The sequence below is a fragment of the Centropristis striata genome, chromosome 11 (assembly GCF_030273125.1).
Source record: "Centropristis striata isolate RG_2023a ecotype Rhode Island chromosome 11, C.striata_1.0, whole genome shotgun sequence".
NCBI classification, from domain to species: Eukaryota; Metazoa; Chordata; class Actinopteri; order Perciformes; family Serranidae; genus Centropristis; species Centropristis striata.
In genome coordinates this window covers 33,829,892-34,090,382 of record NC_081527.1, presented here as the reverse complement: position 1 = coordinate 34,090,382, position 260,491 = coordinate 33,829,892, and the positions used below count along the sequence as shown (strand labels likewise).

General features: G+C 40.6%; 4 protein-coding genes across 10 annotated transcripts; 1 reads left to right on the top strand and 3 right to left on the bottom strand.

Moving 5' to 3' along the window:
- Positions 1–6,461: 6,461 nt before the first annotated feature.
- Positions 6,462–20,016, top strand: ranbp3b (RAN binding protein 3b). 3 transcript variants are annotated; one of them, XM_059344545.1, is made up of 18 exons: positions 6,463–6,523; positions 8,557–8,612; positions 8,730–8,766; positions 8,861–8,938; positions 9,049–9,120; positions 11,630–11,695; positions 11,901–11,993; positions 12,202–12,311; positions 12,683–12,802; positions 13,219–13,313; positions 13,415–13,490; positions 13,603–13,699; positions 14,175–14,228; positions 15,632–15,756; positions 15,849–15,969; positions 16,652–16,794; positions 18,449–18,644; positions 18,812–20,016. In XM_059344545.1, the coding sequence occupies exons 1-18, from the start codon at positions 6,502–6,504 to the stop codon at positions 18,853–18,855; spliced, it is 1,605 nt and encodes a 534-aa protein (XP_059200528.1). In that variant the 5' UTR covers positions 6,463–6,501; the 3' UTR covers positions 18,856–20,016. The 3 variants fall into 3 exon arrangements, with proteins under 3 accessions (XP_059200529.1, XP_059200528.1, XP_059200530.1); XM_059344546.1 differs by lacking the exon at positions 14,175–14,228 and having other exon boundaries at positions 6,462–6,523; XM_059344547.1 differs by lacking the exon at positions 11,901–11,993.
- Positions 20,017–36,079: 16,063 nt separating this feature from the next.
- Positions 36,080–37,883, bottom strand: LOC131980919 (neurturin). The gene is made up of 2 exons (XM_059345229.1): positions 37,592–37,883; positions 36,080–37,110 (listed from the first exon to the last, which is right to left on the bottom strand). Exons 1-2 carry the CDS (start codon positions 37,881–37,883, stop codon positions 36,677–36,679), a joined length of 726 nt encoding a protein of 241 aa, XP_059201212.1. The 3' UTR covers positions 36,080–36,676.
- An 8,969-nt stretch (positions 37,884–46,852) lies between these two features.
- larp6b (La ribonucleoprotein 6, translational regulator b) lies at positions 46,853–48,990 on the bottom strand. The gene is made up of 4 exons (XM_059345013.1): positions 48,887–48,990; positions 48,213–48,311; positions 47,949–48,135; positions 46,853–47,806 (listed from the first exon to the last, which is right to left on the bottom strand). Exons 2-4 carry the CDS (start codon positions 48,227–48,229, stop codon positions 46,877–46,879), a joined length of 1,134 nt encoding a protein of 377 aa, XP_059200996.1. The 5' UTR covers positions 48,230–48,311; positions 48,887–48,990; the 3' UTR covers positions 46,853–46,876.
- A 2,869-nt stretch (positions 48,991–51,859) lies between these two features.
- LOC131981057 (receptor-type tyrosine-protein phosphatase F) lies at positions 51,860–227,510 on the bottom strand. Of its 5 annotated transcripts, XM_059345346.1 has the most exons (35): positions 227,036–227,510; positions 167,192–167,366; positions 155,669–155,814; positions 153,989–154,130; positions 132,349–132,537; positions 130,515–130,532; positions 127,352–127,462; positions 118,395–118,664; positions 116,922–117,503; positions 115,971–116,104; positions 115,199–115,343; positions 109,649–109,954; positions 108,585–108,778; positions 103,209–103,235; positions 99,950–100,067; positions 98,432–99,004; positions 97,583–97,683; positions 96,711–96,958; positions 94,727–94,805; positions 93,367–93,591; positions 85,308–85,462; positions 81,310–81,422; positions 78,489–78,521; positions 77,029–77,126; positions 72,370–72,493; positions 71,850–72,025; positions 66,980–67,099; positions 66,037–66,191; positions 64,875–65,160; positions 63,500–63,678; positions 59,228–59,354; positions 57,560–57,685; positions 56,406–56,560; positions 54,784–54,919; positions 51,860–53,475 (listed from the first exon to the last, which is right to left on the bottom strand). In XM_059345346.1, the coding sequence occupies exons 2-35, from the start codon at positions 167,289–167,291 to the stop codon at positions 53,407–53,409; spliced, it is 5,760 nt and encodes a 1,919-aa protein (XP_059201329.1). In that variant the 5' UTR covers positions 167,292–167,366; positions 227,036–227,510; the 3' UTR covers positions 51,860–53,406. The 5 variants fall into 5 exon arrangements, with proteins under 5 accessions (XP_059201329.1, XP_059201330.1, XP_059201332.1 ...); XM_059345347.1 differs by lacking the exons at positions 130,515–130,532; positions 227,036–227,510 and adding an exon at positions 184,262–184,599; XM_059345349.1 differs by lacking the exons at positions 78,489–78,521; positions 130,515–130,532; positions 227,036–227,510 and adding an exon at positions 184,262–184,599.
- Between the last annotated feature and the right edge of the window lie 32,981 nt (positions 227,511–260,491).

The following is a 260,491-nucleotide window of genomic DNA, read 5'->3' as shown; positions in this document are numbered from 1 at the left end:
TCCCACGTAAAAACCTGTTGACTCTCGTTGCCATGCTTGTCTGGATTCTCAGGAAAGGTTGACTGGTGCTGAAACATCAGTCACATTCATATAATCAGATATGAAATAGCCTTCCTTTATTCATTTTGTGATCTGACAGGCATGAGTCTTTGCATTAAAAACACTTGTCAGCGTTGCCATATCGCATATCCACCCAAAGCCCTTCCTGCAAACTGAAAAAAAGCTGCAGTGTTCCTTTCACAGGGATTTTTGTTGAACTCTTTGTGACAGATATTAATGAGCCTTGAGTGCCTGAGTGGTCATCGGATAGCACTGTTCACTGTTTATACTTACTCACATCCAAACACCAGCTAAAGCCCAATGAAGCGTTTCAAGAACCTTTTCATTTCCTTTGCCTGCAGGATACTGGAGCTCACTCCGGTTGTTTACAGCACATCTACTCAAGGGCACACGACATGTGCATTGGGAGAATTTCTGTTTGTATCCCAGCCGCCACCCAGGCATTAAAGAAGCACATAAAAAAGTTGGTTAGCTATAATTTATTGACTAATTACCTCAGTCTTTTTGCACAATTCTGGTCTTGCTCCCTGCTAGGCATGTGAGTTCGATCACAGTCCAAAATGAATGAATGTTGGCAAAACAACATGCAACTTCAACACTATAAAAATCATATTTGGCTGTGGCTATCTCTATTCCTGCATCTGATTGCATATTAAAAATATCCTGATGGATTAATGGGTTTGAATATTTGTCAGAAGATGATGGTCCATTGCCAAAGGCACTTGGACCCAGGCCGTGATATGATACACTGTGTTGTCTTCAGCATTCCTTTCAGATAATACGATATGTTTTTTTAGTCCTTCACCGTTGCTGTCGTTGTGCATGCATTTGAAAGAAGACATCTCCGAGAAGCCATTTATCAGTGTGTGAGAAACTTTACTTTGGCACGCAGTACAAAAAAACTACAGCAGAGATGAGGACAGAGCTGTAGACAAAATAATGACACTGATTTAACATTTACTTTTTCTGCAACCATCCATTAGTAAACTGCATGTACATGGAACAGTAAAACGAAAGCAAACATGGAGGGAAAACAATGAAAAAGAATTTGGTCTCTACCGGTTTTCTGTCAGTCTGTGTTTTTTTTCTTCTTACTGATTTTGAAGCTTCACAGAGGTTCAGGTTGTCTGGGTGTGATGATGGCAAACAGAAAAGACAAGGAGTTGCAAAATCAATCGTTTCTCTCCTGCTGGAAGCATGAATTTGAAAAAAAGAAAATAGGAGAGAAGTTCATTTGAAATGTGAAACTTTGCCCTAATTGTTTAAGATGAAGAAACATCACAAAGATCTAAAGGTTTCTCCCTCTGGGGGCATGAATGTAGACAGCAAACTTCCTCACAATCCAGACATCACTTTCCAGATACCACAAGTAACTCTTTTTGTGACATGATGTTAGGGTTGGGTGAAATAATGGTTATGATTCATGGGAAATAAAGATAGTTTGAATTTATATATATTTGGTAGAAAATATTGGAGATTTAAAACTTCTTAGCTGCATCAAATATGCAGCACAACGTCACTAAAGATGCAGTTTGTCTGTGCAAGCAGCTTATTATGCCCCATATTCATGACTTCAATCTCTAGTTGTAATATAATTATAACAGGAGCAAAAGAAGAAGTCAGGTAACATAGTATAAAGAACAACAAAGTCTGCATGGAGAAGCCCTGCTTTGGTCTAACAATGAAGTTGTTCTTCATGCATCCTATAAATAGCCGTGTTCTGGAAATCCCTATAAAAATCCCTGTTTAACAAGACTAGGTCAAAACTTAGTATATTGCTGACCGAAAGTTTTTGACATTAAATATTTCTGTATCATGTATGAACAGCTAAATATCCGTTCATAGTGTTGAAAAGAAATAAATGAAGTTAAAGCACCTTCCTTAAAAGGCAAATGAAAACATGTGTTAACGTAGAAGTGTGTGATCACTGAGTCAGTCAGTCACATACACACCCGTGTGTAGGACTGACCTCGGCAGTCAGCCAAAAAAAAAAGGAAGTTTAAACTTACCGTACTTGTTTACCATACCCCCCACCAATATAGTACAGGTTTAACAGATAAGAAACACAATCTATGTCCAGTCCCAACATTCCCAATGTAATGCAGGAGGAAGTGTTGCCTTTGTGTAGCAAAGCGGTAAAGGTGTTGGGGTTGGAGGTGTAGACTGGAATTCCTGCCCCTTCAAAGACCTGCAATTTTACCTTAACCACACTTACCATACACAGACAGAAGTAAAACAAGAACAAGCCACATTAATTAATTTAAATGAAAAAGAGAGAAAGTCAAGTTGGATTGGACACACCCTCAGAAAACCTGCCACAAACATCACCCAACAAGCCCTGAAACAGAACCCGGGGGACAAGAGGTCGCCCCAGGAGCAGCTGGAGAGAAGGTGTGCAGGCAGAAATGCCTCATGGTGGACTCAACTGGAGAGATGCTGAAAGAGCCGCTATAATTGATTGTCCTGTGCCTGGACATTAAGAAATGCAATCTGAGGTTTTGCACAAAGGTCCAAAATTAAAGTCCTGCAGGTATTCAAATATTTACAAAAATGCCAATGCATTGAGCTTTTTCACTGCTCTATTATGAGTGTAGATTTCAAGGTAGCAATCTTATTTTATTCTAATTTATTCATCACTCGGCTGTATTTAGCTCTACCCAGAAGCTGTGTTCTGCAGATGGCACGGCTCAGAAGATAAGATCAAATATGAGATGGTTTTGGGTTTTGTGGAAGAATGTTTGCATCATAATCACCGTTGTTTTTCTGGTAAAATTCCCCTGGGTTTCATCTTAAGGTATTAGTTGCAGTTGTCTCGGGGGACAAAAAAGAAGTGTGTTATGTAACAGAGTTAGTCTGAGGTGGTCTTACTGTAATTCAAAGCAGCACGTGTCATAATATACACATCAGGAGGTTTTCCACTCTCCGATAGAGCCTGTTTGCATATCTGCTACAATGGATGGTAACACAGCCAATCTGGGCCAGGCACAATAAAGATGCACAAACATTTAGCTGGAGTATAATTGCAGTTTAGTTAGAGTAAAGCTCCCTGGCCTGCAACCAATAAAAATGTTGACTCACTGATTTGCAGTGGACATTGGACAATGGCTTCGCTGATGGATAAGAAAATAAATGAAACTGTTATGGCTCGGAGCACAAGCCAAGCTCCCCTGACAGATGAGGGCTTTTGTGGCAAACAGCATAAACACATGCAGTGGCTTGTTTGAGTTGTGCCTGAAGGGAAATTTCAAAGTATGATTCTTGCTGAAAAACTTTCGGTCGGCGTTGTGCAATGCAAACTCTTATGAAATATGTTCTATTCACTGTTCCTCAACCATAATTGAACTAACAAGGCAAACAACTGGTTTATGTTTACGTCTGTAGTTTATTTGCCCAGTGTTTTCTGCCTAACTTGTGTTTCTTTATCTGGCAGCCGGTCACTTTCTAATGAAAACATTTCATATATGTTTATTAAGGAGCTGATGTTTTGACCCCTTTTACTACAGCAGAGATATTTTTGTGGTAGATTGAAAGGGGGAGACAGAACGTGACAAATAAATGTGCTTTTTTCCTCATTTGAGAGCAGCTGCAGTTGTAATTACTGTTTATCTCATTATGTTCGGATGACATTTGTTTGTCTAGTTATTAACATTTAAATTACGGTACGTGTGTTTCTAAATATTATATAAATGAAAATTGAGTCAGCTATGAACCCATTCCCAAGCTTAAAAACTTACTGACTCCTGAATAAAAACTTGATTTCTGTAGGGAAATTACATAGTGTCTCTATGATTCTATTAACCTTAAATCGTACTTGATTTACTAATTACACCCTTTGGATAAAGTAAAATATTCTGTTTAAATAGTTTATACAAAACCTGCTCGAGAATTTAAAAAAACACCTGAAAAATCTGTACTTATAAATGCTTTACAGTCAAGTTATGTTATGTTCAGTTTGTTATTTCATGTTATATTATGTTAAAACTTATGTTGCGTCATGTTATATGTTATATTATATTCTAAGTTATATTGTATGTTATAAGTAATATATGTTATAAGTTATTTTATATGTTATATGATGTTATGTTATAAGTTATATGTTATATTATGTTATATATCATATGTTATGTTATGATTAAAAATATTATTATTATTATTATTATTATTATTATTATTAAAATTATTGTGTCAACTGTCTGAGGCTTCAGTTGATGTTGTTGCCCTCTGGTGGCAGATGAAGTGAACTGCACCAGAAGAATAACAGAAAGCAGCAGATCACCTCAGTCTGTCCACAAGCTGTAAAAACATAAATATAAAAACAGTTGGATTGGACAAAAAATGTCTGGCAATAATGTCCAGAAACAAAAGTAGTAAAAATTCTCTTTCATGTTTGCTGTTTTGTCAAGGCATTCTTGGTATCTATGTGACACTCCTGGGTTTGATCAGTGGTTTTTCTGTGTTTACAGTTCTGAGAACCGATCAGAGCTGCAGAACAGTCCACGAAGCGTTCATGTCTCATTCACAGCATAGTTAATGTGGCCATCCATAAAAGGCACCAATAAAAGAAGCTGAAGTAAACAATGCTCATTTCAAAACACTCTTTTTTTGTGCAAATGTTTTATGATGTAGGAAATATATTCAACATGTTTAATAAACCTCAAGGATAATCAGAATGTGTTTTGGTGGGAACACTGACAAAAAAGTCAACAAGCTCTGTTTAATTAAATCTGTTTAGTGAAATTACTCATTCTTAAAATGACTGCATACCATGCGCCAGAGCTTGAGATCTTTGTTTTGATTAGAATTCCTTTCACTCATTTCCATAATAAACAGACATAATAATCACCATGTCTGTTTTCCTGACAGGCCCAGCTCTCTGCTAGATCCAAACCCATTCACTTTCACTGTGAGGCCGCACTGCGCCACCGTGTGTTTAAATGTACACATGATGAGACACAATAAAATGTGAACTATGTCTTGTTTGTTTACCTTCACCTTATTGGCTGGCATTGTAAATACCACCACAGCCACATGTACAATAACACTTCAGAGGAAGGCTGCAGAGCTACAGATGCACCTGAAAAATAAATTAACAACTCTTAATCCAAGACTAGAATAATCCTCAATCTGGGAAGGGTTTAAGAAGAAACCACTGTGAGAACCATTTCTTTTTCAGTGTGTTTTTTAATGCAGTGAATCTTTTACTTTATGACTTATCTATGACTCACCTTTATTGACTCACCCACCCCCCTGGAACATCTGACTTGGTGGATTTTTTATCTTTGCTGCAGAAGCTCAAGTTTTGTCTTTTTTTGTCATTTTCTCAGGAACTTCTCTTAAGGTTGCATTACTTCTGGACATGTTTTGTCTTATAATGTGGTTGCTTTTATTAGTGAACCATGGGTCTGTTATAATTCAACAAAAACTAAAGAAGATCTGTCTCTGTATTTGTGTATAAATACAAGCCCAATACCAGCCAGGCAATTTCTTCAACGCATCTAATTGGTTTAATTGGCCTATAATTTCCTTTTAATGTATATTTTTTGTTGCTTGTTATTATATTTCCCTGAATAATATCGAGCAACTTCCCATCATATTGTTTTTGCTTTCCTAAGCGGTATTTTCTAATTCTTGTACATCCCTATAGAGCACCATGACAGAAATGTGCAGCATTTCCTCCTCCTGGCAATGTGTTTCACCCCTAAAGGCCTATGACAACAATGATGCCTACTATGTCCATGACAACTCTCTATTAACCCATTGACGCCTAAAACTTCCTGTTAAACCTCTGGGTGATTTTAAAATAACCCCCTAAAACCTGAAGTTTTTCTGGAAATTCAACAGAAGTCTCAACTCTTCTACTAAATAATAGATTTTTCAGCCTCTGTAGCAGATAGAAATGAAATTCAAAAAGTATTTGAGAGCTTATACAAATACTACAAAATGACGTAAACGCTTTCCAGGCCTCAATGGGTTAACAAACTCCACACATTGGGCAAGACCCCCAGAGTAATGATTGTTTTCAATAAAACTACTCTTTCCAAGGTCAAAAACTAACTCGTATATTTATTTATAGTTCCTGGACCAGCCAGTGCAACCTTATCATAGTTGACAACACTTTAATCTGTGTTATTGGAACATGGTAGGCTACTTTTCTATATGGGGCCTGAGGATTAACTGTAACACAAGGTCAGACTTTCAGGTTTAAGTTGTTCTTTAGGGCTGTTTGAAACATGTGTTTCATTCATAACATAAACACAGAAGAGCTGGAAGCCTGGACCAACGGTCTTTCTGTGGCTTGTTGACGGGCACAAGGCAGAGCAGAGGGGGGTCGCCTGCTGCATCTGTAAACGGAGGCAATGTGCTCCGTGCCACTGAAAACATCTCTGCCTCGACTTGTATTATCTGCGCGGTGGGTTGTGGGTGTGTGAGCGTCGAAGTAAAATGGCGGACTTGGCAAACGAAGGTGAGTAAGTGGCAGTGTAAGAAAAACAATACGGCTACTGTTCCGTTTTAAACTGCACCTGTACATTATCTGCATATGTTATAATTGAAAGGACGCTGCTTGGAGGCATGTTATTTAGGAATTCAGATGAATTACAGCTTTGCGGCGGTTTACAAGACTACAACGTTAGCCAAGAGGCTAACAATGCTAACGGCTGGGCTGCGGATAATACCTGGAATGCCTCGGAACGCCCTCGAAATGCTGCTCGCCGCTAGCCGGCTTACCTCCTAACGCAAGCACCCGGCTATTTATAGGCAGAATGTTTTGTCATTTGTGACGGGCTAATTGGAAATAAAGGAAAGCTTGTTAGGCCAAAGATGTGAAGCACAAAGCTAATAGGGTGCTGTATCTATTCGTAGCTAGACCTCCTCCTTGTTTAATGCTGTTATGCTTTGCGTTTATTTAGGCGCGCAGAGAGGAAACCGTCAGCTAAGAGATAATGCTCTGATGTAATCGATGCTTCCTTTACATTCTCACTTTATTCCGCTCAGTTTTGCTGATGAGTCTGTTTATTTGTTAACTATGGCATAATTCAATGAGAGTCTTGGTGTCAGGCGAGATGACTCATGCGGGATGGAGCGCATTAGCAAGCTAACTATAGCCAGTAAGCTAGCTGCATTCAGGGCTTTGGGGAACAACCGGTGGCGCCGGCTATGTGCTGGAATGGGTCAGACAGTGTAACTAAATGCTAGCTGGTTAACAGAAGCCCGGAGCATCTCGGGCTTCTTGAATGTCTGCAGGGAACATCGAGGTTGCATGCAGGAATCCTTACAATGATTAGAAAAGATTGCTGAGTGCAAACCGCAGATGGATACAAAGCTGGATGTTAATATAGGTCACACAACGTTGTCATGCTTTGTGGCCATAAATGCGATTCATACATAATGGGCTAGTATCAGCCATGAGGGGTTGTTTGAGACGTTGCATGTTGATCCAGTAAACAATCCTGGTAATGTGCTGTGGGCTTTTTGACTATTACCGCATGTATTTATGCCTCAACGATGCTACACCTGCTCAGAGTATTAGGCCCAACCCAGACAGAGGAAAACCTTTGTCTGCTAACGTTATAGGATTACACATCTTACAGAGGTTACACTGTGAAGGTAGACGCATTAGGTGGTCTAAGGTGACATGAAATGATTACCTTGCCTGGTGATTGCTATTCTTGGTCAGTTATGACAATAGCTTATAGCATCAACAAAATCTTCAGAGGTGAGCTGAATAAAACTCACCATTGATTACAAGAGTAGCTTCCTGCTGTTGTGGAATGAGTGAAAGTTTGGTCTCTGTGTAATACATTGGTATTTACATGAATCTATTTTACATTTGTTCATATTGTTTGGAATTTGTTAAGTTCAATATAATGTTATTTATTCTTCCTGGTGCTCCTAATAGGATTGCATGATGAACTGTAGATAAAGTATGAGTACAAATTGATTTCTTTTGACTGGCTGACATTGATTGACGTTCCACAGGCTTTTGACATTTTAAAATGCATTTCTCAAGTCACCTTGGTCAGATTGTTTTCACAGTTCTTCCTCTTTTACACTCACAGTTTTGCACCAGTTAAATCTGACATTTAAATAAACTAGCAACAGTTGTGTTTTACTTCACTGGAAGCTTCACCAGAAGTATTTACAAAGGAAGGCACTGTAAAGTAAGCTTGTGAACCAAAACCTTTGTCTGCCATGCAGTCTGTGAAATATAGGAAGTGCACCTCCCCATATTTTGGATGACTTTTGTCATCATGTTTTAATTTCTTTGCTATCTAGCCCTGTGCTTTGCATTTTGATTTAGTGCTTGATGATTAAGTTTATTAGCACTGATGCGCATATCATTCTAGCTCTATCAACACTCATGCTATCACTGATTCTCAGAGGAAGATTAAGGCCAAAGTATTTTTGCTGTAAACCATGAAGGAGATTCAAATAGACGGGACTGCTGTACACTTACAGTTAGTGCTTGGATGACTAGCCTACATCTTCTCTTAACAGACAAGCCTGCCATAGCGCCTCCTGTGTTTGTTTTCCAAAAAGATAAAGCACAGAAGGTAAGTTCATTTATGTTATTCAAGCTTCTATTGAGGCTGAAGCCATATTTTATAATTTTACAGATTTTATTTTTATTGTCAGCATTCTTGAGCTCAAACCTTTCACTTCTCTTGCAGCGATCTGCGGAGGGCTCAAGTGCAGAGGATGGAGAAGGTAAATCTAAAGTCCAAACTAGCCTCTTTCTCAATGTTATTAGTTTCATATTTATTGAAATTGCAATATCTTAATATTTTGTTACCTTTTTCAGATTCAGATAAAGACGAGGGAAACTATTGCCCCCCTGTGAAAAGGGAAAGGACCTCATCGTTCCCACCCCCACATTCTGGTAAGGGTACACACGTGGTGACTAAGCAGAGCATTTTTTTTCTTGGTTCTTGCTTGTGGTGTACACATTGATTTGTATGCTGAGTGCAATGCCTGTTCGCTACTTTGCAGTTCCCAAGAACAATGTATTCATGCCCTCAAGTTTCTGCCAGTCTCCAACTGGGAACTCTGACTCTGAGCCAGGTGAGGCATCTAGACCACCATTAGTTTCTCTTCCAAGCTTAAAGGCCCCCTGCAGTAAAACTCTTGGTTTCAGAATTCAGACACGTAATTTTTTCCAACAGTTTTAACCAACAAATACATTAAGTTGATTGGAAACAATAACCATTTGCTATCCCAAGGGTTATTTTCTCAGAAATAATTTTTGAACATATGTTTGTTTTCTAACATCTTTATGACAATAGTTGCAACTAAGATGTCAGTTTTGTGTGTCTCCTGCCTGTAAAATGCACCCCAGCTCTTGTTAACTTAATTTTATTTATGAGCTAGCTCTTTGAGTATCTGCTGTGTAAGTCTAACGTTATTCATGGATTGAGGAGAACATGCAGTTACAGTTGACAAAAGATCTAAGAATGTACAAGAAGAGATTTACTCACCTTAATCACCTCTTTTCTATGTAATATTTATCCTATAAAATTACTTGGGGAAAAATAGAAGCTTACTGTGCCTGATCATTGCAGTCAAGTTGGACATCTTTGTATTGGTTCAAGTCGGTTTGTTGCTTTAAGCTTCTGGTTTAGGTTTTGTTATTTTGAAAGAATTTGTGGTCCTCCTCTCTTTCTCTCTCTTTGGCTACACCAAACTGTCAGTTTGTATCATGTATTGCAAAAACATTCAGAATACCCAGCCAAGAGAGGTGAAGCATATTTCTTGCAAATGTGTGATAAGATAATTATTAGTATTAAATTAAACTGAAGTTGGTAGAGAGAGCGTCTCAGAATCCCCAATAATTTGGAGGAGGCTTCCTCATTGTGAGAACATTATGACCTTGTTAGACCTGTGACCATGCCAGTGCATAATGGTAGTGGTTCTGTTCTGGATTACGACTGGAGTTTGAACTGCCAAGTTTAGCTGGGAAACAAGTTCTGAGGTTCCCCGCCACATTTATGGTGCCAGTATTGGAAAAATGTTGTGCTTGATATTGGTAATAGCAGATGGTTTATTATTATTTTTATAAGGTGCAATAGTGTCATGTGCTGGTAGTTTGCTGCTGTTTGTCTAGTGTCACTGAAACTGTCGAAGAAATGGCTTATGAGGTACTTTCAGACAGCTGTGTTTTGTTGTTTGGGCTGATGTACCTTATTTTGTGTAGACTTTACACATGCAGTGTCTCTTAGATGCTATTTTTGTACTTTAATCCTTGAATAAAAAATATGGCATTGAGTTTGGGTGGCAGATTTTGCAGTACAAGTTGGTATGTTGGGTTGAGGGAGTTGGGACCTAAATGTGTATGTGAATTGGTTCTGGTCTCCTTTTTACACTTGTGCTGTTGGTCAAAAATAGAGTAATTATCATGATGGAGTTGGTAGCATGATGTTCACCATCTCAGTATAGTTCACCATGTGCATTTCATTGGAGGGAGTAATGCAAACTGAACTGAAATCACACAGTGACTGAAATTATGACTGCAGTGGGACTTTAACAAAAATGTATGTTTTCCTGTGTACATTTTCTGTTGATGAACTCTAATCATCTTCAGTTCTTGCTTTGGGTTTTGATTTGATTTCTTGATGTTTCAAGTTATTAAAACCAGCTCAGCTGTTGGCAGGGGTGATGTCACCAGTTAACACAGCTCTACAGAGAGGATGGGGCATCCACTTGAGCAAACAAACAGGGCATAATTAATAACAGTTTTTAGCACTTTACATAAGCACATATTTTGAAGGGAAAAACAGAGTTGAACACACCAGAAATCAAATCTGATTGATTATAAAACTACTAGGGCACAGAACTGCAGTAAGTATGACAGTTCCTCCGTGCTGAATTGGGTGTTTACCTGATTTAAATATAACCCAGATTCCAGAAGAGTTGGGATGTTGTGTTGAACATAAAAACAGAATGCATCAAATTCAGTGCATATTTAGAAAAAAATAAGTTCATCAGTTTGAACATTAAATATTGTTTTGTGCAGTTTTCAATTGAATATGTCAAAGCAGATCAGCAAATTATCACATTCTCTTTTATTTATGTTTTTAGACAACGTCCCGCCCTGTAAATTGGGCTTGTTTTGTAGTTGTCTTTTTGTGTCTAGCAGCATCCATGACCTAAAAACTATGCTGGTTAGTAAAATGAAAACAAGGCCCAAATTGTAAAAAAATATAATAAATAAATCCATTTTCACTAGACACAGAAATTATGTCAGAAATGCGGAGGAAAATGATGAGGCCGTTTTACAAGTGTTTTCGGCTCTCTGCTTTAGCACTGATTAGGGCCAGGTCAGGCCAGGCTAATAAAGCCACTGAGTTGGAGAGTCAGCGGTAGAAATAGATCTGAGGCCCTAGAGCCCGCCGTGTTACTGCACAGGAGTTGGATTGCAACACAACTCTTGAGGCTCTACAAGGGTTGCTGTGGTAACAGGCCCTTTGGTGCAAAAGGTGCAAAGACAGAAAGAGCATACCCTTTTTATAAGTTGATGTGTGACTCTTGGATCTTTTTTTAATGTGTGTCCTCTCTTGTGCTTCCGTCTCACCAGAGGAGAAGCCTGTGGGATTCCGTTTAAAGCCACCAACTCTCATACACGGACAGGCACCAAGTTCAGGTGGGTGTTTGAAGTTATGAGCCTTCATCATATAATATTTTCAGACACTGACTTGATTGAAATAGAAAAAAGACTTGAACCCAAACTTGCACCCTTCTTATATGACCCCGCTTAGAAATGGAAATGGTACATCTAGAGTTGAACATGTAGACCTAGAACATCCCATTGTGCTCAATAAGTATGAGACAAGTCGGCTTTGTTGCAGGTGTCCCAAGTCAGAAACCCAAGGAGCAGCAACGCAGTGTCCTCCGCCCTGCAGTTCTCCAGGCACCGCCCTCTAAATCACATATAGAGTCCAGTGAGTGTTGCTTGCACTCATTAGTTAACATTTGTAAAACCTTCTCAAATATCGTTAAAATCTTCTTTGTCTGATAATTTAATTTGAATATTGAGACCTTCCGTAGCGCAAGTGCATCGTGTGTTTCCAGCATGTTTCTTCCAGGCTAGTTTTCTATGGGACATTAAAAAAAGAGAATTATCTTTGTCCTTTCTGTCTGTTCATTTAGATTCTATTTGTGGAACCAACGGTGTGAAAAAGTCCTCAGATGGAGCACCTGTGACCCAGTCCCTCTTCCTGAACAACACAGAGCACTCATCCCCCCAGGCCAAGTCACAGGTAAGCAGCGGATAAATCTCCTTTCTATTGATAAACAATACCAGTCAGTTCAGCACAGGCTTTGTTTAAAACACGAGAGAGAAAGTCTGAGAAAAATATTAAACTGTAGATTATTTACAGACGAGCTAAAGATTGGTGGTTATTTCCGGGCTCCTCTCTAATGAGGAAGTATATTGAGGTTGTTATTCATAAAAAGTTATGCAAATGTTAGATATAAAAAGATTAACTGTGTCACAAGCACAATGTGTCAGTAAAAGTTGCTTTTATTATACTCGGTGTTAAAAGCATTGTTTTAGAACTGGCGTTATATAAAAAACAAATACAGACAAATATAAAGTTGACACTGGTGCTTTTTTTGGTTCCTATTTCAGAAACATGAAAATGAGGAAGATGGTGCAAGTGGTCACAAAGACAGAGACGAAAGGGAGAAGAAGGAGACAGATGTAGCAATATCTTTTGTGTTTGGTCAGAATATAAAAGACAGAGCAAAGGTGGGTTGTTTTCTACCCGTCTTACACCTGTTTCTAACATGCAGTGAGCATACAAACTGAGACGAGAATGTGTGACAACAAAAAGAGATATGAACAGTTAAATGTGGCAACTAGAGGGGGGGCTTTTACACATTTGAGATGATACTTGCCTTGTTATAGTCGACATTTTATGTTTAATTTGTGACTTTTAAGAATTCTTATACTAATTCTACATCTACAGCATTTCATGTGATGTTTTTCCAAATGTCATAATTTTGTGGTCATTCTGGAGCTGTTGTGGCAGCAAATCTTATCTGAGATTTTGGAAACAGTCACTCTCTTAAGTCAGGAGTTTCATTAATGTGGATAAGTTTTTTTTCGTCTTTCTTCAAGTTTGAGTCTTCTTGAATTTAAATTCAACTTTTGTTTTCCTGTAGTTGGAAGAGAACAGTTCAGAAGGCAAGTCAAAGGATGGTGCGCCACTGGAATCAGAGGGCACTAATTATTTCTTACAGTACATCTCTACCCCAAGGTAATGAAATTGTTTCCTCCTTCGAGTATTTTTAGCGACTCCTCTTCATTCATAATTAACTTTCATCAACTCACTGTTTTTTCTTCTCTGTGTCCTTTCAGTTCAAAAAATGCCACAAACAGTACAGACAGTGGGGCAAAATTTGTATTTGGGCAGAACATGTCTGAACGAGTTCTGGTGAGTTAATGCAACCTGTTGTATAGTGAGTCTGCCGTCTGCCATGTTGGAAAAACTCCCCATGATTAAGCTTTGAACAAGTTCCAATGATCAGCTTTGTTGTGTTTTTCAGAGTCCCCCGAAGGGCGAGTCCTCAAATGAGGAAACTAAAGAAGTTACAGCTGCCCCTGCTTCAGAGCCCTCATCACAGGAAACGACCCCGGAGAAGGGTAAAAACACAACCCCACTGATTATTGACAAAGTGTTTGATGTTTGGCTGGTCTAGTAACAGATTTAAGAGAGAAGCTTGGCTGCATTCCAGTGATAACTACAAACAACATAAGCAAAATCTGGGACAGTTAAATAAGCAGTTTGACAGAAATGTGACATTGAAATTTTAATCCTTTCAGAAATATTTTATCTATACGACATGTTATGTAAAGTTATTTTTATTTTTTTTTATTTTCTTTCCTGTTCTCTGCTAAAAGTTTTCATTTCACATAATCAGTCAAGTGGGTTGCAAATCTCATCCACTAATCGGGCACTTCAATTTATATTCATTAGTCTCAAGGTGGCGGTGTTAAAATCAAGTTTACATTTTCACAATAAATTTGAGGATGATTTGGCTTAGAGTCAAAATTCTTTCACCAATTTTAACCATTAAGCTTTCTAATGGTCCGAACATTTTGCCAACTTTTCTTTCAGAGGGTGTAGTGGGCTCAGTTTTAAAGCTACAGAGAAGACCTAAGGAATCCATTGGTATGCTTTTTAAGTCCTCATGAAGTGAATCTGCTTAAGTCTATATTTTGAAGTGGGTTTGTATGAAGTACTTATCCATAGTCTGTGTGTTACCTGCAGTAGTGCACCCCCAGTTTGGAGGGGCCGGTAGGAGGACAGGTATGGAAGCTAAGCGATGCACTGCAGTGGACATATTTTAGACACCTAATAGGCCAACCTAAAAAGTTTATATTGGTTTAAGTGTATGCTATATTTATAATATGTTTAGCGCTTTACCTCTTCGTCAGACAGCCTTTTCCAACAAGGATTTGAAGCAGTTTTATCTATCTCTGCACTCTTCATATCCACTAGAGTCCTGTGGCAAAAACAATCATCTACCTCGCAGAACATGGGAATTGCTGCCTCGATCAGTTATTTGTGTTATTGTGTGACTTTGGGGACTCTGAAATAATTCTTAAAAACACAAGTATGGAGCTAGTGTTTGATTAGAATTCCATAAAGAGCTGTGGATGTTATAAATACTTCATTCATGATTTGAGATGCAAATTTCAAACCGTTAGTGCTATATCCCCCAAGTTTCCTTAAAGATTAAGGCAGATTTTAGCAGTAATGTTCCTTCTAGTGACACCCTAGCACAGCACTAACACCATATGCAAATGCTGTTGAACAGAAATTTGATACAGACGAGAATTCTTTTCAAATCTGCATCTAGTGTGAAGTGGATAGAATTCAGACCGGAAACAATCTGATTTTCAGACTAGAAAAAAATCCTCATTTTGTTGTAGGAAAACATTATTCATTACAAATGTATCGCTCAGTAATGCATGACCTGGTTTGATGAACATGATTTTTCAATGATGGAGGCAATAAATTATTTCTGTTTGTTTGTTTTGTATATGAGAGAATGACATTTATTTTATTTGGATTTAATCACAAGGCCCTACTTCATAACCAAGGTCATTTATTAACACATATTGACAGTAGTCAGTTATTTTGTGAGCTGAACATGAAAGGGTACATCGACACAAAGGCGATTATATTGTACATACCTTTTAGTGGTTTGTCAGTACGTTTCAGGGACGGTCCTTTTTTTCCAATGACAGTGAAAAGACATTCAGCATTTTATAGCTGCTGCGTGCACAAGCATTCATTAGGCTCTCCTCTGCAAATGATCTGTAGCAGCCCTGTACAGTTCCTGCGTTAAGTGATGGAGTGCCAGACCGGCTCTTTTATTATCACCCTTCAGCAATAAATAGACCAAAGTTTTGCAGAGAAGATTGTTTTTGTGTCACTGCAAGAAAGATATGGAAGTGAGGGGAGACCCTGTCAAACCGACAGATCAGTTTTTGATAAAAAATCTCAGAAATTAAATGATAACTCCAGCTAGTTGCATGATTTTTTACCCCTGTATTTTATCACACCAGTGAACAGCGTGTCAGAGTCTTTGGAGGAATCTGCAGCAGCTTACACCAAAGCCACAGCCAAGAAGTGCATCTTAGAGAAAGTGGACGTCAAAACTGGAGAGGAATCAGAAAGCAATGTTTTACAGGTAGGAGGCGGGTGCTTTTGACTCAACGTGTGCAGTTAATAAATGTTGCAGAAAGCAATACAGTCCTTGTTTGTTGTCACTCTTTTTTTCAGATGCAGTGCAAGTTATATGTTTTTGAGAAGACTGCTCAGTCGTGGATAGAGAGAGGTCGAGGTTTGCTGAGGCTCAACGACATGGCATCAACAGACGACGGCATGCTACAGTCCCGTCTAGGTAAACACACCTGCACCTTGGGGGTGGAAAAAATAAATAAACATCTTGCTGTTAAGATTGTGCACAGCCCAAGTTTCTTTATGGTTCAGTGATAAGGGCAAGAGTTGATTGCATGGTTGATGCTCATGTGTTGAATTTTTGTGCAAGATAGATCTGATAAGATGACATGCTCAGTAAAAACATACAGATGGCTCTTAGTTGTCGGTTTTAATTATTACAATACCTACAACTGAACACAAGGGGGAGCCATTTCCTGTGCTATACGTATGTAGACTAGGCACCACAATATGCTGGTAAATGGACTGTATGTGTAATGGTGGAACATGGAGTAAAAGGTGTATTGTCACCAAAGAATAAAAAATATAAGACTGAATGACAAAGCCCCTTTTTACTGAAAAGTTTAGATTTTCCCCACTCTTTCTTTTCTAAAGGATATCTTGCAATTTAACACTTTCAGACGATAGGCTCACAATAGAGGTCCTGTATTTATGCTGGTTAAGAAAAAAACTAGCACAATGCTCAGTCACCTTGGAAAGTACAATGGCTGGGGCTACACTCATTAACACATTATTAATGTTATGTATTTTATCTTTCATGACAAGAACTCACAGCACTACATAGCAATAGTGTCTGTTTGGACCTGTACTTTATTGCTGTTGTGTTTGTGTTTAAACGCTTCTAGTGATGAGGACCCAGGGCAGCCTCCGGTTGATCCTCAACACTAAACTTTGGCCCCAGATGCAGGTGGACAAGGCCAGCGAGAAGAGCGTACGAATCACTGCCATGGACACAGAGGACCAGGGGGTCAAGGTCTTCCTAATATCGGTATGTATCGCCAGACATTAAACTAGAGTTGGCAAGTCTTTTATTTTCTCAAGCTTGAGGAAGATTTTAATCTTGTACACAAATGCAAAAACTCCAGCCAAATGTATGTCTTGTATAGATATACAAGTTATTTATCAGAGCTATAGAATGTCAGTAGCAGATGCTTCAATTAAGGAAAGCACGGACATCTGCTTCAATTTCTCAGTTTCAGCACAAACGGGGAAGAAACTGGAAGCGTTCTCATAATTCACCAGCTCCCACTGCTCTTCTTGACAAGACATCATCAGCCTGATATCTGCAGGCAGCTGGCGAGTTAGCGTTGGCTACCCAGCTATGGGGAACGGCAGAGCTTAAAAAGTAGAATCTGAACACTAATCACTCCTCCCCCATCTCTTCATCTTGTGAGATAATGTTTCTTCAAGAAATCACAGCGAGCCCAGGTCTATTAATCACTCTTGTAAAGGTTACGTTAGTTTCATCAGACAGTCTTTTTCAACGAGCCATCCTGAGTCAGGACAGTCCGATTAACTGTGGTGGGACACATACTGCTCACTATTCATCTCCCAGTTTATGAGGCTGTTGTGATTCAATATTGCCAGTTATCATGGTGTTTTAAATTGACGTTACCCCTATGTACATGTTGTAATAACTTGATTTTCATTATATAGAATGGATCCCCTAGCCCTACATTATACTACTATAAACTAGAAGGACACTCGGAGATCTCAAACCTCTGGAAAAGTCGAATTTTAAATAATTTCTTTAATCCTACTTTAATTCATTTTTATATTCTAATATAAAGAAACACCCTTTTCTGATCTGCTCTTGTATTAATCTCCTTAATTCTGTTTTAGTTGATTCCCCTAACTGCTTTTTTATCAGTTGTCTTGGTTATTTACAATAATGTACATCAAGGCTTAGGGGATATGACGGCAATTATACAGTCTATGGTATTTACCAATACAACAGAAATTTCTCCACCAGTAGATTTGCCGATACTGTTGTAGCTTTTCTCAACAGTTCTTGAGATTATCACACCAATCCAGCTGCCTGCAATTGACATGTTTTGTGCAGACATAAAGGATGAGAGTGAAGTTGTAAATTCAGAGCTCACACCTGTAACACTTGGAATTGTTCCCAGGATTTAAGTTTTACTGCTTTGAATTAAAAAATTTAACCAATTTGTTACCCAATGTGAGTCAACTGTTTGTACCCTATTGAAGTTAGAAGTATAAGAAAATGAATGTGGAGAATTATTTAGTGTATGTATATATGTATGTGTATATATATATATATATATATATCTTGATATTGATTTCTATATTCCTTTCAACAGCACTTACCCCATCTCTACAACAGAATAGTCATGCAATACTCAGCCTGCTTTGTTTGGATTTTAGAGAGAAATACTGCTCTCATTCATTTAATAACTTCAGTTGGTGCCAAGCTACTGTTAATGGAATTCAAAACTTCCTGCACAGATTTTACACGTCAAAATCCTTCCAGTTGCTCAAGGGGCATGATGCTTTTAATGTGAAATATCGGTTTTCACATTAAAACCGATATTTCAGCATTCATACAGTTTTATGAATGCTGAGTTACTATTTTCCTTCATTGTGCTAACGTCGTCTCTCCCTGTGTCTTTACTCTTCAGGGTAGCTCTAAGGACATTGGTCAGTTGGCTGCAGCGTTACATCACCGTATCCTAGCCCTGAAGAGCAGGGCAGAGCAGGAGCCTGAGGTCCCAGTACCAACCATCCCGGAGGCCGAGGTACCGCAGTCCAACGAGGACGACAGTGACGAGGAAGACAATGCCTCTGCTTCGGCTTCAGCCTCCACTCCTGCTACGAGTGAGTGAGCTTTATTCTTAGAGTGCATGCTTTATTAACACTCCTTACTTTACTTTACTTACTCTTAAACCAAAATAATGTCATGATTTAAAGTGTTTGTTTTGTGATGTATATATTTAGACCACCCACTTACAAACCTTCAACCTGCTGTCACTTTCTTCCTGCAGGTAATTCAGAGGGAGGAGAGGGCCAGGCAGCAGGAAGCACATAGCGTCACTCTTGGACAGCCTGCTACGATGCTGCCATTGAGGCATTTTGCTGTAGGCATCTCCATGGACACCCCTTGACCAACATGGGTCCTCCAGACCAGTACTTTTGGATATTAGAAGTCTAGCTCCAGGAAATAACCCCTTGTGCCGGAGTGTCTCACCCAACTCGTGCAGTTCATCTTCTCTGCATTCAGCGTAATATCTGGAGTCGTTTCTTCCCTCCCTCTCCTGTTTTGTGTTTTATTTTTGTTTTCGAGTATTTTTTCCTCTCCCCGATAGCAAAAATAAAGACTTCAAAGCTTTGGTTTGGGACTTTTCTGCTCATCATATTGATGAGTGTAAGGGTGTTTTCCTCTACATTTTAAAGTATGGCACATGTTAAGACTGCAGTTTCTACTTTGGGACCTTTTTACTCACTCTACAGCCGTATCTCTGGACGCCACACATCCAGAGGAGCTTCATTCACAGTGTATTTGACTAGTCATCAAGTCAGTTGTTCCTCCATCGAGTCCAGCCCTCCTCCTATCCCCCCATCCCAACCAGTCTGTGCGTTAGGTTTTGGCAAATGTAATTTATTTTGGATCGTCATTTTCATAAGGCATCTCAACACATATGTGCTGTTTGTAATGGCTAGCCAAGACCACTCAAGTTGTCATTAATAGCAGTTTCTTATATTTCATATTGACCTATATTATACAGAATAAAAGACTGAAACAAAGCGGTTTCTGCTAATGTGAATTAATGATGTGAGGACAAAACAGCAGAAGGATTCAGCTCAAATTTTCTCTAAATTAATAAGATGTGTTAGTCATGACTTTGTGGATTTTTTTTTTAACGATTTGTTTTTCTAAATCAAGAAAATTACGTCATCAGTCTACATTCTGCATGTTACTGTTTTTTCCTTTTATTCCTTTTCAGCATCCCATGGGTTTACTGTGTTGATACATATTTTTATTTTGAAAATATACAAACTTTTTATCCATTTTAATTTGGAAAACATGTTGGAATGAAGACTGAAGTTCATGTGTGGAAAATTTGAGTGATAACTCTTAATACCCTTTGAATGTCATGTACATTTAAATATGTCATCATTTAGTAGCGCACCATGTTTTCTCATCTCCTCCAACTACCCCCTTTACAAAATAAACCATTTTGGACTGACATCTGGGATTTGTCCTTCTGAAAGCTGATTTTCTGTGCAAGATCCAAACTTAAATCCACATTTCAGAGAACACTGTGGTATAATTTGATATTGATTGTCTTCTTCAGATGTGTTAAATCAAAACAACAGCCAATGAAAGGAAGAGGGGTTCATCTGTTTTGTATTCATGTGTTGGATCTGGCCTACAGGTTGATGTATGCTACGCTGTAAATGCACAGAGCAGGATTTGGATCAAAACGTGCTTATATACAGAATGCATCATGCAGAAGGTCATGAATATTTGATGCATGTACCCATCACAACAGCCCAACACAATCATTTACGTCCAAACTAGGAACATACTGCTGCAAACTCCTTATCTGCCTTCCTGTGGTGACTCAGTAGGAAAGTATTTTTCTCCGGTATCTCATAAATGACTGTGGTGGCGTAGTGAAAGTCGCACAAAAAAATCTGACCTTAGATGTTGAGACAGTGTAAGACAAATCTTTTTGCATAAAATAAAATAAAATCCTATACAAAAGTTGTTCTTTTGATTCTCCCAACTGTATGATTTCACAGAAACTTCATTTAAATGCAACACTTAAAAAAACATAAAAAATGTCCAGCCAAGCAAGCAAACTTTATTTACACAGGAAATTCTAAACAGAAGTGCTTTATGGGAAGAATAAAAAGGGGAAGCCAATAAAGTGCGCAACCCACAAAATACGAGGTGTAAAAAATAAAGAGCAAGCCAAAGAAAACAGTCGTTTAGCAGAGCAGGAAAAGGAACTCTGATCTTTTACTTAAATAAAAGGTAAAGCCAAACACAACAGCACAGTTAACAGCAAAGGCAAATGTTATTTTATAAATAAGCTTTATTGTGTTTTATTGTTTAGTTTTTCTTTTTTTGTAGTATTTGCAACCCCTCAGATCATGCCGTGACCGCTGGTGGTGATGCTGACGTCAGGCTGGGAGACTGCTGCAGGTAACAATATAATTGCAGGAAAAGGATCTTTGTTTCAGTGTGAGAAGATACACTATTCAGTTGTTTTATTTTCTTGGAAATAAAAAATGGTCATCACATTCGCTACAGTATTTTTAAAAAATATCTTGTTTTGTTTGACCAAACAAAAAACAAAAATTCAATTTACAATCATACAACACTGAGCCAGGCAGAAAATGCTGACATTTAAGAAGTAAGTAGTTTTTTAAAATAATTTAATGCCCGAGTCCATTTTTTCTTCTTAACACTGCCTCCAGCACTGGTTCTGTGTAAATATCAGTTTTTGAATCACAAAATATTGGCCAGAACTTTAACCTTGAATTGATCCTTGTCGTCTGTAATAATGCATGGGTATGTACATATATGCCCATGTATTATTCCTTTCTTCACCAGTTATCTCCAGGCCCAATTCATTTCATATGACATTTATTCTTCTGTTTCCACGGTTGCTACATATCTTAATAATACTACAATTTGTCATCAAACGTATGCAGATGTTGCCACAACATGTGTGTGTCCAGATGTTTTCTGTGTGTTTTATTGGGATCAAATTGAGGTTTTTCTTTCCTCAAAGGAGTAAAAAGACTCCACTCCTCTTCTCTTGTAGCTGTTGATGATTAATGAAGCTTCGGGCCATTCTCTCCTCAAAAAGTTGTTACGTAAGGAACTCAGCACCAAACTAAACAAACACTGATCTGCTGGAAAACAGGAGAAGTTAGTTCAACAGTCAAAGGTGGTCTTACCTATTGCCTAGTAACACAACTATTTTTTTAAACTGTTTGGTCTGTTAGTCTGTCTACAACAGTTTAACTAAACTTTTAATTACACACTTGTATGACATCATTTCATGATTTATATAATGGCATACTAAACCATAAACATTTGTTATGATTTTTTACATAGTTTAGTTATATAACTATGAGATTTTTTTAATTACATATTATACTATGACATTTTACTGATTTTTTTTGGCATGCATGCCCTATGCCAATGAGATTTCGATGCCATACTATACTATTACCTTTTAATGAAATTTGAATGGCAAACTGTACTTAAGATATTTTTTTTATGGCATTTAGATGGCATACGACAATATGACCTTTTATATTAAATTTTGATGGCCATACTATACTATGGCTTTTTTTTTTTTTTACAAAATTTTGATGGCATACTATAATATGACTTTTTTTTTTTTTTAGGACGATTTGATTTTTAATGAAATTTTGAAATCATACTATCCTATGACTTTTTTAAATTGAATTGAATTTTTTTAATACATTGTGATGACATTTTTTATGACTGTTATGGCAGTATTATATATTGTATAAATGTATTTCTCCTGTGTGTGTAGGAGTAACCCCAGTGAGCTGCTCCTGGCCTGAGAAGGAATGTTAACAGCGGCTGTCCAGCAGAAGAAAAGGAGAGGACTGTTTTGTTGTATTTCTTTGTTAATAAACCCCATTGATTGTAAGATGACTTTTTTATCAAAACACCATATTATGGGATGTCCAAAAATTGAATAACAAAAGGACAGCCGACAGGACAGATGTGGCCCCTGGGGCCGCCTGATGCCCAGGTCTGTATTTTTTGTATAATCGATCCAAAAATGATAGGAAAAAAAAAAGATTTTGAGATGTCCAAAAATGGAAGAATTTTTTTTTTTGTCAAAATAGGTCAAATTTTAAAATGCCTAAAAATGCTCAAATTGGTTATATTATACCGTGTTGATACATGTTATAGTATAATCTGTGTTTTAAAAAAGACAGAAAAAAAACAGATTTTGAGATTTTCAAAAATTTAAAGAAAAAAAGTCATACGTATGTCAATTTCTTTGTCAAATTTTAAAATGTCTAAAAATCCTTTTAAAAAATTGACCAGTTATAGTCTGTTGATACATGTTTTAGTATAATCTGTTCAAAATGACAGAAAAACACCAAATGTTGAGATGTCTAAAAATGGGTAAAAAAAAAAAAAGAAAGAAAGAAAGTCCTAGTACTGTATGTCGAGTTTTGTCAACGAAGGTCAAATTTTAAAATGCCTAAAAATGCTCAGAATGCTTCTATTATAGTCTGTTAATACATGTTATAGTATAATCCATCCAGAAATGTCAGAAAACCCCCAGATTATGGGATGTCCAAAAACTGAAAAAAGTCATATGTATGTATGTTCTAGTATAATCTGTTAAAAAGTGACAGAAAAACACCAGATTTTGAGATATCCAAAAATGGAAGAAAAGTCATACGTAGATCATAGGTCATATGTCGATTTTTCTCAAATTCCTAAAATCGTCATATTATAGCCTGTTGATATAAATAAAGTATAATCTTTCTGAAAATTACAGATTGTAATTTGTTATTGTTTTTTTTTATTGTTTTTTTTAATGAATTTTTGATGCCAAACTTTACTATGACCTCTTTAATTCAATTTTGGTGTCATATTATATATGTCATATTATATATACTTTGATATTTTTTCTTGAATATTGAAAGCATAATATAGTGAGAGATTTTTCATGAGAAGGACAAACTATACTATTTTACACATTTAAATGTCCTTTAAATGAGATACTATACTATGGCATTTCTTTATTGAATGCATAATACATTATTTCACTTTTATCACATTTTCATGGCATACTTTTGTATGATTTTTTTGTTATACTTGTTATTGCATACAAGAATAACATGACATTTTTATGATATATTTTACTACTACTTTTTATGACTTTTCTATGAGCTGCAATTGACCAACGGGCCCCACTTTGAGACATTAAGTTCTTAAGGTACTAATGGATTACATTATCATAAAGTGCTGAATGCATTTCCTTCCTCATTAAACTAATATTCATTTTCATAATCATATCGTAAATTGTTCGTTGCTGACATACTTTTTTTTCTTCCCTGCCTTTATTGGTGCATTACTGCCAACAACCTTTAATCAGCTTCCTTGTTTGTGTACAAGATACAGACAAAATGTGGACCCATTGATAAAAACAGCATTGCAGCGCTGCTCTTAGGAAACTTCCCAAAATACCTTTAGGAACTATGCAAAACAGGGAACAGTTTGTTGTAGTTACCCAAATAAAATTCCTCTATCTCCACAGAATTAATTTGCATTGTTTTTGGATCAAAAGAATATTCAGACTTTGGTATTCAGTTCAGTAAATGCAAATTACACAGCAAAGAATCGAATTACTCCAGACCAGGTGGAAGCTGTTGCAAAGTGATCCCCCTCAGTTACAGCAGCTCCTGAATTTCAGTAGACTTGGACGGCTTTCAGGCCTATACATGTCATGATGTCAGAATGAGAAGCACCTAATATGCATTGTTGGAAAAGAAAAAAAGAAAAGGGCACAAATTAACCTCTTATGTCATTACTCTCCTGCAGCTCCTTTTAAGAATTCCTTACGGAGAACAAATTACACCTGCTAACACAAAACTCATTCCTCTTCCTCACACAGTCAGCTCTGGTATAACTCGGTGAGCGCCAAAAGGGAGTGCTAAATTCAAATTACCTTCTCAGACGGCACATTTTTAAGGCCTGTTATCACCTGTGAGCTGAAGCATGTTTACGAAAGGCAGATCTGTAAATGAGTCATGCAGCTCTGGTCGATGTGGGAAGTTTTGGCAGCACTTTAAGGACAATCATGTCAGAGTGGATTAAGTTAAGGGGGGGGAGCTGATAAAAGATTGTGATGAAAATACTTAGAATAAGAATTTGTGGAATGCTGATGCTGATGAGTAATGTTTTTAAATCAGTGAACAGGAGTAAATCTCTATCAAGTCTAATACTATATTCGTCTTCCTGAGCGTCTTGGATAAACAACAGGTGTCACATAAAAAAAACAATCATGAAAAAAAGACTAACATTTATATGCTCTCCCATAAATATGATTCTTTATTTGTGTCATTTATCTCCTTAAAAGGAGTCCAGACATTTATTCGAGGGCCGGGGGAAAAAGAATCCCTGTAGCGTAACTATTTCTCCTATGAGGCATCCTACTCCAGGAAAAGGCTGTTGTATAAATAAACTGAAGATCACTAACTGAGTTAGCATGACGTCTTTTTAAGTTAAAAGTCCAAAACGCACCCAGCATGGAAATAAATAAATTACTCAGCAATCAAATATGGTTCCTTGCTATCACTGGAGTCTGGGAAACAAATGTTTTAACTTGTTTCCACACTGATGGGAAGATCTGCCTGATGACAAAACAAATAAAATACACAGAAATCCAAAAGTGTAGACATATGACTATCTGTAATGCATTTGAGAGATTATTTCATCATGTATCTGCTGCATTATAACAGTTTTCACTGTTACAGAAAGCTTTATGTAAAGTTTGGAACAAGACGTCACGTCTTTCCTTTTCGTTCCATTCTCCAGACATTGATTCAGATAGAACAATAGTGCACTTTAATTCTCTGGGATATTATAAATACTGCCCAGGGGCTCAGACTTTTTAGGGAACCAAAAGGGCACAACTTTTATTGTGTGTCATCCTGTTTCTTATTTGATTAACTGCAAATTAAATTGGGAATATGCGCCTCTACAGCTGAGTATCAACTGAAATAATCAGAGCCTTAATTATGCATCTACTTCACTACATTTCAAAGGCAACCATTGTTCTTTTCCTCCCAGGACATTTATTTGATACATAATGTGATACACAAAACCACCCAGAGTCATTAACTTTTCAAAGTGTCATGCACCAAAAAGTGCCCAGCCCACATGAGTTACAAGACACTACAAACATAATAAACAAGAGCAACAACATAATGAGAGGGAAAGAACAATAGAGCTCGGAGCACGTCAAACAGAGTCAAACAAAGTCCAAGCAAATGTAAACAAAACATCCTACTCGTTAGACAGAACAGTCATAAAACATAACTTTGGAACATTTGAGGCGCCTTTAACACATCATAAGTAAAGCATCTTCTGACCCTGTTGGGTTGGGCAGGGATTTAACAAACAGGTACTGAAGTCAAAACTCATCACATAAAAAAACAAGTAATTCTCCAGACGTTGTAAGGAAAAGTCTGTAACTTTGTGATGAACTGCTGCCTGTCTCAACAGATCTCTCAATACAAGTACCTGTATGAATAAAATTAAGAAAATCAAAAGAAAAACATTGTTATATAAGGGAACCTAAAATAGAAATTGCATTTCTTTTCATGCTTACACTTTAATGCATAATTTCGAATATCCCATTAATAAAATAATATAATATAACATAGAAATAGTACAATTTGCTGTTCATGACTATGTACGTAAATTACATTTCAAATGCAGGTATTTTATTTGTATTGGAATGTTTTTTATATTGTAATATAAGTAAAACAGTAGATTTGGATTCACACCTTCCAGTCAGTCTAGAAGAAACATCTGAGATGTGATCATAGACTGTATAAAATATATGTGATATCAAAAAAGAAATAGTATTCTTTTACTGTTAAAAGTCATTTTATCTACGTATTAATTTCTTTATCATTGTCAATTAAATGGACAGTATTTTTCATATCTATCAATCGCAATTGAATATGTCCTACAATAACCCCAGTTAGTTTGAAATGTGTTTTTCTTGTCATTCTTCTGTTCTTCCACAAGGGGGAGCTCTCATGTGAATAAATATGTATATATGTGTGTGTATATATATATGTGTGTATATATATATATATATGTATGTATGTATACGGTATATATATATTTACCCAACAGGTATGTCCTAATACCGCAGTAGTACTGCAGAGTTAATTTATGAATTTCACATTAATTAGAGGTGTTAATTGCAGCTCAACAGAGGTTTCAGCCCTCAGATTGCTTGAACACGCTGAACAGCAATAAGACACCGTGCCGATCCAGGCAGTTAGAGGGAACTCGCTTCAGAGTTTCCATGTTAATTCTGCTAAATATAATGAGAGTATAAAACTGTTGGTGATATTTTTTCTTCAGTGAGTGTTTATGACAGTAGAATAGCTCTACCTCATATGATCAAAGCCACATCACAGCCTTACAGTCCTAATGGGCCCCTGAACTAACCTACTGCAGATCATCAGTCAGTCAATCGTAACAACTCTCCTTCCTTCCTTCCTTCCTTCCTTCCTCCTGTCTTTTATGCCTCTGTTTACATTCGCACAGTACAGAAAAATCAATACTACCAAATAAAAACATTTTGAGTATTCTTTTAAATTAGAACTGCACACACAATCCTAATATTACATGGATTTGTTAGATAATTAATGTAATTTGTGGCACAGCATGTGTTACAACTGCTGGAGATCAAACACTGGATACAAGCAAAATAAACAGGGTGCATGCAAATCCTGGATCCAGGTCAACAACATTAAATATGGAGACAGGAAGGCTGACTGTCTGTTCATTCATTTCCAATGAAAGTGGTTAACAATAAAGTGCATGTGGTGGGGAAAGGAAGAGGACTGCACGCTGAAGTGAGTGAATTGATCTGCAGGACGATCACTTCCTGCAGCCACGCAGCTCTACACCTTGCCCCACTGCTCCCTCCCTGCCCTCTAATCCCCCTATTCCATCAAATCCTGCCACTCCCAATCTTCACCCAACCCCAACGTCCCTATAAAACACTCATGCATACTATAAACATGCACACGCCCACCGGCATTGAAGACATTAATGTCTTGGCAGGCATGGGCATCTTTAGATCTGACTCAAATCAAAAGAATTTCACCTACAGGCCTACGTCTAGTGTTTGAGCTGTAGACTTAATATAAAGAGGTACTAAGAAGGGAGTAGGTCAAAGGTGTTAAGGTGTGGAGTATATTCTGATCCCCATGGGAATAAATGACCTAATAGAAAAAAAAAGATTGGCTAACAACAGCAGTACAGCGAGCAGCACGCAGAAAGAAAAGAGCATCCTGAGGCAACGATAATTGTATCCACTCTACTACAAAGGCCTGACACATCTCTGGGTATCATCAGTAACATTAACGTTGATTGTTAAACAGTGTGCCCATCTGCAAAATGTCCAAACAACTCTCCACAGAGACAGCAATCAGCAGCATCTCTGCAACCACATTTACCTCAAGGAGAGCCAAGTGTGACTGTTTGCAAAGAGTCAGACTCAGTCAGACTCACATCCAGCAAACACAAGATCCTCTGTTCAGCCAAGCTCACGCCAGCCGGCTCACAGAATGGCCATCATTCTTTCAACAGCAGAGATGGTGCCATCCAAGATCTATTTAGAGACGAGGCTGCCAAATTAAGCAGCCTTTGCTCCTCCAGTACCTTCCCCCTCAAATTCAAACCAGCCAATCAACAAGCTACAGCGCTACTCTACACTGTGTGTTAACACTGTTTACATATCGTAGACAATAGTCATTTATCATGAGTCTAATATGCTATTGAATACTTCTTTTCTACAGCATGAATTGTATTCACGCAATGTCATCTTTTTCAATCAGCAGTTATATAAATTCAGTGAATTATTAATGGTTATTTAGGTTTAAAGGCTTTAAATATTTATGGATGTGAATAGCGAAATGCACATTAATTATGAATGAATACAATAAGTCAACAAGTACATCCATCTCTATTATAACATCTATGACCTCACATTTTCTCCCCTCAAAGCGATCTTATATAAATCTTAAAATGCAATTACAAGATGTAACGCCCAATGTCTTCTTGAAATCATTTCATTATTTTTTTTAAAAATGGCCAGAATGTATTGTGTTAATTCATCTTTGGAGAGTTCAGAGTTGCTCGGGAAGAGGAGAAACACCTGCTCGCAGCAGTTGTTCAGGCTGTCCTCCAGAGTCACCGCCGCATCCTCCGTCCTGCTATCTCCCTCTAAAGATGTCTGTACTCACCAACATGCTGCAGCTGGACATGGGAGGGGGGTTGTAAAACTTTGGCATGTTTATTGTAGATCTTGTCTGTTACCAACAACAGATGTCTTGTATACACCAACACTATTATACTCCAACACGCTACGATATTGACATGATTGTTGAGGGGTTTTCCCTTAAATCTGTAAACATAAAATCCTTAATTTGATCAGATAGGATAAGGAGAGTATAACAGAAGTTACTTTCATCTCCTCTGTTCAGTTTAAGCCCCTCACTGGCAAACAGTTGGAACTCCCACTGGCCCAAGGTCTACCCTCCCATTATCACCCCATGAAAAATATGTAATGAAAAACAAAAGCACTAACGATTATTTCTTTGAAAATGTCAAACCACAGTACGAGCCTGGTACGAATTCCTGTAGATTAATCATAGTTTGTGAACACAATGGATGCCATGTGTTATTATGCACTTTGATTTTCTCACTGGTGCTGCTTTCATTAACCAGATTTTCTTTCCCTCAGGTCCCGCAGTCCTTTGCTGTGGGTTCTATCGACGTTTTGGTTGAAGGCCATTTATTGCAGTGGCAAGTAGCGGAAATATCTGTTTATATAAGAGGTAAAGTGGTTCCACTTTTATTGCTGTTGTAAACATTTTAAGCATTTTTTGGGTGCTCTGAGGACAAAAAAATACCAAGAAATTACATATTAAGAAACTATGTAAATACAAAGTGCTGGGAAATGATTTCCAAATCTCTCTCTTTGCTCTTGTAACTGGAGCAAAAGTTGTCACTGCTGGGGAAATTCTTCGCTATATTGGATTTCGATGTTTGAGAGGCTTAGCGTTTGATGTCGGGGTCACGTACCTCTCTCCTATTTCTTTAGCTGGCTTTAAAATATGAAATTGCTCAAAATACAAACTGTTGAAGTCATTTCTCCCCCACAGCTGTAGTAAATACAGTAAGTCACAGTCAAACTGAAACATGTGCTCGGCTTCCCCCAAAGGGAAAAACATTTTTTTTTCACTCACAAAAATACAACAGCCACCCTGGACATCCATCAACCACATCATCCTGTGTGACCTGCCTCCGATCGACTCTAAACTCAGATAACTCAAACTGACTCCTGTTCTACTTCCAAATGCCTGCAGACACGGTATGAACTCCAAGAGGTGGTGTTGCCTCATTGGAAGCGTGCAGGAAGTTGTGTAAGTTGTGTTGTGTGGCCTTTTCTGGGGGGTTTTCTCCAGGGGAAAACAAGCACTAAGTATTCATGCAAACATAACTCAGGAAGAGCTTTTCCTGCTTAATATATCTGATACTCGGGAGATTAAACATGGCAATAACATCTTATATTTAACATAACTCACATCCAAAGTGCAATCCAGTGTCCAGGTTTTTAGTCTGGGTGGGCCAGAAAGTAAACCCATTACCCAGCATACAGCACTGTACCACCAGCAGTGTTCTAGACCTTCAGTATATACTGCACTTCATATTGACTTTAAGTCAGAGCTGGCATCTGCAGGATCGGGATACACTTCAAACAAATATCGTTCTTGAATTACGTCCACATGAAAAGGTTATTTCCAAAACAGTACTGTATATACTGTATATATCACATGAGAAACCTCTTACTCCACGTTTGGTGTGTTTAATGTTCTGACTTCAATTTAAGTTCCCGCTCAGATACTCAAACACTGTTGCATATATGATTTTCAGTGTATTGAACTGAATTGTTGTTTTACAATTAAACCACATCCCCTAAACCCTCCCCACTCTGCTTCTTCCCACTTAGTGATCTCTGAGAGTGCATTTCAATTGTAACAGTAATAACAGAGCTTTTTCACAGCAGACATTTGGAAATTTCCCAACAGTAAAATCTAAAGTATAATATGTAACCATTCCACATTAAAAGGTCTAATAATAACTTCATTACTTACATTATCACAAATGTTTCCAAAAATATTCAAACCCTGAGAAGTCTGTGAGTTTATTCAAGGACACAACCTGTGTCATGTGGTCACAGTTGCATGTGTCAAATACTTTTGAGATTGTGGTTGTTTGAACTATATATTTTAACCAGATGAAGGATTTTAGTTATCACACATCTGGATCTTAAGTTGTTTTTTTTAGAGCAACACGTTGAGCAAGCGCCTCCACTGACATGCCAAACAGCATTGAAAAACACTGATTTTTCAAGTGAAAACTGTTTTATTCAGTGTTTTTACAAGTTTTAATCACTGGGTCAGTTTGTTTTGGGGAGGATGAGAACTTTATGGATAATTCAGCTTCCTGTAAAAAATCTACTGAATGAAGAACACTGAAAGAATCCTAACTGGGGGGAAAAAATGTTCAATTGATTAATTGTCATATTACTCATATTCATATTGTCATAAACTAATATAATAATTTAAGGAATTATGGCTTTGCTCCGTGTTGTTATCCAGTAAGCCATGGCACTGAGTCAGAGTGAAAAATACCAGGCTCTGGATCAGACACATGTCAAAGGAATGCAGCTGGATTAATGATATCAATTACACATGTGCTTTACCTGCTATGACATGTCAAAAGAGTTTCTCCTTGGAAATATGTCAAAAGCTATGCCTTTTTGTTGGAATGCAAGACGTATAGTAGCTGTGTTTGCTCATGCTCCACTAATTTGACCATTAGTGGAGGAATGATGATGTTGAATATCAGTACAAAGTCATAACAGAACTTGTTTTTTTTTTGGTCTTGATTCATAATTTCCAACTCTAACCCTTTAAGCCTTCCACACCTACACATAATTTGTTGCCTTCAGGTCTGAGTTTTTCAGTGATTCAAATTACTCTGATGTTGTGCTCAAAGACTGAATGACGTTTATCTGGTTAGAAAACCCACCCAGCCAACCACAGCTGTGTGGGTGGGACGAAGAATGAGGACATCCCTTTTTCCGTAGCAGAGCCTGAAAAATAGTGACAGGAATTAAAGCAAAAAACAACTCATAATTTCAGAGATATTCATTAAAATAACTGTCTTTTAAGTCACTACCTATTGCTGAATGAGGTAACACAAATCAAAGTCCTTGCATTTGCAGCATTATGAAGTTTGTGTCTGTGGCGAGATTCACAGAAAAAATTGCAAGCAGTGCAAAGTTAGTCACCCAGCAGTGTTCGGTCCAACATAGAGGGTCGACGGAGCTGTCGCACCAGACTCGCTCTTCACCTCACCTTTATGAATCGTCGTACTGTTTCTTTTCGGTTTCTGCAAGTGTTCTGAGGAAATGCTTTCTGTTTGTGAACAAACAAAGAAAAAAGCAATGATTAGTTTACTTATCAGGTAGTGTTAATCTACCTCAGTGTTTTCATTACAAAACCATTTTACCAAAGAAATAGTGCCTATGAAAACATTTCACAACATGTTTTGTGGGTTGTCAAGCGTAACCACGCCACTGTTCCTAGAAACAACTTACGGTTGAATGTTTTTTTCAGTGTAAGGGCACGACAACGCTCTACAACTCATGAAGTCTTGTGACAGACACCCTCATAAAACCTTTCGGCTGAACTAAAAACTGCACGATGGTCAAACTAAAAACAAGGTTGTTTATGTTCACCATTAAAAAGTTTACTTATTTAAGACACAATGTTCTGGTCCAGATGGGTATGAGTTTGACAAAAAGCATTCCCTGAGGGTCATCTACTTAATGTCCCTAAAACACACAGTGTGCACAGTGTGTTACTGAACAGATAAAGGTTCACATTGTTTGATCTAACAAACAACAAATTAATGACTCTCTTTAAATTACTTTGCAACTATCCTATCTTTGGCATTCAGCCCCAAGCACAGACACATTTTTAAGCATGAAAAAATACTCTTCTATAATTAGTATTTTGTTTTGCATGGGATTTCCATATAATAAGTAAAAAAAGAAACTTGAGAAGCAGCCGGAAGCACATCTACTCTATTGACCTCATTAGCCGTGTTTCCATTAAAGTCAAATCAAATTTTGAAGCGAAATTTTGAAATTTTGCATTAAAGAAAGGGAATTAGGCACCAACTGGTTTAGAGCGAATGAACAAAGCTGCATGAACATACTTTGGTCAATAGATGGCAGTGTAATGTATCGCTGTAGGCTAATCTGTCAGTAAACAGTAGTAGAAGAAGAGATTGAGTAAGAGAGAAAAGATTATAAAAAAGAGGTTGCTAATCTGACAATTTTGGTAACCCACGAGAGAAAATATGTCTTCAGGAATTAGATTCAATTAGGCAATTTATAATTCTAATAATCAGTCAGGTGAGTTAAATGTCCGCTACGTCAGAACTTATTTGCAAAAACTGTTTCCATCTCCCGTTTAGCGCATTGACTTTTTTTTCCCAAAGAGACAAAACCCACCTCAAAAATTTTAATGCTTTTAAGTTTTTATCAAATTTTGGTGTTTCCATCAAGCTTTTCTTATGCAAATCATCAAAATGCACATTGAAATGTATTGATGGAAACAGAACTATTGAGAAATTCTGGATCTGGTCTCCGTCCCACCCACCAGTGCTGCTCACGCTAGGTTGACCGGTGAAAGAGCAGCACGAGTCATCTGTGGTTGGCGTCAGGTCTATTTTCTTCAATTAGGGGAAACATCAGAGAGATTCAGCCCAACATGTTTGAGCCTCCAAACATGTTGTGACATACCATATCTAGCGTACATTTGAATCTCAGAATGTAGGGAAGTACACAGATTTTTCTCCTCTCCAGTAGAGGAATGTGAAAACACCTTTCTCATGACAACTTTGCACAGATACAAGTCTGTGTAGTAAAGGTCAAACATTTGAGGGGATGTAAACATAACAAAAAGAGACTTTAAATCTATCACAAATATGTAGTTTCAGTAATTTCCCAAAACAGCTGTTAGTAAATAGTGCATTTGTTTGGGATTGTTTTCAGTGGCAGATTAATACACATTTGATATGTGTAGCTGTCATAGTCACATCCCTCCATTTCTCCTGCCTGCTGGAGGGATCAAACTGTCTGGTCACAAGCCCTGTTGTATAAGCTTATGTCATCACTGCTGTTCAGCACATGGCTGAGCTGCTGATAACAGAGAACCTCACTGAGTGAACCAGCGTCACGACAAACGTTCAGATATTAGCATGACAAAGGTTTTACCGTCTGCCATATGGTTTATTTAGTGTCATCTGATCGTTAACTTTTCCACAGAATTTTTATAATAGTTTATTTCATTATTAACAGATCTCGCATTATAAGAGTTTTATTATTTTATTTATGTATTTATTTATTTTAAATACAATCTGAGTACAGAGCATTTGACACCCAAAGATTGACAGTTTGGGAGAAACGATGAACATCCATACCTCTGAAATTATGTTTATTCAGCAGTCAATATAGAATGTTAGATAAAACATTTTTTGGCACAGTTGCTTAATGATAATAAGCTGTCCCGTTTCTATGTGGTAATCTAAATAAATATGCAAAACCATAATTTACGTCCCAAATAAATACAATATAAACTACAATAAAGATGCACCGCATCCACGCCCCACACTGCACCTCCTCAGGAGAAAAAAAAACAAAAAACATAATTTATTGTACTTCAGGCAAACAGTTGCAATGGGTTCAAACCAAAAGATTATCGAAGGTGAAAAAAAGATGCTTCATAAATCGTTTCAACAGCTTATTCTTTGCTAAAACTCTACCAGGCAATACAACAAGGAGGCATTTGACGGGCCGATAGAAGGCTGCACTGTGGGCTTCGGATCATAGTGGGTTACAGGGATTATAGATTGGGTGCAAACACATTTCCAGATCCCGACAATACGTCAGAGTTTCCTGTCAGCAAGAGAAAAACATGCCACTACTGATCACCAAAACCATTCTTCTCTTTCACACTCAAGCCTTAGATTAGCTAAAAGTGTAAACGTTCATAAATTACATCCAGAGACGATATCAAAGAGGTTATATCACCTGGAACTCGAGACGTGAGATGTTCATGAATCTTACTTTTTTGCATTAGTCATATGTGTTGAATTGACTTGGTGTGTTTTGGCAATTCTTTGAGGAACATAATTCCAGAGGATTATGGGTAATTACAATAATGGGTTATTTGGGAAAAGTATAAAAAGAAAGACTCAAAATGACAATGTCTTTGAGTGTGATGAGTTATTCTACGGAGAGCAGATGGAATCAATTTTCATCTTCGTTATTTAAGTATTTATGTGTTTTGAAATAGGCCCTCATTGTTAATCTACATAACATCAATATACACAATAATTAAAGGTGGGTATAAAACCTGCAGCTATAGAAAGGGAATTTCTTTCATCGTCAAATCCTTATCCATAACACCTGTTCCTTTACCTGCAACTGCAATCAGTAAACAGGGAAACAGGTCACAGAGTCAGGACCCCTGATAACAAACACACCTTTAGGTCAATAAACTTTCTGTAGACAGTTTATCAGGAGACAACATTTTAGGTCAATGGTCCAAACTGTGCAGAACTTTAAGTAAACATTGGTGCATTATATGTATTTTTATTTTATTCTGTTTATGGCTTTGGAATTGGTTTTTGAGCACTTTTCTTGCCAGGAAGGTGATTAACCAGCACAGACGGCAGAATAAATTGTTTGCATTGTGCATTTCTGCAAACCACAGATACGTTTAATCTCAATGTTTCTGAACTGGTGCAACCCGTTCTCATTCTGACTCGTCACATACAGAGGCTTGATGAGTCAAATGAGTCAAATCTTATGAGTCAAACTAAGATGCAAATGGCTTAAAATAAGTACGTCTGCTTAACCTTTAATTTCATTTTTGCACGGAATATGACTACTGGATGAAAGTCTGATGTGTCTCTGACCCATACACTCCTCCCTGAATTTCCACTTGTTATACGACATCTCCTGACTTCCAGAGTCTAACCATGACGTGATTGTTTTCCATAAGACTGAGCTAAGTCCAGTGCATCTCATAAAGATGCCAAAGGGTGCTACATACAGCATTTGTACGGCTTTTTAAGAGTAAAATTTTAGTATTTTTAATCACTTTCAAGGAACCTAAATGAAAACATTTCAAGACTAGATTTACTTTTATTGTATGCTTTGATCATGATTATTTAATGCTTGTGAATTTCCAGAAGAAGGGCTCAACAGAGGGCTTGGCTATTAACTAGTTTAGCTATGGTGACGGGATTATTTAATTTCAAATATTAAAATATTTTCGTTTTTCATGAGTGATTGTGTGGCTGAAACACCAGATTCTGTTAAAAAAAAAGAAGCTTTTTCAAACTTTTAAGACTTGTACGAACCAGTTAAATATATCATATTGATCAGTGTATCTGTGGTTTGCAGGAACACATAATGCTGACATTTTTTTCTGGTGACTGGGCTGGATTTACTGTCACCATTATTATTGTGTAAACTAGAAGATTGGGATTTAGTGAAGTGAACGCCCATGGATATGAAGTGTAGTAACAGCAACAATCTAGTCCCTCATGGCTCATAGCTCATCTATCGCATGTACTACCACTCAACTGTAATATCACAAACATAACGTTGCTACATTGTTGTCGCACCACAGTTTACAGTGTTACTAGACAGATACAAAAGATAATAAAAACGTTTTTCGGTATGAACAGTCATTATCTGTGTGTCCTTACATGGAACCCCGAAACACAGCATTCGCTGTCCGTGTGATTCGGTTAGAATTTGTTTCGACAACTCAAGTCAACTCAGTCGAAAAAAGGCCGCCGTACAGCAGCCGTATTCCCATGTTTTCCTCTTTTCCTTGAGTTTATATTCCAAAGTTGCCCCCTAACAGCATTCATGTTCAACTCTTCCAGCAGAGGTCGAGAGCAGCATGAAGAAGTCCATTTCTCTGGGTCATACACACCCACAGTTCTTCGCCGACACATTTTGTATCGTGTGATAGCGGCTCTTGTTGTCCAGGAAGGAAAAGTCCTTTTCGAAAGCTGTGGGTCGGCAGCAGGGGCCATTGCTAACCTTGTCCTTGCGGCCCTTCTTCCTGAAGCCCGCCCGCATCATGTGCTCCATGGTGATGTCGTAGTTGTGCCGGTGGGCCGTGCACTTGCCGCTGCAGTAGCGCAGCAGCACCGTCTCGTCGCTCTCATAGCCGAGACCCAGTTCGCTCACGGTCAGCTCCAGCTCCCTCACAGAGCAGGGCTTAGGCCTCCGGGCTCTCTTAGTCCTTCGGGCCTGGTTCTCACCACGCCGGCTCTTCCTTCTTTTCCTGTCGAGCAAGGTCCCGACCACGTGCTGAAGCTCGCCCTCCGTGAAGCTCTGGAACATCATGGAAACTGGCAGAGAGGAGACAAATCACACGTCTATAGACAGGTTGTAGAAGGATCATCTGAAATCTGTGTATGTAACAATAATCAGATCACAGAGATAGCATACTGTTATTGGCAGGATAAGGAAGTTGTGTTCAAACAGAAGATTTCATGTTTGTTTTATCTGACATCCTGACAGCTATAGTCTTATCGCTATCAGCATCTGTGAAGTGTTAGAATTCCTTGAGGCCTGTTTAAGCTGATGAATGCCCCTCACCGAGGCCGTGTGAAACCAAAGAGTCATCGTCTCCTGGAGGTTACAATGGTTCAGTGGAGAGCCAGTGAACTATGAGGTGCTAAATGACTGCAGGTTATGTGAGACATTACAACCTGCCCTATAAACAACAGAGTCAGGTACTGAGTGTCCTGTCTGAACCCCAGCCGCCCTTTCACACGACACCTTATCTCAGACCAGACAAGGAAGGAAGACAATAACAGTTTATCTTACACTCTGAGAGGAGAGAGTTCATGTCTTCTGTTGAGCGTGGTCTCCGATGAGGACCACCCGTCTGCCGGGACAACGCTGACGACTCTGCTGCGTCTGCTGATGAGGGTGCTGAGGATGATGGCGGTGAGGTCTTGGACGTTGATTCTGATGATGAGGATCTTGATGAGGCAGTATACAGATATATTGTTTTGGGTTTGAACTGTCCGATAGTGGCCATGTTTCTAACGAGGAGGATGGACAGGGCTGCGCCACAGAGCATGAAGGCAAAAGTAGCACCTTTCCATAACTTCATCTTAGAACGTGGAGGAGCATTGAAACTCTGTTGGAAGAAGCATAATAGACAAACGTCAGACATGTTCAAACAGTCACACCTTCGGTCATGTAAACAATCTGCTCAACTTGTCACATTAAAGTGAAGGGAACAATGCAAAAATGTTATCTTCTATGCCATCACATTTCTCCGACCTTCCCATAAATCCACTTCTCTCACCGGGGCTTTTATTTTACCGTCAGTTTACTTTTTACTGATTCTGCTGTCAGCTCATTCTCACTCTAAGTGGGTTCATGATCCGCGAGCTTGACATCTCTTGCTGACACATGAGAATGCAGTGTGTGTTTAATCGCGGCTGCCTGAAAAGGAAAAACATATCTGCGATTTCTTATTTGAACTGAAGGCAGGCGGGATTAGTTTTGCAACCCCTTGCCCCTTGAAACCTCTTAAAAGTTTGTGTATCATATCATAAAATACCTGATGTGAATGAAAATATAAGCTTCTTCTCTTTCTGAAGGAAGAACACTTTTGTTTGCATAGTAAATGTTCCTGAACAGAGGGAAATCCATCTCTTCCTTTACAGTGACCGCACCTATTTATACAGATATGTATGATGAGGCTTCAGTGAACATGTGTGTGCATCCCTTCAACTAATACCGGCCCTCCCTTAAATAGACTCTGCACCACAGCAGCCACAAAACCTCCATTTGCAGGAGTAATACCGTATGTTTTCTCTCTTCTTATTGTCATGCTGCAGGTATTTGAGAAGTTTTACAACCTCACTTCTTTGTATTTTTCATATCATGTCACCAGTGAGCAAAACATTTCCCCAGAGCCGGAAATGGTATACTGGCAGTGACTAACGGCAAATCCAGACTGGCCTCACAAAGTGTTTTGCCAGACTGGATTCTGTAGTGTACATATACAGGCTGCTGGAGTGTTTACAATAAGACAAAATGTCTCATATCTTTGTCTAGTTTAGGAAAGAAACAAATGTGAAACAAATAACTTGTGGAAGTTTCCGCGTGTGGGTTACGCCTGCAGATCATATTAAGATTGTAAGGAAAAATACAGGAACATTTTGGTAATCTGGTTGACCTTTCTCACAGTGGAGTATGTAAAACAAAAAAGAAGAACCATATGCAAACTCAGATAGCACTCCACACTGTCTTATTGTTTTTGGACACCACAAAAAGGAAAATAAAAAGAGCTTGCAGTGGTATAAACAGCGTATAAACAGGTACAACCAGTCCTATCAGTCACAGCTTGACTCATCAGTCATAATTCCATATGGGTTTGACGTGGTAAGCAGCCTCTGCACAATGAAGGGGTAGAATGGTATTCATTTGAAAGTCAAACATTTCAGCTAACAACCTCATTTGACACTCAGTGTATGCAGCAGAATGTCACTCGGTGCTCGGGTATATATGTCTGAAAGTTCGTTTCTCACTGCTGTATTTCATCACCAGACATGATAGATAGAAGCCTCAATGGAAAGTCTCCTTTTGTTTCTGTTGGTTCAACACCAACTCCTAACACCAGAAATCTTACTGCTCCTGCTCTAAATATGATGAATTTTTTCAAATTAAAATGAGCCGGTTTGTTGTGATATATGGCAAAGGATGAGTTCACTGTTTTCTTTTGCTATTAATATTTCAGTCTGAGACAATGACTCAGCCTTGGAATTAGCAGTTTCACACGAGCGTGATACATCAATGTCTGTGGCCCGTTAGCTCTGTATCATCTTGATAAAACAATTAGCTCGTAAAGAACAGATGAGTCTGATGTCTCAGCCGCTGACACTGGACGAAGCCTGGTCATCAAACACTGATCTCACGTCCCTGAAGACACTTTGATTGTCATAATTACTCCACTCAGAAACACATTAGTCCCATCTGCAGTCGATTGGCGCAAATAAAAGTGCCAAGGAGCATTCTGTAGCTTGTTCAGATGGTCACGGATGATTAATCAGCACAGACATTTAATATCTACCACTGGCCTCCCGCTGTCAGAGACATAAATATACAGATATTGATAGGGGGAAGGAGCACCAGTGTTTTCTTAGGAGAGCAACGGAAAGAAATGAATGAGGAGTCCACTTCCTGAAAGGACAAATGCTGCTGTTTCCCAGCAAACAGAGAGAGGCAACAACGCAGAGGATATAGTGGAACCCCAGAGGACCCTCCAGCAGAAGGAAAAGCCATCCTCACACTGAGACATAAAAGTGCAGATGAGTCGCAAAGACAACTAAGACAACATGTTTTGGCCTTCACAAAGCATCGGTGCTGATGTGCCCATGCATGCTCCTGTGTGTGAAGATAAGGCCGGTCCAACGTGTGAGGCCCAAAACAAACGCAACAAATCATCCATTCAAAAGGAGAAAAGACAGAGTTTTCACGCATGAAAGTTCTTATTAGGTTTTTGTGTTTCTAGTAAGTGAAAATGAGGTATGTACAATACATTACATCTGATGTTTGCTGTCAGCCTTATGTCACCTGCAGAGTGGAGTGAAAACAGTCCCGGAGGATCATTAAGATGTTTGAGGCAAACCATGAAAGTGAACTGCTTGGCCAAGAATTCCTCAGTCTGTCAAAGCCATTCCTGAGACATTATGTATTCTGCGACGCATGCATCGCACAGTTGGGGCACAATCCCCCACCCTCAACTGAGCTCTTGTTGTGACTCAAAGATCGCATTATTTCAAAAAGACACAATAAAATTGATGGTTTCAAGAAATAATTGGGTCAGTGGCGATGGCGCTGCTAAGCTGGCGGTAATGTAATTACAGCAGCATGGCACTCGTGTCCACCCCTCCCTCCCATGCCAGAAGGAGACACTCAACAGAATGCCACAGCCTATGGAAGATGAACTAGAGATCTGTGAAAATGGGGATAAGGGGCGTCTGTGGTTAACACTTTTGAATGAAGCCGGCAGACAGGGGGTGCCTTCTTGTCAGCTTGCTTGGATCTTGACCAGTGTGACATGATTGCAGCGAGAGAAGATCACAGAAAGGGAATGAATGAAGAGCGTCTTTGTGCTGGAAAAAAGCAGATAGCAACTTTTATGTCTCACCACACTGTAGAATTTGCTCCTATACATTCCCTAAATACAGCCTGTTCTGTCTCACTCACTCTGCCTTCCTGTGACTCACACATGCCATAAACACACACAGGAGCTGCCACTTGCGTGGTTTCACTTTTCCCAAATCATATGACGCTGTGGGCTTGTGTAGAAATCGAGACAAAGTCTGACCTTCCATTGTTGTCCAGACACCCACTTCACTTCCAGGGCGCACACACACTTCCACCAGCACCATCACATAACACTAGATAATCCAGCTTACATAATACTGCTGCTTCTTGATATCTAGAAATGTCCACAGGTCTAAGCATTGTGTATGTGCCAGTGCACAACCTGAGGCCTCTACCCACAGAACATTATTACCATGCTGTGTTTTAGCTCAGCTCCACCCATGTGACTGACTGTCTCTGCTCTACTCTGAACACACCCCGTAAATACCTGCACTGAAAAGATAACAGAGGAGCATAACAAACAGCGGCAAAGGCACCTACTGTGTTGTTCCAAGGAAACAACGTGCTTTAGGGAGTCCTAGAGAGGCCTTGTCTTGTCTTTTCCCTCTTAAGTGAGCATCAGGAGGCCTGGGGACAGCTAGAGAGTGCTTGGGGAGGTAATAGGGACATATTCCAAAGATCAGGGCGGGATTAGCACTAATGCCTGCCGGCTTTATCTGCAGTCACGTGGGTTAACACCTGGCTGCAGTGTTGGTGGCGGTGGTGCTGTATGTGTGTGTGCGTCTGTGTTAATCCATCAGACACCTCTAACTCAGAGGTTAGGCCAGCATGCAGGGAGCGCCAGCAGGCACTTCTTCTTCTACTTCTAAAACCTGTCCCACTTTCAGTCAGAATAATTAAGAGGAAAAGTGACGAGTTTAGTTAGTCAGATCTGTTGTGTTGGCACCAGGGTGGGCCAAAAGGCTGTAAAATAAAGTGGATGTTCTGAGCCAGGATTGGCTGTTCTAAATCCAGCCCTGGTTCTAATGCAACTGAAAAAGGCTTAGGTTAGACTGCGCTGTAATTTTGCTGGGCAACTGCTTCGGTTGGCTCGCGTTCTGTCACTCAGTAACCAAAGGATAATTAAAACAAGCCTGTTCCTTGTTAGTGAGAAAGCTGCCGTTTATTATTGAGACGGAAAAGGGGGGAAAACATCTGTGGCTCATGCCAGAAAAACTGTGATAATTTTTACACACATTCTGTAAATACTAAACAAGATTCCTGCATCCCTTTTAAATCACCTGGATGGAGGTGAGTAGTTCAAAATCATTTATTTCGTTTTGGAGGCTCTACTTTCGCATCCAAAGATTTATACAGATTAATCCAGTGACCCATCAGCCTAACACGAAATCTCACAAGTCCAACCTGTTGCTGTTCGGGTGGCGTTAATGAGGTGCGAGGGAAAGATACACTTATAGATGCACATTTGACACCGGTCCCAATTTGTCTGCCCCTTTCTACTCCTGGAAGAGTTGAGTCAAGGTATAGCTTTGACATGCATTTAAATAACCTTTCTGACACTCAAAGAGGGTACATGAGGCTTGGCAGGAAAACATCCACCTGTCTCATCATTAATGTGTGAGCTGATAGTGAGATTGATGACTGTTGTCTTAGCAACTTTCTAAAGAAGAGTCCATAAGCTGCTATTCCGGCTGCTAATCTGTCTATGCCAGATCCTCTATTAACACAACAGCATCGCCTCTAAACCCATGTTAAACACGCTGATGTTGCTGTTACAAAAGGTTGACTGCCATCTGGCACACGTTGAATACCACTTTCAAATATGACCCACACGAGCAAGCACAAGCAAGTTCAAACACCTGAAATATGATGACTTTTTACGTGTTTATAATAAGCCTGTGCTCTCTTCCAACTGCTACCGTACCAATTATTTGCATGCACACATATTCTGTTATGGATCTGACAACAAATGCAGGATGAGACAAATAAAGAGCAATGCGGGAGTTCAGCTTCCCTGTCAGTTTCCTCCAGTTATGACCAGCCTTGGCAGGTTATGACAGTTGAACAGCTCAATTGACTTTAGGCTTAACCTCTATCCGGCCTCTTGGGGCTCCGCTGGATACAGAATAATCTCTAAGTATGATATGGGCTTAGTGAGAAGGGGATCATCACTGCAGTAAAATGCCCATAGTGAGTATCATCAAGTTTGCTTCTCTCAGAGTACCTTCATTATATTTTTAGATGACAAGTTCAGCAATTTGATCCAGCTCCTCTTTAATTATTTAACCTATTAAAGGTGCAGCTATGCAAAAAATAAATGTCTATCCATAAAATGATGAACGCAAAGAATAATAATGATCTGAAATCCCTATTTCACAACAGTTCAAAGTAGTGCTCCAACTTTTGGGGGGAAAAAAGCCAGAGTATTGGAGGAGCAATTATGCATGGTAATGAGGCAAACCACCATGTTGGATGAGTGACAGGGAAAGAAAATATTCCTCCCTGACAAAACAAACTTCTACTGTGTGGTGAGAGGTTGTTCAAATTCTGCAAAAAAAATGATAATGCTAATTTCTTTCTCCTGTTTCTTCTCCAACATAGTGGCATGGCCCCTTGTAATCAGCAGGAACCGCTCTGCAAACATTTCGTGACAGGCCGCTCTGCACTATTGACATGCGGTTCCAGCAAGGGCCGCTTGTTGATACAGATAATCCAGCGTGTGTTTTCTGCCACTCAAGCACTTGGTGAGGCATCCCTGTCAGCGGCACCTAACGCCTTCCCCATAAGCTGCCGGCTTAAACTAACAAAAGAAGATGTGGTGTCCTTACCGTTCGGCCGGCTAATCCAGACTTAGCTGCGTGGCGTCGTCTTCAGCTGACCTCCACAGGCAAGTGCTGGCTGGGTAAGTCCATCATCATCACAGGCGAGGAGCGAGGGCAGGACTCCTGCTTGTTCCCGAGAAAATCATCACAACTCCCTGTGCCTGCAAGTAGGGGAGGCGTCCTGACTTGATTCAGGTCCAGACTGTCTTATTCTTTTATCATACTTGCATTTCCATAGAATTCTTTTTGGTTGCAAAGATCAAGATCAACATTCCTCTGAATGTAAGTGTGCGCTTCATGGCACTCAGGTTGATCCATTCAAAAAGAGAAGAGCTGACTCGGCATGTGGTTCACTTCAGAGAACTTGGGCTCCTCCATACAGAACTCTTGGTCCTGCTTTTCGCACAAGCCTGAACCTGAAACAGAAAAGAGTAAAACAGTGACAGATCTTAGAGAAGCCTCAACTTTTATTCCATCTGTTATGAAACTCCTTCTGCTTCAGATCATTTTATCTCCATACAGCAGTGTGCTGGAATGATAATGCACAGCTCCTTACCCCTTTTCCAGCAGCAGGTCTTCTCGTCAGCTCCAGGGAGGGGATCTCTGCGGGTTGAGAAGATGGGTTAGGGTGAGGAGGGAGAGCGTGGTTACCGTAAGTGGAGCAGAGAGCTTCTCTGATGCCTCTGCCTCCTGCCTCCCCCCCTCAACTGTTGCTCCTCCTCCTCCATAGTTGTGCTTGTGGGCCGAGTCGGATTACTCCTGACATGATAATCTCCCTGGCTCTAGCTCCAGGAGCACTAAAGGATGCTTTGGCCTGAGCAAGGGCTTACATTTACCTTCTGCTGCAAGAAAGTCTGCCATCTTAAGTGGGTGATTGGTTATAGCCTCAATTGGGCAGATCAGAAGGGGTCTGCTGAAGTAAGTGTTTTCCAATCTTTTAGGGCGAATTAAGAAAGTTCACAATTGGTTTAAATAGTGCTAAGACAACACTAAACCCTGTTAAATGGCATTATCACAGCAGAGGTATTTCATGATGATTCAATCTACAGTTGGCTTGAGATAAACCTCGGATGTTGTTGTTGAGAAGCTCACATTCATGTCCCCTCCAATACAAACCAGTATTTCAGCCCTTGAGCCTCAAGCGGCAAATGAGGAGCAGATGGTTGTGCTTTTGGAAGGTATCAAGCACTCCAGACTGCAATCTAAATAAATACCCCATCCATGAGGGAAATGCGTCAGGTGTGTGGGGTCAGTCATATATAAACAAAGGCCAACCAGATTGGAGACAAGTGAAGCGATGCATGCGGGAGGGAGAGACACACAGTCTTACATGTGCTGTTAGAGAGCATAAACCAGTCAAATAAATCAACAGGTACAATGTTGATCTAAGCAGAGCTGGTGGTTTCAGGATTGTACCCTGAGCCAAATATGTTGAAATAAAGCAATCATCTCTGTGCAGAGTAAGTCAGTGTCACAACAGGAAACAAATTATTTGCTAGCAAACATCTCATTCTAAAGCCATGAGTCATTCTTATATCCTCGGGCCAAATTATACACAAATCACGCTTTGCATGAATTCCACTAGTGAGGCGGAGATGTGGCCGAGCGCTAACTTTCTAGGACTTAAAATTCCTTCTCGGTGTGTTGACTGAGAGAAAAAAGGGAAAATCCAAAGGAATCTTTACCCAAGCTTTTTCACACAAAAAATGTGTGTATTGATGGATATTCTAAGGTTGTTATCTCTCTGACCCGAAGTGTAGATTTTATTAAAAATTTGAAGCAGAGCCAACACAAACTCTGTGTTTCACTGAAACCCTTCAGCACTGACCTGAAAGGTAACACTGTCACAAATCAAGAAGAAGAGCGCAAATATTCTTGAATAAATGAGAACATTTTGGTCAGCAGGTGCAAAATCATCCACACCCCCTCGCCAAAACACTACAAAAACATGAGAATTATTACAACTAACTTGTTTGACATCCTCCTCAATTACTGGCTCGAGGAGCCTATGTAAATGCATAATGACTTCCAGTTAGCGGGAGATATCGTGCTTTTCTAGCCTTGAAAAGGAACCATCAACACAGAAACATTTCCTGACATCAGGCAGGAACATTTCTACTCTATACATATTGTTCACAGATGTGCAAGGTTTTCGTGGACCAGCCTCCACTGTAATAAAAGACCAACAGCTGTTAATTGCTAAACCAAGTCAGAGACAATAAGAATGAAACACTTGATCCGTATACAATGCACAGTCTCACTCACCAGCGTAGATAACATTAGTCACGATGACGGTCTGACACTCACATATACAAGAGGAAAAAAACACAAAGCATGTTTCCAATTTGAATATGATAGAATCCCATACACATCAGATTGAATCTTTTCCACTGGGCGTGGATGAGTGAAGAAACACATTTTGTTTAGGTTTGGGCAAGATTTTAAGGAAGCCCTCAATCAGTAACACTATAAACACACCATTCCAGTCGAGGTGTCATTAGAAAGGCTGGAAATAAGGCACAAATGTTGCTACTACGCTCTTATTGCACAAGATGTGGTTTGATGATTGGACAAGTATCCTTCAGCCAAATGTCATCTCAGAGAATGGAAAAGTACTTTTTAGAGAACCAAAATCTAAACAGGCATTTGTGAAAAAGATGCAGTGGGACAATGAGGGCTTTTTTCCCTCAGCGTTTCATGATGAAAGACAACACCTCTTTCTTGGAGAAAGTGGTAACAAGGTAAATTTATCTTGGCCCAAGAACAAATATACATTGCAATTTGCAGTTGTGACCAGATGAGCTGAGGCCCCAGGAGTGCAGAAGGCACTCGTGTTTCATAAAGCGGGCCTGTGTGGAGTCTGGGACACTTTTACTTCAACACTTAAATAACCTCAGTTTGTGTAACAATTTGTACTTCCAGCTAATATGTGTTGTAGTCTATTTAGATGCTTTGCTGTGTATTTACTTCCTACGCAACTACAGCTTGACAAGGACAAAGTGAGTGTTTAAAATAACACAGCTGTGAACACAGCTAAATGCTGCCACCATCTGTCAGTAGTTTACAACTACATGTAACCAAGAATAAACAATCTCTCACCAATATACTTAAACCTAAATCGCCTTTATTAATGGAAAGATATTTTATTTCCTTCATCAGGTTATATAATTACAAGTCTGCCACCGAGCTGCAGCTGCTTCCTTCTGCTCTGAAAGCCCTTGGTGCCGTCAGGGCCGAGGGGCTGGCGTAGCACTCTTTGCATCAAACAGGGTGCGCTCACTTGCAGATCCACCTTGGGGTTTAATACACTGGCTGCAAATTTGCGCCTGAGCACCCAGGGGCTCTGAGAATTCTCTCTATCGTAGTCTCCAGAGCACCAGCTCTTCTTACTGTACCTCTGAGTCAAACCGGAGAAGGGCTGGCTGCTGTAGCTGCTTGAGATCTGCTTAGAGGGTCTTTGCACAGAGTTCTCTGAGGACTGAGACGTGTCTGGAGTCTCGTCAGGAACTTTAGCTGGTGCAGAGGGTTCCTCCTGGATTGAATCCTCTGAGGTTTCAAGTGGATTTTCCTGAGAAGGTATGCCCTCAGGTTGGCTCTTGTCCTCTGATGGTTTGTCCTTAGTGATATTATGCACTGACTGGAATCCCAAAGGTACCACACACATGCCTCTGCCGTCTTCTTCTGCTTTCAAGGCATCGTAGACCTGACGAACTTCCTCCAAACGATCAAACTTCACCACGACACACAAATGCTGGCCGAGCTCCTTGTGGCGCTTACCGTAGCACTGCAGCACCTTGGGAAGCTCTTTGCCAGGATGCAGGATCCAGGATGAAGACGGTTTGCCATGAGCGCTGACTTTCTTGAGGATCCTCTCAGAGAGGGAAGGCTGCACAAGGTCTCCTTCTTCTCCTGTCGTTTCCTCCTCAGAAAGGTTCCAGGCGAGGAGGAGCTTGCTGGTGGGGGAATACAGCAGCCACTTGGGGAGCGGCTCTATCCGCCTCACTTTGGTGCTTTCATCGTTCACCTCCAGTAGCTCGGAGTACTCTGCTCCTGCTAGAGTCATGTACCAGTTTGTGGTCAGGACCTTTATCTGTGACAAACAGTGGCAACCTCAGCTTTGTTTGCATTTTACTCATTGTTTTTATTCAAACTGGTGGAATGTAAACAACACAGAGCACAAGAAATCTGGCTATTGTTAGAACCAGAGTGAGATAAAAAATTTTTTTTTTTACCTTTTTCAAACAAGTGAGGAGCTTGAGACTGACGTAGCCCTGCTTGTTCTTCTGCACATGCTTCAGCAGGAAGCCGTCCTCTGCCAGGTGGCTGTCGGAGAACAAATCCTCCAACTGGGCTTTAATCTTCAAGCAGAGCAACTCACCTTCACGGTCTTCTTCATCTCGGCCAGATTGTGCATCATCTCTACAAGGTCACACGACTCAGCATCATCACATACTGCAATGTAGATTAGTCAGCCATATGTTTTCTAATTTACTCACCCAATCGGATTACTCATTGTATCTCCAAAGGATAGTGATATCAGGTCACTGAGCTGAGCTGTCTCTTAGTAAAGATGGGTATTCAGGAAAAGCTGCAGGCTGGATACAGTTAAAACAACAACTAAATGAGAGGAAAAGAAGCAACTGCACACAGTTCATACAAACACAATGATGTCAGTTAGTTCTGTGGCATCCAAAACAACATTTCGTAAAATGCAACAAGCAGAATTCTACATCATACAAACACCACTAATGATAGCTTGCACTCGAAACATTGATCAGTACAGTTTAAAAAAAGAAGAAAAAAACTGTCAACAAACAAACTAATAGCTGTCATAAACGTAAGAATATCATCACTGCTGATATTAAGTCCCACTGTGCACAACAGAAAGATCAGCCATGTATCAGTGCTATTATCACAACACAAAAGAGCAACAACATCATTAAAGGCGTGAATTTCCGGACGTGTTTCAGAGCTAAGTGCACGATGAAATCAAAAGAAAATTATGATATTGCTGAATTCCCCAAATACACAGCCTACAGCAGCACTAAAGTATAAACCAGCAACAGTAATTATCCCTTAAAAATCCAGCTTTATATTCTGTTTGTGTGCTTTGTCTCCAAATAATTCATCCTCTTCAGTATGTTACTGCAACAACAAATCCATCTGTTACCTGTTTGTCTCCATAGTTTTAATTAACAGCTCAGCCATATGTTAGATTAATTACACTTAGCATAAATAAACAACCTATAACCTTTGCAGGCTTTTCAACAGTTATCACAAACAATATCACAACTTTTCTTTTCTGTTACTGTTATGTGACATCATGTGAGAGGCAAGTCACTGAGGGGACTGGGGATGATGCAGCCTTACTTTGAACACACACACTCAAAGCTTTATTCTGCACACACACACACACACACACACACACACACACACACACACACACACACACACACACACACACACACACACACACACAGACACAGACAGACAGACAGACAGAGACACAAGATGACAGTTTCTGGTGTAGTGGAAAAAGAAGCGGAAAAAAAACAAGTTTCTTTTTTCTGGATTTTCTGTAAAATATAAGTTAAAATTAGCTTAAATATTTTTCAAATGGTAGCAACAATGAAACAAAAGTTCAAGACTCAAAACGTAACAAGTCTACTAAATCAGGACTTTCTAATTTAACTGAGAATGGCATCTGTCCTTAAACACTCTCTCATTCACTAAAAGGTGGAGTCAGCGATTCTAATCCAATATATTTTTTGTCAAATGCGGCAAATATCCCGGCTAGCTTTCTGTTCTGTGTGCTGAAAAACTAAATCCTGAGTTAATACAAAGCCCTGGCTCTGTATATGGGAAACAAACAAGTGGCTTGGACGGAGTCAACGCTATTTCAGCCAAAGTGACAGGAGTTGTGTATTCATTTGGGTGTTGAGTTCAAATATCAACAATCTTTCTGCAGGATCACTGATCCCATCCCAATCACCGTGACGTCACACTGACAACATTCACTCCCAGGCACAACTTGTTGATTTGCATTGTGTAGATACGTGAAATTGTCGAATTGTTGTCATTTCTAGCTGTAACTGTGACATTTAAAGCTAAATGGTTAAACATGGACGTCCAACCCAACTGATATTTCTGCTGAACTATGTTGCTTTGCGAGCATCATTGATAAACCAAATAAGTTTTGGGGAAAGTCAACCTGTCACTTTCTTTGTCTGTAGCTGGTAAATTAGATATTTAACCTTGTTAGTGAAAGTGTTCTTATTGAGGAGATATAACAGCACCAAACATGCATTTGAGAGGAATAAAATTAGACTATATCCAGTTCTTGCTCGCCCCCATTGAATTGTATGAAGCACACGCAGGGGTTTTCTACCAGGAACTTATTGTAAATAAACACTGTGATTGGTTCTATTAGAGCAGGGGTGGGCAACGTTCACTAACTAAAGAGCCACTATTGGCCAAAAAATGAGAGAAAATCGCAGAATTGAGCCTGAAATGAAAATTAAACACCCTAATAAGTCTAAATTAGCCTACCAACATTATTAATAGTCATATTGAGCATTTATTAATATGATTTTGAAAACTAGTCTATAAAGGGGAACTCAAAACTTAATTCTTTTTTAGAATGCTTTAAAAAGGCTATACAATTTTACAATTGAAGAATACAAATAGTTTTTGGTCTACACCATTGATAAATGAAAATTTTAATGTAAAAGTATATATATATCATTTTTTTGTCTCAGCCACGGGGAGCCCCTGCAGGCGGCCTAAAGAGCCACATGAGGCTCTGGAGCCACAGGTTGACCACCCTTGTATTAGAGTATTTAACCCTATAGTGAGCATCCATTGATTTCAGAGACTTTTTCATCAGATCATCATTATTTGAGGTAATCTCTCACAGGTGTTGTGTCGCACGAACCACATTTTTGCATCCACAAAATGAGATGCATTGCACTCTGGGATTTTTAGTAGTGGGTTTTAATTTTTTTTATTCCATTGTGAGAAGTTTTTTAGGGAACTGTATATTGGACTAATTTCCCACAATGAATTCAGATATTTTTGTAAAATGCTGGACATTAAAGAGGACAAATGCTGATTTTTATCTTAGAACTTGTATTTCTAGTCTTTACTAAAAAAAACCTTCACATGCTTACATACAAAACGCCTTATAAATGATTATTCTACCATCTGTCTGAATATACCCATAGTCACACTCTTTTCTGATAAAGAAAGAGCACAATTAACTAACTGGGTTTCTTATTTCACAGTTTGTGGGCTGGTAGACACTCCAAACACCCAAATGTGTGTGCACAAGCACAGAAAAAGTGAGTTTTTCATAACATAATGCAGTGTTAAGTAAACAAATGCTGATTTTGGACAGACCTTCAGCTAATCTACTGCATCAGGACTTTATCTCCATGAGATGTGACATACAGCCTCGATAAATCCTAGCTACTTCCCTGCAAACACACACATACACACACAAACAGATTCTCAAGTATCTGATCATAAAGTTGCGTCATTGGAGCTCTTTGAAATTTCTTGAAACAAAGGACACACTGGTCAAACATCAGGAACATTTCTTGGGCAGAATAACAGGAAAAATTACTGGAAACAGCAGGAGATAAAGCAGACACTTTCCTTGTGTCCCTCAGGGCAAAAGAGCAAGCTTAACTATGAAGGATTTATCAATTAAGAATTGAACTATTCACATTTTGTAAACAACAGGATCAAGAAACAAATGCATCACAAGCCAAGATTTGTACAAAAACCCAATTATTTAACTTTATTAACATCAATGTTTTTTCTTTTTCATCAACAGTTTCTTTTTAAATTCCAGTTCTTTATCAACAAATAGAAAACAGACTGTGTGTACAACAGATCGAACCCCTACAGCACTAAGCATTCACAAGGTAAAAATGAACATTTTAGTTTTTCGCCAGCGTTTTTCAAGTCCCCCCTCCCTCCCACCACTGCCGCCGCTGCTGCTGCTGCTTCCTCCACCGCCAACACCACGTTTTAGGCCTCTCGCGGTCAGATGCTCTCCTCCTGCGGCTCGTGTGGGAGAACATGTGTGCTTGAGTGGTGCGATTGGGTGAGGAGTCGTCCATTTTTGATGGGTGGGGTGGGGGGTTGTGCTGTTTTTTCCTCATTCAGACGGACAACCAGCTGTCGAAGTTACTATGGTAGTACAGTAGATACAACGGTGTTTCCATTAATACACACTCTAGGACAGCAGGCTCTCTGCAGTGTCTCTAGGGTTGGTAGATCAGCAGAATTAATCCTTTTTAACAATATACCTTTGAAGCTGTGTATATATCTATGTGTAATTGTACATATATATAATCAATCATAATTATATATATATATATATATTTATAGTTCTATTTCTGTATAAAATAATATCAGGTTTCAGTCCAAAGGGCCGAGTCTCTTTCCCTCTGGTAGGAATGGTAGATTCTGTACAGGTGCCAGCGTTGATGGCTCTACTCCGCAGCCCATTATGAACCACTTCCGCTCCTTTCGGTCCGTGTGGCTCAACTCCAGCGAACTGACCAGGCTAATGGGCAGCGAGGAGATGGGAGGGACTTGAAGAGCAACTTTATTCAGAGATCATCAGGGAGTTTGTTTTCTGTCGACTACCCTTTGGGTACAAAAGTCTGTTTTCCTCAGGTAAGTTCTCCGCTATGGAGTATGAAGGCCTCAATGCCATAGGCTTCTGATGAAAAACAACAACAAAAAAAACACGTAGAAATCATGTGCTTTCCATTTCTGTACACCTCTGATTTAGTCTCTTGTAAGCTATTTCACTTTTTTATAAGTAGCTACCAAGTTTACAGGCCAAACTTTAGCAAGAGTGTGCTCTGAAATCAATTTTTCTCAAAGTTGATTTTTTTTTTTGATGTCCAAAACGGCAAGTGAAAAGGCAATTTTTTTTTTTTGAGCTATTGAACTGAGTAAGACCAACAAACACAATGTTTATGACACATATAAATGAATAAAACAATAATATCATGTGACAAAAGAAATCTGACAGCAGCTCAGAGAACAGTGGTCCTCCTGTATTAGTATCTAGGAACGTGTTAAAAATACATGTCCCTTGTGCTAAAGTACCCTAAAATAAAAAATAAAAACAAAAAAAAGTACCGATTATGAAAATAATGCACGCCCCAGGCTGGGCAGTTTAAGACAGAAGAAATGTCTGATGTTAAAATGATTATTAAAAACAACAAATATACTAAACAATAACATTTGACATAATGAATCATAATATTGACAATAAAATTAACAAAAAAAAACAGAGAGAGTGCTCTCTTAGTGCTACCAGTAGCCTTTGACAATCAGGGAGGTTTGGCTTCGACAGAGCAGAGAGGCGAGCTGCCGGTCTGCGCTGTCGCATCTGTACAAGAGTTGTCATATTTGTCATAGTCATTGTAATGTTTCTGTTATTATTTTTAAAGCAAAATCTCATGTGGTTGGTTACGTCGGCGTGGATCTCTGTGATTGGTTGAACCCGTCACCGGGTCTGTAAGCGCGTCCCTTTCTCCTCCCCTCCGGTAGCTGCGAAGGGGCGGGGCGAGTTTTAGGGGGGTCAAGTGAGTGGATGGTGGCTGAGATGGGACACTTGGCACACTCCTGAGAGGTTTGACCAGGGAGGCTGCTCGGTGGGAGTGGTTATGTTGCATAGTGGTCAAAGCTCCCCAGGTATTCCAATGCTGCCCTGTAGCACAACTGGTACTGGTCCTGAGAGAAGAAGAAGAAGAAGAAGAAGAAGGCTCAGTGAGAAAGGCTGCATGCATGTCGGGAATATCTCATATTAAACATGTGATTTTATTAATTTGCTCTGCTCTGTAGACAACATCTACACTGTAATAAATTATTCTGTAGTCATTTCATTTTACGTAATATATTTGATAAAATGTATTAAATATAAATGCGTCCTTGATTTTGAGGCAGTTGTTTAAGTAACTTTAATATAAAAATGTTTGAGATAGAATCTACTTATTTTGATCACATTAAATATAGTCTTTATGTGTATGTAATTATAAATCAAGAGAATTTGAATGAATCCAACACAATAGATTTAGTCCGTTTTTAATTGACAGGCACTTCCTGTTAAGTTGATATTAACTCAACTTGTAACGTAGTTAGATTTGCTTAATAATATTGCGTCCAATCTGTTGCCTCAATTTTATTGAGTAGCTATTGTTTATCTTTTTTTTACAGTGTACTGCATGCCTGTCTGTCCTGGGAGAGAGATTCCTCATCTGTTTTTACATATTTTATTGCTCTTGAAGGGGAGTTGTTTCTCATCTGTTTAGTCCTAATCCCTACGTATACTGGTATCTTTTGAAATGTAACTTTTTCTATGAGTTTTGGCTTTTTGCCCAGACATTAACTGCATTTTAAAACCGAGTTTTCGGCGTGTGAAGTTCGGAGCTGGAGACATTATCTCCTTAGTGAGGCGTCATGTATTTTGGGGCTAAACAGTATAAAAAATCTACTTGAATTTTTGTTGTGACTAGCCAATAGGTAGATTTTCATACTGGGCTTTAATCTTTTCAGATGACCCAGAAAGCTTTTCAGCAAAAAGCTAGTCATGTTCTTTTATCACAGCAATCTCAGCAGCGACAAGATTTATCAAATCTCACTGTTGTAACTTATAATTCATTTATTATTAGTGTATTACATAAAAAATAATAAAGGGATTCTTCTATATAACTATTGCTGTGGTACTTGAAGTGCACTAATGACAGAAACTTTAACTTTTTTCTCCTATTTAAAAATTCTTAAAATGTTTTATGAACTAAATTCTTCATGACTATCTTCTTCTGAATTCATTGAATGTATTGATCAATTCTTATTTAAGTGATAATATGACAGCGATCCTCTGTGATGGCATCAGATGACTTTGCTACAGGATTTCTGAAGCATCACAATTAAAAAAAGCTGTCTCTGGGTCAAAAAAGGGCAGTTGCTAGATATGTCGCTTGAACACGTTTACACCGTAAAAATGTTCATCCTGTCACTGTGTGTTGTTGAGTGTCTTACCTCAGTCTGCACCATGGCAGGCCGCTGGGTGCGAAGTGTCTTCACTGTCTGGAAGAGGTCGACCACTCCTTCGTACCTCATCCTCTCCAGCACGATGCTGAGGGTGATGAAGACTCCGGTCCTGCCTACCCCGGCACTGAACAGCACACACACAAACAAAAGATTTTATTACAGGCTCCCAAATGTTGAAAATTAAAGAATCAAAGCTCTTTTATTTTGGTAACTAATATATAAAAATATAAAAGCCTAGCTGGTATGTGGTTTTATAAAGAAATGTACTGTAATCAGAATTGTAAATATGTGATATGAATTATAATACCTATTTTTGCAGCTTTTTTTCTTATAATGCACCATATGTGTACAGCATCTTATTTTACAGCAATCCTGGGTCAAACAGCATTTGGCCATGAATATTTATATTTTATCAACCATGACTAAATACTAAAAACTCCTGCCAGTTTAGCATAATACAGTTCAACAGCACAACAAACCTAAACCTCCTACATGACTATAGATTTGAATAAACAACTCTTTCAGAGTTTCAACAGAAAAAAAAACCATCATAACCTTCCTGAAGGAAACATTAGTTTTAGGCAGATGTATTTAATAAACTGGTAACTGAGAGAAATTCTTAGAAATGTTTCAAAATTTGAATCCCCGTGTAAAAGGGATTTTCCACACAGGATGACTGTTTAAAATGTTTAAAGGATCAAAGTGCAGACAATCACAGGACATTTCTAACTTGCTTCTACTAAGTGCATGTTGGTTTAATTACATATCCTGTTACAGAACACTTTATTGAGGCTGGTTATACAATTTCTGCACTCTGGTAAATTGGTACATATTTGGTAGGTTTTTATTGAAAGAAGAGGATTTTTTGGATCCATTCCTTTAATACCGTTGTCCCTAACGATACAAATGTTCACTTTGATTTGTGTACAGATTCTTATTGATAGCAGATTGATATCTAGGCATCTTACTTGTTCTTCTTTGTTTATTCTATAATAGAATTCAAAATAAAAAAAAAATCTATATCAAGTTTTTTTTTCTCCAGACAAAGTGTTTTTTTTCTAATATGTTCATTTTAAATCTATTTGTGAGATATTAAATCTATTGCTTTAAAGTCTGCTCTTTAGACTTCCAGTCAAAATCAGGGTTGTTTTGGTGTTTTTTCCCCTTAAAATAATGCCTGCAATGTCTCTTTTTATATTCATGTGGAGACACTTAGATACAATGAATAACTTTTCATCAAATATATTTTGCATTTATAATGTTTAGCTGTTGTTTGATATTTTGTAGCTGTTGTTTGGGGTTCTTTAAAACACTGTGTAACCTACATTTAATGTCAGTTGAACTGTTTCGTTGCTCAATAATCATTAATTATGTTGAACCGTTTGTAAATTATCAAAACCTTTCTTGCATCACAACTACGAGTGTACTGCTATCTTCCTTCTCATCTGAACTCAGGTTACAGCCTTTGGAAACTGCAGAGTGACTTATAAGAACTCCGCTGCTACATAATCATTAAAAACATGTACAAAGCTCTGAAGCAGCAGCCCCCTTTTTTGCCAGCAGACTTGTCTAAATTGACGAGATCGATCCGTGCAACTTTTCCTCCGTACCTGCAGTGTACAGTGATTGGTCCATCCTGTCCAAACTGTTCCTTGGTTTTGTGCACTTGTCCAATGAAATCAATGAAGCCTTCTCCAGTTTTTGGCACTCCTTGCTCTGGCCAGTCAGTGAACTGGAACTGGCGGATTGTTCTGGACTGGCCGTCCTGTGGGGCAGCAAATAGGGAGATTAGGAACATTTAAGAGGCACGGCTCATTGCCAAGTAGAAGAACTGACATGTCGGTGCTGTATGTTCTGTGCATAATTCAGCTGAACTTTCTTTGATGCTTTAATTTATCTTTTTGAGACACTCTGATATGCACTCAACAACAAAAAACCACCACAGTGGAGCTTCTCAGCTGATGTCAGTGACTACTTTAACCCTGCTGGTTTTCGCTGCGAGGCATCTAATAATCTAATTTACACCAGGGATGCAATATGAATACAGCTGATGACCTGGAAGGAGAGAAAACAAGCCGGGATGTGACACTCAAGGACTGGGACTGACAGACACTTAACTGCAGCAGGGAGGTCCGCGTGCTCGGCAGCACTGTGTCAGCACGTGTGAATTAAATGTGTCTCATGTAAATTAGGAATGTATTTCTCAATTTATATCTCTTTCAGTGCACATACTGTATATATAGATGCATATATATATGGAAGAAGGAGTGGATGTGGGATTAGAGTGCTGTGCTGTGGGCCTTCTGATGACAGTAAAGGATATTTATAGCCCATTGAAAGTACTGCATCACAGGGAGTTGCAGTACTGGCCCTCGGGGATTGAAGGCTATGCTTTTCATGTATTTTCACAGTCATCTCGGAACACACGCACACACACACAATCCATAGAGCAAGCATACTGTTGCTAAATCCGGGTAAACATGTTTGATGGTGCATTCACTTGATGTCAGCCTGTCAGGAGAAATAACACGGGATGCGTTCCGATCATCTCTACCTTGAAATCACAGCCGCCATAATTCTTAACACTTAGCGCCACTGTCAGCATTTGTATGAAAACCTAAAATTAAGATGAATTTGAGTTGGATGCTTGTATTTGTGCAAAATGCCAATCAATCCTCATCTACAGCCACCAAGCCATAGACACATATGAGAACACACAAGGGCAAACCCACACATATTCCCACTCAGAGTGAATCCAACATACCCGGGCATCTGTGACTTTGAACTCTCGGAGGATGTACTGGGGCATGTTGTACTCAGCCATTGGATCTACCACAAAGTACTGGTACCTGGCTGAACGCTCTGCTGGCCAGTACTGATGGCACTTCTCCTGCAAAACAAAAGACAGGCAAAATATTGAGCACTTATACATGAAGAATCTTTTTTCCAAACATATTCAGGGAAAGAAAATAGACTTTTACATAATGACTGCCTGGTGCAGGGTATTATTAGCACGGTTTTCTCTACGTTATTAGTCATTTTGAGTTATGAGAAGGGCTCTGCTTACACAAATGGAAAGTCAAGGAGGGACCGATCTCTGGTTCTCAAATACTGTCTGATTCATTTTAGGTGGGAAAAGTATTTTTATCATTTGTTTATATTCTTAACTACAGCGATGATGTGCATGAGGGCTTGTGTTCATAAACTATGATTACAGATGAGAGAGTGACAAAAGATATGAAATGCAGTTGAGGGATGTCGGAATCACTTGAATCATCACAAAAACAACTCAGTCAATCATATCATGAATTGAATTAATTAAACTGGTGATTTTATATCATAAAAGGAAACGCTTGAAGTTATTTTGGAGATATGCTTACTCATTTTTTGCAGATAGTTAGATGAGATACCACTCCTATATCTGGCCTGTAAAATATGTGATAAATATGTAAAGACCAGAAACAGTGGGAAATAGCGAGTCTAGCACTGTCCAAAAAACTCTACCAGAACCTTTTTGTTTTTTTTGGCATTTTTATCAACTTTTCCTGCTTTTTCAAACCTTTATGCTCGGCTAAGATAACCCTCTGCAGGCTGTAGCCTTATATTTAATAGACAGATGTGAGAGTTGTATTGATTGCTTCTTCTAACTCTAAACAAGACATCAAATAAATCGTTTTCCCAAAATGTCAAACTACTATATTAAAGATTCCTACCTTGGTTTCATTGCGGTGCCTTATGACGCATTCCAAAATCTACGTATTTTTTTGAAGGTTGTTATTGATACTTCGAAACTCAACTATTTCACAAACTTGAACTTTCTTGAGTTCCAAACTATCTTAAAATTCCAAATCCAAAGTGTTAAGATGCCGTGTAAATGTAAATATATTAGAGTGTATCGAATTCAGAATGATTGCATACATGAATATATACAAGAAAAAATGTTTCCTGGTGTTAGGCTATCTTTGCATTGCTTTTTAATTGATTGAAGGTCCCAAAGGAGATGTAAATCTTTGTATTCTGTTTTTCAAAGCATCCCAATCACAACTGTAAGTAGTGGGGGTGTTATTAATAAATTAAAAGTGCATATTGTTAAAAAGATCACAATTTGTAACCAAAACAGATTCAGTTTTTCACAAAGTTTGATGCGGTCCAGCAGTATGGGAATTATCAATATTTGGAAAGCAACCAATTATTGACAAATCTGCCAGCAGCATGCTAGTTTCAACTGAGATTTATTCCAGACATGATGATAAATAAGCAAACTTTCAACCAAAGTTTCTGTTTAGGGAAGGAATGAATGAATATTTGAGCAGTGTGATGCAGCAGCTTCGCTGAACCGACCAAGCGTAGAAACATTATCATTCCCTGAAATCGTCCAGTCACCTTTTACAGGTGCAAATGCATTTATGTACAGAATGAGCTTGCGTATTACCCGTCCCATCTCTCGTAGCTTGGTGAGCATGACGACGATGGTGGAGTTGTGCTCCCACAGCATCCTCCAGAAGTCCTCGGTGGTCTCTGACAGGGGGCCCTGTGTGGCCAGGTAGGCCTTCTGCTGTCTGGAGACATAACACCACAAAGAGGAGGCAGAGATTAAACACAACACATAATAATTATGAACTGTATGGTGCTTTTACAACTGGTATTGTAAAGCACCTCAAAGCAATAACCAGAAATGATGATAAAGTAGTGCTGTTGTTGTAGACGCTGTTAAACCAACTCACACCCCAGAATTTAATAACAGAAAAGATTTAAAGTATGCAACAAAACTGGTGTCTCATAAAGGGCTAAAATACATTTAGACACAAATTTATTCAAATAAAATTCAAAGGATGGGGAAGAGCTCTCTGAGTTACTCTACTTTTGTTTTATGAAAGCAACACATACTATTTAGTGGACATTTATATACGGAGCTCTAACAGAAAGGGAATGGATACCCATAAGGCCATGCTGCTTAAAAGCATTCAGCTGCAAATTGTATAGTATGCATGGTACTGTTGTCCTTGTACTGTTTGTCAAAATGTTGTCTTTTCTAATGCCAACAAGAGAAATTCCTGCACACTTAATGAACATAGCAAATAATCCTTGGCAACTATCATCATCATTGAGCTACTTAAGCCTCTATAGATCCTCTACATCTTCCTGCTTCCTCTTTGTAAGACACCACAGAATGAGAGAAAGGAAGAGAGAGAGAGAGAGAGAGTGAAAGAGAGAGAGAGCACTTGATATGCTCACAAAACTAGAGATGAGCTCATCCACTGAGCCTGAGCTGTGCTGGTGTCCTACGTGACTTTGGTTCAGCTGAGCAGTTTTCCTGTCAAAACAGCAGGTGGCAGCAGCACACTGATCAACAGAGTGAGAGGGAGCTGAGTAATACAACACGCATGATCGTGCACGCACACTCTCACATGTTTGCAGCACATGTAAGTTTCCATTCAGGTGTACGGTTATATGCGTGCAGCGGTTTCACATGTATATTCAGACACGCTACTACACACACACACACTCAGTCACACACTGAGCCACGGCTGAACAACTAATGAAGGTGCTGCAGGCGAGGCACTAATGTGGAACCGGGAGATTAGAATATGCTCAGGGCCTCGCTCGCAAAAATAAAGAAACAACAGATTGGTTGAGAGGAGAGGAGATGGCATACGAGGAGGGGAAGGCAACAGAGTGAGGAATCAAATTAAAAAAGATGAAAAACGGGGGAAAGAGAAATGCAAAGTAAAGAGAGGAGATGTACAAAGTAGAGGGGGAAGATGTGGAGAGGGAAAAATGGGGAGGAGATGAAAAGAGTGAGCGGTGCACTCTCCAGCTGGTCATCAGAGTGCAAAGTAAAACTGACTGCTGAGGAGGAGAGGAGAGGAGAGGAGGAGGAGAGGAGAGGAGAGGAGAGGAGAGGAGGAGGAGAGGAGAGGAGGAGGAGAGGAGAGGAGAGGAGAGGAGAGGAGAGGAGAGGAGAGGAGAGGAGAGGAGAGGAGAGGAGAGGAGAGGAGAGTGATGGAAAAGGGAATGTAAGAGCAGAGGAGGAAGAAAGGGAAGGGAGGGGAAGGGAAGCAAAGCTAAGCGGGGGATGAATGCTAAATTTCAAATTGATAGGGTGGACCCCTCTAACCTCCCCATAATACAGCCCCTAGCCAAAACAAAAACAATTCTAACCGTATCACACAATACTGACTTCTCTGCACACAGTGTCCTGATGAGCGCGCTGCCAAACAGCACAAAGCACTCTCTGCATCATCCCACATGACTGCAGTGCTTGAGGACATAGCGTTTCATTTCAACCTCATTACAATGCTAAAACTCCAGCCTGCATCGGAGCATATCCAGGGCTCCCGCCCCTGATAGCATAGCTGGAATCAATGGTTCGCCTCTCATTAGCTTAGCATATTATTGGCTTTTCTTGAAGACGCTGGGGTGAAGGGCACTGGAGGCCCCTGTTTAGTTTTTATTTATGCCTTGGCTTTAAAAGTGGCTTAATCATGCAGTGCCGTCGGTGCACACAACAGGTCCCCACCCGGATATGTCTGTGTCTGTCGTGATGTTTGGACGGAAAATTAAGATGGCGAGTGAGAGAAGAGGGTGGGAGGCGAGAGAGTGAGGAAAGATGTGCGAAGGAGACAGATTAAGGAGGAGAATGGTGAGAGACAGAGATAGAAAAGGGTAAAAATAAAGAAGGAAAGGGAAAAAAAAGGAAAAAAGCAGAGAACATGGAGGAGAGGAAAGGGGGAGGGAGGGGTTTGGAAAACACACTTCATTACAATACTCTCTTGCTGCATTTATGCTATTTACACAGCAACAATAGAGGGTTTGCCTCTGCGGAGCACCTTGTCATTAACAACAGGACTGAAGAAAGAGGAGGGAGTTAGGGGGGCGGGGGTGAGGAGGTGTTGTCTCTGTCATGGCCCAGTACCATCTGAACCCCGTACGGACTGAATGGCATTTCAGGCTCGCTAAATCCATCTCCTCGCTGTACACTTCAACCAGAGAAGAGTCAGCTCTGTCTGTCTCTTCTCTGGTACTTATATAGATATAAAACAGAGAGCTGCCTTTTCATCTTCCTCCCTCTAGGAAGCAATTTGGACTCACAGAGCACACAAGGACATGCAGCAACTTCGATATGAAAGCGGTAGTGGCTCAGCGGACGAGAGCCACATTGACAGAGCCGGGAGTGATTCTTGCAACTGGATACTGCCCACTGCGGACTCATCTCCAGTCCCCTCCCATACATTTTCATTCAGTCCACTGTGAATACCAACTGTGTTTTTCACACCTGTGACAATCTCTGATGCCCGAAAACAAACCACAGACACATTCAATGCAGTCCGGAGGGGATTAGGGCGGTGATGCCATTTTCGTTGTGCTGGCTCTGTACTTCAGGACATTGGATTTGAAATAGAACAATGACTCAGAGGTGAAAGTGAAGACTTTCATATTTAATTTAAGGATGTTTACATCCACATCAGAGGAAACCTGTGGGCCTAAAGCCTCATTTTATGAGAAAGAAAGTAGATGAAAAAGTTGATTTAAACCCTGATATTTGGTTGTAAGTCCAGCTCAAACAATGATAAAAGAAAATTTTCATAATATTATTTTAACTTTCTTTTACTTATCATTTATTATTTAAATGTGATTTTCAAACTCAAACGTGCTTAAAATGATTTAAATATACAATCCAATAGTAAACAAAAACTGCACAGACTCCTACAACAGGCCTGTAGCATTTGCAAATTCAAAAAACAAGAAAATTGGTGAAAGTCTGTTTGCATGAGTGGTTCTTGCATGAGGCCAAATGTCTCCTAGAAGTCTGACTCATTACCATAAACATACAATTGTTTTGTTTTTCCTGAATTTTCAGCCAGTCCTGTATGACACTGATCTTCACTTTTTGCCTTGTGTCTGGTTCAACCTGCTCAGTCGCATTTACACCTGACTATTTCACTCAGGGGGCCAAAAAAAGGTTGGTGTTGCATTGTATGTTATGTTAAGGATGGCCATCCTGCTGCCTTGTCCTCAAATTGGGGAGTATAAATCCTCAAACTCCCTTACAGAATGAGGCTGGTGTTGTTCGATATTTTCTTATTGTCAATGAATCCCATGAAAAGAGCAAAACCAACAATAAATTGAAGCATTGCCTGTGTATTCAAAGCCTCATACAGCTTATTCCTCTGTGCTACAGAGCTCCATTGTTGTCCAAAAGTAATAAAAACACATCAATGAGTCACACTGTTGGACTGGGTGATATATCAAAACCACATAGAGTACACCATCCTGCTGGATTAAATAATCACTAGAGCACCAAATGTGTATTAAGTATCTGAAAATAATCCCCAACAAATGCACTATTAAGTCCTGTTTGAATAACATTTGCTTAAAACTACAGCGGCCAGCTGTTTCAGGAAATTACCAAGCCTTTAAAACGACACATATGTGACCTGTTTTTTAAGATTTATTCCTCCAGTAAGAACAAATGGGCTTGGGAGTGAGCGCCAAAGGTAGTGGGGCATGGTTAGTGAGGGTGGCAAGTATTGACAGATGGACTAACGCATTGCTGGTTTTGGTCTTTTCATAGGATTTGTTGACAACAAGATAAATATAGATCAAAGCAGCCTTGTCCTTTAAAGCTCAAATCCAGCACTTTACACTCAATATTTGTCACCGTATACAGATCAAACTCTTGAAGAGGAAGAATTTTTCTGACCTGTAGCCGTCAATGCAGCTGGCGTTGATGTAGTCAGAGCCCTCGACGCCACGGATGGGCTGCAGGCAGACGCGGGTGGACTCGAAAGGCATGATGTTGACCAGGCGGTTCTTGAACTTGTTGCAGGGCAAGTTGGCGCTGATGAAGCGTGACGTGTGGGCTTTGGAGTTGGCCAGTCTCTGTTTAATAAAAGGTTGGGGAAATATCAGACAGGGAGAGAGACGGAGAGGAAAAAATTAGTGACCTGTGACCTGCAGTAAACAAACGGGGAAATCACAAACGCTTCCCTGTCAAGTCTCTATTTAGACTTAAACTTAAGGTTTCCTGTCAAGATCAATAAGAAATGCTACTGGTAGGTATATAACTAAGTGCAGTGGACTCGTCTCCTACTGAGTCGCAGAGCTTAGAGGACTGTGGGCGTGACAAGCTCAGTGCTGGCAGTGGACAGAGCACAGATGGACAGCACAAGAGTGTGTATGGACAGTCATGGTATTCTGGGAGAATCTGTGTGTGTGTGTGTTGTGGACAGACTGTGTGGGCATGGAGGCTGTGGCCCCCACATACGCCGCAATCATTCTCTCACTCTTTCATTCTCCGTTGTTGGCAGGAGTGTAGATGCTATTATCACTTCAAACAGAATGGATCATGGTCATAAGAGGGCTAATGGCAGAGCCGCGCTGGGAGGAAAGTGTGTAATAACATCACAGTCGATGGCTATTGACAGAAGGTGTGCGTGTGCGTGTGATTGCGAGTCACCTTGAACACCAGCTGTGTGTACTGTATGTGCAAGTGTCAGTCATTTTGTAATTCTCCACATGTAGGTGTGTCGATGCGTTTGTGTGTTTATGTGTGTTTGTTCTGGTCCATTTTCCCTGAAACACGTGTGTTCCTATGAACTGAAGCTACTGTAGCTGCTGAGATGCCTCAGCATCAATGTATCAAAGAGATACATTCCTGTGCATGGCTTAATTGGTGTATTAGTTATTACAAATACGCTCAAACCATTATGTGAGCATAACAGCTCAATAGCGCCACCCTGGGCAGAAGGTCATCATTTGCCACTGCAGTCTGATGACCTTTTCATGATGAGACAATAAAAGCAAAAGATTGAGAATATTTCTAATTTCTGTTAATTATTAACAAAAACTCGCTCCCTATACGTTGTTACAATGTCACTCCTGCAAGCTATCCAGTGCACTATAAATCAGAAATAGCTCATCTGAAATGCATTTTCTCAAGTTAAATGCTTCATTACATCCTGCAGGAGATAATTACAGCACTGGCAAAAATTAGAAGTATTTTTTTTTTTTACAGGAAAAAGTCATAAAATAGAGCCTTAAGTACTACTTGTCTGGGGTGTGTGCTTATCAGTCACCTTGAACTCCAACTCCATGGCAGTGACCGTCTCGCCGGGCGGGGGCTGGGTGAGTTTCTGGATGTGGGCGTACAGGTTGCGAGCGGGGACCTCGGTGTTGCCACAGGTGGCGGCCTCCAGCAGTGCTTCGTGGATAAAGATGTACTGGTCCTCGGTCTGGACCATGTAGTTCCTCTGGGCGCGCATGCACGTCACATGGCCGTAGATGTCTACAGACTTCTCGTGCTTCATGCGCTCCAGCATGGCATCGATCACGATGAAGCAGCCAGTCCTGCCCACGCCCGCACTGACGGAGAGAGAGGAGGGCTAAATCACTACGCTTCACTTTATATTAACACATCATTTTCTTACGCTTGTTTATATTGTATAACAAGATCCACTGATTGTGCAAACACATTGCTGAACATCTATAGAGACAAAACTAACACTTAAGCACAGGGATATCAGCGTTGAGCTGGATATTCAAAGCACTTCTAAATTATTTAATCACAACAGTACTGAGTTAATATATGGTCAAAGAATATTTATAATACAACATTTAAATTAGCTGTGTTGTATAAGGTCTTGTTTTTTTGAATGAGATTATGATTTCTCTAACCTTCAGTCTCTTTTTCTGTGTATACCCACGTATACCCAAGCACAAAATCTGTATATCAAAATGCAACTTCACATTTATGGTGTTATACCTGTGATAAAATGGTTATCTAAATGAGGTCAAAAGCAGTATGGCGAACAAAAACAAGTCAAGATGCACTGAGAATATAAAATGCAAGATAAGTTTTTCAGTCCATTTATGTTCTCTCTGCTTGACAGCTGAAAACTGGACATTTGGCTTTCCAGATTAGTTTGTTTACACCCTCTGGCACAAGAGCTGGACCAGAGCTGAACCATAATGAAACTGTTGCAGTAGATTGTGCCGTGTTTGTGATTGTAAAGGCATCATCAGAGGTTTTTCGACTCGGCTGGAACATAAACAACCCAGAATTATTGAGCCAAAAAAAGAAAAGGTGCTGACCCAGAGAACAGGTTTTCACTGCTACATGTGGTGTTAGCCAATCCCTTTCATCCATAAAGGAAACAACATAAATAAAAGTGATGGTGCCAAATAGCAGTTCATTAACTGTATGCACACATACTGAGCATTCTCTCAGTCTACACTCACCTGCAGTGGACCACCATGGGCCCTGCATCTGGAGGGTTGCAGGCCTTTACCCGCCGTAGGAAGGCCAGGATGGGGGTGGGGTACTCCGGCACCCCGTGGTCTGGCCAGGCCATGAACTGGAACTGTCTCACCTCTCTCTTCTCACTGGATCCATTCTGCAGGAGAGTCAGAGGAGTCAGTAAAGTAGACATGTGCAAGTTTATGCTTAGTGGGAGACCCTGACATAGTAAATTGTTTTTGGCTGCTCTTTTAAAGATACACTTGTCACGCTGCGGGAAAAAAGTGCTTTGAAACAGGTTAAGGTCACGCTGTTTTGATGAAAGAGAGCAGAAATTCTACAGTTGAAATTTGAAAACGACGAGTGATTTAATCAGAAATGTAGCTATTTTAAGCAAAGGTCCCGAGTTAACTCACAACTTTGATAGCAGAACATACTGTGTTCTACTTCATGGCTGTGATCATTCTGCAAGTGTAGGTGTAGATAAAGTGTATAATTTTGGAATTGAAGTCAGCAGTTTCTCGGAAACAATTTCTTGGTATTGTCACCATGCCTGATAGAAACCGCTCCAGCTGGAGACTTGCATTTAATTAGGAATTATAATAATGTTAGAAATTATAAGTAAGTAATGGAAAAAAGAACTGGGAAAGGAGAAATAAAGGACACATCAGTCACATCATCATGCCACTGAAGTATATGAATCAAAGTGAAAAAGAGAAATATTTTAGAGCCTTGTAGAGAACAAGAGACCAATCTTGGATGTTAAAAACCAATTACAGCAGTGAAAAAAACGATTCCAGTGGTAATAGCCTTTATCGTTCTTCAGAAAAATAAGAAATTACATTTTAAAATGTGACCCCGGTAATGATGAACTGCAATTACCTTGTCCTTCATCAGCATGCCTCGCTATATTGTTAAGTATAAGTGAAAAAGGCAGTACTGTACCTTGTAGAGGGCGAAAGTCCGGACGCTATAAGTGGCCAGCTCCACAGTGTCCAGCATGGTGACCTGGATCATTCCATAGGTCTCTGTGCCTCGCGACGGCCAGTACTGGTCACACTTCACCTGGCAGAGCAAGAGAGAGGGCACACTGTCAGCGGTGAACTGCCGCTAACATCCACTACGAGGCTCGTGAGAGGCTTGTAGGATCACACTGATTAACAAGGAGGGAACATTAGAGAGGTCAGATCAAAGGCTTTGTCCACTGTCTAATTAAAAACTGAAGACTCAGAGTCAGCTCCTGTATCGGCTAAAAAATGAATTGAGCATGTGCATGTGCATCCATGTGTGTCTGCATTTGAAGCGGGCTTCAAAAGGGCATTGAAAAGCCCACTTTGTCTTTTACCAGCCTGTGATCATTTTCAATTAGCTAATTGTCGGGTGGTTCACTACCCTTTGTCATGTATGCTTTTGGCGCATTTGTGATGATTGGGCACTGCTTTGTGGAGGGAGATGTGTCTAAAAACCTGTTCTCGCCTGTCGTGAAGGGACAGCAGGAGCGGCCACCTGGCTCCATATGTGCACAGGACTAACTTCACTGTGAATGAGGCTAAAGATCGTCCAAACACTGGCAGTGAGAGGCTCCACTTCACTTTGTGTATAGATGACAACCTGGACTTTGCCAGACATTTTTACTTTACTTCCCATCCTTTGGCAAGGATCAACTGGCAATAGACTAAAAACAAAGGCACTTTAAAAATCGTTCACCTGTTCTTCACTCCAAACATTTACACAAATCCTTCCTCATCAGATGAAAGTCAATACTGGCTGTCACTGAGTTTGGCTCTTGTTTTTAAACAGCAATACTAAGGCGCCTGTTTTGAAAACATTGGGCATGTTCTAAACTACTTTGAATAATTTGGAGTCAAAAATAGGCCACGCAGTCGTACAATTTTGCTTCATTTGATTTTTCTAACACCTAATTTAATAGTTGTTCACAGGGTCTGCAAGTATCTAGAGGCGGTGAGTCACATCATTATCTAAACACTCGGCATAGCCCGCTGATTGGTCTTGCTTGTAGCTCCTGGGCTCACTTGATTCTCTGTGGATGTTTTAAAGACTAAAATCTTGTTTTGAAAAACAGTCCATAACAATTTCCTCCACCTACTATGTGTCTTAAACGAGAAGCTGAACCCATTTTCAATCAGTCACAGGCACTCTAAATAATAGCATGAGCTGCATAAAAAAAAAGAAAAATCTTAGAAGTGTGTGGGTAAAGTTTGTCATTTCACAGAATCTCTACAAGTCTACTTAACGCCCTTTTTACATGTAGAGACTGAGCAAATGCAAGCTGTCAGAACTGCAGGGACAAGGACCTGCTGCTATTGATTTGGATAACATAAGAGGAAGAGATGTGGCTGGGGTAAGCTAATCATATTGATACTGCAGCAACGAGCTGACATTTGGAAGCAGCTTGGCTGTCTCAGCGAGCTGGTACAAATCGACAAACAAAATGCGCTAAAATTCACCCCCTCACATTTCACCTCCCCTGGTGACAGCTCCCATTCAGAGGCAGAGGTAGACCTTGCAGGAGAAACTCAATTGAATGATGGGGAACTGCTTGCAGTACAAACATATGGATTAGCAGTCACCACTGTAATGAATATCTCTGTGCTGTCTGAGGTTGGGTGGCATATTCTCCCTCGCAAACACACACATAAGCACACACACACACACACACACACACACACACACACACACACACACACACACACACACACACACACACACACACACACACAGACCACAGGTCTCACTATCATCTGCTCCTGCTTTGAACCTTGCTTCTCACATGTCGTCGCCTGGCCTTTTGCAGACCTATCTACACACACACACACACACACACACACACACACACACACACACACACACACACACACACACACACACACACACACACACACACACACACACACACACACACACACACACACACACACACACACACACACACAACCAGAGTAATACCTCTGGTCTCACTTCATGTCCTGACCTTTCAGGGTTTTACTAACTGGTAATGATAGTGCTAGGGGAAGCAGAAATTTGCCTGCTGCTGGATCTCATCATATTTGTCAAGCTCCTGCTCTGTTTGGCAGAAGACATCAATCCGACAGGCTTGTGGGAGGTTAACTCACCATATGTGTTTGACTGTGTGCGTATGTGAGCAAGAACTAGACAAATGGAGGATGTAAAGGACATAGTAAATAACAGAAATCCCAAATGTAGCATACCATTTGTCTAATCAAGAGTACAGCCAGTTTTTGTTATGTTTTGTCCTATTCAATGTCTGTTCATTATTAACTTGCTAACATTGTTTGCCTGACACGTTTGCAATTTAAAAGGACAGTTCCACATATTAAATAACTTCAATTTTCGGGACTGAAGCAGAAACAATTTAATCAATTCTATTCACAGTTAAATACTTCATATTGTTTCGTAAAAAAGTCATTTAAAAACCTTGACAGACATTAATATCACAGACATACTGCTAATTGGAATTTAACAAAAAATGTACTTTTCTGTATTGCGGAGGTTGTAATTGAGATTTATATAGACCAATGCTCAAACAGTAATTAAACACAAAAAATGTTTTTCGAGCCGTTGGTACATTAATATATACAAATTGTAATAGTATATATGTCAGCAAATAAAAATGGCTTTTTTTGCAGTTAAAGTGTGATTAAAAATCCTCTTCAGGTTTGGAAATCCTAGTTCTACACCATTTGATGATGTTGTACTGAAGATTTCAATGAACCCTGACATAAGTGGGCAAAAAATGTTTCCACCCCCATTGGTGAAAGGCTGGTTTGGTTCTCTATGTCTCTCTCTGTAGTGCTGGCAAGCCAATTGATTCTCAAATGCGTGTAGGAGGATGGGTAAGGCTGAGAGGCTGTTTCATTTCTCTTTAAGTTCCTTATGTTGTTGGGTGGTGATTTTGCTGCCGTGCATGCATGTGCGGCGGTGAGTCTGACATCAAAGCAGGAGAGCATGTTAATCTGTCTCAGAGCTCTGAAATTGCCACTCAGACACTAAATATATGGATACATATTTGTGAGGATGCGTCTTCTCCTCGCTGAGATCGACTGCATGTGTAGTAAAAGTCATCTTATAAAGCTTATCCCTGCCGCAGATACTCTCAAAAGGTACAAATAGATGAGCTCCGTTCCAAGAGGACACAGCGTGCCCAAAATTTGCCTAAATGATTGATTGCATCGAGAGCTTAAAATTAAAACAGATGATGGTACATTTTGAAGGATGGTAAGTTAATTTAAGTCTTCACTCGACAAAACGATTGCTTTTTTACACACTCGCTATAGATACTGAGTAATGAACTGAGCTTCAGGTAATGATTCCCACAACCCTCCCAAAAAAAAATCAATGTCTAGGATTTTGGAAATGAACTCTTTCATTTACGATCCCTGTTGCTTCCAGTTCCTAGTCAAGGGACTCTCTTTCATTAGGGCACCGAATGCGCACACTAATAAAGCACCACATACTGGCAGGGCTCCATGCTGATTTATTTCCTCCAAGGAATTCATGAGCATGATTTTGTGATGGTAATTAAATAAACCCATCCCAATTTTGAATCTCAAGTTGCCCGTGTGCTCCTTTTTTTTTTTTTTTTGCTTTTATTAGCTTGACTGTATTTTTAGGAGCACACTGGTGTTGTTGGGTGACAATCCTCTTAACTCCAACTTCAGAGTTTTCATTATAGTGCCGCGGCTTTCCAGAGCCAAATTCAGAAAGTGCGAGCACAAATGAGACACTCGAATATGAAACCTTGGCATGGTGCTGCAAAAATAAGTATGTAGCAGTCAAGTATTCAACTATCTGAGCAGTTTCGAAAGAACAAATTAAACAGAATATGCATGAGTATGAAAATCGAAACCTTACGACACTGTATGTGTTTATAATTTAGCAGAAATGCTTTCTTATTTTTAGTTTATGCACATGTTGTCATTGAATGCTGAGTTGCCTTGGTAACTCCACCATAAATGGCAAACAAACAGCAGGAGGGGAAATGAGAAATGGTAAAAAGCCGTTGTGCAATTTTACTTCACAAACAGATTTAGAGGGAATTCACGGAGAAGTTTTTAGAGATTGCTGGAGACTCAGGAGAAGAGAAGCAACATGAAGCGATACTGTCCACAGACAACCAAAATATCCTTTGAAGTGCTTGTGACTTTGATCAGGCTGACAAATCCTGCTTTAAAGTAAGACCAGGTGTCTATATGCCTCCAGGCTTTGTTGGGTGTAGCGTTACTTCCCTGGTGTTGGGCTACATAAATATATACATATATATGTCAGGAAACTCCCTTTCTGGCCAAATTTCAACTTTCAAAACACTAACTGTCTGACACTCTTGACTTCAATGGTCTTTAGTCTTACAAGTCATTTGTTTTCCTCCAAGTATCACAACTCTTCCCATTCACAGATCTCTGTTTGTTGGTTTAGGCTGAAGAGTGCAGTATCATATGAAGAAAATTACAATCCTGGCTTTTTGATTCACTAGTTTATCACAAATATGCTACGAGGTAGGGATTTTTTGGAATTTATTATGCAAATGTTTAATATTTTAGCAAAGGTTCAATTTAAATTCAGATTTATCATAGGTTAATTATTTATAGGTTAAGGTGAATTTTAATGTACAGTATGTAAAGTGTCGGTTCAAACTCATCAACTTAACTCATTTATAGTGATAAAGTTAACATGTTAGCATGTCAATACATTATTACATCATAAAGAATGAACTGTTATGGAATAAAGTCAGCAATTGTTAGAGTTTTATAGTAAATGGCATTATCTTTTTACGTACCCGTGACTTCTCCTCCAGTCTGGTCATCATGATGATGGTGTTGGATCTTTGTTCCCACACCATCCTCCAGAAGTCGCTCAGTGTCTCCGGCAGTGGCCCCTGTGTGGCAATGTATGCATTCTGCTTCCTGTAGCCGTCGATGTAGTTGGAGTTGATGTAGTCGCTGCCTGGAACGGCTGCAGCAAAGAGAAGAAGTAAGTAAGGAGCTGATATATTACACAGTATGGTTTATTTGATTTAATAAGGTTGCCTAAAAACAAATCTGATTAAGAGCTGAATAATTTCAATCAAAATGAATGATTAATCACTTAAGATGCACGGTGCTTTCCAATCTCAATGTTATGATCAACATTACGTTGAAGGTGCAAGGTGCATTTGCTTTGTGGTTAAATGGGAGATTTCTAAATCATCAGGTGCAGGCATACAAATTGCCCTTGATACTAAAAAAAAAGAGGTTTCAATCGATGATGGCCTCTGTCATTGGCTATCCGAGGGGTTGAGTGGTTTCATGAGCTCTTACCATCAACGGAGGTGAGCACCACTCTGGAGTGGTCGTAGGCAATGACGTTTGCATAGCGATTCTTTGGCTTGTTGACTTCCATGTTGGAGTTCTCCCAGGTAAACTGCTGACCCGGATCAATGGACTGTGAGTGAGGGCAGGGAAAGAGGGAGGAAAAAAGATAGAGAGAGAGGGAGAGGACAAAGAGAGTCAGACAGAAGGAAAAGAAAATAGAAGCACAAACGGAGGCTTGTGAGTGTTACATGGATAAAATGGAGCAAGACAGAAGAGTAAGGGCACAATTACTCTGCTCTCTGCTTTCACCCATTCAACTGCAGTATACTATGAACAACAAAGCCTTTTAATGGAACATTTACCAACATCATGTCTTTTGAAAAGCCACAGTGAAGCGCTACAGGTAAGTGGTTTTATACTGGGTATGAGATAGAGCAGATTAGATCAGTTGACAAAGTGTCATATTGCTGACTCCTCAGCCATTAACAGGCTGATTATTTGCATGACATTTGATGCCTTAGGTGTGAGTGAAGCAGAAATGTAAAGGCAACTGTTTAGGTGGTTTAAATCAACAACAAAGAAAGGCCATCGGCCACGGACTGAGCCGTGAGAGCAAACGTATGCTGTCTCTCTACTGTATAATATGCCACAGCTCTCCACTGTCAGTTAGCAGAAGTAGTAAATGGAATTTGTTTTGGTACAAACAAACTGACGATTTGCAACTGTTTCTCTGTTTGGTTGCTGCTGAAAGGATTAAGTGAATGTTGCGTTAAAGATGATGTCCTGGCAGGACCTGCAACCAAAAGTGATTCGAGACGAGTCGAGCTGAGCTGAGCTGTGCCATGCAGTCGAATATTTCTCCAATCTCTACTTGATGAAAATGTTCATTTTAGCTTGGAAACGAGTAAAGGGTTTCCTGGAGCTTGAAGGCATCCACAAATACTCTCCTTTTCAGATGTCCTATTACATTACCTAATTCTGAGAAGTCACATGCATGACTTCTTGCGGTAACTATGATTCCTCTCATCCTCTGGGTTTCTTTCTTTCCACATCTTCTATTTCTGTTGCCCTTTCCTATCTTGTATTTTTGTTTCACCCTCCCCCTTTAATCCTCTCACTGCTTCCAACCCTTTCCTTCTCACGTCATTTGTCTCTCGGGCAAAGACGACAGTAGACTGCATACATATTGATCGGGGGAGATATGTGACGGCCTCCCATCCCTTGGCTCGATAATGTCACAGAGTCTCTTGTTATTCCGAATCGATCCCCCTCAGCTCATGCCGGAAACATGTCCACTGATTCCCTAGACCTTTTGCCTCTCAAATCCAGAAGGAGTCAGAATGACACCTTCGAAATTCCTTCACTTACTTAACGCGGCTGCAGCACTAATTTAATTATTAGAGGTTATCTTGTGTCAAAACGTGACAGCTCAAACATAATAATAATTATTATTGGATGGATTATGGATAAAATAAAGGGCAGAAGGTGAGGCCTGGAGAGTGTGGTGATTAGGATCCTGGGCTGTAAAGTAATGAGCATAATAGTATTTTTATAAGCTTTGTCCTGGTGTCCTTAGCTCCACGAGGCAGGTGAGGTTTGCTTCACTATAACATTCAAGATACTGTCAGTTAATTTATAAACGGACACAGCAAATTGGCTTTCAGCTGCTCAACTACGACAACAAAATTTGAGGCTCGGTTTATTTCCAGAGAAAGCCACGTACGTGCCATTTGCTTCTGAACAAGATATGAAAAATGTGGAGTGCTCCAATGCAAGAAATCTTCCACTACAGCTCTAAATTGCTCAGCACTAAGAGTCATGTGGGTATAGGCCTATTGCTGCTGATGAGCTCAGCACTGCCAATTTCTCTGTCCTACCCGCCATTATGAAGAGAAAGATTTCATTTGCAGTCAAAACATGTCATATCCATTTGAGAGCTCAGTGAACACAGCAGGCACACGAGACTGATGACAACTAGTAAACAAGTTAGGTAGAGATGGTAGAAAGAGGTGTGAAGCAACCGCCCAAGGTATTCTCGCTGACACACTGGAAACACTTTCAGATGAACATAATGATGCTATGACGACTGCAGCGTGATATTGCTTCCTGCGATAAAAAGTCTGTCAGAGGGAGCTGCAGCATGCCCGATTGTCAAATTCTGCTCATTACCCAGTGTGCTCATTGCTCAGTGTGATGTGGACTGGCGTTGGTGGAAAAGGAAGTGTCAGTGCCTCCTAAAACATCAGGGAGAGGAAGTGGCGAAGCCTCTACAAATTCTGTGCCTTGGGGTAAGGCGCAACGGGAGCAGCCGGCGAACGTGACTGTGACAAAGCGCCGTGAGCTCTGCCACAGCGCCTTGGCTGGCACAGAGATGGTCGGCCATCTGCCGGGCCATGGAGGGGGTCTTCCCTGGCTTGGAATGACTGGTGCAAAGAGAGAATGGGGCCGGGCCGGTTGCCTGCAGTCATACAAGGCACTTCCCTGGCTTGATTCGTTTACATTAACTCAACAGGCCAGGAGGGTGATGTGCTGGAGAGGCACTGAGCAGCACAAGAAAGCACTTAATTGAGGGCAGATTTTTACCAGGGCCTAATTATCTCCCCAGTTAGTTGTTAATTTCATGGTGAATGGCATAAATACTTTATTTTATATATAAATATATATATATTATATATATATATATATACAGTACAGGCCAAAAGTTTGGACACACCTTCTCATTCAATGCGTTTCCTTTATTTTCATGACTATTTACATTGTAGATTCATCAAAACTATTAATGAACACATGTGGAATTATGTACTTAACAAAAAAGTGTGTAATAACTGAAAACATGTCTTATATACTAGTAAGTAAAGGGTGGCTACTTTGAGGAATCTAAAATACAAGACATGTTTTCAGTTATTTCACACTTTTTTGTTAAGTACATAATTCCATATGTGTTCATTCATAGTTTTGATGCCTTCAGTGAGAATCTACACTGTATATATCTAATAATATCATGAAAATAAAGAAAACGCATTGAATGACAACTTTTGGCCTGTACTGTATATATATATATATATATATATATATATATAAATGTTGTTATTCATTATAATGGCTCCTTCCTTCTTACATTACTGTGATCAGGATATTAGAAACACCTCACCAGAATGACTCAATATATTTCCGCTGCACTACATCCTTCAAAATGACCATAAAGTCCAAACAGCATCATTCTAAAACATCCATCCATCCGTCCAGGGTCACGATCCAGGGCCTGGTCACTGGGGTGCGGGCTATGCAAGAAGTGCCAGATGTTACTCTTCCCAGCATCATTTTGCAGCCCTTCCTGAGGCGTTCCCAGGCCAGTTGAGATATATAATCTTTCTGGTGTGTTTTGCGTCTAGCCTCGAGCTCTTACCAGTTGAACGTGCCCTGAAAACCTCTAACGGGAGGCATCTAGGAGGCATCGTGAAAAGATGCCCGCACCACCTCAACTGTCTCCTTTCGACTCAAAGGAGCAGCGGATCAAGCCTGAGCTACCTCCAGATGTCTGAGCTACTTACTCTGTCTCTAAGGCCACTCTAAACCAGTTTCAAAAAAAAGCCTGGCACTATAACCTTCTTGTAGGTAGGATTTATCGCCTGGCTGCTATATTAAAATGCATCAGTGTCAGCTGGGATTACTACAATTGAGGAAAAACTCATGTACTAAATGTGAATGAATTTGAGGATTCACTTTACTCATGCATAACAGAATACACAAACACTGCATGTTGATGTGAGCACCATATATGCCTCGAAATTGTATTTTTTCGTGCAGGCAATGCTACTGGGAAGATGTCAGAGCAGTAATGTAAGTTTATCAAATAGATGTTATTTTCACATTTAACACTGGACAGTGCAGATAACAGGACAGCTATAAAAGTTTGGGCTTGAAGTGATGCTTGTGGAAAGGTCACAAGGTCAACAAAATAAATGTGCTGTTTCTCTTGGGAGTGTGAAATTGCACAGCAAATTTCATGCTGTGGCAACAAATGCTGGTCACAGACAAACAGACGGAGGCAATAACCTAACCTTTTAGGTGAAGGTAAAGAAAAAGGCCAGAAAAAAAGATCTACAATCATTCCAACAGTTGTTGGATCCATCAGTGTGAGGAATAGAGCTGATTAGACAAAACAGATAAACAAATAAATAAAAGGAAGCTCTTGTTTTTCGGTATTCAGGGTTGCCTCTCCTCTTCATCTGGCCTCGCTTCGTCCCCAAACCAACTATGTGCCACTTTAAATGCAAATTCACTCCTTTTTTTTGGGGGAAGAACACTGACAAGAGATAATCCCTCACTGAGTTGCACTGGGGAGACCGCCTGCAAAATAACATTCTTTGGGGAAACATCAAGACGCACACAGATTGCTTAAGCAACTCGCCACCTGCTAGTTTTGTGAAAAAGCATCTCGCAGCATTCAATGTAAGTGTTGTTTCCTGGTGGGATTGGTAATAGAGTTGTAAAAATGACTGAAGAATGTCTGTGAAAGAAGTCTTCCATAATCCATTAGAATACATGCATATGGGATCAAAGGCATAAACACAAAACTTCCTCCCAGACATGATAACAAAGAAACACATTTATATGCTTGAAAGAGAGGGAAACACTGATACGGCAATAATGCACAGCTCTTACTTCATACTCCTGGGAAAAGCGGAGGCCGTCGTTGGCCTTCAGTCTCTCTATGTGGTCAGCCAGGTCGATGACAGTAATGGGCGGGTGCTCCCTCATTCCTGGGAGAGGAAGAGGAGAAAAGAGCAAGAAAAGAGTGAGATCTAGCTGTTCCTATCAGGCATGCACATCGACTTACACAAACACTGGTTGGACCACAGGGTGAGTGAGGCTGCCAGTGGGACCATGAGGTGGCTGTGTAACAGTGAGGAGAGTGCACTTTGTTCAACAATGCATGAAGAGAGGGAGAGAAGAGAAGAGAGAGAGGAGCGAGAGAGAGCGCACAAGTTGAAACAGGCTGGTGACATTTGGTGACATTTGGTGATATCGTCATGCTAAGTGAGGAGGACAGAGGTGGGGCTGGCACGGCGATGCACATGAGTGACTGGGTGAGCATGCTCCTGGAGGGAAGCAGGAGGCAGACATCGCTCTGACTCCACACCGCTCAATTGGTGGCAGAGGTGGGATCAGAGCAAGAACCCACAAGTCTCTACAAATCAGTCACACTGTCACTTCTCAAGAGAAGAAAAAACTGACTGGTCACCAGCCAAAACTCATTTCTTTGAAAATCTCTTTCCCTACAATAGACTATCTTTCGGCCCAGCCTGGAGCGCTCGAGCTGGATTAATTTCAAACAACCCCCCTGCCGCTCTCTAGATTTCTCATCGCCGAGTTATTGGATGATTTATTGCTAATCTACCGACACAAATTCCCCCTGTGCCTCTGAACTTGGCAAGGCTCTGTGCTTAAACGGATTGCTGGGAACTTGCCTTATGTGTTAAAAGTTAACTGTATGCGACGCATGAAGGGGCTCTAAAGTTACACGGAGCATCATTAACCTTACATATAGCCTTTGAGTCACACCAGATCAGAAAGACACTTTAAAAAAAGATATATATATTAACATTATTGCCTGTGGCTGAGTGCATCTGTAAGGTCATGGGTCACGCTTTCAGATGAGTGACTGCTGGAAGCTCATTACTGCTGTAATGCTAATGGCTAATGGCTGGTTACTGTGGCTACTGCACAAGACGAGACCTGACCAATTACACTAATTTAATACCATCGCAACGAGGGACCTATGAGCACATTAACATTAGTGTGTATGTGTTTGTACGTGTTCATCCAGGTCTTTTACAGCCATGTTGTTGGGTAAATGGAGAGTGAAGCCATAGATAACGAGGCTAATGCACAGCAAGAGTAACTGTCCGCACTGCTCAACTATCCGTGAAGCCATCTAGTCCTCTGCTTCCACACCAAAAAGGTGTTGTGGGAGGACAGTGCTGCATCCTTGGAGCACCTGAGGCTACAAGCTTGTGGGCTTGTGATGTCTGTCAGGATTGCAACGGGGGAATGGGATCAGGAGCAAGTGAGGAGAGACTGCATGTGTGGGAAATACACAGTAGGTGAGAGAGCAGACTAACTTGGAGTGTTGGGGCAGCGATGAGAGCTGGGACCTGTGGAGAGAGGAGAGTGAAGGAGGGAGGAAGAAGAACACTCAATCAATGGGGAAGGCTCAGGATCAGACTGGGGCCAAACAGTATCTGCAAATAACCTTTCGAACTAGTTGGAGTGCGCAGCGGGTGGTGTTTGCCCTCTCAGGACAATTCAAGCAGCGTAGTTTAGGCTGTTAAACAGAAGTGCATACAAAGCCTGACTTTAAAACACTCCCCTGTGACAGCTTAGTGTGAGCTGCACTACTCGCTGAGTCCAGGGTGCTACATGTCCAGTGTCAAAGGAAAATGGTCATGTGACAGGCTGTAAAAAAGTTTTGCCAGATGATCTTAACCACTTTACCTTGAGGTAAAATGAAAGTGAGTGTACCCAAATGTTGGTAATATCCCCTCATTGCACATTTAAATACTCCTCTGTGACTACTTCCTGTAAATTGCACTACTCTGTAAATGGCACTTACAGGCTCTGCACAAGTGATCTCAATAAGGTATTTGCAAATACTATCTGAACCAGGTCTGCCAAGTATAAACCAGGTCAGTTACTCATAGAACCACACGCGTACTGCTGAAGTGCCAAAAGGTGCAGCCAAGGTCTGCTTAACAAACCAACAAGCTGGAGTCATGAGCTGCAATTGGCTAGACCACTTAACAACAATCAGAATCAGAGCAGGAATGTTCACCTTCTGTGGGTAAATCAAAGAGAGAAACAGCTAGAGGACAGAGGAGTGGACTCTTCAATATTCACACAGCTCAACCTTGGAATCTCACACATTTTCACGAGCTAGACGCAGCCTTGGTGATTTTTGATAGTCACCACTCTTGAAGCAAAACAGCGAGAGGGAGAGAAAGAAGGAGAGAAATGTTGACGTACAGAGAGAGAGAGAGAGGGACAGAGAGTGAGAGAAAGAGAGAGAGACAGAAAGAGAGAGAGAGAGAGAGAGAGAGAGACAGAGAGAGAGAGAGAGAGAGATTACCCTACGGGGGGAAATGGAAGACAAAAGAGGAAAGAGGTGGAGTGGGAGGACGGGAGAACAGGGCTCTTTTAGAGCGGCAGCACTGCTTAATTCCTCTGCAAGGGTTCAAAGGGGCTGTGTGTGTATGTGTGTGTATGGCGAATGGGATCTTTAATAACCCGTGAGAAGGGATACACACACATACACACACACACACAGAAAACACACAGAAAGGTGCACAAACGCGCGTGCACCGGGTTGACATTTTCTCTCAGCTCCATTGTTCCCTCCGCCTGGCTCACCTTGACATCAGAGGCAGCAGGACTCATTACCAGCTAGGGGGAATGAAAGGAGCTCATGGAGGGAGGAGGAGCGAGGACTGGGGGAGGAAGGAGGAGATCAGGAAGAAAAAGGAAGAAGGCTGATGCTGAGGCGGGCACCCTGACACAACACCCCCCCCACCACCCACCCCACTTCAGCACAGCGCGTGGATGGAATGTGAATGCGCTCGGCCTCACTCCATTGATGCCGTCCAGAGCTGGGTGTGATGGCCAGCATGATTTGTTTATTTTCTCTTATTGAGCTATTTTTTATTTTTCTGAGGACTGGTCAGATTTACAGCCAGAGGACAAATAACAAAATAGGCAGGACACATGAATTTCATACAGCAACACCTGCTACAAAGCGCTAATAAACAAGAGATCCATCAAAAGCACAGGAAGGCAGCCGTTCATTGCAGAAGCAGATTGCTTTTAGAAAGGCTGTTTAGAGTTTAGCTGAAAAAAGAAGAAGAAGAAGAAAAATCATTCCAGAATGCAATATCTACCATTTGAGGAAAAAAAGCTTGAAAATACAAGATATTAAAAAACACTATTAAAGGTATGAGCCACCTTTAGATATATTTTTTTAGAAGATAGGATCATCTGATACATTTCAGGGAGGATTTTCATTTTGGAATGAAGCCCTTTGAAATCTTCAGTCACAAAGACAGAATACGCTTTTACTCATTTTTTAAGAAAGAACCACTGACTGAACCTGTACGTACACCTGATTAAAATGCACATATCTTGCTTATAGTTTTCACAAAATACATAAGAAACTTTACTTAGTTTAAGCAAGTCCATGAGCGCAAGTGAAGGTTGATTACATGCTCATATTATTAATTCTAGTTTCCGACTTATAAATATAATTCATGTCAACATCCAAGTTGTAATTAAGCCTGCCATGATGATCGTGTTTTGTTGGAAAATATATTTTCCCAGAACTAATGTCCATAATCATTATTATTGCCATTTTAAGACCATTTAATGCCACTGATATCATGAGAACTTAATAGCATATCAAGCATACCCTTTCAAAGACCAATTAACTTTTAATTGTGTCTGTGCAGAAGCTGCTTGAGCCCCGCCCACAGTTAAACACTGTCAAAGAGAGCAGACGAGAAGACAGAAGCAGCACGACCACAAAAGGCCACCAATTTTTTCTCTTCATTTGGCTTCGGCGGCATGAAAAAACACTGCGCCCAAGACTTATAATGGAAAAAAACCCTTGCTGTTTATTCTGCTATCATGTTGGCTAAACTATTAGTGGGATTCTTACTTAAACAAACTTTTGTAATGTGAAAGGCCTAGACGGTATTAGAAAGATCAGGTGTGATATTGTCATTACACATTATTTAAATTCTCACACAACCACCTCTGTCGTCATGCAACCATCAAATCTTTCCATCTGTACCACCCATCGCATATGACATGAACACATAAGTTCATTTTAAGGCAGACGCTGAGGGGCAGCAGAGCAAACTGTACTGCATGTAGCTACAGCCTGTGGTTTATTACCTGGGGTCTGGTAGTTGAGTCTTCTCATCTCCACTGGGTCAGAGGAGTTTGCCAGCAGGGAGTCCTTCACCCCACCTGAGTGCTCGTCCTTGGGCAGGGGTGACGCCCGCTTCCTGAGGTGGCAGAAACAGTGAGGCGTTAACCACATCATATTAACACCGCCTACATGCTTAATACAAGAGCTCTAACTGAGCCATCAATTCCTCAAGCTAACTGCAAGTGGAAATGACAGGATGATTGGGAATGACAATGTTTCCTTTATATGATTAGAGAAAAGGAGTGAAGGAAACACACACGTTTTCACTGTGTCGCACACTTATTGAGGTTAATGGCATAGTTAGTGGTTCTCGAAACTAGTTTTGAGGACCAGCAGTTCAAGAGACACTAGGTACCAGGGCATTACCCCCATTAGTTTGCCAACTGGAGTTTAATGTGTTTGAAGAAACGCCATCATTTTCCTGGAGTGGGCTGGTTGGGTTTGTTTGCTGCTGGATAGGTGACAGCTGCTGTGTGGGTATGTGTACAAGAGCATGTGTGTTTGAGTGTAGCAAAGATTTAAATGTGTGATTTTTGCTGCTGTGTGTGTGTGCTAACAACACATTGTGTTTACTGGCTTTCCAGATTGAGAGGAAAACAGGCGGATGCTGTAATTAGCTCATCAGCTGGGTGGCACAACACTGGGTAATTAGACCAGTTCTGCAGCACCTGCGCTGCCAGGCCCGGCCTAGCTGAGTCTAGCATAGCACAGAACAGAACGGCACGGCTCGGACCGGCTCGGCTCAGTCGACCGTAGCCTTGTCCATCAGGCGGAGAGAGGAACAGAAAACGCAGCCCGCCTGTATTCTAATGTTCAGACAGCCAGCATCTGTTGACATACACACACAAACAGGCGCACAGATGTATGCCTTCCCACCTCTCTCACTTTCACAACTACACACACACACACAGATACAGCTGCAGACTCACGAGCCTTCTGACTGCAAATGGAAATAGGCGGAAGGAAGCATCAGGGTGCCCTGTGGAAATTTCACATCTCATTGCACTCCATTTGCAAGTGGCGAGCGTGGGTTTTAGGCAGGAGCAGGGCCTTCTGTTGAAGCCAGGCGTTTTGAGAATACATAAAGCTGGTGGTGCACACACAGCCTTAACCCGGTCCACCTCAGCCGCTGGGGCCTGGGCCTCACCGCCACCTGTTATCTTATGCTACAGGGGCTTAAGCTAATGCTAGCAGCGTGACGGCTAATCTATGACAAGCATCTTTTCCTCTCCAGCCGAGAACTGATCCGGTTTTCCCAGAGATCACTGCTGGTGCCGGGCCGGGCTGGGGGAGGGGGTGAAAGAGTTGGGCATCTGCGATCTGTTCTCCACACCCCTCATCTCTCCCTCTGACCCAATCAGATGCCAATCTACATCACACTTTAGTGCTGGGCTAAAGTAAACATGGCAGCAATCTCAATGGGGTTATTCATCTCAGGCTAAAAGTGAGGGTTAAGACGTGTGAGAATGTAAGTACGCACACACACAGGATGAGTGTATGAGTGTGTGTGCTGTACAGGGTGCGTTTAATGAGGGTAGAACAGGGCCCTTTGTTGAGACTCCTGCCACGAGGAAGCAGAGAGAGGGGGGAAAAAGGGCTAAAAGTGTAGGAATGGGTCTCGGTGGAAAATGTCAGCTTAAAAGATGGGAACATTTCTTTTTCAGCAGTTTCCCCGTCTGGCATTTACTTCACAATGGCCCATTCAGCAGCAGGTGATGCCTTGGCATATTCAGATGGGGCCAATCCTGAAGGGGCGCGCTGACACTGGCTGGATAATGAAACACAGCACGGAGACAAACCATGGCAGACAGGACGATCTGAGGAGGAACACTGGCACTAGATGTGGAACATGCACTGGTACACAGACATGACCTGGGGGTCCCTTTGACCCCATTTATCAAGGGCTGCGGAGTCAGCTGCTTCTCATGTCTTGTAAAATGGAACAAATTAGATTAAAAGTTTCCTTTTATTTCTATTTGAGTGGATTTTTGTGTCACGCTGGAGCTGAGAGGAAGCTGACCCTGCAACCCTGAAGAGCTGATGAACACCACCAATTTCACGACACAAATGAAAGGGACGGACGGTGGGAGATGAAGTTGTGACTGATGTGACAGTGACAGTACCCACCTTTCCTGTTTGCTGCTTTCACAGGAGGCAAAAAGAGAGGGGGGAGGGGATTATTAGGTAACTGTTATCCATATGGACCTATAACTTCTTTGCTCAAAGTTTCTTCTAACTCTGAACTACTTTTAGAAAGTTTTTCCAAGAATGTCAACCACACCTTGAAAGCACGGCGCAAAAAGTTATCTTAACACTTGCTGGAGACTTTTGAGAATAACCTCATCATTGTTCACCGCTCGTATTGGTCTTGGCGAATATGCAGGTAGCAATAACAACCCGAGCTAGAGTGTGATTATTCCTTGCTCATTTACTGCCAGTCCGCAGCGAAAAGGGCACAGAGCCACCTCCCTACAGTCCCTCCTGTCGATCTGTGTCTACATGGCTGTCTCAAGGCCTATTATTAACCAGTCCCCTTTGTAAGTCTGGCAGAGACGGCAGCCACGCAGCTTTCTGCAAGGCTGTGGATGGCAGCTGAAGAAGAAAAAGTATGATGTGAAATGGAGAATCTGTAATGGAGCCATCAGGAGAAGATAAGGCGGTGGGTATAAATCAGTCAATCAATCAATTCCCATTTAAATGGTGTTTTTAAAGTGTCCAAAACACATTATCATTATTATTGTCTCCTCTATTAAAGGGACAGTTCACCACAAAATTAAAAACCTTCTTAGCTGTTGTGCTATTTGTCAAGAGTTGTGTTGGAGATACGGGCCGTAGAGATGTCTGCCTTCTTTTGAATATAATTAAACCAGATGGCACTTGGCTTGTGGTGCTCAAAGCACAAACTAAAAAAACAGTGAAGTGCAAGATGTAAACATGAATTTCAAATGTATTTCTATGGCACTTTGAGCACACAAGTCAAGTGCCATCTAGTAAAAACAAACAAGCCTAAAGTCTGGATAAGATTATTTTATAGACCTGCAATTGATCAACAAGTTTAAAATGTTTTCAGGCTCTCAAATGTGAGTTTGCTACTTTTATTGGGTGTTTTTCTTGTTTTCTTGGTATTTAATTGTCGCAAAATGAGTGTGTCTCCTTTTTTATGACATTTGATGGAACCACCTTTCACTCTAGGTGTGATGGTCTTTTTTCACAGAACTAAAAAATGCCCATCACTGTTTCCAAAAGCCCAATGCTGACCAACAACCTACATTTTTTAAATTAACAAATATATAAAAAAAATAGAAAAGCAGTAAATACTCACAGTGTCGGAAAAGTAGAAGCCAGCAAATGTTTGGCCGAATGCTTTTACTTAATAAATACAGCAAATCGTTTCAGCGCTAGTTGTGTCATTATCCATTTATCTGTACCTCCCCAGCACTTTGCTGGCCTGTGTGTATCCACGGTGCGCTGCACAGTGGCAGCTGAAGTGCTTTTAAGAGATATTGACTGAGCTTTTAGTTAAGCCCTGTGTTGTAGCCTTCTGTTTCTTATTTGAAATGACCAATGGTGTTGGCCAAAACACATTTCTCATTCCTAACTAAGGGTTTTTGACAGCCAAGCTGTGCTTTTCATTAGGGAGGCCATGTCAGCTGCCATTTCAACTGACACTTCACATAGTACTGTTAAAAATGTCCAACTGGGCCAAAATCTTTTGGGGAAAAATGAGGATTTTCTGAAAGACAAATCAATCCGCCGTTGGTTCCTTTCCCGTCACACTGTACATTATGGTGAGGAAATTGAATGTTACAGTTTGGTGTGAGAGCAGCCTGGTGCATGTGGCAGAGGGGAGCATGTCTCATTACCATTCCTGATGCAACCAAACGAAACCTACAATCACAAGTGTCAGTGCAGTTCAACCTCACACAGACACAGAGGAGAATGACTGAGAGCAGCCTCTTACTTCTTAAACAGCAGGATGGCGATGACGATGATGATGATGAGGACCACAGCCAGCACTGGTCCCATAACCCACAACATTTCAGGTTGCTCCGTCCCCTGAGGTAAAGTTGTTGTGACCTGGATTGGGTCTGAGTAGGGACTGGCTGAAAATGTCATCTGCGTGGGAAAAGAAAAGAGGAAAAGTGCAGGTGCATGAGAGTCAAGTCACTTCAGATCTAAAAGTTGCTTGCAAGGTTTTCCCTTCTTATCTAAATGTAAGAGATTTTTAGTCCAGGAAAAGGAGACAACATTTTTGAGAAAACAAACACATCAGGGTGAATTCAACATGTAGAGGAACTGCAGGATATCTCGTTGATATGCATGCTCTAATTCTATATTTCAATACTTTTCTGAACTTTTTGTTGGTTTTCACCAAGCAAACTGGTTAGGTGAAGCCTTTTTCTTCTATACAGGTCACTTTATTTTCACATTTTACATTTGAGAAGTAACAAAGTATTAGGGGACAATGATACACTCCATCCAAAAAGTTACCTCTTATATTCTTTAATTAAGAAGAAAAAAATACAGAAATTATCAAAAATAAAGGAAATAACAGACATTTATCAAACAGTATTTTCTGTAGCTAAAATAACAATGCTGGAAACAAAGAATTATATAAAGATATATATAGTGTTCGCAACGTCTAACTTGATAAGGAAAGATAATCCAAATATCTGCCTGCAGATTTCTTGTTCCTGGCAGCCTGAGAAGCGAGTTATTTCATGCTAATAATATGCCACAGTTCAAGGATGCAGCAGAACAAGCCATAAAGCTATCGCCCTAACTCAAAAGACACTTTCCCAAAAACAATAACCATTTCGGCTAATGAAGTTATTATTATGTTTCTATTAAAGCATTGCATCACGTCAGGGAAGATGACAGAGCAAGTGTGAGACAGGAGAGTGAGAGAGGCAGAGACAGAGAGGCAGGGATGAGTGTGCATGTCTCTTGGCCACTGAGATAAATGGGGGCACAGGAGAGGACTCATCTCTTCTTCATTAGTGTTCACACCGTGACGGAAGAGGAGGAGGAGGAGGAGGAGGAGGAGGAGGAGGAGGAGGAGGAGGTGACGGTGAGGGTACGTTTCCACCTTGGTTGTAAATGAGACATCTCCATGCTCCTTCGTCTTCAAATGACGGAGGGGAGGAGGGAAGGGAGGGAAGGAGTATGCGTGTGTGAGAGGAGTGGGTGCACGAGGCGAGGCAGTATGGTGTTTAAAAAAGTGTCTGAGAGACGAGGGAGTCCAACTGCAGGAGAGCAAGGTGACAGATGAGAAAGAGAAAGAGGGAGGTGCGAGGCATCTGTCATTAGAGCTCAGCATGCCTCCTATTGAACGATGATGGGAAATGCAGGTCCTGGAGGGGAGGAAGGGGGTGTGCGTGGAGGGGCATGGGTGACAGATCGCAGCCCTCGAAGGGAATTGGGCTCCCAGCATGCAGCGGGAGTGGCGGGGCGGCAGGCAGCAGTAATCCGGATCATTAGCCGCACAGCAGCCTGCTCTTCGGCACACAGGCAGATATTAATTGGAAAGATAAGCTGAGATGAGCTCAAAGAGTCCTGCGTTCTGTCATATAGTTCTGTTATCTCTCATACTCTTGGGCAACTGCCGGAAAAGTGTACAGTAAGGGTGTGTGAGCGTTACAGCATGTCTCAGTCGTACGTTCTAACCAGCGTGCTCTGATAATAGGCACACACGCAAGTAGGAAAGTAAAAAGATTCACATTTTTTATATTGTGCAGTAGTTTATAGCAGCAATGATTTTCATTTGTCTTTGTCTTCACACACACAGAGACACACACCAGGCACATGAGACCGGTTCTCTGCAGTTCTGTGAGCCTTTGGGAGGAACCTATTATCTAAGAACAAAGAGAAACGGCACAGCAGTGGGACACTGCTGATGTGACGACACCACAAGGCTTCCTGTTCCTTCGGGAGGGCCCAAAAAAAAAAAGAGGCTGTAGGATGTGGCCCTGCAGGGAATCCTGGGAAAAAACTTTTTTTTTTCGTAGTGTAACAAATGACTGCAGCTGTGCTTTCAGAGAAGGATAAGGGAGGAAGAGCGAGAGAAGAGGAGAGGGACGAACAAAAAGAGAGGGCTTTTTGTCTGTTGGTCACGGCAAAGTACTGAGATCATCCATTTGAACGGCCCTAATATCTGATAAAAGCTCAGTCACGCAGCTCCTAATGCCTCGCAGAGTGGTATCACAATGGAGTGATGGTGCACTGAAGGAATGTGTGAGCCTGACAGTGAGTCAGAGCAGTGAGAGGCATAAAAGTAAGTATATGCATCTCTTACCACTCTGAATCACTGTATATGTTTGTGTGCAGCATGGACATGGAGGGGTTTGTGTTGTTGGCTCCATATCAATAACATACAAATGTACTACACATGACTATTTGCAAAGTTTTGGTTCAAACTTCAAACACGTTTACATGCTTTAATGTTATTTTTTTTCTCATACTGTTCATGGGTGCTGCACCTCTGTTGACCCAGTGAAGTGTCATTTTTTTCACATGTTTAACAATAATATCTGACATTGCAACATAATATGACAGAAAGTATAATAGGCCACCTTTCAGGTAGTACGCTTTACATTTTTAGCCTCTGCTGGCCAGAATTTTGGTGGATTATAACTCAGCTCTAGCCAATTACCCTCAACTACATAAGAAATTTGATCAAAGGGATGTTTTTCTGCTTCTGTCTGTTTAAACTGGTGTCTGTACTCAGCTGAAGACAGGTAGAGATACAAAGGCCCTCTGGCATGCCGGTCAGATCTCATTTGTTCAAGTTGTGAATGATAATCAAGCTGCCACTCAAAACTGAAGTATCTTCAGATCTCAATTGATTTTTTTTTAGTTATTATGTAAATATTAAGTTTGCCTCAAAATGTTTAGAGCTAAATAGATTGAATAAGGGAGTCAAATTCAGAAAGTGGATTAGATATTGGATTCAGATTAGACAAAATTCTATTAAACCCTGTCACTACTGAAAAAAGACAAGAGAGTGTATGACTGTCACTATAACCCGACTTATTTATCTGAGATATTTATATTCATAGAATATTGCCCAATCAGTGACATATGTGTCCTTTACAGAACATATAATGTAGAAAATTATGCTTGGTGGTTTAGAAATGGTGTCATGTCTTATTTTTTATTTATTCTTTCTGATAACTTCTAGAATTAGTTGACAATTTAATACATTGTATCATGTATAATAATATGCATTTTTTTTAATTTTCTATTTTTTTGTATAAGATAGCAGCCTTCTAAGTACCTGTGACCTAATCACACAAAATTCTCTATCCATCTATCTATCTATCTATCTATCTATCTATCTATCTATCTATCTATCTATCTATCTATCTATCTATCTATCTATCTATCTATCTATCTATCTCGCCCTTCATATTGGTAATGAGTAAAATTTTCCACTCTAAAAGCAGCATTAGTACCAGTAAAAAAAAAATTGTATCTGTGTTTGCTAACACTAAAGATGAGTATTATTACTTTATTGCATAAACTGTATACGCCCATCCTGTCAAGGCAGATGACTGCCCACCCAGAGCCTGGTTCTGCTCTATGTTTCCTCCTGCTGAAGAGAAGATTTTCTTTGCTGCTGTCGCCTCAATGTTTACTCATGGGGAAAATGTTGGATGTCTGTAATGGAAGAGTATTGTCTAGACCTGCTTTATCTGATAGGTGTCATGGGATAACTTCTGCAGTGCTTTGGTATCTTATAAATAAAATTGACTTGACGTGACTTGACTTGCTTGTATCTGTACATGTGTGCATTGGTTGGTGAGAGACAGACAAAGTGTTTGATTGTGTGTAAAGACTGGAAGAAATGTGCATGAGAGTGTGTCTGCGAGCATACATGAGTTCTACTGAGCCTTTTCTCTGGCTCCTCTGAGCCTCCATGAGTGTGTGTTTGTCTAGGTAGCAACCACTGAGAGTGTATGACTCTAAGTGTTTGTCTGAGACAGAGTAAGAGAACAAGGGAAGGAGAGAGTGGGTGATGAGAGATGGCAGAGAGCGAGGAGACAGAGAGAGAGAGGGAGAGATTGAGGCAGAGGTGTTATGGTAGTAGCAGTATATCGAGTCTGCTATCTGGCCTGTGGGCTACACAGCTTCCCCAGTCAGCCGATGCTCCGCTATCCCCTGAGCGCAGAATCCGCTATGCGCAGCACAGCCACATTTGTTTCAACTCGCCGTTGACCCCTCCAGCTCCATGTCTCTCCAAAAGTGGCTTAAATAAGCCGCAGGGGTGTGCGAGAGACAAACAAACAAACATGCAAAGACAACCATTATGTGTCTGCCTCTCTCGCTGCTTCCCAGGGGAGGCTGAGGAGCCCACACTATTCTCATTGTTGCATGACACAGAGAAAGACAGCAAGAGGGAGCGAAATGGAGGTACAAAAAGTGAGAGGGAAAGATGATAGCATGTGTGAGTATGCCTTTATCTATGAGGAACAGAAATGTGGCTGCGGGGCCTATCCTACCCTGCACGATGACCCTTCTCCTTCGTTCTGTAGTTCTTTCTTCGTACTTTTTTTCCCCCCACCACTCCATTCTTCCCTCACATGCCCTCTTTTTCCATTCAGCACTAGAAACTGAACTTTTTTCCTCTCTAGCTGTGTGAATACTAAGCATCCAGATATCTAGAGGGATCGCTAGAGGGAGACGCCTCCAGGAGCGGAAGTGACATAGCACACTTAAACAGAGAATCCCATCTTACTGCCTATACAGTCCTCCCACCCTTGCTGAAATGCTTGAATATGCTTATACTCTTATACGCATCTTGTTTTCATAATTCTTTCTTGATATTGTTTGTCAAAGCCTTTTAAATTTTGAAAGGAGCCAGTCTTCCATGTTAAGGGTGTTTTGAGCCCAGAGCACCAACAGAATTAGTGCAACAAAGCCAATTCTTGTTGAGAGTGAGTGGAATATAAATGCCTGGATAACATTGCAAACAGAAAACTGTGGTAAACACATTTGAACACTCAGTTTCTCTCGACGACATAAGCTCACCTCTCCCTTATCAAAAGAAAAGCACACATTAGCACAATCTCCTCCTCTTTCACCAGAACACTTCTCTCTCATTCGAGCTTCACAGGCTGGACGGGACACAAGACAAAAATGTTGCTTTCCTCTTTTCCTCTCTCCAACACCACCCCTCCTCTCTGTCTCACATCACACAATATTTCATGCTACCTCCCTCCCTCACTCTCTTCTCGCATTAAATGATACTGTTTATACACACCCAGCATCTATCATCCCATTTCACACTTCCCCCGGCTTGTTTATCTGCCTTGGGTGCTGGGGAGACATGAAGGCACACTCTCTTCTTCCTTCTCTCTCTCATCCCTCTTTGCCTTCCTTCCTTCTCTTTTTCCCTCCAACCACTGCTGGCTGCTCGTGGCCATTGATATACGAGGGCTTATTAAGCCCTGGCGGTTCTGTTTGATCTACGCTGAGGGAGTTTGGGTGGTGGCGAGGAAGTGTAGTAAAGACACAAGTCATTTACTCCAGTACTTGTTGTCTTATTCTCCTGGGTCTGGTGAAGATCCTGCTCGAGGCAGCTTCTGCCAACTGCTCGATCTCGCTGCACGCTTTACCTTCTGTACCCGTTTGTGTTTGGTAATAAACGTTTGCGAGTGCAGCGTTGGGGGCGACAAAAACAAACACTGCTGTGGTATCTGAGTTTCCCAAAGTGTACGGTTGGGGGATTTGTGTGGCGATCAATGACAGCCTGCCTGTAAGTCGCCACCTCAGAATTCATTAAGTTTTCTTGCACACAGGAAACCGGGTTACTGTGAGAAATGCGGAAATTGAGGTGTTCACATGCACTGCAGTAATCTTGTTACTGTAAATCCATTCAGTTATTGGATTTCCTCCCATAACCTTACTGTATTTTTTAACTAAAGATGGCATATTTTAGGTGAATTTGTGATACAATATATCACTGCAGCCTCAAAAGAGTTTTTTCTAACAAAAAGTCACAGTTCAGCTGTGGATTTTGACTTATTCAGAACTCTTTTTCAGTCTCGGCTCTGGATGTAATTATTTTTGGTACAAGGATGCACTGCAAAGAGTAACGATCTTCTCTTTAATCCCTGTCAAAGAGACACCTTCTCTGTCTAAAGTCTTTGTCACACTCATATGCACATGTAAAAACCTTGCCATTAAACCACCGGAGTTCATGGTCAACACAATGTTTCTTCAGCAATGACGCCCTGATAACTATTTTTCTGTAAACCTTGACCCCAGTTAAGGAAATCAACTGTCGGATTTGCATGAAGTTTAAAAAATAAGATTACTGCAGAGGGGGCGTCAACAACCAGGTTACTCAAGTGAAGGTAATCACACTGATTGACTCACCCTGTGAGTGAAGCCTGATTAATCCAAGAGATTTAGTTTGAAGGTGGGAGGATGCTACACAGTTTAAGGAGGGGGAGTATACAGAAAAAGACAAATCCTGAGCGCCACTGATCCAACCTGGTGTTTCTGGCAGGTGCAGTGAGAGTGTTGAGCAGCGATGGGGTTTAAGCATCTCCTTTGAAGTCAAGTGTATCATGGCTGCCCACTATAGCCTCCTTCGCACCTCCCTCCTCTTCTCAGAGCGAAGGAGTGGGGGATTACTGTGGGGTGTGGGGGGGCTTTAGGGACATTTAAAGCAGCATTTCAAGGGAATCAGGCCTGCTTTACAGACTCCCTAGGCCCTGTGACCAGGCCCTCGTCTCCCTCTTAACTCCAGCCACACTAATCAATCTCCTCTGCTCTCTTCACGGTGGAGAAAGATGGAGAGAGGGCGAGAGACACAAGTAGAAGCAGAGAGAAAAAGGGCCGAGAGAGAAGAGAGAAGAGAATGAAATAGGTGAAAAGTCTAGGATTTGGTTTCGGACATGGAGCGCTCGTTCCCTCTCCCTCTGTGGCTGCCCAGGGCCCAGCTACTGAATATGCATGTCCCGGGTAGTGGAGAAGCCCAGAGCAATTGCAGACTCTCATTCTTCCAGCAGTGAAGTTTACTCCAGACCATCCCATGGAGAGCTGGGCCTTCGTGTTAGTGCTATTTGACGAGAGCATGGGGCCTCCACTTAAAAAGCCAAGAGTCTTGTATAAGCATTGTAAAGAGATCTGCACAGAGCCCTGCTGGCTGCCAAAATGGCAAAGCTGGATCTCTGATGTCATTGTCGACTGATAAGGGAGTTATCAGGACAAGCTGCAATGACTTTTAGAGGCGGCCGTATTAAAGGGTAAGTGGCAGTAAAAACAACAACAATTTGGCTTGCCGCTGCCATTTTAAAAACGCTTGAGGGGCGGTGTGGTTAGAGTCTGAGGATGGGTGATAAACTTAAATTGTTTGTCCCAAAAAAAGTAAAGGTGACGCGTACAAATATATAGAATAGGCTCAGGTAAACTCAGTTTTGATCTATCAAATTCAGGAATAAGCTTTGCAAAGAAAAATATGAAACTATTTAAAAAAAATAAAATAACTACGAGTTATGCTCAGTTAATCAGTGAATGGAAATTTTAACCAGAGTCCGATCGATTTATCTGTCAGCTGATATTATTGTCTGATATTGGCCTATTAAAGACATATTGGTATCTGCTGGTATCAGTCTATGTCTATGTCCTATATGTGGTAATATGAAAACTTCACAGAACATATATGCAGTAAACAATGCTTGGGGTGATATAGAATAGGTGATATACTGAACATTCATTACTCATGTCTATTGAGCTATTTATTTTATTTTTATTAATCTTTTATGAGTTTTCATTTCTATAATTGTTTAAAAATGTATTATATCAAGAGAGCAGCCTTTCAGTTCCTCTGCATAGTCATGTCGGTGCAAAATTGGTGCACAATAAAAAAAGGTCTATTATTATTCATACTGGACACCTTATCAATAATCAGTGAATTGTTTCCCCTCTAACGTTGGTATTGGTATTGTTCCAAATATCCCATATCGATAAGGCTCTAATTTTTAATTAATGTGTGCGTGTGTGTTTCTTACATAATTAGTAGCGCTGTCTGTCCCTTCAGATCGGAGCACAGCCAGGACAAAGCAGAGGTACTCCTGCGCACTGGTCAGGGGCTTGTTGTAGAAGCCATTGTATCTCTTCTCATCGCCCACGGTGAAGGTGGTTGGCAGTGAGGCCAGCTTGGCAGCAATGTAAGGCTTGGAGGAATCTAGGTGACGTCGGCGCCTCAGGACGGGGCCTTCACTGGACCTGAGCAGCTGTTGGGAATCAAAGAGGGCAAAGGTCAAGTTTGGCAATGAAGAGTCAAGTGAGACGGACCCTGACCTCTAATCTCAGAAAAGAAATGTAATAATTAGTCGTCAGTAAATGGACCAAATTTACTGCATCATGGAGGTCAATCAATGAGACTTTGGGCAAGAAAATCTTGTCGGTTGTGAGTGTAAAAACGTATGTTATGCCCAGGTTTGGTTCTAACTACGCCTCCAAATTAGAGATAATGATTCCACACAGCCAAAATGCCCTTTGCCTCGTGTTATAACTTTGCAAACAATGCAGCCAAGTTACGAAGTGAGCAATTAGCGCTTGCTCCAGCACACAATCTCAGCATGACTGCCAGACTGCTTAATAAATGAGCAGGAGCACACAGCACTGCGGCATTGTGTTTCCAGCAGCATTTTGTTTTCTGTCAGTGATGTCTCATGTGCTGCTCCAGATGTAGCTTTATTAAATCATTATGTCGGAGGGAGGAGACAATGGCCTGCTCAATGTTTAATGACTCAGGGAGTCCCATCTCTCTCCCTCTCTTGGTCTCTTCTTCCGTTTCTCCAGGGAGCTTGAACAATAGCGATCCAAGCCAACGAGCCTCGCAGTTTACTTAAAAATGATGCTATTAATATTTAGGCATGTCATTTAGCTTCAATTCTCCTGTGGACAAGGAAGACCTTTATTCAATAGAATAATAAAACAGTCATAAATCTTTATTCTCACTTGAATAGCTTATGTAAAACTTTGTTTGGAGGTGCCAAGCCCTGACTAAAAAGACTATGAAGAAAAATGTGGAGGTAAAGCAGTAATTTGTAATTACTGTTTTGAAAAGGGCTACTTGCTTAACATTTACCTCAATTACTACATAAGATTATTCTCTGTGCAATTTAAGTGCTGGTTTCAGCAGATGGGTACTGTCTGCAGACCTGGCGTCCAATCAGGATATTCCCCACCTGCCCGAGTGAGTCATTGTTTAAAATCTCGCTGCCCTGCCGCACCCCTCCCTGAGCCCAGGAGGATACAGCTAATTAGCTACAACCAGTGACTTCCTACTCAGTTGGAACGGGAGATGCTATCGGTGACCCCTGACCCGGCAAATTAGCATAACAGCCACCGGCTGGCACTCACCTCGTCCAGGTCCATCTCGTCTGGATTCTTCCACCGTCGCGTTGACTGGGACACCGGCACCACCACAATGTAGTACCACCTGCCAAGAAAAATAAAGCCTGTGTAAAGACAGACTGACTGAAGCACATACACGCTGAGATCAAAGTGGGCCAAGCGCATTAATAACAGTCAAAACATTTAGTAAGACACACTTTCACTGTGAGGCTTGCTGGGCTGAATTCAAAACTTGAGTGGTACACAAGCGGGTCCAACCAAGGTCAAACCAGCAGATTGGCACTGCATTCTTCAATTAATGGCTAATCACTAAGAACATCTGCCATGTAGACTGGAACAAACACTATCCCAGTGAGAGGAGCCTTCAGCTAATAGAGATCCCCATAGTATTCCTTAGGTTAATAGGAGCAGCGATGTGACTACTCATGTATGTGTTGTTTTACTGCTATCATTATAAACACCAAAAATAGATGGAGAAAGACATCGGAAAGACATTTAGGAGTTTAGGGTCAAACTAAGGAGTAAGGTAATGAATGAAGGAGCGTGCTCGGGGGTACACAATGTACAAACATCTGCGTTTATTTATGTGCTTGCTCGCTCTTGTTATCTCTCTCGTGTTCTTCCCCAGTCTGTCTTCTCTCAGCTCAAAGTTTTTTCCCCACTGCGGCATTCAACCACTTGTAAAATCAGCTGCTGCTGACAGTGAAAGCAGCTGCTCCTCTCCCCTTCTCTCCAGGCCTCGACTCTGTGATTCAACAGTCAGTCAAGTCTGGGAGTGGGAGAAGACATGTATAACAAGACTCCTCAACCACCCCCTGCTCTCACCTACACACACATAGACACACGCACACGCACGCACACACACCCACAATCACGTGCGCTCTTTGCCTGTCAATCTGAGCTGGAGCTTGGCCAGCCCTGACAGCCCTGTAATCTTTTTACCAATCAACCCTGTGCACTCCCTTACTCAGATGTGTCTGTGAGTGTGTGTCTGAAGGAAAAGGCTTTACTCGTCGGGGTCAAACGCAATTCTGCTCTTAACAATTTGAGTCAAAAGATAATACAGCTCGACCTGACGTCGATTATCATCAGCTGCCGAGTCATAAAGTTAGCTGAGATTAAAAGTTGAAGTTTCAAGTTTCACAACAGGTTTAGTATTGATCAGATACACAGTGTGTCTCCTGTGCTGCTGTTGCTGTCTGAAAGGTTGTTGAGATGAATTAGCTCCCCAATGATAATGTTTTCTGACAAACACTAAGTGGCCATTTAGTGGTATAGGGCCACAAAAAAGTCCCAAAATGCACAAATTTCAAGTACAAATTATCTAATTTTTAATTGTTGTTGCAAGGTTTATACATTTGAAAATGAAATTGTAAATGCATTTTTTGTTAATAGTTAATGATTAAATTATTGTTGTACAGCACATTTGCACAAATGTACGTAAAAACAGTGTTGTCTAGTTTATATGTCTCCATATTGTGTTTTTTTAAGAGAAAACACTTCATTACTAACTGGGAATATAAAGTATATTTATATAGGTCCCTCATAGTTTTCCATAAGTGCCTGCTGTCGGCCAAACAGCAAACTACTCATTCAGTCAAGCAAGCTGCTTAATTATATTCTTTTTTAAAATTATATTAAAATAGCTTTGAATGCACTATGGCTGTACACTTCAAAACAATGCGGGCATGGTTATAGAGAAACGTGCCTGTCTGTTTCTGTCCTGCCTCCACATGCTCTGTATGAATTTATGAGAAGCCCTGGCCCTCTTAATATTTTACATAACCTGAAAGGGCTACATAAGACACTTTAGTGATCCCTGATGGAAAGCCTGGTCACTGCAGCAGCCAAGAATCAAACACAAATAAAGCCGCATTATCCCTTATGCTAATTCAAGAAAACGATGTATAACAAGTATCCTCTATTGGTGAATTCAGGCCAAGAGTCACAGCCAACCTGTCCCTTCTGTCCCATGTGTCTCAGCACTGACCTGACACGTGTGGTGGTCTGGACCTTTGGCAGGTTGATGGTCATCTTGCCACCCTGAGCCTGATGTGTGCTGGGCTTCGTCTTGATCAGGTCTGGGGCGGTGCGGATGGAGACCTGCTGCTGCAGACCCCCAGCAATGTTGCCCCTGCTTGTCAGCACAAAAGAGTAGTCTGTGTCTGGCTGCAGCTGCGAGATCAGCTTCCTCTTTAGGTTTCCCTGCACTTCCACGCTTTGCTGGTTGTACAAGATCTGTAGGTACACAAGGGAAAAATTGGAGTTATGGTTTAAATCGACAAACATTCAAAATAAAATCCACGTATATCCTCCAGACAGATGCAATATCCTCTCGTCTTACTCTCTCCAACACACATAGACAAAGGCCATATGATCCTAAGGGAGGCGGCTATCTCATCTGACACCTCATCCTATGTGCTTCAGTGTCACACTTGCCCATTGGTGCATATCCAATCGTTTTTTTTACACTTCAAATTGACTTTGCTCCATTACTATGGGGTGGGAACTGATATAATATAATTTTGACAGATTATTGCACCTCATAAATGAGCATGAATCTGGCTTTTCAGATATTTTTTTCAGTGTGAATGGGGAAAGTCACTGATCACACCCTGGTGAAAGTGTTAACAGCTCATCGCGTGGAGCTGCAATACAATTATGTGATAAATATATGCACAGTGCATGTTATCCATTGTGATGTAGTAACAATGATAGTAATAGCTTTTCCGATGGAAAAAAGAGCTGTTACCATTGTTGTATTGTATCATGCTAGAGATTTAACAATAATATAAAATAATGTATTATAGTTAGAATTGGTCGAATTGTTTTGTACATGTAGATTTTTTTTCAGACACTCACCTTGAAAGGCACTTGGGATTTGTAGTTTGGTGGCAAATCCCAGGTGAGGAGGACAGATGTTTTCATGACGGCTTTGACACCAAAGTTCAGGGTGGGAAAGTCTAGGGTGGGGAAAAAAATTCTTCGATTAATATCTCAAGTAAATCATCTTGTACCACAAAATGTAATCTCTGTGCGTAATAAAATTTCACACTACTCTGCAGCACGTAACCCCCTCAGTAAACAATGTGAGCATATTCCACAGCAATACCTTAGAACCAAACTTGACAAGCCACAGGGGGGTACAAAGAACATCAACAATCTCATTCACGCTTGGTTATAGATCACATAAAAATAGCCTTCATCTCCCTAAGCCTGCTCCATTTATTACCCTGCGTTCACAACGAGACATGCGCAACAGGCAGATCTCTTTGATTACCAAGAAACATATATGGCAGTAGGAGTGGTAACGTGTCCTAAAATAGGCATCACGCACAAGTGGTTATAAATAAGAAATCTCACATTTATAAGATTATAAAATGCATGAGGAGGTACACGCTGGGTACGCTTCAGATTTGCGTCTAATGGGAGGGAGGATGTGGAGGCATGGTAATGTGACTGTAGCGTGTAATGAGATTAGTACTCTATAAATCAATAAACACAGTGCTGTACTGTACTGAGTGGTTGATGAGAAAGAGGTGGCACTGATAAAGACAGAAAAAGAGCAAGCCATAGTGTTCAAAGTAGGTGATGTGGTGTTCACTTGATGGAAGTTGCGTGTGTGCTGATAATGTATTAAACCCTGATTCTATGTTTTCAAATCAAACACGTCTCGTATGTTTATGTAGAAATGTCAGTCATGTGTCCTACCGTTAGACATGGTCCTGCTCTGGATGCTGGGGCTGAGGGGTCCCGGGCCCTTACTGGTGAACGCCTGCACCCGGATGTCGTAGGTGGTGTCAGGATTAAGGCCCTGGATAGTCATGTTGGTGTCAGCGGTTCGGTTGGTGCTGTTCTGCTGACTGTTGATGTCCCTGTACACAACCACGTAGTGCACAATCTTCCCGTTCCTTTCGGCGAGCAGCGGGGGCTCCCAGGTGAGCTGGGTGCTGGACTGGGTCAGCCCTGTGACTTGAAGGTTGAACGGGAAGCCCGAGGGCACGTCTTCGGGGGTGCTGATCTCCTTTACGAAGGCCTCGCCGATGCCTGCGCGGTTACGGGCGCTGAGGCGGAAGACGTAGGTGGCGCCTTTGTGCAGCCCGGTGACAGTGTAATGGTCGTCAGTCTTTCTCAGCTCGCGTGAAGTGTAGGTTTCCTCGTCAGTGCGCTTGTACTGCAGCTGGTAGCCCATCAGCTCGCCCACCATTTCCTTAGGCGGCTGCCACTGGATCAACGCTGTGTTGCCCATAGTGGTGCTGATCATCATAGTGGGCTTTCCTGGCACTGAAGATAAGATTCATAGAGAAAAGTTTGCAACAGCAGCACACAATCTTAAATATCTTACACATGACAAGAACACAGGCCTGTGGCGCACCGGATAGTGTGTAAAGTTGACACAATGCAGATTATCCTTCAGGCCTCGGGGCATAAACACTGTTTGCATGAAACTTTAAACATGTTGTGTTGTAATGCCTTTAAACATGCTAGAATTACTTTAAACAACACTGAATACTTCATAACTTTGGGAAATATGCTAATTTGATTTCTGATAGTTAGATGAGAAAATCAAAACCATTTGCATATTTGTCCGTTAAATATAAGGCGAGAAGCAGCATCTGGTTCGGTCAATTAAGCAATAACAGCTAGTCTAGCTTGTAGACTGTAAGTAAGGAGGACAACATGGTTTCTGTCATTTCAGGTAGTTCTTATAACACTGATGTTTGTTTTAAGTGTTATTTATTCTAAAAATTCTTCATTTTATTTAGATATTTAATGCTCTAAACAGCAGATTGACAGTTGTGATTAACTTGTGCAGGTGTATAGTAGTGGCTTTGATACCCCGACCACCTGATCAATAGAGTTCAGACTTTAAACGAGGCCATCAGAGCACAATGGCAGTGCGCGTATCCAGGATATTTTGGCTGCATTTTTGTGTGAGTGGGAGGAAGCTACTGTCCCTGGTCTAGTTCTAACAAAAGGTTAGAAAATCTGCCAACCAGCTCCTCAATTAACTGAAGATATGAAGGTTACATGCCAAGCTAACACACTCGTAGCATCTCACTAAAACTAACATGACATTCCACTCATGCGTACAGTCTTCTAATACTACTACAAGGGTACAGAGGTTATCAGTTTTAAGCCCTAAACATAATAGCACAGTATTCACTGTAAACAGATAGCACATTATCCTATGTTTTACATGATATTCCTGATAAAACCGACTCTGACCTGCTCCAGTTGTCGTGATGACTTTAGCTTTGCTACGAGCTCCATCTCCCTTGGTGGTGTATGCTGCTACAGTGACAGAGTAAGTGGTTTCAGAGTGAAGTCCACCAATGATGGCCTCCTGCAAAATAGAAAAATCCCAAGGTCAGAGTTTAAAAGGAATCATTGAGTCTGAGTAGGACCGCCTCAATGGTTAGAAAAAAAAAAAAAAACACCTCTCACACAAGCTCCGACCCCTTAACAAAACACACAGCACCAAAAGAAACCATATTGAGATTAAAACCCCTTCTCCGTCCACTTGTAGTTTCTTGATCAATTTGCCTATATTAGGAAACAAAACATTTTGTAGCACTTAACAGAGAAAGGTTTTGAAGGCACACAAACAGGCCCAGGAACTTTTCTCAGTCAAGAAAAACTCCTGGGCCCAATTGTAAGGCACACTCTGAACCCAACAAACCAAACAAATGAACAAGAACGTCACCAGTGTATCAGTGTTCATGCCTGCTGCATGGATAAGCACGAGATTAAACCCAGAGGAGCTTAGGATCATCACTACACTGCAGACTATAAAACCCACATATAGTACACTTTTGACTGTGGGATATATTGTGAAAACCTTAATAAATCTTACAGATCAAAAAAACATCAGAGAGATGTATAATTTTTTTTTAAATAATTAAATTTAAATAAAATTAAAATTACACTCTTGGTATTTATTGTCCTCTGGATTCTCATGCAAGCTGGCTTAAACAGTTTCAAAAACACAGACACAGTTAGGTGATTGAACAAATCTGTAACAGTCAGTAACAGACAGAGTGAGGTAACAACACACTATTATTGGTAACCTGCTGCAGTGCTGGCACTCACTTCACCAGACTGCATCAGTCTGAATAAAACACACCCACACACGCTGGAATTAAACACACTCTGAGCTTGAACAAAGCCCATATGTAAACAGACACACGCATACGTGAATGCACATACTCACCAAAGTATATATATATACTATACATAACACACACTCGGAAGTCTGCATGCACGTACAGTCAAACCATTATTGTTCACGTACACAATGATACACACGCGCATAGGCACACACTCGATACAAAGAACAAATTAATGCCCGAGGCTTGAGCACACATGCTGGAGTTGTCTGTTTCTGACTGGGGCCACTGAGAGGGCGAATACGCCAATGCCCACAAGCCTTCCTGCCGGAACTCCTCGCAAACTTCTCATACTCTTGGATTATTATACGGCTTCGCCCTAATGCTGTTTCTCTAACTAATGAAGTTTTAATTTCCCAACCATAGAAGAACATTTAATAGTCTATATAAGCCAGCTCTGTTTGACAATGCTTTTTACTGCCCCTCTCTTTAAGGGACATTTGGCGCTCCCGTACTAGCTTTTAAGAGAGACGGGGGAGAAAATGCTAAATTACTGTATCATAAAACCATTTTAACTTTATGGAGGAAGTCTCATTACTTTAATCATACAAAATGGCTTTAACAGTCTGAGAAGTGGCAGCAGCAGAGATCTTTTTTCCTCTATTCTGGCAAGGTCAAACCGGGTCTAGTAACACTTTTGAAACTCAGCAGAAATAGAAAAAGCAAGTCTTCAAAGTTTCCCTCGGAGCAAATGCTTAGAGCAGCACCAAAGGGCATTACAGAGATTATCAAGTCGACTAGTTATAGAAATGGATTCTTCTCTACAGCCTCACTTCACCACTATCCTCACTCTAGGAGGAAAATGGGAAGCATTTTTAAAACAAATATATATGCTTCAGTTTTTTTTTCTTCTAAAACGCAGCATCTGTATTTAATTTGTGTGGATTTGAATTAAACACGCCACAATTATCTGAAAAAAAAAAAAAATGGAATCCTAATCCCTGTGAACATGCCATGGGTCAATATGAAATGCTAATGTTTTTGCTGTTGACATCTGTCTGTGGCTAGTCACACTACATTAGTTACCTGGCACACAGACTGTTATCGCCAAAAACATAGCTGCTAAAGAAATAATAAAGATGTAGGAACAGATGTCTTCCTCTGACAGCGTCTAGCTCTGTGTCTGTCAGGTGTTAATCAACACATTAAGAGGAGAGGGAGAGGAGGCAAGCCTGACGCATGCCATGTGGGTGTAGCTGAAGGAATCTGGCCATGTGTGCTGTGCAAACACATTTCTGTTTAACTGGCTGTTATAAAATAAATAAAATGATCCGCACGAATCCCGCTGGCTCTTTTGTGAAAAAAAAAAAGACGAAGAAAACATCCAGCGTTGATATATAAACAGATAAAACCTCAGCATCTGTCCACCTTTGCAGGTGGTCACTGGATTGATTAATCAGTTTTATATGTTTTATGTGAGAGAGGACACTCGTACCTACAATAGCTAAAATTATTTTCTTAAAGGCAATAAAGCTTATTTTAAACAACTTCTTTGCCCTTGTTTGAATGTTCTGGCAGGTTTCTATTGAATTTCTGACTTTGAACAGTAAGTGGCTCTGCATTTATGCTAGTGCAATATGACGTCTGGGAGGTAATAAGCCATAACAAAGGGCTGCATGACAGCCATGGAACAGTGAGCTGCCATCCAGGCAAATGAAAAGAACATGAAAGGCTGGTGGCAATCTTGGAGATGTGTGGAGCTGATAAAACACACAGCTCCTCCCCTCAGATAGACATGTCATCTGGAACAGTAGGGGAGACAGCAGGTTAGGCGAGCCTGATTAATGTGAGCATCACACTGGGAGAGTGACACACAGCCTTTGACTGCACCGTACACTCTATGATGGGGGGAAAACGCTGCATGCTCGCTGCAGTAAGTACCTCAGATCCGAGTGAATGCCCAGCTGTTACTACGAGTTTGTCTCATGGTAAAATGTTGAAATATTAGAATTGCACGCAATCACCAGTGGAAATAAACCTCATGCTTTGTGGTGTAGTAGTTCTTAGAGAACATCACACACACACACACACACACACACACACACACACACACACACACACACACACACACACACACACACACACACAAATACAAAAAACAGGAATCATCAGGACTCACATCTCTTGCTGTGGTTATGATGGGGTTATGATCTTTCATGAGGATTCACACCGAGTGGATTACAAGCATGGCTTGCACAGAAATAAACACACTGAAACACAAATCCAAACACACAAGCACACACAGCACCCCCAAATTGCAGAGGGGAGAAGAGCCTGCCCTGCAAGACAACCCAGCAGCACACATGAGGGTTACTCACATGCTCGGTGGACTCGTCAATATTCCACTGATGGGAGAGAAGACACAGGACACAGGATGGGGAGAGAAATGAGTCAGAGACAACACAACAGGAAAAAAAGCCCTGGTCTTTTTTTCGCTCAAAGACAGATGAATGTAGGTGTCAACAGAGTCATGCAGTGGAAAAAAAAAAAACACAGAGGGAGATATTGTGATGGAGTAAAAAAAGAAAGAAATGAAGACAAGTTGAGTGGCATAAAATGAATCGTGTAGCCGAGTTGAGCAATGGTTGTGAAATTCATTATTGTTTATGATGCACTGCCTTGTTTCTCATTTGCCTAGGAATCCAATAAAAACCTCTCTCTTCCTTAATCACAGAACACCTCTATTCAGTATGATAACTATCTCACTGTGGACATAAAGCATAAAATATGCAGAATCTCTCAAGCATTTCCTCTTTCCTCTTTTCAGAAATGGAGGGATGGCCTTTTATTCATTATATTTCAATATGTTTTCAAAATGTTCTCCTTGCTCGCTGTGCTTGGCCAAGTGATTCCCGGGGGAAGTGAAAGCCCATTTCGTGCCGCGGGGCTCTGTCGGTGCCGAGCGTGAAATCCTATTACCAGTGCTGCTATGCTAGCCCTGTGACATCAAACCCCATCGATGCAGAACGCAACTGCTGGTGTTTACCAGCAAGTCGCTCCACAGTTCAGCTACTGCAGAGGAGTTCACTGATGGGTGGCCTGGCTGACAAGGGGTAGGAGAGATGACACTGGTGACACTGATGTGGGACAAAATGGAGAGCACCGAGGGAAGGGGGGCCGAGGGTGCTGGTGGCGGCAAGTAATTACAATTGAACATTAGGGTGCGTAGCTCCAACAAAAGCGGCTGGTGGAGTGACGAACAGTGGGGAAGATGGAGAAGACGACAAACAATGATGCGGAGACATGATGGGAGTAGATGAGGAGCCAACAAGTTCTAGTTAAAGGTTTGGTTCACCTAAAATTAAAAAAAATATTATATCTCTTTAGATATCAATCCAAGCAGATTTTTTTTGTCCATGTTTGGCATTTTCATTTTCTGCCCCCATACAACACAATGGGGAAAAAATGAAATGTATTGTGCATTAAGTTAACATGAAACGTGATAATATTAAGAATCATCAGTCTAATATTAAACTTCTATAAGCTGTCTGTTTCCAAAGTCAATTTAAAGCAAGCTTTTCCAGCACCTTTTAGCTGTGGTAAATTACATATTTATATACAGTACATACAGTAAACTGATTATTATTAATATTTAATTTTTCCATCACATTAAATTAGATGTGATTGTGTTTTAAAAAATCTACACAAGGATTATAAATGTCTAAGTGTTAAAAAAGAGGATGACCCTGCAAGACAATAAATAACAAGCAACTGCATCAAACAAATTTGTTTCTTGTAAATAAACTTGTGATCATACCCGTGCTTTGTTTAATAGACCAGACCTGGAATTTAATTATAAATCTAAATATTACTTGCAATATGACAAGCCAACCTCTAGAAGTATTTGAGAAAATCTATCTTTCTGTAATCTATTTATATAGTAATTTATTTATTTTATTGAACAATTCCTTTGATGAAGAACATTAAGTCCATACATTAGACACATGCCTTCAAGTAATAATTCTGCAGTGGTGCCTGCCCGCCTTTCTGCTTGCCCATCTTCCCCTTCTTGCCTCTCCAGACTTCACAAACAAAGGGAGTGAGCCTCACACACTGCTGATTCATTGTGCACTGGAGAGACATGTTCATCATCCTCCATTGACTGCTGGCATATGAAAAGACAAAAGACCCAACTTCTCCACCCCCCTCCCTGTGGTTTGGGTCTTTATCAACAACCAGCTAACTGAAGCATAAGCAAGGCTGTTTTATGGTCCCAGTTGCGACTGGTCGAGACACTTCCATCAAAAACTGCTGCCTCATGCTCCCCTGACATAGCGGGGCACTAAAGAGTACCATTAAGAACAGCTGCTACTTAACTCCATGAATAACAGTTTGCGACATGCCTAATTGCTTAATTTGTTTACCGTCGACTCCACTCAGTATGTCAACAGAGCAGCGAACACATTAAGGTTTGCAAGAGTTCCTATCTCATCTTGGGCTTAATCCCTTTCTATCGCCAACTGCTTTTGCTTTCTGCTTAAATCCATGGGAGAATTATAAATTATCCCCCATTTATATTTCGAATGCCAACGCAAGCTGAAAACACATCATTGCTGATAAGCGTCGTTTGTGGAAACGGAGCGGTATAATTTGCAGGCGGGTGAATGCAAATGTGATGACATGGGCTGAGATGTGTGGCTATAAAAATGGGAACGAGGGGGGAACGAGTGATGTGGAAGAGAAGGAGCTGTCATGATTGATGGAGTGAAACGGGCTGAGGTGCTTCTTTTCTCTTTTTTTTTCCGTTTCACATTCAACTCCAATCTGAGGCAGTGAAGGCCGTAGACGCAGTGAGGCATTGCCTCGCTTGCTCGCTCGCTCCCACACACAAACGCACACACACCACAAAAACGCATGAGTGGTCAAACAAAATGAACCTGGAAAAGTAGTGCTGAATAAAGGCAAAGTTGTGCAGGAAGGCAAAGTTGTGCAGAAAATACACAGAAACACAGACAGTGGCTAATGGCTTCAAATTCTATCACGCCCGTTTGTGGTGATTTTTATAGATGACTACATGGAACACACAAGCCTAGAGGTTCCTGTGAGTGCACAGTGATGGAGCAGGCTACGTGGCGTGGAGATGCCCACTCAGGTTCAGGCCACTTTCCCAATAGAAGCATGGTTAGAAAGGGGTCGATAACATCACACTGTTAACGTGGCCTCTGGTTTAAATTTAGCAGGGAAATGAGGGCGATGTGTGGGCTCCTGCTTGAAAAGAAAAGAGGCGCTTAAACCGCCCACGCACAGGCAAGCTCTCCTAGCTCTCCTCCCAGCGTTTCAGCTAACCCTGAGAGAGGGTGAAGAGGAGAGAAGGAGGCAGAAACACAGAGACAAAGACGAGGGGAGAGGTGATAGCGATTTTGACAGAATCTGCAATCCAATCAGTCTGCTTAGATTTGTGATTGAAGCCTAAGGTGAGGTTGTACTATGTTGTGAGAACCCTGGAAAATCTGAATTTCTCTTTTCCTCCTGATAGGCTTACTGTGCATTCAGTGCAGGTGAAAGGGTGGATATGGAACTGATTTCACAACACATTAGGCAAATTCTTGAGAGAAGCACTACTAGGGATGTGCCAAGATAGAAGAAAATTGTTTTTTCCTGTTATTCATCATCAATTACAGGTGTGTGTTTGTGCGATTTGCATGAGTCTAGGATGAGTCATGAACTCTTCTCAGCCAGCTGGAACGCCTACTGCAAGGTTGATCTAACCGTGAGCATGTCTGCTCATGTTATCTGTGCTGTTTTCCCACTTGTTGATGGAAAGATGTGTGAGAAAGGAGGGATTGTTCGAAAACCAGTTGAGCGTACGTGGACAAGGGAGCGTCGGCTGACTGTGTGGTCTTTAATGACGTCTGGGCAGGTCCTTGCAGGTTGGCTACTCAGCGCTGTCTCATAGAAAACAATCTGTTGAGATGACTCAATCAAGGGTAACCAACCCGCACGCAAGCCTCTGGTAATTACTCAACCGGCTTCTCAGGCAGAAAGGGTGCAAAGGGAGGACACGAGAGAAAGGGAGGGGGATTTGGTGGGAAGGAGGAAAGAAAAAGGAGGGTGCAGAAATTCAGGTTTCTGCCAGGGAGGGAATGGTGAGTTTGAGAAGTGTCCTGGACAAGGAACTGGAACATGAGAGCTATCCTGAGTGCCAAATTGCAGTGTGTCTTAGTGTTTACTGTGTGAACCTGGCACAAATGAGACATGGCGGGGAGTATTGTTTGCACAACAAGTAGGGTCATGTTCAGTTCAGTTTTTGTAAGGCAAAACAAAGTCACGCTAAGCATGTCCAAGACTCTTCCAGGAAGACAAGCAGCCACCATGTTTTTGTCTTCTTTCAGTCCAAATGATCCTGTCCTGGCTGTCAAGCACTCTAGTACACAGACAGATAACAATGAACTGTCAGCAGCAGCTGCCAGAAAATACTGCTGTGGAACAAAGTGTTGGACTGTTTTTGGGGAGTTGAGGGCTGACCACTTGGCCTGGCGTGGAGACGTGGACAGGTGATATCCGCCAGAGCCATTCTCAGCTCTATCTGGCCAAAAATGACCTTAATTCTTATTTTATACTATAAAATCAATGTGAGATGTGCCACTTAGGTAGATGACAACCACACAAAAAATTACTCAATATTTTTTTTTAATCACTGACTTCCCGGTTGCCGAACTGGGATTCAAAAGCTTCTACTTAGCGCCACTTGGGACGTAGCACATCTGACACATCATTACAAGGTGACTTTGAAAGCTCTTCCTCTTCTGTAACGATAAGACTTAAGACAGCAGAGTGTTTGCCAAAGCAAATGAGGGTTAATAGCTCCACTCAAGGGCACAGCAGTGTGCACTGCCTGGGAACTGAACCAGCAACCTGTTGGTCTCCCTAAATGCTGCAGCGAAGCGGTTATCGGCAAACGCTGCTCAGAGAAACATGCAGCGCTGTTCGGATTTCTTGTGGTGTTCCTGCGGCCAGGGAGCGCTTACTGGTACAAATGAGATGTTTTTGTGCGAGGCCATCGGGGGTGCAAGCGAATGCGTGTTCGTGCAAATGTTACTCCCGGCAAACAATCAGAAGGAGGCTCTTAAGCTGGTCTATCCTCTCCCAAAGAGAGGGGAAAAGTGAGAGTGGGGTTTTGGGTTTTAAGATATTCATGAATCTCTGAATCCCTCTTAAGGATTACAATCTCTCATCCATCTCATGGTGTCACATAGCTTTGGGCGATTCAGAGCAGTCTGCATTAATGTGTAAAGGGCGGCGTCAGGAAAATAACTCTAATTTATAAACATGGTAACAAGGCAGTGCATATGTATTACTGCTAAAACCCGCAAAGAGAGGTACATTGATTCCACTAAGCCCCATCCTGATGTAACACATATAAAATATTTAATAGCTATTACTGTAGAATTAGAATGGATCTTGTTACGACAGCTAATCCAAAGCTGTGGGAGCAGGGTACCAATTTAGAGCCAAATGTCACATGTGTAGAAAGATGAAAAAAGAGGCGGTGGGGGTGGTGGTGGGGGGGATACTGCAGTCGACAATTCCATGTGTGTCGCCCAGTATGGGGGAAATGAAGTGTGAACTCAGAGAATGGAAGGGAACAGAGGAGCGGTGGAGAATGAAAATAATGGGAAATGAACATAAGACAGCTATAGACAGTGAAAGAGAGCCAGAGAAAGACTGGACAAGAGTAAGACATCATCCAGTACCTGCGCCTCTGGCAAAGCCACGTCCATGATGTTAGGCTGGCCTCGTGGTTCGCCGTTTTCAAGTCGTGAGAAGATGACTTGGTAGCCTCGGATTTGGCCGTGCTGCTTCCCCTGCAGGGGCGGCTTCCAGGTTACCCGGATTGCTGTGGAATTTATGGCCTCAACCTCCAGCTTCCTGGGGGGAGCTCCTGGCACTGGAAACCAGAAAAAAAGTGCAAGAGTGAGACAGACAGAAAGAAAGAAAGAAAGAAAGAAAGAAAGAAGGAAAGAAAGAAAGAAAGAAAGAAAGAGACAGACAGACAGTGAGAGAGAGAGGAAGGGAGGGAGGAAAGTGTCAAAATATGCTGAGTTGGTGATTTTCCTCACTTCACTGTGTTTTGTGATGAGGAGCCAAAAACCATCAAAATAATGACTCCTTTTTTTTATAGACTTGGGTGCTCTGTAGAAGGAAGCGATACTAAATTTGGCCATGAATCAAAATCATCTCCACTTAGTGTGGACCTTCCACGTCTACAATGTCCCCAAAAAACCCTGCGTGGGACATCACATGGTCTAGCGATGTCTGTAATGCCCTTAATTTCAGTATGAAATTAGCTGTGTTGCAGCAAACTTCAAACACATTAATTATAGACGACTCTCTCTCTTAGGAGCGGCCGCTCTCTATCACACTGCAAACAAAACGAAAAACGAGTGAGAAAAAGAGGCAAGAGCAATTGAACAGAGAGGGGGAGTTCTGCTCCACTTCTACTCCTCAGAACAAAAGAAAGAAAACAAGAAGGCATTTAAACAGTGAAAGCAGAGGAAAGTGGTGCAGAGCTGAGGCCCGCGGGTGATGAGCCCGAACCTGCCATGGATGGGAAGTGTTAAAGCTACAGAGAGACAGCTGGAAAGAGGAAAAAAAGAGAAGGTGACCTCCTCTGCTACAATATGTTTCATTAACTCACAATTGATCAACAGGACACACAGAAATTTGCAGAAGTTGAAGAGAGTGAAGGAAACTAGTGACAGGCAGCCCCAAGCAAAAAGAGTCAGAGCACTCTGCTGAAGGAGAGGAGTCAACCTACCATCCTCTTTGGTTCTCATCCTCACTGGGGCACTCTCAGGGCCCGGGCCCACGTCAGTGTGTGCCCTCACCCACACCTGATACTCAGTCCACTTCTCCAGGCCCTCCAGCACATAGCTGGTGGCGTCTGCGCCGATGCCCGCCACCTCATGCCGCTCCGTGTCCTCTCCAGCCAGGGCCTGGTAGCTGACTGTGTAGCGCACAATAGCGCCGTGGCGGCTAGCGGCAGGCGGTGCCACCCAACTCACCTTGAGGCTGGTGGAGCTCAGGCTGACCAGATGTACATCCTGAGGGGGGGCGGACGGGGCTGCAGGGGAAGGGGAGCACAACCACATGGACGGGGGCACGGATCAAGCAAACAAAAAATAAACGAAAACACAAGCAAACATACGGCAAAACTGTGGAAGCTTTTTGTATAGCAGTCAATATGAAAATGTATAATATTCAAAATGTCAATGTAATATTTTTGAGTTTCACCACCTACAGTATGTATAAATGATAAATGTTTGTTTATTATTGTTTATTTAGACTCATATGTAGCCATGACAGAAGACAATATTTCTAATATGGATGTTATTGCAAAGAAGCTTCACACACATCTTCAATCCGGCAGCACAGGAGATCGATACAGTCGCTGCAGTTTTGAAGTTGACACCCAAGATTGAAAAATATGGTCACAATCTCCCGATCTGTTACTAAGATATGGAGTTGAATAATGTCCAGAAAAGTGTTTCAAAATTAATCTGACCATTGACCTTAATATAAAACGCCACCATGTGTCATCTTTGACCACCAAACTCTAATCACTTCGTTCTCAAGTCAAAGTGGCTGTTTCGGGCACATTTTAAAAACATTCCCTCCATGTATTTCAGAGATTTATCGTGTGACGGACGGACGAACAGCCTAAAAACATAATGGCACTGGCCACAGCTGTTGTGGTCGCAGAAGCATAAAATTTAGCAATAAATTAAGTCGGAAACACATCTCCTGATTTATCAGAATTTTGTCCCAAAAACGGACAGTTTCACAGTATCCCGAATACAACTTTTTCGCTAAACTGGCCAAGAGGAATAGAAAATGAAAAAATCCAAATATTTTATTTTTTGAAATAATTTTAAAGAAGAAGCCAGAGCCAAATTTTGATGCATAATCGTTTAATATATTGATATTGATTGATATATTGGACAGTGGTTAATATGCACAAGACTGAATACAAGGAGTCTTGATTTAGTGTTTAAGTATTTGCTATGAGATTTTCTTAAGGATTATATAAAAGTGAATATAAAGGTTTTGGTTTATATGAAGGTTCCATTGATAATCATTTGAATCAACTTAGACAATGTCCCCTCCTGAGACTTGTCACTGTCTACCACACCCTCTTCTGGGCCAGGCACATGGAGACTGGCCTCCTGCTCCCGAGTGAGTCCTGGGCCTGGCGACACACAGAACATCATACTGCAGTAGGACTGGGCGGTATGTAATTCAAAATTATATTATATTATAATATGTAATGTAATATATGTATTACATATTGTAAATATTATAATTCATTGCGTTTTTTATGAAAACGTATCATGATTAAATAATATTACAAGATATTTTTATCATCGTATAAATTTACAATACAAGCACATACTCAAAATTCTTATAAAATTTGATGTGAAATCTTTTTGTTTTTAATATTAGACTTCACATTACGTTACATAATCAGTCTATAGCTGGAAATATTTAATATTTATATATGTGCTTCATCCTCCTCATCGTACCTGGGCTCTTCACTTTAAAGTTAGGTTTACTCTTTGCAAATATTGCCTCAGAATAGCTGATGTCCGGTGTGGTAAACAGTGCTGCGAACAATCAGCCCGGAAAGCAAGCAAGTAAGCAAGGAAGCAAAACTTTTAGTTTTGCCCCCATATTTTAGTCCAGGTTGAAGCACCATATGCAAGCTCCCATGGATGTTGCAACCACAATTAAGAGGCAACAGAAGCAGCTTGCATGTAAATAACACCAAAATGCTATAGAGCATAGTTTTTTAAAATTACATGGCTATAATGGTACAAACATTTCCCTGCCGGTGTGGTGGATAGCCTTCTAAGATAGACCAGACTAACAAAAAAATCTAACTACATTTAGCACTCTGCATATTTTAAATTTGGCTCGTAATTACACATTAAGCTTGGAAAAAATTTAAAAGTGTGGCAACTGGCATTCATCTTTTCAGTGAAAATATAACGTTAAAGTACGATCCTAATGATTATGCTTATGTGACGGCCCATAAAGAAACAAAGATGGTTTTAATGTTTGATTTTTCAGATATTGAACACCATAATATCAATATCCAACCTATTCCGTATGAAGGATATGTCACCTACCTTTTAAAGTCTATTTTGACTGAGCTGGTGAGATTCACAATATTTTTGCAATCATACTGTAGGTGAAAAATGTATTTCATTGCAAGTTTGAATATTCTAATTTTATTTTTGATCCTGAATTCAAAAAGCTTCCAATACTAAACAGGATGCTGCCTCTGGACTGAGAGATTGGCTGCAAAAACACATTACCAGGCTACTGCTGAAGCTGTGTTTGGCACTTCATTTATGCATAGACCGTGAAACTACAGGGTGGGCTGAACCGAATATAAAATGTGCCAAATTTTTTACAGGGCTATGTCTTTTCATAAAGGCATAATTTGTCCCTGACTGCCCTCTCTGCTGCCTCTCGCTGCATGCAAGGGGAGCAGTAAACTGGCCATTGATGTGTGAGTGTGTGAACAAGTGCTTGACAGTGTTGACTGGTGTTCACACGTTGATGCAGAAGCTCTGGGCTTCATGACAGTGTTTGTCAGACCCTGTTCACTGCTGCAGCTGAGATACACTGGGCTGCTACCGAGAGTCATACATAAAGCTATCATAATCAATAACAGTCATGAGCATTGCAGCTATTGTCAACATCTGGTTTGTAGTCACCGCAGTGGAAAACTACTTTGTTATGATTATCAGATGGGACAAATTCCTAAAGATTTACTATGACAACATGCTGCTGCTCTTATTAACCCTTTGGATTAAATCACTGTAATTAAATCACTGTAATGTTGCAGCAATATTGTTTTGGTCTTTAAACTGCTGTCCAACTGGGCATCAATGTAATTCTTTAATTTAATGTGTAAGCATAATATCAAAGTGCCAGATTCAGTTACATTCTGTCCACCTCACCCTGTTTTTATAAAAACAAACTCCCCTGGCGTGTCCCAGTATGTGAAGAAACACATATAACATATAGAGTCTATATGAAGTTAGTCTGGAATGATAGAATTACTGCAATAAATAAGATTATTTACAACAGCCTTATTATAAAATATATGTAAATTCTCAAGTCCAGAGGTAAAAATAGAAAACCAATAAACAGTTCTAAAACAGCTAACAACAACACTGAAAAGAAAAACAACAACGTTCATATATTTCATGCATCTAACTCAATCACAAACTTATTCAACTCTACAAAAGAAATCCTTTTCACAAGAGAATAAAATGAACCAAGAGAAAGAACATTCAAACAAAGGTTTTCGTACAAAGCATGCCCATGAAATTTCTTTTTTAATAAGCAGAGCAATGAACAGTTCAGCTCAAATCTGAATCCAATATACTCATGCCAGAACATGGAGCTCCACCTTTCCAAAAACATTGGGGCTTAACAGAAGAGAACTGAGTCACCTCAGGTGGTCCCTGATCCACAGAGGAGTGGACAGGAAGCTACAAAGACCTGACGACATGATTTGTATAACAAAAAGGTGACAGACTGAATCAAAAATAATGCTGATGAGTTGCAGAATAGATTGTGAAATTAAGGTCCAAATCTGCTAGATCAAAGTCAAATAGGATGAGGACAGAACAAATCCACAGGAAATACGTGTGCCTCGAAGGCAAAAATGAGCAAGACAAAGACTGGGCTTAAAATAGAGATACAATTATTGATGAAGAAGATAGAAAACGTGATCTACCTCTCCTTCCTCCAAATGATAAGGCCCAATATGTAATACAAATATAGAACTGTGTTCTGATTTTTCTACGTTCGAGATAACCTTTTGTTTGAAATCTGATTGTGAATTGCATTTTGAAGTGCTGAGTTCTGATATAATTGTCTTATTCCATTTTAGGTAAAGCATCACGCAACATTTACAGACTCTCAGGTCCTTAGCTGAGTAGCAGAGTAGTAGTTTTTCATCATATTTAAAAAGCTAAGTTATGTTCATTGCTCTGAATCTTAAAAAAAAAAGATACTAACCATTTAAATGCAGCACCAGAAAATGTCACACTTTCCCACTGCCTATTTGCCTCAGCCTTTCCCAAGGCTGCTGCTTATTTCATGCACACCATCCTCCCGCCGCATGAAATCCAAATTCTGTTCTCCAAATTCTGTGTCCTTGTGGCTCCTGCTGTCAACAGGCCCAAGGACACAGACTCATCACCGCTCGTGATCTCAATTGACAGTTATATAACTCTGTGGTTGTCAGAGGTGTTAGCTCCTCAATGATGTTGTCTGTCCTAATGGGGAGAGATTTCCAAAAGAGATATCCATATCGTTTTTTTGTGGTCTAAAAAATAATTAAATGCGATCCTTCCTTTGCTGTGTGCTAGTGTTGCAGGGCTCTACAAGTGCAGCATTTTGCAGCATATGTGAGAGGAAATTATAGTGTGTGAATGTGAGCACCGGTGCGAGTGCACACAAATCAGCTGTTACTAATTAACATTAATTCCATGAGTAACTTGATGGCATGCCAGAATTAAATGTTTCTGTTGTTGGGATCATGTGCTCTCTACAAGCTGGTGTCTACACTCAATGACCTTTTGTGAAAGCAGAAGCTGGAATCTGTAACATCTCTGAATTATGTGTTTCTGTTTATGTGTTTAAGTGTTTCTGTGGATCCAACAACTCGGATCATATCACCTCAGTTTTAGGAGTCGCATTATCCGAGTTAAACTTTTATTCATATCATAAATATAACTAAGTTGAAAATGACAAAGGTATAGTTATCCACGTGAACCTTTTGTTTTTCATAAAATCTAGTTGTGTACGAGGCAAATGCGAGCCACAAATGTATTGAATATAAACTTCCTGTTCATGCATGGTGCCACCACAGCAAAAATAACAGCAGTCGGCTGGCAGAGAGTGACATTTTGATAGCTGGCAATGTAAAAGCACATAATTATGTGAGGCACTATAACACAGCACAGGACACAAATGTGGGAACAAGACACATTAAACCTACCTTTGACACTGAACACAAGGCCTGCCCTCAGATAGATGGACAGGAGGGTTAGTGTTGGCGACAGAGGGGAGGTGGTGGAAGCATGAGGCTGACCCCGATGGCTGCACTGTCAGCATTTTATGTTGTGCTCAAATTGACTTGACATTCAAGTTGCCTAGCACTGTCTGATTTAAGCTCCATGAAAGTGTTCAGTCTAAACCTGGCTGTGGGTGACTGTTTCTCGACAAGGTCTCTGGTTAGTGGACAACAAGGAGATAAGACAAGAGAGAAAAATTGTGGACTTACTGGACTGGGCGGTGCGAGCCTCAATGGGCTGGGTATAGACGCCTAAACCCATCTCAGAACGGGCGGCCAGAGAGAAACGGTACAAGGTGTCAGGCTTAAGACCATCCACAGCATAGGAGCCAGCTGGGTTGAAGGGCACATGTATCTGGAGGGTATCATATTAGACACAAATATCAGTCAGTGTTGTTTTGAATTGGAGGAGTTAATCTTTAACTGCGATCCTGAAGCCGAGACGGCTGTCTCTCCTTTCCTTCCTACATGAGTACAAAGTTGAGAATGCAGCCAAATGTGAAAGCAACTTGTTCCAAAAAAACAAATTGTCCTCTAGTTTACAACTGGTGCAGTGGTCCAGCAGCCGAGAGACAGAAGAGAACATTTCTGCTGTCTGTTACTACGTTACTACAGTAAATCTTTCCCTTCAGCTGGGGAGTTGACTGCATTACTACAATAACACTGCTGCAGCCGAGGCTTTCCATTCAGAGAAATTGCATCATAAAGAGCAAGATTCATTCGTCTGCAATCTCAGAGCAGAATATGAGGAAAGCATAAATGAGATGACAGATAGATAGATAGATAGATAGATAGATAGATAGATAGATAGATAGATAGATAGATAGATAGATAGATAGATAGATAGATAGATAGATAGATAGATAGATAGATAGATAGATAGATAGATAGATAGATAGATAGATAGATAGATAGATAGTAGAGAAAGAGAAAGAGAAAACTAGGTCATACAACAGTTATAACTTCATGTTGTTATTCTAACCTTGGTGTCTGAGCCGACCTCCCAGTACTGCAGCTCATACTTAGTGATGGGGTCCTGTACGGGCCACAGCCATGTTAGCATGATGCGGCTGTCCAGCTCAGCTTCAGCCTCGAAGCTTGACGGCTGTGCGGGGACTGGGTACAGAAAGGGCGAGGGGACAGAGGGATGAGGAATTAAAGGAACAAAATAAGCACATTACTTACGCTAAATGTTCTCCGATGTGTCAGAAGCAATAACCATTTCCCCCAAATCTGACTGCATGGGAAGGAATTTGCGTGGCAGAGACAAACTAATACACGATAATAGCCTTATGAGTTCTTTCACACATGCAATGCACACAACTTTGGCCAAATAAAATACTTTAGCTAACTACATGAAGCTGTTACCTTGTTTAACACTATATGTAAGCATAATACGAGGGCATCTGACATCTGACTAAGGCAAAAATGTTCATATGAACAAGGAATGCACAATGTATATCGGGCCAAAAATATACAAAATTATAATTGTATTTATTAATTATTCTAATTATAATCATCATATTCAAGTTATTACTGATTTAGGGTGAGGTGACTGAAACAATAAATCAGTGGATTGGCGCATTAAAGTATGGCAAATCTTTGCAAAGGTAGATCACAATTCTTAGGCAATGTTTATTCAAGCCAAAGTATGTTTGTGATTTTTTTTTGTTAACTAGAAAATTAAATGAACATTTGAAGACTCAAGTAGAATAGTGTTGTCGGATAGATTTGGTTAGGTCAGAACTATGGAATATTAAATCACCCATCACATCTTACTCTGGTGTGCCCAAAATCCAGATTGTGAACTTCTTTTATCATTCAAAAATGTGAAGTTATCTCTTATATGAGAAAAGCCATGTGTTGCATTCCTAACCTGAACGTGCACACATTAATTAACACAAAGAGGCACACACACTGGTTGGCTGCTTACCTCCCTGCTGGGTTTTGACTTGCAGGATGTCAGAAGGTGGGCCGTCACCTACAGAGGTGAAGCCCAGCACCCTGAGGCTGTAGGTGATATCAGGAGTCAGGCCTGAGATGGTAGTCAGACTGCTGTCATCGGTGTTGTGTTTCTGCCAGGCGCTGAGTGGAGCCGTCAGGTCCGAGCTGTAGTAGACCCGGTAGCCCCTGATCTGCCCGTTGGGCTCCTCGGGCGGCTCCCACTGTACCAGCATCGTGCTGGCACTCAGCATGCGCGCTTGGACGTGCAGAGGTGGCGAGGAGGGGGCCTGTTCACCTGTACGCGTCTCCACGGGGTCGCTCGGAGGCCCGCGGCCAATGTTGTTGACAGCCATGACACGAAACTCATACTCAGAGTAGGGGCTAAGGCCACCGATGCTGTAACGGGTAGTTGCCACGCCTTCCACTTCCTGGAAGCCATTGTCGGTGGTCTTGGCTCTGTACTGGATCATGTAGTAAGCGACGGGTTCTGGGTTCCCAGAGTCCCAGGTTAGAGTCACACTGGTGGCTGTGGTCTCAGTTACAATGAGGGAGGTGGGGGGCTTCGGCAAGGCTGAGGATAGAAAATCAGGTTATTAACTTTAATATCAAGAAGCAACTTTTAGGACTTGTGGGTAATTTGAGTAAAATTGGATGTCTGACACATTTGATACTACGATTCTCAAAACGTAGGCACAATAAAGCTAAAATCAGCTCATGCGGAGAAAAGGCATGACTGGTCATGTAATTCTCTATTCTGTAACTCATAGCACTGAAATGATTGTTTCATAAGCTAATCCTTATAGTGCTGTCAGCAGCTATTATCTCCAAATGAATAGAAAACCTAGACTGAAATCCCAATTTTGTGTTTTATAAATGGCCTGGTCATTACTGACAATACGAGAAAATTGCAAGAGTGATTCCAGTTGTGACTGTACAACAAATACAAACAAAGCAGAGGGTCTTCATTATGGCCTCCTTTAAGAAGGGGGTCTGTGCTTCTGTGGTGCCTCTAAATGACTGTGTATCGATCAGCTGAGTGGAAAGTGGGATCAATACGGACGACAACTGATAAAAGAGGCTGCGATGGGGAGAAAACACACTTGCATACTCACAAACACACATGTGGGTAGAAACACATTCGCACAAACACTTGATGGAGGGAAAAAAAGACTCAACAAACATGAAGAAAGAAACACTAGCCCTGACATCCAAGATAATAGACAGAGAGATTGCAGACAGTATTTTCCCCCCCACCGTATCGACAAAAACCACAGGGCACAAGGGCATTATGGTGATTATGTGTCATAAGTTTCAGAGGCCTTATGAAAATCGTTTATTCTGTTTTTATAACATTTCATTATGCGATCTGAGAGTGACTCAATCAACAGCAAAGTTCACATCATCACAACAACAACATCCCACGTACACAGGTAGAACAATAAGTCTGAAGAGCAGCCCTCACCTTTGACAAAGACCTGGGCGGTGGATTCGATCATGCCCAGAGAGGAGATGGCAACGCAGGTGTAGTTGGCTGACTCGAGGATTTTGGTGACCTCCAGTACGTTGCGTCCCAACGGCATCTCTTCCTCCTTCGTCAGCTCCACCGGGCCCATCGTCCACTTGACGTAGGGCATCGGCGAGCCCACCGCCACACACGTTAGGTTGACGCTGCCGCCTGGCATCACCTCTTGGCTGGTGGGTGGAATGGAGAATCTGGGTGGGACTCTTCGCACTGAGGGGATAAAGAGAGGCAGGAGATATCGTGAATAGGTGCAATATGTCAGGTGAGAAGATGAAGGTTTCATGGGATTTCATGGATGGTCTTGCACCACCACAAGGCTAAAAGCTAACCCAGAGAAGCTAACCCAATGGAGGGCTGATCGCCTTTGTCCTAATGTGCAGGCGAGCACAATGGGAATAATAGGACTGTCACAAAATGGCTCTGGAAATTCACAAAAAAACTTTGAGGGGGTGTTTTATCCTCTCGCCTACAAAAGGGGATATAATCAAAAAATAGCCCAGTTTTGCTGGAGACTATGTCTGGCCCTCTTTTGTCAGAGTGTCAAATGGTAGCGAGAGTTGCATCATTGTGGGACCCTGTGGAGATGGCATTGTTTGATTTCTCTTCCCGCTCCCTCTCTCTGGCTCCTTCTGCTCAGCCTGTCTTTCTCCCTCCCTCTCTCCCTCTCTTTGTGCAGTTCTGATATGCAGATAGGCTGACATTAAAAAGGGTTCCCATGGAGACAAGAAGGGCCCGTTGACGTCGCCAGGGACAAGGCAAACACCGATGCAGAGGCTCCATGCAATACTGAAAAGCTAGCCCAGAATAAACAGGCAGCCAGCATTTACATATGACTTGTTTTCTGTCTAAATAAAGATACACGAGAAATGCCTGCCATATTTACACACTCTAGATCTTTTTCGGGTGACTTTTGGCAACCATAACAAACTTATCCGCTTGACATGGCAAAGAAAACATTACGTGACAGTGCTATGTGAACAGCCATCAGTGTCAGACCTGTTAAATGTAGGATATGCTGAGCATTTCCACAGTAAACGTGAATATAAGAGGGAGGAGCTCTGACTTCTTTAACCTTGATCATGAAAAAAGTGAAGCCAAGCCAAACACTTAGTTCCCTAGTGAGGACCCATTATTGCCATCCCATGACTGCTGGTTGTATGTATTCACAACACAACAGCATGGAACTATCCCTGCAGAATTTATACTGCTTGTTTCCCCTAATGCACTACAACATCTCTGTGTCTCTCTGGAAAAAAAGCCCTTGACTGTAATTGCTCTTTTGCACCAGTCTCCATGAAAATGGATTTTCAAATGTGAGTCTCCCTCCACCTTCCCTCTCCCCCCACCCTTCACCCCTCCCTCCTCGATCTAATTTGAACCAGAACGTTGTTATAGCCATGCTTGTTATTCCCCTCATTATGTGGAGAAATGGAAAAAACACAAAAGCACCTTTTGAGATTCCAGTCAGGAGAAGGCTGGTTCTCTGGACCGCACCATAATAAGAGGGGACCTGGTTCACACTCATCTGAATTTTCCCAAAATATTTGAGGTGCTTTTTATAGAACCGCTGCTGTTTTTATATTAAAATCAATACAATCATGTGGGCTTAAACTACTTGGCTCGATATCTCACAGAAATATTAATATCCCAACTCGGAACAGACTAAATCATCCATGTTTTGGAATTTGGGCGTCTGTTTGTTTCACACAATTACCCAGATAAATCAAAACTTTCTTGCAGTTGTTTTTAGAAGTAACCTTTCAGAGGGTGTGTAGGAGAATAATAAAATCAATTTAACGCTGGGAACAGTTGGGGTCGGCAAGGGTTTAGGACAGAGTAATAATGACCGGTCAATATGAATAGTCATGTAAAGTTAACAAAATTAAAGACGGTTCAAGAGGGCTAAGTGAGTTTCTATGTTATAAAGGGAGGTTTCATGCAGGATGAAGTGAAACATGTTAACAGTCCAGAAAGATTAGCATCAGCCATCTGAGGTTCACAGGCGTACGGCTGATTATTAAATTAAAACACTGGACAGGACGTGTAGTGTTAGCAGCCTGGGAACAGGACAAGGATGACATTCTCAAGCAAATCATGCACAGGAGCTGAGGAAAGATATGGGACGGGATCACAAGCCTGCTGAGCACGCTGGGAGAGGAAGATAAAGGAGGAACTGGGTCCAATTTTCTCATATAAATGACTGAACATCTGATTTCCACTATGACTAATGCCCAACAGACTTTCCTTTGAGTGTTTCTAGTAAAACACGTTAGTATTCCACTTATGTTGGTGACCACCTGTGTCTTCTCACACAACTGTAACATTCTCCGAGTGCTGCTATATTTCACAACATATGCTTATGAAAATGAGAAACCTGAGAGGAGCGGCCCTAATGTAAGACCATTAAGCTCAGAGTATCTGTTATTCTTTCATGATTTCATAGACTAAACAGTGCTAAGAGCAGTCAGTCAATGGGGCCTGTGTATATTGAACACTTAATGTTGTGAATAATTCATGGCGCGCGGTTAAGTTTGGAGAGGTGCTGTGGAACAAAATGACTAGAGGGCAGGTAATTGTTATCGATTCCCCCGAAGCCTCTCTCCTGTTGAGAGCGGCGTGGAGAGACGGGCTCCGGGACTCTATCAAAACCACAAAATAAGCCCTGTCTCCACTCTGCATGCCTGCTTGCTGGATACCTATAAATTTAACTGCCTTGACAAAGTGCCCAAGGATAGCAGAACCTGTCCAGTCAATCAATATGTGAGCAAACTGGCACAGAGTCAGCAAGCTCCCAGGCTTCCTGGCAGCAGCAGCGCTGGGTGATGCTGCTCCTGCTGCCATGATGGCTGATCATCCCCCCTGTCAGCACACTGCCAGCTCATTCTTAAATATTCCATAGGTCAGCTCTTTCAGCAACAGTGTTTTGCAGGTGGAACAAGTGAAGAAATAATTTCCGAACCGTTCTCTCTCGTCAATTTCATCATCCATTAATTTTAGAACAGATGTTCAGTCTGCGAATACGGATCAAGGACCAAATATCGCAATATTTACTACTCCGTGAAAGGGATAGTCTGGAAGTGTGGTTGTATGAGGAACTAATCCATGGTCAGTAGAAATGGTTGGCACGCCTCTAGTTTGGAGAAGCAGGCATAGAAGCTAAGAAATATAGTGCTTGAGGGGGGCAGCAGCAAAACACATTTTAGCCACCTCAAGAAATCTGCATCAATTTCAGTGCACGCTACATTTAGAATATTTTTCCCTGCTTTACCTTGCCGTCAGACAGCCCTTTCCAGCAAAGAACAGATGCAGTTATCCATCTGTGCTCCCACTTTGAGGTTTAAAGGGTTAGATCGGATTCACCAAGGTCACAAATATAACCTAACATAAGTGAGTGAGCCAGTGGTAGAACGGCTCTGTTCTGTGAGGTTAGAATACTGTGTCTGGTGGCACTGAAGAGAGCAGAGATAACAGATATGGAAAGGTAATACACTCACAGTGTCATGCAGTCAGTAGGTACATGTGACAACACTACGTGATTCAATTACAAAATAAATGTAATTTTCATCCAATACAGTTGCTTGAGTGCAGCATCATCAAGGGTAAGATGGCTCAAATTCGGAGCGTTGTTTTTTAGTGGTTCTCTTGTTTGAACTGCACCGTCTCTCCTCTGCCAATCAAATCCTTATAGTCCTTTATGGCTACGACCAGCCGATTCCAATCTAAACATTACGTTATATTTATTAAAGTTTAATAAAAGTTTGTCAGTAATAACTGTAGACTGCCGGATTTAAATCTATGTTTTTAGGACTTTTTCAGCTTTATTGCCCAGTTTAAAATATTTATAAGAAAACTCATCAAATACATAAGATATATTACTTTGATAAAGAAACTAAAACTGTTACATTACTTATTACATTTTTAATAAGTAATCTATAACCTATTCCATTTCAAAAGTAGCCTGTTTTAAATACCTGGGGACAGAAATTGACAGCAAACTGTCCTTTGGACACCACACAGACTCTGTTTTTAAAAAGGCGCAACAGCGCCTCCACCTCCTCAGAAAGCTGAGATCTTTTAATATCAACAAGGACGTTTTATCTTTGGTGTACACTTCACTCATTGAATCTATCCTCACTTACAATATCTCTTCCTGGTTTAACTTCCTCACCCTCAAACACAAAACAAAACTCACCAGAATAGTAAACCAGGCCAGTAAGATCACCCAAACCCCTCAGACCCCCCTCTGTGAACTGTACAGACGATCAGTGCGGAGGAAAGCAACCATCATCACTGATAACGTCACTCGCCCTCTGCATCACTCCTTCTCTCTGCTGCTACCAGGCAGAAGATACAGAACCCCACTGGCCCATAAAAACATTTATAAAAAATCATTTCTACCATCTGCAGTCGCTATACTAAATAGTGGCCGGTAACACTGTACCCCACGTCCTTCTTTTTATCGATGTTGTGTTTTTACTGAAGTGTTGTTTTATCCCACTTCATGTAATTGTTGTGTGTTTTGCATGAATTTTTATAGCCGTGTCGAAAGACAAATTTCTGCTCTGTTGAACAGACAATAAAGATATATTCTATTCTATTCTATTCTATTCTTACTAACACTGTTCATAAACAATGGACGTTCACCCCAACTTTTCCTTTAATATTTTTGCGAATAGCTGTTATTCAGATTATTCAGTTATTATTTGGTAAAAATAGATTTATTTTTTTAAAACAAAACATAATAAACATATTTCTAACTTTTTGCTGGCATGGCCTCCAGCTCTAACCTCACATGAAGACAGGCTGCATGTCTGCCTTCTCATTGGACATGTGTCTATCACATCCTTCAGTCTCAGGGAAGATGATGCCCATGGCGGTAAAACAGACATAATCCCCTGAGAACGGCTTTGTCAGGTCTGATACCCATGTCCCTCAGTTGGAGAGCAGGGGTGTTGCTGCCTAAATACCTGACAAATCCGGTTGCCACCTGAATACCGGAGTAATCCATCACACACCTCTGATGGGCCTACAGAGGTGGATGGAAAGTCTGAGAGTGAAAGGAGCTAAAGTTTTTGGTGGATGTGGTTGACACTGACAACATGGGTGCGGTCGGGGAGAATGCGTGACTACATAACACAACACAGATCTAATAATGACTTAAGCAAACTTCACGGGGACTCCTTGTGTTTCTTGGCAAGGCACATCGAAACACAGTTTGGGGGAGTGGCATGCAAGAACTATTCAGGGATTCATGCAAAACACGACACATGGTGGATGAGGGAACGCTATTATTGACATGTTTGTTTTTTAAGGGAAGGGGTATCAGCGTCTTCATCAGAGAGTCTGCAGAGGATGGTTGACCTCACCTAAAATCTGCATCAAATTGAAGGGAGGGGATTAAAAGTGAAAATGACAAACCTTCACGCTGATCTGTTTGCGGATGAAGTGATTTGATGGAGGTGAGCGATGGAATGGAAAGATACAAAGTGGAGAGGAAGACAACACAGTGAAACAGAACAGTGTTTTCATAGACACAGTGGAGATTAGTGACATGACACAGATAAGTAATGCATACATACAGTCCAGGGAGGGAAAGTATTCACTATAATTCTTTCATTTTTTCACAGGCATATTTATCGTTTGGTGCTGCAATTAACAAGTTACATTGTTAATATCTATAATATCTATTAAAACTCACGTTAGATGTAAGAAATATATAGATTCTCTGTATTTTTTGCTAGACACACTATTTGATTTCTTATCATTCAGGATGGACTGAAAGGTAATTTCTCACGCTAAGACTACATGTTGATGTAAAGGACAGTAGATGTCCTCCTGCACTCAATCTTTTTCTTCGTAAAAGTCTCCAGAATTGATTATTTTCTAAGTTTCCCTCCCTCACACACAGACACACTTGCACACACAGAACAGTATGAAGATATTTTGGCAAGAGAAAAGCCCGACTGCAGCACTTTATCCTCTGTGACATATTGACATGTCACATGGATATATGAAGGAGTGCGAGCAGACAGAAGCTGACATCCCTCCTCCGTTGTGGGATAAGCGCTTGACAAATGAACGCTCATGCACAATCACAGGACGCTTGTGATTCTGCCCACGTTGATGGAGTCCTCCTTTAGAGGAGGGTCACCAAAAGTGACCCGCGGCAAACAAGGTGCACCTGAACACCTACAAACACGCACACACTTTTAATGGATGAGAAGTGGTAGGACGTAAATAGATGCACAGACAGGAAGGGGAAAAACAATCTGTGAGCATAACCCCCCCGCTTCTCTTCCCCCTTTGGTCTCACCCTCCCCCCTCCCACACAGAAATATGAGGACATCATTCTCTAGTGGCTCTGAAATGTCAAGACAAGGGTGGTGCTGGCAGCATGTTTGTGTACCTGCAGACAGGAATTGGATCAGGTAGCTACGGTGAGTGGAAAAAAACAGAAACACATTCGCAGACACAAAACACCAACCCATAACAGACCATTTAATGCAGGTCTGACAGGAATATGTGTGTGTGTGTGTGTGTGTGTGTGTGTGTGAGTGTGTGTGTGTGTGCTAGGTGTTTGATGGAGAACAAAACCACAATTTGTTCTCCCCTGGCAATCTTTTCATGTCACCTTCAAGTAGAGGTAACTTTATTAAGATTTCAAGGCAATAAATTACTGTTCTAACCAGAGAGGATGCAATTCTTAGAAGTCGCCGAATTTAATCAAGTAATAGATTCTTATAATTAACTCCAAAGAAAAAGAAAAAAAGTAAACACTGCTAATCTTAGCAATGAATTGCAATATTTTGTACATCATAATGCATTATGAATTGTGACATTATTGCCTTTATTTGTTCATAACACAACTATTATTTTATATTTTTGCTCAAAGACTGAAATCAACCTTTTTTTTTTTTTTTTTTTTTTTACAGCCGGCTGCTCCACATCAGCACTGTTAAATTTAATAGTTGTCAAATGACATGTTTGCTTCCAAAGCTTGTTATGTTTACAAGTTTGAAAGCAGATGTTGTAAGCTCCTAAATCTCCCCTCTGGTGTCTTGGAATAAAAAAAAGTAAAAAACAAAACATATAACAACAAGAAAGGAAGAGAGGCAAGTCAAAGGCCACTTGTCTCGAGTCCCTCATGTTTTAAACCCAATCAAGCAGCCCTGTGATAGCACAGCCCCAGGTCTCGTCTCCTCATTCTTGCAGCGGTAACAAAGACAGAGTGAAAACATGGCTAGAGCCTTTGTTCTCCATTCCAGACAAGTACACTTTTAAAAGGTTACGGTTGGTTTGATTTCTATCTCTCCACCGGTGTGGTGAGGCTGGCGGAAAAGTTGGTGTCGGGGCCAGCGGGTTGACAGCTACCTGGGTGGTGTTACAGACTAGCTGGGCCTGGGGCCCCTGCTGGCGCCAAGCCACACAACTACTGTAATTACCTCGGAGGGGGGGAGGGGGTTTGCACCTGTGACAGACATGCCCTGATTAATAGACGAGACTTCCTCGCCTTTGCTGTTTGGCTGACTACCTCTGTCAAGATTTAAGATCTAAACCTTCTGGAGCCCACAGTGTTTAATCTGTAAATTTGATGCCGCTGTGGTCCTTGAGGATGATTTTACCTCTGATTCCTCTGATCCAGGAGGAGGTTCTGTCTGTTGGATAAACATGTTTTTGGATGCCTTCCTAAGAAAAAGTACTGAGGAAAAAAAAATGGAATTCTTATTCAGTTCAATTGTACGTTTTCTAAGAAGAGGTTTGTATTTCTTTGTCTGGAGTAGCAGGGAAACACGGGACACTAATTTATTTATATTTATCTTGATGGATGGGACACTAATTTATTTATTTTTATCTTGATGGATGGAAAAACTCAATAGAATCAGTCATCCGTAAAATAGCCTGAATGATACACTTCTGTATATGCTTTTAACAAAATTATGACTTGATAGCTGAGTGTGTCTCTTTCTTACCCTGACACTTTCACTCCCTCCCTCCCTTCTCCACCCACACTAACAACTGGAGCAGCTATTCTGTTTCATGTACATCAGACATGGTGGTGTTATCCGCAGGGGCTGACCTAGACTACTCTCTCTCCTATACCAGCTTTTTCCAGGATGGCTACAATGCTGCCCTTGCCCTGCATTAGTCTGCTCACGGAGGCACCGCAACAAAAACAAACCCTGAAACTCCAGACCCCTCCGTGCCTTTAGGAGCTCTGGGTTGTGCGGGGGGAATAATGGAGCCTTTCGATACAGTCAAAATAAAAAAGAAAGGAGGCCTGGCATGGCTTTCAATGCAGCTGCTTTCACAGAGGCCGCACCTGGTCGAATTCGCAGCCAAACAGGAGGTTGAGGTTAGTTCAACTCATTGGTATGAGAGGAATGGTAAGGCATGGAAAATGGTCAGAGAACTGGTTGAAGGTGAGAAAAAGAGAGAAATAGTCGTATAAATGTGGTCCTCAAATGTCAAGATTACCCCACAATCCAAGGTCCTCTATTTTTTCCACAGGTGTTTTCACTTATCCCGGCTCATTAGAAAGCAGGGTGAAGGTGAGAGGAGATTTCTGAGAATTACTCCATGCATATAGCAGAATTATAAAGGTGTAATTAGTCTAAAAGTTGTCAATCAAACACAGCCTGAAAACTCCCACACACTCCTGAGAAGAGTTCTACTGCTCGGAAAAAACAAACTGAAATTGTGTGTTCACACCATTGGAGGCACAGTGTCTTAAAAAGAAAAGCAATATAAAGATGCATAGTCACAGGTAAGTGAACAACATTTAGAATGAAACAGACAAGGCGGTTTTAAAGGTTGCATAGTTGTTTGTGCTTTGCAAATGCTTCAGACAACAGAAATGACAGATTAATTCAAGAACTGAGAGAGACATTTGACTTTACCTCGTACGTAGAGATTGGCAGGAGCGGAGTAACGGGTCCCAGCACTGTTCATGGCAATGCATTCATATTTCCCTTGGTCGGACTCCTCGCTGTTCTCAATTTGCAGAGCTCCTGCGTAGAGGATTAACAAATTTAGCCGTCTTGACAGTTGTGGAATATGAGATGTAATTTGGCATGAAACCACAGCAGATATCTGTACAGTGACTCGCTAGAGAGCCTGTAGTCAACTAGACTAGCCCAGTTCATGTGTAATTAAGTGTCTCAGACATGGACGCAGTTTTGTCAAGCAAATGCTTAAGGCAACACAAGCATTTAGCTGATTTGGCAAGTTTAATGAAACTGCTAACAGAATATTTGTGGTGTTAAGGGGAGAGGGGGAAAAAGGAAAATGACTGAGGGTCAATTAATCATCTGAATAACATGTCACAACCATCAAAGTCAGCTTAGGCCTTCTGCTTATGAAAATAATTGACAATCCAAAGTGTTTGTGTCATGGAGAATTATCTATCTCAGCCAGATATTAAGAAGAGGCTAAGCCATACCGCAAATTTAACCAACAAAAGCAGAATAATGAATATTTAATGGTGAAATCTGAAGAACTAATCAACCTGCTGCTTAATATCAACAAGTTTGCAGTCTGTGGTTTGCACTGTCTTTGACTTGAGAGTTAATAAAGCTTCCTGAATTCCTAGTAGTTGAAATAAAATTAAAATGTAAAGACATTTAACCAAAATGAGTGAGTACAAGGCAAACTGATGACTGGGCTGTTCATCTAACTGTATTTTTCCAGTGCAGGTTTCTTTTCTTCAGTTTTTGTTGAGTGTTACTTTAGCAGTGAGGTCATGGTTGCGTTTTTTAATTTCCAACTATTTCACCATGTCTCACCGAAGCCCTCAAGGGAAACACTCTTCTGCCAGATGGCTTAGATTAGTATTCACAATCCCAAGAAGCTGTAGTCATCAGACAGAAGGCTAACATGTTGTTTCTAACAAACCATGAAAGCCCAGGAGATCTGTCTTTGAGTGGTCATTTTGACACTCCATGTCCACAACCATCATATAATCATTGCTGCTGAATTGCAGATGGCTGAGAGATGAGACGTGTTGTAATTTGTCAAATTAAGAAAAGATACTTACCTGCATCCCACAATAAAAATAAAAATACATGTTTAAAAACAAAACTACTTCTGTCAGCAGTACATATGTATGTCACAAGCGAGTGATAACGTCTCCAAAACAGCATGGTACTAGCATGAAAGGCAGCCAGCCACCATGCAGTTTGAAAATGACAAAAATACTCAGCATAAGATGATGTCAGGATACATTGTTTTTTCCACACCATGCAGTATGAGATGAATGCAACAAACAGGTTCACCACCAACCAAAGGGGACTCGAATCAGGACGAGACCAAAAAAGAGAAGCGACACAGGGCGGGGCAGTAACATGTGATAATCCCACCTCAGATCTCATGACAACGTATCTCTCCAAGGTGTTTGCTCTGCACGCTGAGCTCATCGCCGTCTGATTCAGCACTGACATTCACCTGCATACTAATGCTGGTGTCACCAATCTGTCAATCTGCCCCGTCTCCCATGGGAGAAAACAGTGTGATTACTACAGGAATGTAGAAGGTTACTGCTATGGCAGTTGTCAGAGCTGCAACACTATTCCCCTTAAAGGGACAGTTCACCGCAAAAACATAAATACATATTTGTCCTCTTACCTGTAGTGCTATTTATACATCTAAATTGTTTTTGTGTGACTTGCAGAATGTTGGAGTTACTGCCGTAGACATGTCTGTCTGTCTTGAATATAATGAAACTATATGGCACTTCGCTTGTTCAAAGGGTCAAAAAGGTATATTTAAAAAACTCAGAGATCCTGACCCAGTTACTCAAGATAATCCACAGGCCTACGTGTGAGCCGATTCTTGTAGCAACTATTTTCTTTCTAGTGGAGTTGCAACATGATACTGCTCATAACAAAGTTTGTGGATCTTATGTGTTATTCTGACTAAAGTACAGTTAATAAATTATCATCTAAATTGCCTTAATTTACAAAAACAAGTACATTATAAATTGACAATGCTGAGAGTCAGCTAGATGTTAGAGGTGGTCAGATCTATGGAACATAAAATCATCCATGTTTGATCACTACATTTTAGCCTTTTTTTGCCCTATGGTGTGCATAAATGGCAGGTCATGAACTTTTGCTTTAATTGGGAAATGATCTGGTATCATATTGGCATCAGCCGTAACAAGGAGGCAATTAATGTTATTGGTATCAGCTGAAAAAAAAATCATATTGTGCATCCCTGGATCCGACTACTTAAACACTAGTAAATCCTCTGCAAGCTCATTTAGCTATTTACAAGAGCAGAGATGTCATAAGGGGCACGGAGGCTGCCATAAGGCTGCCGCGACTCCTAAAGAGTTAAACGGCTAATTAAATATGGGCTGTATTAGGAGCCGCGGATGCACAGACAGCCAGAGACAGACAGCTGGTAGCTCCAAATGTATTCAGCTAGCCCCAGACGTCCACTATTTACCTTGCTGTTGTTGAACGGAAATCATGCCTTCACTCTGGGGAAAAGCACATGATTACCATAAAAAGGGGTTGAAGCTTCCACCTTAACAATCTCGACCATGCATCCTGTTCCCTTGCTGCGGGGCAACGCTGCATAGGCTGTATGCAAATGCAGCCATTTCAGTTTACATTGAGGCTGCATAGAGAAGGCAGGTAGATCCTCTTGTGGCCACTGTGGCCTTTACTTGAAAATGCAGCTCTGCGCCCCTGTTTGCTGAAAAGCCAGAGGAGAGGCCTCAATATGTTTCTGTGTGTGTTGTGTGTTCATAAACATGTTTTATTCCTAACAGTATAGAGGAAGCCTTGAAAAAGGCAAATTCACAGGACAACACCTTGGACTTGTGTTTGTGTTTCCATTCTCCTGACATGAGGGTTGGTGATCATTTGTTTGTTGGGGAGCAGACAGCAGACAGGACATGTTGGGAAGAGACGAAGGGGGAAGTGATAGAGGGCGGGCTGGCGCTAACAGCGTGGATGAACCTGGTGATGTGGTGTTTGAGGGGAATGCAGGGGTCTGATGTGGAGGTGAGGGAATGGTGTGGACGTGATATTTTCCAACACACTTTATCATCCTTACCTCTAATTGGTGTACCACCTAGGTGGGAGTAATTTCGATGCAAACAGGGTTGAGAGATTAGTTAGTAATCCACTTATATCAGTGGGAGAGAAAAACAGGGCTTCTGACAGGCCACAGATAAAAAGGAATAAAAAAAAACAACTGATACAGAGTAGAAGCCACTTAAATGCAATGTGACAAAGTTCAGTGTACTTAATCAATGCTATGAAGCAAGTATACATTGTGTACTGTACATGTTGTCTGTAAATGACCAAGCAAAACCACAGCATTAGAGACAAATTTGTTCTGTTAGGCATTTTTAAATATAATGCTGCTACTTTTGTATTTGCATACAACAGCTACAGCCCCATCTGTGCTTGCTTCATAGTAGCATTAAAATAATATGCAATTCAAGCAGATTTTTCTAATTTAAGATGACCTTCCTCTTTGTACAGACTGCATTTGTGCAGAAAGCAGTTAGTAAATGGGCAAGAGAAATGAATGATAGTCATACACAGTAAACAGAGTGATGAACAGCAGAAGTATTCAGGTCAGAGGTATTAAATAGAAAAGAAGTTAGTATCTCTACAATGAATGATGTGGATGATGTGAAAAGATAGAGCAAATGTGTCTGTGCGCTCACTAAAATTCCAGCGAGTGTGATGCAATAAGAGGAACTGGGACTGCCTTTTTTGTTAAACTGTGGCAGCAAATTAATGCATGGCAAAATTGGCCTCATTTCAGGTCATATGCAGTAATGTAAATCCTGATACGGCAGCAGATGTCAAAAAAGGGTGGTGGATAAAAAGAATTGTTAGTCTGAGTGCATTGTATATCAGCATATTTTCAGGCACCCTCACTATTTGTGAGAAAGAAAACTAATTAAAAGTTTGTTGCTAGATGTAAAAAAAAAAAAAGAAATAATGGTTTTAGCCACAGTTAAATCCTTGTTCTGAAAACATTATCAAACAATTAAGTATATTTGTTGCTATCTAATTTGTGATGAATCTGTATCTAATTTGGCCTGTGCTCATGGCAGCCTCTCATTTAAATATTGAGAGAACATGGACAGTCCAAGTGAACATGCTCCAGTGACCTGTATTTAGCATCCTCGGGGCCGATTTAGCGCCAGGCTTTTTTTCTAGAGTAGCTCTCATCTTTAATCTTTGCAACCTCAGACCTGCAGCCTGCCCTGACACTCTCTAAGTGAGGTAGATTTAGTAAGGAGGAGCCACAAGACTGAATCTGGTCAAAAGCCACTAATCTTTCCACCTTGCACCTCTTCCATCTGATCCAGGTCTGGCGAGCACTGTTTATTTATCAAGTGGACTGCTACTGTGAACAAAGAGCACCTCATACATTTTTTATTCTTTGTAAGGTTGAATCCAAGCTAATGCATCATCGGCTGGCCTCATTGTCACCCAGCTGCATGTTTAAGAGGGGATTAAGGATTATTTAATATGATGAAAAAAATGTCATTCTGTACTTTGGATGGTTACAAGCTCATGCATCACTGTCAAAGATTGCAAGAATGCAAGAACAACTTCTGTGTAACTTTATAAGTGACTGTAGCTGTGAGGAATAAAATTCTTTAAGAAGTCAGCTAACTAATCAAGGTGACAAACTCTGAGTAAAACTTTCATGTCCTTCGTGATGAAAGAGAATACATGAAGTCATACATGGCAACAAAGGCCTTTTGTGTTCTCACATCATCCTAGTGCCTGGCATGTCTCACGTCTGTTGCTATTTGATGGCGTGTTGTACTTTGCAGCTTGCCTTTGCGATATTGACATTATCAGTTTGTCATTTAGGGTAACACCTTGAAGAAATTAAAGCACATCAAATCAAATTGTACCTGAACGAAGCTGTTTAATTCGCCCGTTGCTGCTGCTGATGTCCACGGGAAGCATGTCCTTGAACCACGATATCTCCGGGTCCGGGTTTCCACTGGCGGCACACAGCATGGTGGCAGTTCTGGTCTTTTCAACCACCTTCAGCTGGGGACCCATATCGATGTTTGGGAAGCCATGGGGGATCTGGTTCTCTGAAAATTTGCAGAGGCAGATTTTTAGTTTATCCAGAGCAATAAGAGGAAAAACGTGTTTACAAAGAGATCCTGACAGAATAGGCCCTCAATTGCTGTGAGAGACATTGAGTGCATGGAAGCTGAGCTGGCGAAGACACAGAGGAGGATGAAAGAGAGCAAATACATTTCAGGTGCTACAGGCCGAACAGCAATCAGAAAACACACACAAAAATGAGTACAAGAACAGAATATACTGCAGGGGAATGGAAGATCTGGTATAATTTGGATTTCAAATTTGGTTTGAAAAAAATCTCTGATTGATTATCATAGCGGGCTTATTACTCGACACGGGGAGTCTCAGGTTTAGACAGAGGAAGGATTGCAATCTGTCTCTGGGCACCCATGCATAAATGAGCTGCCTTAGGCTTAGCAAGCTAAACAAACCTATTTGAATAATCCATTTCATCATTATGAATGTAACAGCATATCCATGACAACACGTAAAGCATAATCCTTAAAGCAAAATTTTGTATTCTAAGGTGAAAGGTTGTTCTCGAATATATACTGACATCAAATCATAGGATTAACAAAACTTGAACAATATGTAGTGCTGGGCTATTTCAGGCTGAGCCGGGCATATGATATTCTAATGTGACCAGGAGGAGATTCAGCCCAGCATACAGTGTCTATCATTGACATTCAACACTTAGTATTTCTATAGTTAGAAAAGTTACAGTAATCATGTGAGTAAACAACTACTTCTCTCTTCTCGCTTTAGCTTGAAATTGACAGGCACCACTAAACACCCACTTGTGTGCTGTCTGACTCTGTAAAGACCTGTTGTGTCACTGTGTATATAGATATTACCTTACAAAGAGAAACAAACCAGGAACACTAAGGTTATTGTTACCACTGAGTTCTCATGATATTCAGATTTTAAAATGCATATTGAGCTTTGGCAGTGTAAAAAAGTAAATGACTTAAATGATTTCCATCCTTTTTTAATGGGTTTGCAATCCACATTTGGTCTTTCCAGTGAAATATAAAGCTGACATTTGTCACAAAAACTTTCACTGAATTGGCCTAACTGTGCTGCAAATCCCAAATCAGACCCACCCACCTCCCACCTGCCCTCATAATAAACCCTAATTTAACCTCTGGACAGCGTTAATAAAGAGGAAACACGATGGCCCTTGAGAGGTCTCATTATCAGCTAGCTCTTAAACTTGTAATCTCTTTTATCTTTTTTCTCATATGTAGATGTGTCCCTGGGGCCAAAGTGCTAAGATGAAATCCTCAGAACAGTGCTAATGATAGTAACTCCTGCCTTTGGTTCGCCATGAGAAGATACCTAACTGCTGCTTAACAATAAGAAATGATAGTTGGTCTGCAGGGATGAACAAAATAAGACAAGGTAGGTATTTGGCTTTTTTTGTGAAAGTTGAGGAAACACTGTGCAGAACAGGAATCACAGTGTCACGGAAGTAAAACCGAATGGTCCACAAAAAACAACAACAATTTAATTATTACAATATAATGTGTGCCAGGATCAGTGGACAGAACAAAAACAAGGTGTCTTGGCACGAGGTATTTAATTTCCAGCTACCCCCTGGACTGGTCAACCATGTAGGACAGTGAATGCAACAGTGAGCATGTCGGACTGAGAGGGAGGGAGCCAGCATTCTCTGCAAACTTCTCTAATTAATTAAGACATGAAAGTTGTTGTTCACTCTAGACTCATCGGACACAAAAACAAATATCTTCTGTTACGGTGTGTCCATTGTGAGCCGTGTTACAACTAATACAAGGTTGACTCACATCAGCCATCAGCTATAAAAAGATCTACACACAGTGGTCTCTTGTTTGCAGGAATATCCAAACTATAAGCATGTGGTGGCAAGAAGTGAGTCTCCCAGACTGAATAAATGCACCTATAAACATCTATTTGTGAATAATTTGTTGCTGGCTGTATTGGCTCCATTGAAAATATTATTGGTGCAATGTTTCTTCTTACTTAAGCAGATATTTATAATCTTGTCCCATGTGTTGATTTGGTTGTCTCTAGCTCTGCATTCCCACCAAATCAAGTCATTTGTGGGGTTGTGTGATGGTATGCGATTGCCGTTTGAAATGCCCGTTTGTGTGACATCATGTGAATCTTCATAAAGTACAAGTAGACCTTGTATTTCACAATTATTGTTTTCCGTCAGAGCGTTTTTATGATCTTGACATTTCCAACCGCATTTGAAGGCAGCTTCATGTCACAGCAGCTAAACAAGAAAGACGGAGGGACTGCCTGTCCCTGAGCTTGTTACAGAAAACACGCTATCAAATTCCCCACGGTATTAACCCAACAAGCACCCATGTAGTCAGCTCCGACATGGGCTTCTGGCCAGTTGCTTGTAAGTGCTTGTGTTTTATTTTTTACCCTAATAGTCTTTTGAACTTTCTTGTACAAAAGTTGTTTTCGGCCCCGGCCCCATGAAAGCAATAAAAGCTGAGATGTTTACTGTACTTTCTAACCGACTCGTGACCACACATGATTGGCCATCGCAGCGTGACATCAGCCTGCCTTTCTTTAAAAGTTGAGTCTGTTTAAACTTTTCCGCCATATTTGCTTTATCCCAGCATCTCCTGCTGCGCTGACGCCTGCAGCCCAAACACCCCCACTGAATTAAATGGGAGCACTGGTGTTTACGCTGCACCAGGTGATTTGGATTGAATGGAGACGAAGATAACATGAGCGAGAATGCTCTCTCTGAAGATGCGCTGAATAGGATTTTTTTCTCTTCACTTGGCTCATCTAAGGCAAAAATCCATATGTAAACTTATATGGCTGGAGCATGAATAGGTGCATGCGTGTTGTACTTTGTTCTGATCCCCAGCAGAGCAGTTGTTCCTGCTTTCACCCTTGTGTTTGGCCTGTAGCCCGGATCGTCTCATATTCAGATGTAGTTGGCAGATCTCTGCAAGACCTCTTATCTTTGTGGCAAGGCTTACTTCCTGTCTAACGATATAGGATTCGTTTTCAGACATCCCAACTGAAATCAGGATACCTACAAAACAGACAACTACAGCGCAATGAAAAAATACTGTACAATTTGTCATTGTATGAATAGTGGTAACAGTAGAGTCCAGTGTTCCTCTGTGGTTTGCTCTCTCTAACCTTCAAAGAGAAAGAGAAGGGAAGCGGTAAAGTGGTGGAGAGTTGTAGATACACACCCGAAATAAAAGTGGAGCTGCTGCTATTTTCTGAATGAGGCTTTCTTTTAGAAGAATTTAGAAGAATTTTGGAGGCCTAAAATGAGCAAAATGTTACATTCCTCTGCTATTCTCCCGTTAAAGGTCAATGTGGGAAAACCACTAATTATGGCAAACCTAGAGAGAGCTGAACACCAGTCTCACCTACTTACAGTTCATTTAGAACATGTTCATAATGGCCCAGGATCACCTCAGAGGAGGTCCCTTTCCATCTGCCGACATGGACCCAATTTTCTCATGTACTCACTGGGGTTGGAGCCACAGTTAATAAGGGTTCAGGTAGTTGTGTTGACAAAAAAAACACCCAAAAAGTTATTTCCGACACAATAGATATTTCACTAATTTTAGTAAAAAATGTTTTATTGCTAAGGAGTATTCTTTATTAAAAAAAAGAATGTTAACATTCTTATCTTTGCACAGCCTATCACCAATTGGTGATACTGATAAGGAACAAGGACAAACCCTTATATATAGAGGTGTAAGTTGTAATTGTAAATCCACTGACCAGGGGAAGTTGTGTCTAACGCTATTGAACATGCCTATAAATTTCAGTGCTGTAGCCCTGAGCAAGTAGCAGGTGTTCCATAAAGCGTGAACATAAAAAAAAAGTCTGTACATTGAAGTCTATTGAGCAATCCTCTGATTCCCCATGTCCATTGGGTTATATTGTCCATGTAACACATGGTTGGCCCCCCCAAATCGCTCCATCTCTCAGCCAGAAAATGGTGTAGCTTCCCTCTAGGTCTTGTATAAAGTAACTATATGATGGAAACCAATCGATTCAATGAGGCATGCCACTGATCCTGTCAATCACACCTAGCAGTTGCCCCAGGGATTGTACTGAGGAGGAGTGAGAAGACTGTCATACCATATTTTGAGATGAATTTCCTGAGATTTGTTCTATGTCATCCGAAGACCAACCTGCAGCAACTTTTTTTTCCTTTTTTTTTGCTATAGTGCTTTGCAGGAAACTGGAATATCAGCGTGGGATAGTTCCCACTAAACCCTCTTGCATTGCTGCCTATAGAATATTTATGATTAAGATTATTGGCAAAGGTTTCTGGGCTGTGAAAAATGCAAACCATTGGTAAAACAGAGTGAAAGACCCCAAAGGAGTTATTACACGAGTCAGCGGCTCTGTCATATCAGGAAGCACAAACAGAGAATACTTTAAAAGGCAAACTGCTGCTGCAAAGCTCACACATGAATCTATCCAATACTTTTTAATGTTTAATGTTTAATGTTTGCATTGCAGGTTATATGTTGTAACAACTGGTGGACATTTTTCCCCCAGTGATAAGTGGAGAAATTGTTGCACGGTACTGCCAGGGCTGCATGTACAGTAAATACTGTTCAAATGTAGGAAGCAGAGCATTGCTTAGCTTCAATGCTATTTACATAATATTTACTGTAAGGGTAGCGTGGTATATTCAAGGTTAGTTAATCTTGAGGTAGCGCAACCAGAAAGAATACAGAAAAGCCGTTCCATGTCTTGAGCAAACAAAATTGATTTTCGTGGTAGCGAAGTGAAAAAAACACAATCCCCAGCCGATTGAAACTGTTGTCATAGAAGCATAACAGACAACAAAACCTCCCACCCCCACCTGTTTAAACCATGTTAAAAACCAAGATAATAAATGGCTGTAATGTCTGTAAAGACTTGAGCTGGACCTAAAATGCTTTCAGTATTTAGGTTTTGCCCCAAAGGAGAAGGGCTTACAGCGTCACTTAACTTGCTGCATTTCCAACCATGTGTCCCAATATGCTATTGTGCTCTCAAAGGCCAGGCCACAGGCAGAAGCTGAGCCTTTTACATGCAGGCTCCTCACATTTTTAACACCCTCCTCTGGAAGCTAGGCTTGCACAATCCCTGTGATTTGACTCTTAAAAATAGCATTCTTTTATGTAGAATACAATGTCAAATTGTCTAATTTGTTTCTTTTTAATTTCATGGCAGACTTAGTTAAAATGATTACCCTAAAAAAATGTACAAACAACATATTTGAAATTCTCTTATAAAGGGTTTAACTGTTAATTATTTTAATCTGATTAGAATGTTAACATAATGATGAAGATGTGAAATGTCTCTCTTAGTTGCAACAACCATTTAGTGCACATTTAATAGAGCTTTGTGTCTTTGGCTTTGGCTAAAAAAAAAAGAATAATTGAAAGTTCTCCCTACACACAGACTAATCAAAGATCTTGTCGTGCTGATGAGTAAGATTTGAGCCCTGTCTGTCTTTCCCTTCTACTGCAACTCCTGCGGCTGGCCTTGTCTGCCAACTTGTCATTCGGGGAAGACAAAGACATGCCTTTGTTCAGTCCTCTTTAATCTGAAGGGAAAAGAATGGGGAAATCTGGAGTGAATCCAATAAAAATAGAGCAGGCAACGCAGGTTGATGTTTGTCAAGATAGAGGGCATTTTTAATAAAACGGCCCTCTTGTTTTGGAGCGTAATTCATCAAAACAAAAAAAAGACTCCTCTTCTCCTTCTAGTCCAAGCAGGAAAATACGAGTAAGGCGAAAATCCTGTGATAACGTCATGCAAGATGAACAATACTGCAACAATAAAAAAATCTTATGTCATGCCACATGCAAACACTTGTACTGTTGTCGATCTAATATAATGCCACAGACTGAGGAGTATGAGACATCCAATATCTGTCAGAGCAGTAGCATTTAATGGGAGTTGTTTGTAAATGGCTTTTGTGATGCAGTTGTTAGAAAAAGAAGTAGTAGAAACGCCCTGGATTTGCAAATGAGTAAGGCCAGAGGCAGAAAGATAGGTGGCCTACGCATGAACTGGTTCCTCCATGAAGTGAAAAATAAGGGCCATTGTTCTCTCAACAGCCGTTTATCACGCACACAGCCATACTGCAATACGAGCAGCTTAGCAGACAGTTTACAGCGGTTAGAGCAGTACGGTAGGAACGAGAGGGCAGGGGGGGGAGGCTTGATGTGATTTTGGTTGTGCTACTCCATTAGGAAAGCAGTGGGGGCCTCGACTGTACACAAAAGACATGGGGAAACATTGGCAACACCATTTGTGAAGAGAAAATTACAAATATGGTAATTGGTAAAATTAAGAAAACATGATACAGTAATAATAAAGTGTTTTGTCAAGGAGGTGTGCCTCTACTGTAACAGCCACCGGCAGGTGAGGTAAGATTCAGATGAGAGAAGAGGGGGGAAGAAAAAAAGGGAAAAGGAGAGGGGAAGGGAGGAGAAGAGGAGGGGGCAGGGGAGGGGTGCATGCCAACCTCCTGCCAGCTCCAATTACCAGTGTGAGTGGAGCGTGGCAGCTAGGGCGATGGGTCTAATCAGAGCCCTGCTGAAAGAGACCCGTCCCTGTCCTCCTGTCCCACTGGGAGGCTGCTGGAGCTCAATCCCACACCAGCGTCAGCCAGCGTTTTTTCCTCAACCCAAACATACTCATCTCAATGGGGGAAAACACTCCAGACACCCCAGTTCCTACATAGCAGGGGATCCCTGACACAGTGGCACAAGATACAACAGTTCTGCATAAAAAGATGCCTCCTTTCCATTCCAGTGTGCTCTAGTATCTTTGAGGTGCAAAAAGTAGTGCATGGCATGTGCTGCTATGATTTTTTAAGTGAGAGTTACACCAGAGAAAGGTCCCTTCAGAGAAAACAAGCAGTCATATGTCTATATAACATTTGTCTATAAATATACATGAAGAACATGCTATAGCATGAGCATGAGTGTGCTTGCAGGCTGCCCACACCCTCCTTCTTCTTTCTGTATCAATAGTTCATCTAATTCAGCATCAACGTGTGCCATCAAATATTGAGTTGATCGAGTGAGGCATTCTTAAGTTCCATAGCTTATACATCTGAGCTGATCTCATTTCGAGCAAGGAATAAAAGGCCTTATGATCTCCACGTGTGCCTGTTGCCAAGTGATGGATGACAACAATTAAAGGTGATGTCTCCTTTGATAGTGCGAACCAAAGGACCACAGTGACAGCAACACAGCCACTTGCCTCATGAAATATTACTGCTCTAAAATCTACCCTTTTAAGCATACATCAGTGCACTGTCTTTATAGGTAAAAAAAAAAAAGGTTTATGCAATCTTAGAGAAAATGTAGGCCGTTTGGGTATTTCATTTAGCTGTGTGTGGGAATATGTAGCATTTAGCTCTCAACTGATGGCTAAATGTTTAAAAGTCATTTGTTATAAAACTACAAAGATTAAAGTCTCAGTGCTTCCTATGTTTACCTGATAAAGCCTTTTAATTATTCACCTTTCTGCTAGCCCGACCTGTGAGGGAAACTAAATATAGTGCAGTAAGTCAACGTCTACACTGGTCTTAAGTCAATCAGGCTGTGAAAAGCAGACGAGCCGTCTGCAGAAACAAAGCGCATGGCCTGCGGCTGTTTCTAGCCAAGAACATCGTTGAGACAGACATTTGCATCTGCCTGAGACACGGAAGTGTGTGAGACATGTCAGCGGCAGCAGGAGGTGCAAAAAGAAAGCCAAAGCTAACCTGAGTTCAACTGAAAGAACCCTATGAATAGCTGGATTGCTGATGGTGTGTAAAACATTCAGCGAGTTTACTTGGGAAATGTTTGACTGCAAAGGGTTTATGAGAAGCGGCGAAATGGTGCACTGTTGCCTCAAAGCACGGTTCAGGGTTTGAATGTGCGGGTCGGCTCTCTGTGTGGAATGTGCATGTTGTCTACATGCCTGTGTGTGTTTCCCCTGGCTGTAAATTGCCCCAAAGGTGTGTCTGTCTCTGTGTGTCAGCCCTGTGATTGACTGGCAACCTGTCCAGGATTTAGCCCGCCTCTCGCCCCCAATGTCAGCTGAGATCAGCTTCAGCCCCCTGAGACCCTCAAGGATAATAGAGAATAGCTAATGGATGGACTGATTTATGAGAGACACAAAGTGATGGTAGTATTGCACTCTGTTGGACAGTGGTAATGGATAAAGATCTAAGGATAACATTTCACGTTATGGCAATAATACATCCTTATAGCTTTTGCAAATTAACATTTCCTGTTCAGTCAACTTTGTATGTGTTTGATAGCTATATAAGTTCACAAGAGTGCTTCTCTCTCAAATCCTGTGACATTCAGGCAGCTACTAATAAGCCCCAGAGAAAGGCAGACAGACCCGACTGGTATTCATGTAACTGCCTCTGCGCTTTTGACTTGCAAAACATCGGAGGGCAAGGAGTTTGCTCACATGTTCTGCCATGAAGGGCATGTGAGCAGGACCCTTCTGCTCTTCAGAGGAATACTAGCTGGCAGAGCTCCCACTGCAGAGGTCTCCTCAGCAGGGATGACACGGCACACCCCTACATCAAAGACCCGGCAAGGAGGCCATTGATGTAATACTGTTGTAATGACATGAAAATGGTGAAAATCTCCATGGAAATGGAGGCAAATGTACAATGTGAATTGAAATACGTCTTAACGTCTTGTCAAGCCTGTTGTTTCGGGGCACGCTATCTCCTACACCAGGTGTTATGGCAGTTGCTATGGAGATAGCAGTGCATCAAACAAACAGAGCTCAGGATAGATGAACTGCACGCACAGACACACCTGCATGCAACGGACCATAACCAAAAGCCAGTCATAACAAAAACAGCATTAACGCCGCTGTTGAACACTCAGCGCTACATACTAGTGGTCGTATCACCGCGCTGTTATTCTGCTGTTTATCCAAGTGTACTTGGAGTAAAAAGACTCTAATGCATGCTATGACCTTTGAAATAATACACTTTTTTGTCTGGCAGAGCAGAACATTTGGCCTTACTTCCTCGCCTACAGGCAGATAATCAATAACAGTCATCTAATTCTCCCCCAACTCCTTTCTTTCCTTCCTCCCCCCTCTCTTTTTATCTTCTCCCACTCTCCACTTTCCTATTCATCTCTACTTCTCCCTTTTTCTCCTATCTGATATCATACTTCTGACTGTCGTCAGTATGATCTACGGCCCTGCCAGATGCCTTGCGCCTGTTATTTATGCTGCGGCGCACCAGTTAGTACATTGCCGTGGCCTCCGACCATTATTGCAACCCAAGGGTGGTCTTCTGAATTCACATGGTTATGCTGACCGAGTCACCTTGTGGGACAAGCACTGCTGCACAGAATCACATCCTCCATTAACTACGCTATACGAGTAGCACAGCTGTAGGCTTTCATTTTGAGATTACTGCTCTACTTCTTGCCTTGTGGTCCTACCAACAGGAGTTTGATTGAGGACCCTTGGGATTGTAGTATTACGGAGTACACGGTTTGTGGTTTACTACTCATTTTAATGTAACTGCCTCTAAGATGGAAAAACCTAAGGGCTAATGGTAAATTTCTGTGGTAATACGATGTGGCTAATAAGACAGGCTATTCCTCCAGGTGTCTCGGGAAAAGAACAAGGACAGGACCAAAAATCAGGAAGCGTGACGGTTAATGAAATCGGTCTACAAAAGGAAGCAGAGCGGCGGTTTGCAAATAAATGAATTAATTGATCTTCTCCACAACTCAAATTAATCATCGGCAGAGCTTTATTGTGACATGTTTAGTGTAATTACAGCAGATAGGGATGGCTTTTATGAGTTGTGAGAAAGGCAGTGGATGTAGTGGAATGTGGCAGGTTCTGTTAATTAAATCCTCACTGACTGGGCTCCTGTGACAGCCTTTACTTATTCCGTTGGTCAGAGATAATGGATAATACACAGAGTCTGAGGCAATGTCGACAGCCTCAACTTTGTGGTGGCTTGCAGAAGTGATGGCTGTTCAAAAAATATCACACTGTGGTGTGACCTATTAACTGCTCACCTCGAAAAAGGCAATAATTTCATCAGTGCTGGTCAACGGCAGCAAAGAGGGAAGAAAAACCTGACAATGATGGAAAGTTCAAATCGTGACCTTCGACCACAAATTGCTCTATGGCTGGTACCGCTTTCGTGTTACAGTTAATTCGCTTGCAGCTATGAATATTTTTAAGGAGTGATTACATCTACATATTATCATGTTAACAGTAAAAACTCTTTTCTACCACCTATATCTAATGCTACTATATTCCACTGACCACTTTATCATTTTGTTTTCTGTGCAATCTTGGTTCTAACTGCACCACACTTTCATTGTGAAAGAAAAAACACCGGCTTTCCCCAGCAGTCACAATCAATAATTTGATGAGGTATTGTTACGTCCTTAACAAATAAGAAGGGAACTACTTGGTGAACATGCCCTTACAGCGTGCGGGGCAGACCTGACTCTGAGCATGCTTGCTCAGTCAACCTCCACTTGCAAAACACGTTAAAAATATTGATGCTGATGTAATGCATGCAAAATCAACAGTGCCTTTGACAGCCGTAAGCAGACCGATCAACTACAACCTTGAAATACACAGCTTAGCAGCTTAGAGAAAATGGGCCTATGCCTCTTAAACATGAGAAAAATGTCAAGCTTAAGGCCGAGCTATAAGGCTGATAGTGAGTCAAGCCGCTCTCCCCTGCCTTCTATGGCCCAGTGGGTTAGCCAAGAGGGCTTGGTGTGTAAATGTGTGAGGAAAAGGGGTCAGGGTGAAAGGACTCCCATTAGCCAGCTCATTGAGTGTAGGTATTAGAACCCCCCTGACATGCAGCGGGCCCATCCATCCATAGCCAGTCAGGGCCTGGGGAGCCGTTGACTCATTGGCCTGCAGAGCTATAAGGTGGACCTTGCTCTTTACCTGCAGGGGTACAGGCCCAGGGCTCCATTACATTACATAACAAACTCAGGTGGGTTTTTCTGTGCACTGTGTGTTGCTCTTAATTATTCTTATACAGAAATAAAAAACCTTGAGCATAATAATATGCAATGTAAAACAACAAAAAAGTCTCAACAATAAAACGTTAAATATCACTTTTTTTTGTTAAGATTTTATCTGTGATGTGTTACCTTGGTAATTTTTGAGGAGGTGTGTTGTGCTAAATAAATTAGAGTGGGCAAAACATTAGAAACGGTATAAATAATGGATGTGCTCCAACACAACAACACCACCACCTACTGTGGCCTAAAACTGACCACAGCTGGAAATCAATTTGCAGGGCTTTCATATAGAGTGCTGCAGGATATTAGCCCCTTAATGAGGAAATCTATGGGTTACTTTTTATTGTCTTTTTGTTTTGGGAATTAAATCCCATTGTTGTCAAGGAAACCAGTGCAATGGTAACTCCTGTTGTTATGTCATCCCTGTAACACTGTTACATTGTAAATGGTCTTCAGTTGTACAGGGCTGGTGTTTTTTTATTCTTACAAAAGTAATTTCTTAACTTGAGCTGTGTGCATAAGAAAAGACAACTCCTATTTTTATCCACTTCTAAGAAAACTGTATTATTCATTTCAGCCCATTTCTAATTTACCTTGTCATGGTTTTCTTGTGCCACAGAGAGGAAATTAAATGTAATAGACCTCCTGTTAACAACTGTAGAATTAGAAAAATGCATAACGGTAACAAGGTTGGGGGACAGGTCAAACCATAGCTGAGCATAAAACACTTAACTAAGGTAAGAAAAAGCATGAAGCAATACACAAATTTATTTGATATAAAATTACACTTTATCTGTCTGCAGGGCCCAGAGAGCTCAGGTGTAAGTAAGCGTTTGACTTGCATTTGACCCTTTAAATATCAATTTGATTTGGGAGCACATTTGTGAGTGACAGTTTCCATTATCCTCTGTGTTCATTTTCAGTGAGGCTGCTTATATTTATGGAAAAATAATATTGGATCTTCACATTTAGATGCCTGACTATCTCTCCCTGCTGGCCTCTTGTCTAGTTCAGAGTGAAACACTCCAATAACAGGTAACATCTAGGCTCAGATAATCATGAGCCAGTGTCTTCAAACATAGAAACTCACAAAAAAGAGATAAATCCCAGGCGAAAAGGGAAAAAAAACAGATGACCTGTTACCTCACTTCACACTCTGAAGGAGGAAGCAGTGCGTCACTCTGTATACATGCATGGTGAAACACTATTGATAATCACATCGGTCATGCTCTCACAAGTAAAATCTGTAATTGAATAATGAAAGCCTGTTGCAGCTGTTTGTGGCAGATATTTAATAGCAGATGTCAATTTACGGATATCCCTGTCTGTTCCAGACAATGCCCAGATATCAAAGGATGTGCATGTCTTGTCACATTTCCAATATCTTCTGAAACCCAGAGACAAAATCCAGATAAGGAGTTCAATATGTCCTGACAATCGACAGTGACCATGGCTTCAAGTTTAAACAGTGATGGGCTACAGCTCTGCTCTCAATAAATGTATGACAACAGTGTGGTCACATCAACACAAAGAACTATGGAATAGTAATTTTTTCACTCAAAAGCTGTATTTAATGTGCTGTTAGTGTAGGTGTTACTATTATAGTGTCCAGAAAATAAAGATAACTTCACCTATGTATAATTAGTTTATGTTGAGTAAGAGAAATGGCCAAAAGACCAGAGTTGACATCATCATGAGGGCATCAGATGATACTAAAGGGATGAATTTCATCACCGTTGTACACCAATTTTCCAATTTTCTTTTTCCTGCTTCTTAGAGTTTGAGCAAATGTGTTTTTTGGAAGAAAATGAAAAGCTCTGATGCGTTAAAACGCTCTTTGAAAACCACTGGCCCACTTAAAAATGGGATACATTCGTCCTGGCATTAGCCTTTCCTTAACACCTTTCAGGATGTTGAGTTTCCGCCCAAAGTGGTTGAAGTTATGGGATAAATTAAGAGAAATGTAAATCTGCTCTTGAGTCATTAAGGCAGGCTGCAGAAGTGTTTTGAGGTTTTAATACCAAATTACATGCTCTCAACGATTTAGAAAGCGGTGGGAAGCAGCCAAAACTGCAAATGATCAAGTGACTTTTAAAGAACAGGTCTAATTATCACCAGTGCAATGAAAAACAAAAAAACAAAATGACTCTTAAATTCTGCACTTATCCCTATACAATTAAAGGTCTGACTTTCTTGGTTCTCTAATATTCTATCAACCACTTTTGAAATGTTATTTTTACTCATTGACCTATCTCACTCTCTTTCTTTCTCCATCTCTATCCCCTTAAGCCACAGACATGATCAGCACTGACGGCGCAGACATACCAGACATCGCAGTCTTTGCAGATACAGCTTGCCAAAAGCACAGAGCAATTGATGGACAAGTACAGATGATAAAAATGTTGCCTCGAAGCCAGAGTGACTCCATCCAGATGTCGACGTATAACATGAAAAATTTAGCACGGTGCCAAACAAATCTCATGGGACAGATCAATTAACCAGGGTCAGTTTGGCTAGTAACTGAAAACTTGGGAGTTATCTATCAATTGGATCACATCCATCCAAAGTTATTTAACTGTAACAGATAACAAGAATATTAATGTTTTAATCTGCTTTTAAGTTAAATCTCCATTTATAAGAAATTTATTGATCACACACAGAGACTAGAGCAGAAGGTCAAATTTACAACAAGCTGGCAGGGATTCTTGGAGATTTAGTGTCTTGCTCAAGGACATTCTAGCAATGTGGCTGCTGCTAATTAAAGCCGCCCACACCACCCCCAAACATCTAAAAAAAATCGCTCATCTGCATACCTCTGCATAAAACAAATGGTTAAAAAGGGAAGAGTAAGTGTTGGCCTAGCAAGAACCTCCGGGGCTCGAAAGTGAAGCTAGTGCGGAAGTTTCAAAATCTGCCATTCCTTGACTGGCCGCTTGAGTTTGGCCCCACTTGAGTCAATTCATTATCCTTCATCTTAAAATGCCCAACTTTACAGCAGAAATAAACATGTTTACAGCCCTGTGCTAAAATGGTTTTGGTTTCTATAACTATTTTTTTCCCTCCGTGACAATTGTGGGTGGTTTATTTTCTATAAAACATACTCATTTACATGATATTAAGGGCAAAAGTTCTGCATAATTAAGTGTTCATGCTAACTAAATTGTTGATATCCATGTTTTATCAAGTCTATGGTATTGGGCCAGCTCAAAAAATAATACAAAAATCTGAATATTCTTATTCTAAATGTATTTTTATATTATTCATTAGACTGGTTTTCCAAGGTTGAAAACAAGTTCATGTTTGTACACTCAAAAATATAACTCATTGGATGAACTCAATTAAATTGTGGGCAGAATTTCCATCCAACAAATATATGTAGCCCAAACTCAAAACAAGTGCATCGATGCAATATAATGTATTTGAGTTAATGTAGCTCACTTTTTTTTTTACATTTGGTCGAACTCAAATTAAAAACATGTATGTATTGTATTTAAATTGAGTTACCTCAACTCATTTATGTCAAGGAGAGCTAAAATAAAGAAATTGTGTTCGTTCAACCTAAAAACATAGAATTGGAAAACTGAAACTCATTCTTTTTGGGTTGAAGGGAAGGACAGGGGAGTAAATTAATACATTTTAGGTTACACTTCTTAAACTACTTTTGATTTGATTTTAATTGATATATTTTCATTAGATAAACAATCATTTTCTTTTGAATTCCCTAAGCATTTTGGTTTGGTGAATGGGGACTACAATATAGGCGCTACAAGCCAGACAAAACCCTTAAAGGCGATCTGTCCTCTTTGCAATGCCAGAGTCCTTCGAAGTGAGGATGCGAGGATGCAGATTGGGTGGCCAGGAGGGTGATTCCACCCTGCCATACTGTGTGAGTCCTTGGGAGAAGCATGCATAGACAGATGCAGTTTGTATCTGTCAGGCTGGATATGATCTACGATGCTGGGCCTCCAGCCAGCAGATGGTGGAAGAAATTAAATCTGTGACACAGACCGACACAATGGAGCTCAGAAATACAGTAGGGGGGGTACACCTGTAGTGCGGTGTGTGTGTGTGTGTGTGTGTGTGTGTGTGTGTGTGTGTGTCCCTGAACCATTTTGTGTGCGTGCAAAGTTTCTGCTTCTGTATTTCTACTGCATGTTGTGACAAATAACAGCCCTGCCTCTAAAACGGAAGCCAAACCTGTTCTACTTAAAGTAAACATAAACTTTCACGCCCTGCATCAGTTCCATAAAGAGTCTACGATGTGCAATGTAATGGTAAACACGAACTGACCACTTGGTTTCTTCAACAACAACAGGAGGAAACAGCTATTAAAATAAATTGCAGCATGAACATTAGAGAAACCAAGCAGCATTCAACAAGAGAATCAGAGAGAGTGAAAAAAGTCATGTGGGGGAATAGCAGTTACACAACAGACCTTATTTTGGTCATTGTGGATGATTTGAATAGCGCGAAGGAAAGGAGAGGATTAAGTTGTCGGAGGAGCATGGCTCGGTATTAAATCATTCCGATATAGCTTCTGTATGTATTTATCTTGCCTGGGAAGAGGCGCAATGCGATTTCTATGCTGTTTATCCAGTCAGGTTTGTTGTCCGCACTTGCCTGGCTCCTGAGATATTTATTACTGGCATTGTGTCGCAGTCATTTTTCGCCTCTGCACCAGGGACTATAATGCATGCCAAGCAAATAAAGGCCTTTTCTAACCGGTGAGGCTGTAATTTGTTTACTGCTACCAAACACAGGGCCACTAAATACAGTCAACGTAGTAAAGCTTGGACACTGTCCTGAATTCCATTTTGAATTTCTTTTTAACTGTATGCAGAAAATGATTGGTTTTTACCACTGGTGTATAATAAAGTCCTCTTTTCCTATCTTAAAATTAGAGAGGCATAACATGGACTCATAGGGCAGAACACTATTAATATTACAAGTGGTATCAATCCAGTTTGATGTTTGACATGTTTTCACCCGCCAAGCAGCAAGGTTTTTTTCTACACCAGAGAAAGCTTTGAATCTTTGCATATTTCTCATTTGACCTTTTCAAAAAAAGTTACATTTTTTTTACTCGACATTACATGTTCAGAAAGGAGTCGCCAGGGAACTTCAAAAAAGGTGTGCAGCTGGTCTGAAGGAGAACCCGTTCTAATTCAGGCTCTGACAGCGCAGGATTCCGGTAATGATGGGGCTTTTTGATCTGGCACCATTAGATAACATTCCTTTTTTCTAGAGACAGGTCTGCTGTCTCCCAAAGGACACGAGAATGTTCTCCAGCACAGCAGAAAAGTCACAGAATATACTGCACAGAATACAGTCTCATACTTAAGGAATATTCTCAAATCACAGGGAGCTCTGCCGGTATCAGTTTGACATTTTTATGTTGGTTTTAACTTTTTATTTCAAAGGAGTTTTGCAGAAACTATTGAAAGTTATAGTGGGTAACCAGATAGGCGGTTATGACTTTCACTTTCTGGTATTTTTAGATATAACAAAATCGCAAGCCTTTTCATTCTCACGCCATAAAAGGAATTAAAAGCAGCATTAATATTTGTCCAGTGTTTTGATATGGACACTTGGAAAACACTCATTATTTATCAGTTACAAGTCTCAGCTGCTGTAGGCCTTTCCCAGGACTTGTCAATGTTGCAATTCCCTGGTTGCTGATAGAAGCCAATTAAAACCCTGTACATAAGGATTTTGCTCAAGGCAGTTTCATCAGAACCTGGCTCTGATTTTGGAAAAAAAACGTCAGTTTCCAGTTGTGAAAACAGTCACTGGTGTTCATTGCACCACAGAGCCCTATCAGTTTTATCATCACCATTAGTGTCATGACATGGCTTCGGCATCACCTTAGTCATTTCTCGATCTGAGTCATTGCATTTTACATTTTACATGCTCATCAAATGTTAACGGCTATGAAGAATATGAAATATTACCTTGACACGGAGAAGAGGCAGCACACTGCATTTAAGACTGATGTTGTGAGCTGAGATGTCTTTTCTGTCCGGCAGTAGTTTATTTCATAGATCATCGAGACAAGCACCATTTACCTGAACATTTACTGAGGCAGTTCAATTCAAGAGGGGCGCTCAAGGTCAAAACATCGGCATCGTTACCCAAGTAATGAGTCATTGTTCCCTCTGGTCATCTCTTTATACTACCCTACAACATCGAAGCCTCTCTGTCCACTATATTTAACAGAGGGAGAGAGAACAGAGAGCAGGAGCAGATCCAAAAAAACATAAAAGTTACAGAGACAGGGCGGCAGAAACAGCAATGTAAGAGGGGAAGAGAAAGACGAATGAAGGACTGACAGCAACAATATTTCTCAATCACACCTCCCCCTCTGGTCTCAGCATCGTCTGCATCATTATTTATCCATACAGGTCAGACCTGCACACAGCTGACTGACTCTCTCTCTCTGTCTCTCTCTTGCACACACACAGTCAAGGCAGGATTGTACATTTGAAAAGTAATTTTGCATGTAGACCATTATTCAAAACATCACAGCGAGAACAAGATGATTATAGCCAAGGGTCCTCAGATTCTGCCTTATGACAGTGTGACAACAACAAAGAAATTCTGCCTTTACCAGTCTACCCTATGTGTGTGTGTGTGTGTGTGTGATTTTGGGCCTGTATGTAAGTCTCGGTGGTGTGTGTGTGTGTGTGTGTCACGCTGTTACAGCGTGACAGAATTACAGAGTGACTCGAGACTCATGACTGCAAAAGTGCTAAAGCCCTGACTGGGCTCTGGTGTAAAAACATACCTTTGCCACTTGCAACAGGTGAGCAACAGGCTGAACTATACAGTCGCAACCCCCAACTCAAATTATTTTCTCACGTTCAGAAAGAGACAAGGATCACTGGTCACCTCCAGACATAACATCCTGTGTGGACAAAACTCAGACTCAAAAGTCACAAAGTCAGTCAACATAATCTAATAGTCATAATACTGCCACTGAAGTCACTATTTGGACTTCTATGCAAAAATAAATCCCTTGAAATAAATTCAGCTGGTGTTACATATTGTACACTAAGAAGTTGGCAATACAAAATATTAACTTGGACTCATTGAATTAAGTTTACACTCTATTGGTATTTTCCTTCATACATTGCAGCCTATCTTCCAGCCCAGTGAGAGCATGTGTAAAACTGCACCAATATGACCGTCATAATCCATATTTTGCAGGATTGGCATGACAAAATAAAGAGTCAGTATATGGAATAATTATAATTAATGCTCGACCTTCCTTTGCTCTGCTAAAACCTATAATCCAGATCGACTTAGTGGTATAATGACTTCGCCCTTCTCACTGCCTCTGTGGATGGGGGTGCTCAATGTATTATGACAACTTCGTGTGGATGCAAAGTCACATGTACGCTAAATCATGCGGGGTGAGCGAGACTTTTCCTTTCTTGGAATGCAAAAACAGGAAGTTTGTGCTTATGAAGTCATTTTTTCTTTAAAACCTTTAACTGGGGGATGTTGACTGAGACGTGCCAAGTTTTAAAGCAATGCTCAGCTTAAGTTTTCTTGGAGGGCTGCGGTCGTCTATTACTGGCCTCTGAGCAGCTTCTCTGGTTCAGTGAATGAAGTTTACAAAAGCGCAGCAGGTTTTGTATTCACATTCTTCAGATTTTTATCATTTGATTTGAAACAGCAACATTCTCACATGACACCAACTTCTCAAACCTTCAGGCTACCACTGCCCCATTAAGAAAGAGGATCATTAGTCTCCGTCTGTTTGGTGCTGCCCCAGTGTTTTCTTGTGTGGTGCTGCTGATATGTTCTTGATGTATCGCTGGGCTACAAACAATAGTCTAAAAATAGAGCCAAGCTGACAGCATTGCTCCGTGTGTGTGTGTGTGTGTGTGTGTGTGTGTGTGTGTGTGTGTGTGCGTGTTTGAACCGAGTTTGTTTGCGTTATTGGCTGTAAGTTGTCCAGCACATCCTCAGGGTCCTGGACGAGCAGAGGAGAAACTTTGATTAAATATGATGTGTGGCTCTGCTCCCCACCAGCCTCTGAAACTGCATTAACACTTGTGAGTCTTCCGATTACAAAGTAAAACAACAGAGCGCTTCAAAGGTTATCGCAAATTTTACAATAGCTGATCCACTTATTTAAGAGTCTAATCCTTCATTGCAGTCAAATAATTATTTTTGTTTGCAATCTGATGTATTTTAATGAATCTAATATTTCGACTATAATATAAACTACATGTCAAGCTGCTAAATATCATTAAAAAACAATTATATATCGTGAAAAAAATCAGTATGAAGATGATTTGAACAACAACAAGTGGAAACACTTATAATATCCTCCCAGCTACGCCTTTATAGTATTTCAGCTCATAAGTTTATCACTGGTTCTGGCAGAGATTGCTTACTTCAAACATATACAAAACAATTTGTCAACATCCCACTAAAGTCCTGTTTTCGAAATAAATATCTGCCTCTCCTCGCCTTACTAAATGTTCATCGCAGACTTCAACCTCACCAGCCATTCGTTTACCTTGGCCATCTGCCATTTCACTCTGAACAGGTAGCGTAGAACTGGCTTGCTTGAGCTTGTAGGCTGAGAGCAGCTGTCCACAGTTTGTTATGAATGTACGTGTGTTTTGGTTTGTCAGACCAAAACAATGAGCTTACAGTAGCCCACCTCTGCGTAGAAACGCAGATTTTTGTGTTGATTTCTCGCCGGAATCATCAACACAAGCAACCCTTTTGTATTGTCATCACTCACGATTAAATATCATCATGGGGAGTATTGCTTTGTGTGGCTTAAATAGGTGTATGTTATGAAAAAGTAATAACAAGCTTTGTAAAAATATAACTTTTCAAATCATTCTGGCTTTAAAGATCTTATAATAAGTGTACTTTTCCATAAGAGTGCTAGAAGAGAGATAAGAGAGAGAAAAGAGTGCTGGCAACGCCGTCGTGGTTCAAGGATTGGTTCTCGTGCTGAAAATGTATGCAGTGAATGTGTACTAGCTAAGCCCTGTAGATAAAAGCATCCATCACATGGCATGTGTCTGTATGGTACTTGACTCTGGGGTTAGCAGCTACAACACTGAGCACAGGATCACAGAGAGAAAACAACTTCATGCAAAGCACGTCTGCTGGTGAGAACAGTTGCTCACTGTTGAGTAAGACTATTGTCCGTCTTTCTACTCCACTAACTGAGGGGATCCCAACTCTGTGTCCTATTTTACCCCTCCCTCCCTCCCAACACTAACACTGTGATTAATCTCATCTCATTCATGTGCGCTTCATGTCAAGTTAGTGGTGTTTGTTTGTGCAGCGTTCCTCGCGATACAGTGCGAAGGAGGGGTAGAAAGAGAAGCTTTCTTTGCGCAGGAGAAAAAATCCCTTCGGGAAGATTACGCAAGCCCAGCCGATGATATCATCAAATCAGCGTGGACAGAGAAAAAAGGAAGGGTGGGTGTAAGAAAGATGGGATTCAAATGGGGGATAGAAAGGCTGTATTTGAATGAGAGGGGATCTGCTTTAATGCCAGTGTAATGGCTATGGACGGCCTTAATCCTCCTGCTGGCGAGCTCAGGAGTCTTTTTTTTTTGCTTGAAAGTTTCTAATGAAATCAACTCGTGCTGTGACTAGCACCCACATGACAAAATTACAATCAATTAAGGAAGAAATTCACGGTCACGGCTCAGTGATATGGAAAGCTGAGCAGGGAGAGGTGCAGAACCTCTGTCCATATAAATCACATACATTAACTCTGTAAGAGGGAAGGGGAGGTAGGTCCATGGAGGTCAGAGTAGCCTGCAGGCATGGAGAGTATGTGTATAGTGTATGTGCAAACAGGAAAAATCGTTAATGTATTCATATGGATCGTTTTTTAAGTTCTCTAGATAAGCAGGGAATCCCTGACAACGTTTATTTAAGTCATATATTTTAGCCATCAGTCATTATTCATAATAAGGTTGTGATGGGGCAAGTTATTATTTAATTATGGGATTAATTGAATGTTTTTGGCTGACTTATTGAGAGAGGCAGACAAATTAAATATAGCATTATAGCCAATAAAGGGCAAATATTTTTATAACATGACTGGATTCCAGGTCATAGATTTGCTGAACTGCTAAACTGTTTGCTATCTTATTTATAAACGCATTCCTTGCAAAAAAAATGTTCACCTTGTGGAGTTTACATTAAAATAGATCTGCTCTTCCAAGACACTGCCAATACCAGCAATCTTCAGCGCTTTGCAAATGTTGATGTATGAATTATTAAGGTAAACATTTATATTTGCTCCTGGATATACTGGAATAGGAGCTTCAAATGCCAGCAGAAGCAGCATGAAAAAAAGAAGAAGGGTAAAAGAACAGAGCGAGGGTGAAAGCAAGATGGAGAAACAAACCAAGCGAGAAAAAGAAAATACTTATCTTACCTTCAAGCACTATAAGCTTGGCACTGGTGTTGATCTCGCCAGCACTGTTGGTGGCTGTGCACTCGTAAATGGCTTCGTCTCTGTGTGTGCGCAGTGGCTGGATCCGCAGTACGGAGCCCGAGCCGTCATCAAATTCAATCACCTAGGAGATCCAGTGCAAAGCAAAGGGCAGGAATGTTATTTTTAGGGCCAAGGTTATCACTTTATTGCAACATATAAATAACATTTGTTTTGACAGTTTTCTTGGGTTTTTTGCTTTTTCCTGATCTGAGAGAAGAAAAAACATTTGTCAGTTTTTGGAGCTTTACCAATTTCTGAAAAGCCTATTTTCATGTCCCGGTGGGAATTGAGACTTTTCAGAAGTAGAAGATAAGTATGTTGTTTTCACTAAAAAATGCCCAACAAAAAAAATACCAACATTTCTCTGACCAGAATGTTTGTTTCGAGTTAATGAAAACTGTGATGCAGAACAGAAACTCAACAGAGATATAACAAACCAAGGCTGGGCAATACAATGATATAAATTGTCAAAACAATATATAAGATATAGTCATGGAAAAAAATTATTAGACCACACTTTTCTTCAATTTCTTATTCAGTTTAATGCCTGGTACAACTAAAGGTATATTTGTTTGGACAACTATAATGACAACAACAAAAATAGCTCATAAGAGTTTCAATTTAAGAGCTGATATCTAGACATTTTCCATGTTTTTCTTGAAAATAATCAAAATCATTATCAAGAAAACCATGGAAATGGCTAGATATCAGCTATCAGATAGATATCATGAACAAGAAATGAGAGAAAACAAGGGTGGTCTAATCATTTTTTCCATGAGCGTATATTGTATATCTTGTCCTTTATTATTGGGATGAAGCATGTTACACTATCATGTGGAGCACACAAAAAGAGGTTTTACCATGTGGCAATTTCATATAGACTATTCATTTATTCATTGAATACCAGAAGACACGCTATATTGTGCTGTAAATCATTATTGAGATACGTTATATTCTGTCTAGGGAAAGAAGATGTGGTCCATATCGCCCAGACCAACAGGATCAACAGGTATCATATCAAATGGAATACGGTTACAACCCAGTAGCACCCTCAGCCTAGCAACCATGACTACATTATGTTAAGAGGGAAACCGGTCAGAAACATGTGAGGTCCCACCTAGGGCACTTGCTCCTGTTATCACAGGTTCAAAAGAGGGAGGGGGAAAGACATCAAGTAATACATCAAGGCGATGTGTGGCTAGTGATGGTGGAGCTGAGAAAGAGAAGGGGAAGGATGAGGGTGTGAAAAGACTGAAAGAGATGAAGAGGACTATATAAATCAAGATGGAGGGAGATTAAAGAGAAGGGAAGCCTGTCTGGTCTCGCTTGGAGAAAAGAAGGGTCCGTGTGATGCTCAATAACAGGGCAATTGATTGTAGGTGCTGTGTGAGTGTGTGTTTTGTGTGAATGCTGTCAGTGTGCATGCATGTGTAGGCGTGTCTCTGTTAATGAGAGAGCGTTATCGAGGCAGACTAAAGCCCACGCCTGTAATGTTGTATCACGTGTGTTGTGTTTGTGCCTGCTTCTTTTAACATGTGTGCATGTTTGTGTGTGTGTGTGTGTGTGTGTGTGTGTGTGTGTGTGTGTTCAAAGATCTGAGAGTCACGCATGAGAGCTCACCTCAAAGCGCTGGGAGCTGACTTTCTTGCCTTTCTTCATCCAGGTGATTCTGGGTTTGGGTTCCCCGGCTGCCTGGCACACAAACGACGCAACTCCTCCCGAGATGCCCGTCTGGTCCTCTGGGGATTTGACGAAACTTGGCAAGCCTGAGAGAGTCGGAGGAAAAGGGGGTAGAGGGAGATGGAAAGTGATAAAAAGAGGGAGGGAAAGAAGTGAGGGACGGGGAAAGAGGGAGAGAGGCAAGGGAGAAGCAGAGTGGAAAGGAGGGGGAGAGATGAGGTGATGTTAGTGCCTGCTGCCAGTCACGTCGGCATGTGAAACTTGGTTATCTATGGGTATCACTTTCTCCACACAAAGGTAGCAATGACAAAACCCACACTGGCATTGTTGCTGTGCACACCTGCAGCTCAGTCATGGGAGAAACATCCAGTCTTTGTGCGCCTGCCTGTCACTGTATCATGTTGAATTTCTCACCTCAGCTCTGACACACACACACACACACATTTGAAACGGCAAAATTCGTCGCCCACAAACAATGGAGTTGTAGTTCCATCTCTTGAACATGAGGGGATTGCATTAAACCCAAATGATGAAAGGATATAAGCAGACAAACTCCTACTCTTCCCAAAAAAAATGTCTGAAAAAAAAAGTCACAGAGAAAGAAGAGCAAGAAGCCGGTAAATTAGACTCTGAGGGAGTTAATCAGGTTTTTAGCATTCAAACCATTTTTGTTCTTTGAGGCATTAAAACTGGTTGGCGTGTCCTAAAATCCAAACAAAGCTACTACTGTGTTGTGATTCTGTAACCTCTGTGTGACATCCTAGATAATATGTGTTTACAACAACACAGTGGACTACCTTGGAGAACAGCTCCCGACATGGTTCCCCTGTTTGCCTTCAGGGTGTTTTTACCTAGCACCACACCCAGCATCATTGTACGCAGGACAATGGAGTATGTGTTTCAATGACAGCCTAAGCTGACATGATGCTTCAATGAGCGCACCTTAGCATCATGCTATAGCTGCCATGCTTTATGCTTTATTTACAGCCTCAGACGTGCATAATACCAGTCTGGATTCAACAACCTGACACAATGTCCTTATTACCAGCTCCGCCAGCTCGCGTTTCATCTCCAGAGTCATTAAAGAGGGAGGTGGGGAACACCTAAACCGCAGTGATGACGAGCAGACCGCCCCGCGGAGACACGCACAAAGGGGTGAATCATTATGGTGTATACACAGAGGAGGCACCAGCCTTCCCTCTCTGAGCACACGCTGGGGAAAATCCAGCAGTGGCAGCCACCATTCCTTTCCCTTTTATGTGTTCTAATATAACACTGGTGGCAGAAGGCGGGTCGTCAATATCTAGTTAGCATAACACCGTACCCTCTTTCTGATATGAATAGGGCCTTCGGTGAACATGTTCACCAGGTCTGCCTGTTATATCGCCAACCTCTGCCCTCACTTGGCTACAGAGAGAGGTGGCACTGTCTGTCCTTGGTCGAGGACATTTCTGTAGAGGAGCTTTCTTCAAGCAATATAGTAAAAGAAATACTAAAAGCATGCAGGTGGTGAAGCAGTGTGCGTGCGTACTTAACACTTTGATGTGCGATTATTATACATATTCAAATGGAGCCGAGTGGAGGGATGGAGGTTGGAACAGAAATATGAGATTTTTCCTATACAAAGAATAGTTAATACTGCTCAATACACTTGACATTAGGAATGTGCTGAGAGATATCACCTCTTCAGTTGGTTTCAAAAGTAAATCGCATAAAATCTGTCTGATATTATTTACTCGTGAAATGATCCGTTTTATGAGCTGTTTTTCTTGGTGTAAGTCACTGTCAAATAACTGTCACATTAGCACAGGAGATTAAAGCTAACGCGGCCCTTTGTTTAGAAACCAGTTATGATAAGCAGGGACAAAAACACAATCAAATCCACGGCATTTTACATAACTGGCTGAAGTGTGCTGTAGTGCAGTGTGAGTAGCGTATGAGGAGGCAGTTACTCAGTAATCCACACACATGCATCCATCCATCTCTGACCTGTGACCCCTTCATAGTACCTAAACCCACCTGACATTTGAGTGATATTTTCGTCTTCCCGGAACGAGATTTAGAAAGCAACAGCACAGCACTAAATCGTTTTCTATAGCGACAGAATGGGACTGTGACACACAGACGGGCAGCAGGAGAGTTGTGCAAATGATTCAGACCTGATAAGCTCTTAAGAGTGTATGCCTGAGCATGCATCTGTGCGTGCTCGGGTGGCGAGTTGGAATCTTCAAGACCTGATTATCTCCATTCTGACTTCCAAGAGTTCCTGCTGTCCATAGCAGTTCCACTTAAATCGATGTGAGGGCTTTCCACGTTTTTGCTAAGATGGAGGATCAGGCAGCATTAAACAGTTCTCGGCATACGCTTCAAAATTAAAGTACGTAAGCTCATGTATTGCCACAAACATTTAAGCGAAGAACCACTGGATCTTAGAAATCATAAGGATTTTTAGGGATAAGTGAAAGAAAAGGGTAAACTGGCCCTCCCTGAGCTTTCCCCGTATTAATCCTCTTATAAAAGCTTCCACTGACTTTCGATAGTTAACCTTTGACTCAGAGGCGAAACTATGGCAAATTCGGAGCTGTCCATCGTTAATCCAGATTTCACCAAGCATTCAATCAGAAAATCTCAAAAAGGTCTGCGGTGACCCAAAAGCCTGACTTCTGGATGGGGTTAATAGTGGTCCTCATACACTCGAACGAAAGAGCACACACATTTATTTTTGGACTGAGACTCTGCAGAGTTCCTCCATCACTGTGCTACCACTGGCGGGTGAGGATATCAAACTGTTGGGTTTGTCAGTTCTTTTCTTAGAGACACAAAATCCAGACTCGACCCTTTTTTCTCTGCCTGTGTCCCATTTTTCTGGCTGTCAGGCAGTTGTCACATGAAAACAATGCCAGGGACGAGGTGGAAAACACATAAGCCTACCTATGCAAATCCTTCTCTCAGCCACTGACTGCAAGCTTTGAGTTGTGCTTTTTCTAAGCTTTGATATATCACATTCAAAACTCCTATCTTGACACTCAAGACTTTAACGCATGCTCTCTTCTCACTTGCAACGCGTAGGAAGTGCTGCAACAACTGTCAGGCCCAGTTTTGGTTGCAAGGTGCCAGAATTTCAGGGCCGGGGTTATCCACTCATGAATGCTTCATATTTGCCACATTTCGTTTACTCGCACTAACAAGATTAAGGCATTGCTCTAATTACTAATGCTATCATGTAAACACCTAAACTGGGTTATAAAAATCAAAGCAGATAAACATCTGGATTACAAGTCAATCATTCAGTCTTTTGGTTATAATTAACAAATTAATGCATCAGAAAGATCAAAAACTGATCCACATGCAAAACAGTGTTGGTGTACACAAACAGCATGACTGCTGGTGGTGAAAAAACACAAACACATTTGTTAGCAGAGCAAAAAGGCTTTCATGTTACAACTAATGAATGCAATAAGTTAATCAAAGCCAAAAACAATACACACAAATGAAAACCCTCAGTTTTTCTTCTCTTATTTTGTAGGACTAATAAGGTGTTTGTTGTATGCTACCACCCATCCTCACACCCTGACGGGGTTTAGCCTGATTATCAAGTAAATCACAGGGTTTTTAGGCAAATTAATGCACACCCTTTTAACGCCTAATGTTCAAAAACGCCATATAAAAGTACCAGCTTAATCCAGCAATGGTTATTAGTAGTAAAACACAACAGCATATTTAGCAATTATGGTGTGGTGTGTACACAAACCAGGTGTATTCTCATTTAAAACCACAGCCAGGCATATTTGTGCCCTGTTGACTTGAAATTTGAATTTGAAGGCAGGCTATTGACAAATCTGCATAGATCCCTGGTTTAGACAGCACCGAGGGAGCCCAGAGGCTGCTGATTGCTCTGTGTGTGGGGGATTAAACAGCTTCTCTCAGTAAACCTACTGCCTGCAGCAGCATTTGTGGGGTCTGAGGTCATTAGAGAGATGAAAGGTATGGGGGTTCCCAAACTCCAATATTACAACAGGTGTTTTATTTTTAATTAGACAGATCTGAAGGTGTCAGAATAATCAGGAACTCCTGTCAGTGCAGAGTAAACGATATGTCGACAACAGTACAAGAAAATGGGTCTGATGAATAAATTAATGAAAATATGGGTCAGCACAAACACAGGGGTGAGCTTTTCCAAGACTGGATAGAATGGAAAGTGGTTTAATAAAAACATTAGTTCACATATTATATATTTTTTGCTGCTCTGACCCTCTCAAAGCAGTGTTAATGTACGATATGTTTTCGAAGCAGCTTTACGGTTTTCTCTTTTATCCTTGTCGGGGGCCTCAGAGCAAGGCTTGTAATAAATGCAGAGACAGCAGGGGGAGTCGCGTAAATGGCACTTGTGTGGCTAACAATTAGTGTATTCCCAAGCCTGCCAGAGTGCCCAATGAGAGCTACTCTGTGGTGTAGAGTATCAGGGATCGATACACGCGCTGCAGAGAGAAAACCATTAATTCTTATTAATAATGGATTAGCAAGTTATCATTTTCATGAGGCAACACTTAGTGGAAATTTGTCTGATGGCATCAGCATTGGTTGTTTTAATGGAACACTTCCATTAAGGCCTTTTCGGGCCATTAGCAGGCAACTTGTTTGCAATTAATTCCATATAAAGCTGCCTCCCCTGCAAGTTATTTACCCCGATAAAGTCAACTGCTCTTCAGGCTGTTTGTTTAAACCAATAAACATCATGTTTGCTATCTGTACTTCTGTTTCACAGCTGAACACCAAGGAGCAATGTGTCATTTTTCACCCTCAAATGACACGTACAAAGCACATGTTAGAATTTATGTTGAGTGACATGGACTAAATTAATATATGAGAGGGTTTCACTCCACTTGGGAAACGCATTTTATTTTTATCATCTAATTTTAAAATTTTATCTCAAATGTGTCAACGTGACTTCACATTATAAAGACATAGCACCGCAACTGGTATTGTGCAATGCACAGTAGAGCAATCCACCACCTCCTCCACTTGTTCTTGCTGTCAATCACAACATATTGTCCTCCTCACTAGCAAACTTACAAATATAGAATAAGGTGAATGAGACACAGTATCTTTTGTGACACATGAAGGCTTCGGGTCGAGATCCTGGTTATTTAAACAACTAGGACCTACATGGGTGGTGTTTTCTTATTTCTCCACATGTTTGAACAGGGTTATGCCTGATGGTCCGGTTTTTCGCTGCACTCTCCACTCCCACTCATTGACAGTCTGTTCACACAGCGTTGACTCGTGATAACAGAGAAAGCAAAGAATCTTTTTGGAGAATGATAGTGTTAGTGGCCGAAGATTGATGGAGCTTTTAAAGCTTTATCAGAACTTCAGTGAACTCGCTCATTCATCATCACTGAGATACTGTACTTAAGACAAAAATTTCTAAACCTATAAAAGAGAAAAGGGGAAAGAAAAACATCAAACTTTCAATACCCTCGTGGACCATGAAGACGGGCTTCCTATCAGGCCTTCCAGCCTTCAGTGAATTATTCAAGACAGCGGAGAAGAACAAGAACTCTAAGTGCAATTACCCTTCACTCCTCTCTTCCCAGTGTGAGCAACATTAATGTAATGGCTTTCATCTTCTCAAGCCGATTATGAACGAGGGAGGCATCTTTCAAGTCTTCTCTCTCTCTCTCTTCTTGTCTGTCAGTCAATATATGACATTTGAGACAAAAACACATTGTGCTTTGGTGACCAGTGCCTGGAGCGGGCATTTAAAAACAACTGTTTTAAAAACAAGCAAGGATAAAGGCTTCATTGTGCACTTTTTGATGGCAAGGACGTGGGTGTTTCTGTTATCATACAATTGGGAATCTGAAGTTTTATATTACCTGTGTTATTTAAATGGTGCCAAACCTAGATCTAGTCAAAGATGATTCACTACCTGTGGCTTTTTTCAACCCACCTGACTCCTTAAGGGAGGCAGACATTAGATAAAGGCAGACAACAAGGTCTTTGTTATACTCTCTTATCATAAAACTCCTTTTGTTTCACTGTTGCATAAGGAAAAATATGCTGTTTAAATGGAACTTATGGTTATAAAATGACTGCAGTATACTATATATTTTACAGTCAATGCTAACACCTATAATTTCTTGCTGGTTGGTGTCTCACCATATGATTATCTGACAACTGATGGATAGTCTGTCACACAATACGGACAATGCAAATGCAGAATGCAATGCAAAATCACTCCCTGTCGCTGAACAAGCTCTTTATGAGGTATGTGGCCCTTACCTACAAGACAAGCCTGCTAATGTCTCGGCTGAACTGCACAGCTCATCTGCATAACCCTGGGGCTACATCACCTCCGATGTTCATTTAGTTCACTTGATGAAATGTTCTCATTTGTCCTGTCATGAAACTAAGTGTTTCTCCCTTCTGAAACTGTGAAGGACGACTGACTGCTGCATTTGGAGGCATGTGTGGGTGGGTAACGGAGTGTCAACCTGGGGACACTTGCATGCAAAACAAAATACAAAGAAGGAAAAAGCACATTTTGAATGCAGCTTGAATATGTAATAACGTATAGAGCGTGATATCTTTGTTATGGAAATCCAAACAGCTCTGTCAAGTTGCTGTGGGGGTACAAAGAGAGATTCTGGGGAAATGATGAGAGGCTTTGTTAATGTTGCAGAATAAGAAGCGGTGGTCACCTTGGTTCGGACCCTGACATTAATAGACCAGTGTGGGGAAAATGTTAAGTGTGTTAAGTGATCCCGGGAGGGGGTTGGGTTGGGGGGTCTGCTGCTGAGATGGCCCCTAGCTTCTTCAGAGATCCTGTTTTGGGGTTAGCTCGTCATCCATCACCACGCACCCCCTTGCGACCCCACTAACCTCATTAATTTGCCTCCCGTAGATTAGCCCTCCCTCAGAGACCACAAAGAGCCCCTACCATTGTTCTCATCTTCTTACCCACATGGCCCCGAGGTCTTAAGTAATTCAGCTCTCCACTTGCCAAAATTGAGAGAGAAATTAAATCATGTTACTGTAGGGACATGGCAAAACAAAGAAATTCTGGCTTTACGCCACCAGGCTCTTTGTGGCTCCCCTTATGATTTAGCATCTATGAAAAGCTAAGGTGACCATTTACCCATGAAATAGTTCTCACTTGAGATCCAACCATGCTTTATGCTGCGCCATGTCTGCAGGCTGTTTGGGTTGAGTAAGATGCCTTTAAATGCACCTTGGAGGATGCTCCAACAGTAAACAAAACATGAGTCTATGGCAATGTGCCTTTACATTACTTGATTGTGTCCTATTAAACGCCAGCCAAGTTGAATTTCTCTAATCTCAACAGAGTCGGATCAATGATCAGACTGTGACAAAACCACACTATATGCATCCTTTATTGCTTCTAATACTTCCCACATTTTATCTCTCAGCACAAATTAATTCCACGTTAACCCTTCAAAATCGCTGTTAATATTGGATAATTCCAATTCAATGTGGCCAACGATTAAGTGAGAATGAAATAAGCAACAGTGAGGAATTGAAGTGCTTTCTGTCAATAAAGCCACGACTACGAAAACAGAATGTAAATGTCTTTCTCCGTCTGCCCTTCTCTGAAAGGACACTGGCGGTTCTTGTCGTCCTGTGGCATTGCCGAATCCGGGACACAGCAGAGGGTTTGGGTGAGTGCCTCTGGCCCTGCTATTGAGCTCCCTAATTAAACTATTAATCTCACATCATTAACCTCCGATGACCCTTTCCTCCCTCCACTCTGACATTGCTGCACTGGCTTATGAAAACAACTTCCCATCAAATCTGCCCAACCTCTAAATTGCGTTCCTCCAACACTTTATCTTGCAGATGTTTTTCTCACTTATAGTGCTGTTTTCCCCCACTGTTCTCTCAGAGTCCATTTTCTGTTGTTTAGTTCTCCCTCCACCTTAGCCTCTCTCTCTCTCAGTGTGCCTGTCTGTATGATATGTGTGGACCACAGCTGTGTGCTAACTGCATTACTCTCCGAGTGGCTCTCCAAGGTGGATATGGTTACTTTTAATTAAAAAAGAATCAATTTCTATCCCTGTCAGTTTTTAAACTGGGTGACCATATGGACACTTAAAAATACAATCCAATTTCCAGCCACCCAGCCCCCCGTCTGGCCACCCCTTTTCAAACCACTTTGGCACTTCCATCACATCAGTCCTCTATAGTAGCTTTAGAAATTGCCAGATCAATCTCTGCCGCTTGTCTTATTAGTGACTCTTTCAAACATTTTTTTTGTTCTCAATATTCTGGTGGGATATTTCTGTCTAAATGCAGAGTGCATGTATATTAATCAGAGCAGCATCATGGGAAACCGATTAGTGGTGAAGCCATTGGACAATAAAGAAGCAAACAATGGCTGAGAAACTGTCTTCAGAACTAACAAACTACAATGAATCAATTGGTGGTCCAAAGGAAACACAAATAGGACAATACATGGTTGTGGTATTATCCAGTGGTTGGATGTAAAAAGTCACTTTAAACTTATTAAGTTAATTATGGTCCCATTGTAATCCTCCTGCCACTGGGAGTGAAAAGAGCAGACTTGGGTACAAAGGCTTCAGTGGTCTTGCTGCACCTCACATGAAAAGCCACCCAGATTATAACATGAGAGGCACGAGAAGAGACACATAGATCAAAAGCTTATTAAAGCCAATGAAATAACTCACAATGACAGCACTACAAAAAGATAACCATTACATTTAAGTGCTGGCTATGTATGACTTTCATGATGACCTTGTGGGCCAGTGGCCTATTGTGTACCAGGAGGCCGGTTGATTAGGCTGAGCTCCCCGGGGATCGATGGGACGTCTGCGATCGGCACTCACAGTAATCACACTGTATTGTGTGTCTACTCAATGACGATATAAGATGAATGATGTCACAGTGCTACACCACTGATGGTGTTGGTGGAATATTTCTTGTACTAATTTGTGCTTCCAAATCACGATGAATAGTAGCATCTTCAGTATTGCAAACAAAAAAACATTTGAAATGTAGCCATCCTAACCCAGCAAACAATGCACTGTAAATGGAGTAAGCTATATTTTTTATGTAAGGAGAAGGCCTAACACTGCTCACACTTTTGCTGACTGTTGTTGCTCTGCCTGCTGAACTTTTTTAAGGGGGAGACAAGGACACCAGACCAAACCGATGTAATCAGAAACTTGCCAGGCACCCACCCATAATATCTGTCTGGTGTCTGCCCTGTAATACAGGAAATCCAAACCAGAACTATCAAGTTCACATAACTAAGTTGCATACAAATTACAGGCATCAAATGCACGCAACCCTGCCATTAGTGGTAGGTGTTATTTTTGCCCCCCAAACTGTCTTATTTTAATTCTATGTCTGTTTGCCTTACAGTCTGTGTAATAGCAGGTCTAGGCCTTTTCCCATGTGTGCTTACTTTAAACTACAACCATAGTTTAACCTCGGACCAGAGCCAGGCTTTTCTATAAGTCTATATATGTTCTTTTAACTTTCTGAGAATACTGAAAATACATCTTTTCTCAAGTTTCTCATCCATATATCACTTTTTGAGTGTATCTTCAGTAAAAACCCTTGTGCCAGCCTGTCGCAGCAGTGTATCTTTGTCTGTTAATTAAAATGCTTGGCTCCGGGGTTTTATCCCAAAATGATATGATTACCAAAATTAGAGACCAGGGTAATCTTGCTCTCATAGAGACAGACAGACAGACAGACAGACAGCGAAAGAAGTAGATTTGCAAAAGTAAAGATACTGTAGAACATTGTACAAATTAACCCATTGTTTGCACTTTAAACACAGGCTAGTTAGCGGTGTAAGACTCTTTAAATACCTCATTCATGTTGGAAAAAAATACAACTGAAGATGGCCAACATACCTTTAATGTTTAAAATGTTGTAAGAAACAACCGTAAAATATGTTGTTAATATTTTTCAAATAAGCCATCCTGCATATGTCCTTAATATTCACCTGTGTGTGCACAATAGCAGCACAGCCTAATAATCAGGGCTGCACTGGGCATCTGACAGACTCAGCACATTTAAATAATATCTTGGCATTGACAATACCCCTGACGTTATTTTTTTTTCTTCTAAAAATCATATGAATTTGAATGAAATATGTGCATCCCCTTGGTGGCAATTAAAATGCGGGCATAGAACAGCACAGGTGCACCACATTACATGACAATAAATACGGTGCACAAATGACTGACTCATAAATTTGTCAAGAAGAGTACCATGCCAATTTTTCATAGACCAAACATTGTCTTACAGTTTTTTTCCATCCAGACAATTAATTATCGAAATTCTTCAGAGTTTGTTATTTTATATCAGGATGGAATAAAAGGACTAGACGTATTGCAACATATTGCAATAGTTTTGGTTGCATAAGAAAAGCTTCATGAATGGACAAGTACATTCGCTGTATTTATGTCTGGGAATGGATTCGGCGCAGTGGGCCACATCTTCTAAGTCTTACTTAAGAACTACAGCTCCAGTCAGGGTTTGATTTGGTCCGATCACGTTACAGACAGAGCTTGCAGGCAGTCTTGCCAGACCGCAAGAAAAAAGCCAGGAGTGCAAAACTTTCTGCAAGGTCAAGTTCACACTGATACTGTGCAAAACTCTTGACACACCGCAAGAGACAAAGATGATAACACAGGGCTGAGTGAGACAAGACAAAGGGTACAGAAAAACAAATCCTACTGGACCCATGTATGAAAGCACAGGGCAGTTGGCGTGGTCGGGTGGGGGAATGGGAGGGGTTGGGTTATAATTGAATTACAGTGACCCTATGACAGCAGTATAGGTGAGGTCATGTGCTGAATTAATTCTGTCCCTGACCCCGTCATCGGCAGGGCACTGATTCTTGGCAGCCCCTGAGACCCAAAGGCGCAGAAACGGTGACACATCTTTCTGAGCGCCTTCCTCCAGCCAAAACCGTCATTCAGATTGACAGGCAGGCACAGAGGCCGATGGAGCATCACTTTGTGCACTGTACGCTTATTTTGAGTGCAAAATGTTAAAGGTCTCTATACTTCAGAGCAAGCATTAGATGAGCTGATATTTCTGTTTGTTGGAATCCACCAAAAACAAACGGAATCTATATTCTATTCAATGCTTCACTGCACAGCGGGGAAGCTGTGAACATCCCTGCATTCAATTATTGTAATGGGTAAAATTTATATAATATCATCAGCCTCTTTAAATGAGGTGGATGTCTACAAAAGTGCTGCATTTGTTCAACTGATCATTAGGTAGGTAATACACCTGAAATTATTCTGAAAGAACTTGCTTTTTAACCTCCCATTGTGTGTATTTTTCACTGAGTGTGTAGCAAACGAGGGGCTTAAACGCTCTTACTGTCAAAATACTTATGAAGCTTAAAGTATTATCAGATTGTACAGGACTTCACAGGTGAATGAGGTTACTTACTGTCTGCCTGAGAGGAGATCACCATGCAACTGAGTATAAGCAGGAACAGCAACGCCCCTCTGGGCAGGAGGGGCACTGCCAGGTGAATATTAGGCACCATGTTCCAAGTTGGCACTGCTCCCTCCTCAGTCCCCTGCTAGACACGTCCCACTCTGACAGGATCAAAGACTAACACCTGGGAGAGAAAACACATGCAGAACAGGAGTACAGAAACATTAGTATTCAAACCCACTATACATTTGCATATATTTGAATGAGCATAATAACACAGTAAAGCAGGAATATCAAAAGCAAGTTGCAAAGCAGAAGCAAAGGAGACGGAAACGTTGTATACTTGTAAGAAATCCTAACCCTATACTTGTAAGAAAACAAGCGCACACAACACTAGAGATCTTTGGTTGCTATCAACACGGCGCCCAATACCCACAACAAAATCCTGCTCGGGGGCAGAGGAAGATACAAGTGAAGCGAATATAACACGCAAACTACATCAGCGGAAGAGTCAGGAAGCAGTACAGTGAAACAGTGAGAAATCATGGAAAGAAGAACAAAGGGAAGGTCAGGATGCAGGATTAAGCTCCTCCGCTCCCCTCTCACAATGGGGATCAGTTAAAAACCCAGAGGACCTCCTAAACAGTTCTCCCTAAGGGCCGCCGCCCACTTAATGTTCCCCATTAAGAAATTGAAACTGTGTCCTCCAGATGGGCTCAAATCAAACAAAGTGCCATGATGTCATAGTATGAAAACATGTATGCATACATGCACATTTAACGTACAACACACCCCAAGGGGGACATGGCCGGTCAACAAAGCAGCGGCAGCAGGTGTACCACAAATTAACCATAATTAACCGAGCAATAAAACAGAAAGCTTCGCTCCATAGTCTTAAGTAGTGGGAGGAGACGGAAAAAACAAAGGCTGTCCCTCAAATTAAACCACACCAGCATTGATTCTTTTTAGGAATTAGATTTAGTGTAGGAAATGACTAAGCCAGCTGATAAGATTCTGATATATTCTGACCTTAAGTTTGTTATAGCCTGCAGTTTCGATGTCTAATGCTATTATAAACAAAGTAACTGTGTATCCCCATAAATTGAGCTAACTAAATTTCTTATCCCTACACTCTTGCCCATGGCCATCTGTGATGAGTAATCATAACGCTGTAAAGCAGACCACAATATGGTAAGGATAGATATCTCTTTTTTGATGGAATTAAAGCAGTATCTCCAGAGGACTTCAGAAAAAAGCCCGAACTAAAATGAGAAAAGTTTTTAAAGTTTTAAAATAAGCCTACTTTTGTCTTCAAGGGCTCCCTGACAATGATTCTGTGTAAAGCTTTTACAAGAGGCCTATTGGAATTGAATTGAAAACTTTCTTCTCAGCTCGTCTGTTCAGTCTCACTGCCGAGTTTATAGTGGCAACGGAACAATACTGATTGCTGATATTTGTGAAAAGAGAAAGAGAGGCGCTCACAATGTGGAATATCTTGAGGCTTGCTGGGTGGCCGGTCAGCTTTAGTCTATTCAGTTCAGCTAAATAAGTTAGAGTGTCAGGAACACAATGCCTCCAGTATCTTGTGGAAAAAAAACTTTCCATTCTTAAGCCTGTGGAGGTGTTGAGCAGCCCATTACTCATGTGGCTATTCCACTGTGTGTGGAAACAGTGAAAAAAACGCACACACTGGGCACCTCTTTGACCACCCTCTTTGCGAAACAAGACCAAGGCAAACAGTCTGCGAGGCAGAGATCTTAGGAAAGCAAATTTTCAAGAGTTTCCTTTCTTCATCTGAGCTCTGCTTTAACCTCTTTCGACAAGTCACTTGGCAAAGGAAAAGACAGGCATGGCTGAGTAAAATGATGTGAAGGAATGCTACGTGTGAGTCATGGCGCTGGTGCCTCACCTGGGCACGGTTGCAGACAGGTATCAGTGACGGCTAGCTCTTCATCACTGTTTGTCACATCCAGGAATGCGCCTCTAGGCTTTCATGTCTTCTCAACTAATTTCCGATGCAACACACCTTGCGTCTAAGGAATTTCCAAACACTTTGTGCAGCCAAGATCATCCATCGTCAGTGAAAGTTCAAGCTGTGATCGCACCAAGCTGTATCACACTCCTCCATGCATGTAGATTTTTTGGAGAAATACCCACAAGTGCAGCAAAAATAATAAAACACCTCTGGAAAAAGAGATTTCCCATGAGTCTTCACCTTCTCTGCTAATGAGAAAGCAGCTCATTGTTGGTGTGTTAAGCTGTAGCAGACGGGAGAAGAAAAAGATACACAAATGCACAGCTCAGGGTGCCAAAGAACTGGATCACACCCCCACTCTGCATCCGGAATTAAAGACATTTAGGCCCCTTTTTCATTTCAACTTAATACCCCAAGTTAGCTTTGCAAAATGAGTGTAACTCGCATCAAGTTTGTTGGCTGACAAATTTGTTTTGACACTCATTTTTATGTACGCCAGCGTTGCGTTGGTTCATGTCGGTGGGTAGAGAGAGTGAGTGAGGCTGATAGAGTTGGCTACTCGCCGTGCTCCAAACCCTTGGCGGTGGAGGGATATCTTTTACAGCAGATGCCAGAGAGAGGCAGATGCTTTTCATCTTCAATGAGACAAATTCCTAGAGCGAGGTTTATTCTTTATTTATATAGCTGCTTATTTATCCCAGTGCAGCTTGGTGCCTCCCAGCTGCACACAAATACTATGGGACAACACTTGCCACTATGTGCGTTTGTGCTGTGGCGGCAGTGCTACTGAGTAAAGGACGGGGCTACAACATGGAAATGGTGCAGTGTGATCCAAAATCTGAGCATGTGGCTCAGCACACAGGAAGACATTGTTTACAGCTATGTGGGAGAGCGAGAGAAAAACAATAAGAGCATGTAGGGGTGGATGCTTGCCCTTGTGAGATTGTATGTGAGTCCTTCTGTCTTGGTAATTGTTTAATTCTGAAGCCTGGTGAGTGTGTGAGAGGACGAGAGGAGAGTGTGGATGAGAGAGGAACAGTTAGCAGTGCACAATTGCAGCTAAAATGATCATCCAGATTATTTCACTAGAAAATGAGATCCTAATTAATAATCACAATAATTAGTTGTGATGACTTCAGGAGCTAAATCTTTTTACAGCTACAGTACAGATTTTTATTAATTAAGTTTTAAACTGCATTTCACAAACTCAACTAGTAAGCCACAACGTAAACCAATGTTCAACATCAAAATGTGAAAGTTATGGCTTTCTAGCGTAACTTCACTCTCTGGTCACGTCAACATGACTCCACTGTAAACAGTTATTTACTGCTATATCAATATTCTGAATGCAGTGTCCACACCCTTTTAAGGAGAGTTTTCTGGCAACTACTTCCAAGATACATGAGTAAGGGAAATAGCCTGAGGAGGTGAACACTAAAGCAACACTTGTAATATAAAGATCCACATTTCATTGCCTTCTTGTTAGCTATTTATTTGGGATTTGATTTTGTCTAAATCAATCAATTAGCACAATTAAGCTACTTCATGGAAAACAGAAATCGGTGTCCTGGTGTAGGAAAAGTAATAGATAAGACAAAGTTTTGTTAGTTCCCTCCACCTCATTATCACTTTTAACCTTCTGAAGAAACAAAAGGCTGTGTTTAATAAATTCAAGCTTCAACCTTATTAAGCTAATTAGCTAATGTTTAAGAACAGCTACTCATTAGAGGCTAAATGTTTTGAAGCACACAAGGAAATCTGAGATGTAGGTGGTTCAGGCTAAACATTTATACATTTAAAATGCAGCATTGGGTCTGGAGTGCAGTATATTAAGATGTCAAGATCATGAATACGATATATATATATATATATATATATATATATATATAGAGAGAGAGAGAGAGAGAGAGAGAGAGAGAGAGAATGCATTTGATCTTAACACAGAAAAAGCATGAAAGAGAACAGAAGGTTATTAAATCGATACTGAGGTTGAAATGACCCTAACCGACTAGACTCATCAGGGCATCCACTGTTTAAGAAGAGGCTTTAGAGTGTTGAGTGTCTGGGGAGTTCTCAGTAATGCAGAGCGTGACTTACACTGTATATACTGTACGCCTTATTATAGGCAGACGGCTAAGAGGTTTAGTGAAGTAATTAACAAGGGAACAATAGGTTGTGAACATCTCAAACGGTAAACTGTGGAGGACAAAAGAGCCTTTGAGTGAGTTTAGTAGGGAGGGGAATATTTCAAAAAACACACACCTATCCTGTTTGCTTGCTCGCCACCCACATCAGGTGCCTGTCATTCAAGTCATTATCCCCGGTGTGTGTGCGTGTGTGGCAAAGGAGTGGCCACCCATACAGAATTGGTAGTCTACAAACAGACAATGACGAGATGAAATGAGGCACAGCTGCACAGAGGCTGAGTAAACACTACTATTACACTAACTACAGGTAGCATCTCTGCTCTCCATCGTTTCCATCCCTCCTACTCATGTTCTCTCTTTTTCTCCATCTCTGTTTAATGGGTCATCCGGAGCGTGGGGGGGGGGGGGGGGGGGGGGCAGCTGAGATATATGGCTAGCAGTGTGGGGAGCTAATCATGGCCGTCTCTGGAGGTGATAAACCCAGACCAGAGAGGTTTGTGTTGGCGCAGCCTGCAACGGCTCCATAAACACAGTTACAAGCTGAATTTCGACAGCAGTGTTTTGGCCCCTGATTAGTTTTCCATGCCCTAGAAGGCTAACCCTCACAAGTCTGTGCTCCTTTTTACCTCAGCGGTGAGCACGCACCACGAGACCCCAGGAGAATTACTGCAAGCCGACGAGGCCCCTATTGTAAAATGAAAGTGTAGAGCAACAAAATTAGGTTTTCCCCCCAACTCTAAAAGCCTTTCTGTATATACAGACTTGATGGTGCGTGTCTTTTTTACAGGGCTGCGACAAGGCCCCGTATTGAAATTCACCTAACAAAGGCTAATGTCCTGTGACCCATCAAATTTTACAGCACTTTTGTTTACAAGCTGATTCCTCAGAGTTAATTGTTAACGCCTTACAGCCGAGCAGAAGATTGGGAGACTGAAAGGCACCTGTAAATGCACTTCCGTGAGTTGAGCAATAGAAAGTAAAGGGCACTAAATGTGCTGACCTACAAGCGAAGCACTCATGTAATAAATCACCTGAGTAAAGTGTCTGCATGTGTGGATGAATCAAATAAATCAATCCATTTAAGACACTTCAATAATTACACATGACAATACGGTATCTATATAAAATGGTTGCAGGCATTTACAACATATGACACAGAGTCTTCATGACGCATCGTGATGTCATCTGTGACGCACGAGATCTGGACCTTGTGCATCAGGCTCCTGATAATATCCTGAGGCACCGACTTGCCTCTCAACAGAATGCAGGGACCATCGCATATTGGCTTCACCCATATGATACAATGTCGATTGGCATTTAGTCTGGTTGAGTGAACATTTAACAAAATTCAAGCACCTCCATAAATTGCCACTGAAGTGGGGATTTACAATCACCTCTGGGGGGCCACCAATCTTTTCAGCTGCAAATCAATCTTGGAATGAAAGGTGATATGTATTACACTGATATGTATTACGCGGAGTAGAAGAGACATACCAGAGTGCCACTTCCATTTGAATTTATTGGAGAGTGATTATTGGCGTTGTCGAGCTGCAGAGCAAGGAGAAAATGGCTTGCACTACAAAGTGCTGGGCAAAGGGCCTGAAATAAATCAAAAAGCAGGCTTGATGTAAAACAGACATTCATCAAATAAAAGCAATGCTGTGCATACGCAGAACAACTGAGTGGGTGAAACAGCTTTCTGTAAAGTAGCACCAACCTTAGGAGCCATACTTACATGGAATATAATCATACAGTTAAATCTAAAAAATGATGCTGAACTCAAAGATAAGTCTCATAAATACACAGCAGGACACTTTTACTTTCATTTCTTAACCATGTTTTTTTTTTTACATAACATAATTTCTATTTATTATCATGGGCATTAACATTATTATTAGAATTATTTTGTTTCTAAATAATTAAGCTTTAATCTTTCTTTTAATGAAATGTTTTTGTTTTGAAAAGTGTTATATAAATAAGAAAACACATCTGTTATTGTTAAGGATAACCTCAAAAAGAGGGCCTTCATAAAAGTAATGGAAAATGATAAAAAATAAAAAAAAGCTTTGTGTTCCATTCAGGGTCTCTAAAATGTAGGCAGCTAATAGCCTTGCCCTAGTTCAAGGATGGAAAAAAGTTTTAATATCTGTGCTTGTTTACATTTTAGGGAGTTCTACAAATGAATTACCGCATCATTAAGAATGATTCTGTGCTATGGCCAAACATTAAATTAGCAATATAAACTGAGACACATTCTCAACAGCAGATGTGCATATATATCAAAAGGAAATTCACACTGTCAAGCAAGAAAGATGGGAAAGACGTCACCACTTGACGGTTTGCTTGTGGACAGATGGTGCCATAAAATGACTAGGCAGGCAGCACAGAAGGCATGGAGCCCCCACCCCCCCAACACCCCACTCCTCCTAACACCACGACTTCAACTCCCCCACCCCCACCACCCACTGGGCAGAAAGCCTTGTCTCCGCCAGTAAAAGACAAACAGAGTGAAGGCATGTGAGCATAAAGACTGGCAAATACAGAGCTCCGTAGATCAATAGATGGCCAAACAGAGGCAGTTGTTTAAGCTCAACTCAATCCATGGATGTTTCACTGCCGGATCTTTAGCAACCAGACTGGGCAGAATTATTAGAAAAATGAAGCGCTGGAAAAATACGATACAAACTGAAAACGTACTGTAGGTTTTCCCATTAGTATTGCTCAACAAGTAAATAAAACCCTCCGTTCTCTTTAGTTTCAGTGTATTTATTTTGTACAGGTGGCACTGAGGTGAAGACTTTGCTCCTAACTTTGTATAAGAGGGTAAGAGGGGGGCTTTTGAGGGCTTCATACTATTCAGCAGGTGTCTACACTGTTCTAAATCAATTACCTCTAGTGAGTCAGTGCTTAGGGTAGGGGGGTATTGTAAATCAGCTTGGTGTCAGGCCAGATTAGTGACTGTAACGGCCTGGGAGTGAAGCTCTTTGGTCAACAGGGACCCTCCAGAGGCCTACATGAGAACCAAGCTGTGGTCTCAGTGCTCAGTGACAGAGCAGCAACTTTTGTAATTGTTTGCCACAATACTGTGTGCTGAGGTTGGGTTATAAAGGGATGTACTGTGAGACTATATACTATAGACTATATACTGTGAGACTGGTATAGAAATCACTATATCCTTTTCCATCCATTTAATATGGCTGGTAATGATGCAAAAGAATGAGCAGAACCGCTTGAAGGCAATATTGAATTTTTAGGATTTGTTTAATCAATGTGTTCAAATACCTTGTTTGTTAGATGTTTAATTCACAAAGAAAAAACATTCAACATAGTTGTTTTATCTTTGACTTTATCCATTTTGCACACCCCCAAATTTGTGCACAAGTTTTCAGTTGTAGAGTAATTAGGATTTGCCTACTCATACTAGGAAAATTGGCCATGGAAGAATTACCATCAAACTGCTTTGACTATTTATCAAAAAAGTATCATTGACAGGCTAATGGCTACTGGTGCTTGTCCAACTGCAAGCACGAAACAAGGCCCCTATCTCACTACATCCTTTTATGCAAATGTAATTCTGAAGAGCTGTTTTGTCAGCAGCAAAATTCCCCTTACTTTCCACCACTAAACACAACAGAGAGGACATGAAATTGTAGCCTAAATTCACTTTACGACACACAGGTTTTTTAATACCGTCCTAGACAGTTTTGGGCTTGTTTGGATTTCGGTTAGAGCTGAAACGTGCGGGTAGAACTGTATATTGACACAATGGTTTTATTATTTCACTCTACAACAGAGCATGTAAAAGACGCAGTGAAAACAACCCTCTGTGGTCCAAAGTACAGAAGAACCAACCCAGTGTTGACACAGGGAAGGGTTAGACTAACTGGTGGAAGGCTGGGAAAAGCACTTCCTATACAGCCAGGCATTGGTGGTGGGAAACAGAAACATTGGAGCTGATGGTGTCTGGGGCGAAGCACACAGAACATATGCTATTCTGAGACCAAACCCAAGACTTCTGGTCTACCTGAAACAGTTAAGACCTAACAGATTTAACATCGGTTTGTTGCCATTGTAAATGTTGAAAAAAAGAGGATCCCCAAGTCCTAATCCAACTACTCTCCTGCCTTTTATTCCAGACGGCTATCCTCTCAGCCCTTGTCTAACTAGTGAAAAGAGGCAGATTCTAATAAGCCATTCTGTCTTTCTGTCAGTCTGTGTTTCTCTCCATCCCGTTTCCTCCTCTCTCTCTCTCTCTCTCTCTCTCTCTCCCTCTCTCCCTGGCCATGTCTCCTTCTCTGTCTCTTTCTCTCTGTCTGAGCCACGAGCCAGTCTGTTGGAGCAGATGGAACCATATATCCCCATCGCTCTCCGGAGGCCTGGGGATTTAAAATGTAAAAGAGATGAGTGCGGAATATGCAGGGCCGAGTCGATAAAGGGCAAGAGAAGCAGGGACTCTCAGCTTAGACCGTGTTCATCAAACAAGTACAGTACTTCCAAAAGCTATGCTTGTGCTATAGAGCAATAAAGCACAAAAATGTAACCTCTAAACTCTCTGGCAAGTCTGTCCTAACTGAGCGTCTAATCCAAAATTTTGTTCTACAAGCAGAAGTGTTTTTCTATCACAAAAAAAAAAGGCAGCTACCCCAAAATTATTCTGACGATAGAAAATGAATCATCAACAATTTTTTATCATCAGTTAATTGTTGCAAATGCAGTGTTGGGCTGATAAATCTAGCAACTCACTTGCTCGAACAAGCAAGTTGTAAAAAGAGAAAGCATGAGCCATCTCGCTTCCTTCTCGTCTCTGACTGAGAGTTGTACATTTGCAGTACAAAGTGTGCACTCTCAAGAAATTGCGGCATGTAAAGACAGATTTTATGAGCTGAGAGCATTGGACTTATCCTGGAAACGAGAGTTTAGTGCCATAACGAGATGTGGGCAAAAATGTATTGTGCAGTTTGTTGATTGATTTTGCCAACATGACAAATAATTTAGTCTTTGTTATTATTTTTAACCACTAATAAATAAAACTATGTGTATTAGGCAAGTCAGAATTTGCTTCGGGCAAGTAGATTATTGACCCAATTACCCTCCTGAGCAAGTGAAAAAAAACATTTATGTTGAACACAAGGCATTTAATATATCTGGATTTTGGTCAAAAAAACAGGACATTATTCGATATTTTCTGAAAATTTTACGGGACTCAATTAATAATAAAACAGCAATACAAATTATTTGTTGCAGCTGTTACATTTTTTTTTTTTTTACATTTAGAAGTTCCTCCTGAAGCTTTCTCTTTAAGTTACATCAGCCAGAAACGTAGAGTCAGGCCTGCCTTCCTCTACACCTCACCTCATGCCACCTTTCAGGTAATGAGAAAGCATCTGGACACTGTATCTGTCGTCTCGGAGAAGATTCTGCTTCGTCCTCCATCTCTGGGTGGCAGGTTGACAGACAGGAAGAGTGAAGAACAACAGGCAGACGAGGTTGTGAGCAGTACAATCGATTGCCAGCTGACTAGCGAGGTCCATTATACTGACAGGCTGGAGCCACAACACGACGACTTGCACTCCACCAACGCCCTCATTACTACCTATGAATCTCTCGCTGGGACCAATCTCTCTCTCGCGCTACCCCTTCTTGCTCTCTCTTGCTTTTCCTCTACAGTACATCTCCCTGGGCAAAGCAGAGGACTGAATTTAACTCTGTCAATCTGATGGAAACGTTTTAAAAGAGGCAAAAGCCACATTTAAGCTTGTGCATTTAGCTTCGTGTACGATGCAAGCAATGGATACAGAGCTAAGATGACGTGGGGTAATACACTGTTCTTTAGAGCAATGTTCTTGAGAAAAATGCTGCCTAAATGTACATTTAAGCCTCTGCAATCTTGGAGAAATTTCAACTGTCTGATCGGGAAGACCTCTGCCAGATTAAACATTTCTCCCACTATCACCCTGTCTTTCTTTGCTATCTGCTCTCCTCGTCCTCTTTCCTTCCAACATCCCCTCTAGTTATTCTGAAATCCTTAGTCCTTGGAAGACTTATTTATACTCTCTCCCCTACCCCACCCCTCTCACTCACAGTACAGCTGCAGATAGGATTTACCTGCAGTTGAGACAGCCTCCAGACTATCAATTACCACCAGTGTTCTGCAGCTTGGCTAACAAGACATACACACACAGCACATACACACAGTGCACAGAGAGAAAGAGAGAGAGAGAGAGAGAGGGAGAGAGAGAGAGAGAGAGAGAGAGAGATCTTGGACACGTCCAGTTAGAGAAATTCTAAATTGACAGTGAGTCACAGGATTTTACTGACTAATCAAATAGTTTGGTGAAATCCACTCCATATAAAATAGAGACAAAAGCATAGATATGGATGAATAGAAATTCTAAGTTAAGATGCCAGAGATGCTATATTCAGAGAATAAAGTGTATGGAAAAATCAATTAAAAATTAGGTCATTTTTAGGTCAATTGTAACAGCAAAAGTAGTGCTACAACTAAATCATATACACCATTAACACTTTTTCAAAGATAGGTGTGTGAAATAGGGATGGCCGATATATCGATATAAAAAAATATATCGATATATTTTTAAATGTGTTATGGAATCAGACCATATCGCATATATTGATATCATTCAATTTTTTTCTTTCTTTATATATAAATTTGCTCCTCTTACTAGGGTTTGTCATATTTACTTCTTTTGTAATGTCCATTATTCTTTTCTCATATAAATATATTTATTTCAGAAAAACATTGGCCTATTTTATTTCATAGGCTATTTTTTTTAAAGATTTTTTTTAATCTAAATGTGCACTTTATGGAGCTTTGATTAAAAAAAAAGGTACTCCTGTTGTTATACAGTGTTAATGTTCACTTAAATAAACAGTAAACATGTATAAACATGTCATATTTGGCTTTGAATTTCACTGAACATTTGCTCTCACTTTGCGATAAAATATTGGGATATATATCATATATTAATATTCAGCCTAAATATATCAGGATATGACTTTTGGTCCATATCGCCCAGCCCTAATTTTAGGTCAATTACAAGCAAAAGCAGTGCTATGACTAAATCATATACACCATTTTTACTTTTTTTTTTTTAAAGATGTGTGTGTGTGAAAGTGTTGTGCTTGCATTTGCAAATGATTACAAAGTCAAAAAAAGCACAAAAACACAAAGCTGTAAGTCTTCACTCCAGTCCATTTGTATAGTTGTGATGTTTGACTGGTCTGCAATGTGCTGAAAACAGAAATCTCACCAAATTCTTCCTGACATGCCATCTCTCTCTCTCTCTCTCTCTCTCTCTCTGACAACGATTAGACTGAACACCAGGCCGTTACACATACAGAAAGACACGCAGGGACAGGACCTGTCACTCACCCCACCATATCCACCCTGACACCAAAAGTGCTTCTGTCAGGTCAGCAAATGAAAAGCCATCACAGCCAATGTTGCAGTCATCAAGCTGAAGTCATTCCATAGACTGGTTTAATGCAATATCTTGCCAGGTCCTGTTAAACTTTTTTGAGCGTCTCTAGGCTCAAGGCGTCAGTTTTGATTCCAGAGCTTAGTGCTTTGTTGATGCATCATCACAGGAGGTGAACAACCCTCCAGAAAACAGAAATCACGTAGGGGGTATAGGCTAACACGCCTTAATAAAAGTCTTATGAGGATTACAGCTTGCAATCTAGCAATGCTTGGTCACGTAGTCGGTCCATACAGCCCAGTGCAAGCCTGTGAAGAAAGATCTGAGGAAGTGAATTCCTTTTAAGTGAGCCATCGTGTCTAGCCGCGGCAGTAGCGCACTGATCATTAGGATAACATATTCGGGTCAAAAAGGTAATGAATGTGCATTAACAATGGACTGCACGGTATCTCTCCATAGAGTACGACCCATTCGCAGCTCACTATCTAACCATTAAAACCATTACCCTCATGAGATGACTGAACAAGGGGGATTTTTTTTCATGTGTCGACCAACATGTGCAAAAATGTACTATGAATTATTTACCTCGCACATTAAATTAGATCGCCTTAGATGCAAGCTTAAAGGCATTTCCGTGGTTTAAATGCACATTTTGAGTAGAGTTTCCATGCATGATATGCAAAGGGGCTTTCCTACCAACTTTAGAGGGAAGAGGGAACTGGTTATCCCTCTACTTCCTCTTTTCTTTCAACCAGTCCTCCTGTCTGACTGTCAGCCTAGGCAGCCAAGTCTCCCATGTTTACTAATGTAGAAGCAACCCCTTTATCAGGGAAGAGATTTGTAGGGAAGAGGCAGGGGATTAGCCATCAAATTACCAGGCAGACAGCATCCCTGCTCCAGGGTTGTGAAGCGGTAATCTCTGAGGCTGAAGGGGGAGATCCAGATAAAGGTTTGGGATTGGTGCTGTGGAACTCCAAACTCCAAACTGTGCATAAGTAAAATTTGAAAGTGCCTTCCAGGGCAACTTTTTAGTCCCCCCCCCCCCCCCTTTTTTTTTTTTTTGCAGGCACTACTTTTATAGGTCCAGATCATATTATATTGTTTCCCCCATGTTGTTCTGCTATGTGGTATCATTACATGGCCCAACACCCCCACAGTGCAAGACTTTTGATAGGTGAAAGCTCTCAAACAGGAATGCTGTAGCTAGGCAGAGCTTGTGGAATTAGATTTCAGTGGCCTTGCCCATGGTTCTTGCATTGTCACCCCGCCGCCCTCCCTTAAACAAGCAGTGCTCTCCTCAGAGAATACCCCCTGGACACAGGAATGTTTCATCAACGCCTCAGCCCCCAGCATCCTTACAGGACCACAGTGGGCCAAGAGGCACTGCACAGGCAGGCTATAAATAAGTCAGGCATTATAATGAAACCAAATGAATCTCCATCCATCTTCCCAAAACAAGCCAGGGACCTCAGAGTTGTGTAGGAAGAAGAATCATTGCCTACGTTTGAGGATAAACCATGACATGAACAAAAGCCAAATGTTATACAGATGCTGAATACATTGCAGTGTAAAACATGCAGCACATGGACCATACGATCGATGCTAGTGGTGTCCAAGTCTGTGTAGCCAAGACCACAAAGACTTATCATTCCATTATATGACACCTTATTAATAGAGAGAGGTCAGTCCTGCTTGCATCTAGGTGAGATCAGCAGCAGTGGACTGTTGAAAACGAAGTCATAAGTTTGGAGGAAGTGACAGGAGGGCTGATAAAGTAATCAAGTAGAATGTCGAGTCTAAGCCAGGCATTTGTAGAAATTGGGAGGCTGAGCAAACAAGGGTGCTGGTGGAGGCAGAGGGATAAATCAGCCACATGACTATACTCCCAGAACCGAGCACCAAATAAATCAAACCTACATTCAATTTTATTTGCTTTACTGCAGTTTAGCATCAGTTATACCCTCATACTCAGGAGCAAGGTAAAGCTACGACCTTTAATTCCCTTTAATATCACGCCACGAGGAACCATTCTGACCTGGTCTCGCTGCAGGAAAAACTAACACAAGATATTAGCAGTGTATCACAGAGTTATTATGTGATATAAGAGAAATGCATCACACAACAGAGCAACAACAGTGATCAGTAGTCTGTCTGAATTTACCTTTGCCATGGCCGCTGTATGTGTCTATCCTGCATCATTGCACAATTCACATACAAAGGTATAAGCTTTGGCCTTGTCATACATACAAAGTACAAAAATGCAGCCGCCCCTGAAAATGGAGGCTGTTTCAATCAATGTGGAGGCGTAATGGGATGATGTGGAATTGAAATGAGTTTTGTGCAAGGAGGGAAATGTCCTCTCTGACAAAGCGGATTTGTGTTCCCATTGAAAAAGCCATGGCTGTAATGCATAGAGCTAAGGTTTAAATGAAAGGTGCAAGGCTATGAGCACAAAGCAGACCTCTGATGGCTAGCTTTGACTGAGCATAAAATGTAGATAGTTATATTTAAAATGCAGAGTAGAATATATAATGCCAAAAGAGAGCACCGAAAGGGACAGAAGGTAAGAAAAGGGCTGAATATCACATTATGATGCATTATGATGCACTTGAATTCACTTTAAATAGGCAATGAGCTAAAGGAACACTGCCACAGATGCACCGGTTTTTTAGAGGACATTTTTTATTCATCACTAATTGGCAACAAAAATAACTCTACCTTCTCTAAAATAAACCCATCTGCTTATTTGGATATGAGCTCATGTCAAAACCTTTACGTGTGTTTAGCAAGCCTGTGTAGATGTCAAAGCGTAGACATAGACCTAGTTCAATCAAATGAGCTCTCTGCTTGGGGGCAACTGAGGAAAAGCGTTCTTGTCAAAACACTGCTGATTTTAGTGGTAAAGAAGGGCCTTTTTTTCTAAACCTTCTCCTCAGCACCTGTCAAGCTGAATGAGCGACTGTCTGCAAGAAAGAAGTGTCACAACTGAGACAAAAAAGTGACTATCAGCACAGCCAACGCATCACACAGGCAGTGGCCTCTGATTGACATTGCACATTATGCAGGACATATCTGGCATATTCACCTCGAGCTGCATAAACATGTGATTTAGTACGGAACAGAGGATTGACAATTAGGTCTTGTAATCATAAAACAACTGCTGACAACCTTGTCACCATCAGGCAACAATTCCTGACACAAAAAAAACAAATGAGAAACTTTTTGCTTCTGGCATTTTTAAAGTCTAAAGAGACCCAATCACAAATATGTCTCCACTCCAGGTAAAGCAACAAAGCTTTGAACTTAAATAACCCCACAAAAACCAATAAAACCCTGATTCCAAGGAAGTTGGAATGTTGTTTTAAAATGTAAATGATTTGCTAATCCTTAGTGACACTGAAAACTGTACAAAGATAGTATGTAGTAGTTTAATGTTTTCTGAATATATAATTGGATTCTGTTTTTATTCACATTGAACAAAGACTCACAACTTTTCTGGACTCTGGGTCTGCTTACAGTATGCGTCATAGACAAATGTCAGGCTCCACTGACACAATTACCTTCACAGACATTGATCTGTGATTGTAAGCAACCTCTTTCATGTCCCAACTGGGACCAGAGTGATTAAGCAGACCCATCATGCGTTAACAGGCCATTACACATCACCCAATTCAACGATGATTAGAAATCAACTTCTATGGAAAAATCCATATGCTCAAACCATAATTACTTTTAAGGAATCCGATGGGGAGAGAGATTGAATGATTGACTGTTCCCCACACACTAATTTATTCTACAGGAAAGACTTCAGCCAAGGAAATCATTTAAGCGAAGGCTAGTTTGTATGTTTCACCAGGAGATCTAATAAGGAGCAGTGGTGTACACATGGCCGCAGTTGTTTCCTAAGGTCATTCAGACGTAACTTAATGTTTCTCTTGGAACATTACTGGTGACAAAGTGGCTGAAGCAGAGTCGTAAAAGTGGAATGAAGGGTCAGTGGCCTGCATGGTGGAGGTGAAAGAGGGCGACCTACAGGTCATCTGGGATTGGATTTGTTTGAAGAAATGAACATTTCTGGCAGTTTTTTGTCTTGTTTGTTTACGCTATTGAGCAGCTGAACAGACATTTTAACAAAGTGCTCGTCTTTAGTTTTGCCTCAAGGTCATTTTTTAAATAAGGTCTCGGGTTACGACTCCAAGACAAGACAAACAGAGGTGAGTTTAAGAGTCTCGGTTGAACTCCTGAATCATTAACTAGAAAAGGTAAAAAATACAAATAAAAAAAGAGAGCTCAAAGAAAGAAAACGCATTCACAAGTTCCAATCGCAGAGAGACAGCACCGTGGGGAAGTCTAGCCGTTTCAAAGGCCAAACAAAACGAGACAGACATGTTGTCTACGCTATGTTCTTTGAAAGCTTAAGACAGCTTTGATGGAAAAGAGCAAGTCTCAGAAAGGATATTTTTTTCCCACTGACACCAGGCTCCTTGTATTGAGCAACACATTTATTGTGCAACAACTGCCAGATTTATTGTGACCAAGAACAAGATGAACTCAGTCCAAAAGTTTCCCATATAAGCGTATAAACGTTTTATGTTGTAATAAAAAAAGAAACAAAAGATTTAAGACATAATTACAGCTGAGGGGGACATTTAGAGCTGGTTATTTTTTTGTTGAAATGAAGGTACAGAAAGTTTTCAAGTGCTTCAGTTGAGTTTTTCCCTTAAATGTCTTTCAATAAAAGGCACAGCTGAGTAAGAGAGACACACTTTTAACCTTTTAATTACACTTAGAGACACATGTATTACAGCCTAAACTTTGTTGAAAGCAAGGCTAAAACATTTTCCAAAAATCCTAATTTATGACTTCCAAAAGTTCTCCACTACAATTATCTTGTATTTCAAAGCGTTTCAGCGTCTCCTTCGAACTGGAATTCTTGTTGCTGAAACTTTACCCTGCAGATTGCCCAGGGAGATAAAGACAACTGGAAAAACAGGTTGTTTGGCCTCGGTGTAGGCCTAATGCAGTAGAACGGCAGGGTGCCTCACCTTAGCAGCGGTAGCTAGGGGACATTCTATGGCCCTTCTATTCAAAGTCCTCTGAATACGTAGGGGAGGGCTTGCACCAGACAGGGCAATTTGCCAGAGAGCCAGCCAATAGAGCTAAGCCAAGACGAGGTTAAACTATTGTTTTGGCTTAACAAGCAAGAGTGAGCAAGGACAAAAGAAAAGGGGACAAAAGAATCGTAAGAAAATACCTGACTATTGAAGTGTATCACATCAACTTATTTTGTTACTTTTATTATTAAAGGCAACTTGTAAGAGGCATAATCCTGAGATGAAAAATAGCACATACTGGAAGTTGGGTAGATAGAGGAATAAAGTGCACATTCTGAGACATCACAGCCAGTTTTCTAAAAAAAAAAAATGCACCTGTGCCTTATCTGTTTTTAAGAAGTAATAACTTTTGTTTTCTTCACTGACAGGTTACAACAATTATGTGGTGCAAAATTCACACTTACCAATGCATCTCAATTAGGTCCACTTGAAAAATAAATTCTTTTTAATTCCTTATTCCAGAGAGAGGGAGAGAGAGAGGGACTGAGAGTATCCGAATCTTAGAAAACAAAATCCAGCAGTATCCACGAAACAATATCCCTGAACAACGTCTTATGAAAAAGTGTGCGAGCGAAAGTAGTCCCCAGTTCCTGCTCAGTTATTCCATTCACAGCGTTTCATTAAACCAGAGCAACTGTCTTTTGGCTCTCCAGCAATACGTTTCCAGCTGTGGCTGTAGAGAAATGTGGCTAGGGGGAGAGATCCTTCTGAGACAGAGCTTGTTCACACACTGAGCGGGGTGTTCAGGGACTGCCTGGGAGAAGCCAAACCCACCATGTGATGTCACTGGTGTCAAATTTCAGTGTGAAGAGGGAGGAGGCTGCAGGGCCTTACCTTTTTGAACCTTGACCAATGAGAAGCAATTTTGTCATACACCTGAATGCAAAAAAAAAAAAGGTGCAAGTACACGTGATGTTATGTATTCCTGCAGCTGAGAGACTCTATTATGTCTTATCTATTGACCAGCTTCCAGGGAGAGAATGTGACCTAATATGCAGGCTTATCCTGAACCTGGCTGAAAACGCAGGCCATGTCCAACATCCTGAATTCTACTTTTGAAAAGGAAAGGGCATTATAAGCAAAAAATACTCTTCGCTATTTACTGATAACTATTCAATCATTCTTTGAAAATTGGGCTAGTGCAAAATTGAGCTGAGCTTTTCCAGCTGAGGTGTGTGCACGAGTCTGTTTCACCACCAAACCTTCAACAGGAGTAAAGAGAAAAAACATCTCACCACCAGCGGTGGAAGAAGTATTCAGATCCATTACTTCAGTAAAAGTATTAATACTACACTGTGAAATGACTTCACTACAAGTAAAAGTCATGCATTCAAAACTTACTTCAGTAAAAGTATCAGCATCAAAATGCACTTAAAGTATCAAACAAGTAACAAATACTTGTTATGCAGAATGACCCCACTCAGGTTGTTTTATATATTCTAAATATATTATTGGATTATTATTATTATTATTGATCAACTTATGTAAGCAGTTGGTTAATGGTCTCAAGGTACAGCTATCCTTAGTATACTGTTATGTTTAGTGTTATGTAGGTTTAATTAAAAAAAAAAGTCCTATCATTTAAATTTTTTCACATATTTTATATTAAATCTCGACCTGGAAAGTAACTAAAACTGTCAGCTTAATGTAGTGGAGTAAAAAGTTCAATATCCGCCTCAAAATGTAGTGGAGTAGAACTATAAAGTTACATTATATGGAAATACTCAAGTAAAGTACAATACAGTACCACAGTAAATGTACTTAGTTACATTCCGCCACTGCTTGACACCATAGAAGTTAAAGATGTCATGTAGGACATAACATTAATAATGTTATGTCTTTGTAAAATAGAACCATAATGATAAATCCAACACAGAATTTTATTCTGTGAAAATTATCAATTTTCCCATGTTGAAAAAAGTCCTTAGCTGCCTTTTCTGTTGTGCCTTTCTGTTGCTGTGAGCCTTCCACTAGCCGTCCATGTTTCAATTCGATTCAATTTTATTTATATAGCCCAGAATCAATGTGGCAGCTTGAAGAAGTAAGTTTGACAGAAAACATCTCAGCAACATCACAGCAGATTGTACAGTGCCCTAACACGGAAAAGAGACCGAACGTGGCACACAGAAAAGATGATAGTCACATAAAGTATTTCATGTTTTATAATTTAATGACTATTCGAAAATTCATGATCCGTCCCTACTTTTGAATGAAACTCCTGCATAAATTTCAAAATCAATTTGCCGTGTCATTATTAGTGAAACTAAGGGTTAACGCATTATGACCTTGAAACATACAAGCATTCCCACGGGACTGTGTGAGTATAATATGTCCTGGAACATGATTTGTGTATAATGAACTTGTTTGAAAAATGATTTGTCTCTCTCTCGTTCTCTCTTGCTGAAAAAAAAGGAAAGGAAATAAATATGTAAAATCCCCCATTCTTAAATCAGCAAGGCGTTGAGTATACACACACACACGCACAACTCCCAAACACACTGGTTCTCACTCCCTCCGGTCAAACTCTGCTAGCCGTGGAGCTAATCATCCACAACAGATGTTCAGAAATGTTCAGTTGGATTTATGACAGAGCTCAGAGGAACAGCCAAGTCAGCCTCTGGTGCTGTTTTTCTCTTCCATCCTACAAGGACAAGGGATTGCACTGAGAGAGGATGTCAGCACAACCATTCTCTTCCCCAAAAATTCCCTCGCTCTCTGAGATTCACCATCCGAGACGACAGCGCCTTAATAGATCACAGAGCCTCAGGACCTTGGGGAGAGGTTTGCTCATTTATTCCAATAATACTGTGTGGACTGTAACCTGACTCATCCAGCAATGCTTCAACAATGTTTTGCCCTCGACGTAATGATGGGTTTTTCTATATATCGGTGGCATTGCTGACGATGCAAGCTGTGACCTAGTCCGAGACAAATGTGTTCGGATGAAGCTATATATAATATCATCCTCATTAATAATTAAATTATACATTACAACTAGATCATTATATGTTAATACCATCTGAAGGGGAAAATAAACATGAAGAATTGCCACACTGGTGGCTGGTGTAACTCTTATGAATATAAACAGGGCAGTGCTGCTGATACTAACATAACAAAAGATATTCAGAGTGAGATTCTAAAAAGCACTTTGGAGGGTTTCTACAAAGAGCAGCAATGTTGAATGTCTTCTAGGCTTAAACTCTGCTGCAGGAAATGGCGAATTGCAATGTGTTCCACATTTCTTTTTGTTGTTAACAATGGGAGACAGTCTTATTTTACTGGAGGCTTCAGATCTGTGCACACAACTGACTTTTCAGCAAGAGAAAGAATTGTTTTATCTTAACTTTTCTTCTAGTTGAGAACAAATGAGATGTGGGTCATCTGACTCGAAAGTTATTCAATTTGTACGCCCGAACATACAGTTTGAATATAATAATTTAGCTGTATGTGTTAATCTTACAACAAATTGGATCCCGAGCATGCACCGTTTAAGAAAATTTAAATCACAACTATCTGCAGAAAGGAGAATAACCAATCTGGATATTTTGGAAACCTTTTATTCCTTGCAAACTCATGACAGTTTGAGAGAACCTTCTGGAGAATAATTATTACACCCACACACCCCTGAGGAGAGGAGAAAAACTGAGGAGAGGAGAAAAAGTATTTTTTTGTGGGTGTAAAGAGTCTGTGCCAACTCAAATGTCACATTCACCTGAGATCAAATCGCTGAACAAATCACACAGTGGTAAAAGGTAGATGTAAAGATTACTGGCTGGTGGTCTTAACAGCCGAGTGGGAGAGAAAATTAATTGTGAGTTGCAGTAATGTAGTGTTCAGTGGTGTGGTGTGTCAGTTGCACAACATGAGCCATTTCATCTGTAGTGTAATTGCATTTTAGTGCAATGTAAAACTCAAAACACAGATGGGCTCCTGCAGTAACCCTCTATGTAAGATTAAAACGGGTGTCTTGAGTGAGGTTTTGTAGCTCAGGCAGTTTTAGGACTTATCTTTTGCCCCACCCCCCAAGAGCTTGAATAGAGCTGGAAACACCCCCTACCAAGTCTGAGAATTTATAACACTGTGACAACCACCCATCCCCCATCCATTTCATTAGACTAAAAAAAGGTTGACAACCTCTTCAATCCAAAGGAGCCAGCCTCCCCCTGACTAAGCCAGTCTGCTAAAAGTACCAACTTAATAGATTTGATTGTTTTTTTTAGGCTTTATATATTGAAATATTGTTTGTGCAAATCTGCTGAGTAGCTCCAGGGTTATCTGCAGGTGAAGAACACCTGGAACAAGGCAGACACCTGAGCCCCTCTGTGGTAGCTACAGTCATCATCTGAAGGGAAACTGCGCTGGCTGCTGTAGGATTGGATGAATCACATTGGCCCTGGGCTTTATCAATATAACTGTCTGCACTGTCTAACAAGTCTGCCAAAACATTTTAACAAGGTTCAGCTCCAAGGTAAGAAAATAAGTTTCTCAGTCTCGGGTCAGAGGAGCACACATGCATTGAATAAATGATATGTATCTTACAACAACATTATACTGTATTTACTGCATTCTGAAAAACTCGAAAACCACAACTACGCATATTATGATCCATTATCCAAAGTAATAACTTTTCAAAGAAACATCCTTTAAAGTGCATCCAAATAGTTGTGCTTTATCTCTCCATTCAGTAGGGTCACTGATGAGCACAATTCTGGCGGCATGCCAGTGAAAAAAATGCTGACCTGTGTCGTAAACACTGAGCTGTGAAAGTCAGTGTGCTGCTGCTGATGGGCTCTTAAGACTAGCACTATGTCATCATGTCCAAGAGCACAGCTGGGCAACACCTGTTAGCTTAGAATTCCCAGCCCAATTCACAATTTACTGACGCTTGGCTACTGTCACTGTCTATTTGTTAGCTAATTTACCTCCAGATTGCAATCAGGCGGTATCTATATCACATGTGTGGATCCTATTATAGCTTACAAACATGGCTTAAGGGTACTTGGAAAATTATCAATTTAAGATGTAACCTCAGCCTGTGATCTTGAACAAGATAAGTACAGGGACATTTTGATTTGAAGCATGTGAATGCTGTGCATCTAATCTAAACTATGTCATTTTCCTTATGCAAGCCTCCACATTATGTTTATCATCCATCAGTTATGAGAGCACTAAAAGAGCAGCATTTGCTCAGAGTGCATAGTAAAGCACAAATGTTTATCTTCACCATGCAAAGTAATTATAGACTGCATAAAAATAATGAATGTAGCCAATGTGACGTCTGCCATTGGTTTATGGATAGTTTACAGCCTCGATTTCCGCATTTTGGAAACTTGTTTTTTTGCAGCCAGAATAGATCGGTAGGTAGCCTATTCCAAAATGATACCCTGCTTTATTGTCTACTTTGCTCTAAATGAGAACAGTATATCTGAAATGAGCATCATGCTGTATAGAAGAAGATTTGAAAACTACATTTGAGCCCATAACTTCATTAGGAAAATATTTGCAGAGGTAGGAGGTGTAGGTTAGCTTTCCCATAGACTTTCATACAATCTGACCAGTAAAGTCGCCCCCTGCTGGCCATTAGAAAGAATACAGGTTTAAGGCTTTTCCACTGACTCACTTTTCAAGCCCAGAGGTTGCCACACAAAATGAATTGAAAAGTGTGATCATCATATTTTTGTTTAACAATTCAAACACCAAGAGCACACTTTTGGCCCCTGAATTTTTCTCAGGACTGTCTGAAGATAACACTGGCTCCAGCGCTGAGAGGGAAGGTGATGGCACATGGCGACAGGAGGTGTGAAAAAAACAAGGACAGTGGGAAACAGAGCACATAAAAACACAGATAAGATTGGCTTCATGGTGCTGACCTTCAGTGAATGCCTGTGTGTGTGCGTGCCTGTTAAGATATTTCTATGTGTGAAGAGCATGAGAATTTGTGCATGTGTCCCTGTGCTTCTCAGTCTGTATATGGGTCTATAGAGGTGTGTGCATGTGGCTGCATGCCTATATCGACTTGTTAGTTACAGATGGTAGTAGGGAAGAAAGAAATAGAGCTAAGACAAGAGGGGTAGAACTGAGAGAGGAAGGCACATATTTTCCTGCTACTCGTTGAAAATCAAAAACAACGAGCGTTCTCCATTACACTCTGCTGCTGACAACTGGCGGGGCATGCTCTCTAAGGGGAACAGCAGAGCATGCCGCCGAATGCATGAGACAAATCATTTTTATCTGGGACCCTGGCGGGTATTGACAAACCGGGGGTGCATTTAGATAGCCCAATTAAAATGGGGAAATGAAGCGACATTGAGGCACTTTACAGCACTGTGCCCCTTCGCCACCCTCTGGCCCCCTGCGCTCCCAGAACCTCTCCAGAGACTGACTTCTTGTATACTACACTCAGTGAGGGGTGTGTGGGTGGCAATGACAGCAAGAAAGCGGGTTGGCTCAGAAAAGTCGCTTTGAGGTAAAATCTGAACTGTGGGAAGTGGCTATGTTTGAGAGGTGACAACAGGCCAATTGACGTAGCATAATCTTTATTGTTTCATCTTGCATGCCTCATTTTTTTGCATTTGCAGCTCTAGCATTGAGGAGATCCCCAATGGGTGGCATGGCATATAGCTGGGTCTAGAACAGCATGCAAGGCAAGGGACTCAATGCAACTCTGTGCAACTTCAAAGGGTAAGTTGGCAATCAATGATATGGATGTTGGCTCCATTTGTCCAAACGTGTCTTAGCGGGTGACCTTCAATGTCATCCACTCCCGACTCTAAAGCCTGCATGGTTCAATTCACTTCTTTTCTCACCTGAATATGTCTCCCCCTGGTCTAATTTTCAGACCTCTATTTGTCTTTTTGATCAATGATCATTCCACTGAGATTACTGTCAGGTGCATTTTTGGACCAGATAGCCACCGCAGTTTCCTTCAAGTATACTAAAAAGGTTTCAAGGACAGGGTATTGTAAGCTATCACCTTTTGTGTAGGTGGAGAGAGGGATAGCAACAGCAGCCCAGTTAGTTGTCCAATCAAGGAAAAGTGAGCGCAGAGAAACAGCAATGCTTTGGTGTGCTGTGACCAGCTGTTCAGCAGTGTAACATTTCACAGGCTACCGTCAACAGATCCACAAAGATTCAAGCTGTTTCTACAACGCATACTGTTTTTGTGATGTTATTGCTGGTGGAGAAATTGATATCTCTGTTTCTTTTATGTTGTATTTCTCCCTGAATGTTTTCCAACCTCGCGTTTAAAATGGTCTGGGGCAAATTACTGTCATTATTTCACAGTGGCGTGTAAAATGAAGTCTATCATGTACATTTGGCCAGTCATCTTAAGAGAATACCAAACAGCAAAATGTGTAGGCTAGAGAGATTAACAGCACAATGATGAATTCCATCTTTTATTTAAGTGTTGTGGGCCACATTTTTCCTCTAAAGCAGATATTCCTTTGGAGGAAATCAAGGGAGATGTGGTTTGGAAACCAGCAAAACAAGTACAAAACTGTCGTGCACACAAGCATGCAAAGTAGCAACTAATAGGACATACAATCCAAACAGGGGCCACTACTCCCTGCAGTACCTGGGACTGAGGCAGCATGCTGTGTACTAAGGAGACTTTGATAAATCTGAAAAACTTTCCGCAAGAGGTTCCTAATAAAAGCCCCACAGAGCAGTGTCTCCCAACCTGAGGAGGCTACACTTTGTCTCTGACAAGACAGCCTTCCAGATGCTTTCCTACAATAAATTTCTGCCTCACACAGAGGATAAGGTGCTAGCACTCAAGAAGATAAGTTGTCTGACCGGCTACAGTGAAAACTGCTTTTCAAATACACTCTTAAGCTTTGTGGATGTACAATGTCAATATGCTCAACCACACAAAAACAACCACGTATGACTCTGTGCAGTGCTCGCCTGGAATCACTTTCCACAGAGCAAACCGGTGGTGTCCTAATAAGCATTTTATTATTATAATAATCTCCCATTGGCATGCAGGAAAAACAACTCGGACACAAAGGGATGCATTCAAAAACACAAATCAACTTCAGCATTTTTAATAGCTCTCATTAGGAAATCTCCCCAAGCTTGCACCAGAGTGCATCACTTTGCTGAAATCAAAAGGAGGGGGATATGAAATTATTCCCTCTGTTGCAGAAGGCTGCTTCCACTGCTAAAAGGAAATAAACCACAAATTATGAGTTAGTTTTCTTGCCTGAGTAACTGATAATGGTCCAAGTGCTAATGGCTATGTAAAGAAATAGTTTAAAAGCTTGAAAATATATCTAAATAGTTACATGACTACACTAACTTGCTGAAAATCAAATATATATCCAACATAAATCTTATGATGCAGTGATGTGACTTTAATGTGTTTTTTGTGCATTTTTTGCTTCTGATTTAAACTAACTGAATGTTTTAAAGTTTAAATATAACTCAAAAACTGGAGTTCTGAGTTAAACTGTTATTGGGTTTTCTTCACATTCATTAACTATGATAATTTTTGCAGAATCAGCGTCGGTTAAGTTTTTCCAAATGTGCAGAACAAATCTGAAAACAGGCTGCAAATGCTCCAATTTGTCCGAAACATAGGAGCCAACAAACACACAAGCGTGCACACACACACACACACACACACACACACAAACACCATTTCAACAGATGAAAAGCCTGCCAAATAAAAGAGTAATCCATCACTTGTGCCATTTTGCATTTGCAGGGTCGCTCTCTTCAACAATGGCTTGACTGACAAGGAAAGATAAGGGCCCTCTGTTGACCAAAACAGTGAACACTCAAAGCAAGAAGAAACTCAAATGGTATGGCGCTTTCTTGAAATAAGTTTTTAGTATCCAAGGTTACAAGAAACAAGGAAATGCCTGATGAAAACAAATATTTATGCATGGCCTGTAATTGCTTTCTTATATGCCTCAATCCAAAGTCTAAACTTAGACCTGGTTTAATAATAAACTGTCTCCTTTATATTTTAGAGCTATGAAATGGTACGTATAAGATGATGATTGTCCTGCAAATGGAATACAAAGTGTTTTTGAATACATTTAATAAATAACTGACCAAGGCTAAACAGTAATTTGATCCTACCGCAGTTTAACAGGAAATCTCAGTGCTTTTCTCTTCATTAACCATTCATAGTGGAGAGTAACAAATGGACTTCAAGCGACTGACTAGAAAGCTAGCCTAAAATAATTAAGGAAATGAAATATTCAACATAAAACTTCTTATTATAGCATCAGTGCCTCATAAATTTATAGAGAAGAAATGAGTGGATTAATTTGAGTGCTAATGGGGAAGAAAGTCAGTAATTTCCCTTTCCTCCCATTCAACTTCATTTAGCCTTTTTAAAGAGTTACACCTACTATTACTTATCTGCGGGATTTCTGGCGCTTTCTGGCAGATGAGCCAAACTGGGTGCAGGGCCATTGGTCTCTATCGTTATAAAGGAGGAATCTGAGGCGAAGTGAGCAAGCTAATAATGACAAAGATCTCAGTTTAAGTGCTCCAGGGGGAAAGTACAATTTTTCAAACAGTCCAGAGCTCTGTGCCGTTTTTACCACTTGATGGGGAAGTTTTGCTAAAAGTGCTAAAGTGCAGTGCTCTTTGAGGTGGGAACACACACACACACACACACTCACACGCGCACAAACACACACACACACACACACACACACGCACACACACACACACACAAAGAAAAAAAACTGTACCTCAGGGACAGATATGCCTGTGGAAAGCCAGTCAGGGGAAAAAACCCACACATCTCAACCTTACTTCAGACGCCAATAAAAATTCTAACCACCCATCTTAGACATTTCCATGCCACTAATATTTCATAGGTTTTATATAATGTCGTGGGTAAATGTGTAACTATCAGAGAGCTGGAAAAAAAACCTTATCCCCAGAATGCCTTCCCTATATTTTTTGCCTTCTCTTGCCTAGAGCACAATGTCTAAGCTTAAGACCTTTGGGACTTTGACAGTCAAGTCAGGCCAACTGTCAGGTCGCTCTCAGACACTGGTGGATTGTGTGAGGGAAAGCCAAGAAGTGAATTCTTGTTTCCAAAGAGAGTAGAGCAGAGTAGCTGTTACACATGCACCTTTTGACTTTGAGTGTAAAATAGTGTCTTAATAACATAAAAAACAATAAATGTGATAGCATTTAAATGACTCAGAAGAGCTCCTAAACTCCTGAGGACTGAATTGTCATTCAAGTGCACCACAGAAGACACTTTATGGGTTGTTCTATATTATATCTAAAATTAAATTAGATTTCTTCTTGTCATCGGTTTTGCATCACTGAGTGTTTGCACTGGGTGCGGCAAAGGGACAAGCATTCCCAGAGTTACTAAATTCCATTCAGGCTCCCTGCTGTCTGACCCACCAGCATGGTGTTAAAGGGGGCCACCATGTGGGTAACACCGGGGCACCCTGGAACAATCCCCACTTCCTGCCATAACCAAATATTTCAGGCAGAGGTCAAAGCCATCCTAAAGGTCACACTGTGGGTATTTCTACCCAGTAAACACAGCGTGCCATCATGATCACAGATCAGACTTTAAGAGGTGCTGCATGGTTTAAAGTTAGACTGCCAAAAAAGGTATGGCCCCTACTCGTTCCAACAAGTCGATCTCTCTGCTCAGAGCCATGCAGCTGATCCCATCGGACAGCCCCAAACTGAAATGGTAGGTGAACCGTGATGTAATTTCCTCCAGCATGTCCTAATGCGTTTTCGCCTGGTGTTCGCCTATGAAGAGACTCCCCGCTAGGAAAATGTTCAGATCACTTGTGATCTCTGTAATAAGTTCTGCCACTGCGGTTATATCTCTGACAATATTAAGAATAGCAGTGCGGTGGACAAATGCCACCTCTCTGTCACTGTGTGTCAATTACACTTGTCTTTTCAATGTGACCTTTTTGTTTGAATGTGGCAAAGCTGGAGACACGTCTGACCACACATTTCCACATTTCACACTTAAGCGTGAACTCTGTGAAAGGATCAAGGATCACATCTGTCTTTTTACATTATATTCTTAACAGAAATACTTGCAACTGTAGCAAAAATGATGTCAATGTATTAATGAGATCTGACAGGAATGCATGCCGGGCCACTGCAGAATGTAAATTTCTAGTCTGGATCTATCATTTCAAGTGAATGAAAATGACTTATGAAACCCTGCCTGATTGTTTCCATTGGAAATACGGGTGTAAGCATAAGAAAACATCCAAAGTAAACCCAATTTAAAGCCCCGCTTATGGAGATTTTAGAACAAAAGGCTAATTGGCTAACAAGGTTACAGTGACAGGAAGACTAGTAAATAAATAACTGTTCTTATTTTGGTCTCATTTGTCAAACACAATGATTTATGCTATAAGATTATTTAATTATATATTCATCTAGGCTACGTTTATGCTTGAGGGCTAGATCATTTTTTAAATTTCTTAATATCCTTCCACAGTATATAATAGTATAACGCATCCCTGCAATAGATGCTACCACTGTGCTCTGCTTTGTCCTTCCCACTGAATTTACGGTAGGATAAAAAAAAACATATCCTTCAGTATAATGTAAAAAAAAAAAAAACACCACAGACATGGAGCCTTGAAAACCGCGACTAAAGTGGAACATAATAACCTTCACACAGACACTATTTATTGCAGGGCTATTGTATCAGATTCCATTTAACTGTACAGGTGTTTGTGATATTGTGTCCACCCCCCCCCCCCCCCCCCCCCCCCCCCCCATTCATTAATGTGGCGATAACAATGTATTCTGGGGGAAAATAGCTCTTCTGGAAACCCTATGCCTCTAATTTTCCTGGGGAGAAGTTTCGAAATTGTGTCACCAGATGGCCAATACTTGTGGGCGGACAAGCCGCCATGGCAGCAAAATATGTTCACTGCTGAATTAAAGTAACCCTGTGTCCCTTAAGTGACTATGCAAATTAGTCTACATGTCAAATGCCCTAAACTAAATTGGCAATTTAAATCAAGCAGCTAAACAGTAACTAAATAATACAAGTGGGGGAATGAGAATAGTCTCTGGGGCTAAATATGACTAAAATTTTAAGTAGCAACTAGGCCTGGCACATCAAATCTTAACAATTAAGTCACGTTAGCTTAATACACTTATTGAAAGAGTAAACTTCCTCTTCAGTCTGGCATTTAATAGCATAAAGTATTAACAATTGTTCAGTAGATTAAGTCAAGGGTGCTTATGTCCTAGATGTGTGGATTTTTCCTATGTGTGCATTTTTTTTATTATTCTCATGTAGCAACCACAGTCTCCCTTCTTAATATGCTGACAGGCACAAAATCCTTTTCTGGATAAAATAACGCACGGGCTTCCATTTGCAAGTGCAAACAGGCCAGCAAAATCCAATCAATACACATTATTGGCTCAGTGAGGGCTAGGATTTGTAAGAAAACAGAGATCCAGTCTAAGGGGAAATCCTTTGAACTCTTTAACCTGAAACCTGAATGAACATTTCCTGCTAGCTCCACCGCAAAACCTTTTCTTCATCATTTATGTCAAAAGAAAAGCACACTCTAATTTCTGAATATAAAGCCTTAATGACATCAGCTTTCCACAGGCACAGCACTGCAGTTAAGATGAAAATAATCAGAGCAGACAAGAAACTACAGAAACATGCTGTGACCTTTCAAGTCTGAGGGGGGGAGGCTGTGTATACATTTACCAAATGTGAGGGAACAGTAAAAAAAAAATTCCCATCACAGAAATTGGAGTGTGACTAATGGGTAGTGAAAGAGCTGGTCTGTAACCTGAACTCCAAAATAATCTTGCCCAAGTCTCCATGGCCACTTTGGGGGAGCAGTGGGGGGTTTGACAAGGGGAATGGGGGACCACCTGCACACGCAGCGGAGCCAGCTCTGTACTGGCACCACCATTTGTTACGCTCTGGATTCCCATTACTTCAGAGTTAGGTTGGCTGGGAAATCCATCTCCTGGTGTCAGGTTTATCAAACTTCTATGCAAACGGCAAAGGTGGGAAGGGGAAGAGAATGATCGCAGTTATGCAAGAAGCCTAGAGATGTCTTTACTTAAGGTGCGGCGAATCTGCTGTAACAAAGTGTGCAGACTCACCTAGCTCTGATCTTGTTTCCAATGTTAACTTGAAATATTAAACACCATAACATAATTTTAGGACAGTGTGAAGCATAAGATACAAGCTTCCATATTAAAATTATAAGTAGCAGCATTATATGCATGCAAACCAGCCTCAGCAAGCTTAGTGTCAGCCCTAAATTTAATAGGCACTTGACACACAGTGAAAGCTGCTAACGGAGGTAATATATGCTGTATATTACAGGGCAGAGTTAGCCAAGCCTGGTTTGAAAGCCGGCTGGGAAATCTGCAGCCAAGAGAAAGGCTTTTGACCTCCAATGGTTTCGTTTCGAGTGATCAGTTGGTCAACAGTGGAAAACTACAATGATGCTGCTGGATCAGCACCAACCCGCTTAACTAAGGTTAATGATCGTATAGCAACAATACAAGAACAATCCCTGTTAAATACTCGTAGTACTCTGTGTGGTTGGGACGTTATCAACTATCTTCAAAAACAAGTTTAATTTTATTTAATTTAATTATGAAGATTTTAATTTTATTTATTCATGAAGAAATTTACTGAATATTTACTGACTGAGAGGAATACTTCACTAGCAAAGTGATCATTTATATATCAATTACTCACTCTGTTACTTTGAAATCTTGAAGAAAAGTTGTTTTTTTCTCACATGAACAAGCAAGACAAAAACCAAAAAAAATCTTTCATGAACTGAAGTAATAAAAATGGTGCTTGACAAAAATTAAACTACATCAAAACATCTATTGACAAATTCTCACACAACTCATACAGCATAATATTTCATCTCATTTATCCAGTTGTTTGCTCAGTACTTTTCTCTAAAAATCTATTTACAACACTTGGACATATATCGTCTTACACCTGCACGCTACTCGTCCAGACTTGCAGGGACAAGCTTTTTTTTTATACTTGATCAATAATCAGATTTTAGCCAAAATCCATGTGTTTGGTAAGTACTGAGCATAACACTGAATAAATGGGACTTGAATTATACTGCACGTGTGGGAAAATTTTAAAAGTAATATTTTGATAAACTTTTGCTGTTGTTAAATGAGACAACATTTGTATTCTTAATTAATGGATGGATATGAGGAAAAAAAACATTTTCTTCAAGAATTCAAGGAAACAAAGGGAGAGTAGTTGATATAGAAATGATGATTTTTGCTCACAAATGCAAACACTGACCCATCTCTCTTTTATATCATTAAAGTTGAAATATTTTTGTGTTGGGAACAAAAGAAGAAAGACTTTTAGTTTAATTTAAGTAAAAACTTGCTTCATTTATTATTAGTAAGTGAATAGTCAAAGCATCATGTTAAATGAATAATGCCAACCGAACCTAGTTTTAAACATGCATTACATTTAGATGTATATGTGTTTCACACTTGATGCATATGGGACTTTGCTGAAAAAGTCCGTACATGCGTGCTGAATCTTTGATGGGGTCAGAGAGGTTAGAAAACGGGCAGAAGAGGTTTTTTTCTACTTACAGAGACAGACTTCCTTGAGGCCTATCCCTTCTACATGGTTCTCTGCATCAATAATACAGACTGACATGCACAAGATACTCTCAAGGAGAGCCAGTCAGTTTGCGTCGCCAGAGAGCTCGCCGTGAAATAAACAAATGAGAACTGACAATCCTTGTGATAGTCCATACATCCTCATGAAGAGGATACAGCCTCGTCTGCTCTGTCCACCCCCTATGAATTTTACACTGATTCCAGGTGGCTTTGTTTTCTGCAAATAAAAGACATTACCAAGACAAAGGCAGCGCCACCCCTAAGATATAAAAATAGTTTTAGTTAATTGAGGCTTCTTGGCAAAATCTGAAAAAAAAAAACATCAAGTGAAAGTGTGTGTGTAGAGTGTAAACAGCTATGAAATACAAATCAGATGTACTGAGCATCTGGGAGCCGCAGCACTGAGAATGTGAACTAGTAAAATGTCTGTCAGGCGTTGAAACAGACCTGGAAGAGGGGGAAATTGTATTAGTTGCAACAATATATGGCTCCCAGTGGGATTTTGAAACAGAAGCGTGGAGAAAAAAAACAAGGATGTGCTACAGAAGCATCTAACTGTACCAATAATTAAATTTGTATGATATTTTTCAAAAGTTTTGCATGAACAGCATGAATAATTCTGACATATTTCCCAAAAAGTAACAAAGAAGACCCTATTGACGTCATAACATCCAATTACTTATGAAGTAAATTTAAGCCTTTGTGATTAGAAGCAAAGGTTTAATGTAAAAAATGTTTTTAAAAAGCATAAATTGAATAATACAATTAAACAAAAGCAGAAATCTGTGCGAGCACATGTAGGATACTGGCTCCCCTGAGTTCAAACACATTAATTCAAGATTTGTCTTCCCCTGCTGATATTCTGAAAAGTTGCTGGGTTTCCCTTGTAAAACCCAGCAGCATTTCAGATGAAAGCCTCGTGCTAAATAGCTGCCAATCATTCAACATAGGTGCAAACAGCGACACTCATTTCAAATTATGCTTGAGACAAATACAGTATGGATCAACAGGGATCATCCAATTAAAGAAGTCTCCCATATAACATAAAAGCCCTATGGAATGCTTCCGGATTGTAGTTTAATTAGGACGCAAGAATGCAAGAATTGAAGGCTTAACTTAGATCAGCTGTCAGTCAGTCTGACTTTTAATTGCCTTGGTTTTTATGTGAAAAAGTCACCAATGTAAAGTCAGACTAAAAGACCAATACAGCAGGTCTGAACAAAGGAATGGAAAGGAAGAAAGGAGTTAGTCATATGATGCATTTCCACAGCTTTGCTCTAAAGCTCCTAATTAGTTGAGACATTTTGCTTAGTGGCTTGGCATTTTAGCCACAGGGGGGCTGATACAGTAGATTGTATTGGACATGCTAGCAGAAGGACACAACCTAAAAGGCTGATTCAGGAGTCTGAAATCCTGTGCTCTACTAAAAATGTGTAAAATATTGCCAAACAACCAAGAGCAGAGAACACAGTATTGAAATACCATGCCAAATTTGATGGGCGGAATTCCCATCCTTCATGCAAAGTCATGGCATTTTAGTGAAGGTGTGGAAAATAAGCATCAAACCTAACAATACAAGGACACTGGCAATTTGCAGGAACAAGCAATTACCCGTTTGAATTTCACGCAAGTCTATCCTACATAAACTTGCTATCACAAGAGTTATTCAACAGCAGCAAGGCCTGGATAGAGATGTTCATTAGCCTATTGCTGAGACAAACACATTTGATGGATTAAACAGTCAAATATAACAAGATGCTCGAACTGCTGTCCTGGTTGTTAAGGGAGATCAAAGTGGGGCCTGAGGGTCTGGTAAGTACGAGGAGCAGGATTGGTTCAGCAGAGCTCCAAAAGAACAAGTGCTGGACCAAGGAGATACGACGACATCAGACGTGTGCACTGCATTCCCTTAGGCCTGTTCTTTCAAAACTGTCAGCCTGCCCTGCACCAAATGAGCTGCAAAGGAGGAGGGCACAAACATTCTTTCACAAAGCACTTCTAATCTAACAATACGCATAAGCCTCATTTGGTAATGTGCCATCTTAGTGAAGCTGGTTGAATACGGAAAAATCAATTCTGTGTTGTTGTTTTTTCCCGATGCCACCCCCTGTAAATTCTCATCCTACTGTGAAAAATTTGTGACACATTCCAGAGAGAAATAGAAGCAATTAGCATTTATGGTCTCATGTATCATAATAGGTATGCTTACATTTCCATAAAACATTTCTTTTTAAAGAAAAAACAGTGTTGTATGCAGTAACAGAGAAAAGCTTTGTAGCGTAAAAAGCTTTCACTAAATGACATGTGATGGTTGGGAGGAGACCCAGGGTTTTAAAGTTAAAGCCAGGCAGACCAGACATCATATATGGACATTAAAAATATGGATGTGTGTGGCACTGACTGCTTTTGGAGTACTTTTCTCCGTGACACATACTGTATTTGCTTGCTGATGGATTGTCTGCCTGCCTGCCTGTACTAGTGCACAAACAGTAAGGAGACAGAAGTGCTGATTAAATGTTTTTTGCTTAGCTTTCAGGCACATCATAACAGTCAGGCCTAGGTTGTCGGTTTTCATGACATTTCAGCAACTCAACAGTATCAATTTAGTATTTTCTTCTACTGCAGATTGAAACTTTCTACATGAATCGGGCCTGACTGTGTTTATTTTTTTCTTCTTGTCTGTTAAAGGCCAGAATATACTCAAAATGAAGCGTTGGTCTGACAGTTTGAAAGATGCAGAAAGCTCTTATCTGCTATAGCGCTCTCAAAGAGTATGTATCGTAATGTATTGGTGCTGAAACAATTGGCCAAAAAAAAGAAAATCAACAAAGTCATTTATCTCAGAAAACTGGCACACATTTGTTGGTTCCAGCTTTGTAAATATGAACACTTGCTGCTTTTATCTATTTTATATCACAATGCTGTAAACTGAAAGGATTTTGGACCAAAATAAAAATGTTATTTAAAGTAACTTAACATCCATATGTCACACTCTATAGCATGTAACTACCTCACTTCCAGTAGTACCGTACATTTCTTACATTTTTTTAACTATCATATTTAACAGCCAACCATGATCTTTTTGACCCTAACCTTGAGAATGTAGCTTTTTTTTTTTTGCCTGTTTAGAACGCGACCATTTCACAGCATTAACTGTTAAGTGTTTGAACCATTGTCGGTTATGTTTAAGTATGAGGATGTGTTGGAAACACTCCTATGGGTTGTATTTGAGGGTGAGAAGAAATTACCTGTGATTTTTAAAGGTTTGGAGGACTTGTTGATAGATGCAGACCTATATTGAGGTCTTCTAGAAACCAGTCTCCAACAGGAATAAATAAACAAGACACCGACTACAAACTACAACTTCCAGCTTATACCAACACCCTTAGTTATTACAGACAGCTTACATCTTTAAGTGCAGCCATTCGGAAAAAGTGTAAACAACCAAGCTTCCCAACATGGTAGATGATGCAACACACCGCTTGTTCCTTTTGAGCTCTTTCCCAGCCTCAGAATTAGTCATCCTCTCTTAGCAGTTTGCACTTTCAGTAATTCTTGAAACAAAATTGAAGAGAAGCCACACAGCAAAGAAGTTTACAGGATGTGGAACATCAGCTGAGGTGCTGGCACTCGTGCATTGACTTGACACGGCAAATAATTCCCTTAATGTGTCTAAAACCCACACAGGAATGCATGAAGACGTATCTGAGGAGAATGGCATCCAGTACTGCATTGTTGCCATCGGAGGACATATTTACCACAGTCCTTGTGCAGAGTGTGACCAATCAATTTGCTTTCCTCCTGAAAAACAACACGGCGAGTGGGGAAAATCAGCATCTGCTATGTCCCACCCTCTGTTATATCTGCAGACCATTCAAAGACATATGATATCATACAATGCTTGGTTTTTGAGAGACGTAAACGAGGGAGCAAGAAAAGGGAGGAAACTGTGAGAAAGGGAAGGAGAAGGAGGCTTTTGTCTTCACATTTTTCACGGTGGGTATCGGAAACAGCCAGATGCTGTCCATCACAAGTGAAGGCCAGAGAATAGACTGCCCTATTTATCTAATGAAGAGGTCAAGGAGTGGGGGCTGGGAGGTAAGTGGGGCATAACCAAGACTGTCACAACGCCAAAACATAAGAACTCATTCACAATGAGCAAGATAAACCCACGACATTGCAAAATAAATGTGCATGTCCCAATAGGTAAGCATTAAATGAAATCAAATTGGCCAAAATTGTGTCTATTGAAACAAGTGTAATATTTATAGTAAATGTAAATTCGCCAGCAGTGCAACTTAAGCTTTTCACATTCAGTTCAATCATTTAAGCTCAAACTCAAGTCAAGACTCACTTTATTCTCATGTTTAACAGTTAAGTAGCCCTAGAGGTCCATCCATTGGTGGAGAGAGCCAAGAGTCTGAGTGCTTGTTTAAAAAGGCCAGCCACAATGGTAAAATATGAAGAAACTTGTTCCAGCCTTTTTAAGTGATGCAGTACAATTTTTTTTTTTAATTTTTGAGTGTTTAGGTTTCCAAACACATACCCAACCTTTCTGAATAATGTCAGCACACAGATTCAGACCCGATGGTCCTCTGAACACAGTAAACTATGGCTGAACAATCTGAGAAAATAATCTAATTGAGTTTTTCCACACCAATATTGCAATTATGATTTAGTATGCAAAGTTCCTTAACACCCTCTAGCTTCTTCCTCAACTCTTTATTTACTAGTTTTCTACTTTTTTTTTTCATTAAAAAATCTTCCTGACCTGTCAGTAACAGTTTTGCAGCAAATCACACAAACTAAACTGCATGCTGGCTCTACCATTCAAAATATCGAAGTAATCTGTCACAACTGTTTTGTTGCCATGTTGTTAACTGTTCCTGTTTCAGCTTCCAGACCATTAGGATGTTGATGCTCCCTTTGGGGCTAACCCCCTTCACTTCACCCAGCAGCTGGGAAGCAAGACACAGAAATTTTCCTTGGTCTTAAGGAGCTGTAGCATTTATCCATGGTCAAACTGAAACATACAGTGTACATTTACCAGCACTTGATAAGTTTCTCACTAATTTCTTCTCGGCTCCGATAACCAACAGCTGTCTACTCTGAGAGCATCCACCGCCATTCTCCCTCTGTCTCTAGCTTGCTCAACCAAACACTTGCTAGGCACACATTATACTACTCTTATGTAAAATGTGAATTGCACAGAAACCCGTCTCTTCCCAGTTTCATACGGTATAATGGAGAGCATCAAAGTTTGCACGTGGCATTTTGCAAGTTATTTTCTCTCCTCTACTGTCATTTGTACATTTTATGTGCAGTGTAGAGCAGTGTTTGCCCATAAGGAAAGGTGTTTCCAAGGTTCTTATTGGTTGGATTGTGTAGCTTGTGGCGCTTTTGCAAATTGAAATCTGCGTTCCACACTGTGGAATCGATTTGAATTGGATATTATATGTCCACCCTAAATATAACCATCACACCCATTTTCTAAACTGAGGATGGTTGCTTTCTAATCATTTTTTTCTGAAGCTTTCTGCTAACAAGATGGAGAAACAGGGTTGTAGCTGTATAAAGCATGATGGACACTCTTACCTCATCACGCTGGAGGCTGCGACCCTGAATGAAAACATCTTGAACAACCTCTTTTGTAGCAGATACACTCAAATGCAATTTTGTCATCTCTATTATCATGAGAGGGTCAATACCACACGGTACCTTAACCATGGGCAACCTCAGCTAAAAATTAAACTCAAATGCAACACCCATTAGCCCACTCTATGTACACTTACACAATTTATTCTGCTTTGCCATGTTCCCCTTTATGTGCTACAGCTTAAAGGCCAAAACAGGCAACACAGGTTGGGGTGGGAAAATTGAAGTATAACACTATCAGACAACCTGAGTGGAGTATAAAGAAGGAGGTGACGTATTAAGCAGCTATGATTGTAATAGCATGGCCCTTTTACACAAAAACAGATGATTGAATTTCTGCTGATTGCTCTGCAGGCCGTGCAAATTTTCACAAAGCGCGGCTCAAGCATGGAGGGAAGAAAAAAGAGAAGAAAACTGGCCGACAATTTTGAGGCCTCATTTCAATTAAACTATAAATGGCATTCATAGAAAGGAGAACATCCACAGAATTTGCATAGGACGCTCTTTTTTTCCTTCACAAAACTCATAAAGCCCGACTTTCCCCTTCAGGTACTGGAAGTTGAATGCGGTGCTTGTACTACCGCAGTAGGTGTGACATACATTTGATTACAACATCTGCATAATGGCTAATGCTGTTACCATAGTAACACCTGTGATTGATGGCTTTGTTAAGAGGAATAGTTACACACCATTAAACTGGTGTAATAGTGCATGGCAGTCATCTCAATAACCAGGGACAAAGCAATTACCAAGTCATTAAAAAAGGAATAGACTAATACAACATGGTGCACACGAGTATGAGTGACATGCCTTGACATCAGCCTGTAAGCATATTTGTCCAAATCAAGTTTATTTTGAAAATAAAAGTGCTATTTGTGTGTACGAACTGTTTTTCAGAATCTCAGGATTCCATTTCTGAGCAATATAGCATTGATAGTTTGGATAGACGGATATAAACTTGTGTTTCATGAATGTGCCCGCTATTTCACATCCTCATCTAGCACGACGGATGCTTTTTAAAGTGTCATCTTGAATGCTTATTTCCACTGAGATTACATTCAGCTGTGTCTCAATAATAATTTGATGGCCAAGTCAAGAATGCTTGTCCACAGGAATAACGTCCCACTCTGCAGTCCACAAGCCAGGGACGGAGCACAGCAGGTCTGAAGATGATTAAGAGAACTCAAAATTCAAATGAGAAAGAGAGGAGATGGAGTGACACAGATGTGCTGTTGTTCCGAGAGAGAGCAGCGTGCATACAGGGCAAGCACGCACAACTGCACACCACTACACACAAAGCTATATACACGTGCATAGACAGCAGCGCCACTCAATCATCCTGGTCGAGGGCCAATCCATCTATTGCTGGTTGACTGGGATCCAATCACCATTCCCAACAGGGCTAGAATGAAAGAATGGCAGACAGCCTGTGAAGAAGCCCACTCTCTCATAGTAGATTGATGAGACAAATCTTGGGGTGGTTCACGAGGCATCCCATATCGAGAAGAACATACCATAAAAAATCTCTGATGTCATACAGCACTTGAAGTCATGCTTTTAACCTTACTCTGTGTGTACAGTTTGTCTTTGTTGCTCTGCTTTTTTGTCCCCAAAAATGCATGTTTTGCTCAGAAGGATTTTTTTTTTTTTGCCATTCAACCATAAGAAGCCCATTAGGATGTGTCATGAGTTCCAGTTTTATTTGTCCCCAGCGGATAACACTCATTTTCTTGTGTTTAATGCTGCAAAACATTCTCATTCTCTTATAGCAATGCAGCAACAGCTTGAGATTAGTGCAGAATAGAGGAACAGACAAGAAAAGACGCTTTTACAAGGACTCAGAGTAATAAAAAAAAAAGAAACTTTTTGATTGTCAAGTAGGGAATTAAACGGTGTGTTTTCAGTGTGTTAGCTGGCTTTCAGTTTTTGAAGATCTCTGCTGTATCGTACGAGTAGACAGAATAGATGAGTAAGAGTAAAGCCTGAAAGAGAACCAGAAACAAATGAAAACAATCTTGAGAGTTGCAAGACAGAACTTGAAAAAACATTTGTGGCATTTTCTTGACAGACAGCTCGGAAGATAGGCAAAGGACTTAAAATTGAAGCTGAAGTTTTGTGTTTTTACGTTAGACACGCAACAAAACTGATTTAATCATTTCTGACTAACCAGATTAATCTTTTCATGAATTATTTTTCAGTGTTATACTGGCTGTTTAACAGGGCAAGTCACAGCCTGTAGGGACAATCTTTGGGAAAATCCCTTAGTGTTCCTTTTACTGACTCTGAATAATTTAAAATATATTATTTTTAACAACTCCATAATACTAATTGGCCCTTTCTGCATATTTTGTATTCATGAATAAGCCCTCTTACCTAACAGAAAGAAACCTTTCTGGAAATGTAATCAGCACTAACATGAAAAATCACTATTCATGAGTTAGTCTCCACATCCGTTTTGCCACTACATTAACAGGACCTGATGTGGGAGTGTGAGAAAGATGCAGTGCCAACATACAGAATAGGTGCTGCTGGCTCTGGTAACAGCACAGCCATTTAGTCTGTGTTTGCAGTAATTTTCCTAAAAAGTCAGCCGGATACATCTGCCATACACAACAATCGCCTACACATGGTATGCTGTTCCTCATTTTTAACCTCGCTAGTGGTTACGCAAAGGAAACAAACAACATGCAATATTTCTTTGTTTGTCAAAAGTTGCTAAATGACATCATGTCATATTTGCTGAAAGTGTTGCTCTGACTAAGTCTGAGGTGGCATCCAGCAAAGCTGTCGGAACAAATTTTAATATTCACATCTGAGTATGATACGAAAAACAAACCATGTTGAACCATCTTAAAAAATACATTAGAAATCTTGTTGGGGTTTTTTCATGCACACCCAGCTCCTAATTCTCTCTCTTGCAGTCTTACAGCATGTTCCTACAAATAATAAGATATTTTGAGTCCCCAGTGTGCAAGGCAAAATTTAGCAGAATATCAATTCAAACATTTCAAGAAAATGAACACTGAAAGGCCCAGTGTACAGAATCAGCTCTATTTATAACATGTTAAACATTCATTGTGTCTTGCTTTAATGCATCACTAGTTAAAGGGCACAGAGTCCAAAGCAGCTTGCACGGGTTCATGCACAAAACAAAAAAAAACATCTTTAATTTAATTTCATCAAGACAAGAGTTTGTGTCTTGTTATATCATAATTTAATTGATTAAATAATCCAGTAAGCCTACAAAGCTTTTTGATCATGCAACAAATCAGCAGTGCTCAAACAGTATATGGAATTCATAAGAGTAATTATTTATTAAACTTAAGGAATAATTAAGTTTCAGTCGATTTTTTTTGCATGAAAAGTAGGTTGGTGTGGAGAAATGTAATTGCAGAACTATAATTAAAACTTAAAGTCAATAATTAATATACATAATTTAAACCCAAAGGAATACAACACGTTTTACAACACAGCATCATCCAAATTTCTAATATATGAGAAAAGCAGAGGGATAGGTTATGTATTTTTACATTATATTTGCAGTTAGATAAAAATAAAGTACCAGTAATAAACCCCTGCTTCTCTTTTCCACTTTCATGTTTTCCATTTTATTTTCTCTCCATTTCCCTTTCTTAATGTTTAGCATTAAACTTATTATATTATTGTAAACATTGGTTTCAGTTTACCTTTCATAGTCAGGGAGCCGGTTATAAAACTACCTTACTAAGCTTTGACAAAAAGTAATGGATACAATGCTTGGAACAACCTTTAAATAGATCCATCCATTAGTAGCTCATTTGCACTGCTGGTAATTTTCCACAACCTGTCTATTTGAACCTACTCATTTCCTAGCCAGAGAAGTAAATGGAGGTGAGGAGATTCGCAGCAGTGACCAAGCCAAGAGTCTCTTTACTCAGTAGGCAGACAGAAATATAAATTGCCCTAAAAAAAAATCTAGTTTGGTAATTGAACTTTTTCAGCTAAGATGTAAGCTTATATTATCACTCGAAAGCACAAATCACAATTATTATTTTGTGCATTAAATTAAATGTTCTTAATTGGAATTTGTGAGACGAAATGCTTTTCACAAGAAGATAATGCACTCATTCACCTTTGAGAAAAATGTCAATAATTCATATGATCGCAGTCAGCTCATATTAAAGTTAGATTGTTTAAGCCAGTGTTCTCCAGATGGATCTTGTGTGCAGTTTCACTGGTAAGTGAGTCAGAGCAGAGAGGCAAAGACAACAGACCCATCTCTGGCAAATTTTGGACCAAAAACTTTTTAGAGAAACCGGCCCCAGAGCGACAGGGCAATTGTTATTGTCAAACCCAGCTACTGGATCTAATCCTTATTATGAAGATTAATGACATATACAGCAGCCAAAATACTGCATTATTTGGACGTGTCCTCAGGCAAAGCTGCCATTTACTTCCCCTGACTGTCTAGATTGACAAGAGCAATATAATCCTCATCTTCCTGGCTGCTTATTGACATGTGCTGGAGGATCCAGTCCTCCGCATAGGCTCTCATTGCTCCTTGTGTGTCAGCATCACACACAAACATTGCGTCGGCCTGTTAAACAGCTCAGTCAAATGGCAGCTGCACTGTTGCTGCTGCTAATGTGAAGAAGCACATGCTCACATTAGAGCAATGCACCAGAGGGGAGAAGAGCCTGAGGACAGACACCTACTGAGCTCTGGTCCTGTGGCTGCCACAGCACTCTTTAAGATCCAGCATGAACCCCGGAGTGTCAGTCTCTCCCGCCGTTTAATGATGGAGATAACCTTGAAATGTATCACACAGAAGAGGAAATGTTTAATTTCACAGCTTTTCGTCTCCGATTTGAAAATGGGCAATTTGTCCGGCAGTCATCAGGCCTTAAATTATTTGTATTCAGTTCATATTCGATATATTATGATGAATTGCAGCCTGCACTAGCCAAAAAGTTTCTTGAGTATTATGACTTCTCACATTGATAAAACCAATATACTGTGTGTGTTCTGATTAGGTAAATAACGTACACTATAATTGTGGAAATATACATGAATGATTGTGGTGTACTAGTTAAAAATTGTTGTCTTTGGCTAATTTTACTATTTCCTGTGCTAACTTTTGCACAGGAAATGTATAATTTGTATAAGTTACAGAATATTGGTTCATTGCCAGTTTTGACTTTATAAAATCTTCCCATACAGAGCTCAGCTCTCAGTTCATTTCAGTTCATTTCCTGTTCTTACTATTGCAAAGGAAATGCACTGAAACTAGAGATGGGAACATTTTTAAAGTCAATACTAGCAATTCACCAATATTTTGTAACTGACACAAATCACCTGTTGTGCATTTTAACTGAATCTACAGCCACAGATTCCAAAGAAGTTGTACAGTTTTATATTGAATATATGTCACAATGGATTAGCAAACTATCACATTCCGTTTAAATTGCATTTTAGACAACATGCCAAGTTTTTTGGTAATCAGGGTTGTATGTGTCATTTATGTCATTTTTAGGGCTTTCTTTGACTTCAGAGATTCTTCGTAGATAAACATACTAACGATTTCATCACCTAATTGCTTAATTGCTTAAATCAACAGACCTGAAAACCTGAGGTTTTCTACAAAGAATTATGTGGAAGTCACACTTTCTGATTCTTGGAAATAAGTCATTCAGCATGGAAAAAAAACACAACTAAATGATTACAGGAATCTTATTTGAGTAAGACCAAAATTACCAATCGTCTAAGCAGGGGCAGTTTTGTGTGTTATCACAACGCATTTTTTGCTGTGCCAATTCCACTGCAGCAATAAATTAAATAATATTAGATGCTCAGAACAAGAACTATCACCAAAGAGATCCGTGTTTGTGTCCAGAGTGCAACAAGAAGTTAACAGTTATTTTAAGGTAAATGTTGACAGGTTAAAGTTCCTAAGCCTAACCAAATATGTTTCCGAAACATAACCAAATGGTTTTGATGCCAAAGACTAACCAAGAAATTTATTTTCCTCGCTTTACAGAGTATTATAGTTCCTAAACATAACCAAGTAGTTCTGCTTTACAATGTGACGGTGACGGTCAGCATCTGCGTGATCATTTCACATCGTTCTAAAGGCCATAGACATGTGTTAAATGACATGCACAAAGCTGAAAATGGGTGAATGTGACATGCAAATATCATGTTGGGCGAAAACATGCAGTAGACAAACCAATATCAAATGCTGTTAATTTGGTTGCTCTTGAAAGCAGCAAAAGTGTCAGGTATTGAAGCTTCCACAGAATACATAAACACAAACATATTATACTATAAGAGTCAGCCCCCACACAGACTGATGAATGAAACTAAGTCCAGCTGATACAGAGCTCCTACATCGCACCGCATGAACACATTTCAGAATGGGCTAAAACATGCAAAAATACCAGTGGGGTCTTTGAACATCGTTATGAAAGATGCACCAGCGAAGAAGAAGCAACAATGAATTCATCATTCTGTAGCCTAGGGTGCTTAGCAGCACAAAAGAGGGATGCACTCACTGAAATACCATACTCGCTTCTGCAAATCTAAAAGGAAAAATACAATAAAGTGTTTCTGTAGTCGCGGAAATTGCTCAACATATGTTAAAAAAAAACAAAAAAACATGGAAAGATACCCAGACAGTATCCTACTAAACAGACCAATATCTAATTTTGTCTGTAATTACCTGTTGAAATACCATTATTGGAAAAATAATAGGCTGGTAATTACATTTTCCAATTTCTCTGTGGATAATTTTTCAGTCTTATGCTCCCACTGTCAAAACATATGGATGTCCAACACACCTCCAACATACAAGTTCCTCTGTAGCCCTGAAAACCTTTTTTTAGATTCAGTGATTTTAGTAAGTCACCATTTCAAAGCAATCTACACAATTTGTTCTTGGCTGAAAACCAAGAATAGTGTTATCTCATCTTACAGCCAGTCATTTCATAATTTATGACAGCCACACTTGTTGCTGATATTTAGATTGTCAGATATCCAAAGCAACACATGTCATATTTATCAATCCAGACGGACTGACATATTATTGACAAATGTTTACTTGAACTTAACATCTGTGACAGAAAATCCTGCAGATGAAAGCCTGAGGGAGCGAGCTAATTGGCGAGGCATCATGGCAAATCATAAGTTGAAAGGCCTGCCTCTCCTTAAAAACTTCACAGTTAAATAAATCCATTGATCTGACAAACCCAATTAAGTCGTTAATGCATATTAAATGACGATTAAAAAATAAACGACAACTTTTTGTTGTCTTAATTTAGTCTGAACAAGGTCAGTCACTGCCATGTGTCCCTTTGAAGCTTTAGAACTGAGTGACTGCTCGTCTGCTACCAGCACAGGTCAGGCTGTCTCTAATCAATAGCCTCATCTCTTCCCTCAAAGAGTAAACTCATTGGAATGCTCCAGAGGCTCATGGGAGGAAGTACACACAGTCCTTGACCATGATATGCTGCTTAAAATGTAAATGAGCCGCTGAATAATGGGACAAGTCAGCAATGAATATGCAGACGGCCACAAATTATTTTTGCTCATCTTATAAATCATTTTTTGTTTGTTGGCATTTTGGAGGACTCAAGATTGTTGATTCTCAACCTAAACCAGGAACCTTAATTCATTTAACCCCAAGGCATGGAAAGTCCCGGCATCTATAACCTTGTTGCCTATTTTACTCAGGTGATCTAATCACACTGTGAGTGAACACACACAGCTGTAGAGACATTAGGTTCTGTTATGTCGTGAATTTCCTGTGTGGTTAAATCAATGTCCTCAACCAGGATCAGGTACATTCCAGCCATGATGGATTGATTTGAGCTATACAAAACACTATCCAATCCTTTATTTGCTTCTAGCAGTCAAGAATGTCCAGTCTCTCTCCATTCATTGGCAAGCAAAGCAAGCAGATGCTCATGCTAGCAATGAAGACAGGTTGTACTAATCCGGTCCAAAACAATCTGCCACAGGCGTAGCCACAGTAGACTTAGTGAACTTTGTATAAAATCACATACTATATACAAAATATCATATGTAACCTTCAAAGGAAAGCAGTAATGATGGTTTTAGTGTGATATTGCAGAGCTATGCAGCTGTCAAAGATGTTTGAAATGCTTTACTGATCTTAAATTAGACCCACTATTAGTTGGTGTGCACTCTGGAGCTGTATCATTTGGGAAATTCTATATATCAGATTGGATTCGGCGCAACATCAAAGGACTAGTGGACTGATAGAAATAAAAGCTAGTATGTCTCAGCATAGCCTTCTATCATCTGTCATCAAAAGTCCCTGAACTAGACTTCTCTGTGGACAGATAAATGAACTTGTAACCAGTAGTAGATGTTTAAGCTGTTGTTTCATGTCCTATTCAAAATCAGAATGCAAATTACCAGCACAGCTCTTTAAACTTTTAGTATGACTGTTTAGTGTCTTACAGTGTTCACTGTTTTCTAAGCGCTATCATCCAAAGGTTTACCTCAGAAAAAGCCAATTAGAACATAAACACATTTTTCAATTAAAATAATCTTAGTTATTTCCCAACCTGCTGGACTTTACTTTGATGTTTGTTTGTTTTGGTTACGGTGCTTCCTTTGGCAAATAAAGTATGCAAGCCTGCACATTACTTTCAGATCAGATCAAAGTGCCCGACTGCTTTGTGCAGGTACAAAAGCAGAGATAAGACTTGCAACAAGCAAAAATTAGAAATACCTTGGTTAGCCATGCTGCTGCACATTACTGGTGAGTCTTGTTATTAAATATGAGTCTTATTTATTTCATTAAGGGTTTTTTAATCTTTTTTTTTCAGCAAAAAGCTGAATATAAAAGAAGGCATGGTGCCATGAAAGTCACGACACATTGTTAAAAGACAAGAATAAAATGATATCATAAAGAGTAAAAGGGTTGCTGAGATAATGCACTGAGATTTTCTTAAATCAACCCCATCTCGTAAGCTTTGTTTGGGTGGGCATGTCTTGACTTCTCCCTTTGCCACTTCAGAGTTTCATGTATGAAAAGCAATCATGGATACCACTTCCAATGCACTTTTCCATTTACTTTGAAAATCATCTCTGAAAGCACAGCAAAATGCTGCACAAGGGTTCATTTGGCAGTTTCTAACCTTTATGTGATATTCCTGCTAACTTCTAATACCTGAAACCTAGCTGAATAAATGCACTTTTCAAATATTACCATGCCTTATTTTCACAGCACCATGATCAAGGGTGAAGTTGTCAACTATGTTTTTGCCACAGTAAGCTGATCAAAAGGTTAAAAGTGATCAAAATCCTTACTTGAATGAAATGAAGTTGAACAGTTGTGAAAATGCAACAAGCATGGAAATGATCATCCTTATCTTCTATACTGTGCCCCAAACCATTAGGTAATCTTTACTATGTTCCATTCACCTCCAAAGCAGACAAGAAGAGGACAAGAAAATATTAACCATGCCCTTGGAGTTCTCCAACTTGCCCCAAATCACATGAGGTGAGTTAACACAGAAGACTACACAGCAAAGCAAGGGAAGGGGAGAAAAACAAGCTAATCAACATGCAGAGACAGGAAGCCGAGTGAGTCCGAGTCAAGCTGCCAGGCCGCCAGATAAAGATCTGTCTGACACGAAGCCTTTTAAATAATCCACTTGTAAGTACACCATTTAGAAACATCAGCATCCAGCTTGGAAAAGGTGACTTTCTGATGGGGGGATGGGGTTGCAGAAGGTTTTTAAGATGGATGATAGCTTGGACAGACACCATGTGGAGACCTCTGAGACATACAGACTTTAGATGTCACTCATTAAAACCCCAAGCAACTGCTGCTGATCCTCTGGAGAGTTTCAGTAACTCCTCGGAGAGAAGAGACGTGAGCTGCCTCTCTGCTTCTATGTAGATCTTATGTAACAATGGTGAGACAGGACTGGGAATTTTCTAATGGGGCGGACTGCAACACAAGAAGCAGGTGATGTTGGCTGAAACATTCCCTGTCAGTTTGCATTTCAAACGCTTCACAAAGTAAGTCAAATCCGGTTTGTGCAACCCTTGTTTGCAGTCTGACTTTCCCACCCCCTGGTTCTGCTAGGCCCTGCTATTCTGATGAGAAAAGGCCAAACACAATCACAGCAAGGACTTGCTTGATGTGAAAACAGACTGATGGCTGCTTGCGTGTAAAGCCATCTCTGTGTAATACAGAGGAACCGGCGTGGGAATCAGACAGGAGTTTGTACGACTTATAAGGGACTAGAAAATTCATAGCCCTTCTGAGGGGCTCAGTGAAGTTGTTTGCCACGTTAATTGCTTTGTGACAATTGAAGGCTTTGAATAAATCTGCACCATTTCAAGTGACTCAAGCTTTTTCAAACATTTTCAGTTTACTCTGTCAATTAATTATCTCAAATATTGTAGGCAACATTACCTGGCTGAAAGAGGAAATTCAGAACTGCTGAGAGGCTCCACAGCTCAGACATGGATATAAAGCTTATTAGGGAGGAAGACACACAAAGCAATCAGCAGCCTTTCTTAAGACTCAACTATCCAGAAGGGCTTAAGCACACTATTTCACACTATTTCAGAGAGAAGAGTTTTATCTTCAGATTCAAGATTAAAAGGAACAATTTTCAGGAGGCAATTTCTATTTCTTTGACAGTGGTTCCTACTTCATGTCAAGGATAAGGTTCATATCTCTATATAGGCCTTGACAGAGAAAGATATAGGTGGAAAAGGCATTAAGAACCATAGGCTACTTCTTTCATTCTGCAACTTTAGTGTCATAAATTTAGTTCTCCCTTTCTTTTTCTCGTCTAAATACATGGTCAGAGTAAACCTGAACCGAAGATGCACAGATTGTGAGCACTCAAGTGAGGAGGTGTGAGTGTACATGTGAGTTTATGTGCGTGTTGGTGCATGCAGAAGTGGTGGAGGCTCATACCTATGCTGGAAAAGAGAGCCTAACCGCTCAGCGCATCTTGAGCTATAAATCAGTGCCCTGGTCAACCTGGCCAAGAGCATTTTCAAACCCATTTGCAGAAGATAATGCCAGCTATTCCTCCCAGCCCCAGGGACAGGAGAGCCAGCCTCATGAATCATTGCCCTTTTAGAGGCGCTGCAGCATGGATCTCACCTTGCTATGTCCATAGGGTTCCACTGACTCTTCCTGGTAGGCAGAAACAAAGGGTGGCAATACAGGAACATGTTTTAACTCTGACAAAGGAGTTCCAAAAATCAAGCTGCGAAGCATAATGACTCAATGCTGACAATAAGCAGGCTAAAGCAGTGCCACCTCAACAGGAAACTATTGTTTTTCTGCTGGAAAGGAGTACAAATTACCAAATACATAGCATCCATAATAAGTCAGTTGTTTTAGTTCACTAAATAGCCGATTTAATTACCTGAGTAAACACAATGAGATATCATCCTTTGAAATGAATGTCATCACCAGATCACCCATTGTTGATGGAATTATCTCACATAAACATGGCACAGGTTTGTCACTTGTAAAAATAAACGTGAACTTTTGCTGTTTTGCACAAATACAATCACAGAAATGTCTAACCACATTACTTTGTGTTACATCTTTGCATTCAGTAATTTACTGATGAGACCTATTCTATAGTAGTTAGACTTGATGTACTATGTTAAATGAAAAAAGATATACTGGCAGGGCCAATATTGGCTTACAGTATATACATTTTGCGGTATATTTTTAACAGTAACTTACATGGAATTTCAGAACAGAAATGCCAAAGATATATTTATATTTATATTTATGTGTAAGTTTATAGTTTGTTCGCACCAGAGCATGACTATGTTTTCAAATATAGCACTGTCATAATTTATTATCTAACAAATTTAATGGATCCTTATTTAAATAACTGCTTAGATTTTACTTTATGTAAATGATAATAATACAAATGACAATTGAGTTGATTAGGAACTACTGGATTTGCATGATGGACACAATAAGGTAATTATATTTATAGCAGAAAAAGTGACAACAGCTCCTTCATAAATGATATGTGAGGCCTGTCATGACAGTGGCGAGTACTGCCAGACTGCTCCTACCGTCCCTGTGCATATTGTATCATGGCGGTAAAAAAAAAAAAAGAAGAAGCAGTAAATAGTTTCTTAAGATAATATATATTCACACAATAACAATTTTGGACTGGGAGTAAGTAATATCCCACTACTGCCATGGTCTAAAGAAATTATATGTTTTGGTTTTAATAACACCATTAAATTTATAAATGCAATCTTACATGACCAGGATTTCACAAGGTGTTCAGCAACACGGTTAAACATTTCTGGCCCACAAATTCTGGGTTGATTTATGGGGAATTATAAAATGGTCTTTCATAAAACCTCCTTTGGACAGGCTGCTTTGTAGCACCTCCTTATCCACATAACTTACAATGGATCAACACCAGGATCACTTTAAAGTTTCTGAATCTGATCAGGCTTGTCGTTAAGGAAGATCAGGTGTCATCCCTTATGATTTTATGTGCATTTATGGTACATTTATTTTAATGTGTATTTACAATTTATGTTTGTGTCTTGTGTGATGGCATATGCATTTTGTATGGCATTGTTTTTCTTTAATAAAACTCCATCTAGCAATAAACACTGCAAATTAGCTCAGGCTGTAAAAACTGTGATATGCAGTATTTGAGGTTTAAGGGAAGGTTCTTTGCTTGTATATTTGTCCCTATAAATATAAACATAAAATATTTATTTATATAAAGGACCTACCACACCCATGGATGTGCTGCAGTGGAACATAACCTGTAGACCTTGTTGAAATGGAAAGCAGCCTTTTATCTAGTGTCCATAAACATTAAATATACAATAAATTCCATTTATTACAGATAGAGCCAAATGAGTTCCCCTCCCTCCACCACCTAAACCATTCTGTAACCTCATGCTGTGATATTCCATTACTTTCTGACTACAGTTAGGAAATTTCGACAGCTCTGCACTACAGTGTGTAACCTTGAAACGTTCTTATTGTGAGTCTGATGAATGCTGGTAATGTGCAACTAGGTATTGGGCCATTTATATTATCATAGCCCATATTTATATATATACCGGATGCAGGAAACAACTTATCATTTCGGTCACATTGCGGACATTCAATTTAAAGCAAGTTCAAAAGTCCCAGGGCTTCTTTATTCCCTGTTACTTCATTTACTTGGTCAGAGATATGAGAGTGGAACAGTAAAAGCATGTCTATGATGGAAAGTAGTAGCATTTCCACCTTATCTGTATTAAGGTTAATGTAAGAACTATCACACTGGGTTGACTTATATAAAAAGCACTGAAGTACTAAATGCACCTAATGTCAATAATATATTGAAAATCTCATGACAAAATGTTAACATCTGCATCGCACTGATTGGAATGTTTCTTTTTTTTACTTTTTTAAAATCTTTATAATGTATAAAACAATATATGTTTCATTTATGTAACCAAGTAGAAGGGGGGGAAAACACTTGCATGCTTGTGGAAATTTTGGTTGTGTCAACTATCTCAATTTCTCAAAACTGTATACTGTGTAAGTTGCTAACAGCACAGACCTCAAAGATTTATGACAGGCTTCTTTACAGTCTGCCCATTTCAAATGCTCTTCTCATATTTCAGCATTTGACATGCACAAGCAAAAGCCCTCAGAGTAAATTATTTAGGGTAGAGAGGTAGAAGGAAATAATATATATTTTAGATTTTGGGGTAAACTGTCCCTTTAAGTCAACCTTTATTTTGACGATGTTAGAGCAGCTCCCTTTTAAGCCGCACTCAGCCCTTAATTCTCTCACTGAATTACTGCATTACATGGCTTTATTAGAGTCACTTTTCTTCACTTGTGTCATACATTCGGCTTTAATCAAATCACGCCATCTTGAAAAACATCTCCAACACTAGCTGTGAAGGCTTTCTCGACAGTCTAGCCACAGGCCAAGACGGCATTTGCACAGCTGGGGAAATATTGCGAAGCATTATCTGTGCAGCTTGTACATAAACTTTGTAGAAATTTGATATAAAAGTAATTAAGATGAGAGGGAAGAAATATTCAAATGAAATTAGCAAAATACTGATAATTTTGTAAGTGTACTCATGTTTATTTTCTGTTCTTACTTATTCATTGCTTGACCGTGAGCTCCTGTGTGACATGATGACATGCTGTCAACGCTAATGGTCTATGATGGCATCAAGGCCCTGTCAGGAGGACACACTAGGTGCTCAGAGCCAAGGCCCTTGGTAGCCCTCCACGGAAGAAGAGCTGTCATCTCTGTCCCTCACTGCCAAGGTGCCCCGCCCCCACTCACTAAAATCCTGTCCATCTGCCGTATCAGCGGGGCAGACGGAGTGCAAGGCATGCACTTTTCCGCCATTCACTGTTGTGCTTTAGCACGCCCTGCTAGTGGCAATAAGGGCTCCTGTGTCAGAGACTTCACTGCTACAATCAACACATGGTCAGCTACTGAATTTTTGTTTCTGTAAGCAAAATATCTGCTTTTGGCATGTCTTTGTCTTGACACAATTGGCATAAAGTCGGCCTCCTAAAAGGGTCAGTCATGAACTAGCTTTACCCCTTCCATAAGCTAAAATCGTGACATGGTAGAGTTTGTGGCCTGACAAAGTGTCTTGATACTGATTTCCATTTTTTTATTTTTTTTATATGATTTTTGCACCTGAAAGTGAACACAAAATCTCTGACTGTCCATATGCTTGTATAACGGCATTCTCGCCAAAACTGGTAATGGCTTGGACAGAGATTCCCTTGAGGGAACAAGCTTTTAGAGAAAAAAAAACACAGGGAAAAGCTATGCTCTGCTGACATCCATCCAATGAAAGAAAGAGTGCTAAAACACGCAAAGTCACGGTTGGTTCTCTAACAACATAAATAAAAAATAGCCTCATGGCTGTCAAATGTCAAATATTTCTATCCCATCATCAGTTATGCAGCAGCAACGGTGTTACAGCATGTTTAGTGTCAATAGTGAATAATAAAGTAAATGCAAGACTAAAGACTTTCCATCCCTCAAAGGATAGGTTTCCTTGTTTGCAATGCTAATATAAATTACTGTTGATGAACACTGAGAATCCAGGCCAAGCTCAGTGTGAACACTGGCTCATTGTTCAATTTCTAATCTACATAAACTGTATGAATTTGTCACATTTCTTTCACTTTTGAAGCATGGAGTTATGTGCCATTTAAGTCTAGCCTGATAAGAAGGCTGACTGTTTGACCTTCATGTAACGTTCTGCATCAATTCTGGAACAGGAACAGTGTGTGTCTGTGTGTGCGGGTAGGTGTGTGCTCTAATTAGATGAGAACCTGAAAAGAATAGGTTGACAGTGACAAGCAAAATGAATGACACCAGCCTCTGAGCCGTGGCTCCATTTGTCTGCATTGAGCGTTTGTCTGAAATGAAAGAGTGCGTCATCTGTGGACTTCTGCTGACTGGGCAAAGCCAAGGCACTGAGGCCTTACACGCATGTTGCATGTTCCTGTCAACTCTCTGGTACATTAACCAATACACAAGATGTGATAAAACTGTCCACATTACCCAGGATGAGCATCCACATAGAATCTATGATAGGATCTCAAACGAAAGATGTAATAACCCACAAGTGGCAACTGTGGGACATGAAGCTATTTGGGCTCTAATGATTCATAAAATCCACAGTTGGATTTGATGCATTACAGTGGCATCTCCATTTTATATATTTTCAACACTGCAACAATAAAAACTGTGATGTGATAATGAGTCTCATCTTTCAATTTCCAATTCACCATGACACTCAATTTTATGAAAAGAATAAAAGTATAATATTTTGAGAGCGCTAAATGAAACAACAGAGTTTTGTCCCATTACAAGTGGTTTCTCAGCAGGACGACACAAAATAAAAGTGGCGCTTTGCAATGACACAAAAACAACCACATGTGGTATCAAAACAGGAGAGATCACTACAACCACAACCTTTCGCACCACTGTATTGTCTGACACTAAATTGCATTGTCAATTGTTTGATTCATCCCATGTATCAGATCAAGCACTCTGTATTGAGTGATACTAATGCTATGTTGTTGTTTTTTTGACTGGACTCGGTTCTCGGTCGGTGATTGCCATATCGGCGCAGCACCAAGTGAAAGCGACATTATCTTCAGCGACCCTCAGAGAGGCACAGAGGTACATCTGCAATTCATCAACTGTATGGCATATGTAGTACATATCGTATGCCATAGTTTTGTGGGCTGCTGTCTTTGAAAAAAAGAGATTGAGTGAATAAATAAGTGGTCCCTTTTGATGGTAGCTTGAAAATCCTGTTTTAGCACTGTGTCACGCTATTAGGGTTGCAAGGGGGTGGAAAATGTCCAGTAAATTTCCAGAAATGTTCCATGGGAAGTTAAGCTGGGGAATTTTGGAAATATTCAAAATAAAAAAAAACATAACAAAAACATGAATGTTGAGTTAAATATTACTTGTCTGCCCCGACCCCAACCATTAAAAAAGAAAGTAAAATGACCTCCCCCCCAAAATTTAAAAAAAAAAATGTAAAATCCAATTTAAAATGTTAAATGAAAAAAATTGAAAAAGAGCCCCTGTCCCTCTCAAAAAATCCCATTCAACATGTAAATGTTGAATTGAACATGTGATTGAGGAATGCACAGTGCATGTAGGGGGCGTGGCCTCGATAAGGGGCATGCCTCAGTGGCCCTGCTATAAGCAGTGTGCTTTAAGCATGTGATTGAGTGTACTTGCATGAAATCTGGTTGTTTTAGTCAAGATTATGCTAGAATATATTTTCCCCAACTATATTTGAGTTCCCTGTTAAGGGCCAAACTTTTTTGTACACAAACAATTTTGTAAATACCCTGTTTATTCAGGTTTATTTCCATAAATTCTGGTTAATTCCCATGGAAAATGTCCAACTTTGATTTGAATTTTGCCACCCTACAAGCTAGTGATGACTCTTTCTGACAAATTAATAGTGTGCAGTATTTTAACTTCATCTTTTAGTACCAATCCAACTTGCTTGGAACCTCGACTGATGTGGTACCAAAGAAAATTACCAGCAATGCACAACTCGCCCAGTCAAGCCATCCAATGCAGTGAAAAAGTGGCATAAACAGTACAATATATTAATGCACTCCAAGATCTCATGTTAATATCAGTCCACACAAACTGTCAGTACCATTTAATAATGAAGTCTTCAGATTGCTTGTTTCTAATAAGTCTAAAATCCAAGGAATATTCATAATGATAAATAACACAAATTCTCTCATTTAAGAAGCTAGAACCAATTTATGTTTAATGATTAGTCAATTAGCAAAAAGGGTCTAGAATGTCACATACTGTTCTGTATTACCTTGAAAAAAAATTACCCAAACTACCAGGAGGCATGCTATTAATAAGCACTTAACTCATTAGGCACTCACAAACCCGTAATAACTATGTTGGGACAAAAACAGTAATTTATTTCACACGGTTGCACTGCCATTGACGTTAAGACAGGTTTGGTAAACACAGCGCTAAATAACTAATCTTTTTGTATCTTATCAACAGCTCAAACACTTAGAGCTGCAGTGAGAATCCTACATAAAATTAAATGCTTCACATAATTACTCTTAAATGTCAGTGGAGATAAGTGAAAAATAAGCAACAAGATGTGCATATATACTTAAATGGGAAACAAGTATAAATAATGAAATAATGACAACACCTGTACATAATCCACTTTTATGTGTTTGGTGGTTAAAAGTTTTAATTAGATGGTCTGTGTGGTGAGAATGCAAAGCCATCTGGGACCATCTGAGATCACAGGGACAGCAGATGAATAGCAACAGTTTCTACATCTCACTACAGACTTTGTTATGCATACCAATAGGCGGCTAACTGCACACTGAGATTATGTTGTTCCACAGTTGTCTGAAAATTCCATTTCTCACATCAGAAAATCTCTCAATGGAAAAACAGAGCATTGATCATTTTGAGCTGTTTGTGAGGAATAAACTGAGGAATCCTTGACCTACTTCTTATCTTTGACTTCTAAAAGTTAAGCATCCATTGGGCTCTAATGGTATCGGTTAACAAAAACATTAAAGTTAATATTTCCAAATGCAGATTGAAACCACCTTTAACCCTTTTTGACCTCATAAAACTGGCACCATAAATTACTGTAACTGAACACAGAGGGTAGTTGCTTTACAATAAAGCAATTGTCCATTATATTTGCTGGAAAGCTTTTAATGTGAAGCTAATGTTGAGATTTAGTCATTAACAGTGGCATTACCAGAATACTGACATTCTAAAGGTTCAGCAATCAAACACCAACATCCTTCACTTGTAAGTCGTGCACTTTCTCCCCTCCTGCTCTTCAGCAGGACCTTGACTCCGTAATGAGTTGTGTTTTTTTAACGCTTAGGTGGTAAAATGTAATTAAGTCTGCTTGGTCCATTTAAGTAATGGCCACCTTCTTACATATGTTGATACAGAACAAGTCCAAAGAAGTCAAAAGGTCCTGACACAGCAAATTGACTGAGCCAGATCTCAAAGAATTTGGGCTGCAGTCCTGATGCACACATAATAGCTGGAGGAAAAAAGCTGTACCACTTCCAGAAAAGGCTCCCTAATCCAAAGCAGACGGACCCCCTATATCTAGGAAGTCCTTCTGCTTAAATGAAAACAGGACTGATTAACATTTGACCTTTCAATGTCATCCATATTCACTACTACCCTCAGCTGCACTAACATACTTTGAAGTTAAGACAACAAATTACACAAGGAATGTATAAAAATAGGCCTCTCATGGTAGTGCAGGCCATTTTTAGGCTGTGTGTCTGTTTCCACTTTCCCCATTGCAGGGGTGCCCTGTAAAACATCGGTGTAAATGGTTTATAATGCCACCAGTGGACTCTGAAATGGGAGACCTGGTTTCAATCAGCAGTCAAATTGCTCCTACATTACCCTTGCAGACAGAGTAGTAAATCACTCTTTGCCTTTATGCTGCTGACGTTAAGGAACAAGCATTGTTAAAAATCCACCAAGCGTGCTACTAAGAGCAGCCTGTCTCTATGTGGGGATGGGATGCTAAACAGGACAATGGCGGTTGCTTGCGGTGTCCCTTTAGACGGAAGAATAAAACATCCTGGTGTCTAAGCAGAAAAGCAGTACACTTCCTATCTGTAGCTGGATTTGAATCTTGAAATCTACAGCCTAATTTGCAGACTTAAGGTTAAAATCTAGCTTCTGTAAACCCCAATGCCAAAAAGCCCCATCAGAACCAGTTTGAACCAGTTTGCTTAGTTAAAAAGAGTACTTGGTTTCTCTGTGCCAACGCCCTGACAGTAGGCCAGTGAGGCATCTCAAAGCAGTTATAATCCCCTATAAACCTGAGAAATGCTGATCCCGCCCACCACAGACCAACACACTAAGGGCAAAACCTCTCATTATAACTCCAGGGCCCTGAAATTACACAGATTTTACCCATATGGAAAGCATGAGAAAGCGTCAGTTGGGAGAGGGTTGTGCCGAGTGGTTTTTCAGCGTGTGGCCACAGAGGAGCTGGTTTTCTTTAACAGTGCCATTGAGCCCGGCTCCTGCCAGCGAGCACCGGCATATGAGGAAGCTGAGGCAGATGCTCTGGCTACTAGCCCCAGACCAGGCCTGCTAGGAAATACCCAACACAACTGCATATAAATGCTCACACGGACGAGGGATTTGCCCAGGACAGCAAGCACAACAGATGTAGCATTTACAAATGTGAGTAAATCCATTTGGAGACAGAATATGTCATTCAAATGTTTAAAAGAGAAGTTCGCCCTGCCACGAATGTTAAATATGAAACAATGGTTACTGATGTCAATCCCACATGAAATATGTTTTTTTCTTGGAAGGATTATTAACCAACAACAATGTAAAGTAAGATGTTAAATGGCAGAATGAGTAGGATTTGTCCGTAGTTGAAAACACAACATTCAAATGTAGCCACTCCTCCCCGGGTCAACCACATCAGAACTAGTTTTCTCCCATTTTGGATTGTATGTTTGGGGTTTCTCCTCACAACATTTGTATTTTTTCTGCGATGTGTCCGCCATTTTGTCGATGATGTTGCTTGGGTGCGTGCTCACGATTTGGCGCCTCGTCCCTTCGATTTTATATAGTCCAGCCCTCACACCCTGCCCCTTGTGGCACCCAGTGCCCTAAAGCTGGAGCCCAGAAATATCAGCAAAACAGCAGAGGACACTGATGCAGACTGAGCAGATACAGACAATGCCACACACACACACACACACACACACACACACACACACACACACACAAACTGCAGGGGGGAAAAACATATTGTCATAGCCCTAAATTCTACTCATTCTCCCTTTAAGGTTACTGATGCTATTTAGAGTTACTTCCATCAGAAAATATAATTTGATTTATAAGCAGTGAAAAAAACAATGAATATGCTGATTCTGATCTAAGTCAATCTCTTTAGATATATGTTTAACTATAAATTATGTGCTGAATAAATAAAGATTGGGTCTCAAATTTCACTTGGGTTTCTGTAGTTTTGAGTCAAACCACAATACAAACATTACAGTTAAGGTGGCTGCAGTATGAGCTAGCTGATGTTTGTTTGCTAATTGTTTCTATGTAGCTTAGCTTTTGTGTGCCTCACTGATGACGTCACCAGCTTTGCGTCTAGGCTTGTTTTCTTTCAAAGGCCTTTTTTCAAAAAATCCCAACAGACTCTTCTGGCAAGAAACAAAAGAAGAAAGTACTGTGGTGATTCATGGCGGGCCACCCTGTAATCCCTCAGGAGTCATAAGGATTAGGTCAAATAAGTCATATGTCTTCTCTTGAACCAATTTTGTTCTGAAGTGGTTGGAGTATAAAGCAGGCCTAATAGCTTGTGGGAATCAGTCAGTACCCAGCAAATAAACAGCAGTGCTTAAATTATGGTAGAACATATTTTAGAGAAAATTCCAAAACTTCATTGATTGTATAATGGCTTTCACAGCCCACAAAAAAAGAGTAAAATATATCAGAATAAACACAGTACAGAAACCCTGCAGCTTCCCCACAACATCTAGCCAACATGATTGAAGAAAACCTTAATGCTTCAGCAGCATGGCACCGAGCAGCCCTGTCAACACAGGTTTAAATGATAAAATATCCAGATAACAACAGGTAACATCCCTACAAAACTAGAGAGAGTCACTTACGTTATAAAAAGAAATAGAAGTGAGACTCCACTGTCTAATCGGCATGAATTCGCCAGTGTGGATGAAACAGCCCACATGCAAAAGCCATAATATTTTACAGCAAGCTGTCCCACTGAGGCCTCTGCTGTGCAGGCTACAGCCTCTAGGACAGTTTACTATCAAATTACCCTGAATCTAAAGCAGAAATACACCGTGTCACTGTCTTTTCACTGGGCACAGGCTGAAGGTTAGAAACCCTAACATGAAGCAGGGGCCTGGGATTCAGTCGCAGAAAGCCTCTGATGCAATTCCAAGAAACTAACCCACCCTGTATCATCCTGTTACAGTTTGGCTCATGGTAAGGTCTCTTCATTGTGTCTGTGACAGCTTTAATCGGATTCATGTATTGATAAAGTATGGCCATAAGGCTAGTTCAGCATGTCACTCTTGCATCCAATCCTTTTCTTTAAATAAACCAAACAGGGCTGCAGGCTTGATGCAATGCTGAGAATCTTTTCTGTATATCCACCCAGTGAAAAACACTCCCTCCTATTTCAGATCTGCTCAAGACCTGGAGAGGGCTTTGGGCTATCAGATGAAGTGGCGCACCTGCAAAAGCTGTCACAAAAATGGTTTTACAATTGAATCCTCTAACGGATGATTGCTCAAAATATATGCTTTTGCCTCAGCTGCAAAAGGAATATTCATGACATCAAACCTGTCTCCACAGCCAGTGCTGCAGCAATAGTGATTTTTAAGGGCAGATGAATGACACACACATCAGAGGAGCTTTTGAAACTGATCGGCACAAAAGAACTCAAATACCTGTCTCTGGTAATGATAAATAAAGAAAGAGCAAAGATTTCATCTGCCTGGGGCGCTCAGGCACTGCTGACATGGTCACGCACTCGTGCACGCGCACACATGAAGGGAAAAGGCAGGTTTGGAAGAGAGCTATGACACCTTATGGCAGAGCATTTTATAATAAAAGGTCAGAAAAAACGGGAGCAAATCCTTACGTTGCAATTAAGACAAAAACAGGGTGACGACAGTCTCACGCCCCACAGCTCACCACTGCTTCTATTTATTATTTCATAAGTGATTCTCGACAGATTTTCTGCTTGATTGAAGCTTTCATCCCTGCAAAGACTACTGCTACGTCAATTTGCTCACAGAGAAGTGCCTGCGCTCTGTTTATTGCCAACTCTGCGCAGGTTTGTGTATCGAAATCACTTGTGAAATAAGTGATTCAGACAAAAAGTATGCTATTTAGAATGCCCATTCACCTTCATTTATGTGGATATTTTGCAAAAAATGAAGACTGAATATTTCTGCGACACTTACTCAAGCCTACTTACTAGTATAAGCTCTCATTTGGTGGTGAAATAAAAGTTGTAGTTAGCTTTACATTCAGGGTTAGCATAAATAAAAACAGCAACAAAGTGTGTGCGTGGCTGTTAGCTGAGGACCGATTTTGCCAGACGGAGCCGACTTGCAATATATAAGCGTTAATGTTACACCTTTAAAAGGCATTTTGAAAGTATTCCCAGTCAACAAAACACGCTAAATGCACATATATACGAATGGGGTTATCAACATATTAGTAAGTTTGCTAACCATAACGCTAAAAGCTGCGTCTCAAGTTCAATGGGGGACATTGAAAAAAAGATAACGGTGCACTTACTGAATCTCCTCTTTGTCACCGCCGTTGGCATTTCTCTCCTTCTGCGAACAACTAACGCTTAGTCCTGTCTTCAGTTTGCAGCAAGCACAAAAATCCACTTCATGTAATTAACACAAGAGTTAGAGCCAACCCAGAGAGTAAAAGAAGAGAGGGGGGAAAAAGATACGAGTCCACTGCCAGAGGAACACGAGGTCCTATCCCGGTCGGCCGACCGGGGTCGTGGATACTGGATCTATTCGTGGCAGCTCCCCGTGTCTCGCTGCTAACGGGTTAACGTCAGCTCCGCTCAAGTGTTGAGTGTCGCTGCCTGCCTGCCTGCGTGCGGAGAAGGCGAGAACAAATGTTATTTCTTCTCTTGCAAGTGAATGTCTTCTTTTTCCAAGTTAATTCGTAAGCACAAGTGTGTGCACAGTCCCCCCCCCCACCGAGAAGGAGCTGTGGAAGGTAAGGAGTTGTTACGTCTCTCTCCTCAGTCACGCTTCTTTCTGCCTCTGTGGAGAAAACACATACAGGTCGGTCAGCAGGATTTTCGGATTCACTCGGCTACACTCGCTGCTGTGTCCATTCATCTGCCCCTCAAGTCCTGCAGCCTCTGACAACACGCACCAGAGTCAGACACAAGGGGATCTCATACCTGATATTTTTTTTAATTTCATTGTTTACACTAAACACCTGCTAAAAACAGACAATGAACCCATATTTTGCAACGAGGAAACTCTGCCTAAGGTGGTTTTGGAAGTAAATTATGATTTAGGAGACATGACAGGAGGTTGGAGAGAAAACCCAGGGTAAATAAAGACTTATTTATACATTCACTCATTAGAACAGTAGAATTAAGCCACTCCTCGTTTTCCTGGGGAGCCCCTCCAGCTAATCCAGGTGGTCCCCAGGCCCCACTCTGGGAGCCTGCAATAAGCAAAGTCATGAATCATAACTGAGAATAGAAAATTTATAAATACTGCCCTATTATCCCCATTTTCTAGAACAAATAAAATGCATATTCAGCCCCCACTCCCAGTCCTCATCCTTTCCCTCACCTTGTGAAGGCTCAGGACAAGACTGTAATTCATAATTTATACGTGCAGGCCAACTTTCTTGCTTTTTCACCAGTACTCGAAATTGTTTTTTTTAACACAGCCTTGGGAGAGGGTTGCAGAAAGTATTCCCCACAGTTCAGTGACACACAGGCATGTTAACAAGCCGTCTTTGACAGGAATAGGAATACTTTAATGATTTTGCAACTTGTTCGCATTTGAATATTAAGAAAGATATTAAGCATGACCCCAAGCTTCACTGTCGTTGCAGTTAAACTGAAGAAGATGGTATGAAAAAAAAATTAAAATGTAGATTTGGCATTTCCAATTTCAATACAACCAACTGGCAATCAAGGACAGATTTGTGTAACTACAGAATTCATAAGTGGAGCAATGTAATGTGCACAGAGAGGGGGCTCTGCTTACAGTGCAGCTTGGCTGTTAGTGCATGAGCACTCAAGCGACTCGGTTGAACGTGCAGGGCATGGAAGCTGCGACCTCCGGTAATGAGGACCTGAATATCTTTAGGATTCTGACATCCCATCTAGTCCGCCTTCTAACCTTACCATGATCAATCGTTAGCTTGGCAGAACTCCCGCTGAACTGCTGCCGGGCCGTCCACCACACCTTCCTAATGACTGACGTAAATGACGTTTACACACGTTTTACCTTGCCATAAATGTCTCTTGCAATTGTGCAATCAGGGGAGGTCCTCTATTCACCACACTCACAGACAATTGCAGAGACACAAACAGGCACATTGACTTTCTGTTGCAAAATGAGTTGCTATGTGGTTGCAAAGTGACTGAAAGGGAATTCTGTTCCTTTTAGGCTACAAATGATAACCTTGGACAGTGCACAATGTTCCAGGAATAGGATCCTGTCAGACAAATAAGAGACCCAGCCAGCGCTATTACACTCAGAGGAAGGCCATTGTTTTGGTACAACAACCATCAATATGTAGGTGCCAGACAGAGAAATTGGTGCATGCGCTCAATAATGCTGTTAGGTATCTCTGGTGGCCCACACAAGGCCTGTTTTTCAGCTTCTGACATCTCATGTGGACAGTGGAGAAGACCTATAAACAACCTTTGTTTGTGAAGGTCAAAGATGATGTCTTGGGCTGTTTTTCTTTCCTTTTTTTGCAGCTATGGTGCTAAAGAGTTCTTCTAGGTCAACAATGCTTTGCCCTTGCCACATATTGAATAAAAGCATCCACCAAACAACAGTTTTTCTACCCCGAGCACCAACGATTTCCTGAGCAAGAACATTTTTGATGCTGTGGTTCTGGTCCATAATAAACTTATTTCCATCCAATCAGGTTTCACAAAACTCTATTTTAATGTCGAAAATATGCATCTTCTGCACATTAATATTATATTAATTAAGGGATGACATTTTGAATCTTGAATCCATTTTGTTCAGTCAATTAAACAACTTATATCCACGAGAGGTTTGGACAAAACTCCCATTCTAAACTACTTCCTTCTTTTAATTATTGCTGCAATTTGGAATAAATGGTTGGCTAAATTACAGCAAATCAAAAAAGGGTCTGAGGTACCAAATCAGCCCCTAACTGTAACACTCCTGGAATGAAGCTTCATACATGGATCCCTTTATCAGCTGTTCTTTCTTATTAATTTTTTTATTGAACTCTATGGGGAAATTAGTTGGGAAAATTACTTGTTAAGAGATTCATTTCTATCAATAAGCCCTTCAGTTGGTACGTGATGGTTTTGAGGCTGATTTAATACTGGTGCAGTTACTTTTCTGCCCATTAGCCATATTACAAAGAATCATTAAAAAATAGAATATGGCACATTTTAAAAGATGGACTGCATATTTAAAAAGAAACTTATGTTGCATAGAAATGAGACCAACATATTGATTTTCTTAGTGGCTGAGAATATTTTCATGATGTGTGAAATATAAATGTTGCCATTTGCTGTACTGTACCAGATTGCATTTCCCCTGGTGGGTTATTATAGACAGCATACTATCCCACCCTCTGTGCAAGAATTCAAATTGCTATAAAACTGGAATGTATACAGAAGCAGCAGTAGCCAGGGGTAATTGCATGAATATCCTTACTGTTGTGTTGCCCTAATATCTAAAAGATATATTACCTATACACAGGTGCTGTATGGCGAATGAAGCACAAAGTGGGCTCGGTTTTGGAAACTGGCATCAGCTTTTCATATGAGGGAAGGAAAAATAGTAGATTAGACGATTTGACAGATTATGTCACAGTACTTTATTTGAATTATTTGGAAAATATGCTCTATAACAGCAAAAGTATATTTCTTATTTTTTTTATGTGCTTTATGAGAAAACACTTAAAGAATCAGACCTGTTTGTTTTTTGCAATAATAATAAGATTTGGTTAGGTCAGAGTTTGGCAATGCAATATTAAATATTCCAACTTTGCTCACTACATATTAACCTTTTAAATGTGTATATGAACTACTGGTTATCAATTTTTTCTTAAAAGATACAAAAATGAAAAAAATATCAGTTATCATTTTGATATTGGTCATAATAAGCCAGTCATTATCGATAATCGGTATTAGCTGGGAAAAAAATCAATTTTGTGCATCATTAACTCTGTGCTTTAAATTCTGAGGGAAAACCTTTTGTGTACATGTGGGTCATGGATAGTTTATTATTTACACTCAAATAATCATCTCAACAGGTTGAGCCGCATTTTTTTCACATTGAGGCTGAATGGAAAGACTCATGTAACAAAGAAATATCATAGTTATATATTCAGCGTTGACACTGCAAAAAATGAGCTACATTGAGGTATTTTCTGTACTTCAAGCTAAGTGTACGGTGGCCTTGAGAGCTCACATTGCTGCAACTTATGAAAACACATGCAATTACACAAAACACAAGCAAATTGAGAAAACATCTTCATCAATTTGACAACACAAGTGCAGCATTTAGAATATGCGCTGCAAAGACCACAGCACAACAGAAGTGTTTCCAGAGGACACTTAAAAGTGATGCACACATCTGTGATATTATCACGTGATTACAAGATAATGATAATTTCACGTTATAACGATCATATCATGCTGACGTTAGCGGCCGATTGATAGCATGCTGACGTTAGCGGCTGATCATATCGTGCTAATGTTAGCCGGCGATCGATTTGCAGCGCCTTTTTTATTGTGTTGTGTTGTGGTGTATTTGCATTGCTTTTTCTTATTGTGTTGTGTTCTGGTCCTTGCAGCACATTCTCTAAATGCTGCACTTGTGTTGTCAAATTGATGAAGATGTTTTCTCAATTTGCTTGTGTTTTGTATATTTGCTTGTGTCTTCTTAAGTTGCAGCGCTGTGAGCTCTCAGGGCCACCATATAAATGAGACTCCACAACAATATTTGCAATCAAAGTGTGAATTTTTCCCCCTTAAATATTAAAGTGTTATTAAAGTGTTAGTGTTCAGACAAACAACATCCCACATTTAGCATGTATGCACAGTGTCATCAGCATACATTTTTGATTCCACTCTATAGTGTTGTGGGAGAAAAAAATGAAATCCCTCAGTGCTGATGCCTGTGGCATATTGTATACATTATGCTGCTTGAGATTATGGCCTAATTGTTTACACAAATCTAGGATTTACATCTCAAACAATAACAGTTTGATTTTAATTAACTTAATAACAAGTGGCAGCTGCAGTGGTCTGCTCTGAAACTAATTGCATAATATAGAGTTAAGATGTTCCGTCAGTTGTTTAGTGACAATTCCATTAACACAATATAAATATTATTGGGTTATTGGTCTATAAATACCAGCTCCAGAGTGGTCTCCGCATTTAATATCAGGAATGATATAATTATAGGAAATGTGTCCTGCTCGACGGTGTATTTTCTGTCAAAGTGACACACATAATTGATTTTGAGCTTGAGGAATTTATTGTATTTGCATGTGCTTCATGCGTTAGAGGAAAAAACAGACTGATATTAGTATTTTATGCTATTTTTAGATCACTTTTAATTTTTTTCTGCAAATTCCAGAGCTCTGTACACTACCAGCCCTCAGTTATTCTTTGTTCATATTTGAAGTGAGATGTTTGATATTTTTCCAGAAGAGCTTACAAGTCCCCTTTGTCTCATTCACACTTTGGAGATAAATGGATTTTAGCTCATTCCAGCATCTCGGAGATAAGAGTTTCTCAAAAATAATCCAATCATCTGTTTGGTATTGAATTTTGCTTTTGGTGCATCTCTAGTATCAATCAGCATCATTAAATCAACTTTGATTTCGCTAATTCCTAGATTTCTTTTTTTCGGGATTTTGTAATCAGAAAATTGTTGGCTCATGAGACTGATTGGGGTCGTTAGTGTGTTACAGCCCATAATATCATCACAAAACATGACATGTTTCCATTTTATTGTGATCAATTAATTCTCAGACACAGCACGAATACACTTATGCTCTAAAAGTCTTAACCTATTTGTGTCAGCTCGCTTGGAATTAAAATAAAAATTGTTTTATGATTAATAGTAGTACTAATTGGTTTCATGCAGAGAAAATGGTTAACCAATAAGAAACTGCTGCATTATTATCAAGCAAAGCAAAATGCATAATGTGATATCTGAGCATACTTTAATATGATATTATACTGACCATATTTTATTTATTATTAAATATAGATTACAGAAATAAACCACAAATAAATAATATGGAGTTAATTTATAAAGATGAGGGGACCTTACACACTCCAGAGCAGGATGCTTTCATCTTATAACTGTTGCACAATTAACGCAGCATTCAATGAGGCAGGAAAACAGTTAATGGAAGTTAATGATGAGAACACACAGAGCTCTTTGTATCATTAACCAACATGCAGTCAAACATGTTAATGATTGCGGTTTCTTTCTAAGCAGCCGGACGGAATAAATCCCAATTTGAAGTAGTTTCTCTCGGAGTTACTGCTGCACCTTGCTGCATTTATTGAGAGGAAAGGTTTGCAAAAGAAAGAAATTCACACTCAGCACTGAACAGTGTGATAACTGGTGCTGATATAATATGGTGGTTCCAGTCCCAATTTCAGGCATAAAGTGCACTTGTGAGAGTCAGCAGCAATGCCACACAAATGAGCAGAAAGGACTCCTAAAGTACTGAAATGAACACTAAAAAGCCCAAAACCTAGAATATTCAATGTAGATTTCTGTGATTTAAAACTGTTAAATTGTTAAACAGATTTAATATTTCAGCTTAGTCTATGTTGTCGCTCATTTCCCTTCATCTTTGATATGCTTGAGCTACAAATAGTTCTGTCTCTTTCAGTACCAGACGGAGAAAAACTATTGAAAACGGATGAAATCCTGGAGCTTGCTCAATAACCAGTGTAACACCGACATGGTGGTGTGAATTACATTTTTATTCTTCAGAGCAGTTGCCAATAATATAGATAATAATATCTATAATAATAATACCTTTTCTTTTTTAATATGAAAGCTCTGACAGACACTGAGTAAAAAATCAATCTGTGCTTCATTATCAGTGGAAGAGATTTTGTCTCTAAATCACAATGCAGATTAGAGTTTGTCTTCTCTGTAGATTAACAGGCAGTATGTGTGATATCTACATACTAGTCTATCATGCAAAGATTGAAGAAAATTCCCCTATAGAAGTCTAATTGTAGATAAAAGGACGTGATCGACTAAACAGCATTTTACCGCATCACAAGCACACCTCTTAAACCACGAGAGAGAGACATGAATTATCTGAAATACTTTGCTTCTTCAAAGACTGGAGCCACAAGAAACATACAGCAGCATTTTCACAGAAGCTATATTTGAAAGGGGGATACGCAGAGAAACGAAGAGGAAGAGACAGCAGCAGCAAGAGAGAGAAAGAAAGAGAGTGGTGGGTTGGAATTGGATGAAGGACACATAAGCTCTCATTGAGTTGGCAACAGTGAAAAGAGCCCTTGGTTATTGAAAAAAGAAGAAATCAAAGGCAGAAAATTCCTGTAGAGGGATGGGGGCAGAGAAACAAGCCTGTCCTCCTCTTCTTTGTTTTTTTCTTTTCCTTTTTTCCCCCCACTGTGGTTAGAGTAGTTAGCCACTCAGCAATAGAGAAGAGATGCACGGTAGCCAGCAGGTTGGCGAGGCCCTTGAGCATAAGGATCTAAGAAGGAATAGGAGGCGACACAGCACAAATTGTTTTATATTCTGCGATCGGAGGGTTTTGCTGAGTGTTGAACGCTGCTTTTGCAGGAAAGAAAAACAGTGACTATATACAGTACTTCCCTTTTGCAGCACAGCACTTCCGAGCACAACAAACATGCCATCTTGGGTGATGATGCACTAATTATTCATGAAATGTTAAATACATACCGCAGGACATGACAGGACATGCAATGTGTTGCATGTTCTTTGTCATGCATGGCTCCCACTCTACCTAAGTGATATTATTGCACATGTAAGGACAACAGCAAGCAAGGTCATGTTGTGGAGCTGCACAGGATCCAGCACAGAGTAATGTGTGCTACATGACAGCTCAGGAATAGACTCCAGTTTTATGGAGGGGGTCATCCTGCGGTAGCCAGCTGTTACAGATGTGAGTCAGTGATGATGGATGTGATGGACAGGCATTATCCCTCTGTTTCTTCCTGCCATCTCTGTCAGCGTTTTCCCTCCAGCAGATTGGGTTCCACCAGTCATCCCTCACAGACCATCGCTGGGGGAATCTGCTGTTTCAACCGCACAGAGCATCCCATCAGACAAATGGATATTAGCTGGTTAATTTTTAATTCCTGAGATGCAAGGGAGCCGCGCTCTTTCATGGCTGGAAGGAGAGCTAATGGGCCCGGATTAGGTATCAGGGCGGATATCTGGGAACGGCCCCTTGGGAATGTTGTGTGGGTCTCTCCATTGAACACCATTAAGAGTCTTAGAGTAAGGCAGAAAGCCTCTCAAAGACACACTGTCCAGCTATTGACCTTTCGGAGGCACAATGGAGGTCCTCACTGAAGAGATATTGAGTGGATGCTGAGAGCGGTTCATTAAGCCATGGTGGGAGTAAAAACACGGTTGTTGATAAGTTCTGTACCCGATCCAACACAGCCAGACATAGATTTCTGTTTTCCCACAAACCAGACGCCGGAGCCCACCAAGAGAGATCACAATGCAGAATCTGCATGCTCCTACAATGGCCGGCTCATTTCACCGTCGCATCGCTAGAGAAAAACCCTGCAGAGATCATCAATGTATTCACACAAGACAAAGGCAGGAGATTGTAATAGATAGACTGGCTAAGTGCACATCAAGCCGCTCCTTGGACAGATAGATTCAAACACCTCAGCTATGTTTTCCTTGACCACCTAAAATAATTTCCCTGCTTTCAGAAGGATTGGCAGTGATGATTGTTTTTATTGACTCAGATGTTCCATTAGGCGAGGAGCTGCTTGGGGTAAATGGCTCTTGACAGCAGCACAGAGCCGGCTGATGATGCCCCGTCACTAGACCTCACACCAGGGTTATTAACTGGCCGCCACTGCTGCAGAGCAACAGCGCTCCCATGACAGTGACACGTACATGGACAAAATATAATGCTGTCTTCCAGCCCTCGCCTTCTCCTAAGAGAGCGGGAGTGAAAGCAGAGGAGGACTGAGGATGGGGATAATGCCGTTTTAGATTCAAAGGAGGTTTAAAGGAGGAAATTAACTGAGATCTGGCGGAAATTCAGTCATTCATTTCCTTCTGGTGACTGCAGACACAAGGACAAAAGACTCAATTCAACAGTGCATTCACACTGAATATTATGTGGTCTTCATAGTATTACACCCATCAAAATGTTATCTGCTGTGTTTTTTAAAAGGACCTCAAATTGCTACATCATTTTATTTAGTGATTCAAAAAGCTTGACAGTGTCTAATAGGTGTATAAATCTCCTGAGGGAATGATGTATAATAATGTATTGACATTTTTATGAAGATAAAAAACAAAAAATATATATATATTTTTTTGTCTTTAGTTTATCTGTTGATTGATTCATTATTGAACTGAAATGGGGAAAAAAAAGTGAAATTACTTGTTTTGTCCAATTAGCAGACTGTTGAAAGTGATTGATCTTACGAGTCTGAAGTTTATTAACTCCGACTAATAATGTAAACCACACAAAAACATTGACTGTATAAAATCAGTGGGTATAGCCATTGCGACGTCAACTTTTGGGTTGTGGACTATTATTTTGAAGCCTGAAGTCATTTTGGCTGTCACCATCTTGTTTCTTAGCACCCAGAAGTGATTATATTTCGGTGAGAGGGCGCAGATGACAAGATTATAAGCCTACCATGCCAGGAAAACAACTTATCTCATAAATATGTTAATAGGGACACAGAAATTGCAATATGGATTTCTGAAATATCCAAATCACAAAAGTCACAATATTTTATAAGGGCAAAATGTGTCAAAATCAAGTATGAAGTATTGTGGTGCTACAAGATATTCAGCCCACAAATTGTACTCTACTGACTTAAGACAAAAAGAAATCCTTGTTAAAAAAGATCACTTCAATATATTTTTCAAGGACAATTAGAATAAAATTGAAATTGAAATTGTGCAGCCCTAACTACACAGTCGCCCATAAAGTTGGAATAATTTTGTTTTCAGACACAATCCTCTGTTATTTGTGGCTTCATTTTCATTGTGATGTTTTGAAGAGATTGGTTAATTACTTTATCCGTCAAGAATAAATTACATTGTCACAATCATTTCATGGAAAGAGGTAAAAAATATTTTATCCCAACTTTATGGGCAACCGTGTGTTAATGTTCCATTACCTGAGTACCCCTGGTGTAGAGGAAAAGCTGCGACCTGCAGTGCGACTGCAGAGGAGTGACTCTCATCCAGTGTAGGCTCATCCAGGTCACTAAAAATAACTAGAAACTTAAGTGACAACTGCAGTGGAAACCTGTGGTTATGTCCACTGCCATTTCACGTCAGGGTGTCAGCTATAAATCGAAATGCTGAATAGTGTGTTTACCAGGATGTCACCTCATCCCGTCAGCTGAACTCCACTTGGGGAAACAGACGTGTTGGTGTAATACAGTGAGTTACAAGGTGCACAGTTGTTCAAATTGGGAAACACGCATGCACACACTCTCCAGCCTCGTCAGCATTTCTTAATTCACACACACACACAACTCAGAAGTGCTATCACTCCGTAAGCACTCCACCTGCGTGAGGCAGCGTCATCGCCTGTGGAGCCCGATAGAGCCGTGCTGTCACGCAGGAGTGATTAGAGCCTCCTTTTATAATCTCCCTCCTCTGTCCTTTCTCCACACATCATTACGGTAATACAGCAGGCTCTATTACCCCTCAGCACCCTGTCAATACCCCGCCGCCACCGCCTCCCTCCAGCCTGCGAGCAGGGCCTCCGAGGGGTGATGATGATGGCGGGTTAAGGCAGAGCCCAGGGTCCCTGCAGCATGGCAGCTTTAATTTCACGCTTTGTTAATGTCCCCATTGCAAGTGCTCGTCCTGCCCGATGCCCTCCACAGCCCCAACCAGGGTCGCATCCGTCCTGGCTGCCCCGTGGTTGGCTCAAGGACTGCGTCCAGGAGGAATGACAGGAACTCTCTCCTCCTTTTTCTTTTTTTTCTACAACTGTCGGCCATTTGTTGGAAATCTCTCCCTCACAACCTCCGCCCCTCGCTTACCTTTATCTTATTCTCTACCCGTTGTGCACTCTGTCACTGTCTGTTTCACTCTCGACCGCCCCCTCTCTCATTCCCTCTCACCCACGTCGATTATCTATCTCTCTTCTATTGCAGTCTCTTTCTCGTTCGCTGCCTTCCCCTCTCTGGTAAACAGCTCTTTCTCTCAGCTCAGCCCACTCTCTGCCCATTCACTGTATCTTCCTCGTGTTCTCTCACTCCACCTCGATTGCTGCTCTTCATCTCGTTCCCTCTTCTCGTTCCCATTATCTTCCCCTTTAATTCCGACACACTCCGTTTTCATTCGGCTCTGCTCACTGTCTCAATTTGGATGAACACGTCTCATTGCATCTCTCCCCCTCTCTTTTCCCTCTGTGTCTCCATCCTTAAGCCTCCATTTACACACTGTACCATCTGTATTTGCTAAGCACTGAGAGGCTGGGAATCATCATTCTGTCAACCTGCTCCTTCTGCATGAGTCGGCAGCCACTTTGAGACGTCCCTAAAAACGCCACTGTAAGCACAAACTTGTTGAACCGTAGTTTTTGGAGTCAGCTAGAATGCTTCACTGAAGGGGTGAAACAAAGGCTTGCAACCTGCACCTCCATTCTGTCTCACAAACTATCTCCATAACTATGCTGCTCCTCCACACTGGTATTTTCTTTTGCATACTGTTCTATTATACATGCATACTGTGTACTATTGTTACTATACTATAGGCATGAGTTTAACAATAACAACTGTTATAGAGTAGAAAGAACATGGGACTAAACTATTTCAAAATGTCTAGAAGTTTTCTCCATTTGTATCTCTACATTACCTTAAAGAGAGATGCTTCCTTTCTGCAGAGTGCTGCACAATTGATAATTTCAAGGCTTGCATTCACACGTAGATGCTCATCATGTGGTGCCACTTTTAAAGGGTACGTTTATTTTCATGTGCACTTATAATTGTTGACATTTTGACTGCACTTTCCACTGTTTTTTTTAAAAATCTCCAGCTAAAGTGGTTTAGATAGTCAGGCTAAATGTGTATGTTTACATCTTGTTTGAATGTCTTTGTTTCTTGCCCCATCAGACTTTGTTGTAGTGATGTTGCAGGGTTCACAGATTTCAGCAATTACTTTGGTGAGTACAGTGTCCCGAAGCTGATAGTAATGATAGCAGAAACTACAAAAACAAAGCCAATGTGTTAATCTACTGTAATTATCCTTTAATGCTCCTTGGAACTGTAAAGACATACATTTGTTTTACTATTTCACAGTGTGTTGATTATGGAAAAAAACAAGAATTCCCACAGCCAACATTTTTATAGGCTGATATGCAATTAAAAAAAATGAAAGTTTACAGATTAAATCTTTTGCATTGCATTGTAATAAGTGCAACTTGTGCACAGAGAGAGTGTTTTAGACCATATCAGGAAAAGCTGTTAATTACAGTATTGTGTCAGAGCTGAAGCTGAGCTATTTTCAATAAGTATAAGATTGCCACTGCTGCCCCCGACTACAGCAATTTTTGATGTGTCAAGTAAGTGAAGGTATTTCACTTGGCTGATATTGGCATGCAGTGAAAGGTTATGTTAATGCAAATCTGTTATTCACTGAAGTGATGAAATTGGACGGCAATTCAAGTGCAACCTGACAAACCTGATCAAGTTTCAGCCAATTAACTATTAAAACAAAACATCACATATTTCAGAATTAAATCTGCATTTGAGACTAACAGCAAGCAGTTTCACTGGGAATCAGCCAAAAGGATGCATCACACATGCATATTATATTTGAAGAGAAGTAAACATATGATTCAATAGGGTACAGGGGATCATGCATACAGTCTAACGACTTCACACAACATGAAAGTAGATAGAAACTGAGGGTACCTGACGGTGCCTGTGCAACCTCTGGCTGCTAACAATCTGACAGGGAACTGTGAAGAGGCATATTAGGTGCAGCTGTCTGTGAAAACAATAAATATTATGCTTGTATAGCTTACAGTTAGTAGTAATTTGTAGTATTCAATTATTTAACAAGAAAAATGCTTAGGAACTTATTATTCTACTAGAACACAGCTATTCAAAGGGCTAGGAAAAGAAAAAAAACAACAACAGTGCGATTGTGTTGGGGATTTTCTTTATTTGTGGCCACAATTGGAGTAACGGCTATGGATTGCTTAAATTGAAGATGTAGCTAAATAACTGATTACTTAAATTGCAAAACGAACATGTTTGGGTTTTTTTTTTCACAAAAAAAGTAATCTGAGTTACCCCCAACACTGGTTTTCAGTATGATTTTTATTTTTATAAAACTTGGTGGAAGGATGTAGCATGGGCCACGGAAGCATAGTTACCATTGCGGGCGAAAAAAGCATATTCATTGCGTTAATATCAGGCTGCAAGCTCCCGGTCTGAGCAGTGAAGCGAATGCGGAAGTGCCTTAAGCCTGCAATCTTTCAAAAGTCTAACAGGGGCTTACACCATCACTTACAAAACAAGTCCGCTCCTATCTATCTTAATACAAAATGAGACTACTTCTCAATTGATTTATTACCTCAGTAAAAATGCTTGTGGCAACATTATGGTCTCAATCGCTAGTTTCAAGTCTTCTTCAAGCCAACATGATGCTAATTGTGTAAATAATGGTCCCACTTAGAAGAAAATAGATGATAAAGCAGGGGATGATTTGGGGCGTGGCTACTTTGTGATTGACAGGTCGCTGACATGGCGAATGCAATTTCCTTGCTTCTCAGGCAGATCCACCCATTAATCCACCCCTCGCTCCTCCCCAGTCCAAATATGGTCTCTTCTGGTTTAAAAAAACAAAGATGGCGACAGCCGTAACGCCGAACTTGCTTCAAACGGGCAGCCAAAGAATCATGGGTGACCTCACGGTGACTACCTCCAATTATTTATATTCAGTCTGTGTCGGAACAATCGGAAAATAAGTTCCCAATTATTTTCCATGTTTCATTGGATTGCAAATAACAGAAACAGCTATAAATGTGTTGTTTGAATACGGCATTTGTGCTGCATTCATGTGGTGTCAAAATAATCAATAAGTTTACTAATCAAATATAATAATAATAATAATAATAATAATAATATATGCTCATGTGATCAGTTTCCTTTGCTTAAAATAAAATGGAATAAAAATAAAATGTGACTCTCCTACTCTGGGAAAGGGACCTGAGGAGCACATGAATGAACCTATTTTCCTGTGTTCTTCTTTGTGTATATACATAGAGTATTAGTAGGTCCTTCCAACCAGATAAGCAGATAAACAACACAAAAGACTGGATAATGACATGGAGGCTCTCCTAAGAAGAAATGGCTGAAAAAAAGCTTTTTGGTTTGAGGAGGGTCTTGTTTCCTAGACAAGGGGGGAAAGGTAACAGAATCTCTTTGTGAGTGAAGTCATGAGGTCTCCAGTGGGAGGGCATTGATCGGAGGTGAAACACTGAGGAGAAAGGGGGCACCTATCAGATTCTACCCACACACACACACACACACACACACACACACACACACACACACACACACACACACACACACACACACACACAGACAAGTTTACTCATAAAAACTGTTTACGCTCACTCTTATTGGCATTCAAGTCCACAAACTTTTCCTCCTACTCGACACCACACACAGACACACACACACACACACACACACACACACACACACACACACAGAGAGAGAGAGAGAGAGCTAGACACTTATATTCATCAGTGTTAAACTAAGCAGACAAAATACCTATTCATTAGATCCACACTCTGGAACTGACATTTTTTGCCCCAGGCTACATTTTTACAAACACACCAAACAACAAATTTGTAACAATTTTTGATTATTGTCTATCTGGAAATGGTCCCACAACACAATAGCTCATAGTTTCTGCTTCCCCTAATGCTTTGGCAGAAACAGCGAAGCCATTAACACCGCCATGATTGTTTGTCTCTGAATTTGACTTGCCCCCCTATGCTTAATCAAGACAAATGATATGACACTTGCCCGCAGTACACGGGTTATAGCTATTGTTTGAGTTCTCTCTAATCTGCTTGTTGCTAGGGAACCGGCATTTATCAACCCCCTCTACTATTTTTTATTGTACATTTTACTTTTATTGCACGTCTTAAGTTTCTGCATCTTACAATTGCTGCAAGGCCTGTCCCACATTTGGAAGCCTGTCTTTTGTAGTTACAGTAACACATGACAGATACAGTTTCATACCTCGGGCTATGGTGCTGTGACACATCAATACTTAATCTTACTTGTCTATGATGGTACGCTGCATGACTGTTTTCATGTCTGTTTGTATGCCTGGCTCCATGCATATGTGTGTCTACGTGCGTGTGTGGCTTCATGCATATGTGTGAGTGGCTCTATGCATATGTGTGTTTCCATATGTGTGTGTGGCTTCATGCATATGTGTGAGTGGCTCTATGCATGTGTGTGTTTCCATATGTGTGTGTGGCTTCATGCATATGTGTGTGGCTCTATACAGATAAGTGTGGCTCTTTGCATGTGCGTGTCTCTACGTGTGTGTCTATATGTGTCTGGCTCCATGCACATGTTTGTTTCTACGTGTGTGTGTGTGGTGTGTGTGTGTGTGTGTGTGGCTCCATGCATGTGTGTGTAGCTTAATGCATATGTGTGTGTATACACGTGTGTGGCTCCATGAATGTGTGTTTGTCAACATGTGTTTGTATGTCTATGTGTGTAACACCATGCATATGTGTGTATGGCTACATATGTCTACATGCATGTGGCTCCATGCATATATGTGTGTGTGTGTGTCTACAAGTGTGTGTGTCTCCATGAATCTGTGTGTCTACCAGTATGTGTGGCTCCATACACATATGTGTGTCTATGTGTGTGTGTGTGGCCCCATGCATATGTATGTCTCTGCGTGTGTGCGTGGCGTAGACAGAGTCCAATCTTTCATGTGAAACAGAGAGCCAGTTTTTATCTCTGGACCTCTGTAGAAAATATTACTGTTTTTGCAGAACACTGCAAGGATCCACACTGAGTTTATCAGTTTTCTACTATTTATACTGATACACCCAGAGATGCTCCGAAAGGTAAGATATATGGCAGCATGAAGTATGGCCTTGTCCACAGTGAGAAGGTACTGAACGCTATTTTGTGATGAGATGGGGACTGGGCCAAGGTGACCCTTTAGTAATATATGGGCTGCAGCTGCCAAGGCCTCCCAGGAAGGTATTTGTCATCAGTGTCCCCCAAGTGTAAGGTTACCGACAAATCAGGTTATCAGTCTACTGTTTTTGGCAGGAATGGCACAAAAACACAGATTATCTTTTCAATATAGCTCAGCGTTTGCAGAAGCAGACACAGATGCACACATACAAAAACAAACATCAAAGCACGTACACAGCCTGTGTTAGGCTTACTGTAAGGTGTACCTGTCTTCTGGTGGATATTCATTCCTTAACCTCTAACCTTCAACATTACATGCCTAACCTTAACCTTTATGTTAACCCCTAAGCTAAATCTAACCACAGTACTGTACAGTATGTAATCCTTTACAAGGAATTACAGGGTCAATGATCGGTTTGTGTTCAAGGTCCCAAGTTATTACAGAAAGCAAGTTTTTCATATAGCTTTTGATTTTAAAGCAGGTCTAGGTGCTATATGCATACTGTGAAAGATAAATGCACACAGCCCATATTCTGAAATTGAGCCTTTAAATGAGCCATCAGGATTTCTGTAATTTTGTGATGTCACATTTATACTATATATAGTTAGACCGCTACAGTCATTCCCCAGCTGCAATGACTATGCAGAGACACAGTTTGAATAGAATATGTGTATATTATGAGAGAAACAATATGCATTTCATAAACATTAAAGTATGTGAACAGGTTCTAGTAGACCCCAAAAAACAAGCATGAATCTGAAGAATGAGCTGAAAATGTCTTTAAAATCTGTTATAACCGAATATGTAATCCTCTCAGCATTCCTGTATTAAAATGCTGTAAAAAGATTTTAAAAATAGCAAAGATGACACTAAACAAAGGTCAACATTGGTCAGATCAACATAATAATAATATTAACTAGGAGGGCACTCAGAGAGTGCAGACCTCTGCCAAAGCAGGCCAGATCTCGCAATGTTAATGTTTCGACTTGAGGGGGCGTTCACATGAATGTTCCCAGTCAGGAACAAATTTTTTCTCATTATTCTAACACCATTTGAATGCAAGACACATGCTCTATCCTGAATGTTAATAATGAAAGTGGAAATTAATTTGTGTACCCGCAGAATGACTCAGATCCTCTTTAATGAGTTGGTCCATGATACACCCTTCACCCAGGTTTCATCAAAATCGGGCCAGTAGTTTTTTCATGATCTCATGGAGAGACAGACTGGTAAACAGGCAAACAAACACACAAACCACACTGAAAACCTAACCTCCAGTTATGGAGCAGCTGCTTAAAACAATACACAGATTCAGCAGGTCTGGGAGTATGTGAAAGGCTATTCCAAAGTATAGAATCAATAAATGCTCTGTGTTTCCTTCGAACATTGATTTGCAAGCTGCCAAAACTTTGGTCTTTGGTCTACCCAATATTCAAAACTTCTATAAACTTCTATAAATTCCTACTTAATACATCATCATTGCCCTTCCAGTGAGCCATCGATCATTGGTATGCCGAGTTTATCTCCCCCGATAGCCTGGAGCGCACAGCCACAAAGGATAATCACACCAAGACAGAGTTGTGCTTTCATAACTGGGAATATGCAAAATGTTTATTGAATAATGAATACGTCCGCCAGTGAGCGTGTCTGCCCTGCACCACCTTGTTGCTATAAAAGTGAGGCTGCCACTCCAAAGAGCGTGAACTCTCCTGTACATCAGCAGCAGAGCGTGTAGGCGGGAGCGGGGGTGACAAATGTGCAGCATTATGTGAGAGGAGGCAGGAAGCTGCACAACATGTCAGGATACAGATGCTTGCATCTCCCTCACATCGCCTCTAGTGATGTATTTCAACCCACAGGTTTAATTGTGTTTGCCTTGAAAATATCTATCTTGCTTGCATCACTGGCAGCAGAGCACAGGTTAATGCCGGGGTCAGGCTCTTCTACACTAAGTGCTGTATGGAATTACTCAGGGTTGTGCAACTACATTACATATCTACTGTATATAGGTATCCCGTATGTCCATTCTCAGTTCACTACTGTATACCACAACTAGTAACCGTAGATACCAGAGAGTCGGGAAGAGGACACTCAAACTCAATTTTGGTCTATTTTCTCAGGTGTACTTATTTCAGTTAATTAAAGCTTGTGTAATTAATGCAATTACTGTTAACCCATTCTGTTTATGTCTGTGACCAAGCAAATTAAAGTTGAATAATTTCAGATGGCTGGAAATTATTAATTAGTATTTGGAACAAACACAATTAAAGAAGCCTACTTTTATAAAATTTTGAAATGTTTTGTATTTATTCATTTTTCTTTCTTTTTTTTTTAGTTATTTTTATATTTATAATTAAAAACAAAACAGTTTAAATATGAATAATCTATTTACACAGTAATTCCACAAGGAATCAGATGCACTTATGTATACATGGTCGGACCGGCTTCCACAACTATTTGTTGGTGTTTGTTGTCGATAAAGAACAGGTCAGAATACCATTTATCCACTATATTCACAAAGTAAATGGTCATTTACTGCTATATTAATGTTCTGAATGATGTGTAAAAATAACTACTTTGACCTTTTGAGAAATATGTTTCACTTTCTGCTCATAACTTAGATGAGACGATACAACTCAAGTAGAGTCAGGATTAGCTTGGCTTAATGTCTGGAAACAGGGTGAAACAGCTATGTCTAAAATACAGATGGTCAGTTTCCATTGGTGTAACAAAAGACATGTTAATTATTGGGATTTGGAAGTGTTGGAAGGCTTATTCTAAACTTTGGTCAAAGCCATGTTAGCAGTCTCCTTCTGCTTCCAGTTTTTATACTATGTTATCCACTTCTTGGCTCCAGCTCTGTGCTTAATGCTCAGACACAAGAGTGGCATAAATGTTTTCATCTCACACTGCCAAGGAGTGGATATACCAAAAGGTCAAACTATTCCTTAAAAATATCTAAAAAATCTCTTTTAGACAGCAGAATAGCACTGAACCAGAACACAACTCCTGCCGGTGCATTCTGCAAATATTTGATTGCTTTGTAGTGTCCACTCTGGCCCTGTGAAGCACTTTGAAAAGTGCACAGTGCCTTTTCAAATCTAAATTTAACCACAGCCAAACCTTGATCTTCGTCTCACCATCACAACCAGCAACAAAGCCGTCAAAGCCCCCAGACACAGCGTGCAGCCTGGTGAGTGATAAAGACAGAAAGTCTGCGTCGGCCTTTGTCTCTCCAGGGACGTAAGCTGCGCCAACCTAAGTAAAGAAATAAGCCCTTTTGCAAGCCAGAGCTGACCCACAGCCAGCTAGGTGACAGAACTAAATAAAGACAAAAGCTGTCAAGAGGCTTTGTAATGAGCAGCTGACCATACAATCGACAGACGTTTCGGTGTGCCAGGCTGTCTGAGCGGGTCATGAGCTGGGCAGACATATGTGTCTTTGTGTATGTTTGTGAGTCTTCTAAGGTCCTGCCCTGGGAATGGCATGTCCATCTCTTGTTGTTATTTATGTATGGCAGTCAGGTACCGTCTCTCTCCTGGCTTGTATTTTGAAATGAAGGATGAAAAGCAGGTCAGCAGGCGCGAGTAGGAGGTGTTTGCCTTGAAATGTGCTAGACCGTTAATTAAATATATTTAAAGCATAAAGCGGTTACTGAATAAATCCCTGTTAAACGGAACAAAATAAGTGTATAAAAGGCTGTTGTTTTATTGCTGCAGACACCTGACCTCTCTAATTTCCCTGCATAACATCACAGTTAAATATTTCTCAATATGCATATTAAAAGCATTGCCCAGAGGTAATAAAAATCACAGTCCCATTACAGCAAGAAGGAAGTAGTAGGTATGACAGTTTACTGCAACTGACTAGCTGGTTCACCACATACAGTTGCAACAAACAAAACTGGCCAAAGATATGAGGAGTAATATCATCCAGAAAGTGGGACACAGCTCTGGAGTCATGGAATATATCTAAGAGGCTTGGGGAGATCCTATTAAACACGCCTTCGTGACACCTGCTCCTCTCGGCTCTGACCAGGAAACGACTGGCTCTGCTGACCCGAATCTTTGTCACACGAGCCTGAATCATCTCTGTTCGTGTTGCCGGCCCTTCAGATGAGGAGCGGCTCGAGGAACGCACTGGAGGAGCACATAAGAACTAAGGCCAATATTTGAAAAGAAGCACTACCTGGCACTTTTGTGATCCAACATCAGAGCCTCTCTGTCTCTTCTGTGTATGATGAAATGGGAAAAAATGTAATGGGGTAATGTAAAGACCTTTTGAAATGGTTCTGTATGGAACCGGGCTAAAGTGGAGCTACGTGAGAAAAAGGAAAATACTAGAGTGGCACTCTGACAGCACAGTCCTCCACCAAGGCCAATGGTGCATTCACATGCTCCTTGGATAGAGCAATTTCCGGTGTTGGTGTTTCTGACCTCTGGGTTTTCTTTACCTTTGAATTGTAATGTGGAAGCAACATGGACACAACAAAGAAAGGCTGCAGATATTGAACATTTCAGAAGTTGAGTATTCTGATTATTCTATTGATCAATCTTTATTAAAGAGCAATACTAAATATACTATATACTATACTAATATACTATACTATATTTTTTTGACACGGGACATGAATCCTTTTCTCCTGGTCGAATGAAAAACGTCCGCCAGTGAATGTGACAAGCGCCATTTAAACTTTACATCACTGTGGATCATTACTACATACGCAAGATGGCAGTGGAGGACAGTCTAAAATGTAAATGTTATTCGTATTTTATTTTTTTTCGTCGTATTTTTCTGCATGTACAAACGCCAAAGACCAGTCTCACATGGGTGCATTGGATTGGAGCTGCTTAGTGCAACTTATTTTTGCTTTCTGGTGTATTTTATCCATAACAGAAATTATGATTCAAATTTAAACCATGTAAATGCAGCAACAAATTCCAGTATGTAATGCATATAGTATGGAAATGTATAATTTAATTAAATAGATTGGCCCTATTGTCACCAATATCCGATCCAGCTATCTGAGTCAGTATCGACCCGATATCCATTATCATTATCCCCGATAACAAAGCATAGCTGTCAGGCTCTGAATTAGCATGACATCAAGGTGCTTGTGGAAGGATTTGTCAGATTCAGGAAACATAAACCGCTCTGATTTATCAGCTTAGTAATAACATGAGCTCAACTGTCCAGCTGTGGCAGTGTTGGCTTGCACAGCAACAGTTCTCCTGCTCAACATTTTGGTATTCCTTTTGCCATACTGTAATCTCTATTAGCTAACCCCTCTCCCACGGGGCATCTGCATGAGCTTTGCACACACATTCATAACAAGCTCTGTTTACTCCACAAACACTATTATGAAAATTGTCTTGCAGGAGGAAATACACAAGATAGTAGGAGATGCAGAAGGTGGAGTCAGCGTGTGAATGGCCCACCGTGGGGTTAAGGGTGGGATGAAGTGACTCGGAACAAATAGAATGACGGGCTCAATGTCATCAATGTCTGGCGTAATTGAGCCAATGACATATTGATCTTTGGGTTAATGAAGACAAAGCACACATGAGATAGGGTGTTTAAACCCACCATGGTTAATTCCTCCAAATCCTTGCATGAATCTTAATAAATTCACTGTGCATAGGATGAGTAAAAGACATGTTTATCTGTAGGGAAATACTGGCTGCTCACATATTGATTATCCTTTCTACTCTGTGCTGTATTTCAAGAATGATTCCAGTTTGCTTGTCTTTTTCTAACACTTTGTGCCTCATTTTTTTGTCAGTCATAATAACAGTGTACTCATGACCAAAGTAATTGCTGAGATCTGGGAACATGATGACATTGCAACAAGCCAGATGGGGTAAGAGATGCAAGCCAATGGGACAATCAGAGGGGCTGTAAGATAAGCCAAAAACAGTTTAGCTAGATCATCTAAACCATTTTGTTTGGCGGTAAAACCTCAAGTGAGTGCACCTGAAATTGTTTATTTTAATCCCTCGTTGGATAGGAAAACTGGGTGAACACACAACAACACAAAATAGGTCAAAATTTTATCAAGAGTTTGGACAGTTTTGGGTCAAACAGCTTGGGTGGTAACTTTACCATTCACCTTTGTTTTCTACATGTTTTACTTTTAAGTTTTGCTAGTCTGGGTGAATGTTTTAAACCTGCCTGTTTGCTCAAAATAAGTTATGCAGACAGTCACCATGCTACCAGATTTAATAGATTGCGGGCCAAGGCTTGCTTTAATCTGTTATTCTTATTGTCAACAAATCCCATGAAAGCAACAATGTGTTGGTCTGTTTCTCAATAGTTTTCTCTTCCACAAAGCAAATTAATTCCTGTTAAAGCTGTATATATTAAAACATTGTTCATAAATATGCTGTTAAGTTTCACTTTAGCAAGTTAGCAAATAGGACTCAAACAGCAAAAATGGATTTGTTGGTGAATATTTTTAGCAACTGATTAGTACAAAGTGCTGTGGTGACTATTTACAGGTCTTGTGCAAGTGATGCAAAATAAATGTGTTCATAATGAAGCAGCATGTCACCAGCAGTGCCATGGTGTGGTTTATTCATGTGGTTTAGACAGTAACTGAGGTCTGAGGCAAAGAGGATAAATCACTGCTTGTTAGTTAGTAAGATGATCCATTGGTTTTGATTAGGATTGTCAAAGTTAAGACCATAATAACGCTTTATTGCAAATCAGTTTTAAAGGCCACTAAATGTTTTGAGGCTTTAATGCAGCTTGTGTTATAATAACCCTTTTTCAAAGGTCGAATGGCAATGAGCAAAAGTAGGGACAAAGGAAAAGGTATTTTGAACAATAACTTCAGTGACAAAGCCCTGTCACATGAGTGTTTCATGCAGTTTCTGTCCATGTGGAGTGAGTTATCAGAGGTGTACATCTCGTTTTAAATATAATTTACTAGCCAAGAACGGACTGTCAACACCATAAGCTAACATCTAGCTTATGGTGTTGCCAATTACCACTGTGGAGGACGAGATTTTACTTGAAATATCAAAGATATGCAACTTGTCAGAGGACCACAAAGTAGCGAAGGAGTTGGGACAAACTATAGCCTCTTTCATAGTGCGGTCCCGCAAATGTCCCGATATATTTCCAGAAAGATCTGTGCCGGCTTTTTGCTTTAGGGCGTTCATAGTGATATTGTGAAGGCATGATATTCATGCCCTTTCATAGTGCAGTCCAGCGTCATAGAACGATGTGGGCGGATAGTGGGAGGAGACGATAGTGCCACAAAGCAGCAGTAGCGCTGCACAGTAGCCCAGTGCTAATAGGCTGCACAGTTAGCTCTGTAGCAGTACAGTATTTATGTGCTGCAGGAGTATGTGTTCAGTTAGCGACTTCCGTTTGTTTACAACAAGCACCGGACACAGTTAGCGATGCCGGTTTGTTTCCGATCAGTGGCGGACACTTTGTGTACAGTTAGCATGCCGGTTTGTTTACATAAGCGGTGGATGCTGTGCACAGTTAGCGACGGCGGCTGCAGTTGTTGTGCAGCTGCTGATTCGATGACTGTCGGACCAAATGGGAGCCGTGTGTTAGACATCACGCGCAACGTCAAATATTCCACCTTGCCGGGATGGCTGATTCATAGTGGTCCAACTTCCAACAGTCCCAAAAATTTCAGAGGTGGTAAATTGGTGGGATCATTCGATCCCGGCATTCCGCTTCTGGAGCTTTAATATTGCAGGCGAGACATTACAGAGCCGTAAATGTTGTGGCATGAAACGGCACTATGAAATGATGACTGCATTGCACTCACTAGAGACTATTGTACTTCACTCATCAATCAGGTACTATGGGGTGACAGCGCATTGTTTTGACCAGCAGTGGGAATACTGAACTGTACATAACTCCAGTTGTATGAATACATGCATAGCCCTCTTCTACTGTTATTAGTTAACTTATAATAAACAAAATATACATACATTTGCATAAAGTAATCACATTTGTCCACTTCCATGTTAATAGAAGTGTTAAATACTTGGAAAATCTCCCTTTAGGGTAATCCTTGAATATATAAAAACAAATGAGTAAATAAGTATAATTTGTGATTAACTACGGACAACTATGTGATTAATTGCAATTACATATTTCATTCAATTGACAGCCCTAGTTTTGTGCTTTCCGTGTGTTTTATTAATAGCTGAAACAATATAAAATAACACTAGCCTTATCTTTTAATGACAGTTGTTATTATTACCAAAACCACAAGAATAAGGCCAAAGTTGTAATAAACTGAAATGGTAAGACATTGCTTTTATGGCTTACCCTTCACTGTCTGAGCTGTACAGAGAAAGACAGAGTGCTTCAATTTCTACCACACTTGCCTACATTTTAGCACATGGCTCTTGTCACTGGCTGAGAGCTGGCCAGTGAAGAAAGTGTCACAGAGAGTGGCCGTCCATGGAAGCTCCCTGCAGCAGGGGCGATGAGACAGAGATGAATCACGACGATGTCCATTCCTGCAGCTTTCAGCAGGGATCAACCCACGACTTATTCCCCTCCTTGTGTGACTTCAGCGGGGGCACGACCTTCAAAGATCACAAATCTTGCAAGTGTCACCAGTCATTAACCGAAGCAATATGTCCCGAGTCCTCTCTCTGTGGCAGAGTCCACAGCAGTTCACAGACAGAACCCTGATAGCCACTGTCGAGATCCCTCATTGTGCATCTATCTTTTCCAAGTGGCGCGAGGGCTGTAAAATGGAGTGTAAACTATGACCTTCAGCCTGTTATCACCATAAGGCAATACAGACCAGAAAAGCATCCATTTTATGTTGTATAACCAGCATCCATGCCATAGTCTTTTTTTCTTATTTTATGCATCTTATAAAGATTTATGTGAGCCTGAACTGGTTAGTTCTGCAGCCACTGGAGTCAATTTCCTCTGCATACTGCAGTATAATTTAAGAGTCATATTTAAATTTGTCACGTGACTATTTGTCAGACTACTTCTTGAGCTTTATGACCTCAGATACGAACAGTCCTCGAAATACGTCTCATTAATAATTCATAGTAGATATTCCTAATCAATTCATCACTGTAGCAGAGCAGAAGTCTAGCAGATGTAAGCCGATGCATACAGCACAGGCATTAAAGTAAAAAGTGGGATTTCAACAATGTCAGTACCCCTCGGTTTAGTTGAAGAAATTGCTGTCTTCCTCTTTTGTACTTTTTTAATGAACTGTTTTGGGAAAAGAGGGGAAGATAACAGAGAGCTGGGGTGAGAAAGAAAAAGTGTTACGTAATTCTATCATCAATATTTGTCTCTTTGAAAAATGCTAACATGGACAGTAAAGCTGGTTTATGCATTCTCCAGCTCTCACTGTATTTTGAGGAAAAAGACTTCACAACAAAGGGCACCTGACCCACACACACACACGCACACAACTCACTGGAGCCTTTATTTCTAAAAATCCAGAGACAGTTTTTGTGAGACTATTGATTCGCCTCCTCCCACCTACTGAAAGCAGAGACACGTATGTTGAGAGCCATGTCTAATCAGGGGAACGTTCACCGAGGGTTAGATTAAGACGAGAGGGGAGTGAGGTCGACATGTTGGATGTGCTTCACTGAGCTTAGCTGTGGGTAGACTCAGTTAGCTGCGGATAAACAGCCTACAGACACTGCACAATAACAGTGATTAAAAAAGTAGCAGAAGAAAAGAGGTGTTCATATCACGACAGGCATTCTTTAGTGCTTAAACGGCTGCCTACTGCTGTGATGAAGTCAGGAAATACAGCAACCTGAAGCTAATCAACATTATGTACCTGAACAATAGAACTGTCTGGAAACCAAAGCACTGCTGCTGCTTTTATTATTACACTATTATTATAACCAGGTTGGAGTGTTTAAACACACTGCATCATTTTGTGAATATTAAGGCTGGGTATCAAAACTCAACACAAAATGCACAGCATTGTGCGTCAAAAGCTGTCACAAATTTACAAGTTTGGTCAGATTGCCACGCCCGGGCCACACTACCTGAGCAGTGTGTGTGTCATAGAAACTCTTGTTTTTCATTTCGTCACCCATGTTAACAGGTAAACAGGTTGCGATGTCCACTGCAACACATCCAAAGGTTGTGAGTTTCACATGTCTTGTTTCCGCCTCACATGCACGTTTGCTAGCAATAATAGACATTAAAAAATAGTTATTGATACCATATCAGCCACAATACACCTTTAACTAATGTTTCCATATATATAGCAATAAAGAATCAGTCACAGACATGAAATTATATACATTAATATTATTTATTTTTAACTCAACAATTTCCTGTTTAAAAAAAAAAACTATTGTTTTTTGTGGACAGAATGAATGAATGAATGAATGAATGAATGAATGAATGAATGAATGAAGTATCTTTATTTCGAACAGGTTTAAAAACAAAATCAAACAGGCCTTATGACTAAGTGCAATAAAGTAATGAACATAATAAAAAAGGAAAGGAAAGCCAATAAATACATTCTCCAGGCAATTACATCTAAATAGTTCACGGGGAAAAAAGGAGTAGGAAGAATTTATTTCATCCCTACCCCTTTTGTTATTTATATATATGTTTATATAAATATTAAATTATCTATACAATAAATAAAATAATAAAAATAAAATAAATAAATAAAATAAAATATTTCTTTCTTTTTCAAGTGCAAACAATATAAGCCTTGTTTCCTTTAGGGGAAAGAGTGGCCAGCGGGAAAGTCTCAGGCCATGGCCTCTCAAATATCCGCTCACTCTGCCTTTCTCCATTACAAAAAGGCCCCCAGAAGGATTTACATGACTCCAGAGGTGACGTATGGTTTTCGATCGTCGCGTAACCGATTAGCGACAGTTTCGACTGTGATTACATAAGCAATGGATTAAACATGGGAGCAACTGTGGCCGCCGCCGCTAACTGTGCACAACATCAGCAGCTGATCAAAATAAAGCAGCATGGCTAATTATGCACAGCATCTCCGCTGACCATAAACATAGCGATCTTGAATTAACAGGCATCGCTAACTGTGCACAGTGTCGTAAACAAACAGAGATCCCTACGTGAACACCCCTTGTAGCAGCAGCATATACACAATGTACTGCTACAGAGCTAACTGTTAGCCTATTAGCAATTTTGCAGACTGGATACTAAGGGGTTAACATCCCCTCCAGCTCTGCAGCTGGGAGAGACTGCTGCAGGAGGACTGTGCAGCTTCGATTCCTTCTTACTATTCTTAACGAGCCACCGGCCCCTGCGACGTCATTCTGGCTGCTTGCTGCTTCCCCTCCTTCTCCTCCTCTTCTTCTTTTCCTTTCACAAATAGAAGTTTGTTTATATATAGAGATACAATTTCTTATTTTTGAAGTGTTGTGTATCAGGGGATAGGCCTAGATAAGTATTTTATACTTCAGCCTACTCCCTTTTTTTTCGAACCAAAATTATATAAGGAAATGCATATTGAATATTAAGTTAACTGGTTCTTATTTCTATCTTATTACTTAGACAGGGCAGATGCATGTATATGTATAGGGCTTTATATACTGTATGTGTGTAAATGTTTATATGTTTATGTACATCTGTTTAATGGTGCCTATGTGAGTATGTGTATGAATATGTATATGCATCTAGCCTACGCTGTTGTAGTTTATGTTGTTTTGGGGTTTTTTCGGAAAAAAAGAAAGAATTAATAAAAATGAAAAAAATGGAAAGCTCACAAATCTTGCGGGACAGATTTTTAATGCGACAAGAAATATCGTTGAGTTTAATCTCGCAAGATCTCGTGGCACGAGATCTCGTTACACCTCTACAAACAACCCAATACAATACAAACAACTTCCTCAATTTTAAACACAACCCAATAACTCTATTAATTTGTAAACACAAGGCTTTTTCATTGAATAATTGATTATCAAAGGCAAATTCAGTGTAAGGTAAGGCTGGCAGTGCCACAGCAGCCACGCTGTCTGTGTGGACACCACTCACAGGTAGAGGTCAATGGTGTGGCCCGGGCATTAGGGTGGTCGGATGTTAGGCAATTTCTCTCTGGCCTTACCGATATTTGACTGTTTGTGCATTTGTATTGACTGTGTTTATTTGCCACAGCTTGGCAGCAGCAGTAGCTAAAAATGTACGCACTTACCCTGTAAGTGCAGAGTATGTCTTTGTGTTACAGGCTGTGACTGAACACTGACCAGTATTATTATTACCAGTATTATTTCCATCCTGTGTCTGTACATTCATGATGTTGAGATGTTGAGTCATACAGTATTTTGATAAATCTTTCTCTTATGTTGAAAAACTTTCACCTGCAGACAAATATGCATCAGTTTATGCCCATCATCCATTCCACCTCTAAGATCTTTTTTTGTGTTCAGTCTGTTTAATTATACATAATACATATGTATAGATATTAAACTTTATTTATTGTATAGGTGATTTGTGTGAGATCTCCTTCTAGCTCTGTGTTGGTCTCCACCAGCTGCTAAAACCAACATGGTCTCACAGGAATCCGTGAAATAGCCACGGATTCGCTTAACTCAAAATCTGTGGAATAGCCACGGAATCACTCAAATTTCCGTGAAACTGACACGGATTTTGCTACAATGCAAGTTAATGACAGTCATATCCCGTGGCTATTCCAACATACAAAGTGATTATGTACATTCACTGAGTGAATATTTAGAAAATAAAACATATATTTCTCGCTGGAAATGTGATCAAAATCCATTTTTATGCAGAAACTACATCAAAATGTTTTTTTTTTTCACTACAAATGAGAGAACTGTCCGCCATGTTTTTTGTTCTGTCCGCCAGAACCTTGAAAGTCACGTGGAATAGCCACAGGATATGACTGTCATTAACTTGCATTGTAGCACAATCCGTGTCAGTTTCACGGAAATTTGAGTTAATCCGTGGCTATTCCACGGATTTTGAGTTAAGCGAATCCGTGGCTATTTCACGGATTCCTGTGAGACCAGGTTCGCTAAAACAGTTGCCTGCTGTGAGGCCTGTCACAACAACCACATTTTGTAGTATGATATATTATCCCAGAAATAATTGCGTTAAGCAATATAATTGTCATTTTAAGACAATTTTAAAGCTGCAGATATAATGATAACATAATAGCATTATACTGTAAGTGCACCCTTTGTGAAGAGCAATTACTTTTAATTGTGTGAGTGTATGAAACTCTGACATAGAGAGCAAACAAGAGGACAGAAAGCAGCGCGACCAGACATGACAGCAAAACTTGTCTCAGCAGTTTTTTTTTTACCATTTGGCTTATGTGCTGTAAAAAAGATGCTTATGCTGCACTCAAGTCTTAAAATAGTTGAGAAAGCCCTGCTGTTTTTATGGCCTTATGTTGATAAAATGTTGGTGACATAATCATGAACACATATGAGCAGGTGATTTAATATGTTATATGGACACGACCTCCATAACTGTTGCCGGGCTCGATAAAAGCTGTAAGTAAGAAATAAACCAAAACAATGTGCTGAAGAAAAAGAATTATACTTTTGTGAATTACACCTACTCTATAATTAATACCTGTAGCTGCCACAGTGACTCACTTGTAAGGGAATGACTTTTTTTTCCCAGCGGGGTCAGACAATTCCAGCAAAGTGAAAGATTTATCTGTGTGTCATAACCTTGTTCCACTTCTTTCTGATCATTGGGAACTTTCTGAGCTTTCTGAGCAATGTGAGCAAAGTAATTTCCTGGCCGAATAGGATAGAAAAACTTTTTCTCCCCTTAAGGCAGCTGTATTTCAACTGGCCAGTGTCATCAAACTGAGATTTTCTGAGCCTTTGTAGAAGACAAACCATAGGAGGGAAAGAAAAAGATCTATGACGAGAGATAGACAGAGACAAAGCTGGAAAAGGGAGGCTGAGAGACAAAGAGAGCAAAAGGAACGGTTGCATGTGTCTAACAATGACAGTGAGAGCTCATACGCAGTTTAAAAGCAACTTGGTTGTCAAAAGTCACACTGTTGTACTGACGTGAGATCAGTCAGGTCACCAGCTGGTTCCTCTCTGGCAGAGCTGGGTTTCATTTGACAGGCCAGCCGTGACAATGGCATGACAGGTCTGTTTCCATGGGAACACATTTGTCACTTGTGTGGAGCGCGGCCAAAGTGTTTGAGGAGAATCACCAATGAGGATTGTAGGACTGGAGGGAAAATTAATCACACTAATGATGATTCAAAGTGTGAGCTGCGGCAGAATGCGAACATCTCTTCCGCTCCTTTTTCGTTTTTCTCCGTCTCCCCCTGTAACTGAGATCTGGCGGGCTGCAACAGGGTTTTCATTGGGTGGCTTTCTGCAGACAAAATATTCCAAATAATTTGATGTGGATGTTGGAAGTGAAATAAAGCAGACAGGAGAGGGACTGCCAATGCTGTTGAGAGATGTGAGGATATTGCGGTGGCAGTTTGGCTTCGAATTAGAGAGAAGGACCAGTAAGTAGAAAGATGTTAAGATGTTAAATCCCTGGAATGGACTTATGCATGTTTTCCAGCTGCAAGATGGCAAGGAGGACTGATGTGCTGCGGCAAACTTTGTTTTTCATCTTGGAATTGGATGGAGCATATGTTGAGTGTTGTACAAGTAAATATCTGTGATCAAACACAGATCAAGTGATTTTGAGTGCGAACAGAATATTGCGTAACACTTAAAATCAGTCATTCTGATTGGAAAACATCAGTTGCATGAAAATTCTGGCAACACAGAAACTCTATAGTATGGCTATTTTCTTTTCTAACTTCTTAGTCTGAAGGACTAAAACTAATAATTAAACTTTCTTTTAACCCTCCCTCCCTTCTGACTATTAAAAAATAAGAGCTTTTCTGGCTAAAAAAGAAGTTGTAAACACAGAATGTTTACATTTGTCATGAGAAGACAGTTTGAGGATGAAGACAAACTTGCCCTGTTACCTTTCTAACCGGTAACAATAGATATAAGACTGGTGTCACATCAGCTCCCACTTAGTTGATGTCCTTGTAATCTAGTGACAAGCTACCGCTTTGCCATGGAGGTTTGTAAGACATCTAACAAAAATGTATGCACAATGGTTTGTATAATGTATTCCCTAATACGACTCTTCTCTTTAACATTGTGTAACAGTTGCTTGGTCACTGGTGGTCACTGCACTCGTGACCGATGAAAGTTTTAAACATGTGGGTAATGTTGGGAAACACACATTGGTCAAGTTTAGGCAACAAAACTAATTAGGAAAAAGATCATGGTTTGGGTTAAAATAATTGTAACTGCATGTAGTAGTTACGTAAGTGTAGCTACATACTCAACCTTAGTGGGTAGATGTCCTGAAAAATCAATTGAAATAGAAAAAAAGTATCATTCAGGAACTGGTGTCAAAGTCAAGCTATTGGTATAGAAAATGTTTGAACGAATACTCATCCCTAGTACAATTTAGAGTGTATTACTTTTCAGAGGTTTAAGTAGGAACAGTGAATGAGTCTGAGTAACAATAGGGTGCTATAAATGCTAACATTAACATATTAGCGCTGAAATACACTTCACTGCATTTACTTAGATACGGAGAATGTTTCCTATACGAGAGCTCCGTGGATCTCTCTACAACATGTGGACAGCTTTATCTTACTCGACTTCCAACGATGTCTCAAAAGATTGTTTATTTTAGCATTAGCTCATGATAGGCCACTTCATGTCGGGCTGAAAAATGCCCCTTAGCCGTGGTATAATCCCCACATATAACAGCTATTGCTTTTATAAAACGGTTACCAACTATGGCAATATTAAAGTGATGGACATATTCCAATTTAACCAGTGTCTATTAACAAAAATCCCCCCAAAATAGGTCCTCCTTGCCGACGGTTGCTATGGAACGTTCTTTCTTGTTGATGTCCTGTTAGCTTATCCTTATCTCTGGAAAACATCAGTTTTAACCAACCTTTTGACAAAATCTTAGTATTTTGCCATTAAAAACCTATAAGGATATCCGTATACAAAAGACAAACTTTAATAACCTACTGTACATGAGTGGTGCCCCTGCAGAGACCTGAGCCTGGCAGCTTCTTGGTTCTGTAATTTATCATGACCCGGCCTGCAATTTCAGAGTCCTTCAAGGCTATTTCATCTTTCTGTCGGTCAGGAAGCGGTCCATCCAACATCACGTTGATAGCACTCAACCCGCTTAGTGCAATCAGTTTGGAAACCCCCACTGTCATTGTCCTTCAGTATTGTATTACCCCTTAAAGCCACTTCACCACTTCGAGAGCCTATGTGCATTCATTATGTAGTTATGTGTAATTTATGCTAACTCTCTCATATTAATGCAAGGCAATTGCCACAAACAAGTGTTCATAAGAATACTCATTCTTCACGTATGATCCATGAATACTAAGTAACGATAAAGTTTCAGGCTCCAGGCGTCATAAATGAAAGAAGTCGATAAATAATTTATTGAAAGCCACTGAGCTGACCATCTGGATGGTGTCTATCCTCCACAGCAGTGCTCTCACTGAATCATTTCCGTCGCCTTACCATTTGTATCATCTCCCTCTCTCTGTTCCTAAGCTGGCTTCTCTCAGTTTGGTTTGGCAGTCCACACTCTGGCGCTCCTGGTTCTGCTGGTGAAGAAAATCTTGGCATCACATCCAGGGACTGCGATTCCTCCGCCTCATTCTTGCGTCCTTCTTTTTTTCCCAGACATGTTCCCAGAAGCCTGTTCTTTCATGGCATGGCTGAGCTCTCCAGATTCCTCCATTTGGTCTTGGTGAGAACTGATTTGGAGTTGCACTGAGAGGGTGGTGCTGTGGCCTCTCTCCAGTTGTAGGGCCTGCCAGGATCCACAAGTCTTTCCAGTGAAGGCGCTGGTGCCAGGGCGGATGGGGGGGTGGCAGAAGAGGCGGAGGGCAGGAAGAGAGGGTGGAAAGCCGGCAGTTGGATTGTGGGATCACTTCGCTGTGACCCATATCCCTCCGTTCTGCTCTGAATGCCTCAATATGAAAACAACCCAATTACTGTTGACCCCTGCACCGCCTCCAAAACACAGCAGCAACGACTAATTAAAACTGAAAGGGTTCCCATTCCCTCCTTTGTTTTTGCTCAGTGTCTGAGTTTTAGTGTATGTGTGTGTGTGTGTGTGTGTGTACACTTGTGTTAAACTGAAAGGCTCCGTTTGTGTGTCTGCGATTGTGAGGAAAAGGATTGCTCACGGGCGTTTGTGCGGAATAAAAATATGATTGTCCGTGTGTAGTTATAACCCACTTGCTCAGAGCAGGGCAGTTGAAAGGCAAAAGCAAAGCACAGAGCCATCCAAACAGCCTGTCTTTTCTCACCAGTCAGACCCTGGGGGCCCGAGGCGACGAGTCATCAACCTGCCGATATGTCTGGCAGTGACAGGAGCTTCCAATCCAATCTCTATTTCATTCAATTATCATCCACTGCAACAGGCCTCTGCGTTGTTTGCCCTCAAGAGGAACTTGTGTCGCACCCACAGTAGCTAGCGTGTTTCGTCTGCGCTGCTCTCTTGCTGCACCTTCACTAAAACACATTCCTGTTCAAACACAGAGCCATGTGATTCGAATACACAACCTGCA

Coding starts and splice junctions, on each gene's coding strand:
- ranbp3b (XM_059344545.1), top strand. CDS start 6,502: ATGGCGGACTTGGCAAACGAAG. Junction 8,613..8,729: donor AAAAAGATAAAGCACAGAAG/GTAAGTTCATTT, acceptor CTTCTCTTGCAG/CGATCTGCGGAGGGCTCAAG. Junction 15,757..15,848: donor CAGAAAGCAATGTTTTACAG/GTAGGAGGCGGG, acceptor TCTTTTTTTCAG/ATGCAGTGCAAGTTATATGT.
- LOC131980919 (XM_059345229.1), bottom strand. CDS start 37,883: ATGAAGTTATGGAAAGGTGCTACTTTTGCCTTCATGCTCTGTGGCGCA. Junction 37,111..37,591: donor GAACTCTCTCCTCTCAGAGT/GTAAGATAAACT, acceptor CCTCTCTGCCAG/TTTCCATGATGTTCCAGAGC.
- larp6b (XM_059345013.1), bottom strand. Junction 47,807..47,948: donor TCCTCACTTGTTTGAAAAAG/GTAAAAAAAAAA, acceptor TGTTTGTCACAG/ATAAAGGTCCTGACCACAAA.
- LOC131981057 (XM_059345346.1), bottom strand. CDS start 167,291: ATGGTGCCTAATATTCACCTGGCAGTGCCCCTCCTGCCCAGAGGGGCG. Junction 99,005..99,949: donor CATCACGACAACTGGAGCAG/GTCAGAGTCGGT, acceptor TCTTATCTTCAG/TGCCAGGAAAGCCCACTATG. Junction 93,592..94,726: donor ACGAGATGGACCTGGACGAG/GTGAGTGCCAGC, acceptor GATTCCCAACAG/CTGCTCAGGTCCAGTGAAGG.